This window comes from Tachypleus tridentatus, chromosome 12 (genome assembly GCF_004210375.1).
Source record: "Tachypleus tridentatus isolate NWPU-2018 chromosome 12, ASM421037v1, whole genome shotgun sequence".
NCBI lineage: Eukaryota > Metazoa > Arthropoda > Merostomata > Xiphosura > Limulidae > Tachypleus > Tachypleus tridentatus.
In genome coordinates, this window is record NC_134836.1 from 8,529,324 (window position 1) to 8,817,681 (window position 288,358).

The 288,358-nt window shown below is 33.4% G+C and overlaps 4 protein-coding genes across 28 annotated transcripts; 2 read left to right on the forward strand and 2 right to left on the reverse strand.

The window, feature by feature from the left end:
* Positions 1–14,980: 14,980 nt before the first annotated feature.
* Positions 14,981–123,455, reverse strand: LOC143233936 (uncharacterized). Of its 19 annotated transcripts, none has more exons than XR_013018414.1 (6): positions 123,243–123,452; positions 96,372–96,452; positions 59,101–59,141; positions 45,088–45,246; positions 26,078–32,238; positions 21,839–22,892 (listed from the first exon to the last, which is right to left on the reverse strand). XR_013018414.1 is itself a non-coding variant. In XM_076470853.1 (6 exons), the coding sequence occupies exon 6, from the start codon at positions 32,204–32,206 to the stop codon at positions 30,866–30,868; it is 1,341 nt and encodes a 446-aa protein (XP_076326968.1). In that variant the 5' UTR covers positions 32,207–32,238; positions 45,088–45,246; positions 53,278–53,476; positions 59,101–59,141; positions 96,372–96,452; positions 123,243–123,453; the 3' UTR covers positions 25,786–30,865. The 19 variants fall into 19 exon arrangements, 11 of the variants coding, with proteins under 11 accessions (XP_076326968.1, XP_076326973.1, XP_076326967.1 ...); XM_076470853.1 differs by lacking the exon at positions 21,839–22,892 and adding an exon at positions 53,278–53,476 and having other exon boundaries at positions 25,786–32,238; positions 123,243–123,453; XR_013018415.1 differs by lacking the exons at positions 21,839–22,892; positions 26,078–32,238 and adding an exon at positions 14,981–15,233.
* A 16,675-nt stretch (positions 123,456–140,130) lies between these two features.
* Positions 140,131–196,734, forward strand: LOC143233976 (ER degradation-enhancing alpha-mannosidase-like protein 2). The gene is made up of 9 exons (XM_076470928.1): positions 140,131–140,291; positions 144,460–144,716; positions 150,114–150,239; positions 169,265–169,476; positions 170,861–171,002; positions 183,506–183,630; positions 186,980–187,124; positions 189,999–190,120; positions 193,262–196,734. The coding sequence occupies exons 1-9, from the start codon at positions 140,164–140,166 to the stop codon at positions 194,849–194,851; spliced, it is 2,847 nt and encodes a 948-aa protein (XP_076327043.1). The 5' UTR covers positions 140,131–140,163; the 3' UTR covers positions 194,852–196,734.
* Positions 196,735–208,713: 11,979 nt separating this feature from the next.
* On the reverse strand, positions 208,714–252,018 carry LOC143233977 (protein kinase C and casein kinase substrate in neurons protein 1-like). Of its 7 annotated transcripts, none has more exons than XM_076470930.1 (10): positions 251,634–252,012; positions 247,592–247,820; positions 246,157–246,356; positions 236,836–236,973; positions 234,158–234,384; positions 233,042–233,162; positions 231,226–231,333; positions 226,325–226,479; positions 218,058–218,212; positions 208,714–210,179 (listed from the first exon to the last, which is right to left on the reverse strand). In XM_076470930.1, exons 2-10 carry the CDS (start codon positions 247,803–247,805, stop codon positions 210,067–210,069), a joined length of 1,431 nt encoding a protein of 476 aa, XP_076327045.1. In that variant the 5' UTR covers positions 247,806–247,820; positions 251,634–252,012; the 3' UTR covers positions 208,714–210,066. The 7 variants fall into 7 exon arrangements, with proteins under 7 accessions (XP_076327045.1, XP_076327047.1, XP_076327046.1 ...); XM_076470932.1 differs by having other exon boundaries at positions 251,829–251,943; XM_076470931.1 differs by having other exon boundaries at positions 251,598–251,690.
* Positions 252,019–267,789: 15,771 nt separating this feature from the next.
* LOC143234931 (uncharacterized) lies at positions 267,790–268,479 on the forward strand. The gene is made up of 2 exons (XM_076472625.1): positions 267,790–267,895; positions 267,992–268,479. Exons 1-2 carry the CDS (start codon positions 267,790–267,792, stop codon positions 268,477–268,479), a joined length of 594 nt encoding a protein of 197 aa, XP_076328740.1.
* The last annotated feature ends 19,879 nt before the right edge of the window (positions 268,480–288,358 follow it).

Sequence of the window (288,358 nt, forward strand, 5' to 3'; positions counted from 1 at the left end):
TTCAATCGTTTCACTATAAAATAAAATAACTTACTACGAATAAAATAAGAAACTGTCAACAGTAAAAGAAAATAAAAAGTTATTCTTTTCTGAGTATTGTCACTCTTCGTGGAAACAGGTATTTATAAACAGTTCTATCTTTTCACTTAATTAAAATGCGCATTTTGTCATAATTCTTTTCACACTCATAATTGTATGTGTAGTTTAAAGATGAAGTCTCGATAGGCCTAATGCTAATGATAAGATAAAAAATAAACCTACTGCAGGCTTAAATTACAGTACCGTAATTTTACTCTTACTCTTAAGTAACGTTATGGACCTACACTTAAAAAATGTTGTTTATTAAAAGAAATTACACAACGAGAAAAAATTCATAAAACAATCGTTAACATGTACATATAGTTTTAGTAATAATCTACTCTACCCAAAAAGCATAATTGATTTTGGCTAATCGGCTATCTTCAAGTTCGCTGATCACCATGGAGGTCGGTCGATTCGCTCCAAAATTTATTAGGGACCAAGTGTAAAGTCGGATTACATTGTATATGTTATAAAATATGTATTGGGCTTAATCTATCAGTACTAACACCAAGTGAAAACACGATTATAATCTTCTCATATTCATTCAGTTTTTGTTAATTGTATTTGATACTTGCTAGATATGGTATTCGAACTATTTGAAAATCCAAGCGAAAAACGAATTGAATGTGTACAAAATAAATCACATTAACGGAAAACAATCATACAATTTTAAAATTAGAAAATGTGATTCATCGAATTTTGTAGCTTGCAGTTGAAGACAATCATTCCTTAAATCTTTCATTATCTGGTACCTTACAGTTTGTTTTGTTTTAACAAAGAAAGCTATATAATAATTCACATGTATGTATAATTCATTGTCAAATGTGGATTAAGTTGTTTATATGTCCCATCTCATTAGATGCATAATTTTATGTAATTTTGTACGTTGGTCATACTAGGCCTCACATTGTACCATAACGTCAAAAGAATGCCAGATTTTCTTTTACTTGGTTAAGCCTATAAGAAATTTAAATGTTATAAACTGGAGAACCGGTGCTTTGTAATTCATCAAAATATTATTAAATAAATTAAATATCTAAGAAGGCCATTAAACAGTTTAGAAAATGTATAACTTGTCAGTAATAAGAGCATACTGTGCAAGCCATTCTAACAAACACTAGAGCATTCAAATAATTATTATCCTTTAGCCTAATACATTGATTTCTCAACTTTTATATATATTTTTATTGTATGTGCGTTCTTTTCTAATAGCAAAGCCACATCAGGCTATCAGTTGTGTCCATCAAGGGTTATCGAACCGCTGATTTAAGAGTTGTAAATTCGTAAACTTACCTCTGTCCCAGCGGTGTACATAGTTTTTAGTAATTAACTGAAATGTCCTTGCTTTACTTACACGCAACAACTCAGTGAAGTATGTAATCGGCAGCTTGCGGGCGATCTATTTTAATATTTCATCTAGTTCACATAATACATCAGCCAAACCTCTCCACCCTATCTATTTATTAAGTTAATTTGGCTTTCACTATGCGTTGCCAGCAGTTACAAATTGAAATGCTAACTTTATAACGTGATCCGGCGATGTCTATAAAGCTCTTATGATTTATGTATTTTTAATGTACCTTGTAAGCTATTTTTCTTTCAGATATCGTTAACAGTTATGTATATGTCTACATATATTTATAATTTCGAATAAACAACTAAAATATTAAATGTATACGAGCGTGTCTCTTATGTGTGTCCCGGTGAACATAGAACACGGCTTTACGGTGTGTTGTTTATTATAATATGGCCTTAAAGAAAAAAATGCTTTGGCTCATTACTGCTCCAAATAAATAGCAAAACGGTGTTACAAGTCTAGGTAAAAATAACCTACACATTTTACTGGATTTGGTTTGTTTTCAATTTCGAGCAAAACTACATGAGGTCTATCTGTGCTAGCCGTGTGTAATTTAGCAGTATATAAGACTAGAGGGAAAGCAGCTAGTCATGACTACCTACCCTTTATTTTTAAGTTGCATTTTACCAAGGAATTATAGAATTAAGTGAACATTATAAATTATAACGCTCCATGGCTAAAATGACGAGCATGTTTGGTGGGAAGGTGATTGTGTTTTAGAGTATGTAAAATGCCATACGACTTTCCTATCATTATACAAAGATGCACTTACATCTTTTTTACTCTTTTATGTATCTCTACAGTGATAATCTAAAAGAAATTAAAAGATAACTTAAAAGACCAGATAGAATTTATCGTTGTAAAGAATATTGAGTTCTTTTAAACAGGAAGGGTGTGAAATAGGAGGAAAGTTTTGTTTGTTTTGGAATTTCGCACAAAGCTACTCGAGGGCTATCTGTGCTAGCCGTCCCTAGTTTAGCAGTGTAAGACTAGAGGGAAGGCAGCTAGTCATCACCACCCACCGCCAACTCTTGGGCTACTCTTTTACCAACGAAAAGTGGGATTGACCGTCACATTATAACGCCCCCACGGCTGGGAGGGCGAGCATGTTTGGCACAACTCGGGCGCGAACCCGCGACCCTCAGGTTACGAAGCGCACACCTTAACGCGCTAGGCCATGAGGAAAGAATGGCAGTTAAAAAACAAACAAACAAGTACACAGCTTACCTTGTATTCAAGGAATTTGAGTGAGTAAAGATCTCATATGTAAAGTTATTGTAAAAATATCAAGTGACTTATTGATTATAAGTAGTATTTTATTCCAAGTTTCAGATTTTAAAAATATGCTTCTTTAATGTAATAGCTGTTACGTGTAATAAGATAAAGGTTAGTAGAAAATGAAACTAAATTGATTCGAAATGCTACTGAAAGCATGGCACAAATAAAATGTATAAGGTATGAAGTTACCTACTTTATATGTTAAGGCAAAATTGGTACTTATAGAGGTATGATTTAATCTGTTTATGGAACAGAAGTATATTTCTGTTTATTTTTCACTTTTGCCTCTCCAGTAGCACCGCGGAGCTGTAATTTCACTAACTAGTTACTGCTAGTACACGGAAATTGATGTTGAGGTGTAAGTTATACAAGAGTTGAGTAGAGCTGTAATTTCACTAACTAGTTACTGCTAGTACACGGAAGTTGATGTTGTAGTGTCAGTTATACACATGTTGAATGGAATTGTAATATAACTGTCGTACAAAATATGTGTTGTTATACTCGTTTTGTATTTACCAATAAATTAATGTATTATTCGTCTTACCTTTAACTCCATCTGTTCCTATTTCTAATGACATCACAGTGTATAAAGTTAGCCATTTTATAAAACACGGAGGCTTAATTTTAGTTAATGGCATAATAGTTTATACAAGCAGGACAAATAAGCTAACGAGATTTGAAAGAAAACAAAAAGTGTAAAGTATGTTTTCATTAATAAAAGGGCACACTCACAATGTTTTTAGTAATTTATCTTTATTTTATCATCGCCTAAACAAATACATTATTTCTTTTCAAGCTTTAAATTTTTATTGTATTACACGAACTACACTGACGCGCTTATAACTTCGTGTACAGTTTCAAGCCATGTTAAATTTCACTACGAACTCACTGTGAACACATACTGAATAGAAGACTTATGTTGGAAATCAAAACCAGTATGTTATAACGGTGTTTTTACATACTAGCTTACACAAAACTACAATTTCCACTTCTACTTTTCGTGGTATTTCTATTAGCTGATAATCCAGTTTTCCCATGTAGTTAGAAAGAAATGCGATTAAACTGCAAGTCACTTGAAACATTTAAAGTTTTTCGTTATAATCATTGCTGCTTAATCCACCCCGGAGACCTCTCGGTGGCTATAAGGTAAGATTTTAACGCTATAAAAAACCAAAAACAATCGGTATTTGACAACCGAGTTAGGCACATCGTAAATAACCTAATTTTTTCTTTTGCTTGAGAACAAACTTGCTCGAGAAGCGATTCACACCAATCATTCCTGTATAATAGTACTGCTTTAACTTAACAACGTGTTACCCTAAATAAAAATATGAGTAAATGTTACATTTTTAGCTAAATAAACATTATTGGCGATTCTTTATTTAAACGAAATTCCCTTGTTCAGGACTATTTTTGGCTATTAGTATTTGAAATACGAGTTTACTAGAACCTTTTACATGGGTAAAATTCTTACATATATATACTCGGTACAAATAAGTCATCTTAAGTATTATCAGTGATAATACGTCAGAAAGAATATGGTGTGATACTTAAAGACAAGACGGAAATGTTAGTCTAACTCATACACAATTTAACAATTTTCTCGCAGATTAGGGCTAACATACTTGATGATAAAAGTGAGATATTTAATAACTTTAAGTTTATTATACACAGAGGTGTATCAACTGTGTATATCTGTTTGTGCTGAAGTTGATATACCAGCCACCCTGTCAGAAGTGGGACTATCTGCCGTGTCAATCGAAGGGAATCGAACCCCCTGATTTTAGCCTTGTAAATCCGTAGACTTACCGCTGTCCCGGCGGAGGACATTCTCTAAGAGAGAGAGAAATATAGAGGTTATTGAAAAATATAGTTGTTGTTGTTGTTTGTCAATATTGTCGTTGATATTGGAAGGTATTGTTTAGATCTTGTATTTGGTGTTGTGTTTTTTGTTTGTTTGTTTTGAAATTAGGTTTTTTCTGTTTTTTTTCCTGGTCCCATTGTTATTGATTTTTAATATTTAATATAAATTGTTTTTTTTAATATTGTGAAATCCTGGCCAAGCATCTATTTTTTAATTATGTTGAATTCATTTCTAAGTGTTGTTATCGTGAATAAATTGCGTTTTTGTTACTGAACCCTGATTGTGGCGGTGTGTTCATTTTAGACTGATACAACTTGCCATGTTTATTTTATTAGAAACATCTTACAATTCATTATTTGGTACTTGGGTTTCGTTATAAGTAGGTCATATTACTGATATCAATGTTAAGGTTTACTAACCTGGGTAATTTCATTGGAAAAATTCTGATAATGATCTACTCTTGTAATAAATAAAAAGCTATAATTTTTTCATCTCGCATTATTATAAGCTTATTCAGAATAATTCCAAAAATAAATTTTATTTATTTAAATATGTTATTATCCGTTTTAACACTGAGTCAAACTGATATTAAGATGTTTTATTTGTACCGTAAAGTTAAAGCATAGGTTGTAAACTAAGGTTATGTGTTGACCTATATATGTCAGCTTATTCAGAAAATCGTGGTTGTATCTTGCATCTCTCCATCGTATAGCTAGCTGGCAGTTTCTTAGCTCATTTATATAAACTTGTATGTTTATTGAAAAGTTAGTTTTATTTTCAAATGGCCTCTGACATATATATTCAGTTTGTTATTCTAAAACTTACTGTAAACTGAAATATTTTACAAAATATGCTAATCGATTGCAATGATCGAGCTAGAAAATTATTATATTTAAAGTCAAATAACACGATTATAAAAAAAAATGTATTGTGAGAATTCAGTGAGTTTGAGAAATAAATATTTCAGGCTGATATTCAAAACTATATCTTCTTTATTAATAAAACGCATAAAGTATGTATGGAAAACGTTTCGCTCGTATATCGTATTACATACTCTGGTCCTGAAGAAGTACAAAAGTTGAAATGAATTATGTTAATGTTTGAAATGAAATAAATACCTCATAACCCGAACGCTTTCAAAAGGTGGAACTTTCTTCTTCAGTACCAAACTAAGGTTATAGGGTTTTTATTTCATTTCTACCAAGACTTCTTGAATCCACGTGTTTTTCTAACATCATGAAATTACAGAAATGTTTAATACGATCTCGATATATCTGTTAGAACTATGAACCTTAAAAATTAGTATGAATTTTGTAGCTGCGTGCTAAATATTGGATAGTATTATAATGAATTGAAACAATCAATACCTAATCCTTTAACGGTAATTTAAATATATCTTATGTGAAATGCTCACCATAAGTGTTAATCGGTTATCTTCGGTAAGTTGAAGTTCTGATAACTTTGACAAAGTCTGGTCGTCAGTTATTTACATAATGGCATTTTTAGAATGTCTTCCTTTAGTTTGTTGCAGTTTCTACCAAGGTCTTCTGATGTTTAAATGTAAATTGTCTGTTATTAACACCAAATTTCAGATATTTTAAATGGTGAAAATTGAGCGATGAATAAATTTCTCAGTTTTTGCATATTTCTAACGTGTTCGCATGTTTTGCTTAGCAAATTAACATTTCTTTATAACGCAATCCGATAACACACTGGTATCTCATGCTCCCAATGGTGATTGCTCAGAGTGAACACACTGTATTATATAAATCAGTTCATATGCATTAAGAACTAGAAAACGAAGCCATTGTTTATGTGTAACATTTTTACTTAATGAGGTAATTAATGGACTTGTGTTTGGAATTAATTATATTTCATTTGCCAGTTGTTTTTTTGTTTTGTTTTTTTCGTTTTTACTTATGTCACGTAGGATTTCATAGGTGAAATAAATATTTCAACATCCTTCTTACGGTAAACAAAGCAAATTCACATTTTTCAGTCTATCCATACATAAATCACACCGACAAACAAACGAGCTTCGTTTACATTTTCCATGTATATAAAGCTCTGAACCTTTACCTTCCTGCAGTGAGGGGTTCTCTATTTTACTTCCTATTGGCTCACTGGACAGGAGGCCAGTTTCTTTACTAAAGTACGACTGATGTCGGCAGTTGTTTACTTTAGTCATCTATGGACTTTCCACAGATTGAACAAAATAAAGAAAAGGCGGTAAGTAGGAGAGGAAGTAAAGTCTGAGATGGTAAAACTGATGAAAAAAAGAGAGGGTGGTTACGAGGATTATACAACTTGGTCACCATTTTGTGTGTAAACATCACAACAACAGCGTAACGGTACTGGTGCAAAACGTTACGTTAGTGACATTTTCCTTTATGTTTGAATGTCTATAAATTTAGGTTTCAATTTCAAAGAGGTGATTAACTATTTAAAGGGTGTTTGTTGATTTCATATGAATTTACTAACCTTACATTTGGTTACAAACTTATTGATAAAAGTACGACTTTTCTCCGAAACTGGGTGGTAAGATAAATATATAAATAGTTCACAAAGTAACATAGATTTTTTTCACAAAATTTTACTTAGTCTTCCCTTGAACATGAAAATTGTTTAAAGTTACATAATCTTTAGAAACCGGTTTCGTAGATTTTTACTACTCCTCAACCTGGAATCATTATTATATAGAAATAAAATTAAGAATATAAAAAAATGGTGAATGTTATGGTTGATGAGTATTCGAACCAAATTTCTCGTGTGTGTGTAGGTTTAAACTATTCTACAAGTTGAATGGAAACAACCTGAAAGTTATTTTGTGAGCTATAACATAGCTGTTTATGTGTAAAGCATGTCTGTTTATCTGTTGTTTAAGGGTTAGCTAAACAAAGTTTTTTACAATTTAGTAAAGGAACTCAAGTAAGCAACGTCTGAAATATTATTTAAATAAATGGGCAAGCAATCGGAAGAATGGTTGAAGTTATACACACATTTTAGTTTGTCCGTTTAAAGGAGCCGTTCGTGTGCTACACCATTTAAATGTTTCCTCTTGGACAAATGGTTCATGTGCTAAGTCCATTTCAATCTTCCACCCTTGGTGTTACCTTTGTAACTACTTTCTAAATTCGAATCCCTTGTGTTTACTAGACGTACAACGGCGAGTGACGCACACACTCATAGGTCATTGCATCAGCTTTGTGAAACGAACGAAGTTTACTTAAAAATGCTGAGCGTGCTATGGTTACACCTTTTATATCTATATACAGCCTAGAGCTGTTCGTCTGTTTGTGGCTTAATATCATATGTTGTTGTGAAGATCCGGTTGAACCAGTTTTGACGAAATTTGGTAAAAACACGTAAGGGCTCCCTTCCCTAAAAGGTCGATTTTAAATTAATAAGCAGCCAGACAAACAGCTTAAGTTTTAAAATGTGTGAATCCTGAAGCCAAATGAAAATGACATATAATACCGCGCTCAGCAAATCTACTTTTGCTGTTCGCCCATATTCAGCAGTTGCATGACGAATGATTCACACCCACGCCATCCGTCAGTCATCGTGCCGTCAAAAGATTAACATCCCTGCTCTTTTATTTCTTATATGAGACTGGGAAATGGGGGTTAAGACTGATATACGGTGTATCCCCACTGCAATGTGGGCCCTACTTTAAAGTCCTCCCAACAATCTAGGGTATATCTTGTAATCTCACATTATAGCTTGTACCCTGGGGTCCTTTTAATTAGTGCAGCGTTTTTTGTTTATTTTTTGTTTCGGTTTGTTTTTTAAATTATAACAAGCTAATATAATTAGTCAGAGGTTTGGTATTGCTATTTTTAACGCAATTCTTCCTTGTGATTTTGTTTACTTAACTTTATCAAAATTTATTAATTTTCAAAACAACAATATATTCAATGTATGCGATTCCATTTCAATCTTCCACCCTTGGTGTTACCTTTGTACCAACTCACAATATAAGACCAACCTGCTTAACATTTGCAACAGTCAGTGTTGAATTTATCAGTCATATATAAAGGTGACAATGCTATATTCTATTGCTTTTCGAATTTCACTGAATCCTCTGGTTGCTTTTTTCGAAAATTAATCATTTTGTTGTAGGTGAAAGACAACAACCATATTCTTCTGTCCAAACACATTTGATGTCACTATATCGTATTTTATCACAGAATGGTCGGTATTAGGACAGTAAATAAATTCAAATGCTTTCACGGGACAATCAAAATTTACATTACTTCATTATGATTTTAGATCTTGTAATAGGATTTTTAGAGGCTGCACTTCAGTGAATTGCCATACTTTGTATTTAGTAAAGAGACCATATACCCATAAAATACTATTTTATCACAGAATGGTCGGTATTAGGACAGTAAATAAATTCAAGTATTTTATGAAGTTAAAAATGTGTATTAATGGATCTATATAACCTCACACTTGTAATAGAGCCACTTTTTACTTACTGTCATTTATTGGCTAGTCCAATGCTAGTACCTCAGTGACTAAAAAAACCTAGTTGTTATTATTTTTTAAGTCGTATGTGTAAAAGGTCTAAACAATGGTGTGGCTGCAGTGTAGAAGCTGGCCACTGTGAGGGCTATATACTTCTTTCTTGAATGTAAGTTGATTCCAAACTTTGGTGGCTGCTACCTTATAGAGATACAACTTAAATTCGTAGCAATTGCAGCCCCGATATTGTCAAGTACCGCAATATTATTATGTTTTTTTTTCGGCATATGTTTTAGAACCTGCCTCTATATATATCAGATTTTACAGCGATGACTTAAAGTATCTTTCCAATAACTAAAACGTTACCTCCATCTATCAAGTAATGCGTATGTTGTATACCATACATTGTAAACTTCACGAGTATTTACAACTGCTCTTGTGTTGCACAAGCTGAATATCATAATATCAGATTTATAAACTTATTCATAAATGATACAAAAATCTTCATGGCAACTCTATTTGTCTAATTTCAAGTACCAATAGCCTAATGCCAGGCTCAAAAGTAAATCAGTAAGAATTTCGAAGTACGTCTTGTCAACTATTTGTGGTAGTAAAACAAAGTAATCTAACCTCTATTAATATATTCACCATACAAAAAATTATGTAGAACATTGACATTACTTATTCACAATGATCACTGCTGGGATAAAGAACACATGAGGTCACAATCAACGCTGTAATGCATGACACGATAGCTCACAGTGGCTGTTTGGATAAAAGACATGGAAGTTCACTGTGACTTTTCTATAAAGTATCTAGGAGTTCACAATCACTGGCCCCCAGTGGCTCAGCGGTATGTCTGCGGACTTACAACGCTAAAATCCGGGTTTCGATACCCGTGGTGGGCAGGGCACAGATAGCCCATTGTGTAGCTTTGTGCTTAACTCAAAACAACAACAACAACGTAGTATATTTGAATAATCCAATCAAAAATTGGGCCTGGCATGGCCAAGCGTGTTAAGGCGTGCGACTCGTAATCTGAGGATCGCGGATTCGCATCTCCGTCGCGCCAAACATGCTCGCCCTTTCAGGCGTGGGGGCGTTATAATGTGACGGTCAATCCCACTATTCGTTGGTAAAAGAGTAGCCCAAGAGTTGGCGGTGGGTGGTGATGACTAGCTGCCTTCCCTCTAGTCTTACACTGCTAAATTAGGGACGGCTAGCACAGATAGCCCTCGAGTAGCTTTGTGCGAAATTCAAAAACAAACACAATCACTGTTAGCATAAAGGACACGAGAGTTCACAGTCACTGCCTATAAAGCAAAGAAGGGAGGTAATAGTTATTGTTCAAATAAATGGCACTGGAATTAACAGACTGAGCTTCAATAAAGGGCAGGAAGTTCACAGACATTATTTGAATAAATAACTTCGGATTAGAAAATATAGGAATTCACGGTCTTTGTTAATATAAATAACACAGGAGTTTACAGTCACTCCTAATATCAAGGACATGAGAGTTCATAGTCATTTCAGTAACAAAGGATGTGTTAATTTATAGTCAATGCTTGAATAAAGAAAGGTAACTGATTTTCATTTAAGCTACTGGAATAAATGAAAGGAGTGTTTACAGAACTTCTGTGCTCACAGTGAGTGAAGGAGTAAATGACACGGTAATTCACATTCAGTGAGGAGGTAAATGACATCGTAGTCCACGGTCAGTGAAGTAGTAAATGACATTGTAGTTCACATTCAGTGAAGGGATAAATGACATCATAGTTCACAGTCAGTGAAGGAGTAAATGACATAGTAGTCCAAGATCAGTGAAGGAGAAAATGACATCGTAGTTCACAAGGACAGTTGGATTAAAGGAGGTCGGTCTTCCCAGTCGCTTCAGGTATGGAAGACAATGGAGTTTACAGTTATCATTGAAATGAATGAATTAGGTGTTTATAGTCACTTGCTAGAATAAAGACCATAGGTCTTTACAAACACTGCTCGTATATATGAATCAAGGGGTCACAATCATCTGCTGGAATAAAATACACAAGTATTCTCAGTCACTGCTACTATAAACGATAGAGCATCTCACAGTCACTGAGGATGGGGAACTCAAATTCACTGGTGGTATAAAACAAATCTGACTTCACAGTTACTGCTACTATAAAAACGCAAGAGTTTACAATAACCAGTTGAATAAACAGAACAAATTATCCTATCCACTTCTTAGAAAAACAGACACCAGGGTTAACATTGCTACTAAAAGAAAGGAGAAGCCAGTTATCAGTATAAAAACATGATATAAAAACACGAAAGTTTGCAGTCGTTTCTGGAATAAAGATTATAGGAATTCACAGTCACTGTAATTTAAAATTTACTGGTGATGTATTTATATGAGAGTTGACAAGTACCATGACGAGAAAAGACAAAAGTGTTCCCAGTCAATGATAAAATAAAGGAAAAAGGAATGCAATTACTGCTGGTGTAGATGGACACCAGTGTTCACAGTTTCTGTTAGTAGAAAGGATAGAGGAGTTTACACTCACTTATGGAATTAAAAAGATGGAAAATCACTGTTCCTGTTAAAATGAGGGACACAGTTTTGAATATAAATTATTGAGGCCCCACGTGATACTGTAAACTCCTTGCCTTGGGAGATTGAAATGCATACAAATTGAAAAATGTTCTAATTTCGAAAAATTGCATCAAGAATTGTTCGTACATCTATTATCGACCAGGAGCCTCTAACCCACAAGTTTCATCTTCATGTTTGAACTCATTAACTTTTCTATTACTCTACCTCTCCCAAACTAAATATTACTGTATATCAACGTGCCTGAAACTTTACCTTTTATTCCTTCAGTATATACAGCTCTATAAATATATCTTGTGTGCTTTAGAGGCTACATAATCATAACTTGGATTGTCTTTCTCTGGAAATATTCTTTGAACGTCAGCAGTTTCTACAATTTAACTGAACATTTACAAAACTGCATTCTCCATATTCTTTTAGAAACGTGTGCTTGTTTCAGGACTTTGAAATTACTTGCTTGATCTATTGGGCTGGTATAAGACATAACAAATTACTACAAAGGTAATGAACTTCCACGAGGCAATGCCATTTCTTAAATATGATGCATCTGAGACTGTAGCTCCATCTTTCTTGCCAATTGCATAACAGTGCAATATATTCAAAGCACCAGACACTTCTCGTAGGTAACATCGCCGAACGTTCACGCCCTCTACTATACTGCTCAACATGTTTCCGATAAAAGTTTTAAAGTTAAAAGAACCATATTCCAATTCAAAATTGTCCAAAGCTGCACTGAGAATTGGTAATTACATATAGCCACTCAAAAATGCCAAAATACTTTTCGCCATCCACCATTGACCTTACAGCATCGAATACAGCAAATTTATTGTACAGTTTGCTTATACAGAGCAAATACAGTCTTAGCAATAATGTTTGCTTACTGTTCTCTATTCGTGATGAATTTATTGTCTACATGCATGGCTTAGTTATTGAGAAAATACCCGAGTAGTAACAAAGAAAGTAGCATATAATCCGACAAACATACGAGTTGTTATTTTCATCTGAAAATTTTTTTGAGAATTTGTTCGTCAAAACAATACACTCGCTTCTTTTCTATAAAAGGGTGTGCTTTTAGTGTAATACTTTTCAAAACAGATTCACCCTTTGTTCAGAACAACTTCTCTGTAGCTAATGTAGAGTCATGTGCCAGAAGTCATAGAGCATCAAATCATTTGACTGTATCAAAAAGTGATATGAAGCAAATGAAGATTGCCAGAACAGTAGGGTAATCCCAGTGTACTCTATACAGATTACATTTCCTGTAGTTCCATGAAAGTGTACCGGTAGACGCCGAAATATTATTGCCTGAGATGACCTTGTTTTGATCAGGTTAATATGAGAAGGTTAAAAGAAGTCTTTTAATACCTAATGACAGTAATGGGATGGAATCATTCATTTCAGGATAACCAGAAAAACAATGAATAGGAGATTAAGCAAACAAGGTGATTTTGCAAGAAGGACTATCTTCGAACCAAATTTAATCAGAATTCACAACGTGTTATTTTGACAAGACAGAATGCCACGTTACAGTTAGGAAAGGCACTAAAAACATATAATCTTTTCAGATGATTCCTGTTTCCGGTATGTTAAAGCTTATCATAAGATTTGTATTCGTTATTTGCGTGGAGAATAGATGAGAGAATATTGTCTTTCCCACAGAGAACACATAGGACGTTGTGCGGTGTATGTTTAGACAACAACTCATCATGGTGGAAATTGATTTTCATTTCCTCCAGGAAACCGTCAATGGCACCTTCTACAGGAATCGCATGGCGACTATATTTCTGCCATATGCTAAGGCAAGGATTGGCAATAACTTTCAAGATGACAGTACCACTGCCTACAGTGCATATGTTGTACAGAATTATCTCCACCAAGAGGATGTTATAAGATTTCAAATTCCAGCTAAATCTCAAGATTGCAATTCTATTGAGCAGACTTGAGCCGAAAAATACGATGGTAAACTAACTACTATATCCGAGTTGCAGCGCCTCCAAGTGAAAAATTGGGATGTAATAGTGGATTATATCAATAACCCCATCTAGAGCATGACAAGTCCACTTGCAGAGGTTATTATAACACTGAAAGTTTAATATGAACTGATTATAAGGTTATGTAAGATATTTATATTAATTTGGTGTTATACTTTTTCATTATATATGTTTTGGTAAAGTTTTGTTGTGGTAGGTGAAATGCTAAATTACATATCTTTCTATAGGTGTCTGATAATTTTGATAATAATAATGATCTTATTTGTTACAAAATATGCAAACATTTTGGCCAAGACTGTACATTGATGTACTGTTATTAATGTCCAACAGCCTTTTCTGAATACTTTTATTAATATCTCTCATGTTGCAGCCATTATCATAAGAATAGCTCTTCAATTATTGATATTAATATTCAACTCCTATATACGAGCAAAAGAGCTTTCAGTAATCCTTTCTCACTAGAGTCATTATTGGTGGTAAAGCTGATGAAACATTGAGAAGTACGAGCAACATCTAATACACTACAATTAAAAATACGCAGATTTATTGAGAGTTGATCTTGATGACTAGTACTGTATCACATCAAAACATCTAGTAGACCAAACCTTCTCAACATTCTGTTACACATTATGGTTTCCAAAAAGGTCGATGAATTCATTTTGTATTGCATTATTGAGCTAATCTTCACGCATTTTTTTACGCTTAATTCATTTTAAATGTTCTGCCATTGTTGCATCAAACTTTGAGTGATGCTTATCTTATCAGAGAAAGTTTCAATTATGTGGGTCGTAGGCATTATAGTTGTGCTATCGAAAAGTAAGTTTCTTTTGGCCAAATGATGAATTATGGTTACAGTTCAATTTGAAATCTACTGTCCAGTATTTTTCATCTTGCTTTACAAACTGCAAATTGACTTTTTTATCCTACCCATGCCTAGAACTGCACACTTGAGGTTTTGCCATTTTTCAATGTTTGTCATTTATAGAAATGAATGCTCTTGAAAGTAATTTTTGTGAACTAAAAGTAGAAGCAGCGTTCTCGTTTATTTTGCTGAAACCTTTAGAGCAGATACATATTACTCTTTCTGAAGAATTGAAGTAAGCTTACCGAATACTTAAAAAGTGTTTCCATTTTTGATATGTATGTAATAGAATGGGTGATTTTTTCATTTTTTTTTTTTTTCGCGGAAATGAAATGTCACCTATTATACTGGATCAGTAATTACAATCTTACTTCGCTGTGGATCTGTCAATTCATCTTGTCAGAAAGCTGGACCTAATGAAATAACTGTTTCCAAAGAAGGTGATTCATATATTCAGAACTATGAGTAATGGATTCTGATCTTCATTAGAAGCAGTAAAATCTTCGATTTATTTTACTAAATTGATAAATTGATAGTAAGTTGGTTTTGAGACTGTTTTTTTAGTGTACTTGAATCGCTGGAGTTAGTCCAGGCCTCACATGTCACATTTGTTTACGCGGTAATAATTGATCTGGGTTTGTATTTGAAAAGTGAAACTAATTTTTAACAAATCCTTGTTTTCAGATGATTTCTTCCGCTTCAGGAAATCACTTTCCCATCACTTCATTGTTTCTTTGAATAGCCTGAAAATAAACGAAATTGATAAAGTAAACTTAATTTAAAAAAAAAAAAAACTTTCTGTATATGTATGTATAAAAAATAAGTTCGAAAAATAATACGCATACATTATTAGCAAACATTTTAAATACAAAAACTGGTGTTAGTCTACTCATATAATTTATTGCACTGTTTATTTAATTTACAGAACAAAGAATAGCTTATTTTGCTGAACCTTCGAGTACGATTTTCAAAGATATAAATATTCATAGTAAATGCTAAATTTACTCGTTAATAAATAGAAAAACAAAACAGAATTAGAGCGCATTCCTCCACCATGCTACGTTGATCAAAATCGGCTCTAAAAAGATACGAAAATGTATCCGTACGTCCGTCTCTACCAACAGAAACAGACTATTTTGTGCAGAAAAATGAGGAATAACATTCTACATAAATCCATCAAGTTTCATCAAAATATTATAATTTGGACTGAGTTATAGGACAAAAATAGTGTGAAAAATAGGCGCCTGTGTTAACAGATAGGTTGTTTTTTGTTACCTTGTTGTAACCTTGACACTCCAGAAATAAAGCACTTCTAAGTTTGATTATATTCCAAACGTATACCAACTTTCGTCCAAATCCATTCGAAAATGTCTGGCATGACCAGGTGGATTAAGGCATTCTACTCGTAATCTGAGGGTCGCGGGTTTGAATCGCCATCGCACCAAACATGCTCGCCCTTTCAGCCATGGGGGCGTTGTAATGTGAAGAGCGTTGTTCGCTCTTCTATGTAAAATATTTTCTCAACCCAAACGAGCCGTTTGTGCATATAAATTTCTCAACAAGTGGGTTTCTCGACATCACTGGTTGTAATGTGAAGTTCAATCCCACTATTCGTTGGTAAAAGAGTAGCCCAAGAGTTGGCGGTGGGTGGTTATGACTAGCTGCCTTCCCTCTAGTCTTACACTACTAAATTAGGGACGGATAGCGCAGATAGCCCTTGAGTAGCTTTGCGCGAAATTCAAAACAAAAGAAATCAAACCATATTAGGAATCTTCCTCACAGACGTGACAACATAAATATGTGAATAATGTCATAATTGAATACAAGATAATTAGATTGTAAAGGTCTAAGTTATTTTCATTTTTCTGGAATAACTTATTGCGTTTATCCTAGAATCATATAATAAAATAGAAATACTTTTAATCAAAGAGCTTTTAAAACATATTATGAATTATTTCTTTAAAAGCAATTAACGCAAAACAATTGCGCGAAAGAAAATATTTCCAGATTTCTGATGGTTAAATGCGGTTTAGCCATCTCAGAAACAAAACCAAAATAATAAAACAGTTGACTTTTACAATAATTGATATAATAATTTTTAAAAAGCACTCCTATAAAACTATTATAAGTAAAAAAGTTTCTTCATTGCATTATTAAATATACGTAGTGGAACATTTTTATGATCTGTTGATAGCTTTTCCCTAAATGTACATAAAATAAAAAACAAAATAATGGATTCAATGTCAACGGTTCGATAAAGGATACTACAGTTCACTGTCACTGCAGGAATAAAAGACATGGTAGGTCGAAAAATGGTATACACATAGGGATCTCAACGAAGTTTAGAACACAAATGCATCGCATTTCATAATACTACATACACAGGAATCAACGTTACTTGATAAATTTATATACCTAAAAAACACCAGGATATTTCAAAACACAATTTCCTTAAATTGTATTTTAAAAATAGCATATACGTGGAAATCTGTAATTAGTTAGGAACGTTTAAACATTTTGTTTAATGAGAGAGTATAAATAGTTATCATTTAATGGTTAAAAACATAGTGTGTTAAATAATAGAGCTTATATAGTGATAACTTTGTAGTTAAGAATACTATGTGTTTAAACACTTTGTTTACTAATGAAATATATATAAAGTAATCACTTAGTAGTTACTAACACAATATTTCTAAACATTTCGTTTAATAAAATATTATATACATTGATCATTTTGTATTTAAAAACGCGATGCATGTTTTATATTATAGGAGGGTGCTTAAAATATCGTGTTTAATAATAGAAGATATACATAGTGATCACTTGGTAGTTAAGAACACATTGTGTTTAAACCTTTTGATTAACAAGACATTATACAAAGTGATTACTTTGTAGTTAAGAACATAACCTGTTTAAACACTTTATTCAATAATAAAGTATATATAGTGATCAGTTAGTGGTTAAGAACTCTGGGTGCTTAAACACTGTTTACTAATAGAACACGTCGTGTGAACACTTTGCAGTTAATAACATAATGTGTTTAAACACTGTTTAATAATAGAGTGTTTATAAAGTGCTCACCTAGCAATTAAGAACATAATGTGTTTAAATATTTTGTTTAATAATAGAGTATGTGTAAAGTAATCGCTTAGCAGTTAAGGACGTAATATGTTTAAACACTTTGTTTAATAATGTTTAACTTTGTAGTAAAAACACACTATGATTGAAAACTGTTCAATAAGAGAGTATGTATAGTGATTACACTATGTAACACAAATTTTATTCCTGGATAGTACGTGTTATTTCTTAATTTCTTGTGTTGTAAAAGCACATAAAATTGCCATTATTCTCTTCAAACTTTGGTTTTGTGACCTGGATAATGAAATTTAGAAATAAACCTATTTTCTAAGTAAAAACGGGCAAATTTGCACATTTTCATTTACATAAGGTCTGAATAAAATAACATATGAATCAAGATTTACATGTACTTATACTAAAGTTATACAGAAATGTACAAAATGTTCAGAAATGAGTAGTTTTTCGAGATTTGAGACTAATGCCAATCACATTCACGTATCAGCCCCCAAATATAGTCTCCCATCATGTTTTCCTTATACGCTCCTTGGTTGCAGCGTCCAAAGTCCAGTATATCTTGGTGGAAACGCTCGCCTTGCTCCTCTGAGTATGTCCCATGTTCTCCTTGAATTTATCAAGATGAGCGTCAAGGATATGGACTTTCAGGGATATCCTGCAGCCCATTTTGCCGTACTTTTTCAACAGAGCCTTAACCTGTTCCACATAATTTTCGGCCTTGTGATTGCCCAAGAAACCCCGAACCACTGCGACAAAGCTTCTTGGGGAATTTTGTGCACTCCAGGATCTTCTTTATTTGTGGTCCAACAATGACATTAGCTTTGACCTCACACAGCTTAGGGAAGAAGTCTCGAAGGTACTTGAAGACTGCAGAATCCTTGTCAAGAATTGTAACAAACTGTTTCATAAGACCCAATTGTATATGTAATGGTGGGAACAACACCTTCTGGAGTTCCACTAGTGGCTCACACTTGATATTGTGCCTCCCCATAAAGAACCTAGTCCGTTGTAACCAGTGCTTCCTGTTGTAATGCGCTGCGGTGTCCCTGCTGTCCCAAAGGCAAAGAAAACAGGGAAACTTGGTCAAGCCTCCATGGAGACCCATCAGGAATGCCATCATTTTAGTCTCCGATAATCCCCAAGCCATACTCATCATACATCAAGGCTTCTAGCATATAAATTTTAAAAGGTCTAAAATTTGTATAATATAAAATCTTATTATTCATGCAAGCTAAAATTGTCCGTCTTACCTTCTAGAATTTTTTTTTTCAGTACTCGCAGGTAAAATAAGGTACCCAAGGTTTGTCTTGATCCCTGACAGACATGCCGAAATATGTCTTGTAGACTTCACACATTTTAACAGATGCTGTCACAAAGTACTTTTTCACTATTGTCTTGATAAATTGGCCGCATACATAGCAGAATGTGTCTGGAGAATGTTTGCAGCTTCTTGATGCCATCTCTGATAAAATCAGATAGATCTATGTGTTCACTTTGGCAGCTAGAACTAAACTGAAGTAATGAGTCCCTGTAAATGTATTACTGTGGAAAGTTCTAGAAAATTCTAAAAAGGTTCTTGAAAACTGTCGTAAGTTCTACGACATTCTAGAAAGTTCTTGAAAATTCTTGTAAATTCAAGAAAATTCTCTCTCAGCTACTCATACATTTACCTGGAATGTTTCTGGAAAATGGGTAAATTTGAAAATTTCATTACCCAGGTTACAAAAGCAAAGTTTGAAGAGAAGAAAGGTCTTTTCCAATTACCTTGGGCATAAGCAATTATGAAATAACACTTTCTGCCCAGGAACAAGAAAAAGTAAAAATTTTGTTACATAGTGTAATCAATAGCAGAAACATTTCGTTTAAAAATAGAGTATATATATATATATATAGTGATCAGTTAGTAGTTAAAAACACGGTGTGTTCAAACATTTTGTTTAATAACACATTATATATAGTGATAATTTTCTAGTTTAAAACGCGGTGCATTTAAACACTTTATTTAATAAAAAAGCTTGTTTAGTGAACACTTTTAGTTAGTAATATAATGTGTCTAAACACTCTGCTTAAGAATATATTATATACATATATTATATATTTGCTTAACTTTTTTTAATAATATAGAATATATAGTGGACCTTTATTACTTAAAAAACGTAATGCCTTTAAACACTATGTTCGATAATCTATTAAATACATGTACAGTGATCAATTTGTATTTAAGAACGAGCAGTTTAACAATAGAGTGTATATAGTGATCACTCACTAGTTAAGAACATGGTTAAACATTTTGTTTAATGATAGAGTATATATATATATAAGTATAGTGAACACGTTTTACTTAAGATGCGTTTAAACATTTTCTTTAATATGTATTCTGTGTAGTGATCACACAGCAATGAAGAACATATAGGACCTTTGATGTGTGTTAGTGTTTCGAGTATTGGGGTAAAACTATACAGGGTTATCCGTCTTAATCATCCCTAATTATGAAATAATAGACTGAAGGAAAAGCATCAAGAGCATCTACCGCCAACTGTTGTGCCACTAAATGAACATTTGGATCTGGCCATCACCCTTACGATGCATGCGAATCTGCGCCAACTGTATAAAAATTAGGGACCCGTAAAGTCACAGTTCAACCAGCTAACAACTCAGTTAGGTCCAGCATACACATATTTTATAGTGACTAAACCCAAACCAAAACGACACAATCCAAAGCTCCTGGAAAATATTATATCAATTTGTGAAATAAAGATCATTAGATTTTGAAGTTTTTATATATTTAAAGCATTTGGATGGAAATTAAGCTTCGAGTAGTCATGCTGAGTAAACTGTGGTATCGTGCTTTGTCTGATAAATGTGTACCAACAACCGGTATTTTGTCATTTTTTTAGTAAGAAAAGAACAATGAATATATGTGAAATCCAAAACGTCTTTTTTTATTTATTACTCATCGATAATTACTGTGTGCCTGAAATATCATAATATTGTAAATGGTATTTGTAGCATGTTGTACTTCCTTATCACCCATATAAGCTTGTTCCCATGGCCTATTATACAGCACAATCTAAACAAGTCACAATGAAATATTTACAGTAAAATTATAAGACAAAATTTTAATTTAATTAATGATTTTGCTCCTCTTATTAAAGTACTGGTCCAATTGTTGTTTTTTATCGTGTCGGTGTGTTTCTCGGCTCACAGACGTTGACGTATACCCTCGTCAAAGACTACTCCATGCTCACGTGATTTCCTATTCAGACTGTGCGTTGCAAAGTACAGCGTTGTTAATTAACCTTCTTCAGAACAAAGTATGTTCCAGTTAAAAAGGAGAAATTAGGATAAGGAGACTCTTCAAACTCTTTTCTTTAACTGAAGAAGAACGGTGGAATTGTTATTCATATAAATTTCTAACTTATTATTAAATATCTATTCAATTACTAAAAAAGCCATCACATCGGAGAAAAGAATGCGCGTTTCGTTATTTGTACATTACCTTCAATGATAATTACTGTTTACACAAAATATAAATGGTGTTTGTAGTAAGAATATCTTGACTGATTAAACCAATTAGTGTGGTTCCCAAGTTCCAAAACCCAGACAACGTAACAAACAACTCTTTTTCATACAGGATTTTAATACAGAAAAACTTAAGAAAAACGTAGTGCAAACATTGGTATAGTTATTATTAAGCCAAAAGTTACACTATGGAATCCCCCATTTTAGCGTTGTAAATTCGTAGACTTACCGCTGTACTAACGAGGAACTGAAAAAAAAAAAATGGTCCTTCTGCGTACACATTTATTATTCGTCTTGTAATTTCATGGAATATATTTTATTTTCTCACTTCTTGAGCTAAGCAGGTTTCTTTAAGTTCTTCGTTCTTAAGGTTTGAACAAAAGCAACCAACTATAATATAATAATATATTATCGTATGGAAAAAAATCATTTAAATCATCTGATCACCCACACTTCCAACTATTTCTTTTGCAGCCAGTTTATTCTTTATACTGCATAGCTGGTTAGTAAATGACAAACAGCCAAATGAAACGCAATTTAAAACATAAGAAATATTCAGTAAGCGTATTGCGTAAATGCATCGTCACTTGTTTTGTTTATATTGGGACGCTCAGAGTTAGCAGTCGTCAATCGTTTTTTATCTTTAAACTTGTAAATCTGAAAAATGTAGCCAAGTTTGAAATTGTTTGTATAAAACTCGAGAACTTCGTTGACAAAAGAAAATGGACACAAATTCACGGACAAATCACTAACACTTTTATTATCGTCAAGTTACATCTGTGTAAGGGACTAATACAGCGTTTGTCTTTGGGATTTCACACCAAACACTTGAGAACACACAAAATGTGTACGGAAGTAATGTATACATATAAGTACTTAGTAAACCTCTCTGGTCAGAATGTTTTTCCAAGATTAATTTTGGATGGAAATGGAAGTATTTCCCGCAACATATGATGAAGACATAAGGTAAGAATAAGCGTTTTTTTCCAAATATGGGCACTTTGATGCTTATGAACTAGTATGAAATGTTACGAAAAATATGAATAAGGTACTTAAGCATTTGATGAACATATATGCTCTTGACTTTACCAAGATTTAAGGTAGGAAACAACGTTTCTACAAATGTAGAAAATATGATGTTTATAAATGTGTACAAAATATTATGAAAAATATGAATAAGGTACTTAGACATTTGATGAACGACAAAGAAATATCTATAATTTTGACATTATGCTCAAAGTAAAATCTATAGTGAGACATATTCCACATTTTAACTTTTAATTATAATGGATTTGTTTTTTACACAACAAAAGTACACGCACTAACAAATGTTCTTTGAAATAGTATACCTTTTACCAGTCTTACCTTATGTCGAATTACACATTTTGTATGGGATTTAAATAGTTAGAGAAATTTGCATGTTATTTTCTGTATAAACATACGCACCTACAAGTAGTAGATATAAATAAGCCTAGTTATGTAATTCAAGCAATCCTTGCAAAAAATAATTCGGCTATTTTCGGAAAGTAAACTTTCCTACTTCAGGTATACAGATATGATGTTCTAAATAGTTTTCATGATTTATTTTATTATTTATTGTATTATTTAATATTAATATCAATTATTGTGCAGTTTCATGTGTACTTTTTTTTCAATTTTATTAGTGGCCCAGTATTAAAATAATTTCACCAAGTAAAGATCAACAAACAATATATGATGAAGTTGAGTTCCAACTACCGGACACAGTCCTGTCAACAATGAAACATCTGCGAACAGTATAACTTCCTCTGAAAAGAGAGTAAAACAGCTACACAGTTTATCACATAATGTAAAAAGGAAAAAGGTAAAAACATATTTATTGTCTAATCCTAAATTATTAACTAAAACATATGAATAAGATACAAAAAACAGTAGTAAGAAAATTATTTATAGTTAATACTAACAAGGTATAAGTTACTGTTAAGCTAAATAAACGTAATTGTAACTGTACGAAACCTGATACCAAACGAAGTCACAAAATGGATTTTACTTAAAACATAGAATTATAGTTTTCACTTAAATTATTAAACTCTTTGTACCTAACTAGATTGATTATTCACGTGTCTCATTGTTGTTGTAGATGTGTGTTGAATAATTATTCATTTTCTCACTCTAACTCTTTTTCGAACCATCTAGTTACCATATAGCTTAAATTCCATTTACAAAATTTACAAAATTCCATCATGTTTACCATAGGCTATGATTAATTCAAAAGGTTTTCCTACTGCTACTAATGATAGGTATTAATACCATATTTTTAATGACAATTTAGAATCAAGCAAGAACATTTAATTTCAATTTTTATATCGAATTAATAACTTTCTACGCCCTTTCCTCCTTTAAAACAAATTTACTTTGCGCTTTATATTTTCGGATGATTTATATCCGATATAACAAAATTTGATATTTTGTTATATAATTTTTATTTTACTTAATTGGTCTGTTTGCCTTTACTATCGATTTTTCTTAGTTGATTGTCACTAATTATACAGAACAAGAATCTTTGTTTTCTTTTAAATAATTTAAAAATTATTAAAATTTTAAGTGCTAATGAATACAACCTGGTAATAATTAAGAATAAATAATTTTAAAACACCCGTAAAAATAAAATAAAAAATAACCAAACATTTCTTGCTCTTAAACTGTAAAAAACTGGGAAGTAAACTAAAATGGTTGTTCTGTTAAGTAAACTGGAGGAAGACACGTATATTTTAAATGTAAATTTCTTATTCGACAAATGCTAACATTTGTATATATTTACCAAAGGTAGTACGTTTTTACTTCCTCGTTATAACAGTTGGGGCAAGAATTTTGTGAGCGATTTGATACAATTAATGATTTATTCATGAGTTTTAAGGTCTGTATTACGTTATCTATTGGCAATAGTATACAAACTTGGCAAAGATCGTCTTTGTTATCGTTCTGAATGAAGCAAGTTTTACAGCACATAAAACATAACTGTTGATGAAACGTGATAAAAGACAAGTTATACTAAAATAACATGACAAGGAAAACGTTAACCATGAAAAAATCGTGTAAAATATATTTGTTTTTGTTATTGTTTGGAACGAGAGTAACTAAAGGTTTTATAAAATGTTCGCTCTTCTAAACGTTTCTACGAATACACAGAAAATACTTCAAAAAAGAAAAAAAGAAGAGAAACATATTATATATAACCTCAAAAGTCAAAAATACAATTTCGTGACACAGTATTTTTACAACGTAAAAGATAGGAAGAGAAAGTAATGTCAATAATTGAGGCGTTAAAGAAAGAATCTTCTTATATTCTGTATATCCCAGTTTGGCTCGACAGTTATGCGTAAGAAAAACCAATTCCAAAATAATTAAGTTTAGAGCCTACGACTTAGTGGCTAGAAATGTCTGGCAAAATGTAGCTGTAGGAATGTATAAAACTGTATAAAAAGTTGTTTGTTAAAAATACTTAAGAAGGCACTTGAATAGGTCCTTCTGTAGTTAGGTGTAATCCTTTAAGGTTAAAACAACTCGAGAGCTCATTTCTAACTACTACTTCGGAGGTACATATAACAATGACAAGCTCAATCACAAGTCTACTCACGATAACTACTGAGGATTACATGTAACGATTGTTGAGCATGAGTTACTATGACAACTAAAGATAATAATCTGTGAAGATTGTTGAGCATTTGTTACTATGACAACTCAAGATAAATATCATTCCGACAAAGTTTTTTTTTCTTTAAAACAGTCCCTAATTTTCATAGTAAGCCTGACCCTGTAAACAATCAGCATATTACAACACATGTTTCTTGAACTTAGAAAACATTAACAAAAAAGACGCATTGATCATGAAGGGAAACCTAATTAAAACGTTCACTTCTTATGGCATGTTATACTAAACTTATACATTTGTCTTTGTTTAACACGTACAATATGCAAATAACTTACACTAAAAAGGAAAGCAGAAATCGTGTTAAACGTTTGAATGACTCACTATCCTGAAAGATCATTGGACGTGTCTGGTTATCTATATCTATAATATGTGTGTGTGTTTTGAATTTGAACATCTGAGTCTATTTCCCAGCTTATGATCCAAATTCCGATTCACGTCCAATTACTTGTTACCCTGAATCTTTGATAGGATGTCGATGACAATTACATCTGTCTATTTCCCAGCCCAAATTGAATCAATTACTTGTTACCCTGAATCTTTGATAGGATGTTTTAAGCGATGACGTAAACAACATCCTAGAGTTCTTATATCTGCTTGTCATAATAACAGTCCGGGACTAGAAGTCGTGGTGCAATAATAACAGGTTAAAGTTTGGAATCACGTAGTCATCTCATTTCAATATGACATTACAATACTTGTAACAAAGAAATGTTGAAGCAGCGTTAGTGGAATGACTTTGCTATTAGTTTTAACCATCATTGATATTGTATTTTGTATAAACTATTGTTGTCTTCACTACATTTTCTGAAGAGGTTAATTATTATAATCTGATTGACTTGGATACTTTGAAAGCTGATGACGTCTTTAAACACAACACACAGTGAGGTAGTTGAGATAAAAGTAAGAAACCGTGTAATTCACAGATTGTATACTTGAACTGAAAATTCTGCAACGTTATTTCTCTCATGTATGTATACAACACATACACGTTCTTATTACTGGTATACGTTTTACTGCAAGGTAAAAATACAGTAAAATGGTGAATTGGGCATTTATTTTGGTGATATAAAAATCTAAACTGATGAAACTTCTTTGTCTGTGAAATTATAAATCACTGATCATTAACATTATCCAGTTTATTATTTGGTAACATAATCTTTTTGTTATTAATAGTGGAATGTGTTAACACACCCTATCATCTTCAAACAACTACAAATACTGTTAGTGCACTAACACACTAACATTACATTCAAAAGGAACAATAAAATAAAAAAACAATACCTGAGTTTGATTGCTTGAATTGGTTTCTGTGCTTCCACAATTAAAATATATTGTCCTTTTTTGTTTCCATACTCTCCCGTCTTCCAAGACATTATAGTAAGAACTCTACTGTTAAAGCATATTTCAAATTCCAAAATGTATGTTACAATAATTTATGTAAAATTTATTCACTTTGAGGTAATTAATAGGCGTTAACGAGCGTGATAGATGAAATATATCAATTATTTTGGGTTATTTTGATTTAGTTTGATTCTGAGGTAATACAAGAATAGATAGTTCGTTTTCACCTCACTTTAAAACATATCAGTTCTTTGGCAACCGTTAACAAGATCGTGAAATGTCTAAATGAATAACAATAGACATCCCTGAGACTTTTTTACAGAAGAAAAAAATGAACAAATACGAAATTACTTAGCATTTTAACAAAGCTATTGTAGTTACAAAGCGACCTCTGGTGTAAATAGAATTCATATAGTTATTGTAGTTACAGAGTAGCCTCTGGTGTAGTTCTTATATTTAAAAACAGAAAACCATAGTATAAGATATCGCGTACAAAAATATATGTTATAAAATATTACAAACTGCTTTTTGATGTAGAAAATACAAAATATGTGAAAACAAAAATGATTTTAACCACAACCTTTGTCTTTTCTAAACACAATTAAACCTGCTCAATTTGAACTTTAAGAACCAATGTGATTTTTACTATTACTAAATAAATAAAACAAAAAATACATGTGAAATATTGTATTTCTTCCACCTGCCACCTATAAAATAGTTATATATATAAATGCCCTATTATTGGTTTTTTATTTAATGTTTTTTTAAGGTTGTTGTTGTTGTTTGTTATTAAGCACAAAGCTACACAAAGGACTATCTGTGTTCTACCCACCACAGGTATCGAAACCTGGGTTTTAGTGTTGTACGTCCGTAGACATACCGCTGTGCCACTGGGCAAAGGAAGTTTCCTTAAGGACAAGGAATGGATTTTTTTCCAAAAAACCTACGTTAAATAGCAGTACAGCTGGTGACTGGGGAAGGGTCTTTTCTCTGACCACATTTGTGAAGGGGAAAAGTTTGATATCCTCGTTTAAAGTAAATCAAATGGCAGCCGGTGTGATAAATGGTATATTCATTGCCCACCCCCTGGATAAATCTATGTCTCCATCCCGAACTGATACACACAGCTCCCTTAAAAAAAGCTCCCATCTGTCTACCTAAAACTCAATACACTTCTACTGGAAGACTGTGGTGTAAGGAGTCTCACCCCCTTTCCTGATGATTTGATCACAGATGGTGAAGCCATGGGGAAGGGATATTGAGCAGCAGGGTGAATGGAAACCTATGTCGTCCTCTTTACTTTCGTCTTCCCCCCTTTTCAACAGTGGAAAAGTAAGTAAGTACTTAAGGTTTTCTAGGTTGGAGACTATAGATGCTAACTCAAATTTACGCTATATGTAGATGTCAGCTGCTAGGTTGGCTAGGCAATAAAGTAATATATATATTAGAAGCTCGAATTCACAAGTACCTTTTGTTACCCTATTTGATGTTGTCTAATTACCTGTTATTTATGAAATAAAACATACAATGTTTTGAATATATTTAGTCATGTAATATATCTCTATAAAACCTAGAAATATCACATTTGACGTCGCTGGGAACAGTTCTACATAACAGAAAGTATAGTAGATGTACACAGCTATATATATTAAGAAACCGAGCAATTTATAAGAGCGCCAGAAAATATCGTCAAGAGCGAGAGCATATAACTGACGAAACAAAGCATTCTTATCTCCGTAAGTAAAGAACGTATATTCACTGATGACCAGGTTAATGTATAAATTCGTTTTAAGCACATATCTTACTCTGATTTCACTTTAGTTAACAGATTATAAAGTTTAGTCTGAAATATTACATCATCCAGATTCTACAGTGATGTAGGTTTCAAAAATTTTCAACCTGACTGCCTACCCCTGCAACCGTTGGGTCGACATTTTACCTTCCCAGACCGGTTATGGTTGTTTACCTCGTTCCACTAAAACGAACAAACACCGTCAGGTCAACGTTCTCACCGAAAGTACGTTAAGTAAGCTTATGTAGTTATTTGTCTCCTAAGTTGTTTGTCCGTTTCGAAGGGTTCTGAAGTGGAGTTTCCACGCAATCGGTCAATCATATGTCCTCCAGCTCCGGTTGTTTGTTGTGTCTGGTAAAACCTGTGCCTATGAACTTCGATCGCTATCACAACAATTGCTGGTTCTTTACGATAAATCCACCTGTCGAGGTATTTTGTTTTTTGTATGGTTGTTAATCATTTTCTTCTTACGAGTATTGCAAAATATTGTCCACTTTATGCATCTGATGCCATGGATATTATTGCCTAACGCAAAAAACAAATAATTTTATATTAAAATAAATATATATATTCGCATCTCGAATTTCGTAAGTCAACTGGAAAGCGTTTTGGAAGTTAAATTTTCTGTCCAAGTGTACAAGGTCTTCACTATAATGCATGTTAACTTGACTGAATAAGCTTTGATGGAGAAACCCAACTGCTCCACACTAATGGCGTAGCTAATTAAAGTACACAAACTATTACAACAATGTTTCAAGATTTAGAGTTAAAGTTTTTTTGGTAGTTAGGCTGTGTTAGAGATTCATTATGAAAACCTATTATTCATTAACTATGTATACAGATGTTCTTTTTCTTTGTCGGGCTTCGATTATTTTGTTTTTCACGATATCAAAACTTGAGTTACGAAAATTGTATACATTAACGCTGATTTCAGAACTGATATTTTCCTAACGAATAGCAAAATTCACTTTCTTCAGTTTAAAAAATAATAAATGAAGTTAGCTTACTGACGTAATAATTAGAGTAATGATACACACATTTAACGCTTTTCTCTGTATCTCACCCCTCCCCTTCTTCTCCAACGCTAGAGTCGTTCATGCAGAGAAGAAGAAAAATACACACAAACACACACACACATGAAGCGAAACAAAAAAAAATCGATCATCCGTTCTTCAATGCATACCGGCTTTCTAAAATACCCCACCCGGGGCTATTTCTACAAACGTGACATGATACGAAACTCTCTACTTCCACTTCTCTGTTGTGAAAAACAGAGTTGTAGTGGGTTCAAGTCAAGTAAAACTTGTTTTTTTTAGACACGTTTAATATCACAATAATATCTAGGCGGATTACTTGTAAATGTTATATATGTATATATATTATCAGTAGTCAGTGATTCGTCACATGCACACCAGTATTAAAAGAACCGTAAATAAAATAATAATCTCATTTTATCGAACTTCGACAGCATTTAAATGAAGTTTAAAGAAAAACAAAAAGTTTTATATATATATATATGTGTGTATGTTTGTTTTTTGTTTGTGTGTGTATATGAGGCACCCGTATAAGTAGGAACAAACCTTTACTAATTTAACACCAGAAGTCAACTCTTGTGAAACTACAGTAGCTTTGATCAACGATTGTTTTTTTCTACTGTTTCTTCAACGTCAGGTATTTAACAAAGGATTTACGTCTAATAACAAATGAAAATCGTCAATTGTAACAGAACTACGTTAATGTCGCGTGTAATTAACCTTTCTGTTGTAAACAGTTGGTTAGCCTCATTCTAAACCAGCACACCCCTTGTGATGGTTATATAATACTCCTATAATACAAATAACCAGAATGAGGCTAAGCAAAAACATGTACATAAAACGTTAAAAATATCACCTAAAGAAATTATTTACAAATATACGTTTTTGTATTTTTGTGTCATTAAGTAACATGTTTCACCCTGTACGTTATATAATATATTATTCTCAGGTAAAACATGTTTCATATACCATTACACTTTCTGACAAGCTCACAAATCTAACACAAGTCAACACGATGACTGAAACCGTGATATCATTATTTGATTGGAAAAACCCGTCAACGATAACGTTTACTAAAACAAAGCAAATCGTTTGGTCACCTTATTTTAAACATCTCCATGTTACGAGAAGCTACACAGGAGATGAACGTGGTGCCGTTCTATATTAGCTTCTAAAAATTAAAAGTATTACACCGCACATTCAATACTGATTAATTGACTTGAATGAGGTAGCTAAGTTTAGACTATAAAAACATCATCAAACGAGTAGCAGGGCCACGAACTGTGGTGGCTCTGAGGTAGCTTCAGGTTAACATTACTGTCCTGTTTCAAAAACTAAAAGAGATAGCTATAAAATCCTAGTAATAGCAACTAAGAACCAATTCGACATATTTTATCAGCCTTTAGAGGACGTTAAATGACGAAATTAAAAACTTATCACAATATTTAACATGTAAAACTCTTTGGGTTTCAGTAATCGATCTGGCTTTGAAAGCCATAGTGATTTGGTTATACCTACTTGGTACAGTGGGGTTTTTTTCAATTTTTTTTTTTACTAAAACAAAATGCAAGGTACTTCTTCTAGTAACTTGTCATTAGAAAATGCATCTTAATAGTAGGATGTTGTAGTTACTTTAAATCAATAATTTCAACGTTTTCTTTCTGCATATCTGTGTAAGACACAAATTATTTTTATGTCACCAGTTAAACTGCAAATAAGTATTCTATGAATTAAGAACCGCACGGCATTTGCTTCTAAAGGAACTTAATTCCAAACCCCCTCCCAACCTTGAACTTCACTGTAACAGTAGGCAATTACCAAATCACATTTTTTGAGGTAGCTTATTGATATAAGTGCGATAAAACAGATATAGACAATGTTCTCTTAAAAATAGGAATAAAACTATGTATCCCAGGAAGTTTTTGTTAATTCCAATGGTTCATCACTGTCATCTTCTTCACATTCTATTTGATTTCCATTTCCACGAAGCTCATTCTTGCTTTGGTCTACTTCTTTACTGTTCTTTAACTGCCACGACCTATATGCCTCTGGATAGAAAGCTAACGTTTCCTTTCTCCAAGGTTTAGGAACCTCACTGTCGCTTTCAGACTCCTCTACTTCTTCTTCGATGGCTTCGGCATCCGAATCACTCCTTGAACTAGAGAGATCTAGTACTCCTTCACTAATAGGAGCCGGATTAAATGTTCGAGGCATGAGGATGGCCAATGAATTTTCGGCTGAAGGAGAGATACTCATGTCTATCGCTTGCGTCTGCACTGTTTCTTGGTCTCGTAAAAACAATTCTCTCTGCTGAGGCGTTAGAATCCGTATTGTGTGACGAGGTTTGCGACGTGATTGCGATGCTGTTCTGGACACTGCTGGCTCAGATTTTTGGCTACTTCCTGCAGCAAGAGGGTCCGGCGAAATTATTGAGGCAGCAACGGTGCTTGGAAGTAAAGTCTGTTGGGCGGTGGTCAATGGAACAACTAGTGGAAATTGATCATACGCCTTAGGACGACGTCCTCGCCGTGGTTTACCAATATTCATTTCGTCTTGTGGACATTTATGATGCATGAGATGGTGTCTCCGGCGAAAGTGACCCAAACATTTTGTGCATTGGAATGGTTTTTCTCCTTTATGAATGAGCATATGAGCTTTCAATTGGTTGCTATCTGAAAATTTTGACGAACAAAGTTCACAAGCGTAAGGACGCTCACCCGTATGAACGCGAAGGTGTCGACGTAAATTGGCCACTTGGACGAACTGCCTTTCACAGTGCGTACAGTGATAGGGTTTTTCCCCTGTGTGTAGCCTCATGTGCGTCTTCAAATGATGATCACGAGTGAACCGTTTATGGCACTCTTTACACTCAAACGGCTTCTCACCTGTATGCGTGCGTTCGTGATTTTGAAGCACGTGCTTATAACCAAAACAACGGTTACAAACGCTACACACAAATATTTTATCCCTAGAATGACTATCCCGGCCCCTGGGACTTGTTTGTGGGCCTGGAATGCTATTACTATCCGATCCATTCCCTGTGCTGGCAGACGGTTCTCCGACTGAAAGACTAGGTGTTAGCCTATCGGTTAAACTTGTATGGTCAGTTGTTGTAGTGACCACTGATAGGGGAATTCCAACCAACACCGGTGGCCGTTGTACCTGAGACAGTGTTTGACTTCCTTCATTCTTCGTGGAATCCACTTCTTTACATTCACCAACCCCCTCAGACCCTGCTTTCATCTCTTGTTTCCCTCGCGCTATCTCCAGCCGACCTAAAATAATAGTAATATCAAGCGTATAACAACATAGATATAATAATAGCGTCAAGTTGCGTTCACACATTTCAGAATACATTTGCAGTGTTTATATTCACTCTGAATAAATAAAAGCGATTAAATAAAACTTATCGTGTATTTCATACAAAGTACATTGTACTAATTTCTTTTATTCCTTTATAGACTTTTATTTTTTATCTAAAAGTATGCTAAACACAACATATAGACTAATTGAAGAATTCAAATAACAACATTATAGTGGAAAATATACAATTATCAGAATGTATAGTTGAAACAGAGAAAACTGTGAAACTAAGGCATTGCTCATAAAGTTCCTTGAAATACAATTGTACTTTAACTTTCTTAGCCTTATTTGCAACTTAACAAGTGAATGTTAGCCCCTATTCATCAACAACAAATTTATGTTTAGACACAATCCTATTATCTTTAGACCAAACTCATGCCATACGAACATATATTCGGAAAATTGGCAACAGTTTGATTAAACTATCTTTCCAAACAAGTATGTCTACTTGTCTTTGCACGATTAGAGAATGCGTGTTCAGAAATTCTATTAGCTTTTCGAGACATGTTAAAGAGAAGTATGTTAACAGTTTCTTGTTATACATAAACTAATGTGAAAACAAAACAATACGCATGAATTTAAATTATTAGTATTTAAAGTTTTATACAATCGTATTAGAAATTTAACTTTGCAATTTGTTAGGCGAACAATTTCATTACAGTAACATATTACGAACAGCAATTACAGCAAGCTTTAGGGTATTAAAGTCTAATTGAACTAGAAGACACTGAACTTGTAGCGTTCCTTTATACCGTGTATACTGGGTACCGTGAGCATGTCTGAAGAAACTGTACGTCATTTCTTTCCATTCTAACGGTATGTAACAGGAATATTTTGAAGTAAACATTTATTTCAGTTATATGATCAATTTTCTGAATTTCAAAATGATATGAATAATCAAAATTTTACCTACTAAACAATGGTCACAAGTTATCTATCTTATTAAAGACACAATAAGACGACATTAAGATTTGTACGCTACATTGACAAGGCCGGTCCAATTACATTGTAAGTGATCAGAAAGCTTCTACACCTCAAAGAGTATGTGCGTCGAGAATTTCTTAAAAGAATATTTGCTCCTTTGGAAATTAAGAGTTAATTTTGCTATATTTGAGCTTTCTTGTATTTGTTTATCTACTTCCGTAGTGTATCAGGGGTACTGAAAACAGTGTGACAGATTCATTTACTAAACACAGAGATTTATGTGAAACTCGTGAATTCGGGTTATACTGCTTCAGATGCTTCAGACTAACTATAAACAGTTAGTCGTGGTCATCAGAACGTGAGTTTAAATGCTTCACAATAGGAGACGTTGCTGCATTACCACAAACCAAGCTTCAATGGATCCATAATTCGGTTACTGAGGGCACCATAAAATAAGTAACATATTTAGCGTTCGTAAGTTTTACCTTATTAAAAGAAACCGCTGTGTTTAAAAAAAAAATACACACTCAAAGTTATTATAAAAGTATGTAGGAAGGACTAATTTCTATTGTGAACAGTTATAACCTGAAAGATCTGCGTGTAAGTGGTGCGTTTTTTATGGTTCTCAATATATATAAGGTGTAAAACTGGATGACATTTTCTTAGAGTTTGTTGTATTTATGCAATGTAATTTTATTTAAAAACTAAAAACTTACCAAATTAATAATCAGTACTTGGGGAAGATGTGTCCGTAAATAGATTTATAACGATTTGGAACATATACGTGTTTAAACAAATACGAAATTAAACTACGACACATATAAACGAACACCACAGAGGCTTGAGTGCGTTATACCAAAGGGTTTTATAATATGTAAGTCAGGAAGCAACGTGACAACTTCGGCCGATATAAAGTCGCGATGAAATGGAATGTATCAAACCACATTTCGACATTATGTGGGGTTTTGCAGTTAATATTGTATCACCAATAACTGGTCACTTTTGGGAGGGTATCATCAACGCATACATCTATATATTTAGTTCATAGATAAAAATATGTTCACATTGTGGATTTAGAATTTCCGCAGTAGAGATATATTTTGTACCCAATGATACTAGAAAACGGAGAAATATGGGTGATCTTGAGACACCAGGACTATCAAAAATAAAACATTGCAACAAGTCGTACCCAAACTGTGGTAAATAAACTGCAGCTACTTATAACAGGTAAGAATCCACGAACATAAAGATCAGTGGCAAAAGTCGTACACGTGACCATGGCAACGATGCTCAACATAATCAAGAAAAATCTCCATCTAAAATGTGACACATGTCACGTGTACACAAGTTGCTTCTACAACATTTCCTATCAAGCGTAGCATACCTTAAACAGGTGGAAAAGAAAACTGTATTTATGCTATTCTACACTAAAATACACTGGCTAAATATCCTTATACAGTTTCTATATATGTCTGTGCAATCAAAATGTTTAAAACTGAAGCTGAAAAACAATCTGCTTTTAATACTAGATGGAAGGCGTGCAAGGAGGAATGGTGAACATGATAGCCTTACGACTGAGCCTTTTGAAATAAAAATTACGCTCAAAGGTTATTGTCAGGATACAAGATTGTCCAGGAGAGCATGAACCGCACGTGGCGACATGAACTGTAACGAAGTGGTGAGACTCCAAAGTCATTTTAATCGAATGTACCCACCCTTTGTATCCCAACTTTAAACATAAAAAACAACAACTTGGGATCAAATAAAATTATTTTTCTTTTGTTTTTTAGTCGCACGACAATTGTGTTCTGTGCTTATAGCTTCCAGCAGTGAAACAGAACAAAAAATGCTTCTACGAATACACAGTCACTCGGTTAAATAGACTCAGAACGGTGTACAAAGAAAGCAGTTATGTCATTCGTATTACACGGGATTGGCTAGTAAAAACAATTGTTAAAAAACGAGTTAAACGATTGGCACAATCATAAAATTTTCACAAGTTAGTAATCTGCATTACTGGCGAATAACATACAGATATATGTTCAAGCCAGACGATAATGATTTTATTGTCACATGATTTTCTGTCAAAAACAGTTAAACCAAGTTAAAATATTATACGTCACTTTAAAATATTTTTAACTACTTTAATTACTTATTAGGAAAACCCTTGCTCAGTTCCAATTCAAATTACAACATAATAATATATATATATATATATTTATTATATCCAAAAGCTCGATTACAAATTCATGATGACGAGAAACCCACTTGAAGTAAAAGTGTATCCCAGGAAGATGTCGAAACGTTGTTCTCTGCTTTATTAGTAAAAGTGTATCCCAGGAAGATGTCGAAACGTTGTTCTCTGCTTTATTAGTAAAAGTGTTAATACCTATTATGCCAGCAGTTTTGAGATTCATCGATTATAAATTATTATCCTAACTTTTCACTCTCGAGACAATTTAGAAATGAAGGTTCTCGTACATTTTTCTACATCATTTGGTGGTCACAGACAGCTCACTGCGTTGCTTTATGCTTAACTACAAACACAAGTTACCTACAAATGTAGAGCAATAAACTTATTTTATAAAAACTCTTAATACGTTAAGGCTCACACAATCGACAGTGAAATGCTGCAATGGATATATTATAACTAGAGGATATCAAATGGATGTATTATAACTGTAGGATATCGAAAGAAATTTCTGCGAGATACATGATGTAAAAAAAAATCAATATTTCGAAGGAATAAACCTCCATGAAAGCAAAAGTAAGAGCTAATCGGGATAAGAACGTGCTCGGAAAACACACATTATACCATTCCATTGCGTTTTTCATCCACAAAGTTAAAACTCTTGTGTTGTGACGAAAGGAAACCTTCCGAACCTCCCAAAAAACAAACAAACGGCCATTTATGAAATAACATAAAAGTTTGTAATTCATGAAGGCTCGCAATCCAAACATTTACCAGTTTATAGCTATTCTCATGAAAAAGATGGCATGAATTGGAAACCGTAGCAATTCCATTCGATTAAGTACCTTTTAAGTTCTTCAGTGCATTTCCAGTGAGCTTCTGGTCTACTTAAGCGTTGTCTTGTAAGTTGAAGTCCACATGCAGCGCTGGATCTATGGAAAGTTGTGCGAAATGAGTGATCTAAGATTTGCCTCATCATCTTTCACAGGAGCTTCTTATAGTTGTGGGCAATAGCGCGAAATCATGGTCATCTGAATGAGCATTATTTACAATGATGAAGTAGTTCAAGGACGACTTGAAACATCATTTCTATGAAGAGCAAGTAACGAACACTAAATTTACTAATAATGAGTTATGGTTACCTCTATTAGAAAAACTAGGTGTTTATTGAAAATAAGCCTCCCTCTCCCCACAAACATACTAATGTCGAGAATAATCGATCATAATATGTTGAATTCACGTGTCTCTTATATCTATATACGCTACAAAAATAGCAGACATCCTAGATCAACCGTTAACACAAAAATTTTGAACCACTGGATGATCAAACTATAAATTACAATAACCAAAGATTATTTATGACACTAATAAGTTTAATTTTTATAATGTGCTTTTCGATATCATTCCTAAAGTAAAGCCTTGGATTAAAAGTCGTATTCCAATGCCCCTCTATTGTTTGTTAACATTCTATAATTATATGTTACCGTATTGTACTTTGGCTTTGTTTATATCCTCATAATACGCACTTACAGATCGCTAATGATCGAATCTCTAGATGTTTGCACTAATACCGTGGTATTCATATTTATAAATATGACCTCAAAATATGTTCCCAACCTCATGGAGTTGCGGTAAAATTGTTCATTATATTGTTAAGTTCTTCCTGACCACTTACATAAAATAATTCTACTCGGGGCAGCGTATCTTTCGCTGATTCTCACTTATATATTAGTGAGGTAATTTTCAAGAATTTTTTCCCTCTGGTGTACGATCATTACAACAAAATAAATCAAAGCTTCCTTGCCGCCTACTAATTACTGTGATGAATTGTCAGGGTTAGTGTTAGTTAAGATAGTCTTACATCTGCTACGAAAGAGTTATTTATTTTTCGAACTAGACACAGGCTATCTGCACTGTTCTCATTGACCATTGAATCTTAGCGTTATAATCTTATCGTTGAACCACAATAATAGGTAAAAAAAAACAGAAAATCATATCAAGGTCAATAAGAATAATAAGAGACGTTTAACAAATACTTTCTGTATAGAACAGCATCAACAAACTTTTATTAATGTCAACAGGAAATCAGGTGAAGCAAGAATGAAAATTCTCTTTCTTTACGGATGGTTATTATCAAATACTTTTTATGAAATACCGTACTGTAGAATTATGTAGACAATTAGAAGTATTCTAAAAAATAGAGGTAATTCCATTCTATACATAGTGATTACAAATACAATGATGTGGTAATTTATTTAAAATAGACTAAACAGACATGAAAGATAAAATTATTTCTAAAAGAGAACCTCCATAAAACGTTTTAAATAGACAATTCTCAAATGTAATACATTAATGTAAATAAATAATCACCTACAAGTCCCATGTTTCAGTGTATTTAAAGGTGTCGTTTCTAGAAACAAACAAACTGTTGAGTATCTCTCGAACCCCACATATTTCACGTACGTGCACTGTATATGTAAATAACGTAATTTTCTAAACAATCATTCACGAGTATATTTTAAACCGCTGATAAATAACAAACGTTTATCAACTTTTCACCAAGTCTTAAGTCTAAATTGCTCAACATATTTCAAGACTTCATATGTGGAGAAACATTTTTAAACGCTATAACACTGACATTCTTTTAACAATGGCATTTATCACATAAGGAATCGTCATGTTCATAAAATAGCGATTCTATTTTGTAAAATAACTTACATCTCTGGATACTATAATTAAAATATTTTGAAATTGAAATGCCCTTAACGAAAAGTGTTAGATGATTTATATATGTATATATACGTAAAACATTATCCTATATTAAAAATACTTGATTAATTATATATGTGTGTGTATGTATGTGTTCGTATTCGATATTAATTGATGGGGAAAATGTTTAAAAATAAATGTAATTTGTAACAAAAACATATATTGACTTGATATTTTTAGAAGGTTGTGAATTAATGTCTTTCACTTAGGAATATTATCAATTATTCAACAGATTAATTGTACGTGAGCAGAAAGTGTAAGCATTTCGTATCATAACCTTCTTTAGAAACCTGTTTATCTATCTATCTATAATACCGAAATTATACTGGTATGCCAGTTTCTTATTTAATAAAAACTGAGTAAATTTATTTTTATTGACCTTTTTATTTAAAACTGCCATTGGTCCTAAACTAAACTTCTAGGCTCGAAATAGCTAAATGGCTAGTAGCTCTCGACTTGTAATCTGAGGGATACGGGCTCGAATCTTCATGAAAGCAAATATGCTCTCTCTTTCAGCTATATGGACGTTATTATATGACGGTAAACCCCACTATTCGTTAGTAGGAGAGTAGTTCAAGAGTTGACGGTGGGTGGTGATGACTAGCTGCCTTCCCTCTAGTCTTACACTGCTAAATTAGGGTCGGCTAGCTCAGATAGCCTTCGTGTAGCTTTATTCGAAATTACAAAAACAAACTAAAGTAAACTAAATTAGCAAATAATCTTTAAAATGTGTAGAGATATTATGGCGTATTTCTTTTCACTTCGTGTTTTCTATTTGCATAAAAGCGCCGCACTAAAATAATAAGTTTCACTAATATGATACATGAAATAATAGTGCTGCATACTTTAGTCATGCGTACAGATACATTCTCTTTCATAATACGTAGTATTTAATTTAACATTTTTTGCCAGTCTGAAATGGAACTTCTCTTTCGACTAAATAAATACATAATCTGTTCGTGTCACTCTGAGCAGTTCATATTCGAGATACGTATTTCATTGAGTAACACTAGTTAAACTGTTAAATGACAATGCGCTCATTCAGATGGATATTGAATAGAGAAAACCATTAGAGTGAGGAAAAAAAAATAGTTTTTACCTCGTCTTATCACCTCGCCTGTCTACTTGACTTGCTCACCGCTGTACGTCACATGTTGTTCTTTTTTTTTATCTCTCGCTCACCATCACCAATCACCTGTCAAGGCCACATTTTGGCTTGTCAGTATTTGTACGCAATTCCCAGTGACCAGTGGCCGAGATTAAACAGACCAAAACAAAGTTTCCTTGCGCAAGCAGTTATAACGGAACACAAAACTATACATAGATCTTTAACTAGTTTCCACACAGTTCGCGAGTCAGAGTAACAAAAAATGGCTTCCAGGCAAGGTCGACATAAAAAACGCGTTACTCTTCCGACACATACATCTTCACGTTCTGATCTGATCGTAGCTAGGCATCCAATCAACGCTTTCTCGGTGGAGCCAAGCGATGCCGTATGGCCAATCACACGTGCTACCGGCACTGAACTGCTTACCGGTCAATTGACAAACAGAGTTTTGCCGAAGCCACTGTCGATGTCTTGATTATGAAAAAGAACTCATATCATAGAAAGCCTTTAAGCACAGTGCTGAGTGGATGAGACACGAACAACCGATAAGCACAGCGCTGAGTGGATGAGGCACGAACAGCCTTCAAATCTGACCCTTACGAGTAAAACATAAATTCCTGTCCCCTTGATATATTCGAGTTTAACCACCAGAGGGCAAAAGGAATGTGGGGTTATCTCCTGAAGTTTGTAGTTTGTTCTATGCGTCTAGAAGGAATTCAAACCAGTTCAGTTTATCATTAAAATCAATCCATTTAAAACATAATAACAATCACTTGGACTGTAACCAGGATAAGCTTGACTCAATTTGTAATAAGCTATCATTCAGGAAAGAACAATTTCATCACTGAAAGAATAATATTAATTGATAGGAGAAAAAATGGATTTATCGTAAAAAAATATACTCATTTAAACCTATCTATCTTTCCAACAAGCAACGACACTGTCTCGATTTTACGTCATAAAGGTTAACGTTTCTAACTCATTACAAACAGCGCAGAGAAACTTTATGACTTTATTTGCTTGTTTCAGAATTTCTCCCAATATAATTCAAATTGCTGCATAGTTATGACCGTTCATAATTTTGAACTGAGGGACTGTAAGGAACTAAGATAGCCAACATCATCTATTGTAAACTTTCTGGCCATTCTTCAGTGATCGTACAGTGGGTTTTCAATATGCGTTTCTCATTTCTGTGGCAGCGAGCCGCAAACCATGAGCCTTCAGATTCACAGTTCGAGAGTGCTAGCTACTATGTGACGCCTAGCCCGAAGCATTAAGAGCGCGTGGCGACAACAGATGTTTCAAAAACGCTCGAAATATTAGGAAACGTGTCAAAACTCAGAACTGTAAGACGACAGGTATATATTTAAAATAAAATCAAAAACAGCTGCTGAATAATTCAAAAGAGGAAAACATTACAGTTAAATGTTTACGAAATCAAAAGCTTTAGGTCAGGATTATAACTAGAAAATACGATTTCTTCATATGAGAAACATTTTCTAAGAAAGAAAACCCGTATTTTTCTATAGAAAAGGCTCTATATAATTATGCAGTTATTATTACTTCATTTAGCCTTTCTTTCACTGGCAAAAAATCAGTAAAATATATTTTACCGTATGTTTCCAATGTTTGTTTATCTGTGCTATACAATAGATCTCCTCTTTCCACATATATTTTATTTTAAATGTAAGTTGAAACATGTCAGTAATATTATTGAATCCTTTTATTGTGCTATGAAATTTGTTTTTGCCAAAACTTCATGTTGTGTTTATTAAAGTTAATCTCTCACGTTATAACTTTGTTGTAAATGAATACTAACATCCCAATTAAAGACTTAATTAAGCCATATGTTACAGCATTAGCGTAGAACATAATGCTTCACAATTACTTATTTTATACTTAAACATTTATCATAAGGCCACGCAACTATTTTATATTCATGTTTGTCACTGATATGTTTTCCTTAAAAATAATAATTAGTTGAATTCAATAAACACCAACTTTACTAATTCAAAAGTCGGCCAGGTGGTTAAAGCACTCGACTAGTTATCTGAGGCTCAAGGGTTCAAATCCCCGTCACACCAAACATGCAGCGGGAGCGTTATAATGTGCAGTCAATCCCACTATTCGTTGGTAAAAGAGTAGCCCAAGAGTTCGCGGTGGGTGGTGATGACTAGCTGTCTTCCCTCTAGTCTTACTCTGCTAAGCTAGTGACGGCTAGCGCAGATAGCCCTCGAGTAGCTTTGCGCGAGATTCAAACCAAACTGATTCAGAAGATGGAATATATGAAACTGGTCATTGGTTTTGAGTTCAAAATATTTATAAAACACTCAAATCGCAGTAAGAAAAACTGTCAAATTTAAACGTCGTTCAAAATGAAATATTGCACTAATATTTCGGAATTTTTATTCGCTCAAAAGTACCACTAAATTTAAAAAACGTGAGGCACTAATAATGGCAGGCGTATTTGTTTATTCGACCTTTTTCGTGTGCTTTTAGTTTCGTTTTCATATGTTTATTACTCTGTCCTATCAGACGTAGCACCTGTCCTAAGAAGTCATTACTAATTTATTTATTTAATATTATAGTGCATATTGGTGTATAACAGACAAATTAATATAAGTAATAAAGAACCATTATATAACAAATTTCTTATTTTTCTTTAATTGGACACTCAACGTTTCTATGTACAGCTACTTCACGAATGTTCCACTAAAACGTGAACCGTAACTGGCAGAATAAGAGTTATTATTCGACTGAATTGACATTCGTGCTCTGTGTTTTAGTGGAGGGTTCCTGTAAATCGAAACGTTGGTGTTCAGTTGAAGAAAAAATAACAAGTTTGTTCGTTTATTACTAGTGTTAATAAGAATTAAAGTCTTTGTCCAAAATTACATAAGAAATTCAAACTACTCGAACGTAACAGTACTAAACGTTGCAATCTGTATTACATCACCATTGTTCGAAATAGTCAAATGATTAAGTGCCTAACACAACATTATGATAGTGAAAAGTGAAACAGTCAAAAGTCATTTAGTCAAGCTGCCTCTGGTAGTTTTTATACACGCAGTCGTAAAGCAACAGTGGTTGTTCCTGTAAGTGGCCGAAATGAGAAATTTATTAGGGTTAATAAAGTCCTGTTAATAACATACAGGTTATAGTGATGTATCACCATCTGCTGCACAACAATTTGACTATTTGAAATATCTGTTAGAGCAATAGAAAACAGTTTTCCTTGTTGTTTTGAATTTTTCTGATAGTCAACAAGACAGAGCAATAAATACCTGACCTTTCAGTTTTATTTACACCTGTTTCAAAGCCTAATTACTCTTACAACAAGGAGTCGACCCTACATGAGTCTGAAGCCCTTGTTGATACACCTGTTAGCGTTCACGTGACTACAGTCGTCGAGGGCAGTCGTGTTTGTTAGTTTCGTGACCTTGACTTTTGAACACCAAGACATACGACTTTCAACCTTTGGATGTAATTTCACCTCTAACGAACGTTCCACAAGTGTGAATGTTAATGTGCTAAGCCATTCCCAAAGTTGTTATAACAGCTCCATAATACAATGCTGTGCAAAGAGTTAATACGCATTTTTGTTATGTCTTTGATTTTCTTTTCTCCCGAGAACTGATTGGCGCTGATGACTATAAATATAGACCAGTAAACCAACCCTGGAAAGCAGTTCTCGAAAAATCAGTAATTTTACACCTCGAAATTGGGCACTTGAATTAAATGTTACTCCAGTCTCTAGTAAGTATGCGGGAAATCAAATGACTTAAATGTCTCGTGTATAATATTGAATAAAACGAACGTAAGAAATTTACTTAAGGATGAAATTAGGCTTACATTACATACCATGCGGCTTATTTATGCCAACAAACCATTTTGCTGTCCAAGCTATTAGAGGAACTGGCCATCTTATTACCATATTCATATACATATTTGTAGATTACCCCTTCTGTATATATACACACACACACACATACAAAACTAGTCACGTGACACGCGAGTCCTGTTCAAAACCTTTAGACATAATCTATGCTGGTTAGCCTACCAAACAACGAGTATGAACTAGAAGAGCTTCAGCACTAAAGAGGGAGAGGGAAATGATACAGGTACATTTTAGTCAGAAGTAGAGCAGTCGTAATTGGCTGTTCAATACGTGTTAACAGATTTGATAAAAAAAACGGCTATGATGGGTAAATTGTAACTTGCAAGGACCACTAAAGGAATTGTAATATGGCAGCTTATCTACTAAAGAAACTGTAATGTGGCAGCTTATGTTTAGAGTGCAAACTAAGAAAAATGACTACAACCGTGAGGCGTGTTTGTCTTTCCTTCTATTTGGACATCCAAGAAAAATGTTCGAAGAAAAACCAAAAAAGTCGTGATTTTGTTATATTGTCCCATGATCCAGCCTAACAGAATTAAACGTGTAATTATGTGAAGGATGTCCACATGGTAACGTTCAGGACCTTTTATTCTTTGAGAAGAGTAAATAACATCTTATGTTAACCTCAATTTTGTCGCTGATTCGATCACACACAATGTTGTATTTCCACCCGGAAGAACAATGAGATTTTCTAAAATGATAATGGATATATCCAGTCTTTTTTGTTGAAGATCGTAACAAATAAATAAACAATTTTCCTTAGCTAGAATAACTGCCATAAATATAAATCATCTTCTTTTGTTAATATAATTACCAGGAATCTAAATAAACTTAAAAATGTTTGGATTATATTCAGAAGTTGCAGTCGCCAGAGCAAAGTATTTCTTTCACAATATCTATGACCCAACTGCAATCCGTACTCCTTGAAGAACGGGTCCACCAAACAAGATCCTTTTTAACATCTTGCGGAGTATTTATATGACGTTAAAAGCTTAGGTTATTATAATGACGGAAGATGGTTCTATCTCAATATCAGATGAAGGACCTAATAAAGTGACCAGTCAGCGAAAGAGTAAATTATTATCATTCTTTTAAAATTATCATTTATCTTACAATTGTAGTAAGAAACACATAATTGCAATAAAATGTTCTCAAATGCTAGGAGACTTCGCACTTCAAAGTAGATTATTGCAAAAGAAAAAGGAAATAAAAGAAAAATATCGTTTCCCTCTCTTGACCCCCTACACACGTTAGCGTTGACTTCTCTGCAGAGCTACAGAAGAACTTAAGACGCCTTTATTTTATTTATTTCCGCCCTAATAAACTCACCCACTTCTTATTCTCCGCTATCAGGATATGTTGGACTAGGTAAATTTAAATAAAAAAGAAACCGTTTGCAGTCATAAAAGACAAAATCATACTCCCGAATCAAAATTTACTACAAAGTTCATATATATACAGATCATATATGAAATTGTATAAAACAAATATTAAGAAATTTAAAGAGATAAACTTAATCCTCTTGTTGTAAATACGTAGAAAAAGAACACTATTAGGTAATGAATTAGATATGCATTGATCGATTGAAATATATTCCAAGTTAGATAAACCAATGCATCAATAGTTTTAAAATAGACATCAAATATAAATCATAGTATAATGAAATAGACTCAGTTATATATATAAACTTTGTCAGAACCAAGATAGAAAGGTTTATAAAATTGCGTTTTAGTAGAGACAAACAAAAACGAGTTAAATGGGAGAAGAGATTAGATTTCGCAACGCCATTTTAATTTTTATGATTGATGTTCTTATTTTATTATTTTCTCTTTTACTGTACTTCCTGGGTCCGATTTATTTATTGAACTTACCTGATGTTTCTTCTTTCGTATGTCTTTTCCTATGTGTTCTTGATTTTGTAGTATTTTGCTGTCAGGGTTTAGTCCTAATATTCCAGTATTCTGTATATGGACCCAATTTCTTCTCATATTGTAATTATTGTGGTTTATTATTCTTTTCCTTATTTTCACCTGTAATTTAATTTATTGGTTAAGTACTGAACATAATTTTGTGTTCCTTTCTTTTGTTTTGAAAAACTAATTATTTCCACAATGAATAAGCAGTTTTTGAAGACACGTTGAAATGGACACAAATGATGGGTTATTAAAATGAATACAGAGTAGTGACCATATCATTGGTAATAATAATTATAATATCATGATTTGTTTAAATAAAAACACAAATAGGTAAATTAAAATGTCTTCCACTGTATGAGTAAACCACAGAGATCTAAACAAATTAAACCCGATTTGACCACATAGATCTATATGTGTCATACTGTACACAACTATCTATATGAAGTTATTATATTACGATATAAGTTCATATCTATATGTATTAGGCTGAACTCAAATAGACATATATAGATGCATTATTCAACATAATTCAACATATTATACTGAGTTTAAACAGGCGTTTCTAGATGTATTAGGATGGACTCTGACCAAAATATTTCCAAGAAACAGGCTGAACTCAAATGGACATATATAGGTACATTATATACTAGATTTAAATATACATATCTAATTACGTTAGACTAGACGCATCTCCAGATGCATTATATACTGTGCTAATATAGACATATTTAGATATATTAGGTTAGACTCAAATAGACAAAATAAAAGGTGTTACTTATATCTACATGCATTATAAATTAAATTTCAATGGACTGAAAATGGCTTAGATTAGTCACCATAGATCTAAATGGTCAGAAAGAACTCAAATAAGAATGACTAGATGTATTAAAATGGTTCCAACGGAGCATGTCTCGATATTTTATAATAAAAAACAGCTAGTTAGGCTTAAATATATTAGACCACAGTGTAACAGGCAGCTCTAAAAGTAAATTTGTTAAATTGAACAAACAGGTAAATCTAAGGTGAGTCACACTAGACACAACCAGATAGATCTAGTCAAGTTAGGTGAGTCACACTAAACACAACCTCATAGATCTAGTCAAGTTAGGTGAGTCACACTAGACACAACCTCATAGATCTAGTCATGTTAGGTGAGTCACACTAGACACAACCACATAGATCTAGTCAAGTTAGGTGAGTCACACTAGACACAACCTCATAGATCTAGTCAAGTTAGGTGAGTCACACTAGACACAACCTCATAGATCTAGTCAAGTTAGGTGAGTCACACTAGACACAACCTCATAGATCTAGTCAAGTTAGGTGAGTCACACTAGACACAACCTCATAGATCTAGTCAAGTTAGGTGAGTCACAATAGACACAACCTCATAGATCTAGTCAAGTTAGGTGAGTCACACTAGACACAACCTCATAGATCTAGTCAAGTTAGGTGAGTCACACTAGACACAACCACATAGATCTAGTCGAGTTAGATGTTATTCAGGAATGTGATTCAAAAACTGGATAGATATAGACATGTTAGAACCAAAATAGTTAGATTTAGACAGACTAAACAGATTCAGACTTATTATGTGTCCGACAAGCAAGTGTAAACAGATCAACTGGGGTGAATCAGATAGATTCAGATATGAGCCATAAAACGGAAAAGATATCTCTGTATCTCTCTGGTATGAGCATTCATAGTAAGATACCTGTGCTTTGGGAGAAACAAATTAACTGGAAAAGAATGATCACAGAAAAAGTAAATCATTTCATATTAAATTGATCGATAAAAAAGATCATATGTACACTGATTAAAACAGCCGAGTAATAATCGAGATTTGTAATATTAAAGCTATATTTCTTATAGAAAAATGTCAAGCATCTTACGTAGTTAATCAAGCGATTGCTGATTAGTCACGTGATCGGAAATGCAAATGACGAGTTCGGACTATACGTTCGCAAATGAACACTTAGTAGATGCGGATTTTACAACCCAGGACGTATCACTTCAAAATGTAGTATGGTCACCACAGATACCAAAGACAGTTTCGTACCAATGTTGCACGCTTAAAACTCAGTATTCAAGAAATTCACAAAATCCTTAGTTATGGCTCAGGTTATTTCGAATTGGGTATATGTTTCACTCACCACTTATAAATAATATCGTCCCACAAACCGTTAGTCTACTGGACATGCGCTTTGCAACTCTATAGATGAATTGTTCTGGGAAGTCCCTTTTAAACTGTAGTCACATCTGGGAATATCTAATTCAATTTTGGAACTCTTTTGTGAGTCCATTTGTAACTTAAGTTGCGCCTGAGATCATCTGATTCAATATTATAACTTTTTCTGAAGTCCGTTTATAGTTACATTTACGTCTGGGAACATTTGAATCAACCTTAAATCTTTTTATGAAGTCTGTTTCTAGCTATAGTTACGTCTGGGGATATCTGATTCAATCTTGAAACCCTTTGGTGAGTCCGTTTATAGTTATAATTACGTGTGGGAACATATGATTCAATCTCGAGTTCCGTGATTAAGATTTGATTGGGTGATGGTGTGCCAACAGTAGCTCTATATTCTGCTCTCTTGTTGACATCAGGCTTAAATTAGCCTTATAGACCTGGGAGGGTCAGTTTCATTGGAGTCCTTCCTCCCCCAGGACGGGTGAATGATTCCTGTTTGATATTATCATAATTATTACAAGAGTATCAGATCTTAGCTATTCCACGCATACACTCTGTCCCCTTTCAACTTCATGTCCTTGTAGGTAACTATTTTAAAATTAATGCGTCAAATATACTTTCGCTTCATTCGTTTGTGTAAAGTTCAACACTTCGTGAATTGTTTAAGATGCATTATATAGATTTTTCATCAATTTTAAGTTTCTAAGAGAGTGTTAGCATATATACACCTTTTAATGCTGTCATATTAAATTAAAACTAACGATAATTTAGCACACTAACATTAAGTGGTCTTGGTTTATTTCCATTTCTTACGTATATATTAATAGGGGAGAGGTACTTAGGACTATTTTTATTATGTATCGAATAACGATTAAGTTAACGTAGTAAGTCATTTTTATGCCAGTTTTTCGTGAAATAATTTAGCGAGCTATGTTAGAGTGTATCAATTGTTTATATGTTTGCGTATTGTGCATGAAATTTGAAGATATTGATCCTGCTACTTTATTTGACGATGTAAGATTTTAATTCTGCAGTGTTTTTAATTCAGTTTTAATTTGTTTATCTATGCAGGTTCTGTGTATTTTTATTGTGTTTTCTGGTTTGGTCTTCTATTTTTACTCGTTAGACTCCTGGCGTAGTTCGTGCCAAACTTTGGCTTTGATATTGTTTAAATGTTTAGTCCACGTTAATTTGGAGCCATACGTCACTCCTAAGAATTTTGTTGATTTCGTAGTCTGAAGAAGAACTTTGTTCGTACAGAGTTCTGGGGATTTTTTTTTGTTTTTTGTTAATTTGGCAAAAAACTTTCATTGATTATTTGAGACATCAATTTTAATGTGATATTTTAGCAGGATTTGTTTCTTTTTTTTAAATAAAGTTGTAAAGTAGTGGCTGCTATAGATGGAATGGAAACACTTTTCCAAACTACCACATCGGCCGCGAATTGTGACAAGTACCAGTAATTTGGATCTTTTACGGGCATATTATTAACATACGTAATGAATAAAGGTAATTACTCCTCCGTGGGGAACAACTGCCTCATGAGTGAAAGACTCCGCAAAAATTCCCTCAACATATATCCTGCACTTTCTGTTTTCCAATTCTAACATATGGAATCTAATACTATGATCAGACACAGTGTCGAATGCTATCTCTCTATCGAGAAAACATGAGACAGTACGTCTTTTTTTAACTGTCTATGGTGGATTCAGTTAATCTAAGTAAATGATCGGTTGTCTATCTGAATTTCCTGAATTAATTTTGTACGTCAAGTAATGTAGATACAGCGCCCCAAGGTACTTAGTACCAATTCTCTAGATATCCCGCTATACGATTGGCTGATTTCCATTTGTCCTATGGCTTCTCTGGGACATAGCTATGGTTTAAGACGATTAGAGCACTTTTAACTCTTACAATTCCCTTCAAAGTAAAAATTGAGACAAATCTGCATGAGACCACTATATAAATATAATATGATGCTTTATTACCATAACAATAAACGAGAGAGAGTGACTGCCATTATTTCATGGAAGTAGTTTGTGCTTTGTAAGAACAGTTTAAATTCCACTTATAACTTAATGGTTTTGAGCAGAGTATATAAGGTAATGTTTCTTACCTTGAGGAGTATAACAAACTAAAAGGCCTTTTCGAGATTATTAACAATACGTTATTAAAAATAAAATTGATCGAAGACATAAAGAGGTTCATATAGTATGAAAATTAATAAATGTTTATCAAATATTTCTGCATAGATGTGTCAAGATGTGGTTGGAGGAAATAAACAATTATGCATGTTATTTATTGTAACTAAATCATTCTGTGTTTGTACATACACAATTGTATCATGCTTTGCTTAAATATATACGTATCCATACACCTATGTATGATGTAAAAATTAAATAAATAAATGTTTCTTATAGTAAATACAAACAGTTTATTATTTGTTTCTTTGGAACTGTTGCGAAAGACTACAGTAAAGCTCTCTGGACTGTTCATTAATTTGGAAAGAAAGCTACTTAACAGCACTAACCGCCAACGTTGGGACTACTCCCGTCTAAGCGAATATTGAAATTTCACCAAAATGCTTATAATGTGCCCAACTTAATTTGTTAACGCAAAGCTGCACATTAGGTCATCTGCGTTATGCCAGCCTGTTATGAAGAGTTATGAGTTATGAACAGTTAAGCCTATGCGTTTTACTGACTCTAAAATTTGCAACTCATAACATTTTCGAATCAATAAACCAAATGCCAATAATTAACAGCAAACATTTGACTTTTAAAAACAAGTAAATAAGAAATAAGCAAATCAGAATTTAATTTAAATGTGTATTAGTTGCAAGACTAAGTTAGAACTAAATTCCGCCAGTGAAATCCTCTGATGGGTAATTTTAAGAAAATTTCGTTATTTTGAAGAACCAATGAAAACACGTTCCTTTAAAAATCTATATTTGTATCATGAACAGTACTCTTACGAATATAATTTAGTTCATATTATTCTTTGTGCAATATTTATAGAAAAATGCTAAATAATTATTTTTCCAATTTATCCTAGCAATTTAATTATTTAAATTATAATGCTCAATGTGAAGTATAATAAAAATGATAACAACTGCTGATGAAAATACTCAATCAACTGTTTTATTTTCTAAATTTTTTCAAGTTTGGCACACAGCTTCAAGATTACTTTATGCGAGTACCAACACAGAGATACAATAACAGCCAGTGTAACTTATGAAAGTGTTCAACTTTTGCTGTGATTCAATTCGTTAAAATTTATTTTCGTACACAGCTACTGCACTGTCTAGTACACTGCAATAAAATAACACAGAACTTGTGCTTAGATAGAAAACACGTGAGAAAAAAATAATAATTATCTTCTAAAAAAAAAGTCAATATTTTTCTTGCCTAATGGTCTCTCATTGACGTTGAATATACAGTAAAAATAAGAAAGTAACAAATAATAATACTAGAATTAACAAACTGAGCTAATTCTGGTCAAATTCAGACAGAGGTTATTACGGAGAATTTAAACTATTTTCCAAATATCTTAAACATATTTTACAGGCAAAAGTCCCTCGCTGGTACCAGTGGTAAGTCCATGGATTTATAACGCTAAAATCAGGGGTTCGATTCCCATTGGTGGACTCATCAGATAGCTCGATGTAGCTTTGCTATAAGAAACACACACATATACAGGCAAAAGTTTACTCATAACTTCGGACAGAATAACAGAGATCATTGTTTCGTCTCATTATACGTTTACTTTTGGTGTAAAATCACACCCACAATAAAAATGTTCGAGAAAAGGGATACCTCATATTCATTAAGTTAAACATCTTAAAAAGTGATAGAAGTTACCACACCGCACAGCTATAATGTAGAGGCAAAGAATAACATCTGCTCGTGACCCCAGAGAACATCCTCATCCTAACAGTAACAAAACGTACGTTTCCCAGGTTCTAACTACGGTTATCTCTAACTCAATGACAAAGAAGCAAACAGTCCCTGAGGACAATTTAGTATATTCGTGAAATACGCTTATACACTTATTATTTGTCTAGTTTTATGTTTGGTAAAAAGGGCTGGCATAATGAAAGAAAAGCTGCTTACTTGAGGGTGCAGATTTTAAACATTGTTCAATACACTTGTATCCATTAAAAAGACTGTAATAGGTCATAAGTCTTGATTACTTTACTGTAATGGCTATTCTACATAGTATTTATATTAATTTCATTATTATTCTGTCATGAACATTATTAAACATTGTTAATGCGGACTAAGCTGACTGAGTCAAGTATAAATTTTACCATGGTATGGTATTTTTTACTCGGTTGTCTCCCGCTGGGACAACGGTAAGTTTATGGATTTACAACACTAAATTCAGGGGTTCTGTTTCCCTCGTTGGTCACAGCAGATAGCCCGATATAGCTTTGCTATAAGAAAACACACACTCTTATTCAGTGTAGGCCTAATAGAAAAGTAATAATTTTTAACGAACAGACACACAGAGCCAGTAATAATACATAATTTATATGCTATTACTTTTTATTACTTGTAATATATTATCTTTTCATCATAGCTATTTTTTTATTATAGTTAATGAATACATTTACGACTAACCTAAGCCTTCTGGGCTAGCCGAATCTCCTAATATATTAATGGATTTATGGACGAAGATATTATTAACAAGCTATTGAGCAACCTTTTCTAATCATTATAAATAGTATATTTTTGAACATTACAATTAATTAGCTCTGCTCGTTACAACGTATTTGTTATTATTTCTGATACATTTAGGTTGATTTCTTAGCTAAGAAATTAAGATCAAAATGATCGCCGGTGGTTCACCGGCTAGCCTGAGGATTTGTGACGAACGATATAAAGTACACACACAATATGTCCTATAATCATTTGAAAGAAGTGCACAATCTGAAATGTTAACGCGCTTACAGTGGTGTAAAACTGATACTAAAACATCGAGCCAAAGATTAAGCAATCTGGAAACAACTTATATCAGTGTCCTTGTACAACACTAAGTACTGTTTGTTTTTTAGGACTATAGCGACAAGTACGTTATTATGACAAAACTAGGACAGTAAGTACACATACACAAACACACTTGGTGTGTTACGGGGTAATGCCACAAACATAACTAAAACCAATTTAAAGTTAGCCATCAAAATATCAACTTCTGGGAATTCAAAGATGATGATACGATCAATGCTATTACAGCGCGCACGCTCACTGGTATAATAAAAATACCCAAACAAAATACCTGTCGACTCATGACCTAGTTATACTTTTATTACAATAATAGTGTTACCACAAGACTGTTTTAGAACTTTGTAAAACTTAAAACAATTGTGGTTTATCATGATAGTTATGGAAAACAGTGTATGTTCTTTTAAATATCCTGACTTGACAACCATACACATTTTTCCTAATAAATTTGTGAAACACTATTTTTGAGAAATATTTGAGTGACATTTTTATACCATGACAGGTTTCTCGTGTTGAAATATTTAATGATGCATGAAACACTGGTTTCATCTTTCCCAAGTCTTAAATATTAAGTATTATAGTCACAGGCTGTATCCACTGCATTTTTTAACATGTAAAAGAAATGTGAATTTGAAACAAAAATCTTTTAAGATTAAGCACTGGAATGCAAACAGCTGTTTACAAGAAAACCATTCGTTTCTGTATTGTTCTTAAGGATGTTTAGAGGTTGAATCACAGTTGTGTACTATGCTAACATACCGGATTCTAACAGCAAAATGTTTGTATTAAAATACTAAAACTGGAAAAGAATATACTTTTATAAAGAATCATGAGTTTAAGCCACATAAGTTTTGGGTTTCACATATCAAACCTATTATATTCTCGCTTTTTTTTTCTGTTTCTTGAGCTAAGTAACAATAATATTCTATAACGTAAGCCAAAAATAAATACCTATTGCAAAACCGAGTCCTTTCTTGTGATACAGTGCCAATTACTCCACGTGTATGGCCGGCTAAACAAGACGCAATTGCTATAAGTAATAGTTAAAATTAGCTGTGTTGTATTCGTCATCTCTTCGGAAAGGTGGATACAGCGGGAGATTCGCCATTTTAAAACTCACACGAAAAAGACTTGGCGCTTTGAAGATCACCTACACGATTTGGATATAGCGAAGAGAGTGCTACTAATAATATCAGACTAATAACACACTATACTCTAAAGTTTATCCTACATATAAATAAATATATATATATACACATAATAGTACGTTATAACCGAAAAACAATGTGAAACAAAAATAAATTTAAAATTAATAAACAAAAATCGCTTCACTAATTTAAAAGATTCGAGGGTTCAAGCTATTATGTGGAATATAAAATGTACCTTAGGTTTTGGATGTGGCTAGAAAGTAGGACCCACATTGAAGGACTATCATTCTTAACCTTCATTCGCCAGTCTCGCATAAAGAAACAAAATAAAGAAGTAACAATAGAATTTAGGAGAGCGAGATGTGGGTGCTCAAGCCCACAACGTCCCACATTTATATTACCCTTCGCTGCCTGCAGACAGTTCTGGGAAAGTTACTGCTCTCCAAAGTAAAGAAGAAGAAAAATTAATTGAAAAATAAGAATAAGAAAAATAAGATTTGGGTGTTAGTAAGTTACATAAACTTACTTTTTGAAATTAGCATTCTAGTCCCCATTATGGTAGAAAGGTACTAATTGGTAGCCCACTAAATGAATTATACTAGTATGAAGGGTCCTAGCCAGTTTTCCAAATTAACGAATATAACACTCATTAAGTCTACCCTAACTGTCATGCTCTAAACAAGTCTTTATATGCGGTAAGGTGTACATCCGCGTAAAGTAGTGCCAAGTTGTTAAATGACCTTATCCATAATTAAAAATAGTTATTCGAAATTTTTAGTACAGTTTCTTTATATTTATTTAATTAAGTCTATTAACTCTTATTTTTTGTATCAGTATTTCAACATTACTGATTAAATATTGTAATCTATTACAAATTTTATAATATCTGAATAATTACGAAGTTATCATGCTTAGAATAGAATTGTATGGTACATTATTATTAAAAGAGGGCAAAACATATATTGGAAAGGCAAAATATTTTCTTTTATCAAAAATAGTTACATTGGTATCCTTATCAATTATTTCAATTTCTAAATCTAAATTCTGTATTAGATATTAAAGTATTTTCAATTTATAATCCTCCTGGATAAATAGTGTTAATAACATTATTTATTCTAATTAAATCATCTATGTATCTGTAAGTCAAGGTAAAAATATCTGGATTTGTGTACCTTTCAATAACTCTATTCTAATAATAGTAAAGATAGCTCTCATTAGAACTCCTATTACTTGTTTTAAAACCCGGTTATTTAATAACCATGGGAAAGAAACTGCAATTGGCTCATCCAAAAGGTATTATAGCCAATAATATTCATGAACTCTTGGGAATTATTAAATATAAAAAAATATATGTACTAGTAAGTAGAGATGAAGGTTTGTCGAATATCAAATATCTACTTATTCTGTTGAGCAACAAATTTTACCCCTTTGCTTCTGCAGAAGAGGAACTGAAGAAAAACAAAAGTGTCAGAGAAAAATGTGGGTGATAAGGTTATAGTTATAAGTGATTTGTCTACAAGGTATATGGATAGAATAGTCTGTGGATTAAATAGGGAGAAAATAACCAGATTTTGTTATCTACGGGCATATGTGGATATAACTGACAGAGCAGGAGATATAATAAAAGGGGCTAGCAGAGATGCAACCTTTGCGGCACAAGAACTGGATAATTAAGTATGAAAAGGTAGGTTAGAGGAGCTAATTGATAAGTACAAATGGTTGTTAAATACATTTAGAGTAAAAGTTGTCACTTAATTTTTCAGGGATACTGCTCAATATTAACTGTGGGGATGAATTATATGTAAGTCACTAGGGCTAAATGCTAGACTTATGTTAGTGTATAAGAATGAGCAGATAGGCTGGTTAGACTTATGGGATCATTTCAGTGGAATAAAGGATCTTTTTTGGAATGGATGGTTTACATTTAGATAGGGTAGTGGCTGGCTTGCTTGTTAAGGCTGTTTAACTCAGCTATAAGGGAAGTTTTAAACTAGAACTAGACAGTGGTGAGGACCAGGAACTCTAAATGCTAAAAGAATAAGAGGCACAGAAAGGTTTAGCATAAGAAATTAGTTCAGACGTAGTTATAAGGAATAATTGTTACTATTGTAATGCTAGAAGTATAAGAAATAAATTAGATGACCTTAGACACTGGTAGGAATGGAGGATTTTGATGTAATGGGAATAAATGAAACATGGTTAAACATAGATAATTTCGATGATATACGTTTTTTTGAAATACAAGGTTACCAGCTAATTAATAGGAATAGAGTATTAAAGAGGTGGAAGGAGTGGCTATATATGTAAAATGTTAGTTATATCCTGTTAAGGTTGAGGATATCAAAGATAATAACGAGAATTTTGAATCCATTTAGGTTTCTATTAGGAAAAGGCTTTAGTGGGAATTTGTTATAGATAATCAGATGATATTGATGAAATCAGTGAGAAACTTTACAATGAGATTAAGATTTTAGTTGTAAGTGAGGTCTTAATTATGGATGATTTTAATTTAGGGCATAAGGCTGAGAAATACTAGATCAAATCATAGAAAGAAAAGTTTCTTTGAAAACTGTTTAAGATGGCTTTCTTCACCAGTTATTCGATAAACCTGCTAGAAACAATGCTATTATAGATTTATTGTTAACTTCAAATATATAAATGGTCAAAAGGGTAGAAATTAGGAAACATCTGGATGCAAGTAATCATTTTTCTATTAGGTTTAATGTTTTGTTGTATATGGAGATAAGGAATAATGATATTTTGGTTATAAATTCAAAAAAAAACAAATTTTAAAGGGATGTGACATGTTGTGAATTGGACATTTAAATTATTTGGAGACACTGATCAGACATTGAAAAAATTAAAAGATAAATTTTAAAATATTCGAGATAAATATACTCTTTATAAAAAGATAAGTAAAAAAATTAGGTTGGTTCACAAAGAGTTTAAGAGGTAAAATTAGAGAAAAGTACAATAAATTTAAGAAATTTCAATTAACTGGTATAATAGGAGACTTAGAAGATGATATAATGTCAGGAAGTTGGTAAAATGAGAAATTAGGACATCAAAAAGGATGTACGAGAAAAGGTTGCTTAAAACGTAAAAATTGACAGTAAGGATTCCTTTAACTACATTAATAGTAAACAAAATATTAGAATGGGAGTAGGAATCTTGAGGAATGATAAAGGAAGGCTAGTATCTCATGATTATGAAATGATCGGGTTCCTAAATTTAGCTTTTTCTTCGATTTTTACTAAGGAAGATTTAAGCAGTATTTTACATCTTAAAAATAGAAACGAGATTATAAAAAATAACAGCATTAATTATGAGCTGGTTAAGAATAAATTGAAAAGTTTAAGGAACGATAAGTCTCTTGGAACATATAAAAGTTTCCTCTTGGGTTTGAAGGATTTAAAGATTGAATATATGAGATACTTACTAGTATTTTTGTCAGTTCTTGAATAGTGGTCAGATACCAGACGATTAGAAGTTAACTAATGTAACTCCTCTTTTCAAGGGAGTTGACCAAAATTGTCTCGGTAATTATCAACCCATTTGTCTCTCATCATTTGTAGGAAAGTTTTGGAAAGTCTGTTAAAAATGCTTTGTGAAGTCATTTAACAAAGTTTAAACTTTTATTGAATAGTCAACATGGTTTCAGTAAAGGATTAAGTGTCACAGACAGTCTTAAGACTTTTGCTCTTTTTCATTTACATCAATGGCATTGATGAATAAATAGTCAATAAATTACTTAAGTTTGCAAATGATATCAAGGTATTGGGTGTTGCTGTGTGTGAAAAGGATGCCGCTGCTTTACAAAATGATTTAGATCATATAGTAAGTTGAACAAATAAATAGCAGATGAGTTTTAATTATAATAAATGTAAGATAATGCACGTGAGCTATCATAATTTGAATTATAAGTGTAATTTGGATAGGAATAACCTTAACAATTTTATTAAAAAAGATATCTTTGTCTAATAGTTGAATAGTTTCTAAAGCCATCCAAGCAGTGTGCTGTTCCTAGTGGTAGGTCTAATAGGATTTTAGGTCGTATCTTCAGAAACATTGAATACAAGTAAAAATATTTTTTTCTAATTTCATTGTACAGGTGGTGGTAAGTTTAGATTTGGAATATTGTATTTTTTTCTAATTTCATTGTACAGGTTGTGGTAAGTTTAGATTTGGAATATTGTGTTCAGTCTTGGGTTCCTTGCCTTAGGAAAGACATTGAATTGTTGGAAAGGGTCATCTTCATCTAAGACAGTTTTGTTTTTGTAAAAGGGTGATTCGCCTTTGCAATGGGTTACTTTCGGGTGTGGTAAAACCAATAAGCTTAAACGAGTTTATAGAAAGAGCTTGATAAGTACATGAATTATAACGGCTGGCTTCAGAGAGTTTTACTTGAGTTAATTTAATTTGGAGTGTGGAACAGTCTAGATGAACCAATAGGTGCCATGTTTTCCCAAAACATAATATTGTGTTGCAAATGTGGGATGGCATTCTCTAAGTTTCACACGAGGATTTTAAACCTATACGTAGGTCACATGACTTATTTAGTAAAAAAGAAACAGTAAAAATAAGACACGATTATATATATCTTGCAACTCACTCCTGAATATGACGTTACAATGTCGAAACATATATAGTCAACTTTGTAATGGTCATATATTAATTAAGATGCTTTTAATTGTGTACTTAACGTTATATGTTGCTTATTGTTTTAACGTTATACACAAGTGTCAAGAAATAATACTCAAAAAACATGCTACTATCTAAAAATATGTTTATACCATAATAATTAAAGTACGATGTCCGAAAGAAAGAAGAATCAGAGAATCATTAATATTATATATTTTTTATATTTTTATCGATTATTGACATTACGTTATTTATCTCTGATAAAAAGGAAAATAGTAATAAATGTTAGTACACAAACATAGGTGTGAATATACATAGAAAGTTGAAATATATATATTAGATTAAAACAACAATAACAAAAAAGATTAGAATAATTAAAGTATGTTTTAGTTTTAAATTATTATTAGCGTAATACAGTTGGATTGCACTTTACTGAAACAATTTACGGAATGAGATAAAAAGTTTAGAAACCATGATAATATACAAACATTACATATTTTTCCGAAAAATTTTACGTTTAGTATCAAGCTTTACTTTTAATTACAGGATTAGCCCATTGTGTCAGTACCTCTACTAAGAGAAATTCTCTACTAGTTGCTCTCTACTAGTCTACTAATTCTTAAGAGAACAACGGCAATAAATGTTCCAAACATTAAAATTTTACGGAACAAAAGCTAACAATTATATACACGAAAAAAATATTCAGTTATATGTTTGTTTGTGCGTAAAGAGACAAATAAGCAAATCCGATTTTTACTCTAGAACCACAGAACAATAAAAAATTGCAAAAGTTTCAATGAACGTAATCAAAATTTTGTGACAAATACTCCAAATGGAGAAAGTTTCTCTCTAGTTTGTGTGCCAGACTATAATCGTAAAAAATAAACTTACAATAAAAGTTTAATTTACAAACACGCATTTGTCGAACAAAGCAGCCTATGGCACTCCTCTAATTCTCTATTTGTAAAACGAAAAACAGACTTACCGCCGTCTTCTTACCGCTGGCCCTACATCAGTTGTATTTTCCTGGAAATAAGTTTAATATTTTCAATTAATAACCTCAAATACAAAGAGCAAAAGAGGACACTGGTAATGTTTGTTTGTTTGTTTTTTGAATTTCGCACAAAGCTACTCGAGGGCTATCTGTGCTAGCCGTCCCTAATTTAGCAGTGTAAGACTAGAGGGAAGGCAGCTAGTCATCACCACCCACCGCCAACTCTTGGGCTAATCTTTTACCAACGAATAGTGGGATTGACCGTCACATTATAACGCCCCCACGGCTGAAAGGGCGAGCATGTTTGGCGCGACTCGGGCGCGAACCCGCGACCCTCAGATTACGAAGCGCACGCCTTAACGCGCTAGGCCATGCCAGGCCCGACACTGGTAAACCTAAGGTATTGCCCTTGCAAAATATATATATATACGAATGCAACTGTAAATTTGATGTATTTTGGAAATATTCGATAAAATTGGTTAAAGTACTTTAATTTTGGAACTACAGTAAGTTATATTTATATATATAACCATAATAAAACAGTAAGGTAAAACTTGCCTGACATATTTAAATAAAAAAAATCGATGGTAAAATTCTGAGTTCATACGTTCTTATATTTGATTTTAATTGCTTTTAACTGATTTTAACAGATACGTATGCAGATATAAAAGAGAGAGCAAAATACAAAAGATAGTGTTGAAATAATATTTTCATTTGTGGTGAACAAAGTTAAGCAACGATTTTGATTTAACCCTATATTTCGCTGTGAATAAAAGTGTTTTATTTTTATAAAAGGTTGTGTGTATGGTTTTCTTATACAAAGCCACATCGGACTATCTGCTCTGTCTACGGAGGGGAATCGAACTCCTGATTTTAAGCGTTGTAAATCCGTAGACTCATCGCTGTACCGACGGGGAACTTAATAAAAGTCATCTGTCTGTCTTCTTGTCACATGTGCACGTTATCCATGAATGTGTCATTGAAATATCAGTAACATTTGAGCAAAGTTTTCAATCCAAAATAACCGCAATTTTCTATATAAAATTATATCAAGTCCTCTACTGGTCATTACAAAATAATAATAATAAATGTTTTGTAATATCTAAAAATAAATCCTGAAATGTGTATTATAGCTGAAAAAATGACACGACAAACATTTGTTGGGTGTTTGAGAATAGAAGACACTTTAAAAGATAGATTTCCAACTTTATTTCAGAATAATATTTGCTGAGTGTCTGAGAATGATAAACACTTCAAAGTACAGACTTTCAGCTTCATTTCAGACTCGTAAGAGCTGATCATAGTGGCCATGCTACATTTTCGAATTTTCACTCTTCATAAAGCACAGTTGTGAGTTGTTTTCACTCTTCATAAAGCACAGTTGTGAGTTGTTTTCACTCTTCATAAAGCACAGTTGTGAGTTGTTTACGTCATGATAAAATCTTGAGAACAAATATGAACTTTTTATTTATAACTGTGAGAGACCAACACGGTTATGTGGTAACGAATATCGCCACATTTATAATGGGTGAAATAATTATAAAATACAAATTTCTTTTAGTTTGTGAAATATTACGTTAACAAAGACTTCTACAAAATAACAAATTCCTATCTTGAAAAGCTCAAGTCAATAATGAAAGAACTAAAGTTAACATTTCTATAAATAATTGCACTGTTATTTTACAGGATCACTTTTCCTGTTATTTTTACAGAACTGCATTACAAAATAAAAACAAGCTTACGTAATAGTGTCTACTATATAAAGGTTCATTACCATAATCAGAATCTCTAACTTGAAACGAGTTCATACTGTATGTGCAAAACAATATTTTTCCATATAAGTTGTTACTGAGCTTAAGAGCCATTATTTCTTTTGCATACCTAATTTTACATATTCATCTATTTACAAATGCTACGTTGAATAGCCTTTGAAATATCTAGTGTTTTATATTTCAATCGTCTTCGGTGACTCAGTGGTGTGGTTGGAGACCTACTACACCAAACATTGGGATATGATACCTCCTTTTGGCATAACACAGTTAGCCCATGGTAAAGCTCTGTACTTAACAACAAACATATTTCATGGGAAAAAATAAAACATTCTGTCTTTTAATTTGCATATGATAAAATTACTTCCTTTCCGACGTGAGTGTAGCAAATAGATCGTCTCATTCTACACGAAATGGTGAGAAGGGGGACATTTCACATTTTGAAATACTTATTGACAACAAGTCATAACAGCTTTAAATAATCTACAAAGCTTAAAAAGTACGGAAGAAATATTGTATATTTCTTTCCACACTTAAGCACAATTTAGCTAATATGCTGCATTTATTCTGGCGCCATCTGAGTTTCAAGTGCTTTATCGATAACTACATTTCTTACTCTGGAATGTTCAGATTCATCCTCTGAGCCTTGATTTGAATCCTTTCATTGTTTGGTTTTAATTTTTGTCATTTGAAACGTCTCTACAATATCACAATATCATGCAGAAAACGGTAGAACAGAAACAAATCTAACCAGGCAGATACTCAAATAAAGTCAACCATCAACATTTATTAGAAATATAAGGTAATTTGGTTAGAGGACTGTTTAAATCAATCTGTGAAATTACTATGGTTACCAACACGAGTCATACAGAGTGTTTTACATAAGCAAATAATATTAAGGAACATATGCTTCACAGACTAGCTTGAGGAAGATTTAAACCTTGTGTTATTTAAAATAACATTAACGATGTCTACAAAATGACAGTAACTTACAAAAATGCATGATAGACTAGAATTATTTGTGAAAGTTTCTGGTGATGAAAATACCAGATATCGACGTGATACTAATGAGATGAAGAATACAAAATGAGTATTCACTTCACCAAAGGTTCATCAATGGAAGCAGTCCACATGACAATATATTCAGCAGCGCTAAAGACTACGTTGCGGAGTAGATATTTAAAAAAGTACAAACATTAGTGTCTTATTTTCAGAATACGAGTTAACATCATAAGACGTAGAAAGTCTTCTTATAAACGTTGGCATTTTCGAATGACAATCACAAGACAAATAAAATTCATCAGATGGAAGCCAACTTCCCAAAACATTTGGAGTAGAGAAGTCAGTCAATTCATTACAGAAGTTTGCGATAAATATTATTCGGCAAAGTAAGATGGACAAGTGTTACTAATCGCATCTTGATTTTATTACATATATTCCAGTGTATTAAAATAATAGCCATAGCGACAAGGGGATGTCGACAATAATCATGGGTCAAATACTGGACTGTATTTTGTCCTTGTTACAACTGATTTCCAATTTCTTCCAAAATTACTGCTTCGAAACGGCAGTGTTATAACAAATTACAGGACAAGTCTGAAGGCTGTTATTTATCAGACTACGTGACAATATATAACACTCTTTTATGTTGTAAGTTATTTCATTTTTATCGTATACGCTGAAAAACTGTGTTGTGAATTTTTTTTGCAAAATATCTGCAAAAATATCATTATTTTAAGATAAGAGGAAAACCAAAATAGCTTTGGTTATAATATTTCATGTTCTAAGGCAAAAGAAAAAATGAAGTACAATTGTAGTTCTTTTGTAGGAGAATCTAATATCGAAATAAAAAGGCAGAATTATAAAGAAACAGAAAGGAAACATTTAAATATACCTTATATTTCTGGTTTCATATAAAATTTGTTGTTCATTCGCTTCTTTGTGTATAGGCCGCAGGGCGTCATATTAAAACTCGCTTTCTATACCTTCAGGTTTATAGTTGTTATAAACTTACTCAGATGATTGAGAACCTTTTCGTACAGATTATCAAGACCGCTTCTGGTGTACATAAAGGGAGTAGTAACAGAATGCATTCTATAATTCATGATTTCCACTGCACAAGTTGCCTAAAGTTTATACTCTGATGTTAAATCCTTATGTTCCTTCCGCGTAGGTTTTGACATTCGCAATGACTTACACACTGTACCAAACAAACTGTTGCTCTCTATATGACTGTCAGTGAGGGCAGACTATGCAGCTGCCTGAAATGACCACGCCTTAATAGGCGTTCTGGTAGAAAAAGAAACAACAACAACAACAAAAAACATTACGGCTGAACTTCGAGTTCTCCACGTTTAACGACCCGAGTACTTACATCAAGGCCTTGACATCCTATTGATGACGGGTACAAGCTGACGTCAATACCAACCCTTTGTATGCAGGAAGTCAGCCACATGGACAAACATCCACCCAAATGCTGGCCAGACAATAAACACTCGCGAGGAGACACACAACCCTTCCGACTCCAACCACTTTTTGCGGTTACCCTAATAGGATAGTCAGTCCCGTAAGGACTTTCTGTCAATAACACAATAACAAATGCCACGTGTAAGTTGCCCTGGACAGGCGTTAAATGTGCTGTGGCAAACATTTCAAATGAAGACCTTGTTCTTTGTTAAATGCTTTAAGCACTACTTAAAATGTACTAAACGGTGCTGGATGGTCAGACCAGCTGTTTCATATTCTACCAGGCTTCAAGAACAGACTACTAAAAACCTTCAATTTAATGTTTAAAGGATTCAACTCAGGAACTTCCTTGTTAACTCTTCCGGGTCACAAATCAACTAACGACACAGACGAACTTGCACAATAGTCGAGTCAGACCGGAAGTATTGCAGTTAAACAATCATTCGTAAAAAACTATTCGCTGTTTTTTATTATTATTTTAAAACAATACACAAGATATCACAACACAACCTTAAAAAAGATAAGAAATTGAAAAGATTCCTGTTAACAAAAAATTTAAGTTATTTCTCCTGGCTGTCAGGACTAATGGAATTTGATATACTAATATACCCATAAATAAAGCACTCTTCAGTACCGGCCATAAATTTTAAAGTACGATTCTGCCCCTCAGTTAACATTTTCTTAAAAACACACCTTGCACTTACGAACAATTTTACACCATTAAATAAACCTCGAGACAATTGTTTAGAAACGATAATACGTCGGTTAATGATTCGTCAAAAGTGATTTATTATTCGTCAACAAAGATAGCGAAGAATCTTAGACAATAAATAAAATCAGTCGTTTAAAAATATGTTTCAGATAACTTTATGAAGTATAAACAGTTGGAATATTACAAATTCGACACACAACATGGTTAACAAATAGTTTAAAAATATAATGTAAACCTAAGGTATTTCACAGTTAAGTACATACATACGTTTATTATCTGTTTCCTCAGTGTGCTATAAACGTAATCAATTATTATATCAAGACGTAGAAATTCCATAACTTTAACAACTTCACGTGTAAGGAAAATAGTATTACCTGTTTCGCTACATAATATGAATTTCTTCTAATAAGTGGGCCAGAAAACTAACACATCACTGTTTAAACGTAAGATGTTAATTCAATTCAAACTAATAAACTGTCATATAACATTGTTTAAATAAAAAAATATCTGCTACTTGTACTCGTAATGTTGTAAAAGTACCTTGTCATTCGCTACCTATTTAAAAATTGTAACATTAGACTAATATAACGATTCTTGTTTGTGTGTTTGTTTTTTGAATAGCTACATGAGGGCTAGCTGCGCTAGCCGTCCCTAATTTAGCAGTGTAAGACTAGTCATCACCACCCACCGCCAACTCTTGGACTACTCTTTTACTAACGAAAAGTGGGATTGACCATAACATTATAACGCCCCACGGCTGAAAGGGCTAGCACGTTTAGTGTGGCGGGGATTCGAACCCGCGACCCTCAGATTACGAGTCGAACGCCTTAACCCACCTGGTCATGCCGGGCCTCAACGATTCCTTAAGACCCAACTTGAAAGTATTGAAAAAGTAACGTATAGGCATTATTCGCTTACATCTCCTGTATCAGGTGTTCCCAAACTCAGGGGCATAGCAGACACACAAAACACACGATACTTTTAATTCAAGTGCTTTGTGTGTATATATATATTCATTGGGTCAGGTGTGGGGTACTCAGTATATGGTGTGTTCTAAGGGGCTTTGTGCTGAGAAAATTTTGAAACTCGGCTCTGAACAACTGATGTAGGTAACGTACCAAGACTTTGTGCGTGGAAAATCACCAGCTGTGTAACGAACACCAGTTGAAACACAGTTCAAGTGCCATTATACAGACTTCTTATAGAAAACCTTATTAAATATTGGATCATTAAATAGAAATATGATTAAAATTAACACCAGTTTTATTCTGTTGTGATATCACAGGCCAGTTGTTGTTTGAAGTTAAACACAAAGCTACACAATCTCTGCTCTGCTCACCACGGGTATTGACGCCCGGATTATAGGGTTGTAAGTCCGTAGACATACTGCTGTATCACTGGGGAGCGATACAGGACAGATTAGGGTACATATAAAATGTTTACGCTCATTCGATACGTTTTTACTCAATATATTGTGCATTTTAAACTTATTAGCTTAACGCCTTTTAAAACATATGTATTTATATCAAAGCTTTGGTTTTTATATTGTTATATCTTGGAGCTCTATTTCACATTTCACTGGGGTTATGGTAATATATCCTTATCTAGCCTGATATTCAACAAGTCATTGAGAGGTTGCTTTGTGTCACGTATCCTTTTGTGTGAGTCACGATTAAAACGTGATCAGGATGGTGTCAATACATTTATTACAAAGGTTAAGTTGTTCTCGATACGGTTTAAATTATAGGAAGTTTAGTACTGGGACAGTAAGAACTGTAAAAAAGAATTGCTTATATCATTCCAAACGAATTAAGATTAAGAGTTCTGTTCTTCCTATATCACGTTACACTAATGGACATAAGTGCTTATTCTTATAGTTGAATAACATTTTGGTTTAGTATGTCCTTGTACCTCTCACAGAGATGTTTATAAAACATAAACAGCTACCAATGTGAATGATTATACCTGTTGTGGTTCTACGATATAGTTTTCTGTTCCGAAAAACTCAAAACTTGTTTTACTTTATGGACAGCTAAAAATATGCCTTTACTACAACATATATATTACATAAAACCTGTGAGTAAAAATTGATTGATATAACCGAAAATAAAATTGATTTTTTTCCGCTTATTACAACTGAGTTCGATAACCTTGTTTTCTGCTCTTGTCGAAGTTTTTCTTTGTTGCTCATAAAAACCTCTCTGGTACGGACGTGCTCTTTTACCCTCTTTTGATAAAGAAACATTTTGTGTTCAGTAACTTTAAACATTGAAAACACTACGCCTGAGGAACATTTATAGAATTTGCTCTACTCTAACGTTATATTGACGTTCGGTGCGTTATATGAAATTCGTATTGGAGCCTCAGCGCGTCGTTACAGCTCATTTCTTCGTGTTCGATCATGTTCTATCTAACGACCGTGCACCTTGACAACAGCCATCGCACAAAGTTCAACTGTAAGGCTGTCACATACAATGCTCACCGCTATTCATTGCACGCTTTCTATAGATATCTAATGTACGAAGACAAGGATTTCCCAGCATCCGTTTCAACAGTCTAATCGCATAGGAATCCATGGGCAACTTGGCTGATATATTTTCGTATCAAATGGTGACAATATCTATTTCCCTTTTCAGTTGCATGAGATATGCGTAGGTTGAACAGGAAGTATATCTGGAAGCCTTATCTTGGCGAACACAAACAATAGATATTGATCTACTCTATGAATTGCATACTGTAGTCTAGGACACGTGGACGGCTTATGCCACTTATTTGCTTGTTCTTGGGTCCTCTAGTGTTACAAGACGCCACACTTTGCTTACCACGCCTGGAGTAGGACTTGTTGCAAGCCTCTTTCTGGATGGTCCTTGTTCCCCAAGTTGATCATCATTCCTTTTTTTCCCAGTGTTATTAAGTGCAAAGGATAGATATCCGAACTTCGAAAAATCGAAATCAACAATACGAACAAAAAATTATGATCTGATGGTATGAATCTTTTGTTATCGGAAGAGGGGACTATTACATACTGTTCCTAACACCGACTAATTATTGGTGGCTTCACACTATCTACTAATCCCATACAGTGCCAAAATGTAGATCTTATACATTCTGTTTCACCGCGGCATTATACTGACTGTGGTTGTCGTGTGATTTGCTGATTTGCATATTCGAAACTGTTGAAATATTCAGTTCTCTATATTCAAAAACACAGAAAGTTTTCTTTTTTCACATCTTTCCTTAATGCGGCCTCTTGGATCCTCAAAATGTCTAATATTTTAGAATATCTGTGAACTCTTTACCATATTCCTTGTCTGAACCAGAATTATAATTTGCTATTTATATAACCTAACAAGCTTACTTCTTACCAAAACAGTAGCATTATTAAACTTCAAACGATTTGCCAAATGGCGTTTAATTTGCTAGACTTGAAATACGACTGCATAACAGTACAGTGGCTCATAGACAAAAACAAAATGCATCACATTAATTCTGATTCCACAGTCTACTGCCATCTCAAAGAAAGCTTGAATAATAAGAGCATTATGGTACGTAGCACGTGAAGAATATGAAGTCATGTGATACGTATGTAAGTAACAAAAATGTGCTGTAAAGAACGTGGAATATAATTTGTAAAGAGGGAGATATTTATCACTTAATAAGAAAGTAACATAATAGCTATGAAAATAATGACTTGAAAATGTTATGAATCGTGTAAACAGTGAGAAAACATCGTGGATATAAAGAGAGTTCTAAGCTATCACTCGTGGTGAATGAAGAAATTGTGGTATAGGCTATATTTGTAGTTAGAAAACAATTATGAGAAGTTATACATAATAAGAAGTTAATGATAAGAAGTATCAGAGTAAACGTATTAACAATTTTAATAATAAAAGTTAATGACGTGAGTTATTCATTTGTTTGTTTCGTTGTTCAGTATATTAAACTGATGACCCAAGATAGGATGGTTATTGAGGATTTTTGTGGTTTGTCTGTCCTAGGTAAAGAAATCTTCTGATACAAATTATTGCATAATTTATATATTTTTCTAAAATAATGCAAATTAATATGGAAAACGACTCTCTCCAAAAGTAAGTCTGGATCTAAAGTTAGATCTTTCACTCATAATATTAAAGTTTGTATTTCCAGCTTTATCTTTGTTTCACCTAAACAACAATTTGAAAGGTTTTACAAAATCTCAACAGCTTTCTACTTCTGAGCCCCGGCCACAATATGGTCAGGTGGCTAAGGGCACTGGCCTCGTAATTTGAGAGTCGCGGGTTTGAATCCCCATCATACCGAAACATGCTCGCCCTTTCAACCGTTGGACATTACAATGTTATATTCAATCCTACCATTTGTTGGTAAAAGAGTAACCCTAGAGTTGGACGGTGATGACTAGCTGCCTACCTTCCCTGTAGTCTTACACTGCTAAATTATGGACGGCTAGCGCAGATAGCCCTCGTGTAGCTGTACGAGAAATTAAAAACAACAACACAATAAAGAAACGTCTAAGCCTAGTCCTTTTAATTCCTCTGAAATCCAGAGAAAATAAGCGGAGAACGCTAGAGCTTTCTTCATAGATTAATTGATATAAAACAGGAATAATCCAAGTGGCCTTTCTTCCTTCCGACATGTTTATAACTTTCTCACAGAGAGGGCCACTAACACAGTTTGTAAATGGTCGCAAGTACAAAACATTATCCTTAAAATGAAAATTCTTATAAACAGAATCTTAATTTCTATTTTCCACCAAATTTAAACACTCGACAGGATGTATCGACAATATCACGTTTATATACTTCTCTCTGTCGCCAGCATCACTTGTCCTCTCACATATAAGTCATGTCCAGATGAATCAAACGCATATATTTACACTTCTCACTTTAAAAACTCGTCTTCCATATTCTGGCTCATTCGTTGAGACTCTCAAAACTCTCAAAGTCCTTTTGGAACAGAGAAATGTTTTGTTATCAAATCAAACGTTCCCAGTATTTTCTTACTCCAAGATAACTTTGAAACATTACAATCAACAAATTTATTTAGGCTAATCATAAGTTCCTCAGATTACTAAAATAGTTTTTACCGGTAGCGTTGTGGTAGCTTAACCCCTGATAAATAGAAAATTAGCTTGCTGGTTTGCCAATTGTCCTGAATTATAGTAAAATTAATTCAAGTTAAAATAATAATAATAAAATAAATCAGCAAATAGTTTTAAAAATAAACAAACAATATTGTCCCATCAATCCTTAACATAATTCTAATTTGTAAGTGATTTAAATTTTATTGATAATAATTACGCTTTATTTAATTAACGTAGTTCACACAACTCATGATATGAATACTTGGTTCACAATATTTACTTACCAGTACTTCCATTAATAAAAAAAAAACATAAGTTACAAACATCAACCACTCATTGCTAACAAAACACGCAAGTTTCATGTTTTGTTTATAACATCCATTCTTATTGGCCCACCAATATTAGTCCTGCTCCGAGTGCAAGGAAAACTGTAGTTCACGTGCTCACCCTTATTCATCCGGAATTGGGTCAACCCTTTCCTCCTAGGTTACTTGGCTCCAAAAAAACACCCTCACACTACTATTTTCAGCTCTCTAAGTAAATATAGTTTTAATGCTCGCAAAAAATAGGTCAAGTCTTTCTTTGCTCGAGGAAATGTAAAATTAACACCTTCCTATTGGCGACATAGATCCATGTTCACGACCCGTTCAGCGCAATATTTTATAAACAAGTTGGTGGAAATAAAGGGCCAAACTATCTTCTGTCCAGCTAAACATATTTGTCCAATATTCTGCAACTATCATCAGGCACAGCCGACTGAAACCCTTCCAGAGGGTATAGATGTCACACGGCATGTTTGAAAGACTGTTCTCTTATACATAATGAAGTTGCTGGTCGTGGCTTGAACAAATACCAGTTATTTTATATATTGAAGTAGGCTGAGATTTTATTAATAATCGTGGCAAAATGACAAATGTGAATTACTTCATACAGTTTTATCCCAGATAGTCAAATTGTGACCAAGAATAAATTTTAGAGCATCATATATTGCGTTGCTTTGTTTAGTCGTTAACTAGCAACCGGAAATATAGAATCATCAACTTAATGAAATTCTGCTATACAAATTAAGTGTTGTTTCTAACAAAGTACTTTGATTTTAAAATTATATTCAACGAAAAATTGAAGTTTCAAGCTTTGTAGCAGTAACAAGTTTTTAGACAACCAATTTCTATAATGTACAAAAATTAACTACGTTATTATTGCACATATATTACGAAAATAATACTTTCCAACAGTAAATGTCATGAACTACACATTATTTAACTGCGCCAAAAGAAAAACAATGATAAAACTATTGCGTCTACTTTAATGTGGTTAAAACACAATTACAGTTAGTGATAGTTTTAACTATTTGATTCATATATACAAAACCCCCCATAAAAACCGCAGAATTCAAAAGGCAAAACTAAATATTTGAAAGTATCCCCCCTCGTATGTACCTAATGAACCTCTATACCTCCATACCAATTTTTGTAAAGATCCATTCAGACTCTGAAAAGTAGTTACACAGATATATGACAGACAGTACTATTATATTTATATAAATATATTCCAAAATTATTTCAACAATGATTTGACATTTTTTTATAAACAAATAGATCATAAGGATGTACGATTACAACTCTGTCACGGGGTGATTTAATAGAATTATTGCCATTTTGCGAGTTTTGGCACAAAGTGCATCTATAAACCCAAGACGAATGGATAGCCACTAATAAAAGTGTGGAATATACATAAGCTACGAACATACAAATAAAAAATAACGGTTTGTGGACAATGATGCCAATTAAAAATTATTCTAGGGAGACAACAGTGTTCATGCAACAGTCATCTCAGGTGCTTAGGCTGTATTTTTCAGCCAGTTTTCTGTTATTGTATTTGACACAGTCTTTCAAGTATATTGCCGTTATAAGATATAATAGTTTTCGACTGCATCAGGTAAAATAAAAACACCAACCAGCTGAAAAAAATACCATACCAAATTACCTTACACTTTCTTTCAAAGTATTTGCTAGTATTTCCAAGCTGTACATTTACACATTATATAAAATCCTGATGTCTTTTATGGTTTTATAAACTGAAAATGTAGTTGTTTATTATGTTATTCATGTCATAATGCGCCGGACATTTATTAAAAACTAAGGAAAATCGCTCTACAGTCTGACCGCGAAAAATAGGCGACCTTGGCACGCGCTGACATTTCTTCGTGCTTATAACACGAGCTTAAAAAACGATCGTTTCGGTACGTATGTACCTTACTCCTCTTCAGGCGTAGCTCACTAACCTCTAATGACATTGAAAAACTGTCGATAAAGCGATCACAACAAACCATACGTTGCATACGACGATACTGCTAACAGCAGACGACTAGAAAGTATACCTTCGGTGTAGGAATAAAATAAAACAGTAAGAAATCATATTTAGGTTTTAGAAACACTAACATAAAATGGCGTTTTAGTACAAGCATTCGTACCAGTGTATCTTGCTAGATACTATACATATAAAATAACATTGGTCCAGTGTTTGCTAGTAGATAATATACACACAAAATAACATTGGATCAATGTTTCCTGCCAGATACTATACACATAAAACAAAATTTGATCAGTGTTTCGTGTTAGATAATATACATATAAAATAGCATTGGACGAATGTTTCTTACTAGATACTATACATATAAAATAACATTGGATCAGTTTTTCTCATAGATACTATACATATAAAATAATATTGGTTCAAGATTTGCTGCTACATACTATACATATAAAAAGTTCTAGATCAGTGTTTGCTAAAAGATGCTATACATATAAAATAACACTGGATCAATGTTTCCTGCTAGATACTATACATATAAAATAACATTGGATCAGTTTTTCTCATAGATACTATACATATAAAAAGTTCTAGATCAGTGTTTGCTAAAAGATGCTATACATATAAAATAATATTGGATTAATGTTTTCTGCTAGACACTATACATGTAAAAGAACATTGTACAAGTGTTTCCTATTAGATACTATACATATAAAATACAATTGATTCAATGTTTCCTCCTATATATTACACATATAAAACAACATTGATTCAGTATTTTCTGGTAGATACTATACATATAAAATAGCATTGGTTCAGTGTTTGTTGTCTTATTCGTTCTTACAACTTCTTTGATACTTTAGACACTTAAACATTTTCGCATGTGGAATATAGACACTTTACCTGAAACGCATCCATTTAGACTATCCTATGAAAAGCGCCTTCGAACACTTAGTTATATCGGTGTTTCTAACTCCATGCATATCCATATTTGTATATACAATTAGAATATTTCTGAATTGATTTGATGATGACATTGTTTGAATAAAAAGACATTCTAATTGATGTTTTTATTGAGTGAAATAAGAAACACTTCTGTTTTCTTGTCCATTGATTTTAAATCAGTAGCTTGTTTTCTTGCTCAGTTTTAGCCACCTAGAAGCCATTAAAGTTTTCACATGAGATTGCCACTTTATTGGTCATTTATTACAATTAACTGGAATTAAACAGAAATGTTTGTGATTTATGAGAGATGTTTAAAATAAGTGTATCCTTTCAAAAACATAAATTAAAGGTTCGAGAGTCACTCAGGGCCCGCCATGGCCAGGTGATTAGGGTCTCGACTTTTAATCTGAGTGTCGGGGGTTCGAGTCCCCATGACACAAAAAAAATGCTCCCCATTTTAGCTGTGGGGGCATTTATAATGTGACGATCAATTCAACTATTCGTTGGTAAAAAAAGAATACTCCAAGGGTTGGCAGTGGGTAGTGATGACTATCTTCCCTCAAGTCTTACACCGATAAAATAGAGACAGCTAACGAAAATAACCCTATTGTAGCTTTGCGCGAAATTCGAAAACAAATAAACAATCAACTCAGACTTTGCGTCCCCCGCTGTTACAGCGGCAAGTCTACGTATTTATAACGCTAAAAGCAGGGGGTTCGATTCCCCTCGGTGGACTCAGCAGATAGCTCGACGTGGCTTTCCTATTAAAAACACATACACAATAACTGACTTGCAATTATATCGTAATAATATTAAGGAAGTAGATAATGTTTCTGTTTTGTCGGGGTGGCTTTTAAAATAATATATCGATATAACACAAAGAGAGTTTATTGTTTACCAACTATGATTCCAATCCTTGCAAATCTCTTAATTATTATCAAATGGTTTCGGACTTTTAAGGTACTGTGTTATCACAAAGCAACTCTGGAGAATAATTCTGTTTGAAAAATCAATATATCCAACAGCTCGAATATATATATATATATAAATCTGCCTTTAAATCTTCTAACTATCCATCGCATACGAGAATGAAATAAGTGTAATAAGTTTTGTCTTAAATATTGATTTTTAAGAAACAAGTTTGTTATTCACGAATTAAGTTTTGCTCATGGGCTTGGCGCACGAATAATTCAAAACGTTTGTTCTTAAACACTATGTGCTTTTAGTGCTCTTCCCATTCTCGGGTATCGAAACCGGATTTTAGCGTTAGAAGCCCTCAGTTTTATTGCTGAGGCACAAGGAGATTAACGCTAACATGCTTTAAAATTATCTAAGTGTTAATTTTATCTGTAAAAACCACTTGTATTTAATCCAACAAGAAAAACAATACCGTGTTCAGAGATAGTTTTAATTTATGAAATTTCCTTACTGTAAATAAATATGTTTATAGAAAATGTATCGTCTTTTCTCAAAATCAGTAATATTACATGTTATTTTTTTACAAAAGCGTTTCATTCCTGCAACCACAACTCCTAAACGCGTACAACGACAACAAAGATAACATTGATCAAAATAAACGTTAAGGAAGGTAATAGGTGAATGCCTCCGAATAAAGTACAAGTATACGTGCGTTACACCAACATAGAAATGTTATCCACACAGAATGAAAGAGCGCATTGATTGATGTTTAGTCTCTCAGTGAGAACCATAGTTTTAAAGATATTATTAAATAATAAATGTAGCCTTCTTCTCAGGATAAGCATCAAGCTTCCAGTTGATACCGTTGAAACAAATCACTTTAATCAGTGTTTATATAAATGTACTACGCTGAAAGCTTTTAAAATTCGTCATTAGGCGTTATTCATTAACTTGCTCTATGCAGACTTTTGTTTTGGTTTAAATAGAATATCAATTGACCTATGATAACTTTTTACTAAGAAACTTTTACAAAATCGAAACATGACTATCACACGAACTTATTTAGTCTGTTAACGTAAAATAACAGTACAACAAAAGATTATATTTACTGCACTAAGCTTAATTATAATGCACTAATTGATGACGTATACAACTGCAAAGTAAGGAAACTGAAATGTGAACTATAAAAAAATTAAACTAGAATTCTTAGGCAGCAGTCTGGTGTATTTCTAGCAGAAATAATAATAATAAAAACAGTCTTTATTATATCAGACAGTTTCTCCTGCATTGTCATCCGGTGTCTTTCAACAGCTTGTCATCCCTTCATAACGATCCAGTTTCAGTATACAGGGGGAAACCCAGACGGCCTTCCTCGGCCAGATTTTTTTACTCAACTACGCGTCACTTGTTTACTCTTTACTCTAGGGTTGTTTACCATAGTTGTTTGTTACCCACGGGGTGAAATTCCTTGGCCAGGGCAGTGACCGACCCAGACGAAGCTCCTTCCTACCGTGACTTCCACGTGATTTCCCTGTGTCCGTCTTACCACCAGGGGGAGATGAAAGTAAGGTCTGAATGTTTCAAGGTTATCTATTGTAGTGGCTGCATAGGATGTAAAGACCACGTAACAGTAGCACTGCAGCTGCTGGGAAGTGGGCTAAAAGTCGTTCAAACGCAAAACTTACCAAAACAACAAATTTGTGTGGTTCTCACGGTATTCTCAATATATCTATGAAATAGAGGTTTAATATTTTTGTCCCCAAACCCAAATTTATCACATGTCCGGCTACCTAACTGGCTTTGCCATGAAGCTGCAACAGGAACATAACGGTCTATTTTTCACCACTATTGAATATCATAAAACGTTAGATAGAGTACAATATCAACATAATACCCACTTTAAATTTTGTCACAATATATAAATTTGTTTTAACAAATACGTAAACAAAACTACTTCATATAATTAATTACTCAAGAAAACTGGAAATATATCCTGTTTCGAGTAAGCGTAATTTAAACTCTAAGATGTAGAGTTCATCAAATAAGCATCTTAAATTGACTATTGTACTTAAGTTTAAGTCAAAATGCTAAACGTTTCGTTAAACGTTAAAACAAAGGAACAGTAAATTTACAAACATAACACGAATAGTGTTTTGAAATCACCAAGTTTGCCAAATTATACATAATGTACATTCTGGATAATAAGCAAGTTAAGTTAATGATCAATTACAAGATCTTTCGATTGATCATGAAACAAAAAACAACCAAAAACGATATACTTCATTCAGCCAGTAAGCATTTTTTTTTCAGTGTCTGATTTTTGGCCTTATTTTATAGAAGCCACTTTCTTCGTTGATAAAAAACAAACAAGAAAAAACGATATACTTCAACTTTTGGTTCAGTGTCTGGTTTTTTGTTTTGTTCTGTAGAAGTAGCTTTCTTGATTGATAACAAAAAGTTAAACAATTACATAAAGATGTGACAAAATAGCTATCTTTAACCTGATTACAGAAACAATTTGGGCAACTCGTTTCAGGCGCAACTGCTCTTGATAACACGATTACACCGGCCTATTTTATAATACACTGTATTACACTATCTTTCAGTTGACTTTTATTCCTTCAACGAAAATTCTGTAAATATTTAACTGTCTGTTAGAACGTTGATAGTTAATGCACATATTCTAAAGACGTCTCCTGTATATTAACGTTTTAATCGTTCTATAAAATGACATACTATGTTCCAACTTTCAGATTTTGAAATCACAAAAGATAGTATTAGTTTCAAAAGTATCACCTCATAAGACTCTTCTTTATCACCGCAGGATATTCAAGTTGCAAAATAAATTACTTATGCCTCATGATGATGCATAGAGGGCGCTGCGCACATTTCTAAAGCCAGTATAAACTGGCGTCTATTAATTACGTGCATTCACATTCAGGTACTTCATTTTCACCTCAGTTGTTGAAATTAAATGAGCCATACTATGTTTATTCATTCTTTGTTGCAGAATGTAGTGTTTTTTTTTCGTATGTCTTAAACAAGATAATTTAGTTTTCCAAACAAGATAATTTTAATACTGACGACATAAAAATAAAATATATCGTTTAGAATTTTTCAGTCATCGGAATATAAACAGTATATCTTGTAAAAGCAAGTCATTCTTAGTTCCTTGTCCGGCATGGCCAGGTGATTAAGGCCCTCGACTCGTAATCTGAGAGTCACGAGTTCGAGTCCCCGTCGCACTAAACATGATCGCCCTTTCAGCCGTGGGGACGTTATAATGTGCGGTTAGTCCCACTATTCGTTGGTAAAAGAGTAGCCCAAGAGTTTGCGGCGGCTGGTGAAAACTAGCTGCTTTCTCTCTAGTCTTACACTGCTAAATTAGGGACAGTTAGCGCAGATAGTCCTCGTGCAACTTTGCGCGAAATTCAAAAACAAACAACTTTAGTTCCAATCACATTCGGCCCGGCATGGCCTAGCGCGTAAGGCGTGCGCTTCGTAATCTGGGGGTCGCGGGTTCGCGCCCGAGTCGTGCCAAACATGCTCGCCCTCCCAGCCGTGGGGGTGTATAATGTGACGGTCAATCCCACTATTCGTTGGTAAAGAGTAGCCCAAGAGTTGGCGGTGGGTGGTGATGACTAGCTGCCTTCCCTCTAGTCTTACACTGCTAAATTAGGGACGGCTAGCACAGATAGCCCTCGAGTATCTTTGTGCGAAATTTCCAAACAAACAAAATCAATCACATTCAAATAATTCAGAAATGGAAAACCTGGTGGCATGTGATAATATCGCTTAAATCATTCAAAGATTCCAAGGTCAGGTTATTCGAAACACCAATGTTCTCAGTTGCAAAGATGCAAACAATAGCAAATTAAACATTTTGTCCCAAACACTGCCAAAATATCTTCACAGCAACATAAAGACAAATGAGGCAAATTTTAAAACTTTTAAAATGCCGGCAAAAAAACAAACAGTCGTGTTCGAAGTGCTGCTTAAGTGTGAAAAATTCTAATAAAGCAGTTTCATTGTCTATTCGTGAATAAGCATCTGTTAACACATTTCCTATTATTTTATGTTAAAGTCCAAGTTCTTCTGAAAATCATTCAGCATATAATTTCGCATCTGCACGGCCCCTCTGGAGACATTTCAGAAAAAGAAGAAATCATAGCAGGTATTTTGAGTAGGACCCATGGGCGGTCATAGATTAGATAATCTCTCTTCACACGCTCTCTCAGGACAGAAAGTTAATACATTGATGATTAGATTTACAACCATAAACGTTTGCTTGTCTTGATGGTAAACTAGAGCCAAAGAAAGTTGGAGTGATATTCAAGGTAGTTTACCAAGAAATAAGAAAATGTTTAAAAAAAGATAAATGTTTTTGAAAAATTAGAGACATTAAGAACCAGTCGTAATTTATTTTCCAGGAACTGTTTGAGTGTTTCGTCTACTACTGTTAATGGCGTTTCAAATCAGTGGCAGAGATGATCCATGACTTTGGTATTTTCTTTGTCATTGTTGAAACTTTTGGTTAAGTTGGCTTGTGTTTTTGTTGTTTGTTTGATGTAACGGTCGGAGGTAGAAATTATGGTTGTGGGTTTTATATTATATATTTCAACTGGGTTTGAGTTTGTTGACCATTGTTTCAATTTAGAAAGCAATCTTGGCGAAGAATGACGTGGAAGATCTGTTCTTTTTTCATCGTATGGTTTTCTGTTTTGAGGTCGCGTTGGATTATCCGATCTTCTTGTTGGTGTAGGCGTTTACCACTACTCGAACAAGACAAAACAAAACTCCACCTGTGAATACCGTGATTGGAAGTTGGTAGGCCATCTTCTAAAATGATAATATTCTCTGTGAACACCATGGATGTGAGTTGGTAGGCCACCTTCTAGTGTTTGTTTAACTTCCTGAGAAAGACCGTTATAAAGTGTTCTGCAACGGAATATTGATCAAATATTTAAACGATTTAGGAGCAGATGCATAAGTATGTAAGACTAGTGGCGCTGTACACTGATAACGTCAGATTCTGAATAAGTATGTAAGACTAGTGGCGCTGTACACTGATAACGTCAGATTCCGAATAAGTATGTAAGACTGGTGGCGCTGAATACTGATAACATCAGATTCTGAATAAGTATGTAAGACTGGTGGCGATGAACACTGATAACGTTAGATTCTGAATAAGTATGTAAGACTGGTGGCGCTGAACACTGATAACGTTAGATTCTGAATAAGTATGTAAGACTGGTGGCGCTGAACACTGGTAATGTCACATTCCGAATAAATATGTAAGACGGACTTTTGTAGCTACTTTTAGCAAGGGAATGAATACATCAGCATCTGTTGGTCTAGTGATGATTGTCGTGTCTTGTGGCCATATCTGCTTTACTCTGACAGATGTCTGACATTATAAAATTCTTATCTAAGTAATATTCCGTGGTTATAATCTCTTCTTCTTCAAGGAGATAAACTGATCAAGAATTTCGCGTCATTCACCAACTGTAGTAGGTAAAGTAGTTTCTATTGAAGTCAATGATGACCTCATGTCAGTCGGTATAATGACCTCTGGTTATTTCCAATGTGATGATGATACTGAATCCATTTCTTATCAACAGTTCTGAGCCAAGATGAGAGCGAAACAGATTTAGTAACTTCAATAGATACATTGATGTGTTATGTTTCGTCCAAAACCGAGGTGATGTAACTGAGGAACAATGGGAAGAAATCTCTGTTAGATCTGTTTGATGAAGTTCTAGACTGTTTTCCTTTGTTGCTCTTCAAAACCATACGAAAAGGCAAATTACGTTCACGTATTCAAACCAAAACTGTGTACCATAATATATGTTTTATCCATTTTGGTTTACCAAGTTTATAAGAACATTTTGATAAAAATGGGTAAAACATTTGTAAGCCTGTTATATATAATGTTGGTAATCCACGTGTGTACTATGTCTCAGGTTGCATTATGTTTATGCATACTGATATACTTGTTCATTAAAACTGCAACGTATAATAGTGTCTTATTACGCTTTATAGTTTATTTACAAATGCTTTTGAAAGCACATTTTATTTCAATATTGTATGCATACGTGTACGTACAGTTCATGTTTAATTTCTAATATTGAAACAAATTTACGTAAAATCATTTCAATTTTATATATTATTATTATTAACAAATTTGAAGAATACAAGTTGATCTTACACGAATTATAATGATTATTGTAAATGGTTGCAAGAAATTTGTACTCAAAACTGGTGACACTAAGAAGCAACATTAACCTGAACTACTTGAGGTGATAAACAAGTAAAATGGTTTTAAATTAAGTTACATGGGGAAGCAATAAACAAATACAATGGATTTAAATTAAGCTACCTGAGAAAGTAATAAATAAGTGCAATGGATTTAAATTAAATTACTTGAGGAAGTGATAAATTAATACAATGGATTTAGATCAAATTACTTGAGGAAGTTATAGATAAATACAATAAATTTAAATCAAACTACCTGAGGAAGTGATAAATAAATACAATAGATTTAAATTAAGGTACCTGGTGAGGCAATAAATAAATTAAATGGATTTAAATCAAACCATCTGTGGAGGTGATAAATAAGTACAATAGGTTTTAATTAAGGTATCTGGTGAGGTGATAAATAAATACAGTTGGTTTAAATTAGAAACAATTTAATTTTGATGTAACAGTTACTTAGGTACAAAAGAACGCCATATTGAAAAATATACGAAATGGGGTTAAGATTCGCAAAGACCATAACGTTTGGGAAGACAGCAAATCAGAACAACAGTGTTAACCGGATTACCGTTGAGTAACATATCTAACGTAACTACGTTATAAATGTATTCTAAAGATGGTTGGTATGGGTTTGAAAACTTTAATTAGAATAAAGTACAGAACAACGTTTCGATCTTATAAGATCATTTTAAGGTTAACAATATGCTATAAATGATCAAATGATATTACACTAAAACAGTAAAGTTGAGCTCTTGAAATTTTTTCGTATTCTTCTTTAAATTTTTAATAACATCGAGTTATTGTGCGAATAAAACATTTAACTTGCTAACTTTGTTTAGTTATATAGCGGGTTGTTGCAGTTAGGCTCAGCTTTAGCCTTTTTGTTATAGTGTATTTGTGTATTTAAAGCCCAGTCCTCTCTTATTTACATTGTGTGATGTTGATGTAAAACAATTATACGTAGTAATAATAATAAGAGTCAATAACTGAATAAAGCTGAAATAACTAAATTACTAAATACCATTAAATAAAGCAACACAGTACAGGTTTGTTCCCTACGTTTTAAAATTAGGGAATCCGCACTGAGAAACGAACTGCAAAAGGACTCCATCATTGGAAGTGTGTGTGTGTTTCTTATAGCACAGCCACATGAGGGTATCTGCTGAGCCCATCGAAGGGAATCGAACCCCTGATCTTAGTGTTGTAAATACGTAGGCTTACCGCTGTACTAGAGGGGAGCATACTGTAAATGGAAGGAGAAAGGCATGTGTAAAAATCCAAACTGTACTCTCCACATAAATTCTGTCGATAAACAGTTGCACGGTATTTTATCATATTTCAGAAGCCTTTAATTCTAAGTTTTTCCGGTGGGAAAGCGGTAAGTTTAAGTATTTACAACACGACAATAAGCGGGTTCGATTCAATGCGGTGGACATAGTAGATAGCCGGCGTGTTAATGCTACATATTTGTAGCGTGCAAGAAAAATTTTGGTGGACTATTAAGTCAATGGTGAAATTTATAATTCCTCTTAGATTTCTTAAAAGAAACCTATAACTGGAATTTTACAAAATAGGTACTCCAAGATACGTTCTAAAAAGAAAATATATTAATATAAATATAAATATTACATAACACTATTACATTTGGAATTTTTAGAAACATTTCAAACAGAAAAAGCTGTACTAATATTTCCTTTGTTTGGAGTAGCTATTTCATATATCAAACGATCAAAACAACACACCCACATTAAAATTCAATAACTGAATTATGAAATACGGAAACAGTCACGATTAGTTAATAAACAGTATAATGACAGTTTTGATTTTGTAAGAAAGAGTTAAAAGGGTAAAGCGTACATATTTTAATGAATTTAATCATAATACAAAATATCAAAAGAGGCCTGGCATGGCCAGGTGGGTTAAGGCGTGCGACTCGTAATATGAGGGTCGCGGATTCGCATCCCCGTCGCATCAAACATGCTCGCCTTTTCAGTCGTGGGGGCATTATAATGTACGGTCAATCCCACTATTCGTTGGTAAAAGAGTAGCCCAAGTATTGGTGGTGGGTAGTGATGACTAGCTGCCTTCCCTCTAGTCTTACACTGCTAAATTAGGGACGGCTAGCGCAGATAGCCCTCGAGTAGCTTTGCGAGAAATTCAAAAAACAAACAAACAAATATCAAAAGACTAGAAATAATAAATAAGAAATTAAAGAAGTGGTTTAACTTGAGGTCCTAATTGTGATTTCCTTATACGTTGCCCTTCTTTAACCTTTCGACGTACACTTGAAATGAAGTGATAAGAAATAGCTTATAACTTGGGTTACCACCTGAAAGTTTGAGGTATATAGGTTATTTGGTAAGTTTTAAAATTTTTACTTCATCTTCAAATAGTTTATATTTGTTCTAACCTAACTCGATTTAGTTGTTAATCACGTTTATAATAATAAAAACCAAAATATATTTTCTACTGAAAGTTATTAGACTTAGCTACAAAACAAACATTCCGTTATTAATAAAGATAGACATAGTTTGTTTAGAAAGTTATTAGACTTAGTTACAAAACAAATACATCGTTATTAATAAACATATACAGAGTCATTAAATTATCTGGATTAGCATCAATATCAGCTAACCTGTTTCTATGTTATATGAAAATGTTCGATAGCCGAGTGGTCAGAAACATTCAAACCTATTTATTACAAAAGCTGTGTAGTTTATACTCAAACAGAAAGAATACGTCAAAAGACATTTGGATTATTGAAACAGTAAATACAAAAACATAAGATTTACACGAAAAAGAACTGAAACTACCATTTGTTAGATATGAAAATAACAACGAGACGTATCATAAAAAGTATTTTTACAGACTTACCTTTCAACTACAATGGCTTTAGTTTGGATTTACATAAGATTAATTGAATTAAAAACCTAATCCGTAGTTCTTATAAGATAAATAGTAAACTTACTGGTTTTCTAAAAAAACTTGGTAAATAAAGGCGTTTACTTCTGTTTAATATTACACATAAAGCTATTAAAGATTACTTGGATAGACAATATGTGTCCCTAAATATAAAAACATCACAGATGGCAAATAAAAGATGCTTATTTATTAATTTACACTTAGGAACACATTCTTTGAAATAGATAAATATATGTATTTATCCAGAATGGCATATTCACAAGTTCACTAATTGTTAATATTAAAAGCGGCAAGTGGGATTAAAGATATCTTTATTGTAAAAGAAAAAATACAAAAATTTTGAAGTTGAATACTTTTATCAGCATAGTTGTTCTAGACGTAATTCTACAGTTAGAACCCCAGAATTAGTTATACAGTAATAACTGTTTCTTTTATGTTACATTACAGTTCCATTACAGTTTGTTTTGGACATTACATTATAGACGAGGTATGCATGCATTAAAGTAATTATTTTATGACACATCTTCCTTCAGTTTGGTTTGCCTTTGTTTATAAATCTCGCTAGTAGTAATATTATTTGTCAGTTTGCTGTTAGGACTGACTTATTTATTTCTAATTAATGAAGTTCACTTGACAACCTGTGAATAAAACCCGTTATATATCGATCTACTGTAGTGCTTTTATAGTACTGTAAGTCCTTTTGGCCTACACATGGTGTTCTCAACCATCCATTTTTTTTTTTTTTCAAATTCTAAACAACAACATTTACACTTAGTCACCCAAACATCGTACTTGAACCGTGATTTCTGTTGTTCTAAAATGGACGACTGTGCGCGCGTTTCATATAAATTGTTTGAATTCGATAAAAAAAACTCGATCAGTCGATACATTTCTACACTCCTACAGAGAATCAACAAGACGCTGGCCATAAATCACATCCATTTTTGATCAGCCCCGGGTAGGGTGATTAAAAATATCCCAAAAGTTCAATGATGGGTGATTGGTGGTGGGATGGGGGGTGGAATTCCCAAGATGGTCAGAGATTTTGTACTATTTAGACCGCTTTTTTCTGTTACTTCAGCAAACCGATTACTTTTCCTGTCCCACGTTTTAACGATCAACTCATTCTCCCTCTGGTGGAGACTATCTGGAACATTGTCGTACTTTAAAGGAAAATTTCATGTTTTTCTTGCTTTTGCAACCACGAGAATTTTAGCCCAGAAAATGGAATAATTTGTTTAATAAACAGTCGTGTATGATGTGCACGTGCACCATTCGTTTTTGGTTTGGGTAGCTTCAATTCTGGTCTGTGAACACAACTATTCGATAACGAAAAGTACAATTTATCTATAATCAAATAGAGTTTAAGTTGTATTAGTTCACATGTTTGCTAATATCGGCATTCTAAAGCTCTTGATAAAAGTTTTAAAATAAATAAAAGTCTTTAAAACCCTATGTTCAGTTGCAGTTCAAATATATCCAAACACGTATGCTTCAGTTTGTTTGTTAGATTTCTTGCAAAGCTACTCTAAGGTTATCTCCTCTAGCCATTCCTAGTTTTGAAGATACAAACTAGAGTCAAAACCACTTCACTGTTCTTGTCAGACTAAGTAATGAGGTTTGGCTCTTACTCTTTTATAACACATCCCTCCCCAAAGTGCGGAGCGAGATTTTGCGACAGTGAAACGCAAATGATGGTTTTTCATATTTACAGCACGACACAGGACTAAAAAGGCTAGCTGTTAAATACAATAATAAGAAGCGAACCAAACATTCATAAGTGAAAACAAGTAAAAGAGATTCGTGTTATAAAAAAAAAATATTAATATTGTGTGTGTTTTTCTGCGTTTTATTACTCACTGTTTGCGCTAAACGAACGATATTTGACGCTTTAATATTGTCGTTTATTGCACACAATGTAACAAAATTCAACTATAATATGGTTTTAGCAAATTCTAAAAACGCTAGTTTTAGGGTTAAGTGTTTAACCTATATCGAAAAAACAGTGTTTCCAAACATTTTTAATGTAACTGAAAAATAATTCATTCACACGTTAAGATTAGATATGTCAAATCTAACACAACTGAACAGAAATTAATTTTATGTTGTAACCTATGGAACGGGTCTGCAATCTAAATGTTATAGTTATTGTTCAGATGGATCCATTACATACATTTCGCTTGCACAAACATATATAGATATAACGAATAAGTAACATTATGCAAACGTGTTTCAAAACACACAGAACATAAAAACAAATCAAGTCTTCAGTTCATTAATCTAAAGAGTTTCTCACGTGGAATTAGAATCAGCGATTTAAAACATGTAACAACAAACATTACTAACTTGTTTCATTGAACCTTTCTACGTTACTATTGGAGATAAGTCTTCTTTTGTAAAAACATTTTAGCGTCATAGCAAGAACTGCTAAACCACTCGGCCGTTTTCAAAACACAAAACAATCAACACTATACCTCTTGACCGCATCAAACTTTATAAAGAAGAACGTAAAAAAAGTATATTTAATTAGTTATACTAATTGCCAGATTCATTTTTAGTTTCATTCTAAGTAAGTAGCTTACTTTGATTAAGAATTAATATTCTAAATACAATACCTGATAAATCTCTCGGCTGTTTTCAAAACACAAAATATTAGAAACGCTTATAATTGCACATGAAATATATATATAAACTACAAACGACATAATTTGGTAACCTAAGGAACTAACTATTTATGCATTGGGCCTACCAGCTTCATAACATATAAATATTACTCTTACAGAAGATATGTAACAGTCTAACACATTTTTTTTTCAGTATGATAAGAACGAATGCAAGCACCACAAATATCACTGATCTAGTGGTCATTAATAGATTTTTATGATTGAAATACTTATCAGAACGTGCATTAATCGGAAAGAACGAAAGATTATCCTGCTGTTCCTTATGCAATTGTGCATAAATCTATATTGACTAAAACTACCTAAAAATGATTACATACAATAAATGGGTCGGGAAACTAATAGGAAAAGAGAATGCTTTGTTTTCATCAGTAAGCATTTGGATAATACATGGGCTTACTAGCCAAGGAGTTTATTTATACTTTTAAGCTTTTTCAATTACAATAACGATTTTTAGGAAGTTTATGTTCTTTATTTCATGTTATGAATTAAACAGATTAATAAAGTTGATAAATATGTGAGTGTAGTATCTTATAGTTTGGTCCAGTGAGTGAAGAGAGACAGGGACGGCTCACACTTTTCGACAGCTGAGATGGATACAGCATTGACCCTATTAGCCAAAGGTCTGGAGTTCAAGCCCTAGTCCGGGACTTCATCGGCTTTTTCTATTCGAATAATGATTACTTTTCAAGAAATATTTATTCAGTGGTTGTGGTATTCTCAAAGTGTAGTCTCTCGTTAATGGACTTATTATTCCCAAGATTCATGTCCACACTTTGTTAAACTTTAACTGGAAGTCTCTCTACAACAGGTTTTCTCTTGAAGAACGTTTCTCTCCAATCTGCCCATTTTCTACAGTGTATTTATATATCTACTCAGAATATTCTTCTGAAACTTACCTATGTTTCCCACAAGGTTTCTCTACGGTTGGTTTATCCCCCAAAGAACGTTTTTTACAACCTGTTCATTTTTTCAGGAAGTTTCTCTGCACTATATTTATCTATCTACTCAGAATATTCCTCTAAAATGTACCTGTGTCTCCCAGGAGGTCTGTTCACAATAAATGTATCATCGCCAGGTGTATCTTTCACAAGAAAGTGTCCTTATAGTTGGTTTCGCTTTCACTTTATAAAGTGTTGGTATAATTGGTTTAACCTTTTTTTTACTTTTAGTTTCTCTTTACAACAATTATCTCTATGATAGGGTTTTCGTATTTGTTTTTCGTGCGTTTTAGGGCATGTATTTACACTAAATAGACTTAACTTTCCCATAAGTGTTTTGACAGAAGCTTTATCTTCTCACAAAGTTTGTGTGTACACATTTTTCTATTTGCAATTTTATCTTCACAACATGCTTAACTTTCCCTCCATGGATATCTCTGTAATTTAAGCCAACTTACAAACAACTCGAGATGTGCTTCGAAAGTACGTAGATAAAAATCTTTTCTCCGTTAACGACCTGATACTTCTGTAATAAGTACAGAGGTTAATTACGTTGTAATAAGATTCACACGTGTTGTTATGAAAAGAGCAAAACAAAATATATTATGCTTTTTTTTATATCCAATAAATTGTATTATTACTATTGCTACGTGTAATGTCTTGTACATGGTGGCGCAGCTTTGTTATTACATAAAAAAATACACAATGACATGATGAGCGATCAAAGGTAACAAATTCAACACCGTTGTTGATGTGTGTAAACAAAGGTGTAATAAGTATCAGAAATAGACTTGTTATATTTTGATGAGTTTAAGAAGAGATAATATACACTGCTGGCCAAAACCTTAAGGCCAATGAACATAAAGAATAAATATGCATTTTGCATTGTTAGACTCAACCATTTATTTGAGTAGAGCTTCGAAAGATGACAATAAGAAAAGGGAAAATAAAAATAAAAAACTTTTTTAGCATTTAATAGGAAAATGTGAACACCATGAAATTAGCATAAATACTAGCTGGTCAAAAGTTTAAGACCATACTGAAACGAAGCGTTACTCGGTAAACACGTAACGAAATTTAATAATTTGTGTTCAAGCATTAGCGTTGTTAACATCTCCCACTGACATCTTCTGTGTTACATTAGATAAAAACATGGCAAAGGTTAAAAAGTTGACAGAGTTTGAACGTGGCAGAATTGTCGAGCTGCAAAAGCAAGGTCTTTCTCAACGTGCCATTGCTGGTGAGATTGGGCGTAGTTAAACTGCCATTGCAAATTTCTTAAAAGACCCTGAGGGATACGGAACGAGAATTTCAAGTGGTCGGCCCAAGAAAATTTCGCCGGCGTTGAGCAGGAGGATTCGACGGGTTGTCCGGCAAGACATCAGCAGATCGTCGAACCAGACTAAGGTCCTCATGCAGAATGCAGCTCAAGAATAATAAGACGGCATCTAAGAGAGAAAGGCTTTAAAAAACCGTAACCGTCTTAAAAGGCCATGCCTCCTTCCACACCACGAAACAGCTCGGTTAAACTTTGCTAAAAAGCACCAAACATGGGACGTAGAAAAGTGGATGAAGGTTTTGTTCTCTGATGAGAAAAAATTTAACCTGGATGGTCCAGGTAGTTTCCAACGTTACTGGCACGATAAGGATATTCTACCGGAGACATTTTCTGCACGACACAGTGGAAGAGGTTGCATCATGATCTGGGGTGCATTCTCCTTCCATGGAACAATAGGGCTTCAGGTTATACAGGGGCATCAAACAGCAGCTGGCTACATTGGCATGTTGGAGAGATAATCCTTATTGGCTGAAGGCCCTTGCTTGTATAGAAATGACTGGATCTTTCACAAGGACAACGCTGCAATCCACAATGCCCGCAGGACAAAGCACTTCTTCACGGAGAATCCAACGTGTTCGCCCGAACTGAACCCCATTGAAAATGTTTGGGGGTGGATGGCAAGGGAAGTCTATTGAAATGGACGTCAAATCCAAACAGTGCATGATCTTCGTGAACCCATCTTCACCACTTGGAGTAACATTCCAGCCAGCCTTCTGCAAACGCTTGTATCGACCATGCCAAAACGAATGTTTGAAGTTATTCGCAATGATGGCCAAGCAAATCACTACTGAGGCCTCTTGTTGGGCATTTCCTACCCTGTTAAGAACATCTTTTTGTTATGGTCTTAAACTTTTGACCAGCTAGTATTTAGGTTAATTTCATAGTGTTCACATTTTCCCTATTAAATGCTAAAAAGTTTTTTATTTTTATTTTATTTTTTTCTTATTTTCATCTTTCGAAGCTCCACTCAAATAAGTGGTTGAGTCTAACAACGCAAAATGCATACTTTTTCTTTATGTTCATTGGCCTTAAGATTTTAGCCAGCAGTGTATTAGTTTTTATTTACTAATATTTCGATAAACACCCTTCAATATATAGACTAGGCTCAGTATGGTAAGGTGGTTAGGGTTGCGAGTTCGAATCCCCGTCACATCAAACATGCTCGCCATTTCAGCCATGGGGACGTTATATTGTGATGATCAATCCAATATACCATTCGTTAGTAAAAGAGCAGCCCAAGAGTTGATGGTGGGTAGCGATAACTAGCTGCCTCCCTTCTAGTCTTACATTGCTAAATTAGGGACGGCTAGCGCAGATAGCCCTCTTGTAACTTTGTGCGAAATTCAAAAACAAACTTATTGTACAATAAAACACTGGTAACAGTATGCCACATGTATAATTGTTGTTGTTTTTGAAAATTGATGGTAAAAACAATAAATTGTAAATAACGAATAATTTCATTGTTAGAAAATGGCAACTGAAATCTATAGATAAAAAAAAGACATTTATTTCGTTACTTCTATTTCCATAAACTGTATATCTAGACAATTTGGTCTTATTACTATATATCTTCCCATAACGTTTTACATATGATATTGCCTTAATGTCACCTGGTGGTAAGTCATTTAAAAAACCAAGACCCTTACATAAAAATAACAACAAAATAGACAGTTTAATAATTAGTACTATATCAATACGGAGCACGAAAGAAATATAAAATGCACTGGCATCTGAAAAACTGAATATTTTGTGTGCGTCAAAAAAGAAACCTTTAAAGAAGGGGAAAGAAGAATATAAGGCCTCTTCAGCAGTATGTTAATAGCAGTAGTACAGTTGACTTATTATAATATATTCTACTTTGCTTTCACTCATGAGTCCTTTGAAATACCCTTAAAATATTTAAATGTACTTCTTTTAGATCACCTTCAAACTTCTTGCTAATAGAATCAACCGAAACTAACATGTTATCGAATTTCAAACACCTTTTTCCGTTTTATCAGTTGCTGTCAAAAATCGTGATAATTTAACATTTTGAGTTGTGTAGCTACACCTTCCTATAATTCTTTTTGCCACGTCACTGAGCTTTCGTGTTTTCAAAATCTCATTTTATCTTGGTTCTTGGTTCAATCATGGGAATCATTCCACTTGTGAATTTAATACTGAAATAATTTTAACGAAAACTTTATTGCAGGGGCAACTAACCTGAGAAATATAGATGGATTCGACCTTACCTGATTTTATAAATACATTTATTAGCCATTTATACAGCAAATTGCGTGTTTGTCCTTGATGTTTTTGGTTACACGATCCTCATTAATACATAAGTCACAAAACACACATATACTATTATTTTCAATTTTTGCATATCTTACGTCTGGCCTGGCACGGCCAGGTGGTTAGGGGCGCTCGACTCACAAACTAAGGATCGCAGGTTCAAATTCCCGTAACACCAGACATGCGCGCCCATGCGAGCCATGAGAGCGTTATAAAGTGACTGTCAATACCACTATTAATTGGTAAAAGAGTAGCCCAAGAATTGGCGGTAGGTGGTGATAACTAGCTGCATTCTCTCTAGTCTTACACTGCAAAATTAGGGACGGCTATCGCGATGTTCAAAACCAAACAATCTTACGTAAACCAAAGAATCATACATCTTGCTTATTTTACATAAACAATGAGCATCCACTCCAATGTCTCAAGCTAAATCTTGAATTACTTTTGTTATTTTTGCGGATAACATGATTGGGGTTATCAAATCAAAGAGTGTGTGTTTGTGTGTTTTCTTTTTAGCAAAGCCACAAAGGCTATCTGCTCAGCCCACCGAAGGGAATCGAACCCCTAATTTTAGCGTTGTAGAAATCAAAGAGACATCTTTTAACCTTTACTAAAGATGTTAACTAACACATCTATTGTAATACAGCAATTACTCTGTGTCGTTACTGTAATTCATGATTTTTCAACACATTGAACATTTGTTATCATCATACTCTCGTCTTATATTGTTTCATTAATAATTTGATGATAATTTTTCACCCTGCTGTTAATACCAAATAAATACAGTGAGCAGTGTTCGCTGGTACTGTGTTATAATTTAGGCTTTCAAAGAGATATCATTTAATTGTACATACATGGCGAACCAAGCTTCACATAACAGACAAACACACTTCTAATAGCAAAAGGATTAAAAACTGATATGTTTTTACATTTTAATATATATCAAGAATGAATCCCTCCGATACCATGATGGCATACAGGATTCGGTGCTGAACCCTGACTTAAGTATATGTCGAGGTTAAATCTCTTCCATACCAAGATGACATACAGAATCCGGTGCTGAACTCCAGTTTAAGAGACATAAGTGGGTAGGTAACAGTTGTGACAAATTATACTGGATGGTATTGATGTCCTTCGCAAGTTAATCGACAGCTAACAGAATAACTTATTTCACTCAAAGAAACAAAAGCACGACACAACATATTTTCAAAATACTTAAACTGGAAACTTTCAATATACAATAAGCAGATTCTTTATATTAAAAAATCAACAAAGACAGCCAAAGAATACCAGATTTCGTCATCAATAATATTGCAATGTTTTTTGTTTTTTTTAAATTTCGCACAAAGCTACTCGAGGGCTATTTGTGCTAGCCGTCCCTAATTTAGTAGTGTAAGACTAGAGGGAAGGCAGTTAGTCATCACCACCCACCGCCAACTCTTGGGCTACTCTTTTACAAACGAATAGTGGAAATGACCGTAACATTATAACGCCCCCACGGCTGAAAGGGCGAGCATGTTTTGGTGCGACCGGAATTCGAACCCGCGACCCTCAGATTACGAGTCGAACGCCTTAACCCACCTGGCCATACTGGGCCCAGTACTGCAATGAAAGCATGAAGAAAGGACAGGCGAGTTGATTAATCTAAGCTGTTAGCAGGTATAAATCTCTTTTGATCTCAATTATCACTTTATCAGGAAACGACTAAATATTATCATACCTTTAGCTAGACGTTGCAGATACACAATGCACACATATTTCATACGCATGCTTCAACATATTTGTGATTACATGATATATACCTGGCATGTGTAATATATCTGTAGCTAAATGATATCATTATATTTTAAACAATTGTACGTTGAAAATTAATAATCCGAAAAGGTCGAAATTTCAGAAGTTGAACTTTGTAAATTATAAATTTCATAGAGGGAGGCTCGAACTTGGCACAGATTTTAAAAAACCATATTATACTATATACCTGGATCACTTTTCTTGCAGATCAACACAGCTGTTACTTCTCTTCTTTATATTTCAGTATATCTTTAATTTCTCTTCCTTCTATTTCAGTATGACTTTTATTCCTCTTATTGCTAATTCAGAATGACTTCTTTCTATTTCAGTATGGCTTTTTTTTCTTCTTTCTATTTTACTGGTTTTATTTCTCTTCTTTGTATTTCAGTATGACTTTTATTGCTGTTCTTTTTATATCACTATGTCTTTTATTTCTCTTCTTTCTAATACAGTATGACTTTCATTCTCTTCTAATTCAGTATGTCTTTTATTTTTCTTCCTCCTAATTCAGCATGTCTTTTATTTCTCTTCTTTCTATTTCAATATGGCCTTTATTTCTCTTTTTCATGTTTCAGAATGTCTCTTATTTCTCTTCTTTCTATTTCAATATGCCTTTTATTTCTCTTCTTTCTATTTCAGTATGGCTTTTATTTCTCCTCTTTCTATTTCAGTATGGCTTTTGTTACTCTTTTTTCTATATCAGTAATACAAGGTTGGTAATCTGAAAAAGTGTGCGACTGTTATTCGGTTGTAGCATCAAAATCGTAGCACTTTTACTTTGGTCAAAGAGAACTTAAACGAAACATACAGTAGCTGTCCATTTCTTACATGGCTCTTGTACATTTAAAGTACTGGAATATATTTCTTCACTTCCTTTTAATGTTTATCATATAATTAAAAAGATTTTTAAGACAAAAATAATGTACCCTAGATTCAGATGTGTTATAAGAGAGAGGTGGATGGTTTGATCTACACCTTCCAGAAAACAGAAATAACTTTAACAACGCTGATAAGATGTGATTTAAAAACAAAAAGTGCAACGTTTTATTTATTTGTACAATCGAGATGTAAAGTCCGAAACTTAACAATATAGAATAAATTCTATAATTTACACATTTATATATGTATAAAGTTACGTGGTATAAACTATCATCCGCATATTTTTCTTTGTCACTACTTATTTTTCAAGTAATTCGATTTATACCTCTTTGAAAATTATTGCCACAAGATTTCTCTGCTCATCCACATTGTTAGCAAACAGATAAATACCACTTTTTTATGTACTTCTTTCCTTCATATTGCGTATGAAAATTTATAATCCATCAAATAACGTAAGCAGCTGAAATATTCATTTGATTTTACAACACCGGTATAAAAATAATATTACATTATATTCTGTTTCTGTTTATGTATATAACGGTTAAAGGAGATAAACATCGGTCAAGACTTAGTCGCTTGTTCTTCCTATCATGAAATACCTTTGCAGCGCATTTGTTATTACGCAACTTAGGTATCGTGTCGCCAATCCCAGCTCCGAACCTTCGACCACAAAAAAGCAACCGGACAGCTACATCAACTTTGATTTTTTTAATGTATTTTTATCGGTTATTTTGTATTATTATTTTAAAACCAAGTATTTAACGAAAATAAGATTATTTTCATATTCTCACATCAGCTAAAATTATACCTTAAGAATTTAGACGCTTGACACTGGCTCTCCAATTAAGGTTCTTAAAGTAATGATGCCAATGCAATTCGACTTTAGTACTTTTACTCTCGCTCCACTCCATACTGCGACATTTATTTCCTCCATTCTTCTAGTTGATTAACGTTATCTCTATTCCACCTTTTCCTATTCATTCGTTGTGAAAACTACTTTATTGCGACATCACTGGGAGATCTCACAACATTTACACTTTACCAGCTAGTTATTTTGTTTAATGATATGCCACATTAGCTTGAAATACAAAGATTTAGCCCCTATTATTTGGACAAAACCTCTCTCCAAACATGCAATGGGGTTTAGAGGTTTGTTAGGTTCCTGTCATTATCTTCATTGTTTCTGGTAAACCAAACAAGTGCGTTGTCACATGCTTCATATTTTGCTCTAAGTGAACTGGGTCGCTCAATTTTGACCGCTAACGCTACAAACGCTGGATATACATCTCTCCACACAAGTCTTCCTCCTAATGACATATATGTCCAGACTAAGTCATCTAATCCTATGATCGTTGTTGGTTTGGACTCGTAAACCTTTCTCTCATCACCCTGCTACCAGTCTTCAGTGTGTTTAACATAACACCATCTCTCTGGACCCTCTCTATTTTCTTGATGTTTTTCAATGGATATAATTATTTGGTTTTCTTGGTCTCAATTATCTACAGCTTGATGAATTTAATTTCTGTATTGTCCCCAATTAGTTCAGCGGTATGTAGTGGGCATAGCACAGATAGCTCTTTGTACAACTTTTGCTTAATTACAAACAACTAGTCTCTGTGTTACTGCTTCGGCTGCCCTCTCTTACAGTTGCTAACGTGATAGGTGAAATATAGTTGTAGTTGCTCTGAACAATGTTTGGCTAATTAAAATCCTGCCTTTTAATAACGCTGCTCCAACCAAGCTGAAAATGTAGAGTGTGACAGGTTATTAGTTTAACTTCTCCTGTTACAATTCTCACCAGTCCATTCTGCACCCCCTTTAATTTTGTCACTGCTGATAGCCACAAGTGTATTTCATATTTTACTTTGGGGATGAGTGCTGTTCTCATCAGAATGACAAAACTACTTGCTGCAAGTTCTTTCTAATATGTTTCTGTATATTTCATAAAATATAAACGATATGCATGAAATGTTTTTGCTTCATACATCAATTTGCCTTCAATTTTCATATAATAATAAGTAGTTTTACTTGAATTTTGTTTTTCAAAATTCTCTAAAACATTCAAACCAATACTGTGTAGTAAACTAAAAGGTTCAGTGATTTTTCACTTGTACTTCAGGGCCCGGCATGGCCAAGCGCGTTAAGGCGTGCGACTCGTAATCTGAGAGTCGCGGATTCGCATCCCCATCGCGCCAAACATGCTCGCCCTTTCAGCCGTGGGGGCGTTATAATGTGACAGTCAATCCCACTATTCGTTGGTAAAAGAGTAGCCCAAGAGTTGGCGGTGGGTGGTGATGACTAGCTGCCTTCCCTCTAGTCTTACACTGCTAAATTAGGGACGGCTAGCACAGATAGCCCTCGAGTAGCTTTGTGCGAAATTCCAAAACAAACAAACAAACAAACAAACAAACAAAAAGAATTAAAAACACAGTTGATTCTGACTTGAATCCAATTAACTGTATTTTTAAACAATCTAGACCGATTTTCTTTATTGTTATGTAATGGTAATATGTTAGCAATAGTTTCTTAGGTAATAAACGCTCCATTTTTTATACTCTCAACTAATTAAATTTGTTGCTATAAAATGCATAAGATTTCTAACCCATATTTTTGTCTTGCAAATTTATCATGCATTTAAATTCAGTTCAATTTGACATGGGGTATTACTGTATTTTTCCAACATGACCCAAGAAACAGCCAGTCTCATTGTTCGCAGGCAAGACTACAGCATTTGAATTTAGTTCCAATTTGTTATCACTTATTGTTGTAAAAGTGTGATTAGTCAAGTTGTTTTAGGTGTAAAAACCGATCTTCTTAATTTACATCTATTTATGCACTTCTATCTATGGGTTCAACTGACCACTGTCCTCTTAAATTTTATTTTTTTTTACTGCTATCTTATCTCAATAAGTCAATACATTACTGTCAGAGAGTTGCAAAGTATGAAACTTTGTTAAAAATATCCATTATGTAATTTCTTGCCTATAATTAAGTTTTGCAACACTGAGTAGACTGTTTAGACTGTTTTAGTTGATAAGAAAGTGAAGGTGTATCACTTACTACAAAGTCGTAAATATTCTTTCATTGTATTATTATATATTAATACAATATTATGTTGCCATAAACGACATGTCCAGCATCTATATATTTGGTTCACGGGAATTCCAACCCACTTCACAAAGCAATGGATCAACCTGTGCCTGGATGAATATATGAATTCACACTTCCCTAACAGAAATAAACGGAGTAATTATAAAATTAAAAGCTGTAATTATTCTCCACAGAAGTGGAAAACTTTGAACAGCAAAGTGCTTAAGCGATCAATAGCTCCTAAACACAAAAACACCGGCAAACTGAGGACTTTGGTTACTAAAGAGAACCTTACGATGCAAAACGTCTGTAATGAAGCTAGGAATATCTCCTCCTAAAGTTACAAGATAGTATAATAGGATTTGTCATCAAAGGCCTACAAATTCTAGCCACATCTCGAAACCGATGATAAAAGAAACTGTAGCCACAGCAAACCAATTTGCAAAAAAACCCCAAAGTAACTGTGACGAATTTTCGTTTCATTGAAGTTACTATGGACAGATTATTAAAACGAGCTGCCTACGTTTGGCCTCATCGTCTTTTCCCAGAAAAATATTACAATGGAAACTACATTACCAAACAATACTGTGTAATCTTGGTGATTAGAATGATAATATTCAATAACGAAGCAAGTAATTCTAGAACCTGGAAAAAATGTTCTTATAAAGCGTGACTAATTCATTAGAAGAGACATACTTATCATATTAATCTTATTTGTATACAATGTAGGACCTCAAATATTGAGCTGTTGACAACAATGAACTTGACTCTAGGTTAAAAATAAATTGAAATTTAACTATATGATGGTGCACGTGCAGTTCAAGTAGTATGAGCAATGACGCTTACACTGAAGTTAAACATAAAGCTAATAATGGACTACTTACCTGTGCTCTGCCCACCATAGGTATCAAAACCATTTTTCTAGCGTTGTAAGTCCGTAGACATGCCGCTGTTCCACTAATGGGCTAATTGTTTGGGAAGGAAAAGATGTATTTCTTATCATTCATGGTCATGAAAAACAACTGAAGTTACAGTTATATTTTTTTTAAAAGATTTTAGTTTTAAACTATTTATAACCTTTTCAGTGAAAAAAATATAGCTTCTTTCATTCATAAGTACATTTCTTAATAACCGATTTTAAAGATGTAAAATCTGATATTGTTTCATAATTTAGGTTCTATACAATTTATTTTTATTTCACACGTGTTTGAATTTAAATTGCGAATTTACGTGTTTAAATTAAGGGTCTCTTGTCCTGAAGATAGAAAACACCTAATTATTATCAACTGTAACTGCAGCCTTAGAGTTCAGTTCTACAAAAGTGCAAAACAGATGATTTTTTTCACTTTTATATTTAACAGCGACCCCAGTAAGACAGCAGTATGTCAATCGACTAAAACACTCGAAACCGGGTTCCGATACCCATGGTAGACAAAGCACAGCCAGCCTATTGTACAGTTTTGTGCTTAACTTCAAACAAACAAAAATTAAAAAAGTATCAAATGTTAATTAGTAATGATTTATTTCGTTACGTAAATCGGTAAGAGTTATACGTTGTGTCTATAATTCAGTTGTTCTAAGTTTACGCCACATTACTCGAACCTTGTGTATTTTTCTCGTTGCCTTAAGTGAGCATTGTTACATCATTAGTTTCTCATAGTTGTTAAAAGTTCTCGGCCTCTGTTGGACATTTTATATAGGTGACCAAGTTAGCACAAAAAAAAAAAAAGAAAACAGTAATAAATTTGAGAATTAATTAAGATCATTGACACAACTGGTTCAGAGTTTTGTTCGTATCAGTAGCATCATGTGAAAGCAACTTTAAAATACGGAAATCATTTTAACCTTTACTCTCTGATTTTATAAATCATATGTATCACATAATATTTGGACTGACCATACACTTAGGGCAGTGTACAACTCATAGAACGAATTGCTATCACTCACATACTAAGACAATACGATATCTATTTAATTAATCTTTCCGTTTTAATAGAACAATGCTTTCTGGTTACCACCTGCTGATCACAGCACGTAGAGAGATGACAGCTTATTGAGTGAAATTCATAGTATTAAATTTCCGTACATGGTTACCTTGTCTAACAACCCTGAATATGTTAACGATTTTCGTGACTTATTGCGTGGTCACTGACTTGCTGGGAATAGCATGTTTTCCCAGAAATATGGATTAGAAAGAACAAAACGACGTTACACAGGTAAATATATATGCACACAAATATATTTATATACTTGTGTATTTTCTATCCATCTACACTCGGTTTCGAGATCTGACATACTTATGGTATATCATCCTTGTTTGTTTGTTTCAGAATTGCGCACAAAGATATCTAAGGACCACCTGCACATAGTCGTAAATAATTCTTAGCTGTTGTTTTAGAGGGAAGGTTGTTAGTTAATCAACAGCATTCACCATTACTATTGGGCTAACCACACAGTGAGAGTTGAGAATCAGTGTTATATAACATAGACCTTCAAGAGTTCAAAGTGCAGAGTGCGTTTTTGCCGAAAGGGACAACAAACCATGCATCTTGTGATTCACAGTATGAGCACGCTAGCTCCAAGGTTAAAGCCACCTCACGTCAATCTTGACTAAGAGTCGAACTATATGATGGTGCACGTGCAGTTCAAGTAGCATGACCAATGACGCTTACACTGTTTAGTAGCAAATGTTGAGTTTGTGTTCAGTTTGAAACTGACACTTGGTTGATAAACAACAGCGCAAAATCACTAAATCAGCAAACATATCATTATTCTAGCAGAAGCAAAGAGGCTAGCATTGATAAGAAATACTTTAGTGATGAATAACATGTAAGTATCGAACAAAATTGTCCTAATATTCTGAAATTATCAGTTTTTCAAAGCATAATTCTGGCCTGTACTTGAAAGTTTCACTTTTTCCAAATAAACTTGATTAGCATTAATAAATATTGTTTGGAAAAGTTAATTACCTAATTTTTAAAATCAAAAAATCACTTTCGCAGCGTTACCGAATAATAAATTGTGCCACTGGATACGTATTCTCTATGGTATTATTGCTACGTTGCAAAGCATTAAATGAATTTGTTTTGATAAACACAAGAAGTACGTTATATAAAATCAGGTTCAGATGTTGCAAGTATTTCACACTTGGACTCATTCATCATAACACTCTTTTCCAATCATCAACAGTCCAGTTTTTGTACTTTGTGGCAAATTTCAGTCTTTTGACAAGAGATCAAAGTAAAGATTTTTTAACTACTACACAACCAAATATAACATTCTAGTTGAGTATTTTTGATACTGTAGATCTGGATTCTTTTCTGTCATTTGGTACATGGTCGTTTATCTCATGCGTAATATCAGTGGCAGTCTTCTTTTTATCCAGAATACTGCATAAACAAAGATACTTAACATCAGTATCATTGAGTTTAAGTATTCTGCCTTTTCCTTTCCTACTTTCAAATATATCTGTCTGTATCTCACGATTTAGGGTGTACATGACAATGTTTGGGGAACAGTTCACGTCTGCAGCAATTTCTCGAAGAGTCCAACCAGCATCATGTAAAGCTTTCATACAGATTGTCTGCTTTACTGGCAATTTTCTAAATGTTTTGGGCCGTGGCATAACAACAAACTTAATATACTGTGTTAAACACTGTTTTAATTAAGGTTTATTTCTGGGGTGATATTAAATTTATTTCTTCTAGTGTATACCTGTACCATATGCTAGATTCTATTCATATAGTTAAGACACTGCTTGACAATGGGCCCTAAAGTTGATCAGTATGTTCATTCAAGGAGAACTCTTATGACATGCCCTTTGTACAAGTTTATGGGAATTCTAAAGAATGATAAGCATTTTTACCCTGACTCATTCATTTGTCAACAGGGATCAATGAATCATTACCATAGTGTTGAAATCTACATTCTGTAATGACATGAAAGAATTGACCCCACAAAATGGAAGGAGTGGCAAAATAATCTCTTTTTCTAACACTTTTCTACAGTATTATAAAATTCTATGAGATTGGGTAAATAATCTTCAGAGTTTGTAACTGATATATCAATGAGTTACTTTTATACACATTTATATAATAAAGTTGAATAAATATTTAAAGATGAAAAAAAATTACTAAAGTAATTGTAATCGATCATTTTAAAGCATTGTTTAAAACCATAAAATTAGCATTGTTTCCTGCAAGGTCTATTAAAATAAAATATTAACCATTCAATAAAGAGTAAGTTGGTTACGCTTAACATCGTGAGTATAATGGGGGAAAAAGAACGATAGAATAAGTAATTGTTTGTTTTTGAATTTCGCACAAAGCTACTCGAGGGCTATCTGTGCTAGCCGTCCCTAATTTAGCAGTGTAAGACTAGAAGGAAGGCAGCTAGTCATCACCACCCACCGCCAACTCTTAGGCTACTCTTTTACCAACGAATAGCGGGATTGACCGTCACATTATAACGCCCCCACGGCTGAAAGGGCGAGCATGTTTGGCGCGACGGGGATGCGAACCCGCGACCCTCAGATTACGAGTCGCACGCCTTAACGCGCATGGTCATGCCGGGCCTTAGAATAAGTGAACACAATAAATTTTACTAAGGGGTTCTATTTACAAAATGTCTGTTTATTTCAGATATTTGCAAAAACATACACAACAGCTGTACTAGTAAATTGATGAACTGGAGATATATTAAAAATGCCAATGTCTAGTATTTCATTTCCACTTTGGGTAACACAATGAAAATTTGAAATTCACCTGAATTATTCGGAAATTTCACATATATATGTTTCTAGTTGTCTATGTAGTTCAAAAAAGTAAAATGTTAGTCAACAAATATAGCTACGATCCTTTCACTTTACTACCTATTGTTCTGGGTCATTTCCTAGGGTATAACATATAGTAGCCTTTACCGTTAGCAAGTTAAGTAACAGCTTGAGTATATAATATTCCTTATTTTTATATCGGAAGAACCGTCAATGATGTCTATTACTCATTTACCGTAAAAATGATAGCATTACATATACTTGTGTATAATGTTGTTATTTTAGTTTGGATCAAATAATGGTCTTCATAGTAAGTTACTTGTGTGTTTTCTTATGGTAAAACCACAATGGGATATCTGCTGAGCCCACCGCGGGGAATCGAACTCCTCATTTTAGCGTCGTAAATCCGAAGACATGCCGCTGTACTAGCGGGGACATAACAAATTAAGTAAGAGCTTTAGTGACAATTCTAGGTCTCCATTAATTTCTCCAGTTAACATGTGAGAGAAGCAAATAGTTCTTTATTAAGTTTTCAAGTTAATAAGTGAGTGAAGTTAATAATTCTTCATTACGTTCTCTAGTTAACAAGTGAGTAAAGTTAATAGTTATTTATTAAGTTCTCAAGTTAACATGTGAGTGAAGTCAATAGTTCTTTATTACGTTCTCAAGTTAACGTGTGAGTGAGTCAACAGTTCTTCATTAAGTTCTCAAGTTAACCTGTGAGTGAAGTCAATAGTTCTTCATTCAGTTCTGAAGTTAACCTGTGAGTGAAGTCAATAGTTAGTTCTTCATACAGTTCTCAAGTTAACATGTGACTGAAGACAGTAGATAGTTCTTCATACAGTTCTCAAGTTAACATGTGAATAAAGTCCATAGTTCTTCATTAAATTCTCAAGTTAACAAGTATGTAAAGTCAATAGTTGTCCATTAGGTTCTCAAGTTAACATGTGGCTACGATCCTTTCACTTTACCACCTATTGTTCTGGGTCATTTCCTATGGTATAACATATAGTAGCCTTTTCCATTAGCAAGTTATCTAACACTTGTGTATATAACATTCCTTATTTTTATATCGGAATAACGATCGATGACATGTATCATTCATGTACCCTAAGAATGATAGCAATATAGATATTTGTATCTAATGTTGTTATTTTAGATTGGAACAAATAATGGCCCAAATAGCGAGTTAAGTAAGAGTTTTAGTGACAATTCTAGTTCTTCATTAAGTTCTCAAGTTAACAAGTGAGTGAAGTCAATAGTTTTTATTAAGTTCTCAAGATAACATGTCAGTGAAGTCAACAGTTCTTCATTAAGTTCTCAAGTTAACATGTGAGTGAGGTCAATAGTTCTTCATTAAGTTATCAAGTTAACATGTGAGTGAGGTGAATAGTTGTTCATTAAGCTCTCAAGTTAACGAATGAGTGAGTCATTAGTTCTTCATTATGTTCTGAAGTTCACATAAGAGTGAACCCAAAAGTTCTTCATTAAGTTCTCAAGTTAACAAGTCAGTGAGGTGAATAGTGTTTTTGTTTTTCTATTTTTACAAGCAAATGTTTTTTAGTCATTTGAATCTATATTTCCAGTAAAGGAAATGTCTTTCATCCTTCTTGTTCACCATCCTTTGGATTGTTTTGCATAAATAAAATTGACTTTTACTTTATTAAATGATGCTCAATTTGTTTGTCCATGAACTTAGTCACATTCAGAATTTAGATTTACTCTGCAATTTACTCTCTGAAAAAATTCTGTTAACTCCATTATTGACTTGAAAGGTTTGTTTAGGAACATCGCAAAGAAAATATTTAGGTGGTATAGCCACAATATGTTATTAGATTTTCTTAATGATTGTACGTCACCTTGCTATTCTCGATTGTTCTTTGATATAAGTCAGAAAATCATCAAATGAATAAATATCGAGTTACACAAATAGAAAAGTATAATCACAAGAAAGAGCCTGTATCCTCAGAAATATGGCTGCCAGAAAGACAGTTAGGTCTTGGATAAGTCCTTTGCTGAATATCAGGCTTTCACCAGTGATAAAAAATTCTATGACTGTATTTTTGTTACACTTGTAGACTCTGGAAGAGAAGAGAGATCTAATATCTGATTTGCCCAAATAAGCTTTCCCTTGAGGGTCGATCTCAGTACACATAAAATATAGACAACTTAGAATAATCATAATGAGTTGAGGTCTATTGAGCCTGAGATTGTAAAAGATGAGAATATATGAGAACATTTAAGAAGATCTACAGTTTCTGCTGGTAGATGATGTCCACTAACAAAAAGAATACGTCAAGTACAATCTGGCAAGGAGGTGGACCCATGGGACAGTTATAAGCCTTTCTATGACTGGGGCTGTTCTACAGTTTTAATCATGGACTATATAAAGTTTGTAATAATGCAGATCCAGTGTACATACATCATGCCCATAGCAACCAACCATTCTGCAGTTAAGGGTCAGAAATCTAATGCCCTATTGAACTTTGGAAGAGACCTTGAAAATACCTTTTATACTTTACCAACAACGTTTAAGATTTTCACTCTGGTATTGGTAAAACCATTGTGAGTGGAAGATTAATTCTATCACCATAGACCACTTTAAGTGAGATTAGGCAAATGACTTGACAAACATTTAAGGAATTTCAAGTATGTTGATTGTCTAACAACTGACTAAATTGAGTCATTTGGAGGTGGAGCAACCTTAAACTTAGAATGCAGTTGTGGCCAAGTTGCACTTATATTTTGAGTGGTGGAAAAGCGAGGTACCCATTTGGCTGAGTTTAAAATCTTGAAAGAGTACTTGGCCACTTATAAAAAAATTTACGTCAGTTGCATGAGAAGACAATGACTTCAGCAGATCACAAGGATATCTTCGTAGATATTTTATTTGAGATACTACTAAATGGACCAATGAAACACCACACGGGTAACAAAGACATTTCCTTTGATAACTAGGTTAGAAATTGTATCTTCAAGTAAAACACAAAAGAAAAAAAAAACTTGGAGTAATAGTTGGAACTTAGACAGAGTTCTTTCTTGAAGTGGCTACATCACAAGAAGCTCAAGCTTTGCCAAGGATAAGTCAGTGGCAAACATATCCTGTTGCTGTGACACAGTCTCTTTGTGTATCTGCGATTTAGCAAGGTTCACCAGCCTTCTCATGACGTTTATGCAAGAGCAAAGGCAGATGATGTTTCCTCTTAAATATCACCCTGGAAGGCAGGATCTAAGGGTGTGCTTTGAGTGTAGGCATCTGGGTCACTTCGAAGTGAAACCCATATCTTCCTTTACAACCAAATAGACAAAAGTCTTGATTCCACATGAATGCCAGAGTAAGGTCATCAGTAGACTACTAAATTATAGGAACAAAATACTCTACTTGTATGAGACACTTTGACGAACAGCCTGGACCTCAAAGAACTGTATGTACCTAAGTCCATGGCCATGGAGTTGAGTTCCTGAATGATACTATTTATAGCCATCAAAACTATGGTCTATCTTGCAGTGTATTAGGCACTCCAAGTAAACTCATCAGTAGCTGACCACATGTTTGAAGGCGGTTGTGTAATTGAGTGTAGGAATGTGGTCAACTACCGGTCAGTAACACTTTCTTTCTCTGTGAACCTGACAATGACCGAAGAAGGTCGAAACGTTGTTCGCTCCTCTACTAGTGCTTTCTCTATCCATGCCACCCATTTTTAAATATATAATTTTCTCTACAAGTGGGTTTTCTCGTCATCACGGATCACGAACTGGAGAAATATTCGACATTTTTGTCTCGTCATTTGACTAATAGCTTATTTTCGGACCAAAATTCGACCGCTTTTTTTCTTCGGCATTTCCTGTTTTAAAACATATAAAATGACTGTTGAATACTATGGTTTGCTTATTTGCTGCGTCCATCCTGGAAATCGGACCCTAAAATTTAGCGTTCAAAGAATACTATGGAAAGATCAGGAAAAGATTCTACGCACCATATTGTTATTTTACAATTGTAAAATGCAAAAGTGCTTCAAGTGCAATAAATGTGGATGAGACCATGATATGGTGTCCATAAGACCACGATATGGTGTCAATTGAAAGAAAGTTTAGAGAGAAAAATAAAGAATACAAAGAATATTAGTTTCTTTTTTTTCGAATTGTTATTTGTTTGAAATTAAACATAAAGCTACACAATGGGCTATTCGTGCTCTTTTCACCATGGGTATCGAAACCCGGTTTGTAGCGTTGTAAGTCCATAGGTATTCTGCTGTGCCACTAGGGAGGAGCTTTTCTTCGAAAGCAATAACTTCCGCTGTCTTGTACATTAAAGACAGCGATTTAAATGTTTGTTGGTTTTTTTCATTTTTCCCTGTAATTGTTTTTAATTAAATACTCATACTTATTGTTTACATTGAAATATTTAAATATCTGGCCAAACGTACATCGAAAATATCAATAGTCAAAATGTTCAACTTTAATAACCAATTCTGAAGTTGTATTTAAATCGGTTTCAGTTTCTATAGACCTAAGTGTGAACGATACAACAATCGAAAGTGTAAAATTTTCACTACATTTTAGCTGTTTCTGCTAGTTAAGTTTCAAATCCAAATCCTAGCATGTGAGATGATTTGAAATTATGTACATTGTTTTTTATCTCAGAAAAAAATACGATATTTTTAGCGTCTCGATAATTTTAACTCTCTTATTTCAGACGATGTTCAAACTGCCATCGCTATTTTATCACCGGACGCCATGTAACTTTTATCGGACAACACTGTGCTCTATAAGATTTTCTGCACTTTTGTGTGGAAACTTTGCTCTTAATATCTCATAAACACCCAACTCCTTATTCCGTAGATGTAGTAACCAAATGTTGATTTCAAGATGTATGTCTTTTCAGTGACTTTCGCATATACCGATTACAGTTTAATATTAACTTTGTCAGACAGACCCTAACTGCAGGAACAACACGATGAAGTTTGAAGAAGTTGTATAATTGGTTGAGCTTATCGGTATTCTGTTTACCTTGCCTTCAAACAGCTCTCTCTCTTATTGACAAAGGACCAGGATTTCGTTACACTGTAATTATGTCTAAAGAATTTGAACAACGCGCAATTTTATCTCCAATCAAAAGTTTTGGAAGTCCAGAAATTTCTGGTGTCAACATTTAGAATTCCTCAAGAAATTTTTTTCTTTATTCCACACACAAGACACTATGGAAGTGCTCATAATATGTTTAAACTAGGCAATTCAAGTAAAAAAAAAACCGTCTACCTGCTTTTAAATCGTTTGTTAGTTGTTACACGTTAAAATTAGCTGAAGAACCCATCCCCTGAACTAAAGTCATGTAAATTCATGATTAACAATATGTTATTTTTGGATATGAAAAGTTACTTATATTATATGTAATTATATATAAAAAACATAAAAACTGTAAAACACAAAATGTGAAACAACAAATTTGTATGTACCTCCACACGTGGCCCGGCATGGACAGGTGGTTAAGGCACTAGACTCGTAATCTCAGGGTCGCGAGTTCGCATCCTCGTCGTACCAAACATGCTCGCCCTATCATCCGTGGGGCGTTATAATGTTACAGTCAATCCTACTATTCGTTGCTAAAAGAGTAGCCCAAGAATTGCCGGTGAGTGGTGATGACTAGCTGCTTTCCCTCTAGTCTTACACTGCAAAATTAGGGACGGCTAGCGCAGATAGCCCTCGAGTAGCTTTGCGCAAAATTCAAAAACAAACAAAACAAAAACCTCCACACGTACCCAATAAACCTTCTTGCCAAGTTTAGTAAATATCAATCAAAAAAGGGGTGGTGAAATAGCTGTAATTAACGTAAATACGCCCAAAGAACTGCAGAACACAAAATCTGAAACTAAATTTGCATGTATCTCAGCCTGGACCCAACAAATCATTCATCAACAGGGAGCAAATTATTGGTAAAACACAAAGAAAAGCACATAAAACCCACAAACGCAAATTGCAGAACTTAAAATTTGCATGTATCTCTGCGTGGACTTAATGAACCTCTATACTACACCAACAATTACATAGACGTACAACAAACAGTGCTGTTATAATTATATAGATACCAACTAGTTTATACAATATATCACACAGTGCTAGTTGTTTTATACAGATTATTCCACATCTTTTGAACAAAATACCACCTAATACAAACGATAGTTCATACAGATTATCTCACAATGTTTGATGGGTTATACAGAAAATTATACAACTCTAGCTATAATAATTTATACTGAATATTACACAATACTGATACTGAATAGTATATTACGTTGCTAGTCCTATTAAAATGTTGCGTAATGCTAATTGCACTATATTACTGAATAAAAAAGATGTTTTATTTCTTTATATGTCGTTAAGCACAAAGCTACACAATGGGTTATCTGTGCTGTGCCCACAACAGGGATCGAAGCCTGGTTTTATTATTATAAGCTACGTTTATTTACGAAAAAGGCATTCTATTAAGTACGTCATGTTAAAATGATTTTGAATATGTAAATCAGTAAGTCGTGTGATAAAGACACCCAACATAAAGTCGTGAAACGGTATGCAGACAAAAGAAAGATCTGAAAAACTAATGGAAAAACTTAAAGGAAATTTCGAGAAAGCAACTAAAGTTAACTTATAATAATACTTATAAGTATTTCAATATTTCGCCGGTTTTAGGTGTTTAAACAAGAATGACATTGGTGTTATTCATAATAAAAACTGATCGACATTGAAAAGTGTATGTAACAGCCATTTCCAATAAAAAAGATCCATACACTCAGACCATCAAAATGTGGCCAGACTGGGAATTTAAAATTTCAAAGACGAGGATGCTCCTTGTGACTAATGACATTAAAAAATAAAGAACATGGATTAACTTGAAAGAGAAATAGAACCAACCAGTAAGGGACCTGCAAGAAGACGTATCCCAGCTTTGATAAGCAAAGTAAACCGCTTATAACAAATTACACAACCTAGTGGCAAATAGATTTCTTGGTTGCCCGTTTCCCAAGTAACAGTATGCATCATAATAAAGAAGGATCTCAATATTAAAAAAAGACACAAATCACGTGTACACATACTTCTTTTACAACATATCAATTCAATTCTTGCATACCTCGTGCAATTGAACGATGAAATGGGTATTGATGTTAACCTATATATCTATCGTTCAAGCTGCCGGGCGCAGCACCTATGAATTTCTGTGCGATTGAACTGTTGAAACAGTCGTTCGAAAACAATTATATTCGTACACTACATAGATATATAACGGGTGGACGAGTGGTGTCCTTTGGACATAACAGCTACTTGGTGCAGCCTTTTGCAATGGAACCTTCGATGCAGTATTATTGTTAGAATACCCGATTTTCAGGTAGTGCAGTGTTTCTTAACTTCCGGTCTGTCACAATTACCTTTACGGTAATTCGTGAGATTTCACAGAAACAAACAAAATGTGACAGAATATTTATGTGTGAATTGTGAGTTTTTTTTGTTGTGGTCCACAACATTTTGGGGAGCAGCGAGTCGGCCCTGGGATCAAGAATATTAAAAAACGCAGAAATAAAGTATAACTGGACGTGATGACACAGAATGTAACGATGTGGTAAAGTTTGAAATAGTTTTAGTTCTATAAATATACGAAATACCATTAGAAAGGTAGTAAATGAAGTGGGATTCATTAAATGTACTGTAACAAGCACTTTTGGGCATGACAAAGTTAGTGCCAAATGGGTTCCAAAAATTTCGTCACCTGAGCAAAACAAAATCCAAGATGTTGAAAGCCAACGGCCACTCTAAAGGTTTTAATAGATTCGTAACTATGAATCAGATGGTTCACTACTTCGACCCAGAGACAAAAACGTAAATTTGCAATGGATACATGCAAGTTCACACACCTCAAAAACGTTCGGGCCACAGTCCTCTCTCATTAATTTGTTTGGGACGATAAGGGTGTTTAATTAGTTGATTATTTATGAATGCGTTAAACTGTTACAAAGATTACTTTGCATTCATAATCAATAACTTGCGCCAAGAAGTTAAAGAAATTAGAAGAGAATTGCTCTAAAAGGTGTGCTCTTCCATCAGGACAGTATTCTCTTCCAACAATGCAATGTTCTTTTCCAACATGTGCTCTCCAACATCACAATTTTCTCTTTCATCAAGACAATGTTCTCTTCCATCAGGACAATGTGTTATTCCAACAGTACAACCCTTCATCTCACAAATCGCTTGTTGTTTTCAACACCATCCACCATGCTGGCTTCAAATTTCTCAGTCTCCCTCGTTACTCACCAGATATAGTTCCAAGGGACTTTTTGTGTCTTCCCTAACATTTTATGCTTTCCACGCTTTGGTTTTCATGTATCAAATTAAACCGATTGTCTTGATTTTACCTCACTTTGGTTTTGGTGTTTTAAAATTAAACTGTTTCTTTTGTCCTTACCACACTTTTATTTTCACGTATCAGATCAATTTCAAATATTTATAACTGTGCAATTCAATTATTAATGTTCAAATAATGAAAATTTCGAGTTAAACATAAATTTCTACATTAAGATGGATGAATTGTCATGTACAACGTGAATGAAAAGTATAATTATTTCTATCATATTAGCATTTTCCAACTAAAGACAGTAAAATTTACTCGAAACAGAGACGAGCAAATTGCTTTTAACAAGAAAAAGGTAAAAATTACCGGAAGAACAAGATTGCTAATGACCCAGTGAAGGTCAAATATTATGTATTGAGTCCCTAGTGAAAGTGGAAGGGAAGGGTAGAAGCAGGGGCCAAACAAGGGGCAATGTACATGAATTGATTCACCTCGACTCTACGACCCTAGTTACATCCACGTCGCAGCTTCTTTACACAAGGTCAACCGGTTGCTCACATACCTCACTGTTATCGAATAACAAGATGAAGTTGACCAATATTTAGGTGAGCCATTAAGACGCTAGCAGCTTCTTACGTAATTTAACTCAGAGCAGGAGTTTGACAATTGTTCTTCGCGGGTATTGGCCGAAAGATTATAAAACTCGTTTGATTAATGAAAGGCATTGGCTTCTGACATAGCAAACCAAAAGATGGCTTCGACTTAATGTTTTCGGCACTACTTTGCTAATCATCACTTAACTTAAAACTTACAGCAACTGAAATACAGATACCTATTTAATGACGGCCACTTCAGCCAGAAATACAGGTACCTGTTTCATCCCAAATAACGCTCACTTCAGCCAGAAATACAAGTACCATTGTCATTTCCAATAACGCTTACTTCAGCCAAAAATACAGGTACCTATTTCCCCTCAAGTAGCCCCCCCCCAGTGGCTCAGCGGTATGTCTGCGGACTTACAACGTTAAAATCCGGGTTTCGATTCCCGTGGTAGGCAGAGCACCGATAGCCCATTGTGTAGCTTTGTGCTTAACTCAAAACAACAACAACAACGTAGTATATTTGAATAATCCAATCAAAAATTGGGCCCGGCATGGCCAAGCCTGTTAAGGCGTGCGACTCGTAATCTGAGGGTCGCGGGTTCGCAACCCCGTCGCGCCAAACATGCTCGCCCTTTCAGGCGTGGGGGCGTTATAATGTGACGGTCAATCCCACTATTCGTTGGTAAAAGAGTAGTCCAAGAGTTGGCGGTGGGTGGTGATGACTAGCTGCCTTCCCTCTAGTCTTATACTACTAAATTAGGGACGGCTAGCACAGATAACCCTCGAGTAGCTTTGTGCGAAATTCAAAAACAAACAAACCCCTCAAATAACACTCTCACTTCAGCCGGAGATGCAGCTACCTGTTTTCTCTCAAACAACGCTTACGTCAGTCAGAAATACGAAAAGCTATTTCAACTCAAATAATGCTCGCTTCAGTCAGTAATAAGTTTAATATCTTATGGAAACGGAATTATATTATACAAAAACCTTTAGAGAATGGTTGTTCAAGAACAATGGCGAAATACAAACTAGTTTTTTTTCATCTACAGCGTGTTATACCAGTGTTATTCTAAAGAACTAGGCCGATCATATAATGAATGAATAAGATAAAGTACGACCATTCTTTATTATTAAGTACTGTGAGCTTTTCGACACTCCACATATAATGAATGAATAAGATAAAATACGACCATTCTTTATTATTAAGTACTGTGAGCTTCCTATAACACTATTATTTCAAAACATAAATAAAAAATACGTACGACCTTTAATTGCGATTTAAATATACATTGCTTAAAACATTAATGTATGGCGTAATAAGGGGAAATGACAAAGTTTCTTGGTTGGAAAACGTTCGGATTTTTTTTCTTTACTCGCTTTTAGTTATCTCTCTCACCATCTGACTCGTCTAAAGGTTTTAACTTGTCAATTCTAAATAAAAATGTTACATGTTCAAGGTAATTTCTTAATAGGAAAACTAAATTGTAATATACAAGCTATCAGCAGCTATTATCGTTTTATATATACATCATCTGGTATTATTGTGTTATAATGCTGTATATTATTATATAGTGTTATAATTGTCTGCTTTGTTTCAGACGGAGCAAACCAACTTGTAGACACCACACTTCAAGTATTATTTGAAACCAAACCTTTCAGTGCTTGTAATTATATTTTATAAATATGGTTAAGCATCATCTAAGTTCTTCTTTTAGCTTCTCATAGTAACAACACGGCTTTAAAGATGTCTTCTATTTATAGCAATATTAATTAATAATGGCTACAAGTTTAACTTTACAGTTTAAAATTCATTTTAAGTTTAACAAGCATTTACTACCTTGTGCATTTAGATATATTAAATTACGTGTCACACAGTTAGCACGTATTGAGAAAATAAATTCCTTATCTTTTGCTAACTTATCACAGAAACACTTCAGTTAAGTTTTGTTTTGAATTTCTTCATAAAACAAACTTCAAACCGTTTTAAGTCTACCAAGAAATAAACAAAATACATACACTTCATGTTTTATATTATTTTGATTTTCGATGCTTAGTTTTTTTCATTTATAATTTCGCGACAAAAAAGAACATCGAATTTAATTAACATTGTCATTTGCTTCTAATTAGAATGCCGGAATTCTTCACCAACTAAAGTGCTTTGCATGCTTCATTTTTAGAAAATGAGCCATTTCACGCATGCGTAACTTGCTGAATCTTGACCACTCCAGATAACAGGACTTAAAAATAAATTGGTCGACTAATAACGCTACCGCTTTGCTTTATAAGAGTCGCATTTGGGATGAAAACTCAATATCTATTGACAGTAAAACAAGGCACGAGAGGCTGGGTACGTACGATTCACGGTATTACCACGTGCAGAGGAAAAAGCGCTCAGTCATATATGCACCAACAAAGCGGGTTAGAAAAAGAGATTGGCGATTCCCATTATCTAAAAAGAGGGAGAGTGAAAATAAAGATGTGCCACATAAAAAACTAGTAGTAAATATTTACTTTACTTAATCGTGGATCACAGTTTCAAATTTGTATCACTGGGGCACAAAGCCTTTAAAGGGGCTTAAGTTTTCACACATAACGCATTTGTTGAGCATTCTCAATAATCAAAGATGTAATACGCAACCACTTTTTGGACAAATTTTCGACGCTATAAATTATGTTTTAAGAGACATAGGTGCTTTATTAAGTTAATTAGAAAGTCTGCGTTTTTTTGTAAATTGTTTCACGAGAATGTTAAGTAATAAAAATTTGCAATTTATATTTTACATATTATATATTGTTTTTATAATATCACAGTCACTAATAAAACAAAACATTACTTTGTGTTTCGACTGTAAAATTTAATGAAAATTACTTGGTCTTTTTTTCCCAATCTACATCCGCTATATGGAACAATTTCCGTTGGTCTATAATAGTCTTAAGAGGGGGCGCTTGCAGCAGTCACTTTCTATTGATTTATTTTAGTGTGCAGCAGCAATCGTTTCTACTGATTCCTCTACTTAGTAAAACGTAGTGAGTACGTTTTTAAAGAAATGATGCATGATAAACAAACAGTTTTTTTTCATGATACACGAGAATCATTAAGTTAATGTTCGAACAGTCAATTACGTAAACAAAATGCGTTTAGTTTTGTATTTCAATTAGTTCATTCTGTTTTTGCTTTGAATTTACAAATAAATTCACCCAACGAAGATTGAGAATATTGTATAATTCTAGCAAGGTATGATTTATGGAAATATCACACATTATATTTAAGTGTATTTAAAATTCCCAAATAAATTTCTTCCACTTTAAAAGATAATGAAACAAGTTAGTTTACACTTTTAAAAGGATAAATTTTTGTCGATTACAAACAAAATGAAACTCAACATGTCGAAAAAAAGTCACTCTTTTATTAACAAATTTTACCTTTTCAATGCTTAACTATTATAGGTGTTGTTGTTCCGTTTAAACAAATTTTATTCAACGCAAGTTTTTATTTTGTTTCGACTTTTCTACAGTGCAGCATTACAGTTCGAGAATCAATAATATGATGTCGACTAAATACAAAAAATAATAATTTTGCATAGTTTAGAAACGTGTCTAATACGTGTCGGTTAGTCTCCCATAGGGGTTTTCCCAGAATTCAAACGGGCAGTTAACAGCTTTATTTAATAAAGCTGCTGAATCAGCATACATGCTATAAAGGAAACTTAATACAGTTTCTAAAAGAACTCTAAAAGGTAACTATATGATTTCTATCAACACTAGATAGCTACTCGCCTTCAAAGTAAACTGTACAGCAGAGTTAATAGAGAGTTTTGTTTGTTTTGGAATTTCGCGCAAAGCTACACGCGGGCTATCTGCGCTAGTCGTCCTTAATTTAGCAGTGTAAGACTAAAGAGAAGGTAACTAATCATCACCACCCAACGAATAGTGGAATTGACCGTCAAATTATAACGCCTCCATCGCTGAAAGGGAGAGCATGTTTGGTGTGACGGGCATTCGGACCCACGACCCTCGGCTTACGAGTCGAATGTCTTAACCACCTGGCCATGCTAAGCCTAGACTAAAGGTAAACAGTAAGTCAAAAACCGCTAATTCTGGGGCTACTGCATTCTAACAGTGCAATTTAACCGTCATGGCAATAAAGTGCGTAACGCAATTTTGTTTTGTGGCATCGAGGTTTGAATCGTGGTTTTTCAGACTCACTAGGCCATTTATAAAACATAATTCATCTACAAACACAGTAGCCTTATTGGGCAACTTTTATATCGTCATAATATATGCTGTTATATAATCTGCATCAGTTCTTTCTCATAACTCTTTAAAGCAGCAATATTTATTCACCTGAAAAATCTTAACATATCTAAACCTATTAGCTACATTTCTGCTACTGAACTATCTTTTTTAAAAACTCAAAATTACTACTTCATGATGTCATGAGTATTCGTCAGTATACAATAAATGATCAAATTAAACAGTAAGAATAAATAATTACATATTAAAACGATCATACTTTATCTCTTCATAACAAGTAAGTCTTGAATATTATTTCTAGAACAAACCCGTATTCAAACATTTCTATAATTTTATTATATAAAGTCTAACCAGCTATCAGGCGCACTGAGACTTTAGCTCTCATTTAATGGGATACGGACAATACCTCATTAGGTTTTGAAAAAAAAAGGACAATGTCTCACCCAAATATTTTTTATATAATCTATATATCTTTTTATTTATTTCTTATTAGTTTTAAGGCATCTTGAAAGTTTCTTTGCAATTTTAGGTTTGTTTGATTCAAAATGAAAACTTAATTATGTCAGGAAAATTACTTCAAAAGTGTTTGTTACAAGTGTGTGTTTTTCTTATAGCAAAGTCACATCGAATATATCTGCTGAACCCACCGAGGGGAATGGAAACCCTAATTTTAGCGTTGTAAATCCGTAGATTTACCGCAGTACTAGCGGGGAACTTGTCGCCAACTGAGAATATAATTAGGAAGGTAATTTGGTAATTATAGCTTGTATTTTTCAAAGATGAGAAATCACACTTTGTTGCATAAAACTGGCGTCGCATAAAAGTTAAATGGTTCTTTTTCTATAAAACAATTGTCAAACACATTTTTCAGTCGAATAAAAGAGACTAAAAATTTCAAAAAGTGAATAGAAAGTACAAAAGACAAACTTACACATACAAAAATTTTCTCTGAACAGAAAACAAAAAATTCGATGATTCAATTCATGTAAAGAAAAACTTAAAGCATTGCCCACAATTGAAGCATCGTTCAAAAACTTCTTGAATATTTATAAATATTAGAAAACTTGTGGTGGTCGACTTCATTTGATTACCGCATTCAAGTCTTATAATTTTTCACAAAGTATGCATCTTATACTTTACCAAAGTAACGCCAAATTTTGTAAAAACTGTGTTTATGAATAGGGATGCAACATCATAAGTTTGTTTGTTTTCAAGTGAGAGTCAGTGATCATGGAGGTGAGACATTGTCCTGGATCCACTTTGTTAATAAAATCTGATCGGAAGTACCACACAAGCTTAAGTGAAAAATCAAGTCACTACAGTTGTCTAACACCTAAGAAGCAGTCGCTCACTTTCAAACTATATGTAACGTTTCTATGGCTAGTCACAACAGTAATATGAATTTCATTATGTAGTAATAGTATGGTCACTTCTTATTCGATATGAGATGTTTATTTCTCGGAAAAATCACCCACTCCACACTGCTTAACAGAAAAATTCCCCACTCCACACTGTTTAACAGAAAAATCACCCACTTCACACTGTCTAACAGAAAAATCACCCACTTCACACTAACAGAAAAATCACCCACTTCACACTAACAGAAAAATCACCCACTCCACACTGTCTAACAAAAAAATCACCCACTTCATACTAACAGAAAAATCACCCACTTCATACTAAGAGAAAAATCACACACTCCACATTGTCTAACAGAAAAATCACCCACTTCACACTGTCTAACAGAAAAATCACCCACTTCACACTGTCTAACAGAAAAATCACCCACTTCACACTGTCTAACAGAAAAATCACCCACTCCACATTGTCTAACAGAAAAATCACCCACTTCACACTGTCTAACAGAAAAATCACCCACTTCACACTGTCTAACAGAAAAATTACCCACTCCACACTGTCTAACAGAAAACTTAATTACTTCTCGTGTGTTCATTCTCTACATTCCTACACCCAGTTACACAACCACCTTCAAACACGTGATCAGCTCCTCTACATAAAAAAATGTTCTCAAACCAAACCAGCCGTTTTAAAATATTTTTTTTTCTCTACAAGTGGGCTTTCTCGTCATCACGAACATTTTCTGATTTATCGAACTTTCTGTTAAAGCATGCTTCAGACTTACGAGTAATGTGCAGCCAACAAACTTAAAACGAACTATTTCTATACACACGAAAGTAACTGCTTTAAGATAACCACAGCTACGCTTATCTTGTCGATAAATGTACAGCCTCCCTACCCTTACAGCTACATTGTCAGTTACGGCCTTAAAGAATGCTATTTGTAGCAAACGCAATTTTTCAATTGCAGCTAACAACAGCGGTCAATGCTTTTGCAAAATATATTGTTTGGATCTTGACAAACAGGTTTGTTTGTTGGTCCTAACAAAGTTGTAGCACTCGGATTTAGGAGGAGCGTCTATGCATAATAAGAAAACACTCAAGTTGTCACCTGTGCTGGTAAACAACAGTGAACCTGTCAAGGCCAATGACCCCGAACATGGGCGCGGCAAGAAGTGAGGGAAGGAAGGGAGTAGCTATGTCAGAGAATGAAGGGGGTAAAGAGACCTCAGTGAAGCTCGGTGACCGACGGCGATAGGCTCTTGTTTTTGTCCGGCAGAAAAAAAGAGACAAAGCAGAGAACTGACTTCCAGGGGTCGTTATTTTCCTGTGGCGGGAGGGTCTTCCGCCTGTGTTAATTTAGCAAGGCCTTCTAAGTAACGCTAACGTTCGTGGAAAAGGGTTTGACTAAACGACATAAAACTACAACCACAAGATGTTGGCCGGGAAGTGGAAATTGCACTCTCCCTCCTGGTCATTTCTTGGTGGTATTTTCAGGTCAGGAGTTGTTTTTCAGTAGAAATGTCACGTTAATATACGAGGCTTAATAGTAAATTACATGAATACGTACCAATTAATGATTCACTATATATATATGAAATACCTGAGGTTAGATTTACTAAAATGCTTACGTCACCTAATTTTATACAGTGATATAATATATTCCATAGACATTATATTGTAACCTAACGTGGGCCTGTGAAAGTAGTTTAATTGAAATTTATACAGGAGCACGTCAATCATTGAAAAATCAGTGAAGCTGAGAAAGAACGAGATTATTTTATTCGTGAGTTATTTAGTAAAATCGAAAAAAGTGAAGTTTATAAAACAAAATCAAGATGAATTTGGAATGTTTGATAACACGTATAATATTTATATGATTTATCTGCATCTAAAGTCTGGCTACTTCTCAAAATCAAAGGTTTATTCAGTTCTATACGCATGTTCTACAACACTGTTAAACTGTCAATTTGGGAACATTAACTACTGTTAAAACCTGTGTTAAACCAGGGTCATTTCTAGATCCCCCGTTGATACAGACTCACGTTTTCACATATTTGTACAAACCATGGCAGTAATAAACACATCCTCCTCGGAACCCTCGTTCCCCGTTCTTTAACCGTTTTAAATTACGATAACATGCTGGATTTCTTGTGTGGAAGACGCAGGCAAGTACGCTAAACCAAGCCTACTGGTATTTCCAACACACCACGAAGCTAAATGTTATTATATTGTAGAACGATGTGAGTCAATGATAATTCGCGTGGCTGAAACACGAATTGTTCAGTAAATTTAGAAGGTTGGCCCGTACGTAGCCTGAAATAATATACTTTCCATTTGTATGAGCGTATTACATAGTAGCTTTGTTTTACCGCGTACAGGCCTTTTATAGGACGGTGTAATACAATAACCTATATTTATATATTTAATTATTTTATAAAACAATATGCAGTTAAATGCACAATATGTTCCAAAATTTACTGTATGAAATGATGACTTTTAGTTTTACATTACGTTACACATAATTTTAATAGATGATTTCTTAAATATATAGGTGACACTATTTGTATAGAAGCATCGATCTATACTTAATATTGCTAAAATATCAGACAATGAGCTAATAAACTACACATTTTATGCTCAATAAATGTGCTATATCAGACTATAAATGCTCAACACTCATCCCTCCCTCTATGAGAACCTACAGATGTTATCCAGCACATGTGGATCAGAGATACGCTAAAAATAACTGAAGCTTATTTAGCCCATGTTTCACAAATGTTTTTCGAGGAAACGCACACAATCTGTCGACGAAATTAAGTTGATAAAACGTTTAGTATCAACGAATAAAAGTTTTAGAGTTTTACAGATCTGTAAGAAAATTCTGAAAAACTGTACACGCAGACTCGGGGAATTAAAGCAGATAAAACAAAGATTCTTCTATCCTGTAAGAGTAGTGTTATATATATATTACACTGTAGTTCTACCGACCAACATATACATGTAAGAGAAATAAGGCAGTGGACGCTAAGAACACGCACCCATGTATATAATTGAATGTTTATATATATATATATATATAGAAAGACAGAGAAACGGATTATCCATGCTTGGTCATTACGAATATCGAAGCCCACTTTTCAGTGTTAAAAGCGTACAGACGCTCCACTGTGCCACTGTAGGGGCAACATAGTCATATAAGAAGAGAAAATGTAAATTAATTTTGATATAAAACTGAATGTTTCAGGATAATATAAAGAAGGGATTTAAAACAAAATAAAGTGAATATTAAGCAGGTTATTTAACTATTAAAATCCCATCTCATAAAAATCTGGATCCAAGTAACAGGTTTGTATAACATGTTATTCTATTATTTAGAAAAAAAAAAACATATTCATTAATTCCTGAAATACGAGAATTTCTGATTTTATATAACTCTATAGAGAAGATAAATTTCTAATCGTATAAAACCAGTTGTGGATTTTATACGATTATAAATTTTTGTGGTATGTATCATATGTTTTAAGTTTTAATATGACATTTAAGGTACAAAAATATCATACAAAGTAAAAAAGTATAAAAACGATATGTGATACGACTTTATTGCTCATAAAATATTCATTGATTTTTCATATTATTACATCATTGATGATGTGTTTCAATGACAAATGTATAATCAATTCCTATGTAAAACAGATTTAACAAAAACATACCTTTATGAGACGTTCATTTCTGTGTCCCGTATAGTTCGATGTTTTTTAATACTCAGTTGCTAGTTCATAACCGTGTTGTTCGTTATCATATGTGTTTCAAAATTATGTGAAAGTAAATTCTTAAACTGAAAAAGGAAACCGACTTAAAATATGCAAGAGAAGGAAACGTATTAACTTGTTATATTATTTCCCATATTTCAGGGCTTGCCCAAAATCAGGCTATAGCTGACAAAATCTCATACCAATCACAATTTTTTGTGGTTTGTTCCCTTTTCTAAGAGCTACATTGGGAATACGTGTTTGTTTTGTCTGAAGGACATGTATATTATCTACATTTGGTACGTTGTCGGCTCTGAACAATTACCTCAAAATTGAACCGTTTTATCACACAGTACCTAAGGGTTTCTGACCCACAGCCACCAACATTTATCACATAGCGGCCATCAGAATTCAAACAACCGTCTTTGGTCTTTTACTCGCAAACCCAAAAACAACATAACAAGCCTCTCCAATTATCATTGACCAATTACGGGAAAGGCTTTAACAGTTGCTGTAGAGGCAAAAACATAGGTAAGTGGTTTGTTTTTCTTAGCCATGACCTTACTGAGACTCTGACCATACCAGGTAAGATTTTACTATGGTTGCATAATAGCAATATTCACAAGTGCTCAGTTGAAGAAGTAATTTTTCAAGCAGTGTAAACAACAAACCACAGAATAACAGAAGATATTTTCCAGTAAGCTACTTGAAGTTGACCAATAGACTTACGATTAATATTTCAATCTTATTTTTTTACAAATCATTCGAATTGATGTGCTTATTTAAAACGGGTATGATTTTCGAATTTGATATCAATAACTCGATACTCTATCAGTAAAGTGATATCATCCAACTGTTTGATTTTTGTATACGTTTCGATATCCAAATCTATCAAATATATATTTGTCAATTAAACATAAGACCGTTGTGTTCAGATATGAATCAAGTTTTACTACACAGTGAGCTATCAAACATGTTACACTCACACAAATACATGTATATATGATATATTTGCAAGCTAATATTTTGTTACCTTCATATTCGTCGTCAATGAAATAGTTCTACTCTAGTTTTCCTTCGTATCAATAAAATTATCTAAGAGGAGAAAATGTGTTATATATATGTCTTATTATACTTTTTTAAAACACTTTGTATCTACTTTCGAAACAGTGAGCTTGTATCTACTCTTCAAACAGTGAGCCCGAAACTTCCGTTTATAATGTATTTTACTGTCTCGTTAATCGTACATTTGCGAAATAATAAATTTGTCATTTGCATACAGTGAGTGCAAACAAATACAACTTAACTTTAAAGACAAATCAAAATAGACGCATTCCAGTGCTATTCGGCCTAATATTTCTCTTTTGGTAATTTTTACACAATAATTCTTTATTACTTCTTCTGCGCTAATAGCACAAAATGAGTGAGTCTATATTGAGATATATTTTCGTTTTTATTAATCTGTATGTCGCAATTTGCAAAAAACGAAATATATAGCCTTACTATGTATTTCTACATAAACATATATACTGTTTATGATTATTACATTTGTCTTTTTTGTACGTTTTATCCCAGCACTTCTGAAACGAAGAGTGAGATATTTCGCATCAATAAATCAAATAGATAAATATTTTATACCACTAAAGAAATCAAATATTTATTCCTGTCCCACTAAACATGCTCGTCCTTTCAGCCATAGGGGCGTTATAAAATTACGATCAATCTTACTATTCGTTGGTACAAGAGTTGTCCAAACGTTGTCGGTGAATGGTGATGACCAGTTGCCTTCCATCTAGTGTTTCAGTGCTAAATAAGGGACGGCTAACGAAGATAGCCGTCGCGTAGCTTTGCACGAAATTCATAACAAACCACAAACAAAACTAATCAAATATACAAATGAAATGCTACAAATCTATATTTTTAATATAATAGAAAAATTTACCGCCATCTTCAAACAACTACAATACAGTTGTATAGCTTTTAATTTCGATTTCGAATCGCTAGAATAATAGTAAGAACCTTTTTAAAAAAAAGTAAAAACTAGACATATAACACGAATTGCCAACATGCAACAGCAGCTTTCTGCTGGTGGAAAAGCATACCTGAAAAAGTTTCCTTCCAACATTTGTTTACCAGCCTTTTCTTTTACACAGTAATTCTTTACGATAGTAGGTTAGCTGTATGGCGAAAAGTTCAACTATTGCGATAAAGTCTGCTTCATATTAGACCACTCAATAAATCTACTTAAAGTTTAAACCATTTTACTATATACAGTAAACAAATTTAGACTTTACTGGATTTATCCCTACTATGAAACAACAGGTTCGTGAATGAGCTAATCACTATTATGGTTACGGAATCTTCAAGAGTTTATTTTTCCACTTTATAATAAAATTTATTCAGTAATTAACTAGTTTTAAGGTATTCTCTTCTTATACCAAATGTTACAACAAGATAAAATATCTCAGGGTTAATTCCTCTTGATACAACATGGTGAATTCGTTCCAAAATATTATCACGTGTCTGTAACTTTCTCTTCTATCTTAATTACAATTCATTTATTTTCTGTTTGATCAAAAATTTCGGACTAACGTTGGAATCAGCATTTCAAATCGTGTTGTTTCACGCACAATTTACTTTATGTCGTAATCACACGAGAATTTAAAAAACATTTTTTTTATGAACTGTTTTCTTTCTTCATAACTGTTTCATTCTCTCCGCGTGCATCTGTATTTAATCTTTGTGTACCGATATTCCACATTATGTTATCAGTATTCCATAGTTTGTGTATTGTTACTACACATGGCATTATTCCACATGGTACTATTAATATCATTATTATAACTCCACACCTTATGTACTGATAATCCACGTGGCATTATTAACAATCTATAATTTATGTACTGATATTCCGCATGGCACTATTAATGTCATTATTATGATTCCACAGTTTCGTACTGATACTACACATTGGCATTGTTAATGCCATTATTACTACTCCACAGATTATGTACTGATATTCCACGCGGTACTCTTAATTCCATAATTAATATTTCATAGCTTAGTAAATTAAGCTTGAAACAGAACATATATCAGTGCAGTGTTTAAAATAATAAAAATAAGAAAAATTCATATGACATATACTCTGTGTTAAACGTAATTTTAATATAATTTGGTAAAATAAACTGCTTCTGATAAAAATATGTATGTTTTCAATATTAAACTTATAATAATACAAACAATCGTGTCCATGAGCCATTTTCTGGTATTTAAAATCCTACACAGCATCACCACATACAACTTTTTCAAAGTATTTGTTCTGAACTCTTTATTTTGCCATATCTCTTAACAGTATACCTTTTAAACAAATTTACGTTAGATGGTTAAAACAGTAGTACTGTATTTTCTAGGCTTCTGTCGTCTTTTATTATCGTGCTTAAATACAAAGTTGTAACGTGGATAATACAATAGTCAAGACAAATCCTTAACTACTCAACACAGTTGTACGTTTCAAAGTTAACCAATTAAACAGGTGCTAAAAACTATTGTTTGTTCAAGAAAGGTGATTCAAGTGGTCATGTTATAAAGTTGTATTTTCTATTAAAAGAAAATCGTTATAATTGAGTCATAAAATTTCCAAAAAAAACTATTTAAGAACTTCTTTCCTACACTTTTATACGTTTTGGTTTTGAGCATGTAGCTGGTGTTTAATAAAGCATCGTATATTAAGGTCGTTTGTTTAGTAACTTTTAACCAAAGATGCAAGCGAAGATCACTTGATTCATCTATTTTTTGTCTCTCTCACTTCTTGTACAGGATTCAAGCCACAGTTGACAAGCCTGTGTGGCCACTTTAATGGGCAGAGGTGAAATAGAAATACTAACTACTCCCTCTATATTACTGGTGCCCTGGACGTCAATAATACTAAAGTAACGATCTCTAAGAGGATGGGAAGAGACGAGTGACCAGCTGGACAGCACAGGAAATCATTTCGATTGGTCGCACTTAGCCTAATGTAATCAACTTATTTCCGCAAACAAACCTTTCATAGGTGATTTTTTTCACTAGTTTATCATATGATTATAATATGAAAGTAATTTTAAAAATATTTAGACTTTATCAAGTTCCGTAAGCAACTAAACCGTAAACGTAAAAACAGAAAAGAGAATTTGAAGAACAAATATATATCTAATTCCACACATATATAGATATATATATTGAATTAGATTTACATATATTTTTTAGTCAAGAAAAGTCATATTTGTAAATTTATGTATCTAATTCACAAAAAATAGTGGAAGGACAAATCTATAACATACGATAGGCATAGTGGCTCATACTTCCTGCATTGAAACCACAGCAATGCTAATGTCGAAAACGCTAGTGCATTTCTGGGAGATACAATCTATTTCAACTAAAACGTTAGAATACACGAAATATTTTGGATCATGATGAACTTAGTGAAAAATACATAAGTGTTTTGTTTAACACCATTTTACACTGCAGAAACTAATATTTTTCTCATTTGCTACAAAACCATTAACAGCTTTCACAAAACTGCCACCAAACGGTGAACGCCTGTTGTCATCCTGAACGAACACAACATGCAATCACCTACGTCACATCACGTGAAGCACACTCGACCGCTGGCAATCATTCGGTATCCTAGTTAGGACTTACCTATGTCCACTCGTGATGGAGTTCTCATGAAGTACGTCCACGGATGAGGAATGCTGGCGGCTCACTCTTTGGCCTTTAAGCTCGAAATGGTGTCAAACGTACCTGGCGCAAGTCGTTACAAGGTTTATGCAGGCGCTAGTAGAAACCTTTCATCTTGTTACCCAACCCAAGAATTCGTTTGCTTGAAGCGTTCTCTAGTGGCTGTAAATAAATTTAAAACTCTCGTTCTTTCTTTTTGACTCTGCGCGTTATCCAATGAAAGGTACCGTATTAGTTGAGCACAAACACCATTTGTCCATTAGCACAAAGGGCGTGACAAATATATCCATTTCTCTAAACAAACAGCTTAGATTTGAAACAAACGTTGCATACGATAAATGCTGTTAGCCTTTGATCAATATATTCTGAATGAAACTGTAAATAGTGTATTTAATACAAATTTAGTTAATAGAATCTGTTAAATTTCATCCCATATTATCGACTTGTTAAAACAAGTACAACACTCGGGGTAAAGAACTAAAAACAACAAGAAGAAAAAATTCCCTAATTTTCTCTATAAAAAACATAATAGACTCAAATCATAAGAATAGCATTTTATCTATGAACGAACTTCATTAATTTGGGGCTTTAGACGCTTAGTTAAAAAACTTTTGTTCATACATGAATTACTTTCGTAGCTAAGGCTGGCTTCTTGCCATAATATTGAAGTGAGTGAACATTCCTTGTATTCTACTCATGAAATGTTCTTTTAGACTTGACTGTTTCTGTTTTTATAGCAAAGCCATATCGGGATATTTGTTGTGTACGCCGAGAGGAATCTAACCCCCTGATTTTTAGCGTTGTAAATACTGGGGACTACCCTTCTCAAATAGACATAAAAGTTATTTCCAAACCTGGGATTAGCTTTAATAGTTGTTTATTTGTTTTTTAAATTTAAAGATGAGATTTTTGCACTCAAACCGTGTAACAATGTTGACGAACTTATTTGTGCTACTTGTGATACATATTGTATTTATAGAAAAATGAATAAGGTTACCTGTCGCCATCTTTAACTTTGAGCTATTTATCGGAAAAATATCAGCAGTCAGCAAAATCCTACTACCAACACTAAGGGATTTACTTTCACCCTTATAACGCAGGGAATATTCTGTTGTGTTACATGAATTCGAGTTTGGTTTGTCAGCTTAAAACCTGAAAGTTCTACTAAGGTCCAACCCTTGCTGCCCTCACATTTATCTAAGCTCTTTTTACTTATCTCCTTCCAGCTTCCTTGTTTAACATAAAACCAATCCTATTTTTCTTGAACACCAATATAAATTATTCCCTACCGTTATATTTATGAAATTTGAAGAATAAAGAAACAACAAATAAACATTCCTTTTGCATACGAAACGCTCCAAAATGTAAAATAAAGTAAAAACACAGAACTTATTTGCAGTAATAAATTGTATACAGTAAATATAACAAACAAATTGTCCCCGGGTGGAACAGCTTTACTTACAAACGCTAAAACCGGGATTTTGATTCCTTGCAGTAGACACAGCAGATAGCCCAATATGGCTTTCCTCTCGAATAAACAAACCGACAAAATATGTATGATAAGTCCAGGTAGGTGTGAAAAATAACTAACTTGCTTTAAATTATTCAAAGTGAGCAGCTTTATAGCTAATGTAGACTATACTAAAGCATAAGGTTTTAATGGTTGTTTTTATTTATTTTAATTGAGAAAAAGCAGGGATTGATTACAGAATTTTAGCATTATAAGGATTGAACATTGATACTGAGTAATCGGAGGGCGGGGGAGCATAAAGATAAGGTATCGAGAATAGAAGTGAGTTAACCTATGATTTTATCTATCTATAGCAAATAAATTAAACATACCATAAAATAAAATGTAAATTCGTACGTGTCTATAAAATAAGACATAATACAGTCGTTTTTGTTTGCGAATTACCTGATTTTTCGTAGGCCACAATGAGATCTATACCCTGAACTGCGTCTTCCTTCTCTCCGTAATCGTGCAACTTTTCTACGACCACAAGAAGGGAATCCACAAACAAACAAACAAAAATTGAGAATGGTTCCAAAACTGAACCCAGAAAGAGAATGTAGGAGAAAGTTTTGGAGCATAAGTTAAGTAATAGCTTTAAAGCTAAGCTCTATCGGATCTAAAGATAAGCACGTATTCAGGTGTAATCTTAGTTGCTTATTCCAATACGAAATGAGTGTGTAAAACCGTAAACAATCTAAATATCAGTGCTCCATCAACTGTATCTAGTGGAAGTTCTCAGGAAGCCCAACACAGATGCACAGTTTAGACCTCATAAAGAACTGTAACAGCCGATAAAGTCCAATTAATGAAAGCCCAGAAAGTAACAACTTCAATGAAATAGCATGTAAAGATGTAAATTGAGGCATTTAGTGGTCCCCAAATGTTTTACAAACCTTTACACAGTTGCTTGCTAAAAGAAGGGAACTACACACATGCTTGTCAAAAGATCTTCTGCATTAAGATAATCCATAACATCGACCATGAAGATGTTATATTATTGTATTTGATGTCTAAGAAGGACTTCCTGTGCAACATTACCAATATTGTCGGTAGGAGGTGAACGCTTTGTTTGTTTTTGAATTTCGCGCAAAGCTACTCGAGGGCTATCTGCGCTAGCTGTCCCTAATTTAGTAGTGTAAGACTAGAGTGAAGGCAGCTAGTATCACCATCCACCGCCAACTCTTGGGCTACTATTTTACCAACGAAAAGTGGGATTGACCGTCACAGTATAACGCCCTCACGGCTGAAAGGGCGAGCATGTTTAGCGCGACGGGGATGCGAACCCGCGACCCTCAGATTACGAGTCGCACGCCTTAACGCGCTTGGCCATGCCAGGCCTGAGGTGAACGCAAGACCTCAGTTTACCGATAGAAACCCAACATATGTTGTATGGAAGTAAGAATTCATATATACATTGAGCAAGAAAGATTGAATAATTATTGTAACACTTTGTCCAATAGACAATTGGGTCACAGTTGCAATGCAAAAAAGATAATTGTATACTTACTAATGTTTCTCAAATATGTCGCATCCATGAGGTTTCCAGTGGAAATAAATTATCTGCATAGAGAGCCAAAGATGTTTGATATTTTATACAAGTAATACGAGGAAGAAACATCTACGAGTCCATGCAAAGTCAGTTTTATAAATGAAACCTGTTCACTGATTGAGGAAAACGTTAAAAACAGCGACACAATAACCTGGGTTGTCTCGTAACACTTTCGTTAAAGGTACATCTGTTTCAAAAATGTGCACAGTAACCAAACATGCAAAATCTAGAATATTTATTATTAGTCTCCCTATATGTATGCAGCCATCTAGTTCACAGTAACAAAATATAGGCTCATGATACTATTTGAAGAGCTTCGAAGCCTTTCATATTTTTTTTAGAAACTTTTATGCGGTTAGCGACTATCATTTCATAGGAAAGGACGCTATCGTGTATCAAAAATCAAAGTATCTTATTAAAAGGGGTTCGATAAGTGATTCAAAGGTCAAAGGTGCTTGCGAATAAATTATAAGAAAATGTGTGGTCCATTTTGGATTACAAACGAATCATTTTCTGCCCTGGAAAAGCTGGTTATTCAAAGGTTAAAACAAGTTGAGAGCACATAACGTTAAAATAAAATTAAAACATTATTGAGTATTAACTGTACAGGTGAAGGGACAGGTTCTAGACACTGCTGATGAAGTTGTTGATAGACTGATAAAACGACAGCAAAGTAGAAATTAGTTTCTGTATATATATATATACACACACAGTACTGTATAAACGTATCAGGACAAAGCCGAAAATTAGATTAGAGGCTACTTCCAAAGAACGTTGATTCTTTGTGAGAAAAGCCGGAATTTATCACAGAATTTTAGCACAACAGATGAAACATCAAGGTTTTATTAATCTTCATATTTAGCACACACAGTGGAAGTGCTTCAGTTCAGCAAGCAGTTAATATTTTGTCCTCCTTTTACTTAATAACAGTAGACAGTCTTTTAGGCATTTAATCAAAGTGTCTTTGAGAGTTTATTCCAAATGTGTGTAACACACTCTCATAAAGTTTCTTTGGAAGTGACTTTTTATATATCACGTTTTTCCATCAAATCCCAGATCTGCTTAATTGGGCTGAGATCGGAGTTCCGTGGTGGCTATTGCATCATTTGAATGACTCCAGCAGTTTCTTTGTCAGTTAAATAATTTCTACATAGGTTGAATGAGTATTTGGGGTCATTATCTTCTTGTTAGTATAATCATTCACCAATAATACACAAATCACTGGATATACGAGGTATCAGTATCTGATGGTACTTGTGCTGGTCTATATTCCATCTATTTTGTAAATATCTCTTGTCATCTCAGCAGAAAAACATCCCCAAGTCATCACTCTGCCTCCTTCATACTTCATGATAGGTGCTCTGTATTGAGGTTAGTGTCTTTCACCTTTCTTTCGATGGAAATACAAACCACACTTTGAACCAAAACTTGAACTCATCCGTCCGTAACACCCTTTTCCAACCATCAACAATCCTGTTTTGAACTTGTTAGCAAATTTCAGTCTCTTGACAATATTTTGAGATCGAAGTAACGGTTTTAAACTGCCACACAATCAAATATTCCATTCTCATTGATTCTTCTTGATCCTGTAGATCTGGACACTTTTCTGTCATTCGGTACATGGTCTCATGCTTGAGATCACTGGCAGTCTTTCTTCTGTCTAAAAAGCTACATAAACGAAGCTACTTAACATCAGTATCGTTAAGTGTAGGTGTTCTACCTCTTATTTTCCTAGTTTAAAATATACCTGTCAAGGTCTCACGATCTAGAATGTACTTGACAATGTTTGTGGAGCATTTCAAGTCTGTAGCAAATTTTTAGAGAGTCCAACCAGCATCATGTAAAACTTTTATGCAAACTTTCTGCTCTACTGACAATTCTCTACGTTTTATATGCCGTGGCATCACAACAAATATTTAATATATTAACATTGTTTTTATCAAGGTTGATTTGTGGAATGCTATTAAATGCATTTCTTCTAATATACACCGGTACCATATGTTAACTCCTTGTTAGCTTCTTTCTAAGTAGTTAAGACACCACGACAGTTATTTCACACCCTGAATTTGATCAGTACGTTTATTCAAGCAGAACCTTTATAAAATGCCCTTGAAACAAGTATGTGGGAATTCTAAAGATTGATAAGTATTCTCACCTTGGCTCATTCAGTTATCAACAGGAATCAGTGAAGCATTACTATAGTGTTGAAATTTACATTTTTTAATAGAGTGAAAGAATTAGTCCCATAAAATGGGAAGAATTAAAAAGTATTCTCTCTTTGTCCTAACACTTTTGGATAGTTCTCTATTTTCTTGATTTCCTTCCAGAGCACTTTTATGTTTTCCCTCTTAGTACTTAATGTAAATCTTCAAAATATTTAAAGGTTGTTCCTCACCTTTCATAGCTTTATCCATCTTCAAGATAGATAAGTCTCTTCCTTTCTTTAGCTCAAGTATTAATAAGTTTGAAGAGCTTTAAGTGGTTGCTATGTTATCACATTGCATGTTATATTAAGCTAAGATATATATTTACCATATGCTTCTCAAAACCTTTAAATTTTACAAGCAGTTTCTTTGTGATTTGGGGAAAAACAAACATTGAACACGACATCAAACTTAGAATGACAGCATGAAGTTTGAGTTCTCACCAACCTTAGTACATAAGATATTTCTGGAAACAATAGACGATTAAATCTTATTTCTTGATACTTATACATTATTTCTGTTACTCAGATACATGTTAGGTGCTGTTTTGCGAATTTATCTGTTGTTTCCCTCGATGTGTCAGAGAACGAGCATGTTTGAGTCCATTTTTATTGAATAAATTACATGTTGACTTCTTTATTTGAAAAAAGGCCTAGCTTTTAACTATGATAATAAATGTCGTAGAATAATTTATTGTCTGTCCTTTTCTCGGAGCTGAAATTGTAGTGAAGCATCAATATTGTTCTTCTACACAACTATTAAACTTTGTGAGTTGCATATAACGTGCAAAAACCTTCTTGTATTGCAAAATGAAAAAAATGTTTCAGAGCTGTAGAACCAACTTGGTATTTAACAATGCATGCACCAAGTTTCTTCGGGTAACATCTCTAATTGCTTATATAAGAGACTAACGTTATGAGTTTTTATACTATATTTGGGTTAATATGATTTTGCATGCTTTAAAACACTAACATTAGATGTAGGTCCTTTTACAGGACATCTCTAAGATTTATTCCTTCTTCTCCATTATTTTTGGCGCCTTTTATTCAACGTTTATGTTATGAGTCAAACCAATCTACAAAAGGACACACTTTTAACACTTTTACCACACGATGTATATGTATAATAAACTTAAACTATTGCATCTTTTTTTCATTATTAAACCGTTGCATACCTCGAATAGTTTAAAATGAAATAGATATTAATGCTATTCTATTCAAAGACGTATCCAACAAGTTACCACATACTTCAGTATGATTTGATTGTTGAAACGCGGGCTGGTAGACAGTTATCCTCATGCATTAGATAAATCATGGAATACAGAAGGGATGAAGAGGATGTTTTGGGCACTACATCATCACGATGGAGCATTGTGCATTGCAAACTATACACAGGGCTATTGTCAAGATATACAGTCGTCAGATATAGCATAACCAAATGTGACGACATGGACTCTGATAACATGGTGAGGTTCCAAAATCGTTTTGATATGATGCAGTCAATCTCTGAGTATGATGCGTAGTTAAGTTTGTTCTAGTCAGTCTGTGATCTAGTCCTATGAAAATGTTGGCATTTTTTGCTAGTAACTAGCTAGAGTTCCTGCTGCTTCTTGCTCGAGTTGTTAATACAACCATTTATCAGTAGCCTCAGGTATTCATAAATTATGTTTTTATTTTGAGTCACATCATGCTAGTTGCAATATTAATCTCAATTACTTCTTCAGAAGGTTGAGTAAGCTAAAATAAAATTATTTTTATTGTGTAAATCAACAAGTCACATAACATCCACTGCCATCACAGCCAATACAAAGTTGCAGTATAACTGCATGTATCAGAACTACATTTTGACATTTGGATTTTCGTGTAAAGGTTTGTAAAACATTTGGGGACCACTAAATGCCTCAATTTACATCTTTACATGCTATTTCATTGAAGTTGTTACTTTGTGGGCTTTCATTAATTGGACTTTATCGGCTGTTACAGTTCTTTATGAGGTCTAAACTGTGCATCTGTGTTGGGCTTCCTGAGAACTTCCACTAGATACAGTTGATGGAGGACTGATATTTAGATTGTTTACGGTTTTACACACTCATTTCGTATTGGAATAAGCAACTAAGATTACACCTGAATACGTGCTTATCTTTAGATCCGATAGAGCTTAGCTTTAAAGCTATTACTTAACTTATGCTCCAAAACTTTCTCCTACATTCTCTTTCTGGGTTCAGTTTTTGGAACCATTCTCAATTTTGTTTGTTTGTTTGTGGAAATATGCATTATTTTTACTTATCAGAATCGGTTCCAAAGTAAGACAGTGATAATTAGTTGTAATTACTTGTTGTTAAGTAAGTAATATAATTTAAAGGTCGTATGTCTTAAATATTACACAATCAAATATTTAAGTTATTACTGAGTTTCGTATTTCCACACATGCCTATGTAGACTCGTGTTTATGTAAGTTTAAATAAAGGCTTAGTATTAGATATATCCTAAAATAGCAAACCAAAATGCAAGAAACAACACTGAATTAAGACATTGTTTCCATAAGTGCAAGAAAATATTTTCTGCCACATACGTCATGTTTTACGACCCACGTTTAGTAAGTTGTGTTTTGACAAAGCATATAAAGAGGAAAAGACTATTAGTAATGGTTATCTGGAAAGTACAGAACGGATACTTGCAGGGAATTTTGTGTATATTGAAACGTTAACTTATGGCCATTTTTCACTTTCGTTCTTTAAGAAGGGTTTAATGCTTAAAAGATGTAACATGTGCTTGGAAATGAGGAGGCATGGTAGAGAATAAGCAAGTCGTGACGACTTTCGGACAGTGATGGTTACAGTATATTCCACTATCATCATAATAATAATCTGCTATTGATCTCGTCTGCTTAGAAACCTTTCTCACACACTGCCTGTTTCATCAAATTCGTAGTGGTAAATATCTTTTAAATAAAACAGTCAAACACAAGTAATTAAGGGGCCCAATCTGTAACCAAAGGATATCGCCGTCTGAGAACAGGAAAGGAAGGGGAGATCAAAGTCTGCCACCCAGTGAAGGTATCCTTTGAGACTGGGAGTTCACCATGCCCATGATGCTATAGTTGCAGAGAGTGGCGTCAGAGTATGGCTAGTTTCCAAATGTGCCACAAGGAGCGGATAGTTTCAGAATGCTCTAATAAAGGCTTTTAGTTCCAAGATGTGTCACTAGGGGAAATAAAAAAAGAGCATCACTAGTGGTGTGGCCAATTATGCAAACAGATATTTGTTACAGTCTGGAGCACAACGCCAAAGGGTATTAGTGAACCTGTCAGAACGCTAGTGAATTCGATGTTCAAGTTTATACCAAATGTGTTCAATAAGATCACAATTTACTGATTGTGCTGACAGATCACGACATCTGAAGCAACTTCTATGCTATTCCAGCGAGTTTCAGTTAGTCTTAGCATGTTGAACTGTTGTATTATCGACTTAGAAAAGCTTTCTTGCACCACTGTGAGAAGGATACTCTATTCTTTTTTTAATGCTACTTTCATTATAGAGATTATTTTACACTTTTACCTTAGTATATGGACTAAGAAATAACCTAAATCTCCTAAAATAACTAACCATGGTACGATATTATTGGGTTTTCGACCGAAAATGTCGTTAAAAGTGAAGCTACCCAACTGATAAAATAATGCATTCTAATCTTTGAAGGTAATAATAATATATTTAATTGGCTATACTAATATTTATAGGTACGAACAATATATTTCACTGGCTATGCTAATCCTTGTAGGTACGGATAGTATGCATAACTAGTTATGCTAATCCTTATAGGTAAGAAAAGTATATTTAATTGGTTTTGTTCACTTCTGTAGCTTGTTCTGATAGCAATTGAAAGCTAATAAATAACCGGCGGCAAACTTCAGTCACATCCTCTATGAACAAGAAATATCCTTATGTCGGTACAACAGTTCACAGCTTATACTAATGTAACATCAAAAGCTGGATCATGTGCTGTATGTAATTTTTATTTTCACATTTTTTCCTCTGATCAATATAGAAAAAAAGTGAAACATAATTCATTATACCCTACCATTTAACAATTATCTTAAATTTCTATTTTAGGTTGAGGTTGTGATTTCATGTTTACCCTACCATTTAACCACTGTCTTCAGTCTGTTCTAGGCTGAAGTTGTAATTTTCTGTTCATCTTATCATTTAACCAATGTCTTCAATCTCTGTTCTAGGTTTAAGTTGTAATTATCTGGTCACACTTGATATCAGCAGAGTTTAGGAGGTTTTGTAAAATCTTTATCGCTGTTTTTGTTATAACGTTAATCTTGGCCTATTTTCGCCTCCCAACTGCTTTTTGACCTAACTCCATAAGATTTCAACTAAAGTCAAATTGCTTTATTACTCTCACCTCCATTTTTCATATCTTAATTTCTTAATGCAGCGTAATAATAAACATGTTGTGGCGGTTCTAGTTATATTTTAACATGTTTATAAGCAAATATTTGTCAAATAGTATTGCTTATTCCCGGTGACTCAGGGGTGAGCGTGAGAGCTGACAACGCAAAAATTTGTATCTCGGTATAAGCGGTGAACGAATCATATATAGTCCGCTGTGTAGCTTTGTTCTTAATAAAAATGGTGTTTTGCCTGTTAGTAAATTTTCAGACAGTATGTGCTTAGGTCACAGTTTGATTACTTTTTATAAAACTCACAGTTTGCATCTGGACATAAAGATCGCTGTTGCATTTGTGAAATAAGTTTAGTGCAGTAATATCAAAGTAAAAGCAAGCAACCAAACAAGTTTCACGTGAAGTTGTCATTCATCTCAAAATTAGAACGTTTGAAGAATGACTTTTAATTTCGATTAATTATTTTAACAGCTGTTTAAAGTCCCTTTGAAATATAATTTTTGTAGTGGTTGAATCGTCATGTTATTTAATTTTGTTTGGTAAGTAGCTAGTTAAACAACATCCACTTCTAACTCTTGTGCTACTCTTATAACGCATCGATGGTCACAAAGTGCGGAGCACAATTTACTCAAAGGGACTCAAACACTGGATTCGCGAACTCACATTTTGATACATTAGCTGCTAGGTCATTCTCGGTCCTTTGCCATTGTTACTGATTACAACCGAGCTTTCGACTTCTGTCAGAGTCTACAATGATCAACCATACATTAAATGACGCCTAATGTTTTATAGGATAACTTCAAAACTTTTTAAACAAAGTAATAACTAGTTTTCGAAATTATTCCGTGAAGTAACGAATAAACATTGATCAAAATACAATACTCCATCAAAGGTTCCGGCAAAGAAATTGAGAGTTCTCAGTAAATAAGTATTTGATGAGGTGGTATGTTTCAGTAAATAATCTAACAATTATTATTCAAACAAAAAATGTCAGTTCTATATTTCTAACACTGACTACAAGTGTTATAAACGTCGCTGTGCCAAACTGTAAGTGACAAATTATGAAAGCTGATATCGATAGCTCAGAAGCTGGAACTATTATGCATCGCTGAACTCGTCAACTAAGAGAATCGACAAAAAGTACCGAGTGCCGAAGAGCGTTTGCCTTCTCACAAGTTACTAATGGTTACACTTGTTATTATCATCTAGTCCATCTGTCACATAAGCAACTGATCAGACAATTTTTTTTTCAATTGCCAAAGCTAAATATGGCGTGTGTTGAAAACGCTGTAATTGAGCTACACATAGTTTTCCAAATTATCTTGTAAAAATGTATTAATTATCATACTGCTAATACTATTCTACAGTGCCATCTATTGGGTAATACTAAAAGCAATAGAAAACTAATTATTATCAATTAAACATTAATTTGATTGTAAATTGACAGAATTTAACAATATTGATGTGGTTTATTCTATATTTAGGTTTTTGCTTCTAAATTAGCAGGAAAATACCGACTTACTGTGTCAAATTTCATAATTTATCTGTAAAAAGTGTTATATGACGGGAATTGAATGAGAGAAGGATTATATTATCTAAAAACTGGACGAAAAGGGATTTTCATTTTGCTATCGTGTAAGAAAATTATTAAATCTAAATCATTGTAAAATTAAACAACATTAACAAGTAAAATAAACTTTTTTTATTAAAATGATGGAGCACATGCGTTTAGTAATTATTAATCGAGATCTAATTATTTTAGTAATATTTGGAATAATAATATCAGAAAGTAATCATGTGAGCAATTAAGAAAGCCGGGCCTGTAAGACAGGAGTTAAAGATATATTCAAAATATTATAGACTTATAGAAGGAATTCAATACAGTGTTATAGAAATATATATACCAAGAGTTATATATTTAAAAACCGCTGATATGAGTAGAGAAAGCACTAATAGAGGAGCGAACAATGTTTCGACCTTCTTCGGTCATCGTCAGGTTCACAAAGAAAAAAGAGGTAACTGACCGATAGCTGACCATACGTTTGAAGGCAGTTGTGTAATTGAGTATAGGAATGTAGAGGGCATGCTTAGATGTTTGATATATATATTAATATAGGTATAAAGGCGTTCCTTTGTATTGGTTTATTTTGGGCTTAAGTTGTTGTATAAGGCTATTTTAATTTTGCGTTTGTTTATGCTTGTTTCTTTATTTAGTATTTGGGTGTTTTATATGGTTATGTTGTGTTTATTTGATTTTCATTGTTCGAAAACGTGTAAAGGTGACTTTTCATGTTCTTTGAATCTGGTTTCCATTTTTCTACTTGTTTCTCCAATTTAGAAGTCGTGGCAGTTATCACATTGTATTTTATAAATAATGTTGGTGTTGTGTTTGTCAGTGTAGTTTTTACATAGTATAGACCTTAGTTTTGTACCTAGTTTTTGAATAAATTTGGTATTAACTGGTATGTTATATTTTGTTACTAGTTTTTGCCAGTTGTCGGTTATTTTTCTGCTGATGTCGGGAATATATGATATGCAGCAGTATATGGTTTAGTGATTTTTTAATTCGTGGGATATATTTACTTTTGTTAGTTGATTTTGCTTTTTGTCTAGGTGTGTGCGTATAATGTTTTCTACGGTTTGTGGAGGAAATTTGTTAATGTTGATGAAGTATTGTTTTATTTTGTCTAATTCGTCGTTAATTTTATCTGGTGAGCATAGTTTTATGGCTGTGTTTATTTGGTTTCTTAGTATGTTGAGTTTTTGTTTTGTTTCAATGTGCTGAGTCCCAAGGAATGTATAATCCAGTAAGGGTGATTTTTCGGTGGATTCTTGTTATAAATTGTGTATCGGTTCTTGTACATCTAAATACGCACTCTACATTCCTACACTCAATTCCACAACCGCCTTCAATCATGTTGTTAGCTACCGGTCAGTAACCCTTTATTTCTTTGTGAACCTGACGTTGTTCGCTTCTCTATTAGTGCTTTCTCTATCTATACTAGCCATTTTTAAATATTTTTTTTCTACAAGTGGGTTTTCTCGTCATCACGAATATATCAAGACTATTCTTGGTTTGTTTAAGGTTCAGATTCTTTGTTTTTAATTGGTGAGACCTATAACTTCAACGTTCATTTTATTTTTATTGTTGAACTTTGGATTTCTTGCAGTAGTGATTTGAGCATCATTTGCACTTGAATTAAAGTTAAGAGTAAACTTAACTTTAACTTTTGGTTAGTAAACATTATCAGGTTCATTTGTTTTTGAAGTTCATGGAAAGCTACACAAGGGCTATCTGCGCTGGCCGTCCCTAATTTAGCAGTCTAAGACTAGAGGGAAGGCAGCTATTCATCACCACCCACGCCAACCTTTGGACTACTCTTTTACCAACGAATAGTGGGATTGAATGAGCATTATAACGGCCCCATGGCTGAAAGGAAGAGTATGTTTGGCGGGACGAGGATTCGAACATACGACTCTCAGATTACGAGCCCATACCGGATTTGCTTAGTATTTAATAAGAATTAATACTTTAGGTATTTAAACAGTAACTTTGGAATTTCTCTTTATTAAGCTTTGTAGTATTAGTTAAAAATATATCAACACACACCGAGTTGTTAGGAAGTTTTAACCTAGGTCTTAATCTCGCGATTGTCAGTTATTGTACTGGGATCGACTATTTTTGTCTCTACAATCCTGGCTGTCGAATAGGAAGTTCATTATAGCCGTAGTTCGGTTACTACCCAAAACTCCAATTAATGGGTCTCTGAGGAAGAACCTTTTATCGAGAATAGTTATTATGATACATAATGATGATTTTATATAGTTTTTGCCTGGCTCTTAAACTACACGTTTCTAGTAAAAAAGATCATAATAACATCTCGACTGTACACATTCTGCTCCTCAATCTACTGGTCGTGAAGCCTTTCGCTCAATGCCAGAATTCATCAGGTCGGCTTAAAGGGCAACATACAAAACCTCAGTCGAAACGGTATTTTTATCAGACATTTACAAAGTATCAGTTATTATAGTACGTAATCCTATACGCTGTGGAAGCGGCCTTACTTTACTCGTCAGTTCGTGTGACATTACATTACAATAAGACTGGTAATAATATTCTATAATACTTTCTTTATTTCATATACTATGTGACACAAGATGTGCGGTTGAAATGCCACTGTGTTGGTTCTTGCTGGAATTACGAAGTACTGAACCTTTTTAAATAAAAGTTTGAATAATTTATATTTTATTTTGCCGTATATTTCACAGCCTAATAACTGTTGTTTAATCTGCCTGTATTTTTTCAATTGATAAAACTTTTTATCTTTTTTAAAACGTCCTCATTCAGGTGTGCCTTCAATGTTTAAATATTTATTTAGAAAAGTTTCATATAATTAATTTTTGCAATGTTCACCATTTTTACTAGGCTGCGTTAATACTGATTGGTCATATTATTTAATAACAATAGTGATAATAGGTATGAAAACTTAAGGTAGTATAATACTCGCTAAATGTTACAATCAAATAAAAAACCAACTAAGATGTAGTTCTCTTTGTTATTGTACATATATATTATAATATCTTTAAAAATATACTTAAAATGAAATACATTACGCTGTATGATAGAATTAAGTTTAAGAAGTATTAAAAAGCATGCGTTCTCTGACTGTGACTTCAGTGAATATTGCACCTAATTAAAAACCGTCGCACGAGCATGAGATGAAAGGATTCTATGCGTAAGAGTTTTCTAATGTATAAAATTATCAAAATAAGTTAGGCATGTACATTTACTAAGTTTCTCCTTTGGAAGAATTAATTAGTTGAAAGCCTTTTGTTTTGTTTTCTGAAATAACTGATTGTCTTTGGTTTCATTTTATTAAATAACTGATTGATTGAAAGTTTTAAGTTTTGTTTTCTTAAATAACTGATTAGCTTTTTCTTTTCTTTTTGAATTTCGCCCAAAGCTATACGAGCGCTATCTGCGCTAGCCGTCCCTAGTCGAGCAGTGTAACACTAGAGGGAAGGCAACTAGTCATCACGACCCACCGCCAACTCTTGGGCTACTCTTTTACCAACGAATAGTGGAATTGACCGTCCATTATAACGCCCCCGCAACTGAAAGGACGAGCATATTTGGTGTGATGGGGATTCGAACCTGTGACCTTCGGATTACGAGTCATGTGTCTTAACCACCTGAACATGCCGGGCCTTGATTAACTGAAAGTCTTACGTTTTATTTCTTAAATAAATAACTGATTAATTAATAGTCATTAATTTTGTTTTCTTAAATAATGCATTGGTTGGAAGTCCAATATGAACTGTGTTACAGTTGTTTTAGTTTTACTTCTTTTCTCACAGTAAACATCCAAGCCAATATACTAGTGGTATTACATTCTTAAATTGGTCTCAAGGATAACTCAAATTTGCATCAGTATAGTACAAATGATTGAAGTTGTAAATATGTATAGCATTCTCAGATTGTCCTTATTTCCCTTAGATCAGCCCACATCAACAGTAAAACAAATATGCTTATCGCAAACAATACTACAATACTACAAGACAATGCAGTATTTTATCTGCCTCTGAGTGAGTCTTTATAGAAAAGAAAGTCTTCTACTTTTCCTTCTTCAAAAGAAAACAAGTTCAGAGATCTTAACCTATCTTAATGTGATAATTTTTAAATCACAATAACTCTAGTAACCCCAAATTTCATATATATAATAAACTACATTAACTACAATTGTTTCTTTACCTTAGCTCATGATACATATTCAACAATAAAAACAATTATTATATTAGAAGTACTATAATTACCTTTTTGATGAACTTCATGTCAATATATTCAGAAAACCTTAGCATGAATAGCATAATATTCACTGTTTGATCTCAAAAGTCAATAGTAAACGAAATTTCATCGCTAGCGTTAGCAGTTTTTATTTTCTTTGCACTGTTCAAAAACTATTTTGACCGTTAGAGAACTTTCTTGGATAAAATAAAAAAAAATAGCATTATACCAATTTCATTGCTTTTGACCACTTTGTAAATGTAAATTATATTAAACTTCCTGACTATAGGTCGCTGAATAAAGAATGGCATGATGTACACACCAAATATTCTACACAAAACTTATCCTTATATCTGATCCTAACAGTTATCCTTATGATATGTTTCGAACTAATAAAAAAGGAAGAAACGTAAATGACAATAGATATACACTTTTTTAAAGCTAAAATCTTTAAATAATGCAAAATATATTACTATTTTTAAGTTGTTCTTCATTAAACTGAATATATATATGTATATATACACAAGCGTATTTCACTCTAACTTAAAGTAATTATGAAGTCAGTGAAATGGCTGTAGTTTCGAAACTCTAGAAAGCTACATACAAGATATATGTGCTATAGAAAGACAAGAGAAAACACAGCTAAGCAACAAAATCTACTGCCTACACTTGGGTTATTCTAATCGAAGACCACCTCTTCTATAACATCAAATGGCCTGGTGGTTAGAGCGCTCAACTCGCAATCTATGGGTCGTGAATTTGAAACCCTGTAGCACTGAAAATTCTCGCTCTTCCAGCTGTAGGTGCGTTGTAATATACGGTCAATCACATTATTCATTCATAAAAGAGTAGCCCAAGAATTAGGGTGATGCTGACTAGCTACTTTCCCTCTAGTATATCACTTATAAATTATGGATGACTTGCGCAGATAGCCCTCGTGTAACTTTGCACGAAATCAAAAATAAACCTGTAATATGTATCTCAGGACAGCTGATAGGAGTATTAACTCTTTTACTTAACAAAAGTTAACGTGAAGATGACCTAAGAAGGTCGAAACGTTGTTATCTGCTTTGGTAGTCAAAATGTTAATACCCATACCATTTGTCCTGAGGTACACTTTTACTTTAAGTGGGTTTCTCGCCATCACAAACCTATAATATTAAAATACGCAAAGCCATAATTCCGGAAAGCGTTTTTTTTTTTTTTCTTTTAAGGTGCATGAGCCCTAGAATTCTCAATCCGGCATGCTTAACAATATTGTCACTTCTGTTCTAGTTATAAATTTACCATTCTATTAATGATATTATATATAGTTTATGTATTTAGAGATATAGCAATATGTATGTACAAATATGTATATATTTTTTTGCTGCACTTCACGCCAGAGATCTCTGCTAGAACACGTTCATACGTAAACAACTACAATGAAGGTGTTTGGTTGTTACTTACATTTTGTCTCAGTTGTTTTACTATATCTAAAAATATCGTCACTGAAGTTTGAATCATGTTTAGGAGTTCAACGTTTTTCCGATGGTGATTTGCAAAAGTTGAGGTTTGTTACTCTTTGTAATTTATAAGAATGTAGTTACAAATTGCTCATGCAGACTTAGAAGTTAAGAGTGTACTCTTTTAAACTCACACAAGTTAACATAACTCCTTACCTAAACGTTGTTAACGCCTTGACTTCAACAGTTCAAATATTTTTTTTTAATTCAACCATGCGTACCTAACCTAAACTATATATAAACTTTCTCTTCAAACTGCAATATACATAACTTAATCATGAACATGAAATTTAAATAAAGACCTGTAATAATATGACTTCATATGTAATAGTGAATCACAGAAAAAAGTTAATTCCGTAACTAACTCTCTGCTGTGCAATGAATCTCATTAAAGGTTGTTTTTTATCTCATGAATGATAGTGTATTTATATGTTCCTACCTACAGTTAATTTGTGGACTCAGACTATGTTTTTGCTCTACCATTCACCATATTTATTTTGAATATATAAACATCCATTTTGAATTTTACTTATTCCTATTTTAAAACTACTAAGTTGAACTGCATAGTCACATACTCAGCACTCAAATATTATATTTGTAGTTAATACTGAAAACATATAACAAAATATGTACATGGCTACCATGTGTATAATGAAAACAATACAAAACCATCATGTACATAATCAAGTGAAAACAATACTTGATGACTATGAAAGTGATTTATGATTTAGACTGTACATAACTGTATTGTATATCCTCCAAAACATAAACAGATTAGTACAGCAATATTTCAATTTAATGAATCTATATTGGCTCTCGTTTATACTATTGTATTTCAGTAAATGATTTTAGAAAGCTTCTTACTTTCTATCGGACTAGAGGAGTTTTCCTACTGAAAAGTAAGATGAACTGGTCTATATTTTTAAAGGCAGTTCAAATTAAACTGCTTTATTTGAAACATTGTGTTCCATTTTGATCTTCATTGTACAGTGATGAACTCAGCAGGTAGCCCAATGTGGTTTTGCTATAAGGAAAACACACAGACTCATTGTACAGAAAAAGTATTAATTTGCTTGAAAATCAGAGATAGGCTACCAAAATTATTGTTATAAATATGTATTGTATCTTATGTATTGACTGAAAAATATATACTTAAAACCAGTGCATAAACTGAGTGAGAATGAAGGGTAATACTGTTCTTATTCCTAAAATAAGTATTAATTTTATCTCTTTTTTTTTTGGTAAGTAAACTATGTACATGAGACTACATTTGAAAAGTGAAACTTCACTGACCAACTTTCTTCTTTCCGGCTGTGATTGTCATCATTTTTCCCATTGCCAAGTAATATTTATAACAACCATTCGTTAAGCTGGTTTTTAGATTGCTCTTAATATTTGTCTTATGTAAAGTTATTGTTATATCATAATTTTAATCTGATTAGTGACTCAATAGCATAATGAAATTTATGTTGGTTTGCATTTGTTTGTTTATATGAAAATACCACTTTATTTGCCTTTCTTTTGTTATATTTGTGGAGTTCCCCTTAAGCAGTTATAACTTTAGCATTCTTGAAAAAATTACTCTAAGCAATAATCAGATAATTGGGACACAAATAAAGTCTAGCATTTACTCTTATACAATATTTAGTTATGTACCTGACTTCCGGCAGTGTTAAAAGCCTTTTATTTGTAAGTGAGAATGAGGAAGGAAGGAAATTATGGTGATTAATATCGTATAAAATCAGCTTAAGAGTATTGTTACACTATGACCTATATTTATGAGCCTGTAATCACAGAATGTGTAATATGAAGATCACCTGCTAAATTTATTTTACAATGGTAAAAGTTAACATTACTTCTATAATTTATCATTTCTCCTCTGATGAAGAAATCTTTGAGTGGAACTTACCATATATTAACCGCTAACAAGATATATGGAATATTCTGTATGAATGATTTAAGATCTTCATATGTGTGTATCAGTTGTTACAATACTGTATAGCTTTCAAAAACTTGTATTTGAGTGTAAAAATTCTTTTTATTCTGTGCAACTTGCAAATACTATAATTTTCTAATATGCACACATATTTATAGTTTATAGGTTTCATTCTATCATTAGTTCTACCTTTTTTATTTCCTTGATGGTGTATATTTATTGAATAAATGACTTATGTGAAGGTTGGCATATTCATACAAGTTTTAAATAATCTTGTGTAAATGAGATTTTTCATGATGTTGCTTAAACATATATGTAATGAATAAAACCTTGTAGATTAGTTGCTAGGGATGTCAAGGGAGTTTCACCAAACAAAGACTGATTTAAAGCCTGAAGACAACTTAATAAAAACACTTGCATGTGTCAACAGGGTATCTTGTCATATAAATCAGAATGAGTGGGTTATGGTGAAAAGGTATAGAAACCATTGTTGTAGATGAATATATATATTTTGTGAATTAATTTACTTTAACTTTCTATTTCATTTTTAAAAATGCATATCTGTAGAGCTAAGTGTATCACACGTAAAACTATAAGTGAATCTAACTCTTTGGTTACTTTTGTTAGCTTTGAAATAGTTTATTGCATACACTTAGAATGTTTACATTATCTAATGAATATAATTAAAAGATGTTTAAAACTGAATGATTATATGATGTAATCATTTGAATTAATTATTTCAACACAAGATTCTAATGGACTGTTTATTAGCTTATAATATGTTTATTAATATTATACATTAATATTCATTTATCACAGTTTAAGTGAAGAAATGATATGTATATAAAAACATTATTCTTTAAGACATAAATAAATTTGTTTAAAGTATTTAGAATTTTTCAGAAATAAGGTTTTGTCATTTAGTTTTTATCATAACGTTATTGCAATTGGAAGTTGCAGCATGATATTTTAGAATATCAGCAGTAGAGAAATATAATTTTTTTAAATGCATCTCTCTGACTGAAAGCTGTCATTGCCAGTTAATATTAAACTTAAACTAAATATGTACTGCAACAATGTTTTTAATTATTTTACTCTGTGTTTGAAGTTTTTAATTATTATATACTTGTGGGGAAAATTACCAGCAATGAAATGTTACAGTGATTAAATTATATCTGATAATGCTGTGTTAAAATTGTTGTGTAAGTTTTGCAAAAATACTGTTAATTGTATTAAACAAAAATTCTTAATCAACATTGTGTATTACATTATATAGCCTAGATAAATATTTTATACTGTAGTGTGAAACGAGTGAAAAGTTACAGGTTATAGGTATATAATATTTAACTCTAAAATCAGGAGTCAATTATACAGACACTATTGAAAATATCCGAAAAGTGATTTAAAAAAACACATTAAAATTGCCTTAAAAGGTTCGTTTGGTAACAGAGCTTTCAAATAATATAACTCTTAGGCTCATTGAATCATCTTTTCTAAAGTAATTTTTATTTGAAAATGAGTTTTCCCTGTTGTTTCCATCAAGATTTTGATGGAAGTTTTACTTTACAAAGTAATTAACCTATAGAAGACTTTTTTAAAATACTAAACTTGTCTATAGATTCTGGGAGATTGTAAAGAAATCATATTTACTTTAGTATCAGTTGCAAGTGCAAAGTTGGAAGGTGCAATGATTGCATTAAATGCAAAAGTTGTGGATGAAATAATAATGGAGTTTCTTTTGAAGTTTATGTGGTCATAAAGAAAGGTTGCTCAAAATCATTGTCAACTGGTCAAAAGAGAACAAGATAACTGCAAAGCAGGAGAATTAGTAAAAATCAGATAGTTTATTCTTTTTATTATAATCACTTTTATAGTCTTGAATATACGGTGATGGGCAGACTTGATATAATTTATCAGCCTTTAACTGATGAAAGTCATAAGAAATAGTTAATGAACATTTATTGTGCAGTGTGTCATAGATGTCATGACAATGTTGAAAACAATTCTTAAAGTACAAAATAAGATTAAAATGGGATGTCCTGAGCAAAAGTAGTCTTGTTTTGGAAAGACATTTTGAAAGTTTTTATTGCAATTTTTGAAACAAGAGATTGAAACCTATACTTATGCAAAATTGGTGTGGTGAATTTTTCTTGTATAAAGTTGTCACCAAAGTATAGCAATAATTATATGATTTGCTCAAACTTTTAGGGTTAGTAATGGTTTATACATCTTTGAGGTGGTTATTATTTGTTCACAAATTATTTCATTTTGTTTTTAAGAGATCGAGTTATGAAGATGTTCTATCATGCTTATGATAGCTATTTAAAATATGCTGAGCCATATGATGAACTACGACCTCTGAGTTGTGATGGTGTTGACACATGGGGAAGTTTTTCCCTTTCCCTTATTGATTCTCTGGATACACTAGCTGTGATGGGAAACTTCAGTGAATTTCAAAGAGTGGCACAACTGATAGTGAAAGAAATAGATTTCAATAGCAATATTAATGTTTCAGTATTTGAAACTAATATTAGAGGTAAGTTTTTGGTGCATTTATGATGACATAATTTAACAATGTGAAAAAAAAATGACACTACATGATTGAAGTTAGTAAAGTAGCAAAATAAATGAATTGTAAATGTTTGAAGGTGTAATTTGTTTATAAACAAAACACAATAATTTTACTGCTATTTTGATGTGAAACTACATTGTAGTATACAGTTTAAAAAACATCTAGAAGTGCTACATAATGTTTCAAGGAAACGTTTAATTTCCAAACCCTACTTACCTTTGCTGACACTTATAGCTGTTAATCAATCTTCAGGGCTTCTTCTTTTGCCCATCTAAGCATTGGTTTGATTTTTTTCATGCTTACTTCAGTCTTTTATACTGCACTTAATTTCTTTGACAGTATTTGTCTCTTGACATTCTCTACTTGCGTCAGTGTGCCCTGTTTTTCGGTACTTTATATAAGCACCTCCTTCAGATAATTCTATCAATTTTTTTTTGAACAGAGAATTTAGACACTTGTTTCTTCAAAGAAGTATTGCAACAGCTAACACCTCTGGGCATGATTTTCACATTGCTTGGTTGATTTCTATTCAATAATGTAACAAATCCTGTTGGTTTGACATGCTATTTTTGAGCTTGAATTCCTGCATTACTGTAGCATCTCTCAGTAGTTAAGAAGAGTTATTCTCAGTTAAGGCTTTCTGTAATGTGAGTCGTTGTGAGATTTAAACATATTGGTCCAGAGGCATCTCTACAGGGGATTATGAAGCTGCTTGTGCCAATGATCCAGGTCACTCTACAGGGACTTTAAACTTGCTTTTCTGGAGCCTTCATTTACTAGGTTGGCTTCTCATCAGGTTAACTTCTTCAGTTAGTCAATAATCAGGTATGTGAGGTTCTTCTGAGGCTTTTCCTAGTTGCTTTTAAGTGTACTCTTTCTTTGATAATAGAAATGTCTCAGGGCAAATGCTTAGTTTTTCTCATGCCATGAGGTTTACTGCTCAGTTATGAGAAGGGATAGCTATTTATTGTCCCCCACACTTGTTGGAACAGCATTCTTCCTGCAGTTTATTCCCAATTACCTTGACAAGGGATAAGGTGGGTTTTCAAATTGATTCATATTGCTTTTTCTGGACTACCTTTACAGGTGAGGAAGCTTCTGCAAGTCATGTCTCATCAGATTCCTCAAATTTCTGTGTCTTTATCTGCTTGGCTGAGAGTATCATGAGGATTAATATGTGGATTTCTCCCAATATCTTTCTCTCTCACTCTTTACACAATCTGTCAGTTTCTTCTTCTGGGGACTTTTATGTACCCCTTGTAACTATTATGACCACATCTACTACATGATTAGAAGGGGTATTTTTTCCCCTTTTATCTCTTTACTTTCCAAGGTCCCTTACCTCATTTTTTAGTCCCACTCTGTAGCAAGTGTTGCTCAAGGTGTGCTTTTATCAATTCAACTTTGCACTAGCAACCATGATTTTGCTATACGTACTGCTGGTTGCAATAGGCACTGTAGAAATGAGGTGTTCTATAAGACCACCTAGGAACTCACCAGGTGGTATTACCATATGCTGGATTGCTACTCAGGAATCCAGTCCATCCCTGCTAATCATTTGATTGAATAAATTAGAGTTAGTTTCCTTTTACAAGTTTAGGGAACTTGGTTCACCTATTGCACTGTTTCCAAAGTGCTGTTCCTAAGGGCTCTCCAGTGTGTATTACCCCCTAGATTCTACTGGTTGAGCTAGGTAGTCCTTACCACACTTGGTTTCTAGTCTGGGGGATGGTGTATGGAGGTTTTTCTTCCAGAGTGGTAGTGAATTCTTTCACTCTTGTAGGAGAGGGCAAAGTTAATGGCCCTCCTACCTGGGTCCCTGCATATTTTGTCCCAGATGTCTTCATGGTTCTATTGGTTTGGAATGGCTACAGATTGGAATTCACTCAAAAGTGTGTGTGTATATATACACACACACACACACACACACACATACACACATATATATACTGCTGGCCAAAATCTTAAGGCCAATGAACAAAAAGGAAAAATATGCATTTTGTGTTGTTAGACTCAACCACTTATTTGAGTAGAGCTTTGAAAGATGAAAATAAAAAAAGAAAATAAAAATATAAAAACTTTTTAACATTTAATAGGGAAAGTGTGAACACTATAAAATTAGCATAAATACTAACTGGTCAAAAGTTTAAGACCATGCTGAAACGAAGTGTTAATCAATAAATACGTAACAAAATTTAATCATTTGTATTCAAGCATTAGCATTGTCAACACCTCCCACTGGCATCTCCTATGTTACATTGGGTAAAAACATGGCAAAGGCTAAAAAGTTGACAGAGTTTTAATGTGGCAGAATTGTTGAGCTGCAAAAGCAAGGTTTCTCGCAACATGTCATTGCTGGCGAGATTGGACGTATTAAGACTGCTGTTGCAAATTTCTTAAAAGACCCTGAGGGATACACAACGAGAATTTCAAGTGGTCTACTCATGAAACTTTTGCTGGTATTGAGCAGAAGGATTTGACGGGTTGTCCAGCAAGACACCAGCCAATCATCGAACCAGATTAAGGCACTCATGCAGAATGCAGCTCAAGAATAATAAGACGGCATCTACGAGAGAAAGGCTTTAAAAACTATAAACGTCTTCAAAGGCCATGCCTACTTCCACACCACGAAACAGCTCGATTAAACTTTGCTGAAAAGCACCAAACATGGGACATAGAAAAATGGATGAAGGTTTTGTTCTCTGATGAGAAAAAATTTCACCTGGATGGTCCAGGTGGCTTCCAACGTTACTGGCACAATAAGGATATCCCACCGGAGACATTTTCTACACAACACAGTGGAGGAGGTTCCATCATGATCTGGGGTGCATTCTCCTTCCATGAAACAATGGGGCTTCAGGTTATACAGGAGCATCAAACAGCAGCTGGCTACATTGACATGTTGGAGAGAGCATCCTCATTGACTTAAGGCCCTTTCTTGTGTGGAAATGACTGGATCTTTCAGCAGGACAATGCTGCAATCCACAATGCCTGCAGGTCAAAGGACTTTTTTCCTGGCAAATAATGTGATTCTTTTGGACCATCCAGCATGTTCACCCGACTCAACCCCATTGAAACTGTTTGGGGGTGGATGGCAAGGAAAGTCTATAGAAATGGATGTCAATTTCAAAAGTGCATGATCTTCGTGAAACCATCTTCACCACTTGGAATAAAATTCCAGCCATTCTTCTGCAAATGCTTATATCAACCATGCCAAAGCAAATATTTGCAGTTATTTGCAATGACAGCCATGCAACTCATTACTGAGATGTCTTGTTGAGCATTTTCTACCCTATTTAGGACTGTTTTTTAGTATCGTCTTAAACTTTTGACCAGCTAGTATTTAGGCTAATTTCATAGTGTTCACATTTTCCCTATTAAACGCTCAAAAAGTTTTTTTATTTTCCCTTTTCTTATTTTCTTCTTTCGAAGCTCTACTCATATAAGTGGTTGAGTCTAACAATGCAAAATGCATATTCTTTCTTTATGTTCATTGGCCTTAATATTTTGGCCAGCAGTGTATGTATAATAACATCACTGTCCAATGGCCTTAGCCATGATCAAGGAATACAGGGACCAAAATTCCCGAATTCCAACCCCAAGTAGTGGAACCTAAATTATCTGACTGGGACTGATCTAAAGAGATAATCACTCATATACAGTTCCACCCTTGATACAGAAACTTAAGTTCAGAGTGAAGAGTCTGCCTGTTATGGATGTAGTGAGATGGTTACTCTACCAGGGTGCCAATCTTTTCTTGGCACACCCCTTGTCTGTCCAGATACTTTCTGTATGGATTATTCCTTCACCAACTGCTCTATCTTCTCAGTATAAGATTCTAGCTATCAGTGTCAGTGAAGGTAAATGTTTTTTTGAAAGTCAACATTTTCCTAAATAGAAAATGTATAAGCAATAGTACTCTGCTGAGATTCTTATAACCTTTTTCCCCACTAAGTGCCAGGTGTTAGTAACTGGGATGGAATCAGTCTTGAAAAAGTGATAACATCATATAAATGAGGTGCTTATATATAATACCAGAATAAAGATAGGGTGCTTTAATATAGGTGGAGAGTATCATGAGACAAATATTGCTAAGGGCAATTGAGTGGGGTATAAAAGACTGGAGCAAGCAAAAACAAATAATACCAGTGCTTAGAGAAGCAAAGGGAGAATAGTAGCTATAAGTGTAAGCAGGAGTATGTATTATTGGAAATACATTTTCAGTTTGAGAAAATGTTAAGTAATTCAGTATGGTAACATAGCTGTGCATTCATCCAGTGAGTTACATCTTCAGTCATAGTATTATTAGTTAGACACAGTTCTAAGGGCAGATAGACAATATAAGGTACTTACGATAAACACCTGTAGTTTTTCATAACAATCTGCAATCACTGTTATAAAAAAGGGGTAATTTAAATTTATTTTCTATTTTTTGTGGTGGTTACAAGATTAGTTCAATTAATTGAGGTCATAGAGATCTATGGTACAGAAAGTAACTGATGAAATGTTAAGTTTTACTTAAAAAAACATTTAATATTCATTTATATTTTAGAGGCTATGCAAATGAAACTTAAACTGTAAGATAGATAAAGGTATTTTTAACCTTAACATGAAAATTATCATGCACTCAGATTATTCAACACTCTCACTTCATGTAATTTCCAACAAATTTTTAATATGATCACTTAAAAAATATTATCTTTTGTCTACAAGACCTGTAACATTCACTAAAAGCTTGCCACATTTTGTAAAGATACATGTGCAACATTATAAGTTATAGTATAGATATTTTATTGTTACTTGATGGTTACGAGATTGGTCAAACTAACCAAGCCCATAATAAAAGTGTTAAGGTATAAAAAATTGTATGCTTGGGCTATAGTTATCAGTTTCACAAGCATTAAAACTTAAGTGTAGTATGTATTACTAATATTTATGCAAAGATGTTTATATACAGTATAAGTGTGGGTGTGTATACATAGAATCTCCACACAAGTTACATGTACTTCTCAAAGTTTAAAGTTAATATATACACCAAAATAATACCTGAATGATTTATGCATAGTTTATAATAGGCATTGCAAATCTATTTGATATTAATATCAAATGTCTTATTCATTGAAAATGAAGCATAAAATATATGTATAATATGCACTTTCATCTCATTGGCTGATCGGTGATTTCATGTATATATGCATAAGTAAATTACAAATAATGTACCATATCGTAAATAGTTTTTGAATTGGTACATGCATTAAAATCCTTATTATTATGCTCAATATAGTAACGTGTTTTTCTATATTTATAAGACACATTCTGAGAAGTCAATGTCATTATTTTATGTCATGTTATTTCATTCAGTGGTAGGAGGACTTCTTTCTGCACACCTGTTATCTAGAAAAGCTGGTGTGGAATTAGAACCTGGATGGCCATGTTCAGGACCACTGTTGAGACTGGCAGAAAATGTAGCTCGTAGGTTGTTACCAGGTATTTTTACATAAGTGTACCTTGTTCACTTACTACCATTTGTTGTGTAAACTTTGTAAGATAACATTTATGTGTTATTTTGTAGATGATTGTAATGGTTGCTAAGAGGTAAACTGAAGCAAAATCATGATAAGAGTAGTAGGATGTATCAGAAATTGGCAATTGTTTTATAAACTAATGATATATACATACTATTTGGTTTCTCTATGTGCACTTTGGTTTTGCTGTAAGCTGAGAAATGATGCATTAATTTCAGTACATATCACATATATCATTAAGATAATGAATCAAGACAAAGTGCTCATGACTTTTAGGATTAATATGTTTACTTACATCACAAATATTAATCCCATCTTACATCATGAGCAAGTCAAATACATGCATTTGTCTACTTTTTGTAAACTTCAAGATAAAATAGTTTTAAAATTTCTATTGATAACTTGATCTTATTGAATTTCAGAATATATTATTTTAAGTACTGTCTATGTAGGTATAACATCTCACAAAAACAAGTCTAATATCATGTATATAACTTGCAGGGCTGGATTTATGGCAACTGATGCTCTAAGCACAGCCAAACAATGGTGCCCCTCTTGGCCCCTCCATTGCTTAACTGACAAGACATTAAGACTGAATGAGTGCTGAAAGTGAAATAAAAGTTTGAATATTTATAACCCTTCTTCAGTTTTCTTCCAGGCCAGACTCCACAACTATATTAAATAAAAAAAAACTTTATTTATTTAACAGATTGAGCATGGATCAAAATCAAACAATGACTGAAGCCTTTTATTTAGAAATGATGAGGGAAATCACTTCTTTGATTAATGATAATTAAAAATAATTATTTTTATTGTATATTTGTTTTCACTCTGAGTTAACAATTTTCACTTTGATGTTAACAAAAATGAAAATTTTACTCAAAACCCTTTTATTAAAAAACTTTTCACTTTGATGTTAACAGTTTCTAACTTTGAACTCAAAACCCTCTAAGCAAATTATTTACTTATACCTTAATATTTATTTAAATTTCAAAAAGTTGTCTTCTAGATTTTTTAATTGCAAAGTTTGATCAAGTCCTCAGACTAATTTCTCATAACAAATCTGCTTCTATACTTAGCAGAGACAAAGGCATCCAGCCTGTCTTGCCACGTAGTTGTTCTTTTGGGATTTTTATTAGGTTGAGGAATAATTCGTGAGCGTTTTTAAATACTTTTATTCAAGCATTACATGCAAGACTATACAATATTTTAATGCATGAGCACATTACACCCAAAACATTTATTATGATACTTTATTTCATGTAATACCTAGGTATATAGTATGCATTGTTTTAAACGAAATTGCAAGAAATTAAATGCGAAAAGCAGATGGTGTCAAAAATGCTTGATTTTGTCCACTTGACATTCCATTTAATGAGCTGAAAATGAAAGCAAAAATTAAAGACATATGAAAATCAAACACACCATCTATTAGAGCAAAAAATTATCTACCAAATGACATGAAATATTTTGTGAAAGCGTTTCATTTATGAATATATTTTTTTAACTTGAAAAAACGCTCACGAATTATTCCTCAACCCAATAATATGCGTGAGTGGAGAAAATGAACACTCAGCTGTGCAATTTGTGATCATTAATGTTAAAAATATACACAATGCAATGTCTGTATTTGGAAATGCACACTCAATTTTGTCTTCTGAAATTATTTTATAAAGTTCAGCATGACTTAACTTGGTTTTTACAGTTTTTGTTATGTTGAACTTATTATGGTGCAAATATGAGTAAAACTCCTGAAGCTCAGCAGAGAGATTAGTGTTCAAGCCCTCTGGGTAAGCATCAATTAGCTTTTGGGAACACTGAGAGTACCTTTCAGTTTCAGCAGATGAAGTGACATCATTTTGCACGTCACTTAGGAAAGAAAATCTGTTTACTATTTCTTTGTACACCTCTCCTCTTCTTCACATCTGAGTTTATAGTTTGTCAACAACTGTGTAGAAGGTGATGATACAAAATTTATCTCTGACATTCAGGTCTACTTCTTGTGCATCTCCATCACTAAGTACCTTCTTTCTGACACGTCTGTGAGTTTGAGCTGCATTGTAATCAACATCTGGTAGTATTTCCTTTGCAACTGCTTCAAATCTTTCAAAGTCATCCCTTAAAGTGCATAGTTAGTCAGCTGATCACCCGTACAGATTTGCATATGTTTTTGAGTTCACATCCTCATTTTGCAGAACATGCTTTATGAAACTTTTGCAAAATCTCATCCCACATGACCAACATAAAAACAAATTCTAGCTCTTGCATCTTATTTGCAATATTGTCTGCTTCTCTTCTAGTGTCCCCCTTCTGTGACTGGTCTTCAACTAGACATTCTAAAGCTTCCAAAATATTAAAGAAAGACTTCAAATTGCTGTTATTGCCATAGCATATGCTTCCTATCTTTTAACACACTTTCATTTCCAAGACAAGCTTCAAGAATTTTTCATTGGCTGGTTGAGGCTGAAAAAAATGTGTAAAGCAAATGCATTGTAGAGAAAAAATTAACTGCCACTTGATAGCAGTCAATAGCACTTCAGCCTACCAGATTTAGTGAATAGGCTGCACAGAGCACATATATGGCAAACTTATTTTCTTCTAAAATCTTTTGCTGCATCACCAGACATGTTAGCAGCATTGTTGTAAGACTGACCCCTACATATTTTGAAAAATTAAGTTTGCCAACTTCACATGAGTACTGCAATACCTGGTTGGTCATTTCTTCAGTCATATGGCTTTTCAGTTCCAGAAAGGTTAAAAAGTGTTCAATAGGCTGCTCGTCTTTCAGATATCAAAGTACAACACTTAACTGATCTATATGTGATAGATCTGGTGTCGAGTCAACTGACAAGCTAAAATAACCAGAAGAATTTACTTCATCAACAATGAATGCATGGACCTTCTGAGCCATTGGTTCAGTGAGATCTTCACAGGTGGTTTTGGACAAGTAAGAAGAATTTCCTTTTCCATATTTTGAAATATATGCTGTTAAAAATGGAGCAAACTGACTTATGAGCTCAAGCAGCCCAAAAAACTTCCCATTATGCAGTGAACCAACTTTTTCATCTGTTCCTCAAAGCCAGGCCATGCTCAGTTGACATACGAATAACAGCTATTAGATGCTCCAAGACATGTTCCCAGTAATTGTACTCTTCTTTAATTTGTTTTTCCAATTCTTTCCCAAGTCTCAGTGAGTAGTACTTCTTTCATGATGATCAATTACAATAGTATTTCTCCAATTACTGAACCCTTATTTTTCAACAAAACATGAGGAAATTTAGGGGCAAAATGTTTACAAACAAAGCAGTAAACTGACCCTGTTGATGATGAATACAATAACCATTCTCTCTTGTATTGTTTACCATTGGCTTTTACCTCAAAGAGAAGTTTTTGTGAACAGTATCTCGTTGGTTTGCCACTATTGAAAATCTGCAAGATTTGCCAAATGGCTTATTGTGGTGTTGACAGTCAGTGAGTCCACAAGCAATCCAATAAGCCAACTCATCAGAAGAGAAATTGAGCCACAATCCTGGATCTTTTGCTTTAGTTTCATCATATTTTGTAGACTGAAATGTTTTACCATAGTCCAGTAGATTTTCATTTTCAGCAATTATTTCAACTTCAGACTTTCTTGCATCAACATTAATACTAGAGATATCAGGATAATTTATGGGCAAAGTGAGATCAGTTGCAAGACTTGTGCCAGTTGAGCCAACCTGTGACACTTCAACTTCGTCATGATGTTCTGACCTTGAAGTGGACAAAGTGGTACTTGTAGGTGTGGAGCGTGGTCCAATTTCAATATTGTCAAGAGTCATATGCAATACAAGTGACTTTTGATGGTAAAGATGGGTTTTGATTTGGAAGATCATGTTGTGTAAGATGAGTGATAAAAATTAGTCAACTTTCCAGTCTTGGCCACTAAATACAAAGCCTTTTTGGTTCTTTTTTGCCAATTTTCTCTTTTGTGCACCACTTAATTGAACACGTTTCATCTTGCAGTCTAAAAAATACAGAAAAATAAAACACAAAAGAATATGGATCATATGTAGTTATAATGATTATAAAAAAACACTGAAATTCATAAAGAAAAATATTGGTAAGACAGTCAAACATACTAAACTCTAGGTCTACATTCAGATAAAGTTATCCTAGGACCCAGGTCCATCAGCACATAAACATGAATTCATAAATACTTTTATTGATTTGCAGCATTCTCGAATCACTTCAAAACTAGCTTCAATCCATTTTAGGAGAATAAGTTTTAAGTCATTGCAAACGTTTTATTTAGGTTGTTGCTCTGGTAGCTGTATGCAAGAAGCAATGTCAGTGGTGATATGCAAATCCATTGTGAGCTAAAAAGTATTCCAAAACAATTTGTGATCAACAACACATACTGTAGTAGTCTACATACACAGTGATCATTCTGTACTGGAACACATATATAACATATAATCAGTTGTAAACTGTACTGCACATTGAACCACTAAATACTGGGCTAGGCCTAGGCTAGAGTACCTTACTCCTAATCAAATATATGAAGAATGAGTTGTAACCTCAACTTTGAGTTCAATTTAGGCATATGTCTGAAACTTTATCTTCATGCCTGGATGCAAAGGCAAATTCAAAATGACGGCCTTAAATAGGGAATAGTCCACTTCATTATTCCAGGTTACAGTAGCGCCTCCAGCGTACTTGAACTAAACTAGTTACAGTATTTAGTCGTAAAGTTATTGTCACTCAGTTCTCAGATAACTACACTAATGTTAGGCCTTAATGCTAATACATTGCAACTGAGGCCACTAATGTTAAGCCTGGTACTCAGTACTAACCTTGCTCACATGAACTTGTTCAATTCGTGCATTGTTTCAGACAGTCCTAAATTGATTTTATTGATTTATTGGTTCTTTACAGTATCTTTGTATGACCATGGTGCGACAGTACTGTACTACTACTAGTATTATAGTGTATACCTAACAACATTAAGAATCATGTTGTCATGCATGTTGAAGTCTTAGACAATTTGACCTAAAAGGTCAAATTATTGCCTTTAAACTGCTCCAATCAGTCAATTGTTTTCCCAGCTTTTCAGAAGTGTAACAGAACACATACTGATCTGAATTTATAGTCACAAAATAGTTGAATTACACCTTAAAGTTTGTTGTCATTATCTCTGTGTTTCTGTCTCGGATTGTTCATTTGTCTCATAAAAAATATCACCAGAAGGCTGGGCCTAGTCAGGACATGATGATGTCAAGATAGGATCAAGGAAGAAGTAAGGAGAATATAATTGTGATCTCCATTTTTGGGTCTAAAAATGGCATATTTGAGAAAATTTTTGTTTGCTATTTATGAATGGGGATAAATACAAGGGTGCCTGGTCTTAAATGTGATTTACAATATCACAATATCATGCAGAAAACAGTAGAACAGAAAAAAGATCTAACCAGGCAAATACTCAAAGTCAACCATCAGCATTTGTTAGAAAAATAGGGTAATTTGGTTAGAGGACTGTTTAAATCAATCTGTGAAATCTTTACTGTTACCAACATGAGTCACACAAAGTGTTTTACATAAGCAAATAACATTAATAGTGTCTACAAAATGACAGTAACTTAGAAAAATACATAATAGACTGGAATTATTTGTGAAAGTTTTTGTGATGAAAATACCAGGTGTCGACTTTCTATTAAAGAGTTGAAGAATACAAAATAAATCTTCACTTTTCCAAAGGTTCATCAATGGAAGCAGTCCTATTAACCAGATCTGCTTATATTATTACATAATCACAAGGGAATACATACATCCCCAAATACACGTATAGGTTACATGTAATCTATGAACAGTGGCATTGCTACAGTGACATTCCTTTCTAAGTTTTTTCTTGGTATGATAAGTTTTGTGTGCTCCCACACAAAGGAGGTTTTTTTACAGCAATTTGTTTGAAACCAAAAGAATTACGGCTCAGAAAAGCTTCAGTGAGAAACACACTTATAAATAAATATTACAAAACACACATGAATAATGCACTACTAATGCAAATGAAACTAAAACAAATGAGACAATGACCCAAATATAACGTACGAAAACAGAAGCCAAAAAAAACTTAAAACTAGTTACGTCTCTGTACACATCTGTTACCATTTTGTTTGACTTATGTTTCTGTGGTATTATACTCTTATTTTTCTGTAGATGTGACTGAATAAAGCAGTAAAAGGTAAAACAAAATAGTTCCACTGTCTATAATTTATTATAGATAGCCACAACAGAAGGAATGATTGAGAAAAATATTTCATCTTTAAGGTCAGACATCATAACATACAATCGTCTTTCACCTGAAGTTTTATCAACATTTTGCATTGCTCTTTACAGTAATATTTCGCAAACCAATGACTTCTTACTTCAGATACATAGTTTAGTAGTTTCTCAAAACTTTAGTCACTTCATGAGCCAAAGAAAACAATTTTTTACAATGCAGAGTAAAGTCGAATAAAGCTGATAAGGATAATTACAAAAAAATTGACTAAAGTTGGGTGTAGCAGTGAAAGAGTTAAGGGCATGATAGCTAGAAGAAAAACTCTGTGGTGACCCCTTTCCCATGGTGCCCTAAGCACATTCTTATTTTGCTTGATGGTTAATCCACAGCTGATAACATGCTTGTTTTATTAATTCCTGTGGATGTTACAAGTAAGATTCTGAGCACTACAGAGACTAATATTTTTGCACAATTTAAAGTTGTACACTAATCATGACCCATACCTACTTTTGTACTTTTTATATGGCCATGTGAATGTTGAAATTTTAAACCACTCCTTTAGAAATTTGTTTTATGATCATCTTGTTGATATCAAAAAAGATATGGATATACAGTATCTTTGTAGATGTCCAACATGTCATGAATTATTCCATCTATTGATATTTACAAGTGATTTTAAATCATTCTGAAGATCAAATGGATTGTGGTAAAGAATGGCTATTATTTTTATATTCCTACAATGAAAATATCCTTTTTTATGTTAAAATATTTTTTATCCTGGTCAAATACAGACCCTTTACAATAACTTTTCTGGGCATGGTCAGCTAAGTAGCAGATCTTTGTTGTCTGATAAGAGGCAAAATCGTTTTGATTGAAAAGATGTTTAAAATAAACTAATTTTCATCCAAAATTAAGCATGACTGAGGTTGTTTACATGTGTGAATCTGAATGCTCACCAGAATTGCCTAAATGTCCCTGTGTAATTAGGAGCAGGCCAAATATGTTTATGGATATACCTTTTATGTTTTGAGTCAAAATAATATTTCAGATTTTTATTGCTAAACCAACCTTATTCACCTTCAAAATGGAGTATTTAAATACTACCTCTTTATGTATAAAACTTTACCAAAATCAGTTTAACTTAATGGTCCTCTAAGGGAGCTGTATTGGAATCTTGATATGGAAAACAAGAAAAGTTTAAGAATGATACCAGTCCAACTGTATTAGAAAAGAGATGAACACTGCCATCCTAGGTGTATGTACAAAATTCTTGTACACCTTAATATGACTGTGAGCTTATATCATTCATCCACCCAGCTATAGAAAAAATTAACATATCTTTAGATACTGTCTGTTTTTTATACTATAACAGTGCATGTATCATTTTATTCTAACAAACTGGCAGGCCATCCTTATCTATCCAAGTTGAAAAGAATTATCCATTTATATCAAGCCATCAATGCTCATCCACCAGATACTTGCTAATAATATAGTTTTTTTTTCACAACCAGCTCTTATCTTCCATATTTTATTTATTCTTTCTGATAATGATGATAGTTATTAATATTGTAAACTCTTCTTAGACCATTAAGAATGAAATAAGAATTTTATAACTTTTCCCTACCATTGCTTAACCATATAATACATGTAAAAATAATTTTATTCTCAGTATTGTACATGTGTCCTTGTTTGTAAGAAAGAGCAGCTAATTTCTGAACACTGTTCTCTTAACATGGAGATATATAAATTCAACAATCCCAGTAGTGAAGTGTTTAAAAGTGCAGTTTCTCAATTAGTGGGTTGTGACCCACTGGTGGGCTGCAAAACAATTTGAGATGAGCCATGAAAAGGCTTGAGATTAACTGAGAACATTTTTTTAAAATGTAGCAAAAGTATAATGCAAAATACTTAACTCATAAAATACTAGCTGTAAGTGAATGTTACCGACATTAATGTAGCCTAGCAGTAATGAAACAACTTTGCCATATGTATCACACTTTTATAATTTTTTTAAGTAGGCTACAAACTTTTGCAAAGTTTGTGGGACATGTTAATATATAAACACACATGAATTTTTTCTTTATTCAGGATAAGGCAATGATCGATATTTTCCTGAATGTTTATTAATACTTTCCAATATAATACCTTCCCTTACATAATCACATTTCCCGATTTATGCTGCTCTCTATTTGCACAATTTTTGTTCACCATGTACTGTGACACTCTCACCTACACTTGTGTGGCTGAACTGTAGATGCAAATGAGCATGTGACAATCCTCTTTGATGCACCTTTGCCTCAGATCCATGGGTACTGCAGTTCCTGTCAGAAGGACTCATGCTTCATTTTCTCACTCTTCCCCAATATCCTCCTCTAGTGTTCCCTTTCCTCCTCCTTGGGATCCCCTTTCCTGCCAAGAAGGTCAGGTTATCAATTCTGTGGCCTTTTGTTTCTCTGACCTCTTATTCCTATATTTTATTTTCAGGTGATTGAAACATTTGCCTGTGTATTACACTCTCCTAGTCTACAGTTCCAACATTATGTGGATGACTGGTAACTTTTATCTCCTTCACTACAGACTTTATTTAGCCAAATACAGTTTCTACACGAAGCTGCTTGTCAAAGTGGATCAGTCATATTCTATCCCAACCAAATACTTCATCCACCTCAGGGTTTTTTTCAACTTCCTTCTCAATCATGCCCAGCCTTCTCTTTGCTTACATTTTATAGACTTGTTGGTTCTGAAGACTTGATACTGTTCTTCCCTGGCTATTTGCAAGGTTCTGTCTCTTTGGTGGACTTAGGCTTTGAATGGAAGCCCTTATTCTCCTTGGTTATTCTCACATGAGAGCATTCATTCCAATAGACTTTACAAGATAAATGGAATTTTACCAGGGATTTCCTGGATTCTTCTATCTTCCTTCCTCTCTTTCTTGAAGTTGATTTTGGCTGGTGGCTTGACTAAAGTTCCTCTTCCATCTCCCTGGCAATATCTTCACCTTTTATTAGGCACATCTCTGACAAGGTTGGAGAATATTTGGATTCTCAAAAAGTCTCTGGTCATTGGTTGAGTGAGGATCCTACATCAGTCTTCTAGAACTCCTGGAAGTTCATTTGGCTTTGGATAATTTTCTTCCAGTTTTGCAGTAGCAAGCCAAATCATTCTGATGGTTTGACTGTCTCCTACATCATCAGTAAAGTGCACCTATTCATATTCTCTTTGTTTCTAAATGTTAGATTTCCTTTTATGGGTCTGTACTTAACATGCTCACCTCTTAGCTATTACAGATCATTTATTTCATCACAAAAAAAGTTCTCCAAATGAAGTGGTCCTTTGATCTTCAGGTATTTTAGTGGTTCTGTTCAGTGCTTGGTTGCACATTTTTTAGCAGTTGATACCTTCAGTCAGGATTGAACCAGTTTTTATTTTTATGCCTGCTCTCCGATGTATCTCTTTCTCAGGGTTTTTGTTCAGTATACTAGCCACTCTGTCTCAGGTAGCTCCAATTGCCCATTCTAGTCTGCTTATCCATTGTTACTGTTAATTTGTTACTTAAGTCATCATTTCCCTTACTCTTTCTTTGCCAATCTAAAATGCCTGTATTTCACCTCATTGTTTCCACAGGCTGGTTTCATGAGTGGCTTTTGTTTAGCCCCTTGCAAAATGGTCCAGATTATCCACATGTGTAGCTTCTCTTATTTACTATTCTGTCAGCCCTTCTTCCTTGTTGATTTATCAGAGGAAATGGTGTATCTTTTGCTGCTGGTAATTAGAACAAGGTTTTCTGTCCTCCCTTCCCAGTGTCCATCATCTGTCTAATTTCTTCACATGACTGTTCGACAGTGGTCTCTCTGTTTCAACTGTTGCAGGTTATTGGGTGACCTTATCCTCTACCTCTTGTTTTACTCATTTCTTTTATATGTTTTCCTCTCCCATTTTCTCTCTTTTGTTTTGTTTCTTTCCTTTCCTCTGTCCTTTCCTCAGTGTGGATTCCTATAAATGGTAAGGGGACCTCCCAGGGAAGGTCTGTTTTTTCACTTTACCTCGTCTGGGATCTAAACATTCACCTATGTGTTTGCTCTGTGTGGTGACCTGTGAAGGGGAGGAGAGGATCCTAGTGATTGAGGGGTCTAACCTTAATACACCCCTTTGACCTTGAATTCCAACAGATGGCAGCTTTATGGTGGCCCTCCTAGGGTCAGTGAGCTGGTCCATTTGGGCTAGGGTCAACCAAGTACCAGTGTTGGATGTTCTCAACAGGTGTTGTGGGCATTGTATCTGATGCTGGTGTTTGAGTATAGTGCTCACAAAACCCTGGCATTGCTGCAGTGTCCTTGTTTGGCATTGTAGTGTGTCCCCTTGTAGCTCCATGTTGGGTGGAGTCAGTGGGCACCAAAAAATTCGTTTTTTATTATGGATCTTCCAAATAAAAACTTACTTTAAACAGTGAAAAAACAATTCATAGGTAAACAACCATGTCTTGAAGATTCTGAGCAGCAATCTTCAATGTGTGTAACACCTATATCTCATTTTTGCATACTACATTCTCTTTCAGACAAACCTTTAGGGCAAATGTCTCCGTTTTTCATTTGGAAGAGACTAGAGGGACTTGCTGACTCTCCACAGTCAGACAAAGGGCTTTGATCTGGTGATATATTGGTGGAAACATCCACATCTCAACACAGTGAACTCCTCTTACATTCAAAGGCTTGGGGATATACCTTTTGAGGTTACGCTTCATGCTATTTTAAATTTATCATGAGGAGTTATTGTTGAGAGGGATTTGAAGAACATCCCCGAGTCAGAGATTCTTGCTGATTTCTCTGTCCAAGGAGTTTCTGCAGTGAGTCATATCTCCACTCTCAAAGATAGAATTATGATGCTAATCAATGTCCTCATTTTAACATCTACATCACCACATCCTCCTCCCACCATCAAGGCAGGTTATCTTAATTGCAAGATATGGCCATACATTCCAAACCCTCTCAGATGTTTCCAGTGTCAGTGGTTTGGTCACTCGAAGACATCATGTCATTGTTCCTTAATGTATGCTCATTGTGGTGGCATGGACTATGATGCCTATAAGTGTAAAAAGGACCCTCATTATGTCAATTGCAATGGCTCTCACCCATCCTATTTTTGTTCTTGCCCTAAACGGTTGGAAGAAAAAGAGATGCAGCATTGGAAGACAATTCAAAACATTACTTACCTGAGAATAGAAAATTGCAATCCACCATTTCATCTAGGACATATGCTGCTGCACTTTGTTCCACTACAATAGATGTAGTGCAGGTGCCTTCAAAAGAATCATTCCCACACCACATGAAAAGCCTTTTGACTTCAATGGTCAAAAAAGTTGATGAATCAACTTTAACATCCATCTTTGCCTCTAACATTCATTCCAGCAAACCCTAAGATCCAATTCCTTTGGTTCCAGGTACATTTTCTCCTACCCCAAGATGCAAAATGATCATTCATGCATGTCCTCAGTCGCTGGAATCCTCTTTCAACAACAAAGATCTGCCCAATCGACCCAGAGAAGAATCCATGAAGGCCGACAGACCTCCCTCAAATAAAGACAATGAAAAAAAAGACATGGTCTTAAACAGAAGGGTTTTTCACCCAATTTGCCTCCACATAAATAAAAATGACCACCTTGATACAATGGAACTGTTGAGGTTTATGTTCTAATCTGGATGACATCAAAGCACTGATTGCTTCCTACCATGCTGTATGTCTTTTCTAATGGGAAATATTTCTGAAACTTGCTGATACAGTCACCTTTCAGCAGTTTTCTTGTACAGAAATTACAGGCTGTGGGATGGATGAGTGCATGGAGGAATGACATTGTTGGTTGCTCATCATGTGCCCACCCTGTCTTTGCCACTCGACACATCCTTGGAGGCTGTAGCCATCCATGTTTCCTTGTGTTGTACCATCACTGGTTGTTCTCTCTACCTGTCACCTGAAGAGATCTATGATCATTCAGCTTTTGGTGCTCTCATTGAACAATTGCTGTCTCCCTTTTTAATCCTGGGGACTTTAATGGACATCATCCCCTCTGGGGAAATACTGATATTGATGAGAGGGGTCACTCCATAGAGTGTATGCTCTCTGATCACACCCTTTCTCTTTTCAATACTGGTTCTTCTACTTATTTTCATGCACCTATTCAGTTTTTTACTGCTATTTATCTCTCAATTTGCTCCCTTCACTATTCTCCCACTTTTCATGGATGGTTGGCAATAATCCATGAGGCAGTGATCATTTTCCTATAATTTTGAGAGAGACTTGCCATGGTCTATGCCATCTGATCCATGTGCCCTGATGGAAGCTGGATCAAGCAAACTGGCCCTTTTTTACTGCTCTCATAGAACTTGATCCTACTATCATCTGTAAGCCATCGGTAGATGACTGTGTGGCAGCAGTAACTGACTGTATTATACAAGCAGCTGCTCAGTGTATTTCCTCAATATTCTCATCTGTGGTGGAATCCTGCCTGCCACATGACATGGAAGGCTCAGAAACTGGCCTGGGATACTTTCTGTAGATCTTCCACACTTTCGAACTGCATCGCTTTCCAGCAGGCCTGTGCACATGCTCGGTGGGTAAGACATCAAAGCCAAAAGAAATCTTAGATTATGTTCACAACCAGCATGTCTTCTACCACCAGTTCCAAAGTCATATGTGACAAGATTTGGGCAATATAATTCTTTTCTCCTCTCAATCTTCCTCTTTGATGGCCAGGAAGTAGCTGATACTTGGAGCATTGCCAATTTTCTAGGTGAAAGCTTTTGGCAGGTATCTAGCACTTCTGCTTCTTCCTTCACCTTATTAGCCATCAAGACTTGGGAATAGCAATCACCTCTTTCCTTTTGAGCTGATTGTCTCTACGACTATAATTGTCCCTCTACACTGGTGGAACACAAACTGGCCTTTCATTGGTCTGACAGAACATCAGTTGGACCTCATGATGTAAACTATGAAATGCTGTGTCATCTATCTCCTGCTTCTTTTGCTATTCTGCTGATTGTTTTTTAACTGGATATGGCAGGAGAATGTTTTTCCTTATGCCTGGTGCCAGGGTATTGTCCTACCTTTCTCTAAGCCTGGGAAGGATCCCAAGATTCCTTCAAACTACCGTCCAATTGCTTTGACGAACTGTCTCTGTAAGACCTTAGAGAGGATGGTTAATGCTCATCTTGTTTGGTTCCTTAAATCAAACAACCTCCTCTCGCCCACCCATACCTCCATGTTGTATCATAAGCCTTCTTAATGTGAAAGAATATTGATACAAGATGTTGTCTTTTGAGAAAGGCTTCTCTGATTGATGTTTCACGTTGAATCAGGTGGTCCATGGTGAAGCGCTGTTGTGAGCCTCCATACATATGGGTTACATGGTTATTTGCCCATTTTTATTAGAAATATTTTAATGACAGGAGATTCCAAGTTTGTGTGGGTTTGACACTTTCCCGTTCTTTTCTACAGGAACTTGGAGTCCCTCAGGGCTGTGTTGTGAGTGTCACACTTTTCAGTATAATGATTAATGCCATTGCTGAAGAACTCCCTTTCACTATTGCAAACAGGCTTTTTTGTCGATGCCTCTCATATCTCATGCTAGACGTAAAACATGAGGTATGCTGAGCGGCAGCTACAGACTGCCCTCAATTGTTTACTGAAGTGGACCACAGCAAATGGCTTTAACTTCTCTCTCTCTAAAACTGTTTGCATGCACCTTTGCCACCAACAGGGCATTCACCCTGATCCTGAACTCTGCATCAGTGAAGTTGTGCTGCCTGTTGTTCCTGGGGCTTATCTTTGACTGTACACTGACCTTTATACCACACATTAAGCATCTACGGGTGAAATGTACAAGAGCACTGAACATCCTCAGTGTTCTCTCTTCCACCACTTGGGGAGCTTATCGATGTTCTATGCTAAAGATATATTGTGCTCTTATTCAATCAAAACTCAATTATGGATCACTGGTCTATGGCTCTGCCAGGATCTCAGCCTTAAAGATGCTGGACCCCATTCTTCATCAAGGACTTTGGCTCTGCATTGGGGCTTTCTGCACTTCCCCAGTTCAGAGCTTATACATTGAGTATCATGATCCTTCTGTACACCTCCACTGTTTGCAACTTATTTTACTGTATGCTTCAAAACTTCAATCCTTACCACAACATCCCACCTGGGGTTGTGTTTTCCTTCCTCAGTTGGCCATGCTTTTTCAGAACAGATGATTTGCCAGTGCTCCTTTTGGCCTTCGTATTCAGGTGCAGTTGTAGGAATTGAGTTTGTCCTTGGACAACATTGCTGTATCCACTGGTCAGCCCATCTCACCATGACTTATTACAGTCTCTAAATGTGACCTTTCTTTAAGTCATTTCAGATACTTAAATACTCCTAATTTGAAGTACTGTCTGTTATTTGCTGAACATCTTCAGCAAATATTCCATATAAATAGGAATAGAAGGATGGTTCAAAATCAGGTGACTCTATGGGCTCTGCCATGGTTTGTTGTGGTTCAGTGGTTGTGCACAGAATCCCCTCTGCAGTTTCTGTGTTCACTGATGAACTGTATGCAATTTCTCTTTTTCTGTTTCACATAGAAGCTAAGCAGTATTCAAATTGCACTATTTTTACTGACTCGCTTAGTTCTCTACTGCCCTGAATTGCTTCACAATAGTTCTCACCAATATTTAAAACTGATTGGCCCATTTCTCTTTAACATCTACTTCTATCCAGTTTTTCTTGATACCAAGCCATGTTAGTATTTGTGGGAACGGGCTTGCCAACACTGCAACTAAATCTGTCTACTCTAGCACTATCACTGCTGTGCCTGTTCCATACATGGACTGTGGTCCTGTATTGAAGGGGTGGCACTGTGTCACTTGCCAGTCAACTTGGAGTGAGCAACATGAAAACAAGCTTTTCCAAATAATACCCCCTATTAGACTTTGGAAGTCTTGCTTCTGTAAGGATCAAAAAGAGGAAATTGTCTTAACTAGACTACGCATTGGTCACAGTTTTATAACACATCATTTTCTTTTATCTGGGACTGATGCACCAATTTCTTGTCTGTGTAACACTCAGGTCACAATAAGCCACATTTTACTGTCTTGCTGTCATTACGACTCTCAACCACAGCTCCATTTTAAACGTTTTGTCCCAAAGTTTATCTGTAATGTTAGACAGTGTTATTAGTGATGGTGACACTATCTACCTTAGAAATGTTTTTATTTTTTTAAAGGCCATTAATCTTTTTAATGCTATTTAATTTTTTTGAATTTATACATTCAACATTTGTTTAATGTGAATCCCTTTTAAGAATCAAAGTACACCTAGTTTGATTTAAAATTATAAAATGGCTGTAATGCTAAATAACTTGAAACCAGGACTGGAAAGGCCAACTTCAGGTGTCTAACACTGCTGTTTGAACTACCCGTTAATCATCCTGATGAGTTATAATTAAAATTTTGCTACAACTCTTTTAAAACTTGTATTAATTTCTTACAATGGCCATAATGTCAAATAACTCGAAATCAGGATTGGAAAGGCCAACTTCAGGTGACTAACGCTGATTTTTGAATTACCTGTTATTTATTCTGGTGAAATATGATAATTACAATTATGCTACAGAAAGTCCTTTGCAACTTATATTACTGTAGTTTTCTCTTATCGCTGTAGACTAAATGTAAAAATTGGATTTAATGCTATTTACATTTTTATTTCAAAAATTAAACTTTGTTTTGTTTTACCTTAGTTTCCTTTTATGAATTTTAATAATTTTAATTTTAACTTTTTACTGGATGTTTGGTGCAGATAGCCTAGTTGCTTTGCACTATAAAACACCTAACCAACCAATCCTCTGTCCTCCTCACCTTACACTTTTATTGGATTGGAATATTAGTGTAATTCTGCATGCCCTAACTCTTTTTCATGTTTGTACCCCTGTCTTCCTATTCTCTATAGCACATTTCCTTGAAGTACTGTTTCCTGCTCTTTTTGGCTTGTGGTTATCAGTTGGATGACTTTGCTTTCCATGTCTCTCAGATCCTATACCATAATAATTAGGTTTCCCTTCCCTGTATCCTGATTGCTTCTTCCTCTCTGTGGTTTGTGAGGGTAATTTTGTTTACATGCTAATTTTCCCTCTTTTCATTTCCAATTTATATCAACATTATGGTTTGGATTGCCACCTGTGTCCCATCTTGGCTCTTAAATATAATTTTGTATGTATGGCTTCTTTCTGTGTTTCTCATTCTTTACTACTTATCTACTGGAATCCTAATTCCTCGTATGACTTTTCCCTAATTATACTTACAGATAGTGTTTGCCAGCTTTTGTGTTTGACTTTTTCCCATGCCCTTTTCTGTGTGTACTCTCAACAGATCCACCACCTCACCATGTCTCTGGCTGCTCATTTCTGTCATATGTTTCAAGAGATTGTATAGATTGACACATGGACCACACTGCACACTTTTAACATCCATTATCTTTGTACTTTATGTATCTTTTCCTCAACCAGATACCATATGCCTCCTGTGACCATTTTACATTTCTCATTTCAACTGTGGGTGGGGAAGTTTTACCTTTTCACTTACATTGACCCTGTGCTTCATATTGGATCCGACTCTATGGTGAATGGTGACTGTACAAGTACACTATTCAGTCTGTGAATTCCCAATGTACTTCCTCATGGATGTCAATTTATAAGGGATCTGGATCTGAGTATAAGGTAGTCAAACATTAGATCCACATCATTTGACTGTTTTGATCTATGAAACCCACTGTTGAGATGGGGTGTTCCATAGAACTGTTTGTTGGTTCATCCCTGCAATATATTGCACCATAAATATGCCTGTACCATACCATACAAACTCGTGGACTATTGGGATTAAAGCATGAAAAGAATTTCATCCCACCTCTCTGATCCTTATTGAATACTCTTCATGTGTAGCCTGCTTTTAAAAATGGGATTCTTCAGCTACCCATTTCACTTTCTTTTGTGATATGTTGCTTCAGACTCCCCACTGCACTATTTCTTCCCTCTTTTTGTGGAGTAAGGGTGTCCTTACAGTGCATCAGCTACTAGTTGCTGGGGTGGTGGGCCATGGAGACTTCCTCCCAAGTGTACTCAATCCTACTCAGTTTATAGTAGGGTAGTAGCATTACTGGTTTTAGAGTAGATGAATCCACCACATGCAGCTCACTCCTCTTATTTACCACTGCCTGGATGTTGGTTACTGGATGTGCTGATTGGAGCCAGACCAGCCAACATAAGACCTCACATATCTAGTTTAGTTGGGACTCTCCTCCTACCATGGACTGAATGATCCATTCCCAATGCTGCCTGATTTTAAACTGGAGTTGACTCTCCATGTTGCATTCCACTTTCCTACCATTGCCCATGTGTTGGGTTCTTGGGTGGCTGATGTTGATTCTGTGCTACATTTGCATGCATGTGCTGGTCTGAGTTTTCAGAATGAAAAGCCTCTTTCCCTTCTGATACCTTGGCCTGAAGTGAAGACATTAGGGACCTTTCTTTCTCTGTGGTCCTGATGCTTTATTTCTGGTGCCATCAGGATTTGTCTGAAGTTGGCCCACCTGTTATGGTCTTATGTGCCCTAGCCATTCCACACCATTCTTATTTCCAAATTTCTTTGAGACTTAGGTTTTCATTACAGGGAAAGAATATGCCTGGTACAGATGTAGTGTGGTCTCTTCGATGGGTGTGACTTCCCTATTGCACTCATCTAGATAATTTTGCACTGGTCCCTCTACCATTACAATTTGAGATTCTAGCTACTATGTGAAATGTGAGTGGAAGTAATGTATTGCATTGAAAGTTAGCATTTTTCTACCCTGAAAATGATTTTTAATAGATATAGATACTTCCTACCATCATGTGATGTGGCTCCACTGCATCATGCAAATTAGCATCTGACAATCCTCCACCAATAGGAGTGAACACATACTCAGCACAGTTGACTCCTTCTATACTGCAAGAATAGGCAAAAACTAAAGGATACAATGAAAGTTGGGAGGAATTCATGTTTAAGTAAAATAATTTAAATTAAAAAAAATGGAATTTTTTCACACCAATTTCAGATCAATGTAAATAACAGAAACAAGGATGTTTACCTTTTGTCCAGGCTACATATATGTGTATATCAGAATTTTTGTCCTACTGCCAATGACCAAATATGAATGATAGTTTAGGCTTTGGACATGATAAATAACAAGAAATTAATCTTTATCCATTTATTGTGTTTTTACATTACAAAATGAAGGATTTTAATAAGAGATGTATTCCCCATCAGCAAACCAGGTTTGTCTTATCCAATATGTATGTGCATGTTCATCCTTTTGCTATATTGATGATGAGATTCAAAATAATGTGGTTTTTACTTTTATTATACTCCAGAAAAATCTATTTGTTTGTATGTGTCTTCTAAAAAAAAGTAAACATTTATTAGGTTTGAACCTTTCACTAAATAATTGAATATTGTGTACTTACAGTTTAAAATTCACTTCATGGATACAAGTTTACTGATATATGAAAGTTTTTTTCACCATTGAGAAATAAGAAAATATTTCTTTAAAAAAAGGTCTACTTTATTTTAAGTAAATCATTGTGTATTACCTAATATTACAGTTCAACAGTGTGGTATTTGTGGCTTATTTACATTAAAATGAGTTTAAAAATATAATTCCCAATTTTTTAGCCTTTCAGACCAAGACAGGAATGCCATATGGTACTGTTAACTTAAAATACGGAGTCCCAGCTGGTGAAACTCCAGTGACATGTACAGCAGGAGTCTCTACTTTCATTGTAGAATTTGGTGCCCTTAGCCGTCTTACTGGAGACCCAGTATTTGAAAACACTGCTCTTGCTGCCCTCAGAGCTTTGTGGAACTTGAAATCTCCACTTGGTTTGGTATGAATAGAACATTTAATGTATCATAAAACTGTAATTGCAGGTGATTGGAAATAAAATTCTAGGGAAAAAATAGTTTTGTAAGTTTAGACAGGAAGAATTCTTAAGTATTGAAAAAATATATATATTTGTGAAATTAAATAATTACATCCAAATGAAGCCAAATAAGTAAACAAAATCATGAGGAAGGACTGCATTAAAAATAGCAAATCCTAACCTCTGATTAATTATATTATAACCATAAATTTTAAGCCATAAACAAAACACATTAAAATTAAACATAATACATTGCATATTTTTAAAAAGATCCTAGGGTACAAGTTACAACGTGGGATTGTAAAATTTATTCTAGGTTTTGGAGGCAACTGCTGAAGTAGAATCCACATTGCAGTGGGGATACATTACCTATCAGTTTGAACCTCCAATTTGCTAGTCTTGCATAAAAAGATTAGAAATTATTAGAGAGAGAGGTGTGAGTGCTCAAGCCCACAGTGTCTCACATCTATATCACCCTTCCCTGCCTGCAGACAGTTGTGGGAAAGTGACTGCTTTCCCAAGTTAAAATAAGAATAAGAAAACGATAAACATAAAAAGATGAAAAAAGAAAAAAAATACGAAAAAAATAAATAAATAAAAATGAAAATAAGTTACTACCATTTGGAGGTAAGCAAGTTAAAAGTTACCTCTTGAAGTTAGCATTACTGCCCCAAATATGGTAGAGGCACTAATTAGCTGCCTTCCCTCCAGTCTTACACTGCTAAATTAGGGATGACTAGCACAAATAGTCCTTGTATAGCCTTGTACAAAATTCAAAAACCAAAACAGACAAAACCCTAAATCTTCTTAAGATAAATTATTATAATTTTAGGTTATAATCTGCAGTCATTATAGAAAAAACATTTTGGGTTTTATTTCGTATTATATAACTTTTCTACAGATAGTGTTACAGTATAGAAAGTAAGAGATAAGTATAAAGTTTTACTAAAAAAACATTTTATGTAAATTTATGAAGTTCTAGAGGTTATGCAAAAGAAAGTTGAAAACTGTAAGATGAAAAAAAGTATTTTTATTCTAGCATGAAAATTATAACTGGGTATGTATTTAGAGGATTAACTGGTTGTTAAAAGTCCTAATACTGACTGCATCATATGTTATTTTGATGTAAACATTTGGTCATTGCAATCTTATTTTTTATCAGCATTATATAATAATCAGCTTTCTCATTCTTCTTCATTCAGCCAAATGTAAAATTTTGTGAAAATACCAATATTTATTTATGTAACCCTATAAGTCTTTGTAGATCCTGGCTGTAGCCAATTCTGTTAGTGTTTCATCCAATATGATTAAACCAATAGTGTACTTGTGTTTTTTTCTGTTTGTGCAGGTAGGAAATCATATCAATTCTCAGGATGGAAAGTGGACTGCTGTGGATTCTGGGATCGGTGCTGGGGTTGATTCATACTTTGAATACCTTGTTAAAGGTGCCATCTTACTTCAGCTTCCTGAATTAATGGAAATGTTTAATGGTAATATATAGATCTCAAAATATATGTACCATAGAAGTATGACATCCATCCATATATATATATCCAAGTAGAAAATCAATTTTTTTTTATTGCAGATATAGAGACCTGACATGGCCCTGTGATTAGAGCACTAAATTCATAATCTGAAGGTCATGGGTTTGAATTTTTATTACAGAACATGCTCACCCTTTTCAGTTGTGGTGGCAGTTTACTGTGATGATGAAACCCACTATTCGGTAATAAATGAGTAGCCTAAAAGTTGTCAGTGAATGGTATTGACTAACTGTTTTTGCTCTAGTCTATCACTGCTAAATTAGGGACAACTAGTGCAAATAGCCATCATGTAACCTTGGGCAAAGTTTTAAACAAACCAATCACAGGTAGAAGGAAAAAAAGAGATGACATGATTATCCTTTGCTTCGACAGTGATTAATTTGAAGTAAACTTAGTAATTTTTACAAGTTACCTGTTTTATTAACTCTTAAACAGCAGGAATGTTGAAGATAGCATCATCAGTTGATGATGGCACCATTTAAGGGTTAAAGGATCAACTGTGATATTATTTTGCTTTGAAATCTTATTTTATGCAATGGAGAAAGTGCCAAAATTGCATCATTATATGCAAGTTCATTTTTCAATTGGTGGATGATAAAATAATTCTTTCCTGCACTTGTTAGGTATTATAACTGTTTGAAATCCCTTTTTATAAGTTCAGAGTTACATTTGTGTTCATTGTGGTAGGGGGGTACAAGGTTAATTCCCTCAATTTTTTTTTTTTTTTTTATATACAAAACAAACCATTTCCTCAGTACAGAGCTATTGAAATTGTAGTAGACAAGAATGTTAACAATGTAATGAAGTATAGGAATATTGTCAAAAATTAAATAACAATATAGTACAAACACAAACTTCACAGAAATAATTACTGAAGTTAATAGTCACACATACACACATATATAAAACAATGTATATACAGTAATGACAATAATTGTGAAAAAAAACACAACATAATACATATACTGGTGTCATAAACAATGAGTAATTGTAACTAAATAATGAATTTATTTGTGATATATAACATTATCAAAGCAAGTACAAAAGAAAAACTAAATTGTACAGTGTACTAGTATTTTTTAAGTTCTTTGCTTTGCATAGAGCATCACACTTCCTTTGATTGCTCCAAATATCCTGTAGTACTCTGAACAGTTTAATTCTTAGGTTGCCTTTTGACCTTCTCTTTCGAATTAGTCCTTTCCTTACTGCCTGAAAGTTGTTGATACTGGAATTTAGTACATACCAGTCCATTTCTTTTCACTGTTTCACCACAGTTTCTACCTTCTTGGATTTCTTCACCTTTATAAAGGTGGATCCCTACCCATTTGATTTTGCCTCTGGAGTGTAAGGCTGAAGTATCAGAAATTACCTGTACATGTCAACATTCAGGGCACCATCAATTTTGTATAGATACACCTTTTTTTTAACAATGCCTCCCTTTCTAACCATGCATTTTGTTGTGCCCTGCACCCCATATAACCTGTGTGTGTATTGCATACAGAGTGTGTGCAGTTTTCTCATTTTGATTGTTTCTGTGCTATTTCAAAAGTAGTAATATTTGTAAGGTACTTTTTAAACATCTTTATTTTTAAATTTGTATTTTTCAGTATATTTTGTATGCTCCTATAGTCATAGGTGTTGATCTCCCTCACCAAGTGTGCATGCTCCTCCTTAAGGGATCCACCCTACAATTTGTACACTGGGTGTAAATCACCAGTACTGTTAGCTGAAATTCAGGCCCAAACTTGGGATGCACATTGTAAATATTCTATTGTATTTAGATATTGTACTTTGACCATGATACCATCCTTCTTTCTCCTATTGGATAAACTGTCATTGATCAACAATTTGAATACTTGTATGAAAAAGCATGTATCTACAGCTTTGCTCATTCCACTATTTGTGGTCTGATTTTGTTTCAACATTTAGGTTTGATTACCTGTTTTCAGCAGTAGTTTTCAAACAGAAACATGCCCATTGGGTCCATTTTGAACTATTATGTATCTTACAGCTCTTGCAGTAACTTTTACACCAATATTTACAGCAGAGTCATGCACATTTTCGCACAGTAGTCTGTTAAGGATCAAACAGTGCGATGTGAGCCATGTTTACTTCACACTTTCTAATGTAAGAACACGGAATTAATATCTGCAAGATATACACACAAAATACATGTAGTAAAACTAATAAGTAAGTTATTTTATTTCATTATACTTTACATCATATTCTATTCCAAAACAGTAAATAAACCTTCTGGGAAAGCAACACGTTTCCAGTGTGTTGGCTTAAAACCTAGATATAATTGATTAAGAAGATAAACAGTACTGTATAATATCCACATTGTAAGAATTATTGAAATGTGAATAGTTCAAAATCACTTTTTGTTTTTTGGATGAGGTTTTATGCAGATACATGCACAAACTCACTTTGACACATAAAAACAAGTTGTAGTAATGGATTTGATAAAATAATTATTAATTTAGCTTTGTGTATTGAACTTAAATAGTATCTTTTTTTGGGAAATTGTATCTCAAAGAACATCTTCAGGACAAGGATGTCATTGATAAATTCATTAAATTCTCCATGAATATTATATTATTATTTTTGTACCTGCATGCCATACAGCTTGGAAAATGAAATATTAAAATAACTTAGACATTGTTTTTGATATGTATGAATATTCTGTGGTTAATATGTGTATAACGTTGCATTTACAATATTATTAAAACTACATGTACTTCCATTTTTCTAACATAATACAAAATGATGGTATCACCTTGATATTCTGCTGTATCAACAAACCAGTTCTAATTATTAATATTTAATTATTTATTGTGAATTGCTCATTCAGCAAATGTTTTTAATACATAATTTCAAAAAAACATAACTTTGCTAAAGATAGTTCCTAGTAATTTTTATTTATAGTAAGTTGTGTACTTTTTTGTGTCTCAAAATATGCCGTATGTAAGTGTAGACATGCCAAAATTGTTTTTGTTAGACATTAATAAAAACTTGTTTTGTAAATATGATTTCCTTCTAATTTAGTGGCTTTTTCATGCCAGATCAAAGAAGATGTAACATTGTGTAGATGTTGATGTGACGTTGTTAATTTTTTGTCCTTTTTTCACATCAATCAATCAAAAAGTTGCAGTTGGAGGAAGGAAAAGTTACTCACACTGATATTGGGATTATAGCACAAGAAATTATGCAGGTCAACTTGGGCAAGCATATAATGATTAGAAAAGTGTTAATGGTTGGGCATGTGTATTGTGATTGCTGGTAACATATTTTCTGGCTTATTGGCTTATAACAACTGGAAATCTTTTCCTTTTTAATCTCAACCCCATGGGTCATGATTACAGTATACTTACACTTAGGCACTTTTGGATCAACAAGTACTACAATAATAAGTCTTTTTTTTTTCCCCTTCTTTTATAAATGTTAGGTTACAACTTGATTATTTTTGATATCTAATCTCAACATTACCTACTATATGCAAGTAAAAAATTGGTATGAAGATAACAGAAAAGTGTTCAAAGCAATATCATCCCAACTGATATGATATTACTGTACTTGAAAAGAGCACCACGTGAAACCTCCAATTGCCATTAAGACTGTTAATTTACATAAAACTTGGATATTTGGCAAACTAAGGCTAATCTACTAATCATTACACCCAAATTTGTAATTTAGGTTGTAACCTGATTGACTGTGACATTTAACCCTGTACTACTGTCTGTATTTCTGAACTGTTAGAGGTTATGCTGACATAAATTTTTTAGTTGCAACTTTTTATCTACAAAGGAATTATTCCTGACTGGTGTTTTTTTTTTGTGACATCCTGGCTTGTTGTTGCATCAATAAAATTGAACTTTTTATTGGTAAATTGCAATGAACTTGCCTTTACTCCCAGGAAAATGCTCAGTTAATAATGGGACTAAATGCCACTTCAGACCTAAATATTCCTCCAGAACCAAATCAGGTTAACTTTAGAATATCTTTACACAGATTGAGCATTTGACCTTCATGTTTCTGTATAAAAAAAACAAAACTAAAGAGCCAATCACAGCTTCTCCAGAACTTGAACTAATCTCGTAGGTAAGTTAGTTTTTGTCTTATATATGGTATAATGAACAACTTTTTTTCATCAATGGACATAGAAAAGCTTGTTTCAGATTAATAAATAAATATCAGCTCATCCAGATCTTAGCATGTAGTTTTAGTGTGAAGTGACAAGATCTTAAGAGTGGTTGGTTGGATTGGTGTTTCATCTACTACTTTATTAGCCTGGTATTAAATATAGCAACAAATTAGCATCATTATACAATATTATTATTGTAGAAACACAAGTGTAGAGGACAACTTTTTGAAAGCCTTCTGCCTTTTGTCTTTGATTTTCAAAACATCACTCTCTTCATTTGTGTTTCTACAACAGGCAGATGCCATCCATTGTTCTAGATTTATCAAACACTGATATCATTCCTACAACTAATTGTAGACAAGAATAAGGTGACTTGGAATGATGTGTAACAACCAATCTGTTTTTCCTGTTGTTTGCCTACTAGTTTTTCACTTACAATTAGTAGATACTCAACAGTTTTGGGTGCTGTTACTACTGTATCAACTTTTCAGTATTGATTTTTTGGAATACCTGATTTTTTTCACTGTAGATATATATGTTTGCAAGGTGGAGCAAAACTAACTTTCCCCAAGTCTTGAGAAATGATATATAAATTAAATTGTTATACATTGAAAACTATCCAAGGCAAATGACGACAATTACGAAAGGATATGTTAATTATTTCCAGGAAAATTTGATTAACTACTAATATTTTAATGTAATATTCTAACACAGAATAAAGACTGGAGCACATTACATTTTAATCATCCTGTAACTGGATGATTAACTCAGTTAATTAATATCATTGATTACCTATGAGCATCAGTTACTTTACTTATTCCCACTTTAAATGATGGATTAGTCAAAATTACTGTTTAAATGGAATATTATCATGAAGATAATCAACTAATCAAAATTTTTGATTAGTTCAAACTGTATTCAAACAATACACATTACAGCTAAAAATAATCGATGAGTGACCTCCCATAATCATGATAATTATTCATCTGTGTCTAGTAATGATTGTATTGCACCCCAGTGGCTCAGCGGTATATCTGTGGACTTGCAACACTAAAATCTGGGTTTCGATACCAGTGGTAGCCAGAGCACAGATAGCCCATTATGTGGCTTTGTGCTTAATTCAAAACAACAACAATGATTGTACGCCATCCAAAATTTGGTTTAACTGATCATGCACAGATTCAGTACATTGGATCAACCCTACCCTGTGTTGAAGAAGAAATATTTAAAATAATTCCAAACTTATTATGTATATCTGCATGAAGTATGGCAAACAACTCGAAAAATGAAAAAGTCTGGTGTATGTTTAAAATTAGATAAGTTCCAAAGGTTATTTGCATTAAAGATACATCTGTGAATTGATTGCATCAGTCTATCTCAGACTCTGACAAGTTAGAGTGCAAAGTGTTGTTCATTTTAAGGGTAAAAACACTTTCGTTCATTCCCTCGGTGTAGATTCCTGTACGTGGTGAGTCGACCTTCCAGGGAAGGTTCTGTTCGTTTTAAGGTTACCTCCTCTGGGATCTAAACATCCACCCACATGTTTGCCGTGCATGGCGACCCGTAAAGGGGAGAAGAGGATCCTGGTGGTTGAGGGGTCCAACCCTAACACACCACTTTAGCCTTGAATTCCTGTAGATGGACAGCCTTTAGGTGGCCCCTCTTGGGTCAATCAGCTGGTCCACCTGGGCTAGGGTCAACCAAGTACCAGTGTTGGAAGTTCTCAGCAGGTGTTGTGGACATTATGTCTGATGCTGGTGTTTGGGTACAGTGCTCATGAAACCCTGGTGTTGCTGCAGTGTCCTTGCTTGACATTGTAGTGCTTCCCCTCATAGGGCTCCATGGCAGGTGGGGTCAGTGGGCACTTATGGATCCTCCAGATAAAAATAGTGAGAAAACAGTCAATCAATAAACGACCACGTCTTGAAGACTCTGATCAGCAATCTTCAACATCTGTACCACCATTTGTACCTCATTTTCTCATCCTACATTCTCTTTCAGAGAAACCTTTAGGGCAAATGTCCCCCTTTTTTATTCAAAAGGGACTTGCTGGCTCTCCAAAGTCAGTAGAGAAGCTTAGATCTGGAGACATATTGGTTGAAACATCCACATCCCAACACAGTGAACTCCTCTTGAATTCAAAGGCAATTGGGGATATACCTGTTGAGGTCACACCTCATGCTACTTTGAATTCATCACAAGGAGTTATTGTTGAGAGGGATTTGAAGAACGTCCTCGAGTCAGAGATTCTCGCTGGTTTCACCACTCAAGGAGTTTCTGCAGTGAGGTGCATCTCCACTAGAAAAGATATCCACGTTTTGACATTTACATCAGCACGTGCACCTGCCACCATCAAGGCAGGTTATCTAAATTGCAGAGTACGGCTGTACATTCCAAAACTTTTCAGATGTTTCCAGTGTCAGAGGTTCGGTCACTCAAAGATGTCGTCGTGGTTCCCTGACATGTGCTCATTGTGGTGGCAAGGACCATGATGTCTATGAGTGTGAAATGGACCAACATTGTGTCAACTGCAATGGTTCTCACCCTTCCTACTTTTGGTTTTGCCCTAAATGATTGGATGAAAAAGGTGCAGCATTTGAAAACGACTCGTAACATTACTTATCCTGAGGCTCGGAAATTGCTGTTCACCACTTCATCTCTGACATATGCTGCTGCACTTTGTTTCATAACTACAGTGGGAGTGCAGACAGATCTCTCTGTGCCTCTAAGAAAATCATTTTCAAAATAAATGAAAGACATTTTGACCTCCATGGTTAAAAAAGTTGATGAATCAACTTCTACACCTATCTCTGTTCTTCCCATACATTCCAACAAACACCAAGATCCACATCCTTTGGTTCCAGGTACAGGCATTTCTTCAGATACATCTTTTTCTCCCACCCCAAGATGTAAAAAAATCATTCATTTGCATCCTCAGTCACTGGAATCCCCTTCCAACAATAAAGACCTGCCCAATCGACCCAGGGTAGGATCCATGGAGGTTGACAGACCTCCCACAAGTAAGGACAGTAAGGAAAAAAGACGTGATCGTAAACAGAAGTGTTCTCCAGCCAATTTGCCTACACATCATTAAAAATGGCCACCTAGATACAACGGAACTGTTGAAGTTTACGTTCTAATCTGGATGACATTAAAACACTGATTTATTCCTACAATCCTGTATGTCTTTCCTTACAGGAAACATTTCTGAAACCTGCCAATACAGTCACCTTTCAGCAGTTTTCTCTGTACAGAAATGACAGGCTGTGTGATGGACAAGTACATGGAGGGGTGGCACTGTTAGTTGATCAGCATGTGCCCACCCTGTCTTTGTCACTCAACACATCCTTGGAGGCCATAGCCATCCATGTTTCCTTGTCTTGTACCATCACAGGTTGTTCTCTCTACCTGTTACCTGGAGAGATCTATGACCAATCAGACCTTGATGCTCTCATTGAACAGTTGCTGTTTCCCTTTCTAATCCTGGGGGACTTTAATGGACATCATCTCCTCTGGGGAAGTGCTGTTATTGATAGGAGGGGTCACTCTGTATAGTGTATGCTCTCTGATCACAACCTCTCTATTTTCAATACTGGTTGTTCCACTTATTTTCATACACTTAGTCAGTCCTTTACTGCAATCTCTCAGTTTGCTCCCCTTCACTATTCTCCCACTTTTCATGGAGGGTTGGCAATAATCCATAAGGCAGTGATCATTTTCCTATAATTTTGAGAGAGACTTGCCATGGTCTATGCCATCTGATCCATGTGCCCTGATGGAAGCTGGATCAAGCAAACTGGCCCTTTTTCACTGCTCTCATAGAACTTGATCCAACCATCATCTGTAAGCCATCAGTAGATGACTGTGTGGCAGCAGTAACTGACTGTATTATACAAGCAGCTGTTCAATGAATTCCTAAAACCACGTCACATTTTCCATTATATCCTCGTCCGTGGTGGAATTCTGCCTGCCACATTGCATGGAAGGCTCAAAAACGGGCATGGGATACTTTCCGTAGATGTCCGACACTTTCAAACAGCATCACTTTCCAGCAGGCCTGTACACATTATAGGTGGGTAAGAAGTCAAAGCCAGAAGGAATCTTGGACTAAGGTCACAACTGGCATATCTTCTAACATCAGCCCCAAAGTCATATGGGGCAGGGTTTGAAAGGTCAGTGGGCACTACAATTCTGTCCTTCTCTCAATCTTACTCTCTGATGGCCAAGAAGTAGCTAATATCCGGAACATCGCCGATACTCAGGTGAAAGCTTTTGCCGGTTATCTAGAACTTCTGCTTGTTCCTCCACCTTCTTGGCCATCAAGACTCGGGCAGAGCGTTCACCTCTTTCCTTTCAAACTGACTGTCTCTATGACTATAATCGTCCCTTTACATTGGTGGAACTCAAACTGGCCTTTCATCGGTCTGACAATACATTAGTTTGACCTGATGATGTAAACTATGAAATGCTGTGTCATCTATCTCCTGCTTCTCTTGCTATTCTTCTGATTGTTTTTAACCAGATCTGGCAGGAGAATGTTTTTTGTAACACCTGGCACCAGGCTATTATCTTACCTTTTTCTAAGCCTGGGAAATATCCCAAGATTCCTTCAAACTACCATTCAGTTGCTTTGATGAGCTGTCTCTGTAAAACCTTAGAGAGGATGGTTAATGCTCGTCTTGTTTGGTTTCTCGAATCAAACAACCTCCTCTCGCCCACCCACTGTGGGTTCCAATGACAGCACTCCACCATATACTACCTGATTTTACTTGAAATGTCTATAACAGAAGCCTTTCTCAAACAACATCTTGTATCAATATCTTTCCCATTGAGAAGGCTTATGACATAACATAGAGGTATGGCATTTTGCAAGACCTCCATATATGTGGGTTACGTGGCCATTTACCCAATGATATTAAAAAAATTTTAATGGACAGGAAATTCCATGTTCATGTCAGTTTGACATTTTCCCGTACTTTTCTACAGGAACTTGGAGTCCTTCAGGGCTGTGTTTCAAGTGTTATACTTTTCAGTATAAAGATAAATGCCATCACTGAACAACTCCCTCTCACTGTTGCAAACGTGCTCTATATCAACAACTTTCACATCTCATGTCAGTCGTCGAACATGAGATATATTGAGCGGCAACTACAAACTGTCCTCGATTGTGTACTGAAGTGGACTACAGCAAACGGCTTTAATCTCTCTCTCTTTAAAACCACTTGCATGCACTTTTGCTGCCAATGGGGTATTCACCCTAATCCTGAACTCCGTATCGGTGAAGTTTTGCTGCCTGTGGTCCCTGAGACTAATTTCTTGGCACTTATATTTGACCGTAGGCTGACCTTTATACCACATATTAAGTAGCTACGAGTCAAATGCACAAGAGCACTGAACATCTTTCGTATCCTCTCTACCACCAGTTGGGGAACAGATCGATGATCTATGTTAAAGATATATCGTGCTCTTATTCGATCGAAACTCGACTATGGATCACTGGTCTATGGCTCGGCCTTAAAGATGCTGGACCCCATTCATCATCAAGGATTTCGACTCTGCACTGGGACTTTCTGCACCTCTCCAGTTCAGAGCTTATACGTAGAATCTCATGAACCTTCTTTGCACCTTCGCCATTTGCAACTGTCTTTACTATATTCTTTGAAAATTTGTTCCATACCAAAGCATCCCACCTTTGGTTGTGTTTCCCTTCCATGGTGGGCCATACTTTTTCAGAACAGATGATCTGCCATTGCTTCTTTTGGCCTTCATGTCCAGGCACAATTGGATGAATTGGGTCTGTCCTTGGATAACATTGCAGTATCCACTGATCAGCCCATCCCACCATGGTTTATTACAGTCCCCAAATGTGACCTTTCTTTAAGTTGCTGAGAATAGCAGATACTCCCGATTGGAAGTATTGTCTTTCATTTACTGAACATCTTTCGAACAATCTTTTCATTCCAATTTATACAGATGGTGCCAAATCAGGTAACTCTGTGGGCTCTACCATGGTTTGTTGTGGTTTAGTGGTTGCATGCAGAATCCTCTCTACAGCTTCTGTGTTCCCTGTTGAACTGTACACCATTTCTCTTGCCCTGGATCACATAGAAGCTTAGCAGTACTCCAACTGCACTATTTATACTGACTCGCTTAGTTCTCTGCTGGCCCTGGAATTGCTTCATGTGGGTTAACACCCTGTTCTCACTGATATTGAACACCAACTGGCCCATTTCTCATTTCTCCATCCAGTTTTTCTGTGTACCAGGCCACGTTGGCATTCTCTGGAATGAGCTTGCAGACAAGGCAGCTAAATCTATCTGCTCTGGCACTATCACCTCTGTGCCTATTCCATACATGGACTGTAGTCCTGTATTCAAGGCTCGGCTCAGTGCCAGCTGGTACTCGACTTGGAGTTAGCAACTCAAAAACAAGCTTTTCCAAATAAAACCCTATATTGGACTTTGGCTGTCTTGCTTCCGTAAGGATCAGAAGGATGAAGTTGTTCAAACTAGACTACACATTGGTCACAGTTTTTTAACTCATCATTTTCTTTTATCTGAAACTGATGCACCAGTGTGTAGTCTATGTAACACTCAGATCACTATAAGCCACATTTTACTTTCTTGCCATCATTATGGCTCTCAACGACGACACCATTTTAACACTGTTCTGTCCCAAGGTTTGTCCGTAATATTAGACAATGTTATTGGTGATTGTGATACTGTTCACCTTGATAAAGTTTTTAGTTTTTTAAAGGCTATTAATCTTTTTAATGTCATTTAAGTGTTTTAAATTTATTCATTAAACCTTTTTTAATGTGGTTTCCTTTTAAGATTCACAATCTCTCTAGTTTGATTTGAAATTAGAAAATGGCCATAACATTAAATAACTCGAAACCAGGACTGAAAAGCCAACTTCAAGTGACTAACGCTGCTGTTTGTTCTATCCGTTTGAACTACCCATTAGTTGTCCTGGCGAGTTATTATTACAATTTTGTTGCATGTTTTTTAAAACTTTTATTACTTTACTTTTTGAAAATGGCCATAATGACACATAACCTGGAACTAGGACTTGAAAGGCCAACTTCAGGTGACTGTTTGTCTTCCTGGTGGGTTATGATAATTATCATTATGCTACAGAAAGTCCTTTACAGCTTCTCTTATTGTAGTTTCTCTCTTCACATTGAAGACTGGATGTCAACATTGGTTTTATGCTATTTATGTTTTTAAATGCTGTTTTGTTTTACCTTTATTTCCTTTTATGAATTTTACTACATTTACATTACTTTTACCTTTTTACCAGATGCTTGGCACAGATAACCTAGCTGCTTTATGTCATAAAACACTAGATCAACCAACCAACTTTTGTTCATTATAATGTTTACATTTGTATAACCTCTAGAATATCTGAAATGCATATCTACAGTATTTCAGTAATGCTTTAAATTGCACATGATACTTACTCTCCTCTAATAAATAGTTGATACCATTAAAATCAAATACGTAATAAATTGTTGAATAGCACTCTTTAAAAGGTTTTGATTGTGCAACTTTTACTTCCAGTCCCCACCCATGTACATGAGGTTGAAATATGTGGTAATTAATGACCTATTCATCTTAGAGGGATGATAAACTGCATTCTCTCCTATTTCATAAGTAAAAAATACATAAAATGTGTATGTATGTGTTGTTTAGGTGTATAACTCTGTGTCATGGGTCAGCTAGTCTTAAAAAAACATATTTTCTCTAATTATGATGAACTATGTTGATTATGTCAAAACATTTCCTTATGTTTTGTTTCAGTTAATGCAATTTATGTTTGTTATTTTACAGCTTTCTCAAACCTTTTATTTTTTATTCAGAAAGTTGCTACTGTAAACTGTTTTTTGTGCTAATTTTGTCTAGTGTATATCAATTCTTAGCTTTAATACATCTATTAGTTGTTGCAACAGTGTTCTTATAAATGGATTTGTGCTTCTACTTCATGTAGTAGTCAAAATGTGTGTTAAATATGCAAATATTTGAATTGTTTATGCATCAAAATGATTTCAAGTATGAGAAATGTTTTGTAATTTATTATTTGAACATATTACAGTCAACTCACAAAACTGCTGTGTAGGGTTTTCAAGTAAGCTGTGAAATAAATTGGTAATACTTGTTCATACTTGATAGAATACTCCCTGAAAAGTGATTTTTGACTGGTAAATATTTGTCACATTCTGTTATACCATGTTTTATCAGTAATTATTGGATTAATACAGAAAATGTTACTTTACTTTGTTATAAATTCTTGACACAGTGTTGTACAGCTTACAGGCAACCTATAGAAAAATACATGAAGCGTGATGACTGGTATTTATGGGTCAGCATGAATAGTGGACAAGTAACAATGCCAGTTTTTCAGTCATTGGAAGCATATTGGCCTGGGATATTGGTATGTTTCAGTTGTTGTTGTTTTTTCAAATAGAGAAGTTTATTGAGACTAATTATTAAATTTTGTAATTCTAATTATAAATTTATTTTTAAGAATTACCAAATTAAACTCCTTTGATAAAACCAGCTAAGTTTTCTTGGTATAACTTAGTGCATTTTCTTTGTATAATCAGGTAAGTTCTCTCATGATAATTTGGTATAGCCTAGTTGATTCTTTCAGTATAACCAGAAGGTCTAAATTGGGGACAGTTAAAGGAGATAGCCCAGATGTAGCTTTGTGCAAAGTTCAAAGGAAACCACTATAACACTTTAGTATTTTGAATAAATCATTGTCAACTATAGAGTCCTTAAATAACCTAATTAAATCAAGTAAAGTTAAAATACAATTAATATATGTTGTTATATAAAAGTTTTTATTGTTGTTGCTATACCTTACAAAGTTTAAAACCCAATATGGAACAAGTAATGAGAAAACTCAAGGTCTAATCAAACAGTATTAGTTTCATTGTGGTAACAACACTGTTTGAATTGTCAATAGGGGGTGTAGCTTAATGAAAATTAATTCACCCCTTGTTACTGGACTCCTACAGCTTTTAGAGTTTGCATCTAAAGCTTTATTTTAAGAAGCTGCTTGGAACAGTAGGATATTTTCCATTTGCCTGACATGAAAATACTTGGTAATTAGAACCTTAACAGTGATACGAAGGAAATCTTGATGTAACAGTCAGTCAGTCTCATAAGACATCCAAACAGCTGTTGCTAGTGGTATGGCAAATAGGTTGTATCTACAGAAATATTCAATATTCAATACAAATCTAAAAAGGTATGAATCATTAGTTATGCCACATTTTCAGTCTTGGGCTCTTTTCCTTAGGAAGGACACTAAACTGTTGGAAAGGGTTCAGAGGAAAGTTACTAGAATGGTGTCTAGGATGAAGGGCTTTTATGCAAGGAGAAGTTGGAATCTCTTCTGGACTGTTTTATCTTGAAAAAAGAAGGGTTAGAAGGGAACTGTTGATGTGTTTAAGATTGCAAATGGAATGAATTGCTGATATATCTTTTTTCATACTTAATAGTGAAGACAGTATGACTAGGGGACACAAATATAAATTTTGGGAAGGCAAAAGTCACCTTCAGCTAAAGAAGTTTTGTTTTGTTTTTCACAGGATGGTTAGTCTTTGGGATGAGTTTCCTTCAGATGTGTGGAGTCAGTAATTTTAAGTGAATATAATAGCTTGAAAAGTATATGAATGATATGGCTGGTTTTAAATTTTTTTTGAAAATTTATTTATTAATTGTTTAAAAGATAGGAAGGGTTGAGATGGACCAATAGAACCCATGTTGTCCCAAAACAATCTTATATTTTATGTTATTTTAGAAATGTGGTGCTGTTATTTCTTGCATTTTATTAAAATTCCTACTTATTTAAATCAGAATTCTGCATTAACACAATCTCTGAATATTCTTCACAAGCAAAAGTACTCATTCATAGTGATGGGAAAAGGTAACTTGATCTATTAATTTAAATTATTTCATAAACTTTGAAAAAGTTAATTGTGTTGTGCTCATAGTTTCACTCAGAGCCAAAGCTCTGAGCTGCTTATACAGCTTACCTCAAAAATTAATTATTGAGCAATTTAGTCATGCTAAGAACCATGCAACAATAACAAATGGGAAATCTACATTTTTATTAAGTTATATTGCATTTGGAAATATGAATGATGGTGTGGTTGATTCTTAACTATTTAATGCACAATATCCTTCTTGCGAAATAAAATTTGACATCAACCTTATTCATGCCTGTTTTCCTGTCATCTTGTAAATAAAATGTTGAGCTTTGCCAACATACATAGTTTTCTTTTAAATAGGAGATAGACAGACACTGAGACATACGCTACAATTTGCAATATATATAAATATCTAAGTTAATCATCTACTTAAATAGCTTTATCCATTACCTTACTCTCTACACAGTAAATAAACACATACAGCCAACTATTTGTAATGCAATGTATATTATATTCCAGAACATAAAATTGCATAAATGAAAGAAAAGAACAAAACAAAAAACAAAGGCTGATGGAAATATATAATTCATTTCTAATGTAAGTGAGCTAAATAACTAATCTTTCACATCACATGTTTATAGCTATGGTAAAGAAACCAACATGTATGAAGGCAGAAAAGTGTGATGGCATTGTATGTAAATATAAGCAAACATTAACAACAAAAAAAGAAAAATTATTCTTTTTGATGTGTCATGTACAAAAAGTATGTGTTCAATTTTGGCAAATATGTTTGAACTGAACTACAGTTTCTTTACTTGTTTTCATGAAGCACAAATTAGTTTTAGTCATTAACTGATTACTCTTTGTCTTCTGGTAAAAAATGTTAGTGTGCTATGTGCATATATTGTTTGACTATGGTGTTTTCTTCATTCTTTAACCTGTTTAATATAAATTGAATTATTGCAACAATTTCAGCTATTGGTTGATAAAAGAGAAATTATAAAGTTATGTTTACGATGTGTGTGTATTTTGTGAAACAGTAATGATGAATGTACATTTGTAATAGAACAAGTAGATTTTTATGTGACATAAACAATATATTTCATATGCTTAGAATCCTCTTAAATTTCAAAACTTCCCCAATAAACTTACTATTTTGAGAATGATTACTTTCATTGGAAATTGGTGTAATATAAAGCTTGTTGTACACAGTAAAATGTCAAAAAATATAATATGTGATGATGACTTTTTTTTTAATGCCACATAGCAAAGGTAGGCTTAGCATGATGAACATTGTAATTGTAATATTCTTTAACTTATAACATTAAAATACATAAAAAGTAGATAAATCATGTAAATACATTGTAAACATAAATACCATACACTGTTACAGTATTTCAAGATGTCACAATTATTTGAAGCTTTTTGTTAATCTTGTAATCTTTCTGATGTCAAAAAATGTTTGTGTATATAATAAGGCTATTATATAAAAAGTCATTTATCATTTCTACTAAAATTGTATTACTATAAAATAGTTAATTATCCTTAAATTGCTTTTGGATATTACTATCAAAATCATTTATACAAAATCTTTGTTAATAGAAATAGTTGGTTATCCTTGTTAATAACATTGATGTAAAAAGTGTTACGTTATTATTTTAATTTTCTTGAGATTATTATACCATGAAAACATACAAAAGAATACACGTATGAATGCTGGGTAAAGCTTGAAAACCTGTCACTTCTGAGTGGCACTCATATTCAAGACACTTTGTTTGTTTAATGAAATTTTGGTTTATTTTGTAGTCAGTTTTATTCTGGGAATATTGTTTTCCTTTTCAGAGTCTTGTTGGAGACATTGAACAGGGGCAGAAGTCACTGTATAATTATCATCAAGTGTGGCGCCAATATGGATTTATTCCAGAGTTTTATGATATTCCCCACAATCATGTCACAAAAAAAAGAGAAGGATATCCATTAAGACCAGGTGAGGAACACAGTTAACTTATATGATACAATTATTCCATATTTTAGTTGTCACATACTGTACAAGTTAGCTAAGATTAAAATGTATAAATGCTAATATTAAAGTTTAAAATATTGTGTAGGTGGAGTAGCCAAAAGTGATATAAGCAGACATTATTATAATGTATTATATGTCTTCATACTGTTTTTAAATAATGTTTTCTATACCAGTTGGAACTTTCTTGTTATCTTGTACAAAAATTATCAAACACTTTCATTATATGGAAAAACAAGATTCCTTTGAGATGTATTGTTTCATGTTCAAGGTACGTCTTTAAATTCACAGTTTATTAAGATACCAGTTTACAATGTATCATACGCTGCAATTTCTTGTTTTAAGCCAACTATAAATATTTCTTTTTTAGTTTTCCAAATACACATCTTTTGTTAACGATAGTTGCATATTATAAAATTGAAAATACAAACCTGTTTTACTATTGTTCAGACTTAATTTCACATGTGCTGATTTCCTTATTATAAAATAATAAACCAGATGGTTTTATAGTGCTTAGAGATATTTAACAAACTGTAAACACTTGTGTATTTGTGTTATGAATTTAATAATGAATTATGGTTTTTAATTTCCAAAAATTAAATTAAATTCAGCAAGTTTAACTAACATTAATCTTTGGAATAGTCTAACTTGAATAAGGCTGAAATAAAATGCATATCTTAATTATTATTACAATTTTTAGAACTTTCATGGCTCAGCATCAGGTTTGATATTGATGGTGTACTTTGTACTTAACAAATATACAGTTACAGGTATCTCTTATTGTAACTCATAAAAAATACTCCTGGCTAGTTATTAGTACAGTGGAACCCCTCTAAGTGGCCACCCCTCAGATTTGGTCACCCCTTGAAAGCAGTCATTCAATCACAGTCCCTTTTTTGTTCAGTGGAACCCCTTTAATCAAGCTAGTTTGTCTCAGTCCCAAAGGTGGCTGCTTTAGAGGGGTTCCACTGTAATTACTTACAATTACATAAACTCTGTTTAAAGACTTCAACTAAATTGACTGTTGACTCCAGCTAAGATCCTTTTTTTGTGACGTATTGCCATTAATTGGCTGGCTATGTCAGCTGTTGGTCTTTATAAGCTGTACAATGCATTGCACTATGGAATTTACATGAAAATTTTAACTGAGTTTTGTGATAATTTTTTTTCATAACAGCATGTAATAAGATAGCTGCAGTTGATATCTTGATAAGATTCAGTGATATCATCTGAATGTTGAGCAATTAAAGCCAGCTATTTTAAATTTTTATCAATAAATATTAAGTACTATTATTGTAGCCACTATGTCAAGACAAAATATAAAAGATGCATCTTTGATATTGTTAAAAATTGAGATTGTTAAATAAAAACATTAACAAGAACCTATGCAATTTATTACTTCTAAAGGGTGAAACCAGTGCATACATGCACTCGAGCACACCTTAGTATCCATAACATGCATAGATCTTTCTTACATTTTCTCATTATAGTTCAGTAATCATAAATCATGAATTTATTATAGCAATTTTATGTGAACAAAGGCTTTAATTTATATAATTCCAGCATATAATGGTGTACATATTTTTATATTATTATTTAATTATTACTCTTTAATGTATAGTTATAATCCTTAGTATGGTATATATCAGTTATACTTATAATCCCCTTCTAGTGTTTTTACAATACCTGTATATACAGGGGGTTAAAAGTGTCCCCCCCAAATGTTCTTAATTTGTTATATCTTTTATCAGATAACAGAAAAATATGTAAAACTATGTTTTTAGAATATACTTGATGAAATCTGTTCAAGTATGATCTCAAATCCTAATTTTAATAGTGGCTTTACAAAATTCCTGAACTTTATGTGATTTTTGTTATATTTTCTCATTAAAAGTGTTGCACACCTGCTGTAGTTTTCTAAATATTCTTATTCCAATTATACTACAAAAGTATCTCAGCAATAATCAAATGTACAAATGAAACTCAAAATAACACAAACCAGTTTCACAAGTTAATATTTAGTTAGCATTTCCTTGGAATTCAGTACTACTTCACATTGATGTGGCATGCTTTCAGTGAGTTTGTGCAGATATTCCTGAGTATTGACTTTAGACTTAAACTTTGTAGATAAAATCCTAACATTAACAGGATTCTGGATGTGTGGTTGAATGTAGTTGTTGTTTCTTCAAATCCAACTTCATATTTCTCATTAAAACAGCTCTTGATTTCTAGATATTGGGTAAAGCTCGTAAATATTGCACATCCATGTTAATATTACCGGAAGATGTGTCCTTCTTCATTCTAGTGGTTTAAAAGTCTGCTATCATAACTTTAGTCTTCAGTTTGCAGATGAAAAAATAACTGTTTTCAGATCCCATTGTTATCCTAAGTGCCACCATGCCAATCCTGTCTGCATTAAAATATAAGAAAATTTATATATCTGTTTCATTCAAGACTCTACAAATCAAATTTTTACAACACATCCTCAACTGACACTTTGATAATTTTTATCATATGGCCTGAAAAAGCTGTTCTTATTCTATAAAAACATTCTTTTAGGTACTTTTCAACATTGTAGGCTACACAAAACTTTTGCCTTTTTGTCAAAACTTGAGTTTTCAGAACATGTCCAGTCTTTTAAGAGATGTATTGTTTTAGAAACATTTGTTATTTTGGTTGTATTACAGAATACTCAAAGATGTTGTAAAATTATTTGATAAAATATTTTATGAAACTTATACTATTTACAAAATCTTTAAAGCTTAAAAATTTTCTATTGCCCTACTTCATGAGCCTGACCACACTTTACTTATTTTTATTTTTTACCTTTTTTCTTCTCAGAATTCATAGAAAGTGCAATGTATCTATACCAGGCTACAAGAGACCCTTTACTACTGCAGCTTGGTGTTGATGTTTTAGAATCTATTGAACACAGCTCCCGGACTAGCTGTGGTTATGCTACGGTAATCATTTCTTTGTAGTTTCTTGTATGTTAATTTATCTTCTGCCCGTATTTATATGGAATTGCTGAAAAAAACATTTTTACATAAGAATCTGTTACCTTGCACCAAAAAGTTTTGAAATGTATTTAAAAGTAAACAAAACATAGAACTTTAATATCTGAAAATAATGAAAAAGACAAAGAATAATTTATTATCAGTATATTTTATCTTGTAACTACAAGCTGCTAAATTGTTTTAAAGGCCTTCTCTGTCTCTAATATATGCTCCCTCAGTGACACAATGGCATATCTACAAGACTTACAATGCAAGAAATTGGGATTTGACATCCATTTAAGGAAGAGCACAGATAGCTCATTGTATGATTTTGTGCTTAACTTCAAACAAACTCAAATATATATATATATATGTGTGTGTGTGTGTGTGTGTGTGTGTGTGTGTGTGATATAAAAAACATATTTGATATTACTATGTTCTCATTTTGGTTATCAACAGTTGAGGAATATATGGTATATGTGTATTGTTATGATGGAAATAAAATTTGTGTGCATTGTAACTTTGCATTTCTATTTACAGCACAAAATACAGAAAAGTATACTTACATTTTATACTGCTAGTGTTTCTGTAGGAAAGCCATTGTTAAAGTAAATTTGAAATAAATGACAAAAGCTTGTAAGCCACTTTATAAAATTCTAGGATAGAAATGATTTAATCAATTTGTCAAATTCTTAGGTAATTCACTGTTATCAAGCTTTGTTTTTCTTATAAGTATAATATGCATTTAAATAAGATTTTATCTCTGACTTCATTTGATATGTGTGCCTTTTATTTCCTCTGTTTCCCTCATATTTATTTAACAGTAGGTGGTGACATGTACTTCTTACCACACCATGTATGGACAGAATCATTTTCCAGGTCAACCAGGCTATATCGTTTTTTTTTTTTTTTTTTACAGTATGTATCCATTTTAATGTTATAAATTACCTGAAACCTTATCTAAACCCTGATTTGTTAAAAAGAATAATAATTTTGAAAAATCAAATAAAACCATAGTTCATTGTGACATGTTTAGAAAAGTTATGATTTAAAAAAAAAAAACTTTGTGTTTAGTTTATGGAATTTTAATTGCATTAAATATAGTTTAGAGCAATCACTCCTCCCCTTAAAAACATACAGGAAAAGGTATGAGATAATTATAGCATATTTTGTACAATGTGTCATCCAGTATTTACTTTTATTGGTGGCTTTTAAAGACATGGGTTACATGTTCTGTTACAGAGTTCATATGAGTCTTGGAAAGTCACATAATTTTAAAGAAACTCCTGAGAACAGGTTTTAGTGACTCATTATAAGTATAAATAAAGGGTAAATTGAAGAAAGTTTATTTTTGGCATCCATTTATAAATCCATGCTTGCCATTTTTACGGTAGGTGATTCAGAGTGTATCTCATGTAGATGCAGTGTGAGAATATGTGACGAATGATAGTGAACCTAGTCTGGTCTGATACTAGCCTACTCTGATCTGTATCACAGCCATACATATGATTTAATATTGAGTGGAGACTGACATATGTGAAACCATGTGATAGTCCATATATGATACATTGTTATTTATTATTGTTTAATTGATTAGATTACTTTTATTCTGTTGAATTGCCCATACTTTCTAGTTTGAATTGCAATTACTATATTGAAAACTGCTATCTATTGGTTCTAAATGTTATAATGGAATGGCATATGCTATTAAACTGTCAGTATGACTCAGTCAAAGTACACAGGTCCTGTTTTTTTGGGGTTTTTTTACAAAGTTTCATTCCAAATTGAATTAAACAATTTTATTACCATTGTTTGTCAAAAGACTTAGCATAAGATGTAGTATGTAATTCAGATGTTTATTTTATCTAAATTTTAATTTCTTAATTTCTCTATGTCACATAATAAATCTGCACTCTCAATTCTTCCTTATGGATTTTGTATTTACCCTAAGCATCTTTAGAGCATCTAAATAATTAGAAATACAAACTACAGATCATCAAACTCACCTGAGAAATACCTCCCCTCTTTGTTTGTTTCTTTATACTCTTTGCTAATAGTCATTACAAGTTAAAAGAACCTATTTATATTCAATAAAAACACCACAACTCTATACAGGTCTTAGAGAACCATCATTTTAGATATCCTGCTTAAACTGTTAGAAGTGTTTGGTCTTGATAACTGTTGTTTCTTCCTCAGATTACTAACAGGATATTTTAATCTATTTATAGCTTAGTTATAAAGCCATTTAAATTATAGTAGTTTTGTGACTTCTATTTACTGATGTAATTCTGAGTTGTAAAATATGTACTTGGAAGCTAAATGAAGTTTTATTTGAATGATTTACTTTATGAAAAAATGTGAGGCCTACCAGCAAGTGCTAAAATCACACAGGGCATGTGCTTTGCTCATGGTATTTAAAATGGGTGGCTAACAAATTTTACTATAATTCTTTGCTTTTGATGGAAAATGGCCATAATGATTACCATGTTGCACCAGTGTTTAGAAAGTTTAGATGCCTCTGTAATGTTAAGCTTTGTGACTTTTGATGTTTGTAAATGTAAACTAGTGTCTAGACTACCAAGATACAAAAATCCACTTTCTATATTTGATTGATAATCTTTGACAGTAGAACTGCAATTACATTACATGGCAGGACTAACTTCACAGTAGGATATATACACTCCAATATGATGAAATATCTTACTTCTTACTGAGGTGTTCACTAGTTTCGTCTTATAGGTACTAAAGGTGGCATGTAATAGTTCCATAGCACCTGAGATACTGTGTTGTGCATCAGTACTAAAATATCATTCACCCAAGCACCAAGTAATTCATAACCCATGCAACTGTATTATTGCATGAAAGCCAAATGTTTACCTGAAGTGAAATACGTGTTACATAAAGATGTCAAAGTATAATAAACAGCAGTCCTTAGGGTGCTATTTCTGCCAGCAAACTTAAATCCTGATGAAATGTTAGAGAGAGCATCTTCTAAATCTGGGATAATGTGTGTAGTATTGAAAGCACAATTTATCTTAAAAATGTATTAGTGTTTCCTTAAATTAGTACAAGTGTTTGGCTAAGACTCTAAAACTTGTTTGTTTTCAGATAAAAAATGTACTTGACCACAAGATTGAAGACCGGATGGAATCTTTTTTCTTAGCTGAGACTACCAAATATCTTTATTTACTGTTTGACCCTGATAATTTCCTCCTTAGAAATGGAGATCATGGAGAGATTGTTCATACTATTGGAGGCGAGTGTGTTGTAGAAAGTGGCAGTTACATTTTCAACACTGAAGCACACCCTATTGACATAGCAGCTGTTTATTGTTGCAGTGCTGATAGGAAGCAGCAAGAGGATGAGCTACAAGATTTACATGATTCACTTAATCTATTTCAAGTTTTGAAAATTTCTTCTAAAACACCTCAGTCTTTTCTTTATAAGAAGTGGCAAAACCAGAAATCTCCATTTCACTTAATTGAAAAAGCTTACTATAACTTACCTATTGATAAAGAAATGCTTACTGTTTGGCAGCCTGAAGCAGACATCCCTGAAAATAATTTGTCTTTTACGAAAGGTAAAAAGTATCCAACAGTGGAAGTAAGACCACCACTAAAACTGTCGATCTTGGACTCTAAAGATGTATCAAGAGAAAATAACATAAAATCATCCATGAAGATGGCAACTGAAGGCTGTCAGAAACAAGCTACAGAAAAAAATCCAACACAAGAGAAAAAAATATCATTCACAACAACAGGAGATGAACAGTCACACCAGTTGGTTAAAGGAAATATCCCAACAGATACTGAAGAAATACCATCCATAAAGTTTGAAAATGGAAACTTGAAGGTACTAGAAAGTATACCAACAAGTACCACAGAAATGCCATCCATAAACCTGGATGTGGAAAACTCAAAAAGAGTAACTACAGAAACTATTTCAATAGATACTGAAGGAATATCAACCATGGAGCTGAAAAATGAGGGATCAGCTACGGAATGTCTCCCAAAAGATGTTAAAGGAATACCTACCATTAAGATGATAAGTGATGTCTCACAGGGGTCAGTTCAAGAAAGTATCTTAACAAAACAGGAAGTAACACCATCTGTAAAGGTAGCAAATATGGATTCAAGAGAATCAACCACTAAAAGTATCCCATTAGAAATGGAAATTAGTACAGCTTTGAAGTTGGAAAGTAAAAATTCACAAGAATTTAGCAAACAAAGTATTCCAATAGTGTCTTTATCATATGATGAGAAGTATACAACTTCTGAAAAGTTTAACAGAGGAAAATCTAACAACTTCCATTCACATAATTCAGCTGGTGATTCAACATTAACTAAGGTTACAATACAACCAAGTAAGGAATATGAAAAGAACATAGGTTCTAGTCAAGCACAAGCTGATAGTCAACAAAATGAAGCTAATATTTCAATAGATAAACTAAAAATCTTACAATATTTATCTCTGTTTGTCAAAGATGAAAAGAAAAGTTCAGATTTACTACAGCAAAAAAATGTTGCTATTCCAGCTTTAAAAAATGTTCCATTTTCTTCTTATATTGCTCAAGAGAATATAAAGAACAATAGCAGTGTGAACATTCTAAATGTTACTTCGTTTGATATGTTATCATGTCCTGCCCAGCCTTTTACATTTCGCTTCTCTCTGTTAGGTGAACTATTCAATACTGACTAATTGTAGTTTCATAAATGGGAAAAGTAACATTCCATAAACATACAGGCATTGTTGAAGTACTTTCAAGAAATACATCAAAGGTATTGTTCTCCTTACAAGCTAATGTATATGGTATGATTTTAGTTAATGCAGTTGATTTAATCAATTCCATTTTTTTCCAGATTTACAAAGTTGTAATTTTTGTCAATCATAAATCTCTATAGATTATTGTTAAATTAAACACACCTCCAGTTTTCAGGATGAAGAAACATATTGTTACATGAGAAAAGAATCTTGATTTGTACTGTTTTTTGTTAAGCTTTTCAGAAATGGAATTATTTATGCATGTTTCTTTTCATAGGTAATAAAAGTTTACAGATTTACCTGTATTTGTGGATTGTATGAAAAATTTGTAAATAGTTTTTTTTTCCAGAGATAACTAAAAATGTACTGAAATCTTTATCACTTGTTAAAAATGTATAGGTAACAATGGACAGTACTGATGTTGAGTGAGACTAACATACAATTGTTGGTATATATACAACCTTAATACTCATCTTTTCTTTATATAAATAATTTTACAATAGCAAGAATATAATACTATTCACCACTCATTGTACATACAGTTTGATAACTATATGCAGTGGTGTATTTGTGTGGACTAGTTTGTTTTTTGAATTGAGTAACAATCATGGAGAATTGAGATTTACTTTTGTTTTCCATGTTACAATTATATCATAGGAATATCTTGTATCCCTTTATTATTTCAATCATAATTCTCTAATCTGTAAACACAGCTATCAAAATAGCACTTTTCAGAATTCCTAAAATAACAAAAATAAACCCCATAAGATCATTTAATGCTGTTTCTGGTCAGCCATTCTCTGTTGTATTGTTTTTAACCACTTATTTCTAAAATTGGATCTAACATATATAAATATTTAATTTGGACTTACCAGAATGGGTTGTTGGTTATGAATGCTACCAAAAATGGAAAATATAAAATATTTTTTAATGAGATGAAAGTTATATTACCCATAAGTAATAGCTTGGAATTGAACTGAAAAAACACAGATAAAACAAAAAAACAAAACTAGCTGACAGTCCAATGCCTTTTCTCAGAGAAAGAGTATTAGTTAAATAAAAATGGTTTGTAGCTTTCAAGCTTGTGTGTTGTGTGCATAGGTATCAGTGGAATTCTTTCATCATAAGCTTTCATCTAATTCCTTTTAAAATGTAAGTTTAATCCTTTTCAGAGAAAGACACTGCACTGAAAGGTAGACCATTTCTTTCTCATCAGGTATATTTTGTTTAGGGTGTATTTATTTATTATTTACGTATTATTTGTATCATATAAGAAAGTTTTTGTATATTTCAGGTGTAAACCAAATCTGAAGATCCATTTTAGTAATTTGTAAATTCACTTTTGTGTAATTATTTTTAAAGTTTAAAACTGTAATGCAGTTTTAATTTCTATGTTGGCCCTAGCTAGCTATAAAACATTTTCGGGTTTTATTATTTAAATTCGTTCTTTTCATAGCCAGTTCGTGGAAACCTGTTTTGCTCCTTGAATCAAACTGTTAAAAAATACTTCGTTCTAGTAATGAAACGTATTTTTCTCTATATATTTTTATGATACAGGTTTAATAAATAGAAAAAGCCCAATAAAGTAGTTTCTAGCTCATGTAGTTTTCTTCTTTGTACGTTGTAAATTCACCTACATAAATCATTATACCTTGTACGACTGTACAGCTGATATGATGGTTGGTTGATTAGGTTAAGAAAACTATACAGCTTTTAAAGCTTGAAGACTGGATACTTCTCTCTCTTCATATGTAAATATTGGTAAATGTTTATATTTTGAAAGTTTCATATTAAATGCAGCATAAATTCTGCAAATACAACTGTTAATCTGGATTGATTTTCTTTATTTTTAAGGAAAAATATTTAATCAAGGAGAAAAAAAATACTATTAAATTAATATATATTTCTTATTCAGTGTTACTAACATTTAACTCGGTTGACAATAGTAGAATGTATTGCTAAAAGGACCTCAAAACGTTAAAATTCTATCATGAGCTTAAATTGATAATTCATTTCTAGAATTGGTCTTTTTTTTCTTTCAATTCAATAGACTTTACATTTTGAATGGTTAATTTCTTTTAAAAAATTTCATTTACATTAACATTGAAATTGTTACTCCAAAAGTTAAGTAACTTCCAAAATTATAAGTTTTTAATTTTAAGCTGTAGACTATTTTCAACATTCGTTTTCGGTTATCATTTTTAGTTTCCGTAAACAAGGCATCCTACTGTTTAGCCCACAAATTGAGTGGTATCCAGATGTTTTAAGGACACCAGCAATTGTTAAATAACTATAAACTTTGGGATTTTTTTCTTAAAAGAGAGTGAAGTAATTTAGCTAATTAAGTCCTAATTTTCTGTATAGCAGCCTCGTGTCTACTATCTGGTATAACTTGATAAAACTGAAATATAAACCCTTATAACCCGAGCATTTTCGAAAGGGGGACCTTTCATCTTCAGGGGTAATCTACGAATGCCCAGTATAATTGAAAGAGTGATATAGAGATCATCGGACTTTCCTGGAATTGTTTACTTTTCTGTGTAGTGTTGTAAGCGTCTCATTTCCGGTGCTATGTAGCCGGTGGCGATAATGTTTGTTTTGTTTTGGATTTCGCGAGAAACTATACGAGGGTTATTTGCGCTATCCGTCCTTAATTTAATAGTGTAAGACTAGAGGGAAGGCAGCTAGTCATCGCCAAATGTTGGGCTACTCTTTTACCAACTAATATTGGGATTGACTGTGACATTATAACGCCCCCATGGCTGAAAGGGCGAGCATGTTTGCTGTGACAAGGATTCAAACCTGCGACCCTTAGATTACGAGTCGAGTGCCTTAATCACCTGGCCATGCCGGACCTTGGCGAAAACGTATATGAAAAGGTGTTGGTGGTATTTTAACTTTGGAATGAATGAAATATACGTATGTTTTTAAGAACTTTTCTTAAGTGTTTAAGTAAAAAAAAAGTAAAGATAACACCTGGAGAGAGATTGAGAAAGATATGTTATATAAATCAATTTAAAAACAGGAAAAAATTATTTCATGATAAAGTATGTGATTTGTTTGTTTTTGAATTTCGCACAAAGCTACTCGAGGGCTATCTGTGATAGCCGTCCCTAATTTAGCAGTGTAAGACTAGAGGGAAGGCAGCTAGTCATCACCACCCACCGCCAACTCTTGGGCTACTCTTTTACCAACGAATAGTGGGATTGACCATAACATTATAATGCCCCACGGCTGGGAGGGCGAGCATGTTTGGAGCGACTCGGGCGCGAACCCGCGACCCTCAGATTAGGAAGCGCACGCCTTAACGCGCTAGGCCATGCCAGGCCCGAAGTATGTGAAGAATAAAGGTATTTTTCTAACAGAGATGAAACCAATAGGCGGAAATCACAGATTCCTGGATCTAGATCAATTCCGAAAGGTTGAACAGTGTTTAGCTTGGCAATCCAATATGCTTCTTGCTTTTGAACTCTATTTCAATGCCAGTGAGGGTAACATTGTCAATGGAATGATCGTGTTGGTTGAAGTGTTGAGAGACAGTGAGATCTTTTTCTGTGTTAATAGAGGATTTGTGTTTGTTATAACGTTCTTTGAGATGTTTGTGTGTGTCCCATATACTGATAATTGCATGTTTTTTACATTGTATGAGATAAATAGTGTTTTTTTTGTTTTACAAGTGATTTCTTTAGATATTTTAAATTTCGTTGATTTAGTTTTTGACAAGCACAATCTGTCTAAAATGTCGCGGGTTCGAATCGCCGTCACACTAAACATGCTCGACCTTTCAGCCGTGGGGGTGTTATAATGTGACGGTCAATTCCACTGTTCGTTGGTAAAAGAATAACCCAAGAGTTGGCGGTGGGTGATGATGACTAGCTGTCTTACCTCTAGTCCTAAACTGCTAAATTAGGAGCGGGTAGCCCTCGTGTAGTTTTTCGCGAAATTCAAAACAAACCAAACTTATCTAAAATTAGAGTTCTTGCGCTTGGAGGTGTGCAAACCAATCACAAAATAGATCGAGAATGTATGGTTTTTCCTCAGATGGCAAAAGAAGGAAAATTTGGGAGGTGCATGTTTATCATATCGGTTGAAAACCTTTATCGTCTTGCAGTTCTACTACTTCCAGGCAAGGTTGTCGAATTTTGTGTTTTTTTTACCAAATTTGGCTCTGTTTGGTAAATTTTGCTAATTTACCTGTTGCTTGGCCAATAAAAATTTTCAAATTAATTGCCTCCTGTGCGTGAAATGTGACTTTGTGACAATGTTTTATAAGGGCGAGTTTTATGTCTAAATATTTATATGGGCTCTTTGCGCAGGCGCAAGATAATTTCAGACAATGATATTCCACCGGTGATTCTTTTAGTTTTGTTTTCATATACTGTAGCTATTGTTATTATTTCGTGAGTTATGACTCGTAAGTGTCAGCATTCATTTACAGTGTAATGCATTGTTTAATTTTAAATTTGTGTTTTGCTTATTTTTTATGATTTTATTTAATTTATATTTAACCTAACACGCAGATCATAATGGCTGAGAAAAGGAACGATAAGGATAGTGAATTAGTAGAAAGTTTATGCAAGAAAGTAAGGCTGGACAAGTCCAATTGCGAATAGAAACGTCAGTTGCTACAAAAATAGCTTACTGATCCCAATTTAGTTGTTGTAGTCGAAGTTCGAAAAACGTAAATAAGTAATTCTGTAAAATATGCAGTTGTGACTTATCCTGGAGTATTTTCATACTTGAGAAACATCTTGACAGTGAAAAACATTTAAAAAATATTAAAGCAAGTGCCCAGACCTCTAAAGTAACTGATTTCTTACAGCCTTCTACTTGTGTGCGTTTGTGGCAGAACACAATCTCCCTATTTCAATACTAGATCATCTTCAAGGCTTTCCATCTAATGCATGCCCTGGTTCTAAAATTGCTAAGGGAATTAGATGTGCAATAACAAAAGGAACACCTATTTTTCGTAATGTCATTGGTGAGGAATACTTGGAAATTCTTATACTACAATTAAAGAATATTAATTTTTTTATTAATTATTGATGAAAGTACAGATGTGTCTACGAAAAAGGAACTTGTTCTAATAGACAGATTTTATGATAGCCATATTCAAAAACAGTTGTCAAGTTTTTAACTCTTTTTTTTTTTTTTGGAAATCAATTGCTGTACTGCGCAAGGCATTTATAATTCTATAGTAAAATTTTTTGAAAACATGGAATCCCATTTAAAAATCTGATAAGCTATGCAAGTGCAATGATGGGGTCAAAAAGTGGTGTTCAAAGTCTTCTAAAGCAGAAAGTGGCATATCTCTTTGTACAAGGTTGTGTATGCCATTCAATTCAATTATGTGCATCCTATACATGTTCTGAAATTCCAACTTCCTTAGAGGAGCTGACTAGAAATATTTGTTCATATTTGTCAAACAGCCCAAAGAGGTTATCTGAATATGCAAAATTTCAGGAATTTACCCAGACTGATCCTAGAAAGATTTTACATCATAACTGTACTCGATGGTTATCGCTTCAGCAAGTGGTAGAAAGACTACTGAATCAATAGCCAGCATTTGTCTTATTTTTTACTTCAACAGAATAAGAAGATAGGATGATTTTAGCAACTACAATACTAGAAGGTTTACAGAATTCAATTGTAAAAATGTACTTTGAATTTCTAACTTTTATTCATCCGTATGTAAATAAAATAAATTTAGAGTTTCAAGCTTAGAGCTTCAAAATTCATATGCTACGTACTTGCATCAACAGTAGTATGAAAGGTATCCTTGGTAATTTTATTAAAAGAGAAGCACTAAAAGATGCAGATATATCGAAGGTTAACATCAATGATCCTTCAATTTACCTTCCCTTAAGTGAAATATATTATGGAGCAAGAACTGAAAGTATCTTTCTGGAATATTCTTAGAAAATCCAAACCAAGGAACTCGAAGAATTTCAGCTTAAGACATTGAATTTTTATGGCAAACTAAGCAAGGAAATGTACAAACGGTTTGTATCATCTGGTACGTTCATATATTTACAGCTATTTGAAGCTTTAGATCCAGAAAATATATCTCAAGGACAATCACATTCAGTTATCCCATTGGCCATGAAATTTCCTAATATTATTGAGGAAAAAAAGAGTATGAAGATATCAATAGAGAATAGAGAGGGTTAACTTTGTAAGAGAATGAAATTTCAGAACCACAGAAATACTGGTATTATATTTCTCAAGAAAAATGTGGAGATAAATTTCGTTTCCCAATTATCTTTAAATTAATGAAAAACTTATTATCATTGCCTTATTCTTCGGCTGCAGCAGAAAGGCTGTCATTTTTGGTAAGCATTATAAAATAAAAAAAATCTTTCCCGGCTAAGTACGGAAACACCAAATGTCTATTATATGGCAAAATATTTTAGAAACCACGACGTGTAAAGAATGTCAACCGTCTAAAAATTATGTAAAAAAATGAGGGAAACTAAATTGTATACCAATGAAGAATAAACCATCAAGTTTTTAATAAAATAAGGTTAGTTATATGTTTTTTTATTTAACTTGGTAAAATCCAAGAATTCGGTAAATTTTAGAAAATTATTTGGTAAAATCCAAGAAAATCATCTGGCAACCCTGCTTCTACGTTCTGCAAGGTGAATAAAGCAACGCAGACTAGTCCCTAACATTATGTTACGCCAGACCAAAAACCTGTTCAAGAAAAAGCTAACTAATATATAGTATCATAGTCATTTTCTACGATGTTAAAAAGTAAAAGAGATGGTCATTTTAAAATGCAATCCCATACATTTTATGATTCGTTCAGAAGCTCGAGGAATTGAGAATATCCCAGTCCAATGTAATACAGTAATACAGACCTAACGTTAGTGGCATAGACCTAATATATATAGTCTTACCCAGTACCACTGAACAGGGTTAGACTAGCCTGTTGTACCTTTTGTTCAGATATGTCCCTGTTCTACTTTTTGTATTCAGAGAATAGTCAGCAAAAAAAAGTTGACCTCAAGTGATGTTCCTACCATCTTATCACACAGCAAGCCTCTAAAATGTAGAAAAACTCCAGTAAAGAGAATTGCTGTAAGTTTTAACTGTTCATACCCATGATGGTACTTATGTTCTTTATAACATTTCACCCTTACTGCTTGTGACTATTGCCTTTTCCACTTTTAAGCTCATCTGAAGAATGTTAAGTAGTTGCACGTAATTTTAATATATAATTATTAAAATATTTAATATTTGTACTACAAGTTAAATTCAGAGCCAGATATAAGTTGATTTGTTTTGTTTTGAACTTCGCGCAAAGTCACACAAGGGTTATCTGCGCAAGCTATCCCTAATTTAGCAGTGTAAGACAAGAGGGAATGCAGCTAGTCATCACCATCTACCGCCAACTCTTGGACTACTTTTTACCAACGAATAGTGGGATTGACCATGACATAATAATGCTCCCATGGCTGAAAGGGCAAGCATGTTTGTTGTGACCAAGATTCGAACCTGCAACCTTTGGATTATGAGTCGAGTGCCCTAATCACAACAGTAGCCCAAGAGTTGGCGGTGGGTGGTGATGACTAACTGCCTTCCATATAGTCTTACACTGCAAAATTACGGACGGCTAGCGCAGATAGCTCTCGTGTGGCTTTGCGCGAAATTAAAAAACAAACAAAACAAACAGTCTTAACCACCTGATCATGTCAGGCCTACAGGTATCGAGTTCAGTTTATTCACAGACGTCTTCAATTCAAAATCAATATGTAGGAAATACCGCTGAATAAATTATGTTATATTACAAAACGTGACCAGCATGTATTTGAAACCATGTGTATTCTTTTGTGATGTAATTACTGTATTCACATGGCTGAAAATAGCGTTTTTCATTACGAGCTAATCACATAGAACATAGATATCTGCAAGATTCATAGTGTCATAAAAAAGCGTTCTAATGAAAAACTGAAGCTGTAGTAAAATTACATTATAATTAACGTTATTTCCAGGGCGGCAACACCTGCGGGACCTAAAAATCAGCTCGTGTTCTAGCATGCTATCGTCAAATTGATCGTGGCTTACTCAGGAAAAAGAGGTCGAGTAGCTTTGCGTGAAATTCAAAAACAAACAAACACCTTCATGATTACTGATTCTCGCTTGAAATGAAACTAATGTTTGATGTTGCATCCCTATTTATAAACACAGTTTTTACAAAATCTGGCGTTACTTTGGTTTGATATTTCGCACAAAGCAACTCGAGGGATATCTGTGCTAGCCGTCCCTAATTTAGCAGTGTAAGACTAGAGGGAAGGCAGCTAGTCATCACCGCCCACCGCCAACTCTTGGGCTACTCTTTTACCAACGAATAGTGGGATTGACCGTCACGTAATATCGCCCCCACGGCTGGGAGAGCGAGCATATTTAGCGCGACTCGGGCGCGAACCCGCGACCCTCAGATTACGAAGCACACGCCTTAACGCGCTAGGCCATGCCAGGCCGCTTTACTTTGGTAAAGTATAAGATGCATACTTTGTGAAAAATTATAAGACTGGAATGCAGTAATCTAATGAAGTCTACCACAAAATTTTTCTAATTTGTTTAAATATTCAAGTTTTTTAAACGATTTTTTGGACAATTGCTCCTAAGTTTATCTTCACATGAATTGAATCGTCATAGTTTTTATGTTCAAACAAAATTGTTTTTTGTATGCCTTTTGTATTTTCTAGTTATGTTTGAACATTTTAATCTCTTGTATTTGACTAAAAATGTGTTTGACAATTTATTTAATGAAATAGCGCCAGTTCTTTTCAATAAGACGTCAATTTTATGCAACGAACCGCCGAATTTTTGCAACAATATACAATTTCTCAGCTTGAAAAATACAAGTTATAATTATCAGATTACTTACCTAATTATATTCTCACTTTGAAACAAACAAACTTTCAAAATGACTTCACAAAAGTAATAAAAAATAAATATAAAGGTGGATTATATAAAAAAATATTTGGGTGAGATATTGTCCGTATACTGGCCTTACCACGTCTAGAATTCGGCATAGCGATGGGTATAGCGAAACCTTATTGCAATACTGTATTAACAGTTGTGTTTCACGACACATTTTGGATTTTGCAAATGCTAAGAAGTAGCAATTATGTAAAGTTGGGTTAAAATTATGGATGTAAGTTACGAGAGGAGGGGGGCATGTCCCACCCACTTTTGAAGTGTGGAAAATCGTTCTTCCACTTTTAAAAAACGGGGATATATTCTTTTGCAGCTTAAATATTTTCTTCTCAGTTATTTTTGGGTAAACCAAGTTATTACAACAACGAAATATGCACTAGGCAAGCCTGCATTAAGGTAATTTGAAGTTAATTATAATTAATACTTATTAAGTTAATTACAGAATATGATCTAGTTATTTAAAGTAAATTAGAATGCGATACATCTATTTTTTAAGGATGATACAACAAAATTAAACGATCATAATAATTATAATTTACCTGTGCAACATGGCAAATATGAATAAATTAGGTATGTAAAAAATATTATTGTTAATATACATCAAAGAAGCACGGCAAAACATTACCATAAAATCATTTTTTCCTTGCTTTGGCGGACACAAAATCTCTAATTACATCTCCATACTCCATTTACCTAAGTGTGTTTTGTATGTTTTCATTTAGCAAAGTCACATCGGGCTATCAGCTGAGTCCACCGAGGGGAATCGAACCGTTGATTTTAGCTTTGTGAATCCGTATACTTACCGCTGTACTAACGGGGGATATTTACCTAAGTAAAGTGCTTTCTAGCGTGAGTAAGGAAAGAACATTTAAATATTTATTTAACATCGAAGCGTACAATTTATTTTTATGCTAGCCATTTTAGTAAAGCTCTCCCTGTACTACAGTTCGTGACTGGTACGCACAAGTTTATTCTTAATGCCACATCAACATTAGGAAAAACAGATTCAAGTTTGTTTATTTTGATTGCTCTGAAGCATAATTGAGTGGATGGTGTTTCGCCATAATTGTTTTTTTAAACTGTAGCATTTTATCGAGAAAACTGTGTACGTCTGGAGAGTATATATCTTGAAATATTTAGCTATAGCAAAAATTCAGTTTAATTTAAACTTTTGAAATTAGGTAGAAAATCATACTTCATTCCTGTTGCTTTATAAGTAGCAAGCCGATTGGTCAAACACACTTGTAACTTGTGAATTACAGGTATAAAATTTTCTACCCAAAACTTCTGAATTCCAGTTAAACTAATTTTACCTTCAGAAGTTTCATCGTTTGCCAGCTTTCCTTTTCTCTTTCTAGAAATCTCACTCTAAACTGTTCCCCCAATCTGTGGTACAGCAGTATGTTTGCGTACTTACAATGCTATAAATCAGGTTTTTATACCCGTGATGGGTAGAGCACAGATAGCCCATTGTGCAGCTTTGCGCTTAACTTTAAACAAACAAACTGTTATTTTACTGTATATGAAAGCTGACGAGCTTATATTTCGATTCCATCAAATTATTCCCACAGTTAGTTTATATATTCCTTCAGCGAACTGATAAGCTTTAGAGCAGTAGACAAATTAAGGAACTTTTCTTGAAGCTTAGCACTTCTAGCATCAAATTCTCAAAGAGGTTTTTACCAAAACACTAATTATCTCTTAGTGTTTGACTTGCATTAATATCCTTAGTTAAATTTTCAAGGTTGATATAAATTTGGCGTAGTTTTTATACAGAATTTTTGTTGAAACTGATATGGACAACACTGTGTAACAAAATTTTTACTTTTACTTGTTCCTGGGCAGAAAGTGTTATTTCCCAATTGCTTATGTCTAAAGTAAATGGAAAAGACGTATTTTTCTCTTCAAACTTTGCTTTTGTCCCCTGGGTAATGAAAATTTCAAATTTACCAATTTTATAGAACATTCCAGGTAGATTCAGTGCTAAGTAGTTGATAAAGAATTTTCTCAAATGTTGTAGAACGTACGAGAATTTTCAAGAACCTTTTAGGATGTTCTAGAACTTCCATAGTAATATATATACAGGGGCTCACCACTCACCACTTCAGTTTAGTTCTAGCTACCTAAGTGAACACATTGATCTATTCAAGGAGGCTTTACCAAGTTTCCCTTTTATCTTTGCCTTTGGGACAGCAGGGACACCGCAGTGCACTACAACAGGAAGCACTGGCCTCAACGGACCAAGTTCTTTATGGGGAGGCACAATATCAAGTGTGAGCCACTAGTGGAACTCTAGAAAGTGTTGTTCCCACCATTACATATACAATTGGGTCTTATGAAACAATTTGTCACAGCTCTTGATAAGGAGTCTGCAGCCTTCAAGTACCTTCGAGACTTCTTCCCCTAGCTATCTGAGGCAAAGATCAAAGCTGGTGTCTTCGTTAGACCACAAATAAAAAAGATCCTGGAGTGCACAGAATTCCCCAACAAGCTCAGTAGGAAGGGGAAAAAAAGCTTGGGCAGCTTTGTCGCAGTGGTTCAGGGTTTCTTGGGCAATCACAAAGCCGAAAATTATGTGGAACTGGTTGAGGCTCTGGTGAACTACGGCAAAATGGGCTGCACGATGTTCCTGAAAGTCCATATGCTTGACACTCGTCTTGATAAATTCAAGGAGAACATGGGAGCATACTCAGAGGAGCAAGGCGAGCGCTTCCACCGAGAACGCTGCTACCAAGGAGCGTATAGCGAAAACATGATGGAAGACTATATTTGGGGGCTGATACGTGAAAGTGATTTACATTATAGCCGTAAATCTTGAAATACTTCTCACTTCTAAACATTTTTATATAACGAGTATAAATACATGTAAATCTCAATTCATATGTTGTTTTATTCAGACCTATTGTAAATGAAAATGTGCAAATTTGCCAGTTTTTACACATAAAATAGGTTAGTTTCTAAATTTCATTATTCAGGCCACAAAAGCAAAGTTTGAAGGGAATAATGGCCATTTTCTGTACTTTTACAACATGAGCAGTTAAGAAATAACGCATACTATCCAGGAACAAAATTTGTGTTACATGTGTAATCATCTTGTTCCACCGAGGTTCTAAGGAAAACTGGCCTTCCGTCATTTAAGTCATCATAATGCTTTGCCAATGACTGGGTGATGAAACACAATTTGTAGAGTTTGAAGAAATTTTAGAAAAATTCGATGCGAATTCACAACTTTTCAGTGCATTCACGACTACTGGATTTAATTGAACGTGCTGAACAAGAAATACAATCAGTGTATTGGTTAATGTTCTTGAGATACACGTGGAGGCCATTGTATTTACCGAATATATTTGCGGCATTGTCGTACAAATGTCCAAGTGCATTTTGGTTGTCATCTTACTTATTTTTCTACGACAACTTCAGCCATTAATTTTCTTGTATGCACATTGAAGAATCACAACCGACAAAACCATCCTGTGCATCACCTTCCTCGCCCAGGTGTTGCAATATTAATATTATAGTTAACTAGTATTCAGGTATCTTTCATTTTTCGGTATTAGAAGCATAATCTTATTAGATTTTACTTGCATATCCTGCTTTGTGAAAGGGAATAATTAACTCATTTCAAGTACTCATGTTCTTAAATCCAAAGCCAAACGAATATTAATAAAAATAAGAAATATGCTCTATTTCAGGGTGTATTTTTATCCTTCTTGGGCAAAAACATCCTTAAACAGTTTATAATGCAAAAAAATAAAAATGTAGTAAACAAACCAACTGTGGATCCTGCACATTAAAAATATATAAAAAATAGAAATGTGCCCTATTATAGGTTGAGTTTTTCTTGCTCTTATCAGGCAATGCTATGATGAAACATCACACACACACAAACTACCACCAAGCTCCGACATGTGAAGACGTCCCTGTTTAATTCTTTAAGGTAGCCACTTATAAGCAGCATTCTATTATATCTATTTAGGAAATTTTTATTTTATGTGTGTGTTTTTAAAGCATCTTGACAGTTTTTACCTTCTAAATATTATCCACACCAGCTTAACTTTCTGATGTTCACCTTTCTTTAGATTATCTTATGTCACTTTAAGCCATTTTTTCTTCACCTATATAAGATCTGGCAATCTTAACTTTAATATCATTAGTGCTGCCCCTATTATAGTTGCAACTACTTCATAGTCAAATTTATTTTTTCATTACTTTGTAGGCACCTTCATAATAGCTACTGGTAAGAGTTTCATTTTCTTCAAGGAAGTTCCTGGAAAGTTTAAAATACTCTCAAGACAACCTTTCAGCCATTTTCTTCCAAGAACTTGTTACAGTACTCTCTTGTCATAAATATTTATAACTGGTTGTGGTATTTTCTAGTTATAAATATTTATGAAAAAGACAACTAAACCAAATAATTTAACTCCAAGATTTAACCAGAAGACAATTAAAAATATATTAAAACTTTATGGACTTCAACATCAATTATCAGTACACAAGAATATACTTTTATATATTGCCATTTTTAATATGTATTTTACACAGTAGTCACTAGTATGTAACTAAAAAAAAAAAAACAGTACAACTTTAACTGAATTTATTCTCCAACAGACAGTTATATTTTTAATGTTCTGTTTAATCACAAAGCTGCACAATGTGGATATCTGTCCTGTGCTCACTGCAAGAATCAAAACCCAAAGTTTATTAACATAAGCCCTCAATATTTCCTGATGTAGTAAGAGGTCTGAATTATAGTAATGTAATAAAAAATCTTTTATTCAAAACAGAGAACCTGAAGATTGAGTGTATGCTAATTTGTATAGTTTAAAATCAATGACAATAGACACTTCATATGAGAGGAAATACTTTTATAGAATAGTAACTAGCTGATTCAGGGTAAAAATATTCAAGACATTTTGCTGACAACTTTCCTACAAAAGATACTGCATTTAATGCTAGAGTTAAACACAAGTAAATACAAACATTTACCATAAAATGGAAATAGCATGAAGACGATTACGATTTATTTTATAATTATATATTTACGTACTTGTTTATGTAAGAGATTTGAAATAACTTGCACAGTTTTGAAATTAAACTATGGGATTTAGCGTTTGTCTAAAATATCACTTCATTCAATACAGTATAGGATAATATTGATAAATGTTACCTGTTTTGACTCAAATCATAACTTTCATATTTTCTTCTTTTAGCTGTAGTGGATGCCACAATACTAAAATTAATTCCCACTTAAACCATTTTTATTTACTCAAAGTTAGAAAAAACATCTGTAACAAAAAAAAAACGAAATGAACAAAAATCACTGTTCATTATAGCATATACACAAAACTTGGAATATAAGATATTAAAATGGATAAGAAGATATACTTTACCTCTAATATAGAATTATTTCATACAAAAGTTTAAAAAAATGTTAAAGTTTTATTTCCATAAAAAAATCCAGTTAATACAAAAAATAATATGAAAGAAATAAAACCTTAACAAACTTATGAGAAACATGGTTGACAGTCTTAACTTATAATCAGTTCATACTCAACATTCTTTATATTTGGTTAAATGTTTAGTTCCTGCTATGGTCACTGGACACAATCACTAACTAATATATGAACATTACTTCCCTAAAAAAACCCAAATATTCATAACATGGATATTTACACAACTTCAACATTCTCCAGAGAAATAGGTTTGTTAGCCAGATCTTGCAAGCAGGTTCTTGTTCCTTTTCTCAATAAATTTTTTTCACAAACAAAGTATTTTTTCACAACAGTAACCTCACTTCAGCTGATTAGAACACCATCATGCACACAAATAAAAGACTTGATGTAAAATTTTAATACTGAGATTAAACTATTAAGTGATTCTTGAGGTGACAGTTTGACAGTATTGAATTCAAATTACAATATGATATAAAATTATATTAATAAAATCAATCAAAATCAGAGAAATAGAATGTTTTAACTTTTTCTTTACAACAGTTTGGCTTCTACCTAAAATTATAGGAAGGACAGTATTTGTAGACATTCTCTGCAGAATGTTTCATCACAAAAGGTTCACACAAACTCTTATGGAATGAATATATGGAAAACTTCAGTTAGTCACTGCCTATGGCTACTAGTAGTTGTGGATAGAAGCAGGAGTAGAATGAATCATTTAAGTTTCCCATCAGGCCAACAGTGAAGGAAATACTAAGTGTGGACCACTTCCACATAGTTTGCTGGGTATAACCCTACTCTTCCATCTTTATGTCCCTTGCACCAACCTTGCTCATCTTCATCTTCTAGCTTGACAAATGTATCACCTGAAACAATAAGTAGTGTGTGTACTAGATGGTTAAGATTTACCTGCAGTAAATATCAGTATTCAAGTCTTTTATGGAAATCTAACTTATTTTTCAAAACCATTTCAGTAATGATATGAAGACCTTAATTTTTTAACATTCATCAAATTAGAAATCTTTAAAAAAAAGCAACAAATTAAAGACTGTTCTTTATGCTGATATTTATGGCATTGCTTTGTATTTGGTTAAAACTAGATGTTGAACAACACCACACCTACTCTTGTTCTTTCACTGCTTATAGTGTGTGAAACTAGCATTAGGTTCTCATAATATTGTAAATAAGTAAATTACTATAGTCTTGCCAAAATAAATATGTTAGAAATAGTTTTCTATCTAGTATGAAAATTATTTTAAAGAAGCACATTAGTACTAGTTTGATTCTGAGACTGCAGTATGGACACTAACAAATTTCAATTTCTAAATATATTTTTAAACTCAAGTGAAACTTCATTTTGGTAAAAAAGGTCTTGAAAAAAAAATGACCATTATACTCTAGATATATTTACAAAATTTTTTATTTTAGCTAACATTTCACCTTTGCAGTTTCTTTAGGGTTAATATACAACTGTTTGTTAAAAGGGAAACTTTTTATATACATATGGAATGCAAAGGTCATTTATTTCTAAACTTTCTCTTTTACCAAAATATGTAAATCCCTCCAGTTTGAAAAATTTTGAAAAACAACAAATCAAGACTTCTGCTTTACCTTTCTGAAAGTTAACAGAATATAAAATGTCACCAATGTGTGATTAAAAATTCCAAAATTCTTTCTTTCTTTTTTTCTTTAAAAGCTTAAAATTACTCAAAATTAAAGTCAGGCCTCCACTTGTATATATGAAAAAAAAAAAAAAAAGAAGAGAGAAAGAGACTGATTGGCTTATTTAAAATTTTCCAGCCATTAAAATTATGCAGTCTGGGACAGACAAACACAAGAAGTAAAGATGTAGCTTCAATCAACTTAAAGGAAATCTTGCACACTTTTAAAAATAAGTAAAATTAGCAAATGAATGATCACATATGACAAAATAATTTATGTAATGAGGCAAGTCTTTTTTTGCATAGTTACACCAACAATACCAAGCAACCTGTTATACAGGAAGTAATTTTGTAACTAACCACCATTAAAGTAGCTTGTTACACATGAATTAGTCCTCTAACTACACATCATCAATCTGTTATACATGAAGAAACAGTCCTGTAATTACCACACCATTAATCTGTTATGCACAAAGTAGTCCTGTAACTACCCACCATTAAATTGTTATACATGAAGCAGTCTTGTAACAAACCACCATTAAAGTAACTTGTTATAGATCAAGAAACAGTTTTGAAACTACCCAACCATTAACCTTTAATAATGGGTCAGGGTCAAAGGCCACATCATTGCATTTGTTGACTTGCATTAACAAATTTACTGAATTACCATTTTTTGAATTTATGTAGATTGAATTCAACTTTTAATATATATGAGTTAGTTTCTTAGTTTAAAAGTTAATATTAAAATAACAAATCTAAATATAAATTTTACTGAGTCACATGGTATGTTGAATGCAGCACTGTTTAAACTCAAATGTTTGTGATTTCAAAATACTAATTCTATAATTTCATACAAATTAGGAACTCAAATTACTAATATTAATAAGCTAGAATATAAAAAAAACAACTATCTTTTTACTGATAAAACATGGTGGCTCTATTGAACTATTTCAATTTTTTGAAATGGTCCTTTATATACACTTACTTCAACATATAACATATGAACAACAAACTAATCAACAATTTAGAATGTCCTCAGTGATTTTCCTCACCATCTTAATCTTTAAAATAGCATCCACATTCTATCGATCCACGATTTGAATGAGATAGGTTGTATCTTTAGTATACAAAAAGTTTCATATTTTATAAATTCTAAAAGAATCTTAGTTAATAAGATTAATAAATTATAGTGGAATTCTATGGTGTCAGTGTAGTTATTTATGATTTTTTGGTTATGCTCTGTGTATAAAACCTAAAAAAAGTTTTATTTGATATCCTCCATATGTGAAATTTTAAAAGGCTTAACAACCTATGTTCAGCAACAACTAAGTATAAAAGTCACAGCAAGAATAAATTTGTTTGCTTTACTTTTTTGATTTATTGTTCTATGTTTTGAGAAAAGTTTAATATTTTATTTCTAAATAATAATAATCTATGTACATATATGTAATTTATAATAATGGATATGTGACTATATTACAAAATACTTGTCTATGAAAACACAGCCAACACACAAAAGACTAATAGTCAGTTTTATATTACTGGATAGGTGATCTGAGTACACAATCACTGTGACAATGCAAGTAATGTAATGTTAGGTAGGCATGACTATAAAGTCAATATAATAAAAAAAAATATAATATATATATATATATGTTCAGATAGAGCATTATGAGACTCAAGCTACTTTGACTAAACATTTGTATTTTCCTGCTATAATACGTAGTCATTCTAGCATGAATAAAGCAAAATTTATATATACATTTTTTTGTTTTAATGATTGTTATGAGGTTGGTTGAGTGACAGACCCCCACAGAGTATAAAACAAACTCTTACTGAAAACAAATGCTTGAAATGTATTTATGAAAATTTAGAAATTATGCAAATATTTGAGATTTTTGGGACAAAGAACAATTTTTAGTCATAACACAAAATCACTTTGTATACATACTATTAGTGAAACAGCATCTGTTTTCACAAACAAATCTTTAGTAAACATATTTCATTAAAAAATCCTATTTTTTTGTGTACAAAAGCTTATAATCTTTGCTAAAAACCTACCAAGTTTTGTGAAGATATACATGCTGTATCAAAAGTTATAATGCAAATACTTAATGTATGGAAGTGTGTAGACAAACTTGTGTATACTACACAGAGACCATTTTGAAAGGGTTAAAGTAATCTGTAACACATGAAGAAATAGTCCTTTAAGGTACTTTTTTGTACATGAAATAGTGGTCCTGTAACTTTCCACCATTAATCTATTATACATGAAGAAACAGTCCTGTATTTAGCCAACCATTAATTTGTTATACGTGAAGTCCTGTAACTATTCACCATTAACCTGTTATAGATGAAGTAGTCCTGTAATTACCCAACCATTAATTTGTTATACACCAAGAAACAGTCATGTAACTTCACCATTAAAATTACAGTTACTGGTTTTTTCAACATAATGTGATAAAATATAAAAGAATTGTTAACTTGTCACAGTTAATAAGAACACACATGAAAATTACAAGTGCAGCGTTATTATATTATAGTTATATTTACTCATCATACAACTCATAAAAAAAAAACAAAACAATTATGGTTTTCTATAATGTTACCATTATCAGTATATGAACTATAAGATATAGAATAAAATACTTTTGACTCTAGTTACACAGGTACAGATCAGAAAGTGCAAGCCATGATCTTCTGCAGAGTGCCAATCAAGACTGTATTTGCTATCAAAGTTATCAACAGTTTATGGTATTGTAAATATCAGATACTGAAAAAAACTGAAGATATATAACATTACTTCTCCAATACAAGATCAGTATGTTGGATTGATCCCATGCACATTTGGTTATGTATGATAAAATAAATATTTGTTAATTATTTACTACATTACACTCTTGGACAGGGAGATTTGACTGCCACTTTTATAACAGACATACAGCTCCAAAATACAAACACGTCTTTTTTTTTTTTTTTGGCATCTAACCATTTTGCCATGTTTGTCTCTAAACTTACACAGATTTGACTGAATAATAGAGAAGTACACCAGTACTTATTCACTAACATTTAAAAGGTTAGCAAACATATCTGATGGCTGTGAACCCAAGAGGGAAGGCCTAGAGTGCAGGAGCATAAGGACTGAGATTGAATGCCTCATTGTCAGATAATATTATCTGACCTCTGCTACATCTGGGCAGTGCCAGATATGCAAAAATTCTGACTACAAAACATTTTCCCTAACAATATTTTGCAAGAAAAGTTTTGACACTTTATAAGTGTTCTCAAACACAGCATTTCTACACCATGTATAACTACAGCAATTTTAAATATTATTAAAAAAGTTAAATTGTATTAAAAATTATTAGTTTGTAGAATATGAATCAGTACAAGCAGCTAATAATTGAATCCTGCTGAAAGGAAAGAACATAAAGCCACAGCAGCATCACTAAACTAAAATAAGCACTTGTACTTAAAGACTGACATTTCTGGTTACCTCAGCATTCCAGATAGGAAGATACAAGATAACAAAGCTTTTACTAATAAAGCTTATCTAGTTAATTTTATAAATGTTCAAACTTTAATTTTTCTTGTATATATATGTGTGTGTGTGTGTGTGTGTGTGCCCTATGAACAATGCACTTCTAGGTTTTTCTAAAGATTTGTTGGCTAGCTTGGATGCTTATATATTTTTTCTCCTAACCAAATTTCAGCATTTTTAGTTAGATGGTTGTTTATGCTTCTTTTTGTATGGTTACATATTTATTGGTTGGACCTATAATTTATTTCACTGCCCAGAGAGACTTTTACAACTGTAACTGGATATCAGCTTGGAAAACAAATAATTAGCATAAAGGGAGGGTATCAAGCACTAACCCTGGGTAACCAAAGCTTAAACAGTCCCATGGTTAAAATAACTCAAGCTTTAGAAAATAATTAATTTGGGTATAATTAAAGGTAATGATCAACACAAAGTTTTGAAATACTTTCAAATCAATATCAGGCCCTGGATTGTTTTCAAGTGCTGAAGATGGTCTATCAGTATTGGTAATTTTGTATTATTATTATGATGAATGCTACCAGAGTATTCTTCATCAGGTAAGTCCAGTAAGCCAAGGCTTACAAAGACAAAATCTTTTTCATAGAATATATTAAGGCTGTCATGCTAAAAAAAAAATCATAATATGAGAGAACTTATTTACTTAAAATAAATTATTATTCAACAAAGCTTGTTCCTGAATAAAAATAACTGACAGAAGTATGAGGCTTTCACACCTGGTAAAGTTAATAGTGTTACCACACTGAAAGATATGGTTATTGTTTGTTGGTGGATCTTTATCAGACTTACCATGTGTGTATGATTTACATCAGGAAGTCAACTGACGAAACATACAAAACAAGTCTGGAACTAACTGAATATGTTAAATGGTCATATTTCTAGAGAGAGAGAGATCTCTTAAAAAAGTCCTCATATCAGACAGCAATCTTCTTGACACACTGCCTCTACCCATTCTTCCCATATCTTGATGATCCATGGGACCCCAATAATCAAAATAAGTTTGATCCCTGGGACCAACCTTGTAACCATTTTATGCTTTTCATAGTTTTCATGCTATTACTTTTAAATGAGTAAGCATATGTTCACAAAATTTGGCAGATTATCAGAAAATATTACAAAGTTTTCATACACTAAATATCAGACTTTTTTTAAAACCAAGTCTTAAGGTTTGTTAAGCAATTTTTTCTCATGACTTTTTTATTTTTGCATGTTGTCTACCCAACATGCAAAATAATTTATTTTAAGATTAAAAATACTTTTATGCATCAGAAAAATTTTGAATTTCATATACAAAATTCTTATTATGTCCAGATAGTTTTATCAAATGCTTCTTAAGAAAAAACTTCATATTTTTTAGTATTTTTACTAATGAATCTCTATACATGTTCAGTTGATTTGATCAATCTCATAATCACCATGTAAAATTAAGAAACTAATATAAATTATGCCTTTTTTTGTACTGGAATGACTATACATTATAAAACAAAAACATAAATGTTTAGTCTGAATAGCTTATATCTCATGATTATACCTTTATATAGATTTATTATTTTTATTATATTGACCTTTCAGCCATCCCTGGCTAATAATACAGAAGTTACAATAATGTAATGCACATGCATCATGTTGTCATATCCAATAACATAAAACTGACCTTTAATTTTTATAAAGTGACCTATTTTGGCCATATTTTAGTGGAACAGTATATGGTTAAATACAATCACAATTTGGCTATTATAAACTGTATATATATATATATATATATATATAGATTATTACTATTTACAAACAAATTATTAAAATAAACTTTTCTGAAAACATAAATAAATAAATAATGCATAATATTAAAATCTGAATTATAATCTACAGTTTGGTACCAAACCTAAGGAGATAAATTCATAAAATAGTACTTCAATAAAATTTTTATCAAATAAAATGTGATATGACCTTTGACCTTACAGAAAGATAGAATACCTGGAAGACAATCTGAAGGATACTGAAGTGCTCAAAAGGAAAGCTCCTTAAACAGAAAGACTGGAACTTCTGCCAAGGAAGCTTGAAGATGCTCCAAAACAATAACCAAGGAATGATGAGTAAGCACCATGAATAATTTCCACTAAATCAGGAACACCCGTAAATCTATCTGACAATCAACAAAACAGACATAACTCTTGAAGAAAAAAGCCTGGGGTAAAGAATTTTCATATAGCAAACCCTATCTGGCCCAAGGATTCTCAAACACAAGATGAAAATGCTAAAGGTACAGATATACAATGCCTCTGAAAGGCATTTATAAAACAAGGGCAATCTGTCTTTCACTAAATTTGGAAGCCATTAATTTAAAATCTGTGATAAGAAAGTCTAAGGAAAAAACAGCCAAAACAAAGATGAGAAAACAAGACATTTCTGAAATGTAGCATCTGCATCCTGAAGTAAAACAGATAATTGTTTACAAGATGCATGAAACATTTTGAAATTTCTACCAGTAAAATTTAAGCAAAAAGAAGCTTACTACCAGTTGAAGAATGAGAAAAACAACATGGAAATGACTTCTAGAGAAGGCAGAAAAGCAAGAGTGGGGGAATGGAGGTAGAAAGCAATCAGACACTACAAGACTTTGTCCCTCATAACAGAAAATTAGCAAAGTCAGTGGGTCACATTCCTAGCTTACTGCAAAAAAAAAAAAAAAAATCAACTCTATAAAGGGAAAGTCATGAAACATATCCAACACAATGCCAGGTTCTAGGTCAAAAGCAACAAGCTCTTCTCAGACCCAAGTAAGGAAACAGACAACTTTGAAAACTATTATCAAATAGTATCAATCACCTTTCCATAGAACAACTAGTTAAAAAATATGATGGTGAACTTCTGGAAACCAAGAAAAGCTTGAAGACTACACTTACTAGATTGTGTTATAACCTCCAAAGTAGAAAGAGTAGGTTTTTCCTTCATATAAATGAAATTTGGAATTCATAAATAAATATGAAAAACAGAAAATTAACAAAAAATGAAGTTCAAAACTGAAATTGTTTTATAACCAGATGAAAAATGCTTTTGAAGCAACAAAAGTGCACAGAGAGAAAATGTGGCAACATGCACATATAAGACAGACCTCAAGTAGAGGTAGTAGAAAATAACTGGCACAAAAATTCTATAGGTTGTATAAGTACAAGACAGATCCCAAGTACAAATATTACTACACGACATATGATGACTGGCCCCGATTCTGTTAACAGAGATCTGGAATCCGTAATTACTCCTCTAATGTACACATGCAGAGAAACTGGTAAAAAAATTACAGATGGTGAATGACGGACAGTAAAAATAGTGAGAAGGAAGGAGATAAAGCCTATACTTTTTGACAAACAAAATTTTATAAAGTACAGATGTGGCATCATATTTAAAGTACAATATAAATGTAAATCCATGTAACTGTGTATTTCTTTCTAACAATGATATATCAGTCTTTAGATAAGTACTTTCATCAGACAAAAGAATTAGCTGTCACTGAGCAAACGTCTTACCTTCGTGGAATGTTAACTCGTCTTCTTCAGCACCTTCATAATCATACAGTGCTTTCACAGGTACTCCTGGTTCACCAGTGTCAACTAGGGTATCATTACTGTAGTCATCCCATTCATCATTCTCTTCATCAAATGGGTTTTGTTCTTGACCATTCCTGAAACATGTAATCTATATTATACCAAGCAACAAGTTTCTTCAAAATATTCACTCACCTACATTGTACTGTCACCCACAATCTGCTGATAAAACCTAACACATTCTATTGCTTCATTTTCAGTTTCAGTACAGCTAGCATCTTAAGAAGCTTAGATACAAAACTAAGAAAAGTTATAAATGATACACACACACATAAAAACTAAACTATTATACAAGTTAAGCCAAATATGAAGACCTTAACCTAGCATTAGTCTTCTGTAGATATATTCCACAGTCACTCTTCCAGGGTCATAGTGGATTTATTCATAAAAACTTAAATTTAAAAGGTTTACATAACGATAATAAACTATTATTTTGGAAACAAAACACACAAACACTCAAAAACCCTTCCTTCATTATTCAATAAATACACACTGAATGTTAAAACTTGTTCCTTTTTTACCTCCTAAACTAAGTGTAATAATTTAATACAAACTAGCTGAATACTGAAACCACTGGGAACAACAAACGTGTGCGTTTCCATTTGTTACTTCCAAGTTTTCAAAATTTTTAGGATCCACAAAGATCCCGGATAATTAACGCAGGGCTAAGCAACTTCAAACTCATGATAATAAAAGTTTTGGACATGAATAGAAAAGATCTGCATTGTTTGATTAAAAAAGAGCTCATGCAACCCCATCAAATGAACAGAGAAAAACTATTTATCAATACATCAAGAAAATTATACCTAATAAGTATAGCAAACTTCAGATTTCTTAAGACACTAAATACACCATAAATATCTTTATATCCTGTTGTTCAAAGATGTGATATTCCAACTGAAAACTTTTCCATATTTTAACAAACAGTTTTGGATTAGAAGAAAATACATAAAGCTTATTCACATGTTACCAGCTAACACCATTCTTTTTACTTCAATGGATGTCGTCAACACAAATTCAAACATTCCAGCTGTTAATCATCTGTCTGATGTAATCCAAGTCCTTAATGATCACTTAAATAATATAAATACTTTTGGTTCTGATAGTAAATACACTTCACAATTGCTAAGAACCATGTTCAATAACAATTACTTCACTTCTGGCAAAGTTAAAGATGGAGATACAGTGTTGCTATGGGTAACAGAATTATCCTTCTATTCACTATTCTACACATGCACTGTTTTAAAACATCATTTAAGAGTACTCCAATGAAAAAGATGATATTCATTGTGCATAGTACTGATGACATTTCAGGACCATAAACAAGACTAAATATGGCATTCATGGTCAGTCAATTCCTCTAAAAAGCTAAGTGCACAGTGAAACAGAAAATAACAAAAAAACAGGGTGTCTCAAAGTCAAAAACCAAGGAATAGCCCAAACTGAAATTTCTTGTTTTGATTCATCATCATCTTTCTCCAATAGGATTAGTACCTACCTAGTTCTAGCAGTGACCATAGTTTTATCATCATTTGATAGAACAAAACAGTCTTCATAATCTTTGACTACCTATTTTATAATTAAATTTATAGTGCTTTAGAATACAGGCTATAAGTATAAATAAAATTATTATGACTAGTACAGAAGTTAAGCATTCACAGTTTGTTAGGTGTAATGGGTGTGGTGAGTGGGTTTTATTTTGAGACTCAGAACTGACATGTACTTTTATGAAAGCTAGTAATGAAGATATCAATTTGTATGTAGTTGTAGACTGAAGAAGTTGGAGGCTATCCTATCCAAAATGCAAGCAACAGATAAAAGGAAGTAAGACTATAGGAAATCACAGCAGGATTTCAGAAGGACCTTAAACTTTTACATGCAAGTGATACATCAGTTAACAATGACATTAAAAATGTTAGAGAAAAGGTAATCAATTTAGTTATAATGAGTCTACTCTAAAGAACAAAAAATGTCAGCCCTTGTTTCTGCAGATGAGCAAGGATTGGAGGGAAGGAAAACAAAAGAGTCAGAAAGGTGTCAATGATAAAGAGGTTATAGTTAGAAATAAATTCCTTCACAATGCATGTGGACAGGATAATCTGGGACAGAGATGGAGGATATAATTGACGGGGCAGAGCTACGGTTTTTTGTTTCATGTAGAGGCTAATGATGTAGGGAAAAGTAGTTCAGAGGAGCTAATTCATAAGTACAAAGGGTTGATAATGGCATTTAAAGAAAAAGTTTTCACTTAATTCTGGCACAAATACTGCCTATAATTAACTGTGGAAATGAAGTTATAAGTAGGTCACTAGGCTTAGGTTAGTATGTATGGATGGGTATACAGAATGGTTAGATTTATGGAATCAGTTCAGTGAAAGAAAGGAGCTTTTGGAATGGATGATTTAAGTTTAAAAAGAGTAGTGGCTGGCTTGTTTGCTAAGGCTATTAACTCAGCTGTAAGGGAAATTCTAAACTAGAACTACACAGTAGTGAGGACCAAGAAAAAACTAACTGTAAAAAGAATAAGAGGTACAGAAAAGTTTAGCATAGGAGATGAGTATAGAAGTAGTTATAAGCTTAATTGTTACTATTGTAATGCTAGAAGTACAAGAAATTAATTAGATGATTTTAAAGCACTGGTAGGAATAGAGGATTTTGATGTAATGGGAATAACTGAAACATGGTCAAGCATAGTTGATTTTGATGAGTGGAGTTTCTTTAGAATACTGGGTTGCAGGCTATTTAATAGAGATACAGTATTAAAGAAGAGGGGAGTGTTTCTGTTTATAAAATGTGAGTAGCATATTAAAGACAAGAGCAAGGAGATTGAATCCATTTGGGCTTTTATAAGTGGATATAAAGAGAAAATGCTTTTAGTAGGAATTTAATACAAACCACCAAATGATATTGATGAAATTAATGAAAAACTTTACAATGAGATTAACCCTTAAACAGCAGGAATATTGTAGGTAGCAGCATCAATTGGTGAAGGCTACTGTTCAAGGGTTAAGATTTTAGCTGTTCACTCTTTCATAATGAGCTCAGTATAATTTAAATGAGTTTGTAAACACACTTCACACGTTAAGTATTTACACTATAACTTTTGATGTAGTATGTGCATATTCACAAAATTTGGTAGACTTTTAATAAAGATTACAAGTTTTTGTACACAAAAAAATCAGAGCATTCTAAGCTGCTGATTGGTTATTCACATCATATATTGAAGGAAGTGTATATAAGGAACCATTTCCAAAAGTGGAAGAAGGTGAACAGGGCCATTGTGTTTATTCAGTACATAAGCCACATCTCAGCAAAATAAAAAAATACGAAGTTCTTATTTTATATTGTAGCTTAACAGTATTGCTAATTTGAGTTCCTAATTTGTACAAAATTACAGACCAAGTATTTTGACATCACAAACATTAATTTTAACCATTATTGCATTAAACATATTATATAACTCAGTAAAATTTATATTTGGGTGTTCTTTCGATATTTACTTTTAAATTAAGAAATTAACTAATACAAATTTATCAGAGTTTGAATTATAATCTAATATGCGATTCCAAACTTACTGACAAATTCATGAAATAGTAGTTTAATAAAATTTAATTTTGAATACAAGTCAGCAAACGTGATGACATGGTCTTTGACTTGTGACCCATCATGAAAGGGATTAATAAGTTAGAATTGAGTCATTTTAATTTCAGGCATATAGACTGGATAATGCCAGAGTCAAACCATGAGGGAGAATGATTTTTGGAAACTGTTCAGGATTACTTTCTTCATCAAACAGTCAAAGAACCTACTATAAACAATGGTATTTTAGATTTATTGTTAACTTTAAATGTAGAAATGATTGGGAGATTAGAAATTAGAGAACATCTACGTACAAGTGATCATTGCTCTATTAGGTTTGATGTTTTGCTGATATTTTGGATTACAAATTTCAAAAAGGTAGTGTTTGAAGGGATGCAATAAGAATTACCTGTTGCAAACTGGGTAGCCAAGTTACTTGGAGACACTGATCAGATGTGGAAAATTTTTAAATATTCAGGGTAAATATTTCTTTATTGAAATAAAAGGGTAGCTACAAGTAAAAACCAGGTTGGCTTACTAAGAATGTAAGAAACAAAATTAAAGAAAAACTTAAATTTCAGAAATTTAACATGACTGGTATGACACAAGACTTAGAATATTATAGAATATGAAGAATAGTGGTGAAACATGAAATTAAGACATCAAAAAGAATGTACGAGAAAAGGTTGGCTGAAAATGTGAAAATGAACAGTGAGGATTTCTTTAAATATATTAATGGCAAACAAAATGTTAAAATGGGAGTAGGACCCTTGAGAGATGATAAAGTAAGGCTTGTATCTTATGAATATGAAATGACTGGATTATTAAATTTTGCCTTTTTATCAGTTTTTATGAAAGAAGATTTAAGCAGTATTCCACACCTTGAACAGTTGGATAAATGGAAACAAAATGACTACATTAATTCTGAAGAGGTTAAGAAAAATTGTGAAATTAAAAAAAATATAAGGCTCCTGGGGATTTGGAGGAGGTTAAAAATTGGATATGTGAGCCACTTGTTACTATTTTTTGTCAGTCCTTGAATATTTAGCAGATACAAGAGGATTGAAAGTTAGCTAATATAGCTTCTCTTTTCAAGGGAAATGATAAAAACTGTCCCATTCATTAACTACCCATTTGTCTTATATTACTTCTGAGAAATCTTTTAGAATGTCTGTTAAAAATTGCTTTGTAAAGTCATTTAACAAAGTTTAGAATTTCATTGGATAGTCAATGTGGTTTCAACAAGAAAAAACCTCAACCTTACAAATCTTCTTGCATTCTTTGAAAATGTTACTGCTTATGTAGATGAGAATAAGGGTGTAGATTTGGTGTACTTGAGTTTCCAGAAAGCAACTGACAAGGTACCACATAAAACATTTGTAAAAAGCATTGTTTCTGTAGGTGTGGGGATAACATGGCAAATTGGATAGAAGAGTGGCTGGATGGAATAAAACAGCAGGTTGTTATAAATGGAGTTCAGTCAAACTTGAGTAATGTCACAAGTGGGGTATCTCAGGGCTCAGCCTTAGGACCTTTGCTCTTTTTGATTTACATCAGTGACATATACGAAGGAATAGTCAATAAATTACTTAAATTTTAGATTATATTAAGGTACTGGAATACTGCTGGTTGTGAAGAGGATGCTTCTGACATAATCATAAAAGGAGATCATTTGGTGAGTTGGGCAAATAAATGACAGATAAATTTTAATTACAAAAAATGCAAAGCAGTGCATGTAAGTTATCATGATTTCAATTATAAGTATAATTTGGATGGGAGTAACCTTAAGAATGTCAAGGAAGAAAGGGATTTTGGTGTAGTAACTGATCAGTTTCTAAAGCCATCCAAGCTATGCGATATTGTTAGTGGTAGGAAAAATATGATTTAAAGTTGTATCTACAGACATATTGAATACAAATCTAAAGAGTTATAATTTCATTGTACAGGTCACTTGTTAGGTGACATTTGGTATATTGTGTTCAATCTTGGGCTCCTTACCTCAGAAAAGGCATTGAACTGTTGGAAAGGGTACAGAGCAGGGTTACTAGTATGGTGCCTGGGACTGAAGGGTTGTCATATGAGGAGAGGCTCTTCTTTTTTGAAGAAAAGTGACTGAAGTGTACAAGATTGTAAAGGGAACTGATAATGTTGATGCATCATAATATTTTTTCACATTTAATAGTGAAAATAGTAGGATTAGGGAATACAAGTATAAATTTTGACAGGGTAGGAGTCATTTTCAGCTAAGACAGTTTTATTTTTCTAACAGAGTGGTTGGCCTTTGGATGTTGTATAGGCAGCAAATTTAAGAAAATAGCTTGATAAGTATATGAATGACGAGGACTTGCTTTAAATGGTTTTTGTTTTTAATTTATTTTAGAGGGTGGAATTGCCAAGATGGACCAATACATCTCACTCTGTCCCCAATACATTGTTACATTAAAAACACGGTAAAAAAATATAAATTGAGTCAGCCTTAGCAGAACATGTGGCAGGCACATCATGTTGTAGACTAGAGTAATGTTAAATTTGATAAATTAGATAGAGTTGAAATTTGAATTAAACATTAGAGAAACAACAGAAACTAAAAGATACAAACAAAGATATTGTGCTAAACAGTTGTTTTAGGCTTAAATGAAATAAAATAGTGGACGTGTTTTATAAACAGAGTATTTTAAGTCTAGATGACACTAAAGAAATGCAAATTATTATGTAGTTATATAAGTATTGAAGAAACTTCAACTTTTACTTCTGAAGATGATTATGTAAGAATGCCAAGTCTTTTTAAGCCTAATCCCTGTTTTAAATATATTATGTATAATATAATTAGGCCAAGTAAAATAATACATATTTAGCATCCCCACACACTTCCTTTTTTTGCAGTTCTTCCCTCACATTTTCTTTGGCAGTTGTTTTTCCACTTTTGAATTGTTTACTGATCATGCAAAGAAGCCAAGAAGACCTCTTAATAAAATATGAGATGAACACAGATGACTAGCTTTGCCTCTTTTCTTTGTCATAAATGAGAAAAATAACTATCTTGAAAAAATAGGTGCAAACTTTCTTTCAAAGTCATTTAAAAAAAAAGATCTCTGTTCTAATTCTGAAAACTCTGGACACTTAAACATTTTTTTCAGACTCAGTCTTATTTTAGCATTTTACTCCTTTCATTTGTATACATATTACATAAGTGCCATTTTAAATTATTTAGGGTAATTTCTATTTAAGGTTATACTTTTGACACTAACTGCTTCACCAATCTCTGATGTTACTCTACTACAATCAACAGGAAATCTACAAAAGCTTAATAATGATATCTATTTTGAGCTGCTGTTGCTTTAATACCAAACTCTGCCAACAACCAATAAAACTACTATAATTATAAAGCAGTCCAAATGCAAATTATTTTTGGTCACACACTTGGTTGAAATTGTATAATCTCACTGCATTCAATGGGTTAGTTGTTTATGCATGTACTGTATAAATTTTGGAGCTACAATAACATCAATAATCAGAATATCATTTTTGAAATAAAAATAGTTCTATTCCAAAAGTTTTACCATACATAATTTTCAACTAAATATCCAATAAAATTATACATATATAACAAACAACATGTAAAGTTGAGTAACATTAAAACCATGGCAAGTGCCGTGTTTCTCCAAAAATAAGACAGGGCTTATATTAACTTTCACTCCAAAATATGACACTAGGGCTTATTTTCGGGGGATGTCTTATTTTGATATATTAAAAAAATGAAGTTACAAAGTACAACTATTAAACTAACCATTTAAAATAAACTATTATTAAACTATTAAACTAACTGATTAACACTTAAACAAACTAATTAACTAACTATTAAACTAATTAATAAATTAATTTTTTTTATTTCTTTCCTCTTCCTGCCACTCTTAACTAGGGTTTATTTTAAGGGTAGGGCTTATATTAAAACTATCCCCAAAAATCACACTAGGTCTTATTTTATGGGTAGGTCTCATTATCGGAGAAACACGGTAAGTTGGCAACCAGTAGTTGGTTCTCTTTATTTACTATGAAAATATTAGATGAGGAATGACGTTACTATTGGCAATGTAACTGTCATTCCTTCTGACATACATTATTTGCAGTTATTTACTCATAAACTAGTTTATTAGCTCATTAACAAAATCATGATTCAAGTTAATACTAGTACCAAAACAGGAAATAATAAGCTGCTGAGAAAACTCATCTGGTCTTTGGATTAAAAGAGAGCAGAGGTTATTTCTTCATACATCAAGATACATTTTTGCATGTTTTGACTTACATACACTTGAGTTTTCAATAACTGAATATTATTTAAAGTTTTTCTCAAATATCAAAGGCATTTCTTCACTTTCTGAAACATCAATTGAAAATAAAGATTCTAATGAGACAGTTTTGCAGCAAAAATTGTGATTCTTTGCATCCTCTTAAATTTTAAAAATTATCATAACTAACAATAATCATAATATTTATTATGAAAGCTCTTAAATTTTACAACTTTAAATACTTACACTGATAACAAAATACTAACATATTAAATAATTTGCAACACAAAAACTTGGTTAGTCATTAAGGTGTTTTGTACTTACGAACTAACTGCAGAATTTCGAATTGAAGCATCTTTGTTTGAATCCTTAGTTGATGCTTCTCTTCTGTGATTAATAGTTGTCAATATTATGCCTGATTCACCCACATTTCCTCTCTTCTCTTTTTTAGATATGTTCTGTATTTCAGGTGAATAATCCTGACAACAGCAAATAAAATAATGCTACTGTATTTTGCCTTGATGTATGTTTATGCTTTTATACACTAAATATAACAGACCACAAGTTAAGTAAAGATTCATGTACTAAAGGAATAAACATGCATTACTCTTTCATATAAACAAGACAAGATAGTAATATCTAACAAACACAATTAAAACTTACAACCACAGACTTTATGATCTTTCAAAAGAATGTGATGAGACAGGAAAAAACTTTGAAATTATATGTAAAAAATAAATAAACTGAAAAACTATTTGATTGCAATATTTTTTTATGCTATGTGAAGTGATTTTTCTTCACACAACTCTGTATTTAGCAATATTTTTGTCATACATTACATAAATAAATTGATCAACGGGTTACACATTTTTCTAAGTCTAAAATAAAAATGTTATAACTTATCACAGAATTATAGTTAATGAGTAATGCAGACAGTATCATTTCTTTTGATATTTCATATTTAAATTGTAAATTAAGATAATCTATTTCCTATATTACACAAAACACTGCTTCAAACTTCACACACAAGCAGCCTAAAGGCTTCAGTGTCACACTGGCAAAAATTTTAATAATGTAAAAACAAATCACTAAAACACTATATTATAAATGAGTCAATACCTAAAAACTACAACACATATTTAAATATTCTGGATCTTAAAAGTTGAAATGGTTAGTTAGAAATATTTGTCAGTATTCCTCTTGACAAAATGAAATGGAACTAAGCCTTGAGACATTCCAGACCTGATGATGTAGATTATTAATAGTGGTTTTGTATGTATCAGGTTTAGTTTTATAGTTTGTACTTCAAACTTATAGGAAGTCAGAGAAATGATGGAAAAGCATTTAAAATTTGAATTAACCAAATACAGTGTACATCTATTGAATCTAATTCATTTTATCTAATTTCATAAAACAAGTTTCAAAAGTAACCAAGGTTATTAAACTTTCAACATTGATTTTTATGGGAAAATTTTGAAATAAAACCCTTTCATCAAATGCTAATTTAAATAACAGATAAATTTAGGAACTGTTCACACAGTAACACTATTACCAATGTAGTTATAGTGCTCACTAAATACTGGGCTCACCAGTTTATATTTCACATGTATTAAAAATGGACAAGAAAACAAATATGAATAAGAGTTGGTTCCTGATGCTCTACCAAGTTGATAAAAATTTGATGCATAAGTTAACAGACCTTCAGTGGCTCAGCATGTAGAGATGGTTTAACCCTTTCATTACAGGGTCAGTTTAAATGGCCAAGCTTGTAATCTGATATTGACCAGTTCCAGTTTCATTACTGTAACTTTTAATATGTTTGGTATATCTTCCCAAAGTTTCATAAACTTTCTGTAAATATTACAGTTTTCTTGTACAGATTTAATTACTTATTTTTTACACAAAATTTGTCTGTGAATATCTGGAGTCTGAGTCTTTACTGTGCAATATGATCTTCATTTGCGTAATTTCTAAAATCTTGCAAACAAATATCAAATGTTCATTCTTCTAAGCAAAGCTTTATATCTTATCTACCTTGCCTTCATATGCATTCGATCACTTTATCTAACATCATACTTTCCACAAACAAATATAAATTACTCTTCTTTCTAGAATTACTGCATATTGTAACAGAAAAGTACAGTTTGTTTATCCTAGAAAGTTTACAGTTCAAAAAGTACACATTTATTTTATCACTACATTGCTCTTTGAACTGCACCTAACTAGCAATCCTACCACACAAGTTATAAATCACTTGGTGAATGTGTAGCTTGTGCATACCTGGTGAAAAAAATTATCTTATCCAATCTAACATTATCTCACACCTAATGAATTTCTAAGGTTTATATTTTAGTTACTTTTACGATAATAAAGAAAACACATAAAAAGCAATATAGCACTTACTAAGGTCTTGTTTTTTTGCTCTTGACTATCAATGAAACTTAAGCCAACTTTTTTTTTTAATAATAATGATACTTCCTCACCACATTTTTATGCAATAAAATAATTCATCTAAGAACACATAACAATAACACACAAAGTAAACAATGTCCTTTAGGTATTATATTTTCCTTGGCATTTTTAAATTATGAGAAAAAAGTTGAAAACTGGAGGCAAAATAGACAATTCCTTGTAACAAAATAATATAGCACATTATATAATAGATTAAACTTTGATTTGTAACTCATTATAATGAATATAGTAGAATAAATGATACAGAACTATTGGCAGTTTGTGAAAGAGATGATGTGACAAGTGGAAATGGCAAAAGGGTCTGATTTTATAGTTTAAGAATCTAATAAAATAAAACTGAAGGCTATAAAGTTTACGGTTCACCTGAGTAATAACTGTATTATAATGAGTACTTGACACTAAATTCCATATTTCTGGGAAGGATGGTAAATAAATTAGAGGAGAGAAAAAATGTAACAGTTCTCTAATAAGAAAGATTAAAGACTTTAAAAAAAAGTTTCTTTCAAAATAAAGAACTTAAAACTTACTTAATATTAAAATTTGACTTAGTAGCAAAGTTTATTTGTATACAATGATATTATAGTGGTTTAATTAAATTTTGAATGTAATAACTGTTACATGTGTACTTTGATTTGACCTGCCTGTGGGGAGAGGGTTAAGTGGCAACTCTGACCTTAGGTGAAAACCTCAATCTTTGATGAATGAATTGCAACTGAGGCTCTTGTTTAAACTTCTCTGCGGCTACGACTGATTAGTATAACGAAAAAGTATATTTCTCTAATTTGAAATACTAAAATCTTGCATATTGTTTTGGCAGAAAATTAATCCACACAGAAAAACAAAAGTTAGTAAAAATTAATTTCAGTAAGTTTATATATTAGAATTATAGCTGTATTACATTTTGAGTTCAATGAACTTTTAATACAGCCATAACAATAACCAAATAGATGTTAATTGACTACCAGTAATAACATTTTTTGTGAAGAAAACCTAATAAATTCTACAAGTCACTACCAGATTTCAAAGATAAATAAACTCTTCTTTTAATTAGACTGACCAACTTTTCAGTTACAAGGAAGTTCCCAGTGCAGTTAATTTGCCAATACAAGTTTGTTACAAGAGAGAACAATCAAAATCAGAATTTTATAAACTAAATATACTTAAATTCTATAAGCCTTACATAATTATAATTACTTTTCTGTATGCAGGATCTTATTTTGATGTAAAAATTTTCAAAACATTTTTTATTCTTATTCTCTGCAGTTTTTGCATAACAAATAGACAAAAAGTTCTTAAGTTGGTTCCATTCTAGTTACCTTTGTTCCTTTGTCATTCTATACACAACATATTTTATACACATGGCAGTGACTGTAACACTGCACAATATGCAACAATGTCAATAGCCAGTATCCTTCAGTGGTAGACCAAATAATATCCCAAACTTAGCCTCACCTATGGTTGACACAGTAGTGGTAATCACCATAGGTAAATTAAATGTAATGTTTTCCATTAGGTAATAAACGTCAGATATAAAAAAAATTTATGTTCCAGATTGTGAGTGAATTGATTAGTCAGAATACACATCATAAATCCAGTGAAAGATCAACATCTAGCATCCACAAGCAAGTACATACCATTTTTTTTTTTTATAAATAAAGGTTGTTTTAATTGGGTATTACACAATGTATCCAATCTGTTTATTTCTTTGTTCAAACTCAGTTAATTCTAGCAAAATCAAATATTTTGTGATACATCATGCCAATTCTCCATTACAGCAGACTTACCCAAAACTCTTTGAGAAATCATTTTCACCTGAAAATGTCAGAACTAAATCATTTGCTACAGTTACTGAACTTCAAACTATTTATTGTTACCCACGAAATTCTTTATGATGCTTAACTTCATTAGAAATAATTCAACTGTTTACTGTTTATCAAAAGATCCCTTCCAGTGCTTAATATGCTTTTCATTGTTATCCACACCTCATGGTGTGTAACTGTTATCCAGTAGATTTCTCCTGGTGTGCAACTTCTTTATGTAACTTATATGATATTTACTGTTATCCAGTAGATTCATCCTGGTGTTTAACTTCTTTATGTAACTAACATGCTGTTTACTGTTACCTAATAGACTTATATAATTAATCTTTTCTGGTAATACCATATGCAGCATACTTTGCTTATCTTTTCGTTAACTAATTTGTTTTTAGTTATCTCAATAATTATTTTTATCAAAATTAATGTTGTTCTTGTCTGTTTTCAACAACTATCTATCTAATTAACTCCTACCTGCTCTATCTTTGTGCACTTTAATAGTAACAGAAATTTAATTGGCTCATACTGATGCTTGACCTGTATAAGTAAACAAACAATCTATTTCACTCGATTTCTAAGCAAGTAATCTAAACTCTTAGTACCTTGCAACACATCACATATCAATTTACTGTTTAATTAGTAGCATATACTGAGGACTAACTTCAATGTAAAACTAAATTACTTTCACTAGTTTCCCATCGTGTTATTTGAGCAACTCATACTTATGCAAATTGCACTGGAAAATAATCTCAGTTACTAGATGTATCTAATTAGCTTCTATTAAAACATAAAAACTGTACAAAAAAAAGTGTTCTATAAAAAAAAATGATGACTAAATCACTACAACAGGAAAAGGAAAGCTTAGAATACAGGACGAGATAGCCAACACCAGGTGCATGGAAATCTGTTGACAAAGACAAATAATAAAATTATCATTACTGGAAAATCTTCTCTCAGTTTCTGTTGGTTCACAAGCATAATGTCACCTTCAGGCATTGCACCTTTCCTGGTTTTTCCTGTTATATCACGAAATTCCTCAGAATATTCCTATAAGCCACAACAAAAAAAGAGAAACCCATTCAAACCCCTTAATTTTTCTAATTAAGTTGAAAAGGGCAAAGTCTACACCTGAAAGTCTTTAATCTTTGCAAAGGCTAACAATAAGAAAAATCACTTTTATGATATGCTTGAACTTTCTCAATTTAAATGGAATTAAAATAACTGTGTTGATGCTTTCTGCTAAAGAAATACTTTGTGTAAAACCATGACATATAACAAAGTATTAGTAAAGAACTCTGTACTACCCTCATAACTGAAAATATTAATATTGTTGTTAATGAACTGAGGTTTACGTTTTATCAATATTATCCTCTAAAATTTCACAGTATAATAACAGCACACCTGAGCAGATAATTAATGAAATATGGTGTTTAGTGCATTTTCACCAAAGTGAAAATATATAAATGGAAGCTTTTAAGGTGAATTTTAATGATAATTTCTAATATTACCTCAGGAAATAACAGATACCTAAACTCCTTCCAGTACAAGGGAATAATCCTACACATTAAGTATTAAGTATCATGCAATCTCATTCCCAAATGTAGTAAGTATGTGTGTACATATGCACTAGACATCTTTAATATACTCAAGCTTCAAACATTACATCTTTAAGTAAAATCTAATGGACTTTCAGTAAATAATGAGTTAGTACTGTTGCACAAATTAAACTATTTGATGCAACAAAACAGAGAACAATTACTAATACAAGAGCAAAGTAATATCAGCCAGTAATAATAACAAAAAATGAGATTATATCAATCACCTTAGATACAAGAATTACACAGGGAGTAAAATTCAATACTCTGAGCAAAACAAATCTGTGCATGACCAAACAAAAGAATAATGATTAGCACAAGTAAAGAATATGGTCAAATAAATCACATTCAGATAGTTGAATATCTGATTCCAACTATAAATGATGCAAATAGTTCCATTATGTAATGGGTGATACTTATTGACTGAACTAATACAGTAACTTTAATAAAAAGCAAAATTACACAAACAGTTCAGAAAACCATACTATTACTATTATTTAGCATAATATATGCAAAATTCAGTCATTTTCCCTAATATTTCCAATCAGAAACTGTTAATTCCATGAAACTAATTATAGGGTTATTTTCAAATTATATTTTGAGAATTTTCCTGCTATGAATTGAAGGCAGTTTCTAAGTAACTCTTTAATATACTCATGAAACTGTATATAAGCTTACTGATTTATTGCTTAACCAAATTCATGACCCACAGCGGAATAAAACTATGTCAAACATCTTTTGGGCAAGCAACCACTTGTATACTCTTTGTAACCAAACCTATATATATTGTGAAGATATAAAATAATCAACTGTTTTTATTGATCTATCAGACAAATAACATGATTGTTCCAAGCTATGACCCAAAAAGGAAAATATACAATAATGCATCAGATGTTGGTTGAGTAAAATCAACTTTTCTTCCCTTTCTTACATAAAATGTCAGGTGAACAGAAAATTGACCTATTGTATATTTACTTATTAGAAAACACACAACTTGGAATTAACCTCAGTGATAATTATATGAAAGAAACTTCTGGGAAAAATTATTTATAGCAAAAACAAAACAAACTATGGTAACAATGCATATTTCAATAGCAGTTTTTAATTATCTAGCTCAACATTGAAGAAGCAAAAGCTATTTCTACAAGTAAATCACCCACCTCAAATTGTGGCCAATTCATAGCCATTCCTACCCCATGGTTGTTTGACCACCACTTGAGATCCTTTGTAGCATCAGCATTCTGTATTGTGTGTTTATATTCTTCATAGATCTGTGGCAGTCTTCAATACAGTGTACAAATTTACAAGAATATTTGCAATTCTTTAAAGTTGTTAGTCATAACGTGTAGTTTGTATTTTATAAGTTTTCATAATTGCAGTATCTATTTTAAAACAAAGCTTTAAGCATGTTTATCACAATTCAATAGCTAGAATTGCAAAAAATTGTAAATTTTTAGTTTACAAAAGCATAAACGGTATTTGTTATAAATTCACATATTTAAATAATATTACCAGCATAAAAATTTATTTGCACAAATCTTTTTTCTTTCACACAAATAAAGTGCACAAATTGCTACTCAATCAACTCAACAATCAGATATTACTCAGGCATTATTAATAGTGTAAAAAATTAAATAAATAGCATTGGTTAACTCCCAAGGATTATAATGACTGATAACTATATAATTAAAACTTGCACCAATAAAAACACTAACTGAAGTTTAACAAAATAGGACCTTTCATGGCCAACTTATGCAAGATAAACTTGAACTTTGTTAGCACTATGCATTTTCTTCAAATAAATAATTTTCAACACTTTAAAAATACTGGAAGAATGGTAAACTTTAATGAAACAATAATGTGTGTTTTAATACACACAATAGTTATTTACAAAAAAAGTTTTTTTTTAATCTGGAAAATAATGTTGCAATGTTAATGTAACTGTCTTAGATTACAAAAATGTTTCACAAGTTCCACTTTAATACTAGAATGATGTGTATTACAAAGAGTTGCTGATCTATCTACATAAGCATACTAGTATCCAGTTTAACTCTCTAAGTTACAATTTTATTGAATTAATATATTTTTATGTGATCATATAAAAGATAAAATATTCTGTCTTCAAAGGTTCAAAATAATAAGTGGAAAACGTGCTTTAAAAACAGTCTAATGAAAAAAAAACATTGTATCTCAACTTCTAAAAAATGATTACTTCAATTACTTTTAATATTAGAGTTAATGTTATTGCTTAATAGTTAAAACAATAAGCTACTTACTCAGGATCTTCTGAAATGTTCAAACAGGCATGAATGCCAAATAATATTTCCTTGAAAAAATCTAGCCTCTTTTGTTCAAACTCTTGACATTTGTCAAACACAAATGTCATATCTTCCATGTACTTAGCATTATAATCATTGATCTCTCGAAGAGCTTGGTCATAACGTTCCTTGGTGCGTTGAACATCATCCTTACATTTTGCCACCCTATCTTGCAGTTTTTTTACCTGGAGAAAATTAACTCCATAACTAATGTTAAGATACTGTTCATTTAAGGTTTGACTGAATCACAATATAATAGTAAAATTAATGCATTGAATTTGTTACCAAGATTGCAAATAATAGCTTACTAATTGTAAAAATGACACTAATTTAGAAAAACAAAATTCCCATACAAGATAGAAGCAACACAAACTACACAAGTGTTTAGTTTACAATGCTCTCTCATGGCAAAACTGCACAGTGTTTAGTTTAGTGTCCTTATGACAGAACAGTACAGATTTAGTATCTTTATCACCTGCTACATTGTGAAATTTCCAAAATTACATGACTTGAAACAACATTACAATTATTTCTTTTCATTTAATAATCTACATATCTTTCTGTTGATCATAAAATTCCATTTCATGCATTCAGTCAGTTTCAACTTAACAGGTTGTTTGTTTGTTTTTTTACAGTTAAGCACAAAGCTACACAATGCTCTGTTCAACATAGATACTGAAATCCAGTTTCTAGCACTATAAGTCCACAGATATACTGCTGTGCCACTGGGGGTAGCTTCAATTTAGTTGATACTCATTAACATATTTCCTTTCACATTTTGTTTTGCCAATTGCATTAATCACCACCTAAAGACACAAATCATAAAAAATGAAGCTTTACCTTACAAAATGGTGTCACCATTATTTTTATGACTCAAGTTAAACATTTTTGCCAACAATAGTGTTTGCTTGAAATCAATTTATATCTAATAAATATGGACTTATTTCAATAAATTATAAGTTCTTTTATTTGTTTGCATTGTCTAAATAAACTTAATAATATTCGATAAATAAAGATTAGACTTGCGGGAATATTTTACTGTCACCTACTGCAGGGGGTTCCAAATTTTCTCAGCACACGACTCCTTCAGAATATCCCACATCCTGACTGAGATCCCCCACCATCAAATAAATCTACATTATAATAAACACTTTAAATGCATTGTGTATTTGCTACAGCCTCTCCTCTCCACAGCCCTCTCCTGCAGCCCCTGGGTTTCTAAGGCTTCTAGTTTGTGAACTCCTGAACTACTGTACTCGTTAAACATAACTATTCTTACCTAACACTTATCACAAAAGAAAATTACTGTACATTTCAAACACACATAAACAAAAACATTTTCAGGCACAAAAATACCCTCTAAAAGATAAAAGAATTATTCAGAGACCTGTAATTTGTGTGCAAGTGTTCTAAACTTCCTGTTATATTTTGTTCACTCTTAGAGGATCCACAAGTAATTGTCATTCCATGAAACCATAAATTAATGATCAAACCAATTTAGTTAGTACCTAACTCTTGCTTATTGGTATTGTAAAAGCTGAGCTTCTTTAGTAATACTGTAAGACCATAAAAGGTAGCAATAAATGGCAATGGTAATAAAATCACTGGCTGAGAGAAAATTATGTGAGAAAAAACAACAAGACATGAATCATCATGCTATCAAAGAACAATAGTTTGTTACTAAGTATACAACTATATTTTATTATAGGAAGACTCTATGGAGTTGTGCAGAAATCAAAGTTGGAACTTTATTTTTTTTTTTTATGCAAATTGCATACTAAATAACAGTTATAAAATGAAAAAGTATCAATCTTAGAATATTCTTGAGTTAAACTTCTTTATATAAAGTTAGATTTACTATTTGTACTTTAACTTTGACATTTTATATGTAGATGTGCACTCACAACTGAAAGGTGGTAAAGCTAGTAACTAGTCATGAAAGAGTTAAATAACTGGATGTATGGATCTAACAAAATAGAACTAACAGAAATTTACATTTTATGATGTATTGTTAATAGAAATTGAATCTGTAGCTCTTCCATAACATATTTTAAGACTTACATGTGTAAGTATAGGATAAACTTTTAAAATCTTATTTGGAAGTTTATGACATTCCATAATAAAACAAAGGATGACAAGTAATTATATTGAACAAAGATTCATTTTAATGGTTTATTAAAGTAACAGAAAGTGAATATATGTGCCCAAGCATTACATGAAGTATAACAAGAGTAAAAAAATATAATCATGTTTCATAACATGTAACATTAAGAATAGTATCTTTAAATATTAGCTTGGCTACAAGAGTATGCAGCAGAATTTAACAGACTTACACACAGACTAATTTGTAATTTTAATTAAGTGATTGACAACATTAATAATGAAAAACAGAGTATGTAGGCTTAAGAATGAACCTAGTGGAACTCCTGCAAGTAGTGTGAAAAGCATGGATGTATTATTATTTATTCTGATATGGACTGTTCTCTTGGTGAGGGAGCTGAAAATCCAACTTGTAATGGAATTTGAAATGTTATAGTGAGTTAATATGTATCAAAGTCCATCTTAAAAGTTACTGTCATACATAAAGATACATATTTTAGCAATAAAAGCACCAAGTTTGGTTACATTCAACTTACCTGATCAGGTGACAAGGAAGAATCAGCACCAGCATTTCTTTCTTGATTCTGAGATGATTTTTCATTCTTACATGCAGTATGGTAATCAGATTTAGCTCTGTTTACTTTGGCCAGTAGTTTTGCCCATGGCTTTTGAGCCTAAAATAAAGCAAAATGTTGGTATAAATTATAAGTTATGGAAAAAACAAACACAAGTCCACAAATTTCATGAAGAAAAACTTGTCATAAAAGATTCAAACATGAAAAATTATTTGCAATATAACAGTCAGTTATATCACTGTTAAGTTACTTCTTAATTTTGAAGACTGATCAGCAATGGACAAAGGCAATTAATCAATTACATTCAACTAATTAATTATTCTCACAAGAGTTAGGTTTGTTTGAATGTTGCACAATAATACATGAGGACTATCTGTATTAGCTGTCCTTAATTTAGCAGTAAAAAAAGGTGGAAGGCAGCTAGTCATCTCAAGCCATTGCCAACTGTTGTGCTACTCTTTAACCAATGAATAGTGGGATTGACCATCCCATTATAATGCCCTTATGGCTGTGAGGGTGAGAATGTTTGGTGGAATTGAAATTCAAACCCATGTTCCTTAGACTGCAAGTCAAGCTCCCTAACCATCTGGCCATGCTGAACAGCTAAACAAAAAGCTTATAATGCTAAAAATTAGGTTCCAACACCTATGGTAACAAGGAAGCACACAGTCCATTTTGTAACTTGGTGTCTAACAAACATGGCGACAACATTTTTATTTCTTGAAGAGCTGGAATTATTGAAAATAGTAACAATCAGAAACTAATTTTGATTAGTTGATTTATTTTGTGAGTCACAACACTAACTGATTAATGTGAAAACCCTTGAATTAATCAAAATAATAATTAAAAATCAGAATGGCAAAATTTCAATAACTGGATAGCTGGAATAATCCTAAACAGTACTTAACCTTGTTCACCACATTAATCCTTTCACAATGGTCTCAGTATAATATAAAAATATTTATACTATAGCTTTTGATGCAGTACATTTAATTTCACAAAATTTTGTGGACTTTTAGTAAAAAATTTTTTGTACACAAAAAATCACATTTTTAATGAGGTATTTTTACTAAAGATTTATTTGTGAAAGTAGAGTGTTTTCTTATTAATCTGAGTGCAAAATGATTTTCATGTCATAATTAAAAACCTATTTTCCCTTCAAAAAATCTCAAATATTATTTATATAATCTTTAAAACCACCTAAATACATTTAAAATATTGTTTTAAGTAAGACTCTATATGTTGTCTGTTATTTTCTCTACCCTAACTACTTAGGTCCCATAAATTTGACTGTACTTGTAACTATCATAAAAAAGTAGGAAGTTTGTTTGTTTGGAATTTCTCGCAAAGCTACATGAGGGCTATCTGTGCCAGCCATCCCTAATTTAGCAGTGTAAGACTAGAGGAAAGGCAGCTAGTCATTACTACCCAATGCAACTCTTGGGCTACTCTTTTACCAACGAATAGTGGGATTGACCGTCACATTACATTGCCCCCATGACTTAAGGGGTGAGGATGTTTGATGTAATGGAAATTTGAGCCCACAATCCTTGAATTATGAGTTGAGTGCCCTAATCACCTGGCCAAGTCGGGCCAACATAGGAAGTAAATATAAATTATATCTTTTTTGTAATAGAATGACTACAGCTTATAACACAAAAATACAAATGTTTCAGTCTAAGTAGCTTAAATCTCATAACATTGTACATTTATATATATTTATCACTTTTATTATATTGACCTTTCAGTCCCATTTGGCTATTGTTACAGAAATTACACTGATGTGGCACCTGTGTACTCATGTCACCATACCGAATAAAACATACTTGACCTTTAGTCTTTACTAAATAACCTGTGTTGGCTGTACTTTAGTGAACTAGTGTTTGGTAAAATACAGTCACATTTAAATTATTATACATTATATATGTATAAAAATTATTACTATTTACAAATAAGTTCTTTAACTTATTTTTCTTAAAACATAAAACAGCAAATAAATAAGCATATCAAACAATCAAATCTTCTATTTATGACAACCTTTCTACTAATTTGCTGCTTGTTGTAGGTTGCTAAGCCTTTCCAAATTTCATACACGGAAGAAACAAATTTTTTAGGTTTTATATATACATTTGAAATAAACAAAATCATAAATAGTTATATTGATATCACTCAATTCCACTATAATTTATCAAATTTGTAACTAAGCTGTTATTTTGTCTAAATATGTAATTTTGAGCAGGCTACAGACACAATCTATCTGCTTGAAATATTGGTTCAAATGAAATAGAGGGCTTTCAAACACTTTAAAATGGCTGTAAAAAGTAACTACAGGGACATTCTGAACTTTTGATTGATTATTCACTAGTCATATATTGAAGTAGGTGCATATAAGGGACTGCAGAGCTGGGCCACTAAGTTTGATTCAGTATATAAGCAATCAATATCTCAGCATACAGGAAAGATATGAGGTTCTTATTTTACATTCTAGCTTATCAATATTGGTAACTTGAGTTTCCAATTTATATGAAACTAAAGACTTAGTACTGTAACATCATAAACAATTAAATGAGTCAGTGCTGCATTCAACATACCACAACTTACAAAAATCATTAAATAATATATAATATTAAAATTTGAAATATAACTTACAATTTGTTACCAAACTTACTGATATAAATTTGTAAAATTGTAGTTCAATAAAATCTTAAATGAAAGTCATTAAATGTGATTACATGGCCTTCGACATGTGAACCACTGTGATAAGGTTAATTGGTTTAAGTACAATTATACTTTAATTAATGTTACACTAATTAATATAATCAATTCTCACAGGGATTCATGCTAATTACCTAACCCTAGTCACAATGTCTTGACTGCCAGGGTTTCTTCTTTGCCCATCTAAGCATCAGTCTGACTTTTTCCCCCCCTTGCATCAGTCATTTATACCCCACTTAAATGCCTTTGGCAATAACTGTCTTATGATAATCTCCACCTATGTCAATGTGTCCTCTATCGTGGTACTTTACTTAATAGAAAGGAAAAGCATCAGCAAAGGTAAGTATTACTGAAAATACATGTTTAGTTTAGGAAAATGTTAACTTCCAAAAGATACTAAAAAACAGCTACAATCCCACATTCAAAAGGTGCATGGGCTGCTGAGGACATTATCCATGCAAAAAAAACATCTGCACAGATCACAGGGGTACCAAGATAAGAGTGGTACCCAAGCAGGAGAATCACATTACATCCAAAACAGGTATGCTCTTCACTTTAAACTTAGTTCCTGTATAAAAGATGGACCTGTATATGAGTAATCCTCACTATGAGCTAGTCTTAACCAGACAACCGAGATTCCACTACTTGAGGTTGAATTTAAGGGGTCTTGATTTCTATATCCCATGTTGGAAGTTAGGGAAATTGGGCTACAATGTTATATATATCTATAACTGAATCCCAACCTGCAGCAATAAAGCAATGCATTTTAAACCACTACAATCATGACGAGAAAGTAAGCAACACTGAAGTGGACAAAGCTTCTACTCTGTCTGAAGAAGCTAGAAAGGCAACACCAAAGGCTTAGAATGATGCAGTCATGTATGCTTCATTCAACGAAAGGAACAGAATTCACCCTGTCTGGAATTATGGACATTCATTTCCACTTCCTAACCTAGTGGGAAAAGAGCTTTCCACTTGCCCCTGAAAGTAAGGGGGGGGATGTGGAACAACTGTGCTGAGCTAAAGACCCAGAATGGTACCACTTCATGTTTGGAATTATGAGGAAATAGTGGATCTCTTTCTATGAATAATATACTGTACTGATATTAATCAAAAAGAAGAATCACACATACAACAGTCATACAGCCAAGTTTCAATTCTGATCAAGTATTATGAGTAGAATGACACTGCTCCTACAGACATTTGGGGAAAAAATCATGGAACCTGGGCAGGAGAACCCCTAACTCTGCCCTCCCCTCCAAAAGTTGAGGAATTCACTCAAATACTCTAAAGGAAAATCCTCTGTCCACCACCTTGGTGACTGGAAACAGGGTGTGATAAAAACTCCAGAGCTCAACTAGTAGAATCTGGAGGGTAATGTACACTGAGGAGTCCTGAAGAACAATGCTACAGGTGAACCAAGTAACTTAAATTTTTAAACGCAAACTGACCAAACTTATTCAATCTAATGATCAGAAGAAATGGATAAGATACTCTTTAGTTTTACTCATGATAGATGACAGCATAGTAAGATAATACCACCTGGTGAGCTCCTAGGTGGTCTCATGGAACACCTCATTTCTACAAAGCCTGTTGCAGCCAGTAGTAATTATACTGAAATGGTGGTTGCCAGTGCAGAACTGGTTTGATAAAAGTCCACCTGTCCAGGTAACACTTGCCACAGAGTGGGATTCTGTGAAAACAAGGTAAGGGATCCTACAAGGTTGGTATATATACCCCATCCCTGAAGCAAGGCATTTGTGAAGAGAATGGAACTCTGGAAGATGTGGCAGTAGAGGAACCCAAGTTGTACTAGCATCTCAACTTAACCCTTCTGAGGTAAAAGAATAATCCTGACTAAGAAAATTAGGGAAACCAAAAAATACATGTGTACAGTCCTGGATCACTTAAAAAAAAAAAAAAACAATAGAAGGATTGCTAGTCCTCTTGTTCCAAAGGCACAAGGAATTTGAGTAATTCCCACATTCCCAAAAGAAAAAGAACTATCTATGTAGTGGGAGATCTCCATAGGTTAGTAGGAGTGTGGCATCCTATTCTACAGCAGGATGGGAAACAGTTAAGCCTGACTGAGAAGTGAGATGAAAAATACCCAGACAAATGACATACTGAATTGTAGGAAGAATAGATGTTACAGTCCTGGAACAGAAGCCTGCTTTGTTTGTTTCTAAAAGTAAAAGCAGGATGTGATGGTCTAACAATTGATGAGATGCTGTTAGCATTAACAAGTCATCCATGAAATAGGTTATTCACAGTATGATGGAATGAATGGGAAAACTTGTATGATACAGCAGAACCCATGTGAGACAGAAGGGAAAAACACAGAACTACAGAACCTGAGCCTTTTGTACCACAGATGCCAACAGCAGTTAGACTCTACTGCTAAGGCAAAGTGCAGACAAAAGACAACTACAACCAAATTGGAGATCTACAATCCCATGAAAACAATCACACAGATTGTGGAATGATTACCTTGTAAACCTTGGAAGATGTAAACACTAACATAGACAAGGAAGACCAATTACAAGACACCAATCTCCTACCTTCATAAGCCTAATAACTAACAGGAATAAAAACTCTGAAGAACTATCCCAACTCTCTCACTACCCACAAACCAACTAGACTCAGATAACCCTAGAATTAAGTTCCAACTCCTGATAAACTGCAAGAGAGAGAAACCCTATAGGTTGAATGGATACTAGTGGGGAAGATGTGAACTGAATGAGCAATTGTGACGCAAGGACCTGCAGAGCTCCTGGACTGTTGGTTAAGATTATCACAGGTTCAGACAGACTTGGAACCTAAACCACACAGCTCCTGGAGGTATATAATAATTACCAACTCTGCTGGTAATATAACTAAACAATAGAAACTTCAGATACAGATAGAATCTATTCTATGTTCCAATGCACTGAGGAGCTGATGTTGTGAGTCAGTACTCAGAAAAAGGGGCAGAACTATGACTTCCCTATAAGAGCTGATGAAATTCAAGATTCCAACAACAACAACAACCAGGTGGAATGTTGAAGCCAAAAACTGAACCAACATGCATTCTAATAATGGAAACAGCTTATTCTCAATTAAACTGGTAATCACGAATCTTCTAACAAAGTGAAGTGCAAAAATCAAATTAATAAGGTGAATTGTAAGTCCTTACACTTACTCTGTGCAATATTGGGATATAGACCTATGTAAGTAAACTAAAAACTCCATCTCAGAAACCCAAAATTCAAGGAGAAGATATTACTTAAAAGCCAGAAAAATGCCTCAACCTGGTGGTGGTAGATGAAATAATAAAGTTCCAACAACTTGTTGGATAAGGCCTAAATGTCTCTTCAAGTAACTAAGAAATCAAAAATACCAGTATGAGCCACAGTTTCCATTTATAAGAAAAAAAAAATCACTTCCAGATCTTTTAGCCATCAATTAAGTTGAAGGTACAAAAGCAACACTGAAAAAGCCCAAAACACATCACACACTCAAAGAACCAACAGAAGAAAAACAAATCAAAGGCAGCTTATCTTAAGTGTCATTGCTTTCATTTTTCATATATCAATTAAGAGACCATCATAAAGTTTTATTAGAGCACAGAAACTGCAGGCCATTTGCCACATCCATCCAAGGGAACTGAACCCTGGCACTGCCAGTCCATAAACATACCACTGGCCCAAAGAAGGGCTGAAAATTCAACAGTTTAAAAAGAGGCATAAGAAAGACCAAATATAAAGTCTCTCCAAAATGTGAAGGATTGCACTCAAATGCAGTCTTGAAGCTCCTAAGGTACAACAGATCCCAAAATATGCCTCCATCTCACTATGAATAAGATCACCAAGAGTTTCAACTAAGACTTTATTTGTAAAACGTTTCACATTTAGTGCAACGTGTGTGCATTTCCAATCATAACTGCTAACACTTTTAACAAGGTGATTTGCTCTTTTTTTTTTCTTCTCTATCACTGTTATATTGTAGTTTGTGTTGTAGATCCCTTTCTTCCAGTTTCCATTCCATTCCCATCTAAGATGTACATATATGGTATTGTTGATAAGCTCTTGAAGTTCTCTGCTGAGTGTATTAATTGCAATAAAAAGAACAGATAGGTATTAGTGTTGTTTATAAGAAATATGAATTCCAGAACAAAATAGTATCAGAACCTTGCAGAACTGGTGAAACTTTAATTTGAACCTAAAAATAGAGTAGAGGAAGAGACAACTTTTATTTAGTTGCTTATTTTTGATGAGATTCAACCTTGAAGGCCAAATGGCTTGTGACATTTCTTTTTCTTAACTATGCTACTAATGTGGCTTACATTTATGTATTGCTGAACACTTTTAGATTCTACTATGGGATCAACTGTTTGTGTGTGTGTGTGTGCAAGTGCACATGTGGTTTTGATCATTTGATCTATAGTCACTATAAAATAATCACTAATCAAAGATTGAAATAACACAATGGTGAGAAAAATTGGAAAATATGAGAGATTGAATAGATAGAATGCATCTTGTATAAAACACAAATCATTATGCTAAGTAATAAAAATAATAGTAAAATATTACTATTCAATTCTAATATGTAATTGAAAAAAGATTAAGGTTTTGAAGCAAAATGAAAAGGAACTAACAATTTAAGATAAGAGGCTGTAAAACATATGTAATGGTTGGCTGGCTTTATAAATACAACACATCCTTCTCAGTGAGAGACAAGAGTTCAAAATCAGGGTACTAAGAATAAACCTAAGAAGACAGAGATTCCAATTTTAAAACACAAAATTTTATAAAAAGCCATTAAAAAAAGGAAATAAATATAAATTACATTTTTCATTCTACAATGATTACAAATTATTACACAAATATACATATATTTTGTGTCAGTAGCTTAAGTCTAGTAATGTCATATATATTTTTATTATAATGACCAACTAGTCATATAGCCAACATTACATAATTTCCATTGACGTGGTGCATGTAAACTCATGTTACCCTTTCCAATAATACAAACTTGACCTTTAGTCTTTACAAATTAACATGTCAAGGCTGTGCTTTAGTGGACTAGTGTTTGGTAAATTAGTCACATTTAAATTATTATATATACATATGTAGATTGTCACTACTTAGAAATAACTTCCGAAAATTTTTTTAGGTTTTATATCTAAATTTAAAAAAGTCAAAAAACATAAATAACTATATTAATACCACAGAATTCCAATATAATTTAAGCTTAATAGCTAAGCTGTTTTTAGGTCTGTAAAAAGTATGAAATTTCAGGCAGGCTAAAGACACAACCTACCTCCTTGAAATCTTGGATTGAAAAAAAAAATGTGGTAGTCTTTTCATAGATGAAAATGGCTGAGAATACCACAAGAAAAACACTCTGAGCTGTTGATTGGTTATTTGTGTCATATATTGTAGTAAGAATATGCAAGGGCCTGTTTATAAAAATGGAAAGTGATGAATGAATCCGCAGTGTTTGTTTCACTATGTAACCGATATCTCAGCAAAATAAAAAGATATGAAGTTATTTTATACTGTAGCTTGACAATATTGGTAATTTGAAATATATATGTAAAAACTGCTTGTTTGGGTTGAGAAAATTTTTTACATAGAGGAGTGAACAACGTTTCAACCTTCTTCAGTCATTGTCAGGTTTACAAAGAAAGAGAGAGGTAACTGACTGGAAGCTGACCACGTTTGAAAGGGGGTTGTGTAAGGAGTGTCGGAATGTAGACAACCTTCTTTCAAACATGTGGTCAGCTTCTGGTCAGTTACCTCTCTCTTTCTTTGTAAACCTGACGATGATCAAAGAAGGTCGAAACGTTGTTGACTCCTCTACGTAAAAAATTTTCTCAACCCAAACGAGCCGTTTTTACATATATATTTTTCTACAAGTGGGTTTTCTCAACATCACCTATTGGTAATTTGAGTTCCTACTTTGTACAAAATTACAAACCAAATATTCTGACATCACAAACATCTAATTTCAAAAAGTGCTGCATTGAACATACCATGTGACTCACTAAAATCTATGTGTTCTTTTAATATTTACTTTTACATTAAAACATTAACTCACAATATTAAAGTTTAAATTATAATCCTCAATCTCATTCCAAATTTACTGACAAATTCATAAAATAATAGAAAAATAAAATTTTGAATGGAAGTCAACAAATGTGATGGCATGGCCTTTGACTTATGATCTGTGACGACAGGGTTAAATAACAGTTATAAAGCCAAGTGCAAAGAGTAAAGCATTTTTGAATGCATCTATTCAAACTTCAATAACATAATCAATTAAAAAGATCATGTAAAATGTTAATTAATAAAATAAAACTGAAATAAGCCATCAATAAAATTATATAAATAATTGATTGTTCCATTTTAACAATTAATAGCCTCAAAACAGCTTGTAACTAAAATGTGTAAATTCAGAAATGCACAAACTTCTTTAGTATACACTACTCGTGCACAGACATCTTAGCTTTATCAGAGCACTCTTATTTTTCCATACTATGTAAAGAAAGCAAAATGAACCGATGAAAATTCTGCTCTTCTTTACCTTTTTAAATGCATCATCCATTTCTTTTTTCTCTTTAAGCTGGATCATAGACTTGTGAAAATTGTCCTTTTGCCACTGTTTGATCTGCTGAACAACTTCATTCTGGAGTTTATCTTTCACCCTCACGTGCATTTCACAACGTCTGTCTGCTTCTCCCAATACACCTTTCCAAGCTGCTTCTGTGGTTCCATATTCTGGACCTATGTAATGCCAATATTCAATATATTTTTGTTGTAATTATTTATGTCACTACTCTCTTCTGAGGTAAGTGGCAAGTATCAGATTACTTTCATGTTACTATGCTAACAACATATCAAAATCATATAATGCTGCATGCGTAAGAAAAATTCAATAAATATCGGTTAATAAAGAATTAATGATAAATATTCAAACTTCTTCACTGTCTCTGAGTTCTGAAGATTTTATCAACACATTGAAACTTGTTACAACTTTAATTTTAAATAACACAGGTTGAGGGTTTTGGAAGAAAAGTATTATTTACAAAAGCATGGTCATGAAACTGATGCATCCAATAAATATGTATCTACTACAAAATGTAAACAAGTTATGGAGAATATACAACATGGAACAAACTGCGAATTAAGAACCACTGATTTTATTGCAAGAAATACTATGAATAAAGCATTATTAGCAAACATATGTTGATGTATGCGAATACAAAGTCAGAAACTTCAAACCACAATCTGTATATCAGTATAATAATGATACTCATTTCTATAGCATAACTAGCTCAACAAATGGTGCATGAAGGAACTTTCTGTAATCTTAACTTTTTAATATTCTGATAAATAATTATTTTAACAGAATTCTTTATTATCACTGTATTAAACATATTTTAAGTGCCTGGCAAAGAAATTTCTTTTTATGCAATGATATGGATATAGCAAGAAAAAGAAAATTGCTGCTATTTGACTGCAAGTTTAAAAAAAGAAATAAAAACACAGAAAAGTTACAAATGTAAAAGGTATGTATGAAAAAAGGAGATATAGGCTGTTCCACTCTCATTAATTGAGGAAAGCAATAATTACAAAGCTTCATATAGTAAACAATAGTGGATAAATGCCAATCCATAAAAATATTTATTTTACTTGGTTTAAACAAAAGTTTAAAGTGATCAAAACAACCTACAATAACTATCTTCAACTTAATAGTAAAATGTTCCATTAAATATGAAATAGTCATGATTCAACATAAGAATAATAAGGACTATTAAATTCTGCAAGAACTGCCCAATCCTAATAATATACCTGCTATACAATTTTACAAAGGGGTAAACATAATAAATTGTGATTTACTTACAAGTACAGTTTTTCACTGTAAAACAACTTGTCTTGCAATATTTTCAATATAAAGGGTTCCACAAGCTTCTTTTAAATCTGAGAAAATAAAAACATCATAAAAATCTTTTTCTAACCTTTTTCGATAATATCGTTCCACTTTTTGGCCCAAGTCCTAAGATTCTTTCCATAATTCTTCTCAAGTTCACTTCTCTCCTGGATGAGTTGAATCAACTCATTACTAAGTCTGAAACCATCTTCTGTTCTTTTAGTTGTTCTTTTATAATTACCTGGCTCCCAAAAGCTATCACTAGATGCAACCAACATACCATCATCACTATGGTAAGACATTGTTTCATTAGTTCCCTAAATAAAGAAATTACACATAAGTAATTCCTTTGAAATATGGATATCATTATATATCACAATTTAATATGTACATACGACAGAAAATGTTAGCATATTGTGATTTATACTACATATGCATATTTAAAACCATATTTATATATATTACATGAGTAACAAGCAACAATTACAAATAAACAGTCAATACTTGTATGAAATATAAAAAAACAGTTGTATAGTGCACCAGTATATTCTTTAAACAGGGCAGTACATCATTTTATTTTAAATCTATCAATAAATATTTGTGAAATAATGTTCTGTATGTCTTATCTTGTGCTACAAAATCCAAGTTGCTCTCTGTTGTTTGAAATTTCTGTTTCTATATAACCTGTACAGGCAACCTCAAAGATATTCATGCTAATACTTTGGTTGCAAGTGTTTTGTCAACTTCTATTTCCTCCCACATACCATTTCACCATATCTGCTACATGCATGGGATAACAGTCTTGTTCAATGATGAACCCCTACCCAGTAGATCTTGATTTTCAAAGGATCACTTAAGGAATAAAAACATGTAAATACTTATCAAATATCAGGATGGCCATTAGCATTTTTGGTTACTTCCTCTAACAACAATTTTGAAACTTCTAGTCTTTCTGTCTATTTCTGTTACTAATGGTACTAGTTCTTTACACCCTCAAGATTCCCATGCAGCTCTTCCTAAAATGCAAGATTTCATCTCATTCTGTCTCATAGAGTAGCCATAACCATTCAGAACTTTGATTTCTACACATTTGTCATGTGTAATTTCTGCATTACTATGCTACTGATAGGAATAGTATGACTGCCTGATTGGTTGAATGATAGCCAACAGTAAGTTTCTTTCAGTATTCAAGTGAAGGAATGAAAGATTTTATTTTATGACTAATGTTGTGTGTATGAGTTCTTATGGCATAGTATGTCTATAAACATGACCTGACTGTATCCTTCTAAGATTTCTTTACAAGCATATATAAAATGGTACATTTCACTGTGTAATGCAAATTTTACTCCTGGAGAGTATGTTTTATTTCTTAATTGCTTATGTTGTAAAAATACAGAAAATGGCCATTATTCCTTTCAAACTTTGCTTTTGTGATTTGGATAATGAAATTTAGAAATTAACCAATTTTCTATGTAAAAATGGACATATTTGCACATTTTAATTTACATAAGGTCTGAATAAAATAACATATGAATCGAGATTTATGTGTATTTATACTAAAGTCATACAAAAATGTTTAGAAGTGAGTAGTTTTTCAAGATTTGGGACTGTAACGTAAATCATTTTCACGTATCAGCCCCCAAATATAGTCTCCCATCATGTTTTTGCTATACACTCCCATGTCAAAAAAGAAAGTTTGAAGAGAAAAATAGGTCTTTTCAATTTACTTTAGGCATAAGCAATTGGGAAACAACACTTTCTGCCCAGGAACAAGAAAAAGTAAAAATTCTGTTACATAGTGTTTTTAAGGGGTCTCCCTCTTTTTTTTTCTTTTTTTTACACCCAAAGTTATCATCATAAAGACAAAAAACTCAAATTTTCATATGAAATTAGGAGGTCATGAGTTTCATGAGGACTTCCCCCTGCCAAATGGAAAGAAAACTCTGTTGTCAATTACAGTTGCATGATAAACACAAATGTAATTAATGCAGTTCAGTTTCTAGAAGGATAGAAATACAATAATATTTGCAGGTGATATACATGTTATCCACAGTTTTGCATAACATGTACTTTCATGTCAGAATTTACAAAAATGTTAGATTATACATTCTCTAAATCAAATTAGAGAAGATGCCAGCTTCTACAGTTTGTAAATATTTTGTAATACTATTACCTAATACATTAAACAAATTTAAGCAACACAACTTTCAAATCTTCTTCAGAAATTAACACATTTAATTTTTTATACAAATTTCAACATAGAAGTATAAACTTGAAATACAACTCTGAACATCTGAAGTAAAATTTAAGATACTCAGAATTATTATTATTATTATTTACTTGATCTTTAAAATGAGTTTTGCTACTTGTAAAAATGAAAACAAATATATTGTATAAAAGCTACATGAGTATGAATAACAACTTTTATCAATTCAGTATATAAAGTTACTGTTCATACAGATATAAAAGAATTAAAGTTGATTATATTTTTACATACATCAGCACCATCTCATGATTTTTCTTTGACTCATAATATTTTGTTGCAAGCCATATTTTTAATGTTGTAACTTGCTTGTTAACTTAAGAGTGCCACAAGTATTAAACTAAGAATCAAAGCAGGGTTAGTTAAGGATACAAGTTTATCATGTATGGGATCACAATGACCATACACTGGCATTCTTGAGTTAATGATGACATTCAGGTCAAAAGGTTTAATAATATATGTGCAGAACAACCACAAAGTTCTGAGAATGTGACATTAAGCTTTTCTAGTACATTCAAAGCTACATTATAAATGTTTGTTAACTGTATAGAGTTGTTTAAGAATATCAGAATGAATTAGTGTTAGTTATGCTTATTTTGTGTAAGCAAGTTGGTTTAAGTTACATTTTTTCCTAATATTAAAGTTTTGAATGCCATTTGTAATGCAGGTCCCCAATTTATGACACTGTATAAAAAAAGTATTTAGCTCTAATCACATGAAATGAATGTTGAATTATTTGACCAGAAACTTTTAAAACCAATACAAAACATAACAATAGGAAGTACTTTAATACAGCACTATCTTCATACTGATATTACCAAGCAAACCTCAAGTTATAAGTATGAAGATCTTAATTCCGACTCAATGTACTTTTGCAGAGTGAATTAACATTCACAACTCACAATAAAAATCAAGTTAAAAAATACAGAAATTAATCAAACAAATATTAAAACTGTTAGCTATATGTGTTTTTAATTAATTTTTTATATAATTTTTCACTGATTAAAATTTTAACAATTTTAAAATTTCTAGTAGCTTTCTTGAATGCTTTTTTGTGTACTTTTTTGATGTATATATATTTTTACTCTTGGATTGGTAACATACAGATGTTTGTGGTTTTTGGATTATAACATCTATAACAGAGAAAACTTTAACCTGTATATGCATGTTCAAATTAGGTGCAAATATTCCATTATGATCTTCTACACACAGCTATTACCATATTTTTCTCTCATGTCTATTTCCTGTTGCAAGTTTTAAAAGAACAATGTTTCCCTATAATAATTTTTTATTCATTTTTCTTGTTGATACATGAGAAGACTGAAAATTGTCTTGTAGTGTTATGATAGAATGTATTTCTAAAGATAAAATAATTAGGAATACCAGCTGGCTGGGTATTATTTTAAATTCACAGACTCGCACAAAAAAAATAATCAGGTTTTAAATTTAAAACAGGCATAAAAGTCAAAGCTAAAACCTACTGGTAAACGGGATACCTAAGATAATTAACAAAAATATAATCCATATTAACGTTAACAGTAACGATATTTACGTGCACATCATAAATATGCAGCACTTTATATTGCTTGCGCTACTATAGATAATTAAACCGTGAACGTAATAAACTTTTCAGCATGTTAAATTTAAAGCAGCCTTAGTTAGTTCCAACATGTGTGAGTTGGCGTTGACAATCACACATACGCCTGAGGGACTCGAATTTTTTCACCAAACATTCCATACACACACTCGTCTGTCACGAAAAAAAAAAAGTTAACATAACCAGAGGTTATTTTTTATCTTAACTTTTTTTTTTAACTTAAGGTGTACCTACAGCAACTACAGACCACACAAAAGACAGGATAGTTACCGTTTACTCCTTCCCTACTCGCAGTATCTTGTCACTTGATCACGCCATTTCGATGAAAATATTGCTGACGTCAGAACACAATATTAAAAAAACATTTTTTCAAGGTATTACGTGGAAAATGACGACTGAGGCCAGTTATATCTATGACGTTTCTAGAAGTATACATAGTATTGTTTCGACCCATTAATTACTTACCTTTTTTCATTCCAACCGAAGTTAATCGACAAATTAGAAAACTAACTATGAAAAGAAATATACTGACTCTCTGAAAATGGGGCACTTAAATAATAATAATTTTTAAAGGCACGTGATCCAAGTCATTGAGTAAGATTTCGTCACGCGTTTCATTATTTCAGAGGCCACGTTTCTCAGCTTCCATGTTACGTATTAAACTAATTAAGTAAACTCTCATATAATTGATATATATATATATATATATATATATATATAGTGCATCAGCTATTATTTTAAATAATGCGGCCATATGATATATATATTAAAACCCGAGTGTGAAATTTTTGTTTACCACTTTTTTCTGTTTTTTTCCCCCCGCAAGCTTACGAAGACAATTATTCTATCCATATTCTAGTGCATCTTTCTGATTATTAAACTGAGCTCTTTCGAAACACAAAAAACGACAGACGGCAGTTAGCAAAGTTTGAAGTAATATATTGAAAACAAAACAAACAAAAACATATATACGTACAAAGAAAAATAAATTCTCCACGGAAGCGCAGAGACAAAACTATAATCAATGCATAGTTCGTTAACGTATGATACTCATGCACTTCAAGGAAAGATAAGTTGTGGAAATGTAAAAAAATTAAATTTTTCTCTTTACATCATTAACAAAAAAAATTGTGTATGAGGGCTGTAAAGATTGGGTTAATAGATATAATTTTGGTAGCCTAGATCCACTTGTTCTTTATCAAAGTTACAATTCTTTAAAAATTAAACTTGTAGTCAATCTTGTTTAATGGTGTAGTGTGTGTTATATAAATCAACAAGCTTTTTTTGAATGCAGGTAGATATATGGATGCTACATTTAGTTTGGATAGCTTCATTGTCCTTTCAAACAAACTTGTTACAAATTACTGTTACTTTACATAATCTAATCGCTCAATATGTACCAGCATTCTTTCAAGTAAAATGATGACCATTATAATATTGCTCTACTAAACAGACATAACACAATGGAAGTATATGTAATTACTAATACTTTCTTCAAACTGAACAGTTAATTGAAATAAAAAAAACGTTGTTAAAAGCCAATCTTTATTTGTACTCAAAGTTTTCATTAGAAACAATTTGTCAATTATTTGTATAATATCTCATGATCCGAGTTGAAGTAGACTTAAGAACTACATATTCAATACTATTTTGATACTAAACCTATGATTTTTATTCACTGAATTAATCTTCCTGTAATCTATAATAAAATAAGCAACACTGAGTCAAATTTACACATCCTGCTGGCCTTCTTTCCAGAAGTATATCATTCTATATTTTACACTTTGTTTTAACAGTCCAACAGTACAGAATCCATAGGTGTTGCATCTAGTAACTTGATTATATGATTGGAAACTTTGCCTAGGTAAGTTCATAGCATATGGCCTTGTTTCCCAAATGAAGTCCTTGATTATACTGCATACTTCTTTCTGGGACATGTTTTCCTTTACTTTGTTCTGGGTTATGGATTCTTTTCTGTTAAATGATGTGGCACTTTGCTTAACACAGCTGGGGTATGACTTACTGTGTCTCTTTCTAGATGGGCCTAGTGTATGTCAAGATAATACATATATTCTCTTGTTTTCTAATGCCATTAAATACAATGATTATCCCAATACTGGAAATTCTAAATCTGTGATCTGACTATACATCTCTCTGATATGAATGTATGAATATCTTACATTGTAAATGGCCATTACATATTCTTCCCAAAAAGCAGCTTGTGGCTGGGGAAGTAAGGGTTGTCCCTTGAATCACTGAAAGAACACAGGAGGAAAGCTCAAAGAATGCAGAGAATGTGCATGAGCCACTGTCATCACACACAATCAATGAGAATTGCTCCCCACTAACAGATAGTTCAATGACTTACTATGACTAAAGATTGCAAGCATCAACCACTTGTACAAGAGTACATCTGTTTCTGTCTGGTTTTTTTGTAAAAGATGTGGAAATGGCCACATTAAATATAAAGATATATAATAAACCCTCCTACAACATGGATTTGCTGGTACATGCAAAAATAAAAGCAACAAATTATCTGATGAATATGGAAAATTCAATTATGCACAGTGTGCCCATCATACAAATATATGAGTGATCTAGATTATTGTAACTCTTTCAACACAAAGGCTAAGTCAATTTGACTGACCATGTTTCCTTTTGTTTGAACTCATTAGAAGTTTTTATAAGTTTAATACTTCTGATGTTCAATACACTATGAATATCATCAAAAACTTTGGCAATATTTTAGTTAACATTGTATGTCTTGCATGCAGAAAAAGAACAATTTTGAATAAGCTATAATAAAGATATTTTCTATTAATACATTGAGCATTTGTTTTCAATAGCCTGTGTGCAAAATAATTATTTTTATGTTAATCCTTAAAAACTCATTTTTTCAGTGAAACTTTATATTTTATGTTATTTTTTTCTACACTATACAGGTTCAGTTAATTTGACTAACCTCAAAACCACCCAAAAAAATCTAAATTACCCTTTTTACCTTTCTGGAACAGCTTTCTAATTCGAAACTACATTGGTTAATCCTAAGTATCTTTAAGCTCATAACAGTATATATCCATTTATATTTACAATTTACAATAAAATAATGCACTAAAGGAAATAGACTAGTAACATGCAAAAAGTAGATAATATACTCTAATTCTCAAAACTTTTCTGGCTTTCTATGTTACAAGAGCCACTAAAAATGCATTCAAGCCAGCTATTCCTATGGTAACCAAAGATGAATTGAAAATGAAATTTGCTATTCTGCATTCAGAACATAACATTACACAATATGTCACTTGACAGATGAAAACCTTAATTTTCTATTAGTTATAAGCAATATATAATTAAATGTAACAGAAAACTATTCCAAATCATGAAAGAAAGGATGAGACAGGTGGATGTGGAAGAAAGGGGTTTGATATTCTAACAGATAGCTTTGTTACCAAACAAATTTGAAAACTATAAAATTTAGGGTTTGTTCGAAAAATGATGAATTTTTTACATTGAGTAATTTACGTTTAATTTCACACTGTTTTGGTGGATAAAATAGAAATAAGAAATTATCTAGAGAAAATGTGTCACACTAGGGGAAATTCAATTTTTTTTAATGTTGCTTTATAGAATTAAGGGCTTAAAACTTAAATACTATTAAAATATTAATTATTTGTTAAGATTTTAAGGTATACTAATTGGTGTAACATAAACAAAATATAGTTTAATAAAAATTATGAATGTTAGACATAAATCTTGAGACAGACTGTAAAATATACTGGTAAGGATAAAAAAAAAAATCTCCAATTTCCTGGGTCTCACTCCATCCCCAACATGTGTTTAAGTGATCAGGCTAAATTTAGTGCTATGCAGTTAATTTACGTTTTGCCATATTTTGCTGCTTTTCATAATTATCCTTAGATAGCAGTATGTAACTGAAAAGTAAAACATCTCAGAGTGTTTGTGAGGCAAAGAAAAGTTGAAATTATGACATTATCTAAGAAAATTCAGATCCTTGATAAGTTACAAAGCAGGGTGAGTGTAGCATCCATAAACCAGGAATATGATGTTAATGAGTCTTTCACTCTTATGATTAGAGAGAATGAAGAATTGGTTAGTTGGTTTGGTGTTTTATGACATGAAGCAGCTTGTCTATTTGTGCCTAACATCCAGTAAAAAGTTAAAATTAACTTTAGTAAAATTCATAAAAGGAAGTTAAGGTAAAACCATTGTTTACATTCAGTCTACAGTGGTAAGAGAAAATCTACAGTAATAGAAGTTGTAAAGGACTTATTGTAGCATAATCGTAATTATCATAACTCACCAGAAAGACTAATAGGTAAGTTCAAAAACCACAATCAGTCACTTAAAGTTGGCTTTTCTAGTCCTGGTTCTGAGTTATTTGACATTATGACCGTTTTCTAATTTCAAATCAAATTAGGTGGACTTTGATTCTTAGAATGGAATCACATTAAAAAAAAAGGTCTAATGTGTTAATTAAAAAACTTAAATAGCATTAAAAAGATTAATGGTCTTTAAAAAACTAAAAGACATTTCCAACGGGACAATGTCACCATCATCAATAACACCATCTAACGTTATGGACAAATATTGAGAATAAAACATGTTTAAAATGGTGCTGTCGCTGAGCGTCATAATGATGGCAAGACAGTAAAATATGGCTTATTGTGACCTGAGTGTTACACAGACAACAAACTGGTGCATCAGTCCCAGATAAAAGAAAGCGATGAGTTAAAAAAACTGTGACCAATGCGTAGTCTAGTCAGAACAACTTTCTCTTTCTGATCCTTATGGAAGCAAGACAGCCAAAGTCCAGTACAGGGTTTTATTTGGAAAAGCATGTTTTTATGTTGCTCACTTCAAGTCGACTGCCAACTGGCATGAAACCAAGTCTTGAATACAGGACCGTAGTCCGCGTATGGAATAGGCACAGCAGTAATAGTGCCACAGCATATAGATTTAGCTGCAGTGTCAGTGAGCTCGTTCTGCAAATACCAAAGTAGCCCGGTATCCTGAAAAACTGGATAGAAGTAGATGTTAACGAGAAATGGGCCAGTTGGTTTTGAATACCAGGGAGAACAGTGTGCGAACTAACATGAAGCAATTCCAGGGCCACTAGAGAACTCAGCGAGTAAGTATAAATTATGCAGTTGGACTACTGCTTGGCTTTTATGTGATCCAGGGCAAGAGAAATGGCATACAGTTCAGCAGTGAACACAGAAGCTGTAGAGGGGATTTTGCTCACAACCACCAAAACATAACAAATCATGGCAGAGCCCACACAGTCACCTGATTTCGAACCATCTGTATAAATAGCAATGGAAGGATAGTTCGAAAGATGTTAAGCAAATAACAGACAGTATTTCCAATCAGGAGTGTCTGCTTTTCTCAGATAACTTAAAGAAAGGTCACACTTGGAGACTGTAATAAGCCATGGTGGGATGGGTTGACCAGTGGATACAGCAATGTTATCCAAGGACAGACCCAATTCATCCAACTGCACCTGGATACAATGGCCAAACGGAGCAGTAGCAGATTGTCTGTTCTGAAAAAGTATGACCCACTGAAGAAGGAAAACACAACACCAGATAGGATGCTTTGATAAGGAATGAAGTTTCAAAGTATACAGTAAAGACAGGTGCAAATGACAGAGGAGCGAAGGAGATTCATGAGATTCAATGTATAAGCTCTGAACTGGGAAGGTGCAGGAAGCCCCAGTGCAAAGCCAAAGTCCTTGATGATGAATTGGGTTCAGCATCTTCAAGGCTGAGGTTTTGGCAGAGCCATAGACCAGTGATACTTAGTTGAGTTTCGATTGAATGAGAGCACAATATATCTTTAGCAAAGAACATCAATCCACTCCCTAAGTATGGAAGAGAGGACATGGAGGATGTTCAGTGCTCTTGTACATTTGACCCATAGCTGTTTGATGAGTGGTATAAAGGTCAGCTTATGATCAAAGATAAGCTCTAAGAACTTTGTCTCATGGACCACAAGCAGCACGACTTTACCAATGCAGAGTTCAGGATCTGGGTGAATACCCCATTGGCAGTAAAAGGGCATGCAAACGGTTTTAGAGAAAAATAGTTAAAGCCGTTGTCTATGGTCCACTTCAGCAAACGATTGAAGACAGTTTGTTGCTGCCACTCAATATACCTCATGTTCGATGACTGACACAAGATGTGAAAGCCATTGACATACAGCCAGTTTGCAACAGTAAGAGGGAGTTGTTCAGTGAAGGCATTAATCTTTATACTGAAAAGTGTGACACTTGAAACACAGCCCTGAGGAATTCTAATTTCCTGTAGAAAAGAACAGAAACATATCAAACCCACACAAACTTAGAATCTACTGTCCATTAATTTTTTTTAAATAAAAATGGGCAAATGGCCACGTAACCCATATATAAAGAGGTCTTGCAAAATGCCATACCTCCATGTTGTATCATAAGCCTTCTCAATGACATTTGAGATAGGATTCTCTGATTGATGTTTCAAGTTAAATCAGGTGGCCCATGATGGAGCTCTGCCATCAGAAACTACACTGGGTGAGTAAGAGGAGGTTGTTTGATTCGAGGAACCAAACAAGATGAGCATTAAGCATGCTCTCTAAGGTCTTACAGAGACAGGTCTTCAAAGCAACTGGATGATAGTTTGAAGGAATCTTGGGATCCTTCCCAGGCTTAAAGAAAGGTACAACAATAGCTTGGTGCCAGGCATTAGGAAACACATTCTCCTGCCAAATCCAGTTAAAAACAATCAAAAGAATAACAAGAGAAGCAGGAGATAGATAGTGTAGCATCTTATAGTATGCATCTTCGGGTCCAACTGATGTACTGCAAGACCAACAAAGGGCTAGTTTGAGTTCCACCAGTGTAAAGGGACGATAACAGTCAGAGAGACAATCAGCTTAAAAGGAAAGAGGTGATCGCTCTGCCAGAGTCTTGATGGCTAACAAGGTGGAGGAAGAAGCAGAAGTGCTAGATACCTGGCAAAAGCTTTCACCTGGAGTATTGGCAATGCTTTAATTGGCATAGAGCAAGATCAAGAGGAGGAAAATTATATTGCCCACTGACCTTTTGAATCTTGTCCCATATGACTTTGGGACTGGTGGTAGAAGGTATGCTAGTTGTGAACTTAATCTAAGATTCCTTTCGGCTTTGACGTCTTACACACCAAGCATGTACACGGGCCTGCTGGAAAGTGAGGAGGTGCAAGAGTGTGGGATACCTATGAAACGTATCCCAGGCCCACTTTTCAGCCTTCCATGCCATGTGGTAGACAGGATTTTGCCACAAACGAAGATATCATGGAAAACGTGCTGAAGTTTTAGGAATGCATTCAGCAGCTGCTTGTATAATACAGTCAGTTACTGCTGCCATACTGTTGTCTATTCATGGCTTACAGATGATGGCAGGATCAAGTTCTGCAAGAGCAGTGAAAGAGGGCCAGTGTGCTTGATTCAGCTTCCACTGGGACATGTGGGTTGGGTGGCATCAACCATGCCCAGTCTCTCTCAAAATTATAGGAAAATGATCACTGCCTCATGGATTATTGTCAACCCTCCATGAAAAATGGAAGAATAGTCAAGGGGATCAAATTTAGATTAATAGCAAATAGTCCTTTAATAGCAGTAAAGGACTGACGAGGTGCATGGAAATAAGTAGAAGAATTAGTATTGAAAAGAGAAAAGTTGTGATCAGAGAGCATACACTCTGTGGAGCTACCCCTCCTATCAATATCAGCACTTCCCCAGAGGGAATGATGTCCATTAAAGTCTACCAGAATAAAAAAGAGAAACAGCAACTGTTCAATGAGAGTATCAAGGTCTGATTGACCATAGATCTCTTCAGGCAACAAGTAGAGAGAACAAATAGTGATGGTACAACCCAAGGAAACATGGATTGCTAAGGCAAGAGTGTGTTCAGTGGCAAAGACAGGGTGGGCTCATGCTGATTTACCAACAGTGCCACCCCTCCATGCACTCATCCATCACAAAGCCTGTCATTTCTGTACAAAGAAAACTGCAAAAGGTGACTGTATTGGCAGGTTTCAGAAATGTTTCCTGTAAGGAAAGACATACAGGATAGTAGGAAGTAATCAGTGTTTTGAGGTCGTCCAGATTAGAACGTAAACATCGACAGTTCCTTGTATCAAGGTGGTAATTTTTATTTATGTGTAGGCAAATTGGGTGGAGAACCCTTCTGTTTATGACCACATCTTTTTTTCTTTACTGTCTTTATTCAAGGGAGGTCTATCGACCTTCATGGATCCTGCCTTGGGTCGATTAGGCAGGTCTTTTTTTTGAAGAGGTTTCCAGCAATCTGTACCCTGCAATTAAGATAACCTGCCTTGATGGTGGAAGGTGGACATGATAATGTAAATGTCAGAATGAGAACAATAGTCGGCATCGTAATTCCATCTTTGTGAGTGGAGATCCACCTCACTGCAGAAACTCTTTAGTTGGAGAAACCAGTGACAATCTCCAAATCAGAGATGTTCTTCAAATTCCTCTCAACAAAAACTCCTCATGATTAATTCAAGTAGCATTAGGTGTAACTTCAATAGATACATCTCCAATTGCCTTTGAATGCAAGAGGAGATCACTGTGTTGAGATATGGATGTTTCCACCAAGATGTCATCAGATCAAAGCTTCTTTACTGACTATGGATGATCCATAATAAAAAAAGAAATATTTTGATGCCCACTGACTCTACCCACCATGGAGCCGTATGAGAGAACATACTACAATGCCAAACATGGACACTGAAGCAATGCCAGGGTTTCATGAGCACTATACCAAACACCAGCATCAGATACAATATCCACAACACCTATTTAGAACATCCAACACTGGTACTTAGTTGACCACAGTCCTGAGGATCAGCTGACTGACCCGAGGGGGGCCATACCAAGGCCACCCCATCTATAGGGATTCAAGGCCAAAGTGGTGTGTTAGGGTTGGACTCCTCAACTACCAGGATCCTTTCCTCCCCTTCACGGATCACTATGCATAGCAAACACATGGTTGGATGTTTAGAACCCAGAGGAGATAAATCGAAAGAACAAAACCTTTCCTGGTAGGTCCCCTCACCATGTACAGGAGAGGGGAGAGTGAAGAGAAAATCTATGCATGTGATAAGGTTTTTGCTCTTATAAATGATAGGTTTTCTCAAGTGCTTAAGAAGAACCTGTTCAGGAAAAGAAAATGGAGAAATTATTGGATGTGTGTGGATCAGTGAGCATATGAATAAAAATTGCTTTGCTGTTGACAGTGTAGCTATATGTGAGAAAGCATGCAATGAGGGTGGAAGTGCTGCAGGTACCAGTAGGTTTCATGTCAGTAAAGGCTGGTTTGACAAATTTAAGCAACATGTTAACCGGCATAATATGAAGCTGGGTCAGCCTATAGTAATACATCTGGATAGGTCAAGATATTGTTCCTTGAATTCACCAAGAAAAAAGGTTATACCCTGACACAACTTTTTAATGCAAATGACAAATAACAGAATATACATCATCAAGGAGCACAAGGTAGCATCTAGATTTAAGGAATGCTTTCGATGTCTAAGTGCAAGCCTATGTTAGTGTATCACTCCACAAACGAATGCACATTAAAAATCAAGCATAAGCAGCACTTGCCTGTTGTTTGCTATTCAATTAAAAAGGCTTGTATAACTAGAATGCTATTTAAATACTGGTTGCAAAATAATTTTGTGCATGAGATTCAAGAATACCTGATGAAGAAGAACCTCAAATTTAAGGTTCTTCTAATTCTAGGTGTTGCTTCTGTCCATAACAACTGACACATTGCAATTCAGCCATCTCAATGTGGAGATAATATTTTTACCTCCCAATACCACATTTCTCCTGCATTTAACAGACCAAGGAGAAATACAGACATTCAAGTTTTACTATACAAGGAATGCCTACCAACATGCAACCCACACTATGGACTCTGGTGTTTTCGAAAACTTCAAGTTTTGGAAAGTTTATAACATTACGGACTGAATCAGTATCAAATGTCATGTGATAAGGTGAAAGGAATCTACCATAAATGTATGTTGGCATCATCTTTGGTCTGAAGTCATGAACAATTTCCAGGACTTTCTGACAGTAGAGAAGGAAACTGCTGATATCATGAGACTTGCCAAAGAAATCAGAAGTGAGGGGTTTGATGATATGAGGGATGAGGAAGTGGTTAAGTTGTTGGAATCTCATAACCAAGAACCAACATATATGAGATCTGAAGCAATGATAGCTTCTATCAACAGTGTTGAATATGCTGAGAGACAGAACCTATTAAACTAGTCCTCAGAGCAAAGGCTGTGTTCAATTTCCTATGCAAGATAGATGAGCTTGCAGAAATAGCTCTGGACATGGATCCCATAACGAAGAGAAGTACTGACTTTAAAAGATGGTTTAATGATGTTATAGCACCCTACTGAGAAATCTTGAAAGATTTACAAAGGAAAGGGAAAGAGTCGAAAATTACAAACTTTGTGAAATCCAAATCAGCCAATATAATGCCTTTTTACCCTATTCCATTGATTTCTACATCTGCTTTACTGGAGTTTAAGCCCAAATTTTCCAATGATCCATTAGCCTTACACCTACCTTTTAGCCTACAAATTTATCATCATCATCACAGGCTTCCTCTCATTAACAAAAGATTTTCATTATCATCATTCATTGGTATGTACAATAAACTACTTTACTGTATTATTTAGCATATATTCATTTACAGGTACAGAATATCACATGTTTATGGTGGCTTGGTTTGGTGTTTTATGGCACAAAGCAACTATGCTATCTGCATCAAACATCTGGTAAAAGGTTAAAATTAAAGTAAAATTATTATAATTCGTAAAAGGAAATTAAGGTAAGACATGACAAAGTTTAATTTTTGAATTAAAAACATAAATAACATTAAATCCAATTTTTACATCTAGTCTACAGCTGTAAGAGAAAAACTACAGTAATATAAGTTGTAAAGGACTTTCTGTAGCATAATTGTAATTATCATAAGTCGCCAGGATGACAAACGAGTAAGTTCAAAATCAGTATTAGTTACCTGAAGTTGGCCTTTCTAGTTCTGGTTTCGAGTTATTTGATGTTATGGCCATTTTCAAAAAGTTTTAAAAGAGTTATAGCAAAATTTTAATTATTGTAACTCACCAGAATGACTAACAGGTAGTCAAAACAGCAGTGTCAGGCACCTGAAGTTGGCCTTTGGTTTTCAGTTATTTGACATTATGGCCATATTCTAATATCAAGAGATGAGCCTTGAATACAGGATCAGAGTCCACATATGGAACAGGCACAACAGTAAGAGCACCAGTGCAGACAGATTTCACTGAGGTGTTGGTGAGCACATGTTTACGATTTTATATTTTTTTAGTTCATATACAATACACATTTGTATTTGTAGAGCTTTTCATCTTTGTGTAAATAAAGAAGAAGAAAATCCATATATAAGAATTTATCAAAGACTTAATGTCGCTCTATTCCAATATCCTTATTAATCCTATGAGGTCCTGAGTTCCTCCAACATGAATTTGCTCAGCACTACTTGCTTCAGGAACATATTCTCTATGTTGGAGGAGTATTTTCATGAAGCAAAGCCACATCAGGCTATCTGCTGAATCAACCAATATAATTCAAACCCCTGATTTTAGCATTGTACCAGAGGGGGACATGTTGGAGGAGGACCCACTATATTGCAATATCACTCTTAATCACAGGTAGACAAACAATGATTTATAAGCAAATTTATAAGAAAGAAATTTATTATTGATATTTGAAGATATATATTTCAACAAATTACTGATCATGTGGCCTTGACCATAGCCAATTTCCTGCCATGTGGGTAACTTTCAACACTCCAAGAAAATGAGAATAGGGTGAGAATGAGCAGATAGATAGATCTATAATGGTAAAACACTGACTGGATACATGAAAGTAAGTAAAATCATTATAATTGAATAGAGAGAGATTGCAATCTGAGAACATACGCTCTGCAGAATAACCCCTTTCATCAATGTTGACACTGCCCCAGAGGAGACTATGCCCATTAAAATTATTCAAAAGGGGAATGGAAGAAAACAACTGATCTAATAAAACATCTACATCCCACTGACCATCTCTCCTGGAAACAGGTAGACAGAAAAAATAGTGATGGTATGTCCCAAAGAGAGATGAATTACCACAGTCTTAAGTGGAGTGGATAGTGGTAAATATGTGGAGGGCATGTACTAGGCAACCAGCAAATACACACCACAATGAGTTTGATCATAATGCAATGTATTTCCCACAGAAGGAAACTGCTGATAGGCAAAACCATTGGCAGAGCAGAAGAAAGTTTCCTTTGGTTTACAACCACACCACTTTTCCTTAGAAGACAGAAGTCTTTCGACCTCCATGGATACTGCCTGATGATGAGTGGACAGACCGCTGTCAGAAAATGGTGAGTCTAGTAACTGTTGGCATGACTGTATAATGGTTTTGCACCTTGGAGCCAATGGAAAAGAACCCAAGCAACCATCAAAAACAGAAGTAGGGACAGAAATAGAAGCTGATGTGGACTTGACAACTCCCTTTTTCACATAGGGCAACAAACTCTGAAGATAAGAGGAAAAAACTCTGTAGGAGGTAGAGAACGGTCAGTTTGATCTCCCACTGAGATGGTAGAGCAGATAATGGCAGTGTATGTCTGTCGACATGCATGACAAAAGTTTCTGTGCCTCAGGATAGAATATGTTTTTAACAGTCGTCAAGTGCTTTATCTCTCTTTCCTCGATCCACTTGGGACAAAAATGGAAATAGGAAGGGTGGGAGTCATTACACTTGATGCAGTGAGGCTCCTAGTCATACAGATCTGTCTTGGGGTCTTTGCCATTATAATGGACACGGAATAGAATCACCGCAAGAGGTCTTAGAGTGCTGGCATCAGAAACATTGAAGAGGGTAAGGAATATATGGCCAAACCTTACAATGTAAGTAATCTGTCTTCATAGATGTCAGGGACTTGGAAAAGTGAACATCAAATGAAAAGGTACATAAGCAAGAATCTCTGAATCAGGATGTTAAGAAGATTTCCCTCAGTAATAACTCCTCAAGAAGTATTCAAGGTAGCATGTGAAGTAAACTGAACAGACAAATCCCCAAAAGTCTTGGACTTCAAAAGGATTTCAGTGTGTTCTGGTTTTAATGTTTCAACCAGAGTACCTACAGATCTTAATTTTGAGACAGAATTGCGAGATCCAGCAAGTCCATCCAATCAGTTCTGAATGAAAAAAAAGTGATTCTTCTTGATAACAAGAAACCCACTTGAAATAAAAATATATCTCAGAAAGGCTGGTATGGGTATTAACAGTTTTGCTAATAAAACAGAACAGTGTTTCAACCTTTCTAGGTCATCTTCAAGTTAACAAAGAATTTGCAAATGACCGTTGCCTGGCAAACTGCAATATATACATATAACTTAAATAAATTGATGAAAAAATATATTCATATTTATAGTCATGACATAATGGAGTTCCTTAACTAAAACTTGGAGGTATCCAGGATTGTACATCAGGTACATGATATGAAGGGCATCATGCCATCAACAAATGATTCTAATCATGACCAGACTACTATCTCCAACCAACACTAGCCCCACTAGGAACTTACATCCAAAGAATGGTAAGAAGGAGGCATGCCATAGTGGTAAAAAGCAATTCACTATATATATACTTTAATATGGTGCAGTGCTACAGCCAAACCTAGTGGTATCTGAAATTGTATATGAGGTCTGTGGCAGGAAGAGTCTCAACACCACAAAGCATCAGTAATAAGCAGCAATCCCTGTCTACTTAACTCATGTGCCTATGAGTGTATGGTCTAGGACCAACATATTTACAAAGTATAAGACCACTATCGCAGTTCCCACTTTGCAGAAAGTGGTTCCTCAGCTTTTATAAATAAGGTATCATGGTCACCCATTGCACTGTCTTAGGTAGTGACATCCACAATACACTAGCCAAAAAGGTCTCTGTAAATAAAGAAATAATTAAAATACAGTAAAGAAAAACTAAGACTGTAGCATAAAAGAAAACTACAAATTTGCAAGCAAAAATACGCTCATTTGTACAGTACTATTGCTTATCGGAAAGTGATTAACGAGTGCAAATGTTAAAAGAAAACTGTTTATAATAGCGATTGTGCTCCTATTGGTAGAAAGCTGCTACATAATCACATGTGGATATGCAAGAGAACATTGAACATCTGTGCCAATAGAAGGCAGTACTAATAGAGAAATGCTAAATCGTGAGGAGTGGTAAGATATTATAACAGAAGAATGTGACTGTCATAATTTATTGCTCAGACTCAGAGCACACAAATGGGACTGACTATTTCACCACAAAGAAGACCCTATCTGTTCATGCAACAATCCATAAGATAGACTACTACAGTAAAGAATGCATACAGAAGTTCCAGGATGAGAAGTTTGAATATGAATAGGTTCAGTCCACTGACCAACCCCATATCTAAACAATATGTTGTACAAAAAAAAAAAGGTACAAAAATGTTTGTACTCAAAACATGTCTGTGAATTGATGTCATCTGCAGCTGATATTTGCCATTCTTTACCACAAACTGCTGCTAAATCAACAATGTATGGTAAAATGAATACTTGATAATTCTGACATCAAATAAATAATACCATGTTAAATGGCTCTCTACTGAAAGTCATGGTTTGCATACTTTGACCACCACACATGGATACAGGGTCAAGGACTCCAAACTAATATGAAAACTCCTCTCAGTCTGTCAAAATCAAGACTATCCAGCACTGGTGTTGAAGAATATTATGGACACATGACCTATGGTAGTTTTACAAACAACTGCAAGTGCAAGAAGGTATGTTGTATAATTATTATCACCTCAAAAGGTAAAGCAGATCAGCAGTGCTGTAGTTCGTAGTTTTTAGAATATGTAACATGAGAAACTTCAGAAATTACAAACACAGATTGGAGGACATCAAGGTGTGACAGGCACATACTGACTGATTCATGGCCACCAGTTCTTATCTAGGAATGGGAATAGGAAGGGTGGGAGTTTGAATTTTTAAAAATTTTGTAAAACTTAATATGAACCTAATATCCAACTACCTATCTGTCTAACAACAAAAAGTAAAAGATTTTACTTTGTAGAGAATGTATACAGAAAGATGAAATAAATAACATTTGCAAAGAGTAAGTAAGCAATTTAAGTAAAATGTGTTTTTCATGGGAAGTGGTGAAAGAGAATGAGGTTATTTATTTAGGTTGAATTGTTCATTTACAATACATGTATCCTTTATTCAACCAGAAATGTGTAGTTTAATGATCCCAATATTAGAATTTTGAAATTATCACAAGATAAAAAGTTGTTTCTATTTGTGAAGAATATTGAAATAAGTGCTGTCACCTGTAGTTAGGTTTTTTTGTATATGTGTACTCAATGAATAAACACATATCAACAAGTGTTGGGCCCAGGAATGCTCTAATAGTGCTTAAACAGATGAAATTGTTTTAAAATTGTTCGTACAAGTAATCCATGAGATACTGAGGATTACTGTAGAACAGTTTTGGATGACAATTTTTGTTGGATGACACAGGATTTACATGGATACTTTATCACAAGTGCTGGGTGATTTGTTTCCTTTGTCTGGAAGCCATTGTGAAATCCCAAAATAAACTGTAAGTAAAATATTGATTGACACTCTATTTTCTCAAGTCATATAAAGGGAGAAATAGATCTGAATCAAGGAAAGGAATATTACAGTTGTGGTTGAAATAGTCTGACAAGGGAAGATAAAATATCAGTTGATAAGTTGAGGGACAATAACTGGGCCACATGGAAATTTCAAATGGAACATTTATTGAGATGAAAAGGCCTATGGGGCCATGTGACTGAAACAGAGGTATTGGCAGAGACAGCCAATGATTAAACAAGGGCAGATTTCAACAGGAAAAGGGAAAGAACATTTTCAACAATTGTTCTGAATATTCAAGGTGCACAACTCTATCTTGTCACCTCATGCACAACTCCTGAGGAAGCATGGAATGTACTGCGTGCTCACTTTGATAGGAACACACAAGCCAATAAATTATTCCTGTATAAGAAGTATTTTCGATGTGAGATGAAAGAAAGAATGACGGTCCAGGACGGTAACAGCTTCAAGTGTTACAAGTGTAGCAGAGAGGAACATATAAAACGCAATTGTCCAACACTGAAGGAAATGGTCCACAAAGCTAAGAATGTGGATATTAATGTGGCAGAAGATTATCCTGATGGAAACAATGGTATTGCCTTTGTAACAAACCAGGATAAAGGAATAAGAAATGGGGAATGATTGGTAGATTCTGGCCCGTCTAGGCATATGACAGAGCAGAGGAACATATTATCAAATTATCACAAGTTTAGCGAACCTCAGCAAGTTAGGATTGGTGATGGAAGAACTGTTGAAGTTCTTGGAGTTGGAAACTGTAAACTAGAAATGACATTTAAAGTCAGTAATTCAAAGCATGTCACAATGCAGAGTGTCCTTCATATACTAAAATAAGCTAACAATCTATTTTCAGTAGGAGTTGCGACTGAAAAAGGAAATATTGTGCAGTTTGGAGTTAATCACTGTCACGTCCGAGGTAAATTAGGACAACTCCATGGTATGGGTACAAGAATGAATGATGGTCTGTACCAACTGAACTGTAAGACCAGTGTTATTGAGAATGCCTCAGTAGCCTCAAACAGCAGCATGAATGGCTTGGATATATGGTATCAACGACCAGAGCATGTCAGTATTTCACAATTACAGAAGCTTGTCAGGAGTGGAAATGTAAGTGGACTCAAATTCCAGAAGTCTGATGAAGCCAGTTTCTGTGAGAGATGCACTGAAGGTAAAATGCACAGGAAGCCATTTAAGTCAGTGGGAGAAATCAGATCAAAGGGAAGACTGCAACTGGTACACAGTGATGTCTGTGGTCCTATGCAATCTCTATCTATTGGAGGTTACAAGTACTTTGTACATTTATTGATGATCACTAAAGATGCTGCAGAGTGTATTTCTTGAAACAGAAATTAGAAGTCTTTGACAACTTCAAGGAATTTGAAAAGTTGTACTCAAATGAATCTGGAGAGTAAAAAAAACCCTGCGCACATATGATGGCAGAGAATATACGTCAAATGAGTTCCAGCAATATTTTAAGTCAAGAGGCATTCATCATGAGATGTGAGTACCATATTGTCCAGAACAAAATGGTGTTGCTGAGAGAAGTAACAGAACTCTTGTGGAATCAGCAAAAGGCATGCAGTCACATGCTAAGTTACCAAGAATGTACTGGGCAGAAGCTGTAACTACCGCAGGGCAGGGTATGTGGGTAACAGAGTATCCACATCGGCAATAAAAGACGGTAGTACGACACATGAGAGATGGTATGGGAAGAAACCAGATGTAGAACACACGAAAGTGTTCTGACATCTTGCATATGCACATGTGCCAGATGCGTCAAGACAGAAATTAGATATGAAGACAATGAAGGTACGTTTCATTGAATATGATACTTTCACCAAGGGATATCGACTGTATGATGAAAAATCCAGGACGATTTTAATACGGTGAGATGTTAATTTTAATGAAACAGAATTTTGTCAAGCGCCTGTGACAAGTTAGTATATCTCATCAAGTGAACAGAAAATGGACCAGAAAAACAGAAGTTAAAACTAAAGATAAAGCTGAACGACCAGCAAGAAACAGGAAACCCCCATCCGCTATGGATATGATGAGTATGCTGATATGGCAGCAGCAAATGAATCAATTTGTCACACTGCAAACTTATGCAGTATGTTAGAGCCAAGCATATCAAGTGAAGCAATGTCAAGTGACAATGCAAAGGAGTGGAAGTCAGCCACAGATCTGGAATTTGAGTCTTTACAAGAAAATGACACCTGGGATCTGGTGGAATTTCCAGTTGGAAGAAATCTTGTAGGTTGTAAGTGGGTATTCAAAGTTAAGTATAGAAATGCTGTAAATGTAGATAGGTTCAAGAGTAGGTTCGTGGTCAAAGGTTACTCGCAGAATTATGGTCTGAATTACGAGGAAACCTTCTTCCCAGTGGTGCGCTATGCATCAATTCGCTCCTTGATTGCGTTTCCTGTGCAGAACAACTTGAAAATTCACAAGATGGATGTGATAACTGCATTTCTTTATGGAAATCTGTATGAAAAGATATACATGGAACAACCGGAAAGCTGCGCTGTTCCAGGGAAGGAAAACCTTGTGTGTAAATTGAAAAAAATCACTGTATGGATTAAAACAGTCACCACGCTGTTGGAACAAATCATTTCATGAACAGATGGTGGAACTGGAATTTGCTCAGAATTCAACAGATCCATGTGTTTACATATGGAAGGGTGAAATCTAACAATAGTTGCAGAATATGTGGCTGACATTATTTTGGTTGCTCATAAATAATCAATATAAAGGAAGCACTGAAGGAAAAATTCTGCATGAAAGACCTTGGAAAGCTCTATTACATCCTTGAACTCAGTGTTGTTCACGACGAAAAGAATGGCTGTGTATGGTTAAATCAAAGACAGTAATTGTAAGTTTGTGTAAAACTTAAAATTAAGTGGGAGTGTTAAGAATACTGAGATAAGTGCTGCCACATTTAATCATTAATAGCTCACAAAATATGTTGTGTAAGTTTTAATAACCCAATATTTATACACTTAAAACATGGTACACATTGTGAAATAGGGTGGCTTTGTAGGAAGAGGTAATAGTTAAACAGTAAGAGTAAGGGTGCTTTGTGATACCCGCTTTCAACATTTGGCTACTGATATCCTTTCACAATGTTCCACATGATTAATTAATTGAAAATCATTTGCCACAGAAATGTCAAACAGGCTGACGTTAAAAGGCCACGTGCCAGAGTAAGTAGTGGATATAATTGAAAAACAACGGCTCTTTATATCAGCCTTATGATGGCTGTTGTAAGAGAAATATCAATCCTTATATTCCTCCATAGAGAGTGCTAATGCACACTCTGAGACATATGAGAAATTTGTAACAGTAACAGTAACGATAGGGGTAGAAAGATTTTTATCTCTTCATTAACACGACCCTTATTTCAAACTATCTTCCAATAAAGTTTGGTTGAGGTAGGTCCAGCAGCTTGGTAGTAGTTATATAATGGACAGACAAACCGCCATACATATTTTTCTTTTATACATTTATGCATACATACACACAAATAATATTAAAAAATGTAAATTGCGAATTGTAATTTAATTAAACCATGTTAAATTCTACTTTAAGATTTCATCTAAATATTAAAGATCATTACATTTTCACGTCTAACTGCAGACAGCAAAAAAGTAGTAGAAGTTAAGATATTGTGAGTTCAAGCACTCAACACCCAACTAATAACTGATTCTCCTTAGTTGGGAGCTAGTTTGATATTAACGTCAGGATCCTGTCTGATGGATGGAATATTCCCAACGTGTTTTGGTGCTGTGGCTTCAGACATTATCTGTCATGACTAAAAGACGACAGCGAGGGCTAGCGATGGAAGAATAGTTTTGGTTTTGTATACATGTACACACACTAAAGAAGGTATAATCACAAGTTAGTTACGAAAGGATAAAAACTGACACACTTGTAACAATAAATGTTTTTCCCCTATGGAGTTTTTGTGGAGAAACCAGGAACTAATGTCAGGAGTTTATACTACCTAAGCATACAAGGAAAATGTCATCGAGTATCTTCTTCTCACGTAGGCCAGTTTGGTTTGGTTTGAATTTAGCGCAAAACTACTTAAGGGCTATTTGTGCTAGCTTTCCCCAATTTAGCAGTGAAAGGCTAAAAGGAAGGTAGCTAGGCATCACTGCCCAATTTATTACTAACAAATACTCAAAGGTCAATATTGTTTCTTGGAGACGGTATAAGACGTGTGTTAAAAGCGCGGATATTTTGTGCACAAGTTGAAAGTTCGAATTTATTATCTGTTAAATATATTTTCCTCTAGTAAATTGATAAAACTTAAAACTTATTGATTATACCAAATATTGTTTTTCTATTTGATTTTTGGGAATTTATTACTTACATTTTATCTCAATATTTAAACATAGAGGTGAAAACCATTATTTTTTTGCAAGTTACATAAACCATTTTATCCAAATTAACAATTTGGCTGATTCAAAAATAATTATTTATTTTTCCAGTCAAAGTTTTATTTAAAAAACAAACAAAACTAAACAGGCCCGACATGACCAGATGGGTTAACGCCCTTTTAACCATGAGGGCGTTATAATGTGACGGTTAATCTCACTATTAGTTGTTAAAAGAGTAGCCCAAGAATCGGCGGTGAGTGGTGATAACAAGCTGCCCTCTCTCTAGTCTTACACTTCTAAATTAGGGACGGCTAGCAAACCAAATCAATGGAACTTTAGAAACGTAACATTGTTGTCCTAAAATAATAGAAAACACCTATTAATATCACTCACATTTTTTTGAAAAAACTAAAACTTAATTCAAATTAATTTTTTTTGCTTATTTCTGTTTGGACCTTTATTTTCGTTCATTGAGACACATACACACACACACACATATATATATAAGTATTATCGTTTTGCATAAAAGATTGTTTCTCCAGTATTTCACTTGTATGCTATATTCGATCTGTTGTTTGGTGTTAATTTCGAACGGTTTGTGTTTGTTGCTTCTTGTGATGTCGAACATTATATTCTATCAAAGTTCAAAATCACCAATTAATTTTTAATTTTAGGCATTACGAAGAAATGTCAAATTTGTACTGGTTTAAAATTAGGTATACAGCTACACAATGGATTACCTGTGCTCTGTCCATCACGAGTATCGAAATCCCGTTTGTAGCGATTATGTATTTCACATTAGCTATTTTTCATGCTATAAGTTTCCTTCTATTTTTTTTTTTAGATTACTCAAGCATTGGTTAATCGCATGTTCCAAGTTTTATGAGTAGCTTTAATTGGTTTCAATTTGAACTTATCTTTGGAAATACGTTATGGACACTTTTCCTATTAGACCATTGCTCTTTCTTTTACAGAATTTTATTTTATATTTAGTTCAAATCTTTTACAAACTATGTTTTCTGGCTTTCTTTCTTTTGACATCAAGAATTACAAAAGATTTTATAAGAAAAATAAACCATATCTTCATTAAGAGACTTTACCAAATCAACTTATGTAATTGAATCAAATGTTCAACAAACTGCTTGACTTTACAGTTTTTTATTCTATTATCATGGAATATATATTTCAGGATATGAGAAAAAATGTTAAAAAAAATGTTCACAGTATAGCAGTGTACCAACAAACACTGGCCTATTTCAAGTACTGATCTTATGCGAATGAATTCACTAATGGATTTTGAACATTTGAAGATAAAGTTATGATGATTAAACATTTTATTTTCGAAAATGAGTTGACATTATTTTAACTTTTATGTCGTTTGAGGTTTTTATATTATTATTTTTACAACGTCTGTCGTCACCAACTAGTACAGTGGTATGTCTACGGATTTACAACGCTAAAATCAATCAGACGTTCGATTCCCTTTGTCGGGCTCAGCAGATAGCCCGATGTGGCTTTGCTATAAGAAAACACACGCAAAGTCTGTCACTGTTGTTTTAAGTATTTCTATGATGGAGAGCGCAGTAAAATTTAAGTTTTCCTACTCATTTGTTAGTTAAACGTTTTAACCAAAAGCTATACCTTTGTCTGTCTGTTCGTCGCGAAGAAATAGCTTCTTATAAATTAGCGCACGCTGGGTTATGTCTGTAAAGATTAAACTAATTACGGTTTTATAAAAAGCGTTTTCTTTACACTGTTAATTTTAGTGATCATGCATAAGAGAACAAAAAATAAATAGCTTTATTAAAATCTTAATATGTTCATATGAGTTAACTCACATTAAAACTAATTTAGAAAAAAAACATCAAATGTATATAATGCGCTCGTCAAAAACGTACAATTAGTGGTTTTGGTTTGGTTTGGAATTTCGCTCAAAGCTACACGAGGACTACTTGCGCTAGTCGTCCCTATATTAAGAGTGTAAGACAAGAGAGAAGATAGCTAGTCTTCACCAACCAATACTGGTATTGGCCGTAACATTATAAACCCCCCACGGCTGAAAATGCGAGATTGTTTGGTGTGACGGGAATTCGAACCCAAAACCTTCGGATTACGAGTCGAGTGCTGCCTTAACTATCTGGTCACACTGGACCTCTAACAAGCATGGAAAACATTTCAAAGCTCTTACACATATATTTGAACATATGATTAAACAGAATCACTTCTTTAATTTTTCACATGTTGAAATAATTGAGTAAAAAGCAATATTAAACGAAGAAAAATTGACGTTCTCTTTATTTTAACTGCATTGAATCTACAAGTATTAATTTATATTTATTCTTATTTTTCTTCTTTTTACTCAGTTGTTGTTTTGTATTAAATAGTTGAAGAAATTATTTACGGTTTTCTTATTCTGTCTGAATAAAATAAATAAGAGAAAGTTTGAAACGTATGTAATTGGTTATCCGATAATAAATAAATAAAATTTATTTCGCTTTATTTCAAAGTCATTGATCACATTTTGTTTCAATAATTATACTGAAAAATATTTCAAAAGTAACAAAGTTACAGCGTTGCTATGACAATAGAATTCTAATTTAACCGACGAGATTAAATACGTTTATTAGTAAGCTGATGAGAATTTGATTAAAATATGGGAAAAAGAGGAAAGTATATCAAAAAAAAGATACAAAAATGGGTCTGCTGCTTAATTCCATCTTGGTATGTAGTAATTATTTATCGATTTATTTATTAAACTTGCGAGAATTTTTCTTTTTATATGGCCTAAACTGTAAATGTTCTGACTTAAAAAAGTCAGAGAAAACAATTGGCATAACTTCTGTAAAAACTTAGAAAAAACCAAGAACAATCCAAAAGAGTTCTGGAAAAAATTCAAGAGTATTGCTTCAGACAAAAACACAAATCACATGCTACAACATATCACACACAACAATAAAATCGCAAGGACGGACGAAGAGAAAGCTGACTTATTAGCTGACTATTACAAATCCTCTTTTAGCGATTTAAACTCAGTAGATTTCGACACACAACACCAAAACCATGTCAACAACTTCATAAATACAAACCAAGTTTCATTCTCACCAGGATTCCCTGGCGAGACACTAGAAGCATACTCAAATTCAATCAATAGAAAAATAACCATAACCGAACTAAAAATTAATATCAAAAACGTGAAGAACACTTCCCCCGGACATGACCAAATACCAAATATTATTCTGAAAAAAAGTTCCACTCTCCTACTACACCTCACAAACATCATGAACATTTCACTAGCGACCGGGTATTACCCTGACACGTGGAAAAAAGCCATCATAACAACGATACCCAAGAAACAAACTAATAGAACAAATCCAGATAATTTCCGCCCCATCAGTCTGTTAAGCTGCCTTGGCAAACTGATGGAGAGAATTATCTCCAACCGTCTCCTTCATTTTTGCGAATCAAACAACATCCTTCCAGAATCTCAAAATGCCTCCAAAAAAAAAAAATTGACAAACAACAGATCACCTCACACGACTCACCGAATCAATCTACAAAGCTTACAACAACAATCAAGTAACCATCGGGGTATTCCTAGATGTCAAAAAAGCATTCGACAGCGTTTGGCACAACGCCATCATATACAAACTAAATCACCTACAAATAAATCCCACGATTGTCAAATGGATTTCAAATTTCTTAACCAATAGAGCAGCACAAGTAAAAGTCAATAAAACTATATCCAAATTATTTAATATAACGGCAGGAGTGCCCCAAGGATCAGTCCTCTCTCCACTTCTATACATAATCAGTGACATACCTTTTCCAAATCTAACATACACACACAATTCACAATACGCAGACGACATCGCAATCTGGAGCACCTCCAGAAACCCAGTAATGGCCATGTCTCGCGTACAAGAATCACTAAACAACGTCTCAACATGGAGCAACAAGTGGAGAGTCGTGTTAACTCCAACAAAAACACAAGCAATCACCTTCTTTTTGAAAACTTAAGAAGCAAAGAAAAAATCTAGAAAAAATAAAACTATCACTTGGAAACACAACCATTAACATGAGCAAAAACATCACATTTCTTGGCGTCACTTTCGACACAAAACTAACATGGAAAAAACACATAAACAATATACACTCATCAATAAGAAAAAGGATTTCATATCTAAAGACAATAACTGGTAAACAATCGAAATGCGCACCGAACACCATTATACAAATATACAAGGCTTACATCCGTCCACTAATAGAGTACGGATGTCAAGTAACATACAACATGTCAAACAACACACTCCAAAAAATCCAAGTGCAACAAAACAAAATATTAAAATCCGCATTCAGTTTACCATCTTTTACGCCAACAAATTATCTACACCAAATTAGTAATTTACCAACTATAAGAGATAGAATAACAGAACTTTCTCTCAAATATTATCTAAAAGCAGAAAATAGAAACAAACTAACGGCATCACTACACAAATTATCAAATGCACCAACAAAATATATATCACCTTACAACATATTTCAAGAATCACAATCCACTCAACAAAGTATCTAAATAAATAAAATCCATGTTATTAACATGAATTCCTTTTTTTCAGGTACAGGGCACACGACAGGCAAAACTTTCGGCGCCTGTCCTGTGAAAGTGGGTTTTCTCGGGGCACTCCCGTTTCCCCCCATATCAAAATCTTTAGGCATTGGATTTCTAGATCCCAGCCCAGGCAACTCTTTTGCCAGACCCTGAATCGTGCCGTTTGATTTGATCTGGATTTGAATGAATTATATTCATGTTCACATCTGCCCAACTTCTTCCTTTCGGGACAGGTCCCGGCCTTTCTTTCGCTGCTGCCTCTGCCTCCACCCAAGACAACATTTAGAGAGACATCCTCCACCCAAAAAGTCAAGAATAATAACAATAATTAATTTATTAAATAAAATAAAAAAATAAAAAAAACTACCACTTAATCTTAATAACAATCCACGAAAGGGGACGAAGAGGAACCACAACGTTCCTGAACACCCCGGTTGGGGAGAGAACTCTTCTGATTTCTCTCTCTCTAAACTGAACCTCTGCCACGTTAGTTTAGTTTTAGTTTGTTCTGACTAAGCTCAGATATACTTCTATGCGCCTTGGAACTATGGGATATGCTGAAGTTATATTCTTTACAACATAGCTCAGTTATATCTTTCTTTTTAGTCCCACGCATATTATTATATGTTATTATTTATTTTGACAATTCAAAATGATGATTGCATAGTTTAATAATTACATGTGATACATTGCTTGAAAAAGTGCCTTGATCTTTCAACGAAGTTTAAAATGATTTTATGTTTTTTTTTCAATTGACTCAACAGGTGGGAAACGAAGTTTTATAATAAATATTAAATACATATTTATTCCAAAACAAAAATAAATCTTTAATACGAAGTTTCGGAATGTCCTTAAACTCTATCATCAGCCATAATATCTCAAAAAGAAAATTAGTTCGTAATATTCGAATTATATAAAACAATATTAACATATAGCGAGATTTCAAATTCAATCGGCAGTTTAGAAAGAACAGTTTTAAACGGTAACAATATAACGGAAAGAACGACAAAACGTGCAGCTAATATATGTTTATTAAATAACATTGTTAATAGCAACTGTCATAGAGAAAGGCTTGAATATAAGCATAAATACTGTATTCTTAAAATAATAGTGAATATTAAATAAAAATAATGAGAATCAGAAACTTAGAATTTGATGTTATTTTTTAGCGTGATGTGATCATTGGAAATGACAGATTTTCTTTAATAACTAGTTCATGATCTATGGTTTCGTAGTGGAGAATTGTGAAACTTTCCAAAAAAAATGATGTGGTTGTTATTCTTACCACAAAATCTGGTATTAGAGTCCGGTGAATTGCTTCACTTACAACCGCTTCTTGCTTAAATTATCATATGTATGCATTTGTAAGTGACTTATAGTTTTATCAAAAAAGGTTTCTTTATAGCGACCAAAAGCGTATTTATATACGACCTGTGCGCGTACAGGAATGTGTAAAGTGTTTTGATTTTAAACATATTTTAAATTCTTATTGTTTGTTTTTTGGAATTTTGCACAAAGTTCTCATTGTTCACCCATGCAAAACTATTATTACTTAATGTAAAAGTTATTTTCTTGTATGTGTGTGTGATTAGCGACTGTAACCTGCTCTGTAATTCTTTACTCTAAATCGTTCTATTATCTTGGTGTAGCTTAAAATTATTTTTGGTTACTACAATTTAAAATCAGTTTTGCACACGTTGTCAGGATTGCTATTTCGGTCGTAATCGATGTCCTAGAAGGGTCAGGTGCAACGAAGACCTGTATCTCAAGACGGCAAGTGTGGATATTAAAACTTTTATTAAAATAAAGAGTAGAGAAAATCGTTTCGATTTTCTTAGGTAACCTTCAATGAATTACAACGTTAGAAGCCGGGTTTCGATACCCGTGATGGGAATAGAATAAACAACCCATTGTGCAGCTTTATGCTTGACTAAAAACAAACATGCAAATACCACTAAAAAAAGTAAACAAAGAACATTAGAAATAATATCTATATTGTTTTCTCAAGCTAAAAATCTCTTTTTTTGACTCCATTAAAAGTTATATTTTCTGCAGATATGGAGCTAGAATATGGATTTGTAGCTTGAGAAAATAATATAAATACTATTTCTAATGTTGTTTGTTTAACTTCGTTTAGAGTTGTTGTTTGTGGGTTTTTAATTTATTACATGTTGTTTCATTTTATTTCTGTACTTTTTGATTATTACTATTTCCCCTTTTTAAATTTATACTGAGCTTTTTCTTTAATATTTTTATCTACATTTATGGAGAATGCATTTTAAGCCACGAACGTGCATATGCGTTCCGTTAAATGTTACACGTGCAGTGATACCTCGGTTCTCAAATGACTCCCTTCTCGAACAATTCGGTTTTAGAACATATTGTTTGAGAAAAAAATCTCGGTTGTGGAGCATAAACTCGGTTACCGAACCAAGATCTCGGGCCCGAACCCCCATAATAACCCGACTGATGACCCGAACGACTCTTCGACCATTTTCGGCCTACGTCATAAGGTGGTTTGAAAAATTTAGGAAGAGAAGTGACATACATAGTGTTGTGAGACATGTGTAGGTTGCCAGTTCTAACAAAGACGCTGCAGATAAATTTGTTAGGGAATTTGAGGACTATGTAGAAGCTGAGGGTTTTATTCCCCAGCAAGTGTTCAACTGTGATGAGACAGGCCTCGTTTGGAAGAAAATGCCAAAGAGGACCTACATCACCAAGGAGGAGAAGTCACTGCTAGGTCACAAGCCAATGAAAAACAGACTAACTCTATTGTTATGTAGAAATGAAAGTGGGGACTTAAAGCTTAAGCATTTGCTTGTGTACCATTCTGAGAACCCGAGGGGATTTAAGAAAAATAATATCCTGAAAAGTAAACTAAATGTCATGTGGAGGGCTAATAGTAAAGCATGAGTAACCAGGCAAGTTTTTATGGAGTGGGTTCATGAAGTGTTTGCCCCAAATGTAAAGAATTACCTCACGAAAAAACAGTTGCCACTCAAGGCCCTTCTTGGGATGGACAATGCACCTGCTCACCCACCAGGCTTTGAGGACGGGTTGGTGGAGGAGTACAGTTTCATTACGGTGAAGCTCTTGCCCCCTAACACGACTCCTCTCATTCAGCCCATGGACCAGCAGGTCATATCGAACTTTAAGAAACTCTACACCAAAGCACTGTTTTAAAGGTGCTTTGAAGTGACCACTGAACCAGAGTTAACCCTCAGAGAGTTTTGGAAAAGGCACTTTAATATCCTCCATTGCTTGAGGATCATAGACAAAGCCCAGAGGGAAGTGTCTTTGAGGACTATGAACTCAGCCTAGAAGAAATTGTGGCCAGGCTCAGTAGCAGATAGAGACTTTGAAGGCTTTGGCGCTGAGCCTGTTTTCGAGGATATTGTCTCATTAGGCAAATATATGGGCTTGAATGTGAGTAGTGATGATGTGGAGGAGTTGGTGGAAGACCACAACACTGAGCTCACCACGGAAGAACTCCAACACCTGCAGAAAGAGCAGCAACAAAATGAAACTGATGAAGTGTTTTCAGATGAGAAGGATGGAAGGGAGGATGTTCCTAGTTCACTAATCAAGGAAATGTGTAGAAAATGGGGAGAGTTACAAAGTTTTGTGGAAAAAATTCACCCTGACAAAGCTGTAGCAAACCGCAGCATAAACCTTTTCAATGACAATATCATGTCTTACTTCAGAATCCTTTTAAAATGTAGGCAGAAACAATCCTCATTTGACAAGTTTTTAGTGAGAAATAGGTCCAGTGAGTCTCAAGCAGATTGTAGCGGTGCAAAGAGACAGAAAAGAGAAAGAACCCCAGAAGGAGAGTTACCTTACGTTTTTATGGAAGGTGACTCCCCTTCAAACAACTATAACCCTCCTATTCTCCACGTTCCTCACCATCTTTTACTAACGCCATCAGCTCTCCTCAGTACAAGCAGAGTGCAGTTAAATTTTCATTTATTGTCTTCTTATTGTGTTTATAGTTTTGTGGTTGACTTTATGCATATAAGTTTTATTATACGCGTATAAATAAGCAATATTTTTACTTTAAACGCTTCAAAATACGTAATTATTCGAGGTCTGTAAAGGATTAATTTAATTTACAGTATTTCTTATGGGAAAAATTGACTCAGTTTTCGAACAGCCTTCTGGAACGCATTAAGTTCGAAAACCGAAGTATAACTGTATTTCAATAATTTACTGCTGCATTGGCTTTTTTTACACCCAACCACACAATAAAAGTAACAAATGTACAATAAATAACAAATATTGTGATGGTCATAACATCTGTGTGTCAGAACTGAAAACTCTTCTAAAAAAATATGGTGCGATGATATTTCGTTGTGACAATATTTTGAAGAGTTAGGCGGAGTTTGGAGTGTAAGTTCAGTTCTGTTAGAACATGTATTGTTAGCTGACTACAGGAAACAAAATGTAAAGTTGTTACCAAAGGATCGTCGTTAAGGCAAGGATTGTATCGTCATAGATTTAATGACCGTCTTCCAGTAATATCACAGAGTTATATAATAAAGAAAAGCATCAAAAATCAAACTTATCATTAAGGAATAATATTACTTTTAAGATAATACAACAGAGATTAACAATGTAAACAGATGCAGTAACATCTTGTTAGGTCTTTATAACACATGTGTATGTTCATCAATAGCCTGTTGTCCACAAATGTTTGCTAGAAAAATGATGCATGCAAGATAGACAAGAGCGAAACACTTAGCTTAAGTCGCCACTTTTCGACATATAGAGCGCCACTTTAACACAAACTATTAAAAATAGCAATATATATACATATGGAATAATGCTATATGCAACGGTAATAAATACGTAATACACACTCATGAAGTCATATAATTATAAAAACAAACAGAACAAAGGATCACTTCCGTCATCTGAGTGGGAAATCTACAATAGTAACTCTCCAATTTACAACTTAGCTGAAATATAATTGCGGAAGTCCACATTGGGACAACAAACTCGAGAAACGAAATGAAGCAGCAAAATATGACATGTTTCATGTGACTGTTTCTAACTAATGTGCTGGAAAATGCACGTGTTTTAGCTTCCAACTAGCGTATACAGCAGGAAAACACTGGATGTTTTTAGTGGTAGAAAGAGAAGAGGTGAGAAATTTTTACATCACAGAAAATTAAAGAGAATATTTTAAATTTTAAAAAGTTCTATTGTTTTTGATAAATTCCTGTGAGACCTCACAGCACAGTATATATTACTTGCAGTGGAATCTTAACGGGTATTTGTATCTTGAGAAAACAACCAACAGTAGATATCTAGCCTTGTTTACTCCCTTATTTGCGATCACTATTTGTATATTCTAAATTATCAACTTTTAATTGTATATTGCCTTTCTGAATCCACACCAGAGGGTAAGTTTTCGCCTAAAGTAAGATATAACCCCATTAAGCATGCATAAAAACAGAAAACTAGTAGGAAAATAACTTTTTCAAGTAAAACAAATAAGTCTAAAACAATGCTTTAAATTATGTATTTTCAAAAAATTATTTACTGAGCCAGGTGACTTTGTATCTGAGATTTTGTGTAAACGTGTTTCACACGCATTTATAACAAAGGCAGCCGCTCATAAGAACTTCTCAACTATTGTGCATTTGTTATCACGTAAATCAACTTTTAAGTTACTCGTGGACATTCGCAGCGTTTTATATAGGTTATCTGTCTATGTTACGGTGAAAAAATTTGTTGTAAGTTTGTGAAAATTTGGTTGTGCTTACAATGATGAATTCACTTATTTCCCTTATTATCAACAATTTGGGTTGTCTTAATTAATGTAAAAAGAAGGTTTTAAATGTTGATTCGAAAATAAAGCTCCTTTTCATGGTAATGATAATAATAGAAATTATCAGATGTTTCCATCCATTAGTCATCACAGAAAATGTTAAAAATTAATAAAATTTATAATCTTATAAAATAAAAGCTTCGCAGACATTTGTTAAAAGTTAATTTTACTTATAAGTTGATTTCTTATTATTGGATTGTTGTACGAATGACAATAACGTTAATATTTTCATAGTTAGTTGAATTCCGAAAGAAATAAGTAACATCTTATTCAATTACTTTATAGTTGCTGTAGAGGTGAAGAAATGAAACAGAACAACGACATAGAATTAAAAGAAGATGAAATTGAAGAAGAAGAACTGGAGGAAATAATAACATTCAAAAATTCCAAAGAAGAGTTGATGATAGTCTCTTTTCCAGTCGAGAGAACTGTCAATCGTAATATACAGAAAGAAAATCTACTTAGGTCCTCCAACAGAAACTTATGATGCAGAAGTAATTCATCACTGGATGAAACACCATCAGAAGCTGAGACAATAGCACAAGTTCATCATGTTCAAGGACCGCACGATTATATAAGTCCAAATTCATCTCTGAATTATTTGTTGTCAGTCCAAGAAAAACAGGACAGTTGCACAGAACTAACAGATTTCTTCCAAAACGGTTTGTTTGCAGTATCACCAACTGACGGAAACTTGAAGGACAGCGACCGAACAAATATAATGGGTAATATGATTTTAAACAGTCTTATAATTTTTATAATACACTGTGGGCTTTACGTGGCCTAAACGTTTGTGTAAGTAGATGCGGAATCGAAGTATTCAAGATTCTGCTGAACACGGTCTACACTTCCAGCTGTGGATACATTTTCAAGTGGGAGAATCATTCCTTTTTCCTTTCAAACAACAACAAGTCAGTGGCAGATGTTACTGACTACCATGTAGTGTCTTTTTATTAATTTGTTAAGTATATTCAAGGATTAATTTCAATAACTTTAGAACTTGTAAATCTCACTTTAAAAGTTACGTTGTGTTTCAGTTGAGTGAATTATTTTGATGGCTTCAAGTAATGAGAGGTATTTATTTTTATATTTTCAAACCATGGAAGCTGCAGATTTATATAATCGAAGAAAACTGTATGTGTATATAGTTGTTTATTTATATTTATAAAACCCAATTTGCTGCAGTTATTGGGGACGTTCCGCTATACGTTGTGATTAGCCTCTGTGTTTGCTAATTTTTTGATAGTTTCTTTCCATAATATTATTAATTATAAGAATTTAACCCTAACCTGTTTCTATAGGTTTTCTGGACTGTCATCCAAATACGTATAATTCGGCATAATATCATTACTATTTCTCAATTGATTATGACTAATTCAGATTTGTAAAAACACATAACATATGAAAATAAATGTTAGTAAAATAATCTAAGGAAGATATTATAGACCAGTGTTATGACTATTGTCTCTACTTCATAAATTAATTAAAACAAGTCACACGCTCATATTTCCATAAAGAGAGTAACGATAGGTAACTGAAAGCACGGTATAAACTTGTGCTTAACGTATGGAACTGTCGATATGTCGTCCAGCTACCGTTAACAAATATATATATATATATAAAACACAATATTTTGGGGCCTTGGGTTTATAATGAATATCACAAGCAAATCTTATTGTTCTGTTACAGTAGTCTTAGAGTTAGCGGTGTCTGCTGTTGATAAGCTAGCTGGCTTCCCTAACCTTTAAATTTGAGATGGTTAGCACAGAGAACTCCGGTTTGTTTAGGTTTGAACAAATGTACAAATCAAACTGACCTTGAACACACAACCACTGGACGTTGAGACATGGAGCTGATTTGTCTGTCTCGGATATACATTTTTGAACACGATGTCGGTTCAGTTTGTAAAACTCCTGTGGAGTAATAAACAAAATGTGACTTAAATAACCTCTCACGAATAACAATATCAGCTGTGTTAGAAACATTCATAAAGAAAGTATGAAATCATGAAAAAATAATCTGATTTCTGGTATTTTGGTATAAACGACTCTTTGCAGCCTTAATCTGTCTATTAACAGTCATTATCTAACGATTGAATGTTTCATACAACACTTGACATTTCACTTGGTTTAGTTCTTCAAAATGCATAAGACTTTCCTAATTTTAAATTCTAAAATAACTTAAAACAAATTTCAAACATTTCGGATTTTATGTGTTTTGTTTTCACTCGGTCAAAAAGATAAATATTTCACTGTTTATTTCATCATTTGATTTCAGAACATAATCATACAGCATTTTTTCATTGAAATGTCGTTCTTTACCTTAGTTGGAAATACAAAACTATATTCACGAAGTTGTAACAGTTTCTGAAGGGTGTTGTTGTTCACCTGTTACACTTGCTTATAAAAGATTTAATTGAGGGTGTAATGATCTGTTAAGTCATTACACAAGTATCACTTGTTTTTTATTGTTCTAGCAAGTGGGTTATTCTTTGTTTTAGGATGATTACATTGTCCCTCAGATTTCTCTACATAACGAAGAAAATTAGAGCTCAATAATATTATTGTTGTCTCCCTCTTTTTGGTATTAGGCCTAGAACACTCGAGTTGTGATTCTGATACTGACGTAATCGTTTAATGGCTAGGCTATATGAACTAGTGCAACAAATGTATCTAAAATATAAATTATAATCTTGAAATCCGCTGATTACTATCTCGACTGGAAAATATTTTACAACGGTTTGTTTCTTTAGAATTAACCATAAAACTACACAATTGGCTGTCTGTGCTCTGAACAGTATAGGCATCGAAACCCGATTTCTAGTGGTGTGAGTCCGCACATGTGCCACTGGGGGACATTTTGCAACGGACTATCCCTTATCGGTTATCCAAAATTTAACTCTCACTTAGATGTGAATCCTGTAGTTACAACCATGATACTATTCTCATTTGTCGTTCACAAAAAACATATGCTAAAGAGGATATCTGTAATTCACCTTCGCATGTGACGTCTGTGTTCTCTGTGTCTTATTTCTCATATGTATTACATATCTTGTTTTTGTTCCTTCAGTACGGATTCTGTCGAGTTAGGTAGTAAGATGCTGATCCTCGTCTGTGCCAAAAATTGTAAATGAAATTACTAGCCTATTTAATATCAGGTCATCCCTTAATTAATGTCTGATTTTATCACAACAATTACAAAAATAAAATAAACAAATAAAACAAGTCAAACAAGTTATAAAATTATTGAAAATAATAGTTTAAATTGTAATCACATTAACAATGTAACTACTACAAGAGAATCTTTAATTCTAATTCGTTTCTTTATTTTATCAGCATAATAAAGTGCTCTAGTGTCATACCCTAAAATAAATATATTAGTAGAACTGCGTTTTCAGCAGCATTTTCATTCTTCTTTAATTTTTGGCTTCTCACATAAACGTTTGTAAACAGTTTTAGCTTTACCAGGCTGTAGTGTGTAGTGCAATAGGATAACTTCGTACGGTACAGTTAGTAATAACGTAACTGTTTTCCTGTGTGTGACGTTTTGACTTGTGTGGAAAACCTTCCATCTATACTTGGAAGGCAATACGTTTATTTTATCACTAAATAGATTGTTCACAAAAAAAATATTTGAACAAAAGATAAAAAAACGAAACAATTAAAAGTTGGTGCTGAAATTTGAAAAGCTATTTTTTCTTCTTGTGTTTTAGCACACAGTTACACAATGAGTTATGGGTTCTCTGATAACCATCGGGAATTGAAACTCATATTTTATCTTTGTAATTTCGTCAACGTACTGCCGGTAGTCTTAAAATGAAAGATTGCTATCTATTGAATATCCACATTTCGATGCAGATGATATGGGTGGAAAAGTTTAATAAAAGATGCTACTGGCTGTAATTTAATAGGGCAACTAAGTAACACAACTCATCGTCAACTCTTGAAACAATCTAATCGAATAATTAGATTAGTCGTAACTTTACAACGTTCTCACGTTTAAAAACGCGAAGCTGTTCGGTGAAGGAATTCGACTTTGCAGTCAGCGGATTGTGAGTCAAGTGCCCTAACACCTAACTCAAAGAAACTATTTCACTTGGTGTTTTGTGTGTCTCAGAAATTATATATACTTAGAATCGAATAAATAAAGTATTTTTTGAACCTCATTATTCGTATGTGGCACTTTCACATACTTTTAGAACTGTTGAAAATCTTTATGAATATTAACACTTGAATAAAATAATTATCTACCAAGTTAATTTTGAGTTAATAATGACAAACACTTTCATATAGAAAGGCCCATTTTCATTACAAATAATTTAAATATAACTAGCGATTTGCTACTACAAATTCTATTTTATTAAGATACATCTCAACGTAGCAAAATATTATCCTGTTTTTATTTTATAACTTCAGAAATATCAAATAAAAAGCCAGAATAAAGTTAGGAAGGATTTTATTAATTATGTTTTATTATTTATTTTCATAAAAAAGTATAAAAATACACTAGCTTCTCAAAAATTTAATCATTTAAGTTTTTGTTTGTAAACCAAAGAAACCTGATGAATATGTTTGTCATTAGGATTGAAGCTTCGCAATAAATTATCTCTGCTGTTCTCACCAGTGGTTTGTAGTATAAGCCTTCAGGCTTACGATTGTGCTACGAGAGAACAGTTAATAAACCAATATATCAATTAAAACAAATGACTAAAACAGACCATTTGGTGTGATAGGTAAAACTTGTATATAAAAGATAGCAACTTGTTTTTAGAATCAAGAAACTTAATATTACATCACTAGAACATGTATATATGCATTCCTTTCCGTAGCAATGAGGAAATTTGCAAGCTGTTTACCGAGCGCTATACCTTGAACTTGTACAACTTTAATATTTTCTGTTGATTTGTGTAATAAAATGTTCAGGTTTGTTATCAAAGATTTCAATACAGTTTAATGTTTTATTCCCTAAAGTAAAAACTTCACAATTTTCAGCTTAAAGAATCAACTAAAAATTAAATATAATTTCAAAATTCCTCTTACATAATCAAATTAATAAGTGATTACAACACAAACTGGAAGAGAGACTTTACACCCATCCGCTATGTATACTAAAACAAGTTTAAGCAAAACGGACAATAAGGACACCAAAAGCCAGTTTTCCTAATACTTATCTTAATCCACCTTTGGGAAGGTAGATAATAATCCAATGTATTTTTTTGAAATTTTTTATATCTCAATAGTAAACCATTTATTCGTGGATTTTTCTTTTTTTTCAAATATTTTGACGGATTAATATCCTCATTATTAATAATCAACTTTTATATAATTTAAACCAGTTTTTGCATCCTTCTTATTATAATAAACGGAGTGTAAATGTTAGTATTTACCTCTGTAACCAAAATTCGTGAGTCATGAACTGAATAGCACGACGCAAATAAAAATCCATAAAAATATTAACACTTGGGATATTCTTTTTTGCGTTATCAGTAGTTTTAATGGTGTTCATTAGAGCAAAATATGATGCTGACAAAATAAAGACGAACCTATTTCGAATTATGATGTTTATTGATCTTAGATTAACAGCAGCTTTTAATTATCTATACAGTTATTTATGCAGAATATCTGTTAATCTACATAGTGTTTTGATAAATACATTATATTATTCGTAATATAACTTATTCAGTACTCAAATGAAAGTAAAACACTATTGAAACTCTAAAAGACTAAAAGCGATTTGATAAGAATGTACAAAATCCTAATATAACTTTAAGATCTATCGTCAGTACTGTAAATTCACGTTACCACCAACCATTGTCTTCTTGTTACCTATCTTATCTTCACAACAAGGGGATACTGAAAACCAGCTTCACGACTCGAAAGATTTCATCGAACAACTAAACGTAAGACCTCAAGATATTCTCGTTAGTTGTAACCTCACAGACAAATTCACCAATGTTCCAACTTCAGACACCCTTCATATCACAAGTTAACGACTGATGAATAGTTACTCTCTACCACCTAGAACTGACAGGAAGACAGATGTCATCATGGAACTAACAGTCAGCTTACATACATTAAAACAAGAAATTCTACAAAAATATGGACGAACTCGGTATGGGATCAAACTACTCTCTCAGTCTTCGCAGAAGTTTTTCATGAAAGGCTTTAAAGAAAAAACCCTCTCATTCACAAACACACATAAAGCATGTTTTTTACAGACGCTATGTTGATGTCATCTTTAGTATCTGGCTCAACGATCATTAAAACTTATTTGAACGTCTTAATTTTATCAACAACAGCATCTATTTCACCGTGAAAATTGATCAACAAAATAGCGCACCATTGCTAAACCCACCGAGATGCATCGAATCGCTGATTTTAGTGTCGTAAATCC

Coding starts and splice junctions, on each gene's coding strand:
- LOC143233977 (XM_076470929.1), bottom strand. Junction 231,334..233,041: donor TGAATTGGCCACAATTTGAG/GTGGGTGATTTA, acceptor TGTGGCTTATAG/GAATATTCTGAGGAATTTCG. Junction 218,213..226,324: donor CGAAATTCTGCAGTTAGTTC/GTAAGTACAAAA, acceptor TACATGTTTCAG/GAATGGTCAAGAACAAAACC.
- LOC143234931 (XM_076472625.1), top strand. CDS start 267,790: ATGACAGAGCAGAGGAACATATTATCAAATTATCACAAGTTTAGCGAA. Junction 267,896..267,991: donor AGTTCTTGGAGTTGGAAACT/GTAAACTAGAAA, acceptor ATCTATTTTCAG/TAGGAGTTGCGACTGAAAAA.
- LOC143233936 (XM_076470859.1), bottom strand. CDS start 32,206: ATGAAAGCAGGGTCTGAGGGGGTTGGTGAATGTAAAGAAGTGGATTCC.
- LOC143233976 (XM_076470928.1), top strand. CDS start 140,164: ATGAAGGTGTTTGGTTGTTACTTACATTTTGTCTCAGTTGTTTTACTA. Junction 144,717..150,113: donor ATTTGAAACTAATATTAGAG/GTAAGTTTTTGG, acceptor TATTTCATTCAG/TGGTAGGAGGACTTCTTTCT. Junction 169,477..170,860: donor TGAAATCTCCACTTGGTTTG/GTATGAATAGAA, acceptor CTGTTTGTGCAG/GTAGGAAATCATATCAATTC.